At 37.2% G+C, this 287,515-nt stretch overlaps 24 protein-coding genes and 1 long non-coding RNA gene across 44 annotated transcripts; 14 read left to right on the forward strand and 11 right to left on the reverse strand.

Moving 5' to 3' along the window:
* Positions 1-5,957: 5,957 nt before the first annotated feature.
* LOC114355548 (RAS oncogene family member Rab18) lies at positions 5,958-9,807 on the reverse strand. Of its 2 annotated transcripts, none has more exons than XM_028308459.1 (5): positions 9,513-9,807; positions 8,861-9,028; positions 8,387-8,528; positions 7,534-7,656; positions 5,958-6,972 (listed from the first exon to the last, which is right to left on the reverse strand). In XM_028308459.1, exons 1-5 carry the CDS (start codon positions 9,572-9,574, stop codon positions 6,853-6,855), a joined length of 615 nt encoding a protein of 204 aa, XP_028164260.1. In that variant the 5' UTR covers positions 9,575-9,807; the 3' UTR covers positions 5,958-6,852. The 2 variants fall into 2 exon arrangements, with proteins under 2 accessions (XP_028164260.1, XP_028164266.1); XM_028308465.1 differs by lacking the exon at positions 9,513-9,807 and adding an exon at positions 9,344-9,437.
* A 15,910-nt stretch (positions 9,808-25,717) lies between these two features.
* On the reverse strand, positions 25,718-28,042 carry LOC114355648 (uncharacterized). Its single transcript, XR_003656126.1, has 2 exons — positions 27,955-28,042; positions 25,718-26,848 (listed from the first exon to the last, which is right to left on the reverse strand). It is a non-coding gene; the product is annotated as an uncharacterized LOC114355648 (long non-coding RNA).
* A 329-nt stretch (positions 28,043-28,371) lies between these two features.
* Positions 28,372-44,814, reverse strand: LOC114355644 (major facilitator superfamily domain-containing protein 6). The gene is made up of 8 exons (XM_028308594.1): positions 44,494-44,814; positions 36,347-36,492; positions 35,329-35,974; positions 34,377-34,564; positions 31,974-32,110; positions 30,950-31,065; positions 30,049-30,167; positions 28,372-28,601 (listed from the first exon to the last, which is right to left on the reverse strand). The coding sequence occupies exons 1-8, from the start codon at positions 44,555-44,557 to the stop codon at positions 28,413-28,415; spliced, it is 1,605 nt and encodes a 534-aa protein (XP_028164395.1). The 5' UTR covers positions 44,558-44,814; the 3' UTR covers positions 28,372-28,412.
* Positions 44,815-45,142: 328 nt separating this feature from the next.
* Positions 45,143-63,144, forward strand: LOC114355624 (zinc finger protein 569-like). The gene is made up of 11 exons (XM_028308570.1): positions 45,143-45,330; positions 45,506-45,617; positions 46,031-46,141; positions 46,473-46,671; positions 49,522-49,634; positions 50,327-50,454; positions 51,033-51,168; positions 51,680-51,813; positions 53,863-53,995; positions 62,123-62,301; positions 63,061-63,144. The coding sequence occupies exons 1-11, from the start codon at positions 45,202-45,204 to the stop codon at positions 63,127-63,129; spliced, it is 1,443 nt and encodes a 480-aa protein (XP_028164371.1). The 5' UTR covers positions 45,143-45,201; the 3' UTR covers positions 63,130-63,144.
* Positions 63,145-67,504: 4,360 nt separating this feature from the next.
* Positions 67,505-78,107, reverse strand: LOC114355852 (E3 ubiquitin-protein ligase Praja-2). 3 transcript variants are annotated; one of them, XM_028308895.1, is made up of 7 exons: positions 77,798-78,107; positions 76,949-77,389; positions 76,777-76,812; positions 74,131-74,172; positions 73,676-73,742; positions 69,826-69,932; positions 67,505-67,648 (listed from the first exon to the last, which is right to left on the reverse strand). In XM_028308895.1, the coding sequence occupies exons 1-6, from the start codon at positions 77,980-77,982 to the stop codon at positions 69,831-69,833; spliced, it is 873 nt and encodes a 290-aa protein (XP_028164696.1). In that variant the 5' UTR covers positions 77,983-78,107; the 3' UTR covers positions 67,505-67,648; positions 69,826-69,830. The 3 variants fall into 3 exon arrangements, with proteins under 3 accessions (XP_028164696.1, XP_028164687.1, XP_028164704.1); XM_028308886.1 differs by having other exon boundaries at positions 76,949-77,392; positions 77,798-78,102; XM_028308903.1 differs by lacking the exon at positions 74,131-74,172 and having other exon boundaries at positions 76,949-77,392; positions 77,798-78,100.
* On the forward strand, positions 74,732-83,685 carry Sirt2 (NAD-dependent protein deacylase sirtuin-2). The gene is made up of 7 exons (XM_028308865.1): positions 74,732-74,902; positions 74,981-75,238; positions 78,710-78,916; positions 79,367-79,516; positions 79,652-79,844; positions 80,522-80,705; positions 81,213-83,685. The coding sequence occupies exons 1-7, from the start codon at positions 74,779-74,781 to the stop codon at positions 81,336-81,338; spliced, it is 1,242 nt and encodes a 413-aa protein (XP_028164666.1). The 5' UTR covers positions 74,732-74,778; the 3' UTR covers positions 81,339-83,685.
* A 474-nt stretch (positions 83,686-84,159) lies between these two features.
* Positions 84,160-87,501, reverse strand: spn-A (RAD51 recombinase homolog spn-A). The gene is made up of 6 exons (XM_028308876.1): positions 87,307-87,501; positions 86,965-87,164; positions 86,611-86,758; positions 86,054-86,262; positions 85,637-85,766; positions 84,160-85,362 (listed from the first exon to the last, which is right to left on the reverse strand). The coding sequence occupies exons 1-6, from the start codon at positions 87,388-87,390 to the stop codon at positions 85,117-85,119; spliced, it is 1,017 nt and encodes a 338-aa protein (XP_028164677.1). The 5' UTR covers positions 87,391-87,501; the 3' UTR covers positions 84,160-85,116.
* A 2,003-nt stretch (positions 87,502-89,504) lies between these two features.
* LOC114355807 (uncharacterized) lies at positions 89,505-92,968 on the reverse strand. Its single transcript, XM_028308831.1, has 3 exons — positions 92,446-92,968; positions 90,640-90,697; positions 89,505-90,562 (listed from the first exon to the last, which is right to left on the reverse strand). The coding sequence occupies exons 1-3, from the start codon at positions 92,626-92,628 to the stop codon at positions 89,976-89,978; spliced, it is 828 nt and encodes a 275-aa protein (XP_028164632.1). The 5' UTR covers positions 92,629-92,968; the 3' UTR covers positions 89,505-89,975.
* Positions 92,969-96,671: 3,703 nt separating this feature from the next.
* Positions 96,672-100,956, forward strand: LOC114355792 (odorant receptor 4). 2 transcript variants are annotated; one of them, XM_028308821.1, is made up of 9 exons: positions 96,766-97,036; positions 97,171-97,323; positions 97,503-97,685; positions 98,292-98,475; positions 98,645-98,741; positions 98,956-99,057; positions 99,865-99,953; positions 100,379-100,445; positions 100,523-100,735. In XM_028308821.1, exons 1-9 carry the CDS (start codon positions 96,766-96,768, stop codon positions 100,580-100,582), a joined length of 1,206 nt encoding a protein of 401 aa, XP_028164622.1. In that variant the 3' UTR covers positions 100,583-100,735. The 2 variants fall into 2 exon arrangements, with proteins under 2 accessions (XP_028164614.1, XP_028164622.1); XM_028308813.1 differs by lacking the exon at positions 99,865-99,953 and having other exon boundaries at positions 96,672-97,036; positions 100,523-100,956.
* Positions 100,957-101,241: 285 nt separating this feature from the next.
* Positions 101,242-109,631, forward strand: LOC114355581 (short transient receptor potential channel 4-like). The gene is made up of 17 exons (XM_028308524.1): positions 101,242-101,454; positions 101,625-101,748; positions 102,177-102,305; positions 102,395-102,553; positions 102,639-102,771; positions 102,842-103,043; positions 103,118-103,344; positions 103,516-103,661; positions 103,888-104,007; positions 104,098-104,248; positions 104,929-105,126; positions 105,519-105,646; positions 106,328-106,477; positions 106,563-106,743; positions 106,830-106,945; positions 108,747-108,905; positions 109,408-109,631. Exons 2-17 carry the CDS (start codon positions 101,626-101,628, stop codon positions 109,603-109,605), a joined length of 2,520 nt encoding a protein of 839 aa, XP_028164325.1. The 5' UTR covers positions 101,242-101,454; position 101,625; the 3' UTR covers positions 109,606-109,631.
* A 202-nt stretch (positions 109,632-109,833) lies between these two features.
* carmine (AP-3 complex subunit carmine) lies at positions 109,834-114,549 on the reverse strand. The gene is made up of 11 exons (XM_028308536.1): positions 114,411-114,549; positions 113,980-114,067; positions 113,674-113,817; positions 113,535-113,594; positions 113,326-113,447; positions 113,080-113,239; positions 112,850-112,963; positions 112,365-112,554; positions 111,969-112,120; positions 110,984-111,271; positions 109,834-110,780 (listed from the first exon to the last, which is right to left on the reverse strand). Exons 1-10 carry the CDS (start codon positions 114,443-114,445, stop codon positions 111,086-111,088), a joined length of 1,251 nt encoding a protein of 416 aa, XP_028164337.1. The 5' UTR covers positions 114,446-114,549; the 3' UTR covers positions 109,834-110,780; positions 110,984-111,085.
* A 1,113-nt stretch (positions 114,550-115,662) lies between these two features.
* RpS5 (ribosomal protein S5) lies at positions 115,663-116,546 on the reverse strand. 2 transcript variants are annotated; one of them, XM_028308492.1, is made up of 2 exons: positions 116,481-116,546; positions 115,663-116,363 (listed from the first exon to the last, which is right to left on the reverse strand). In XM_028308492.1, exon 2 carries the CDS (start codon positions 116,356-116,358, stop codon positions 115,702-115,704), a length of 657 nt encoding a protein of 218 aa, XP_028164293.1. In that variant the 5' UTR covers positions 116,359-116,363; positions 116,481-116,546; the 3' UTR covers positions 115,663-115,701. The 2 variants fall into 2 exon arrangements, with proteins under 2 accessions (XP_028164293.1, XP_028164302.1); XM_028308501.1 differs by lacking the exon at positions 116,481-116,546 and adding an exon at positions 116,444-116,467.
* A 149-nt stretch (positions 116,547-116,695) lies between these two features.
* On the forward strand, positions 116,696-119,046 carry ScsbetaG (Succinyl-coenzyme A synthetase beta subunit, GDP-forming). The gene is made up of 5 exons (XM_028308670.1): positions 116,696-116,798; positions 116,893-117,585; positions 117,685-117,840; positions 118,190-118,424; positions 118,516-119,046. The coding sequence occupies exons 2-5, from the start codon at positions 116,923-116,925 to the stop codon at positions 118,719-118,721; spliced, it is 1,260 nt and encodes a 419-aa protein (XP_028164471.1). The 5' UTR covers positions 116,696-116,798; positions 116,893-116,922; the 3' UTR covers positions 118,722-119,046.
* A 247-nt stretch (positions 119,047-119,293) lies between these two features.
* On the reverse strand, positions 119,294-122,974 carry LOC114355672 (mitochondrial-processing peptidase subunit alpha). Its single transcript, XM_028308637.1, has 12 exons — positions 122,764-122,974; positions 122,427-122,665; positions 122,200-122,279; positions 121,836-121,976; positions 121,618-121,755; positions 121,272-121,409; positions 121,048-121,185; positions 120,892-120,964; positions 120,662-120,794; positions 120,384-120,549; positions 120,176-120,308; positions 119,294-119,563 (listed from the first exon to the last, which is right to left on the reverse strand). Exons 1-12 carry the CDS (start codon positions 122,820-122,822, stop codon positions 119,385-119,387), a joined length of 1,617 nt encoding a protein of 538 aa, XP_028164438.1. The 5' UTR covers positions 122,823-122,974; the 3' UTR covers positions 119,294-119,384.
* A 362-nt stretch (positions 122,975-123,336) lies between these two features.
* Positions 123,337-125,351, forward strand: dare (NADPH:adrenodoxin oxidoreductase, mitochondrial). Its single transcript, XM_028308647.1, has 4 exons — positions 123,337-123,701; positions 123,784-123,940; positions 124,040-124,159; positions 124,240-125,351. The coding sequence occupies exons 1-4, from the start codon at positions 123,520-123,522 to the stop codon at positions 125,194-125,196; spliced, it is 1,416 nt and encodes a 471-aa protein (XP_028164448.1). The 5' UTR covers positions 123,337-123,519; the 3' UTR covers positions 125,197-125,351.
* Positions 125,352-125,507: 156 nt separating this feature from the next.
* Positions 125,508-129,199, forward strand: Trmt6 (tRNA methyltransferase 6 non-catalytic subunit). The gene is made up of 2 exons (XM_028308659.1): positions 125,508-127,731; positions 127,967-129,199. The coding sequence occupies exons 1-2, from the start codon at positions 126,508-126,510 to the stop codon at positions 128,045-128,047; spliced, it is 1,305 nt and encodes a 434-aa protein (XP_028164460.1). The 5' UTR covers positions 125,508-126,507; the 3' UTR covers positions 128,048-129,199.
* Positions 128,402-138,045, reverse strand: LOC114355666 (serine/threonine-protein kinase GA29083). The gene is made up of 14 exons (XM_028308622.1): positions 137,844-138,045; positions 137,547-137,765; positions 136,795-136,894; positions 136,246-136,440; positions 135,324-135,440; positions 134,721-134,908; positions 134,560-134,646; positions 133,964-134,118; positions 132,739-132,857; positions 132,476-132,575; positions 131,957-132,102; positions 131,296-131,445; positions 130,390-130,632; positions 128,402-129,984 (listed from the first exon to the last, which is right to left on the reverse strand). Exons 2-14 carry the CDS (start codon positions 137,762-137,764, stop codon positions 129,925-129,927), a joined length of 1,878 nt encoding a protein of 625 aa, XP_028164423.1. The 5' UTR covers position 137,765; positions 137,844-138,045; the 3' UTR covers positions 128,402-129,924.
* An 886-nt stretch (positions 138,046-138,931) lies between these two features.
* LOC114355526 (uncharacterized) lies at positions 138,932-140,337 on the forward strand. The gene is made up of 2 exons (XM_028308417.1): positions 138,932-139,088; positions 139,222-140,337. The coding sequence occupies exon 2, from the start codon at positions 139,249-139,251 to the stop codon at positions 140,335-140,337; it is 1,089 nt and encodes a 362-aa protein (XP_028164218.1). The 5' UTR covers positions 138,932-139,088; positions 139,222-139,248.
* A 245-nt stretch (positions 140,338-140,582) lies between these two features.
* Positions 140,583-142,946, forward strand: Rab7 (RAS oncogene family member Rab7). Its single transcript, XM_028308379.1, has one exon. The coding sequence runs from the start codon at positions 140,680-140,682 to the stop codon at positions 141,304-141,306; it is 627 nt and encodes a 208-aa protein (XP_028164180.1). The 5' UTR covers positions 140,583-140,679; the 3' UTR covers positions 141,307-142,946.
* A 2,294-nt stretch (positions 142,947-145,240) lies between these two features.
* LOC114355533 (b(0,+)-type amino acid transporter 1) lies at positions 145,241-171,798 on the forward strand. 3 transcript variants are annotated; one of them, XM_028308445.1, is made up of 13 exons: positions 145,241-145,469; positions 161,756-161,865; positions 163,296-163,392; positions 165,724-165,825; positions 165,955-166,061; positions 166,373-166,508; positions 166,598-166,723; positions 166,984-167,131; positions 167,652-167,879; positions 168,251-168,347; positions 168,677-168,826; positions 169,217-169,385; positions 169,934-171,798. In XM_028308445.1, exons 1-13 carry the CDS (start codon positions 145,430-145,432, stop codon positions 169,999-170,001), a joined length of 1,578 nt encoding a protein of 525 aa, XP_028164246.1. In that variant the 5' UTR covers positions 145,241-145,429; the 3' UTR covers positions 170,002-171,798. The 3 variants fall into 3 exon arrangements, with proteins under 3 accessions (XP_028164246.1, XP_028164229.1, XP_028164237.1); XM_028308428.1 differs by lacking the exon at positions 145,241-145,469 and adding an exon at positions 154,991-155,593; XM_028308436.1 differs by lacking the exon at positions 145,241-145,469 and adding an exon at positions 154,991-155,557.
* Positions 171,799-172,078: 280 nt separating this feature from the next.
* On the reverse strand, positions 172,079-178,937 carry hyx (cell division cycle 73 hyrax). Its single transcript, XM_028308561.1, has 12 exons — positions 178,609-178,937; positions 178,398-178,503; positions 178,198-178,317; positions 177,709-177,854; positions 177,397-177,622; positions 176,896-177,067; positions 176,680-176,811; positions 176,153-176,327; positions 175,729-175,846; positions 175,243-175,384; positions 173,205-173,346; positions 172,079-172,610 (listed from the first exon to the last, which is right to left on the reverse strand). The coding sequence occupies exons 1-12, from the start codon at positions 178,737-178,739 to the stop codon at positions 172,574-172,576; spliced, it is 1,647 nt and encodes a 548-aa protein (XP_028164362.1). The 5' UTR covers positions 178,740-178,937; the 3' UTR covers positions 172,079-172,573.
* A 253-nt stretch (positions 178,938-179,190) lies between these two features.
* Positions 179,191-216,741, forward strand: C3G (C3G guanyl-nucleotide exchange factor). Of its 13 annotated transcripts, none has more exons than XM_028308776.1 (28): positions 179,191-179,368; positions 194,099-194,267; positions 197,699-197,807; positions 197,916-198,024; positions 198,323-198,637; positions 200,040-200,181; positions 201,234-201,314; positions 201,730-201,860; positions 202,416-202,509; positions 203,665-203,772; positions 204,039-204,149; positions 204,636-204,746; positions 205,041-205,141; positions 205,837-205,860; positions 206,583-206,688; positions 206,771-206,881; positions 206,983-207,076; positions 207,190-207,285; positions 207,374-207,481; positions 207,564-207,765; positions 208,133-208,144; positions 209,634-209,793; positions 210,047-210,185; positions 210,269-210,526; positions 211,185-211,438; positions 211,947-212,078; positions 212,442-212,642; positions 213,696-216,741. In XM_028308776.1, exons 1-27 carry the CDS (start codon positions 179,332-179,334, stop codon positions 212,611-212,613), a joined length of 3,486 nt encoding a protein of 1,161 aa, XP_028164577.1. In that variant the 5' UTR covers positions 179,191-179,331; the 3' UTR covers positions 212,614-212,642; positions 213,696-216,741. The 13 variants fall into 13 exon arrangements, with proteins under 13 accessions (XP_028164577.1, XP_028164509.1, XP_028164544.1 ...); XM_028308708.1 differs by lacking the exon at positions 179,191-179,368 and adding an exon at positions 185,967-187,535 and having other exon boundaries at positions 212,445-212,642; XM_028308699.1 differs by lacking the exon at positions 179,191-179,368 and adding an exon at positions 185,969-187,535.
* Positions 216,742-217,694: 953 nt separating this feature from the next.
* On the forward strand, positions 217,695-220,166 carry LOC114355573 (zinc metalloproteinase nas-13). The gene is made up of 6 exons (XM_028308512.1): positions 217,695-218,137; positions 218,212-218,370; positions 218,903-219,012; positions 219,326-219,539; positions 219,635-219,771; positions 219,952-220,166. Exons 1-6 carry the CDS (start codon positions 218,029-218,031, stop codon positions 220,027-220,029), a joined length of 807 nt encoding a protein of 268 aa, XP_028164313.1. The 5' UTR covers positions 217,695-218,028; the 3' UTR covers positions 220,030-220,166.
* A 2,358-nt stretch (positions 220,167-222,524) lies between these two features.
* On the forward strand, positions 222,525-229,492 carry LOC114355874 (uncharacterized). The gene is made up of 6 exons (XM_028308913.1): positions 222,525-223,604; positions 223,852-224,070; positions 224,157-224,266; positions 224,458-224,665; positions 227,251-227,387; positions 227,477-229,492. Exons 1-6 carry the CDS (start codon positions 223,469-223,471, stop codon positions 228,902-228,904), a joined length of 2,238 nt encoding a protein of 745 aa, XP_028164714.1. The 5' UTR covers positions 222,525-223,468; the 3' UTR covers positions 228,905-229,492.
* A 2,011-nt stretch (positions 229,493-231,503) lies between these two features.
* LOC114355558 (E3 ubiquitin-protein ligase LRSAM1) lies at positions 231,504-234,758 on the forward strand. Its single transcript, XM_028308477.1, has 2 exons — positions 231,504-233,823; positions 234,036-234,758. The coding sequence occupies exon 1, from the start codon at positions 231,668-231,670 to the stop codon at positions 233,804-233,806; it is 2,139 nt and encodes a 712-aa protein (XP_028164278.1). The 5' UTR covers positions 231,504-231,667; the 3' UTR covers positions 233,807-233,823; positions 234,036-234,758.
* The last annotated feature ends 52,757 nt before the right edge of the window (positions 234,759-287,515 follow it).

Raw genomic sequence — 287,515 nt, forward strand, 5'->3', positions numbered from 1 at the left:
AAGACATTGGAACTTTTCAGACAGCAAACTTGTCCTAATAAGTAGTTCGTTCGTGTGCTGGATTACAACGCCAGCTGCGGTTACTGTATACGAGCCTTGCTAGAATAAAGTGTAACGAGACCTAGAATTTATACCCAGACAGATACAGTACTGTTCTATTATAATGTCCATAGTAAATAAGGACCATAAAGAGGCCCAAGTCAACTGTGAGACGATCCAGAACCGAGCTGCCTGGAGACGCATGATACGTAGGGTCGACCCCAAATAAAATGGGAATGAGTCAGGCAACGAAGAAGGTACAGTACCTACTGTTCCATTTTCTAGTACAACCTGCCTGTATTTTTCTTAGCTGCCCAAATCTCTTCCTTGACAAATGCTCACCTCATTTATACACACTCGTCTTTTGAGTGAGTGATATTTCAGGACATTATGCTTGCATGTAAAACATCGTTTGAAAAAACCGTAATAGGCACCCAAGTGGCTATTAGGGCTCATTTGACATCTTAGCGCATATCGCCTCCGATAAATCATTTATGAGTGCTTCCTTTATATTTGTCAACATTTATCCGGTGAGTGACGGGCATTCATTAAGAGGAGACTCCATCTTGAGGCCATTGAGGGCAGCCCTCCTTGAGGCCTATTTGTCCTCGAGGCTGGTGATAAATGGGAGTGTCCCAGCCAGTGGAATTAACCGACTACATCGAAAAGAGACGGTTATGGATCTGCGAGATGTATACGGGAGGATATTAAGAGCGGTAGAGTTGATTTTTGGGCGATTTCCTTGTTTTGATTAAAATCATTTCTTGGTTGAGGTACAGTTCGATTTTCTGTGATAAACTCGTGAACTCCTCAACTTTAGGTGGGCCCCTATTTTTTAATTTTTTTTTTCTTCGGCACTTTTTCGATTTTGGTTAAAGTACCTAATAATGTGCTCACAGTTTTATTGAACTTCGAAAGTTCTGAGCTCCAAGGGCGTTTAGTTGCAGTCTGCTAATGGATACAGTCTGCTACCAAACGTGAAAAGAGAGAGAGAGATCCAACACTACGTAGCTTACAAGCTATGTTTTGTTGATCCCCTTGAGTTGATGGACTATTGAGTTAATGAGGGCTATGAACGTGGTGGGCCCCTATTTAAAAATTGTATGCCCATTATGCAGTTGCCAATTTGCCATCAGGTGAGATACAGGCCAAGAGCTTCCTCGTTGTGGATAAAAAAGCAGTTAGCAAAAAAATGCAAAATTAACTGAATAACCGAGATAAAATTAATTGTTTTGTCACTCTGCATGCGGTCTGCGGTCAAAGTGAATGCATCCAAGAAAAAATCGCCAGTGTGGCAAATCTTTGTCTTTTTGACAGTAAAGTATGCAAGAAAACTGGTAAGGAAAACGCAGAAATCCGTACACCGCAATCATTTGTATTTTCAAGCAAGTGCGATCAAAATCAATGGTTCATTCCGCCGACATTGTTGATGGAAAATAACAATTTTCCATTTGCGTGAGGCGTCAGGAAATCCTCGCGTATATTTCACTCATTGAGAATTACTTTTGCGATCCAACGTTCCGTCGACATAGCATTTTGTGCCTTATCTCTATCACACAGATACGACATTACCGTGCTTTTACGACCACAACTAGTGGATATGAATGGTTATTGATGCGTTTTTTACCGATATTATATAGATGGGTACATAATTTATCTATTAGTTGAATGCGTATCTTTTGAAAGGCTTTTACCATTGATTTGAGCTGGAAATGTTGGTAAATTGGGATCTCCAGGCCCTGAATAGTGGTCCTTTTGGCTTGAAGGTAGGTTACACTTTTGCGATTTACTTGGCTAAATTTAGATTTATTTAGGAAGGTCCTATCTCAGGACGTAGGATTTACATTATTTTCCAGCCATACTAGACCTATCATTTACATGTGACAGTATTCAGTAGAGGTCAACAGATAAGTATAGTATACTCATATACATTAACGTGTTACCAATTCATTTTAATGTCATATAAAACTGGCAACCAAAACGAAAAATATACAGACAAAAAATAAAAAAGACCTATTTTATTATATCTATACCCTACCTGCCAGTATCATGAAACTTATGTTAGTGTAGTGAGCGTAGGATTAGATTAAACAATCAAATATGAGAAATAATAACGATTAATAATGCGACCAACTGAACAGACACAGTTTTTAATGGGAAGTTAGAAGCCTGATTTAAAAAAAAAAGTAAGTTATAAATTTTTTAAGATCAAAATGTTCCAACGCGAGCCGAATTAGCAAGTTTGTTTACTCGTCTCGAAGAAAAATTTAGAAAACAGAGGGAAAAAGACAATTAATTAAAAACTATATAAAATCAGCACTTTATTTGGTCCGGTCTACATTTATCTAGCATTCAATAGTAACTATAAACATTGATCATAAATAAAAATCGGTTATTGAACAACACAATAAACTGTTAAATATATTTTGTAAATTAACGAGTACCTTACTATAAATAAACGTACAATTTATTTAAAATCGAACACTCAACTTACCAAAACTCATTTTAAAACAATTCATAAATGAATTGGGGAAACTGATAACAAACTTTCAGTTTAATATCACAGGGTAAAATTGATACACCAAAATAGAATCTCGAAAACAAGTACCAGGAACTGTGCCTTTTTTATTAAATCACTCGTTATTTTACAATTACACAAAATATAATTACGCTATGATATAAAACTGTATATTTACACAAGCAAACCACGTTATATCACAAGAGCTATACATAAAGGTTGGCTTGGAGCTGAGAATTGTGATGACACTTACGGCCCGGTCACCGATAAAGTCTCTGATAGCCAATTTATCTGACAGATAAACTACAGCCTTAGGTTTTACAGGTCCAGGTTAGAAACATTTGATCAGAAAAATTTAGGTACCTATTTGTTAGATAACGTTATAGCTACCTGAAATTTTATCGAGAACCGGTAAACTGGCCAATAACCTCATTATGAAACGACACTCATATACGAATGTAAACTCTAGATTTGGTGTAAACTCGTGAAGCCTTCAAACAACGAAATACAGACTACGGGGTTTTCAGCAAACGTAGTAAGTATATGACAGCCTAGGTCAAAGTATCGACGATTCCAAGAAGACTGGTTCTCTATCTTTTCTCTTTACGCTTCTGAATGATAATGGTGATGAAGCTTCTATTCATGAATGTAGATTCATAACTGAATGTCATTTCACAATACAGGCTTTAAAGATGTGCGTTCCCTTCGAGAGGCCACTGTGGAAAACGAAGGTTTCGTATACATAAAGATTTAGCAGGACCTCTAAAACAAATGTAGCCAGAATGACAAATTTGTAGGTGTTGTAAGTTGGACGCTACAACCCGCCGAATGTGGTCCCTCAGATGAACTATGTCAAATACCAAATTACTGAATCTGACCAAATAAGATGATTTTGATGAATGGTAATATTTAGGAGGTAAATCGTAGGGCTACATACGAAAATAAGAGCTCTGGATAGTTACTGCAAATAAAGAAAATCCAATCAGACGATGGGCCCTCAGTTCTCCAGTGCACAAATTTTACTTTAATGCTACAAATTGGAACTTGAGACTAAGTTTCTTTAGTAAGGTTTTAATTTCAGCAGAAGTAGCCACAATGCTACCCTGAGAGTACAGGGTTTATATATTCTACTAGTACAGAATAAAAGCTCTAGTAAAGTGAGCCCTCGGGCCACACGTTTTAGAAAAAAGTTATCATATTTAGAGACAAGGTGGAAGGTGTAATAATATAAAATAATAACATAAAAAACGTAGTCATTTCGTAGTACAAACTTAAGTATCTGTATGGTGTGTAAATATTTCCTTTCTTGAAATAAAACTGACTCATTTATGTGTGAACAAAATATTCGTATTAGGGTAACCACACATCAGAAAATTAATGGATAACTAGAAAAAGTGTCCCTACACAACCTATACCACGATTAAAAAAAATCAAGATAAAGTTGTACTGTTAAATACACTTGACATCAAATAAATCGCACCTCCCGCGACAAGCACTTTCAAATGTATGCATCCCCACTTCCCACCAATATTTGCACCATTTAAAAGCCTAGTTCTAAACTTCATTTCATTATAGGAAAGGTTTTTACCCCAAAAATGTGTCTTTAGAAGGATCCAGAGTCACTTCTTCAAAAAATAGGTAGTTACGCTTGAGCCAAGTTTTATGGCTATAAAACTGTTAAGTTGGGATTAATCGCTATCGATCTGTTTTAAAGAGGACACGTGAGATCATTATTTGGTTTTATAATCATAAAAAATGATCTAAATGATCCCAGAGGTGAGCCCAAAGTGAGGTCTTTTTTCAAGTCACATTTATGGTAGGTATATGTTAATCGTTTATTTAATTAGTTTTTCTTTAAGGATATTTATTGGGCTTTCAAATAACACCAACATTGTTGGGGCACCATGATTGTGTCAGAAGAAACATTTTAAAGTTGGAGTCGCCGAAGTTGCGGTTTATTTGATGTTGAGTGTATTTCTATAGATAGAGCATAATAAAAAAAAGTATACTGATAACAAAATCACCATGTATACAGGGTGATTTTCACTCAATCGTTGAATTCAACTCGGCTGGGCAGCGTCCGCCGGGAAGCTTCGCGATATTCTCACGTCCGAAATACCGCAGTGTCTTAAGACTGACCAGTGTGTGTTGCCAGTGATGGTATACGGATCTGAGACGTGGTCGTTTACTATGGGCCTCATGAAGGCTCAAGGTCACCCAAAGGGCGATGGAGCGAGCTATGCTCGGAGTTTCTCTACGTGATCGAATCAGAAATGAGGAGATTCGTAGGAGAACCAAAGTGACTGACATAGCCTGGAGGTCGTAGCGTGGCCAGGCCTCCCACTGGACCGAAGATTTGGTGAAGGTCGCGGGAGGTACCTGGATGCGAGCGGCACAGGACCGGCCATTGTGGAAATCCTTGGGGGAGACCTTTGACCAGCAGTGGACGTCTTTTGGCTGAAACGAACGAACGATTCACTGCTATTGATTAATGAACCGCGGCAATAATCGATTTTGTTGTATCACAGCTCTAAATCTCTTCCGTATCACACAATGCGTAGGAACTTTAAATAAAATTATTTTTACGTCGTATTTAATTAAAATAAAAATAAATCAATAGACTCGGATTTATCTCAAAATACCTCTTAGGCAATCGTACAGAATACCTAGGTACTTAAACTTTTGTTTTGAGTTTCCTAAAAAAATCGACAATGTGGTTAACATACACAAAATCATTACGGAGAATTTAAGAAGCAAGATATTTCTTTAAATACTTTATATAGCAATAATATTTGAACACAATTTTAAACTGCAAATTTTGTACATAAAATGCTGTAAACTATTTTTATCAAACAATGTGTTGGGCGAGATATTTCTCATGGAATTGGTTTTTAGCGTGTGTTCTGAGGGCTCACTTTACTAGAGCTTTTATTCTGTACTAGTAGAATATATAAACCCTGTACTCTCAGGGTAGCATTGTGGCTACTTCTGCTGAAATTAAAACCTTACTAAAGAAACTTAGTCTCAAGTTCCAATTTGTAGCATTAAAGTAAATTTTGTGCACTGGAGAACTGAGGGCCCATCGTTTGATTGGATTTTCTTTATTTGCAGTAACTATGCAGAGCTCTTATTTTCGTATGTAGCCCTACGATTTACCTCCTAAATATTACCATTCATCAAAATCATCTTATTTGGTCAGATTCAGTAATTTAGTATTTGACATAGTTCATCTGAGGGACCACATTCGGCGAGTTGTAGCGTCCAACTTACAACACCTACAAATTTATCATTCTGGCTACATTTGTTTTAGAGGTTCTGCTAAATCTTTATGTATACGAAACCTTCGTTTTCCACAGTGGCCTCTCGAAGGGAACGCACATGCTTTAAAGTTATAATAACATGTGCGTTAATTAATTAAAGAGATGATAGTTTTATTTACGAAAATTGGCCACAAATTGTTCATGCAAAAATTTATATCTACTGCGAATGCATTAAAAACACATTACAGTGAACTCAATTGTCCTAATTTTTTGTCACACAAAAAATCTAAGTTAATATTGCTTGTGATAATGCACTACTACGTTAGTTATGATGAAGAAAATGCTCCCCAGGGAATGCTAAATATTGCTATACTTTATCTAAATTGAGAAGAAATGTATACCCAAAGATAAAAACATGAATGAAAAAAATGACACGTGAATCACGATATGGTAATATAAAAATATCTAACACCATTGTACTCCGTTGCAAAGGGTAACTTGCCTCCACTTCGATTCTTCCGTCGACTGACCCCGCTTTTAACTGGACCCGCGGATCCAGTCACTAGATTGGTATTTAAAATACTCTCTCTTCCAACAAATGGGCCCACCATCAATGTGTACAGTTCGCGAGGCGTAAGCTTTTTTTTGTTTTGCGCAAAAATGTTTGTAAAAAAAATTAACACAAAACCAAAATACTAGGAATTAAACACGTCACGCTACTACAAGTACACGCGGCCACAGTGTTAACTATTCATTTCCGTGTTTGCTCTCGCTCTCATCAAATGGTGATTCTTTGCGATAGAACGAGACGACATGACCGGCAATGGTCAGTTAACACTGTTGCCGATAGTACAAGAGGTGAAGTGTGACAGATCCGTCTGGTCGTTGCCCTCCTGTCCCATAAAAAAAGAGCAAAAAATGTCACCCGGCGACTGGAACCGCGGGTCCAGTTAATAGCAGGGTCAATCATCAGAAAACTCCTTCATCTGTACTTCACAAATCAGTTCAGTGTAAAGCCAACCAACTCCACCAGCATTATATGGAACAGGTGTAGTCGTAACAGGAGGAGGCCTCTTGCTGCCTTCTCTCCTCGTTGGTTATCCGGATGTTTGAAGAGGGCCCGGAGGTCTCCCAGAGCCCAGGGGTTTCGATGATCTAGGGGGAATACATTTGTTTGAAACTGAACCATCAATAAGAGCCAAGCACACGATGCGTTGCGGCGCCGCACCGCAAAGATCTCTCCGGGGTCACAACGCCGCGCTGCAACGCATCGTATACTTTGGCTTTAAACGCTGCATCACATTGGTTTGTGAGCTAGTTGAAAATAAATTGAAATAGCAACGAAAACACACGAAATAATAAAGTAAATAACAGTCTGTCTGTGTCTAAAGAAATGCTGAAACTGACCGCTCAAACGAACGCACGCGTATTCGTGGCAGTCTCTACTTTGATTTCAGTTTTCACCGTCAAACGAAATAGGAGATATTTTGAAATATTATGGCATGACATATGAGTTTATTTAAAAAAATGTGTAACGGGTCGTAAAACATGTTTGTAAATTAACGTTAAAATAATCCATCCAATTCATTATTAAAAGATGTAAGTAATTAATTAATAGATACAGGCCAAGAGCTTCCTCGTTGTGGATAAAAAAAAATAAAAATAAAAAATTACTTTTAGCGAAATTAATGATTCTAGTAATAACTAAAAACATACCTTCTGCACCAGTTCCTCAAAAGCCAAGCTGATCCCCTCCTGGGTCTTGGCGCTGCTTTCTATGAACAGCATCCTGTGCTTCTGAGCGAACGCCTGGCCTTTTTCACGAGGCACCGCCCTAGGCTATGATAAGGAACAGACCATTTTATACTCTAATAGCAAAAACTTACAAATTATTTTGAAACAGAAATGCATTGTTATGGTCACTTATCGCTTAAACACCCAGATATCTGAATCTCATCTAAAAAATGTCAAAGGTAGAAAAAAAATTACAGTGTTTGTTGGTCGTCAAGCTGAGTTGCACCACCTAACATAACTATAACGATAACCAGTGTTTTTTGTATGGAATTTAACGGCTTTTAAACCATTGTTAAAGTAAGATGGTGCAACCCAGCCTTAGAATAGTGAAGCTACAGTGGGAAAGAGACCTTCATTGGTTGGATTTCTTTGGAGACCAAACCATACATTTTGGCTATACAGGTGTTACGAAGGTGGAAAAGCACCAAAGTGGGATCATTAGACCCTATAGACACGGACTGGGCATGGTTATTAATTCATTAAAAACTAGCTTTCGCCCGCGGCTTCACCCGCGTGAAATTTGGTTTGTCACAGATCGTCATAAATTACAGCCTATATTTTATTCTGGGTTAGAAACAATAATACTGTAAAGTTTCATCAAAATCCGTTCAGTAGCTTTTGCGTGAAAGAGTAACAAACATACAGACCTCCAAACTAGGAAAATCATCAAAAAACTAAAAGGGAAAGTTTTGTACGGCGTATGGTCATTGTAATAGAATTTCTAGAGTTAAGGGATCTCAAAAGTTAGTTAATAACATAATAATTATGTACTTACCTTATCAATTTTGTTTCCGACAACTAAACAGACAATATTTTTCTTTGTTGAATAAACTTGCAATTCCTCTACCCATTCCTTTAGTTTGTCCAGAGATTTTGGTTCTGATATATCATACACTAATATTGCACCATGGGCATCTCTAAAATATTAAAATAACTTTTAAATAATTAACTCACATAATACTTGTTTGTATTTAGTATTGACAATTTATTCAAAACACTGTTAGAACTTGTATTAATAATTTATATTTTAAACTGCAATAAAAACTAGCTATTTGAAATGACAACAAATAAATAATTGATATTTTTAGTAACTTTTAACTAATAATAATTTATTTTGAGTAACGACTCTTTAGCATTAAAAATAGAATTTTAAAAATTGATTTGCCAATAAAACATCATCAATAATAATGATAAAAATAATGATTTTATGTAACAAAAATAAGATTGAATTTCTTAAAATATAAAATACCTGTAAAAACTTGATGTTAGCGTTCTATATCGTTCCTGTCCCGCTGTATCCCAAATGCCGAGCTTAACTTTGACTCCGTTCACGTCCATCACCTTACATTTGTAGTCAACTCCGATAGTGGCCGGGAACGATGCATTATAGTCGCCAGTTGTGAACGCTAGGATAATGCTAAAATACAACTTTGGTATAAAAAAACAAATTAAATAATTTATTAATTTTGTTCTGTGTGTATTTTACAAACTTCACATGGATGAAGTAAGATGAAGATTCTGTTGATAATTTGTGTCAATTTTATAGTCGGCTAGGACAAAATTTAGTATGAAAGAAAAAGTAAATCAACCAGTTTAGTAATATTTTGAGCATAAAATTACGCACTGGTCAACATGGCAATAAATAAAACGCAATAGATTTTACTTTGTTCTAGTTAGCCTTGGGGTAATAAAATCAAGGGCATACAAACAAATGATTATCAACAAAAATTACTTTTGCAATCTGTGAGGTAAACCAATCAATTCAAATCTGTATCTCACGTAATAATGAGGAAAATATTGCCACAGAACTAGTATGAAAGCTACTTATCAAGAAAATAATGACTCACGTTATACGTAATCCTTTACTATCTTGTTATTGTAAAAAATGCATAAATACACACCTAGACTTTCCAACACCACTCTCGCCGATCACCAGGATCTTCAGATTGGTAACATAATCCATTTTTAGACAAAGGAACAGATGATATCCCAGTCAAATTGGAACAAAAAGAGAGCACTTGGTTTTTCGCTCACAACACAAAGATATCACTTAATTTGGTAGGATTATGGTTACTGGGACACTCAAAAAGGGTCATGCAATTAACAACACACTTTAATATGACGAAATATATAAAGAATTCTAAAAAATAATGCAACTTCCGGATTTTCCAAAACAATTATTTGGATGACATACGCCTGGTTGGAATTTTTGACGTTGACAGTGACAGCCGCGTTTCGTTTCACGTTTGCAAACAAACAATTATTAATTTGTAAAAATAATAAAATAGTAAAACTTGATGATTTACTTGATGAATATTAATTTTAATATTTTATGAAAAGTTTTTAAAATGATTTTTTTATGTATTTATTTTTATCTGACTAAAATTTTCAAAAAATTAAAATAAAAGTAATTTTCTTGGAAAGGCTTTATTTAATTAATGGCTATATACATTCAAAATACATCCTTGCATCATGCTGCATTATTCTAAAGCAGGTAAACTCTATGATAAGAAAATTTATTAAAATCTCCCACATTCCTAAGCAAAGTTACAGAAGAAGGACACTTTTTACCAAAACTATTTATTTAGTAAATTCACCTTGCAATAAAAAGCTCAATTGTTTAGAAAGAAGGCAGAACGCTTTCACCTGCATTTTCACACACAATGCGCCGCGCTGAATGCATTCTAATGAAATAAAGAAACGTTTTGTCCTCGGCTACCTCACTGCATTTGCCCTACTCGGCTGGTGACTCCAACTCTTGATGCAAGACATCAGAATAATTACAGAGAAATGACACCTTTTTGTTCGGATTCTTTAATTCGAAAAAAATTATAACGCGTTTTTATGAGTAACTAGCTGACCCGGCGAACTTTGTTCCGCCTTAATGGCAATAAATAAGCAGACTTTTTTTTTAATTTCGAACGGGATAAAAAGTATCCTATGTCCTTCTCCTGGCTCTAAACTACCTCCCTGCTTAGATTAATAAAACCTAGATGGATAGTCTTCATACAAACGCTTCGTCAAGAGTGAGGCAAAAATCTTATGTCATTAGTGTCAATTTTGTTGGGGAGTGTAGACAGTTAAGGCGATTTTCCCGAAAGTAGGGAAATTTTTAATACGTTTTTAATTATTTTATAATTAACAAAAACAAAACGCATCATGTACTTACTTATTTATTGAATTCAAAGTACCTACCTAATAACAATAAGATAAATCGACTTAAAAGTCTCGATTTCATAAAAAAGGAAGTGTATTTGTACGGCTAACAATTGGGAAATAAATTTTCTTGTTACTGGTGTCATTCCCGTATTTAATTTTTGAAAGCCAAATCCAAGCAAAATACGCGTCGAATTGTAGTACTTACTTATGAAATGTAACACTGGTCACTTTCTTTCGTTTTTCTGATGTATTTTAGACACCCTTTCACAGCACAAACCGTTATAATTAATTAAAATTCGTCGGACGTGTTTACCAATTTTTCACTTTGACAGTTCATGTGACGTTTACGGGTNCAAAAACAATACTTGTCAAAAAAACCAAGTCTCGCAACTCAGTTGTTCTACGGTAAAAAGTTGTGAGATCCATGTAATACCAATTCCAGGCCAGGAAATCTTTAACGTTTTACATAAACTTGGCCATCGCATGAAAACACGTGTAAATTAAATTATTTAGTGCGATGGCCAAGTCAATAATTTATGTAAAACGTTAAAGATTTCCTGGCCTGGACTTGGTATTACATGGATCTCACAACTTTTTACCGTAGAACAACTGAGTTGCGAGACTTGGTTTTTTTGACAAGTATTGTTTTTGATGGGATATTTATAGATAGGTACCTACCTATCGTTTTTTTCGCTAGCAAAATGTTAAACTGTTTTTTTCATTAATGATTTTGAGTAGTTACTAATATCCTAAACAATGCAGCGATTATTGTCTAAGGACAAAGCAGTCTCACCTAACTTTTATGACGCGGAACCGGAAATTATTGTGATTCGGTTTCCGGATTAAAGCTAGTGCAAGTAATGAAAAACACTGCGTATTTTGGAGATGTTAAAGAAGACACATTTATCTAATCAGCATCTAAAGAAAACACTTGAAACTGCTTGGAGTTTGTCATCGTCACAAAGAAGATTTCAAGTCTCTGTAGATCCTATATAATAGAGTTCAAAACTTACATCGGCACCAAATTCCGGAGAAAATCGCAACATTTGCGTTCCCTACGAGACCTAAATACGTTCTCTTGAATAGACGCCCCTCTATTGATACAGCGATTCATATCGCTGCCTCACGCTTTTCTATCAGCGACATTATACTTCGCTAGACTATGAAATCACTGTTATTCTACATTTTGACCCACAACGCAAGTGGGTGAAGGATAGGAACTTATTAATTGTAGCAGAACTGACGAGTGGCAGTTGTAGACGGCCAAGTTTCGAGATTGTTCGTAAAGTACAATTAACTAGGAATTCCTTTAAAACCGATGCACGACGCCACCAATTCTGATACTTAGCTACTGAGTCCTATTTTCTAGCCCTGACTTGTCTATTAACTGCTTCACCTCTCACAAAGGTTCCGTCAATTTTTTCAAAAAGGTTCCGTCAAAATTGGAGCTACGAGATATGAGGGGGATGATGTTAGAACCTTGCTACATGTGACATGTAGCTTCAGCCATCGGGTAATTTCAGGTTTCGGTACCTTAATCATCATTGACGTCCACTATTAAACATAAGCCTTACTCAATTATTTTCACATTGGCCGGTATCCAGTGTACTTACCTTTATGAGGTCGAAGCAACAAGGTCCTGGAGTGGAGGCAAAAGACGGCAAGCGCAGCGTAGGACATTCACCTACAAGATGACTTACTTACCTAGTTCTCCTTAGGTACGTAAGCCATTAGAAAACAAGGCGTCGATTACCATCATCCACCATACTTAATGGTGCAATCATCTTTAACTTGGTTGAAAGCACCCCCTGGCCATTACAATGACAGACCCTAATACAGCCGAAACGATTTCACGAATCTGTTTCAAATTAATATAAGTCAGCCACAATTAACTAACTTTTGGTATTAAATTGTCATCGCCGGATTAATTGTCCGGCGAGATTGGTGTAATTTATCATTAAATAACGAACTGTTTTATTTCGAGATGAGCTTAATGATTTCGAATACGGCTTGGTAATGCGATTGCGTAATTTAGGGTTGTCACTTCAGACTATTGTTTGTATTTAGCGTAACCTAAGTTAGGTTGCGTCTATCATTCATTAATTAGTCATTAATTATTCTAAATGTTCTCATGTTAGCCTAATATTAAGGTTACTTGCACTTTGAACAACCCAATTGTTTCGTTTTAAATCAGATTCAGAGAAGTTGTGTAGGTAATTCGATTCTAAACAATGAATACCTAAAAAATTTTATGAATTAGAATCTAATTACAAAACTAGACCACTTGTTATAAACTTTTTCCCGTTATGTACAGTAGCTGCTAGTTAAAAGTTTCAAATTATATTACCTGAGTATCTACATTCAACACTCAAATTCAAATTGTTCTTCAAATGTTTTATAGTTATTCCCAAAAGGTCCACGACTCTGTTTTTCCCATCAGGTAAATAAAATTTTAAAATGAACCAAAAATGTTTTTTTTTTATTTTTTTTTATTTATAATGTCGTCGAAATGGTCGACCTGTTGGGGGTCAAAGTATGATTTTTTGAACAATAGAGCTGTGGACCTTTAGGAATAAGTTTTTTTTTTGTTATTTAATTCATTTGAAATTTTAATCAGGTAAGAAATAAAAACTTGTCGCACCCCCCCTGGAAGAANGTTGTGTTCATTGAAGTTCGTTGTCAACGTTCTGCTATACTCTTCCATATGACTTATATATTTTAGACTTTTTGATGACGTAATCATAGCTTAAAGACCCATGTTCAACCCTATGGGGACAACAATGACCCTTTCCCGTTACACTGTTGTTTTAGTGAAAATCATTATTCCTTGTGATCGTCGAGAGTCGTTAAAATTTCAATTCAGTTTTACGATATCATGTTTAATGTTCTTTATATTTTAAAGTAAAGCGCGAACACACATTTTATGTGATAGGTTTCAGCTAGTTTAGTGAAACAAATCGATATTTAATTTTGCCATGCCTTTTAGTGCTGTAATTTTGTAATCCGAGCCTCTATAGACAGGCACATTAAACTAACAATTTTTGTTTTAAAATAGATCTTATCACCATTATTAATACGATGCTACAGTGCCAAACTTGATTATTATATTCTATGTGAATATCTGTATCTATCGCAATCACAACTAGTTTGTATGTAGAAATTACAACAATAAGCCATATTTTCAATGATGACATTTCGGACAAGCAGCATCAGCTGGTTTTAAAATAACAATTTGTTAAAAGGTAATTTATTACAAAATTTTGTCAATTTATTATCCATTCAATGGAATCGTATTATCTCTTCAAATATTGTCACTAAAACCAGTAATAATCACAATGTTAAAGCATCATACGAATCAACCCTCTGGAGTATCAACACCGCCTATCCGAAGGTACCCAGTCGGAAAATCGCGTTCAAGCAACAATCGATGGGAAAGTTAAATTGTGCGCCTCGATACGCAATAAAGAACTTTCAGTTCTTAAAATTACATAAAAATTGTCTTTTACGACGCCAATGCAATAACTCCCGCCGATACTCCAAACGTTTATTGCCTAAGTTACGGTAGTTATAAACGTAAATACGAGATGTATGGGATTTAGTAGTGATTCAGGTTTCTATTGACGTATAAATGTCTCAATGGTTATGGAGAAGGAGACGGCGATGGTTGTTTTGTTTACTCCTCTAAATAAGCATGGCGGCCATGACCATGACCTCATGAAAGCTTTAATATAAAAATAGTGCAGGTACATATTTTGTAAGCACTGCTGCACTGTGACAAATACACTAAGCGCTATTCNTATTCCGCGTAGTAACGCCTGATACTATTAAATATAAATACAGTTTTTTTGAATATTAATTAAGTAACATTTAAGTTCACTTAATAATGTGTGGCACACTGGTGTCTTTGTTAAAACTGTATTTGCCATACTTTTCCCTGTTTATGATAGTGAAATCACGAAATTGACCTTGAAACATTAATCAAAAGACACACAAAAGTGTAGGATAACCAAATGCTCATACTCACTGATTTTTAAGGACAATAATTATTATACTCAGGTAAGTATATCGACGGTTAAGAATCAATACCATCTATCTCAAGTTTTGGCGGTTTTCACTTTTTAATGCCAATAGATTTAAAGTCCAATTTGGCACAGGTTGTTCACACTCCTATCTCAATATTCACAGTATTTACAAAATTATTTGCTATAGAAATACCACCTATGTTAAGAGCACGAAAAATTTTCTGCCAATATTGTCTATCTCTCCTCAAAGAATTATAGAAAGGTGTTAAAAAGTTATTTTAATCAGTATTTTTTACTTTCATTGTGCAGTAGACGTGTTTCATTATATTTTTAGCGTATGAGAACTTGATAATGGTCAGTTGAAAATCAGAAGTACATGAGTTAAAGTTGACAAAATGTTCACAACTTTAACTAATAGTACTCTTATTCAAAAGGCGATAGAGCGGAACCAAGGATCCAAAGTGTTCACAAAAGACAACTCTATTAAGCCAAGCCTGCTCACTAAGTTAAAGACGGTGTACGGTAGTGTGATCGAGGTTCTGGGTGTGACTGAGAGGTTTTACAGGCATACCTTGGTCACCAAACCTGTTAATATGTAAGCCACAGATCCAAGAGCTGAGCTAACTCGACACTATACCGAAGATAGCCTATACGAGATTAGAATGACTCTCAAACAGCTTAAGAACAACAAGGCACTAGGTGATGACGGAATAACCTCGGAAAATCTGAACGCGATTGGAACACCGATACTGATGATCCTTCAGAGGCTTATAATTTCGTCTTACCCGAGGGAATAGCGCCAGAGGCACAGAAATCATGGTGGTGCTTTTCTTCAAGAAGGGAGATAACACCTTACTGAAGAATTACAGACCCATCTCCCTACTGCGCCATGTCTACAAGCTGTTTTCAAGAGTCATCACGAATCGTCTCACGCGTAGGTTTGATGACTTTAAGCCTCCCAAGCACAAGCCAATTTTCGCAAAGACCACATCCATACGCTGTGGCAGGTTTTACAGAAGACCGAGGAGTATAAGTTGCCCTTTGCTTGGCGTTCGTGGACTTCGATTCGATCGAGACTTGGGCATTGCTGTAGTCTCTCCAGTGGTGCCGTATCGACTATCGGTACATCGAGGTGCTTGTACAAAATGCTTCCAAACTCCAGAATTGGAAAGGATTCTGCATAAATAAAAATTAATGGCGAGTAGGTACATCACTCACCTTCGGTTTGCCGAAAATATTATGGTCATTCGCTGGAAGACCTCTACACAATGTTTAAAGACCTTAATCGAGTTTCCCAACAAGTAGGTCTTCGGATGAAAATTTTATTAACGTAAAACACAATTTTGACTCAGATTTTGATATGCCTTATGCCACAGCCATAACTGCGTCAAAAAACCAACATCTGCAAGAACTCAAACTAGTTCTACCAGCAGAATGTCATGACTTTTATGATTCTTTGCCTCATTTGTAAAATACAAATTAATGTAAGGTATAAAACAACCTCATTTCATGTTATTGATTAATAAGCTACTTGATTTTTTACTAGTTATTTTTGTCCAATAGCACCTATCTCGTAGATAAATATTTTTTTTTAACTCTTTTGAACCAATACCATCTAACTCAGGTTATCTTGGTATGTGGCAATATTACGACAATCTAAGTTAACATAACATTTTTCAGTATTTATTTACCTTTTTTAGCGATTTTAACATTTCTAGTAACTTATAAGCTGAAGCGAGGAAACGTTTTTTTTATCTCCTGTAAAGTTGACTTTTTTGAGATAGATGGTATTGATTCTTAAACGTCGATATGACATCTCCATTTTAACATACTCGAAGGTAGTAAGGTCAATTGGTTCCGACTGTTCGATTTCAGAAGCAGTTCCGATTTGACGATCATCATAACCGTTAAAGGAACAGTTAGTCGATATAAAGATACGTAAAAGGTCAATTTCCGTTCTGACTTTATGGCAAAAGACGTTAAAAGGTAAACAAACAAATCACATTCTATCGTAGAGTAATATCATGTTAGAAGGAAGAATTTGTATTAATTTATTGAACTTTGAACTTGACACAAAGAACCAAAGATACAAAGGGCCGGAAGACGTAGTGTGGACAGGCCACCACCAGGTGGACCGACGATCTGGTAAAGGTTGCGGGAAGTGCCTGGATGAGGGCAGCAAGGAAAGGTTGTAGTGGAAATCTTTGGGGGAGGCCTTTTGCCCAGCAGTGGATGTCATTTAACTGAAACGATATCTTCATCGTTTTGATTATCTTTCACAAAGAATTAATTTATTAAATTTTTTTGGCGTTAAGAGTCACATCTTGAACTAAATTAATTAACGAATCAATGTCTAAGGCTGGGTGGCACCATCTTACTTTGACTTTAACAAACGTCAAAAATCTGTCAAAATCCATACTCACATGTTAAGGTTAAAACCAGGTGGTGCAACTCAACATAAGTAGCTCAGATGGTGAGCCTGACAAGCGGACGGTCGTGAATTTTTTCAAGTATTTTAAAAAGAAATAATAATTAAAATATTAATTAATTCATTCATTAGACCCTTCCAACAAAATATCAACGTTACAAGTTCAGTACTCAACATGAATAGACACAATCAATTGCCTTATTTATAAAGGTAAAACAATCCTTAACTAAGAGCTATCTAATAAATGGGCTCTCTGAACTCGTATTACCTGTGCTATAATCCATACAGATTGCCTGTTTCCGCTAACGACGAGAACAAATCCCAATACACTCGTTGTAGTGTCTGAGGCACCTCTATCAATTCGACAACATGTGATGGTGACCATGAGAAGTGGACGAGAGGGAAATCTCACGTGGCATTGGCAGAATATGAAAATGTCTTTGCTTTAACTTATAAAACTTTTGGCGGCAAAAAGCAGTTAAATCACGCCCGTATCAAACATTACTATGATATGACACACAGGGTCACACATAAACCAATCACAGAGCTCTATTCAACGCTGTGCATTCATTTGCTGCTTCACATGCGAGCATCGTTTGTGAATACGAGTGTCACTTGTCAGTCAATGTCGTTGCGCTATGAAAAAATATGTTATACGGTGCAACATTGGAGCACCTACGTAATTTAAGTTAAAAAAATAATTGCTCTGATGAATAATTTTATAATTTTGATACTGTCAGACATAATAACCATATTCAACGGATCATTCGGATTCAACTTGGGACTCGAATCCTCACTCTTACCTTCCACTGGACCACGGAGGAAAACAAAACTTAAAACACAATCACGGCGAGTTCCTGCACAGTCCAAGAAATATTATTCATGAGATTCCAAAAAGACATTTATTTTATTTATTCATCAGAATCGCAAATGTAAACAAACACCAAATGTTTTTCAATTTAAATTCAAAAGACGGCATGAGAAAATGAAATAACTGGGAATGGAGTCCTCTCAGTGCCTCGGGGAAAATTCGCATAAAAACCCGAGGAGGATGGAGGTTCATAAGTTTTGAAGCATACCTTGTACTTCCCAATATATGAGATGGGGTCGTTCGTAGGCTTTGTATGATATATCGCACATCGAGATGTGAAATCAGACAAGTCGAAAAGTTTATTTTTCAGTATCCAAAATAAAAATTTATTGTTAGGTAGGTAGGTACTTCCACGATTTATACGTGATATTAGATATAAGATCTTGAACTGAGACCTGAAATTAAAATAGTCAAAGTGTTGTTAAAAGAAACAAATGGCTCGAGGTTTGCTAACCGAGTTGTAACCGAGATGGCGCTACTTTTGTACTGTATCTTTGTCTGCTGGTAGAGAGAGAATATTCATAATTAAAAATTCACGTTTTTGGAGTTGTCTCAGTTCCAAACGAGGCGTGCAAGATGTAGGCGCACCTAATGCATTGCTTTGCTTCGAGCCTCCTAAATAATGACGTATGAAGTAGGCTTTGATGATGTAATATTTGAGTAGGTAAGGTTTACGACCACCTCTTTTGCATCATTGCATTAAGGCATTAGGTGAGATGGTGAGAATTATAACAATGTTAATGTTTTTTAAAGGAAAATGTCACTTAACCTTAACCACAAAACAATGGATTTTCTTTTTGGTTTTCGCTAACTTTTGACCAAATATTATACTCGTAAGTAAGGTATATCTAATAAAATAAGAACCCCTCAAAACTTGGATTACTTATGGCTACCCTAACACCACCATTGGACCCTTAGGGCCGTCTCAGTCTATATAACTTAGTCTCATCCCTCACGCATTTATTATGCTCGACGCTCGTATCTCAAACGGTTAAGGTCGAATTCCGCATGCAAGTATTCCCTCTAAGAATCCTCTCAACCTAGATTTCTTTGGACTTTTTCTTAAAATTAGCTAAAGAGACTAACCGTTTATAGCGCTTTTGTGAATATTTAAAATTGCCCCGCTGTTTCTTTACGGAGTTTTCGTAATTTTTTAAACTCTTTTCGTCGGTGCAGTTCCTATCGTCCCGTCTTTTAGGGAAATTGTAAGGTTTTGTGGGACAGGGCGGCAAACTTGGGCGGCGAGAGGAAACTTCAGTTTCATAAAAGTTTACTGAACGGAAAATAAGCTTAAACTAGCTATCTTATTTTAATGTTATTACAATATTTTTGTAACGAGATATCTCTGGGAGTAAGAGATCAGTTTTTTCAAATTCTTTCACCATTAACTGATACATGTAATGTAACACAATAATTATAGTGCTCTGAGTCGTAAATGTGTGCATCATAATTTATATTCCTGCTACACTAATTGACCCTAATAGACTTAAGTAGGTATACTGCACAGTGCACATCAATTGTTACAATACAAAATATTACCATGACAGTTTATTGTCTTTATGGAAGTACACATTATTGTCATATAGTAATTAATGTTCTAAAAATAGGAACTTTGTTATATGCTATGGAGGAGCTATGTAGTATTTTCCCATCAAATACGTCTAAAAAGCTCTGATCTAAAAGCTAGGCCGACGTAACAGGAAAACCAACTGCTGAATTGGAAAAAAGGTATTCAATAAATTTGGCAACGGTATCACTTTTTACAGTCGAAAGATTGCATTAAAATATACGTAGGTCTTGATACCTACATGAATTCTGTTCAAAGAAATGCTGAAAGTTTTTATAGTATTCGAAAACTTTCACATGCATATTTTATTCATATGGTTAAGCATAATAAATTTCCTGTAAAAAAAAGCCCGATAGTCGATTGAAAACGTCGATAAAGTAAAACTTTGCAGCCTATTTATTTGTTTACGCAAAGATGGCGGTGTAATCTACAAAAGTCATAAATAACGATATAAAACGAACATAATCCGAACAATTCCATAGACAAAAGAGTTATGGCCCATGCAAGTTTGTCGCTCCATTCCACAACTTTGTGTCGTACACGTCCAATGCATTCTACAAAATTAAGTCCACACGAAATCATCAAAACTCAACCATATTACAACGCTCTGACATATCATCAGGACTGAAGAGTTAAAATTGTGAATTTCAGACTACAATGTTTCAGTTATCGCTCGAGTAAGCGATTTTGATCTCTACGTGGTCACAATATGGTAATGCAGGTTGTATTTACATTGTTGCGTTTGTTCGCACAGTTTAAATGGTACAAATTGCCATTCAAACTATCGTCACATTTTGTGGCGCAAAAGTAATTCGACCATCTCGAGTGCTGAGTTCCTGGTACCGATGATGATGATGTTTACAATTTTATCTCTTTGATTCTCATACAATGAACGTTATCTTGTTATGGTGGATTTATATTTGTACTAGCTTTCCGCCCGCGGCTTCGCCCGCGTGGAATTGTGTCTGTCACAGAAAAACTTTATCACGCGTGTCCCTGTTTTAAATACCGGGATAAAAACTATCATATTACGTCCTTTCCCGGGACTCAAACTATCTCTATGCTAAATTTCATCAAAATCGGTTCAGTGGTTTAGGCGTGAAAGAGAGACAGACAGACAGACATACAGACAGAGTTACTTTCGCATTTATAATATTAGTATAGATTTATTTTGTATGACGTGATGTATCATGACGTTTCAGAACCGAATCGGTTTCACATAGGTATTTAGGCTGAGTTGCACCACACAATTTTAACCGTGTATTTTGTATGGAGTTTGACAGATTTTTCAAAGTTAAAGTAAAATGGTGCAACCCAGCCTTAGTAAGCTAATGTCAGAAGTACGTTTGAACACTCTAGTCTATACGTTACGTTAAATGTATGAAACCAATCTGATACATTACGAGACAGCACGACAAACAAATAAAATTAATCAAATAATCAGATTTTATCATTGGGACCAAAATATAAACAACTGTAACAATGTCAATAAATTGCGGTCGTAGTGTCGGTAATTAACTACATATTATACTATTACTAAATTGCTGAATATCCATTAATTGTACCATTTTATTTAATTATCTCTCTCGATTTACAGCCAGAAAAATGTGGTCAAATTCAGTTTACATTTGTATAACAGTTGTGGTCATCAGTTAGAGAACATATATTCTGTCAAGTGCTGGTAAAACTAGACACAATAGATATGACTTTTTACGCACTATCAACTCTTAAGATTCCAGTCTTTACGAAATAATTTTAAATGGCATATAATTTTACTATAATAAACAAAATAATAAACGAAGAAAACAATTTAATGTCTCAGAGGCAATAATTAGCATAACAGTGCTACGAAAACATGTAGATAGATAGATAGATATTTATTTGNTATGTATTTTTTTAGTATCGCCTGTTATTTAGCATTATTACTGTTTTTATTTTATCAGGATATACTGCTTAGTTTAAAAGTTATTACGTTTTCTTTACAATAAGTAATTGGAAGAAAAAAAATTCTATAAAAAATTTAAAAAAAATCTAAAAAAATGTTTTACCTCTTTTTTGTCGATAAAAATAGGTCTAGTTTCATCTATTTTCATATGTACACTTTAACGTGACTCACACTGTATAGATAGTATCACCATGGCGTAATAATTACTACTAAATGGCAATGCCAGATTTTGTATGGAAGGTGGCGTCTTTTTTTTTCGCGCGGCCATCGACCACACCTTATTTTTTGATTACAAAATAGTGTAATAAACCAAACTTACTATAACATGTATACCTCTAAACTCAGTCTGAACTGAGTTACGAGCATTAGAAGTTTGATGATTTTACATATTGGATTTGCTTTCTGCGCGCAAGTTTTGTAAGAAATTGCAACAATTGGTTTGGTCAATGGCCGCGCGAAAAAAAAAGACGTCAATTTCCGGCATTGTCTTTTTGAGCACTACTATTAATAATGACAATAATATCGTTTTTATTTTGTTGAGGGGCTATTTTAATGTTAGTTCAATGAAGTCCTAATATCACTGCGAGGTATCCCGCAAAAAACCCGTTCGTTTGAATTTCAAACACACACATTAGTGGGCTGAGTGTAGGGAATGCAAAACCGGTTAATCGGAAACCGAAAAATCGGAAAAACCGCTCTTTTTCGACGAATTCTAAAACCGGTTTTAAAAATCGAAACCCGGATTTAAATCGGTTTTTCTATCTGTATACACGTAACAAATTCCATAAATAAGCAATATCATTTTATTATAATATAACCTGAGTATTTTGATATTTGACGAATATTTGGTTATTTTACAATTTATAACTTGGCAACATTGTCACTTGGTTACTCCGTCGTTTACCTTTGAACAGGGAATCCCCGATAATAAGACTCTTACCGCCCGCGCCCACCACCTGACATGATCCACCCCGCGATTCAGATAGTTGGTGATTATTGCAGTGAATAATTAACCTAATGTGTGAGTGAATTGAACAGTTTTTATTTCTGAATTGTTTTGAACATTGAATCTCATTTATTTGCGATATCTGCAGAAGCTTATTACTGTAAAACTTTGTGTATTGAAATTTGACAGAAATACCACCTAACGTTCACAAATAAAGCTTTTTACATTTTATTCTACTTTTTAATTTAAGATATTGCTTATATCAATCGTAATTGTAAACAAATACGTTTTTGATGTACATTACGTACATGGTGGTAATTAACAAAATACTAAACCGACAGAGTAATGAATTTTAAAAACGTATTCGTTGACAATTATTACGTACAGTGGAGATAAACTACCATCCCTTGAGTTAAATTTAGCTTATTCATTATTCAGACGACTGGAATAAGGGGCTTTTAATTACTGTGCCAAAGAAAGGGGACCTAAGCCAGTGTAGCAATTGGAGAGGTATCACTTTGCTCTCGATATCGTCAAAGGTTTTCTGCAAGATTATCTTGGATAGGTTATCGGGGGCCGTTGAACCTCTTTTGCGTAGGGAACAGGCTGGCTTCCGCCCGAACCGCTCGTGCACCGACCAGATCAATACTTTGCGTATCATCTTGGAGCAGGCATCAGAATGGCAAAGGGAAGTCTATCTTACCTTTGTAGACTTCGAAAAAGCCTTTGATACGCTAAAGTGGGCAAGCATATGGTCGCGACTCGCTGACATTGGTGTCCCGCCGAAAATTATCGATCTACTGAAGGCCATCTACAAGAAATATTCTTGTAAAGTCACTCACGACGGCCTCATCTCCGAAGACATTGAGGAGCATGCGGGCGTCCGGCAAGGCTGCCTGCTTTTGCCGCTTCTCTTTTTGGTAGTCTTGGATGGAGTCATGTGTCGTGCATATCAAAACCAACGGCGTGGAATAGAGTGGGGTATAATCGGAGTCTTAGAAGACTTAGATTATGCCGATGACCTCTGTTTGCTGAGCCACACGCATCACGATATGCAATCCAAAATTGATGACCTACATCGAGAGGCGGGCATCACGGGGCTCAAAATTAACTGCCGGAAGACCCAAGAGATGCGATCTGGAGTGAGGAATTGCACACCATTACGGATTGGTGCAGAGGATGTGGAACGTGTCCACAATTTTACCTACCTCGGGAGCGTCGTGTCAGAGACTGGAGGTACCGAAGAGGACATCACTTCGCGCATTGCCAAGGCTAGAGCCACCTTCGCACAACTTCGCCCCGTATGGCAGTCACGGAAACTGACCCGAAGGGTCAAGATCAAAATTTTCGGGTCCAACGTTAAATCCGTGCTGCTCTATGGGTGTGAAACGTGGAAGGTCACCAAGGTCATCTCGCACCAGCTGCAGGTCTTCGTCAACCGCTGCCTTCGCCGAATTCTCGGCATATACTGGCCTGAGAAAATCTCCAACGTCGAGCTATTGGAACGCTGCCACGAAATTCCGATCGACCAGCAGATCAAGCGCCGCAAGTGGAACTGGATTGGCCACACTCTCCGAAGGGATCCCGATCACATCCCCAAGCAGGCTCTGGATTGGAACCCCCAAGGAAAACGCAAACGTGGTCGCCCCAAGCAAACTTGGCGGCGCACTGTGGCAGACGAGGCGAAGAAGATCGGCAAGACTTGGAGCGAGATCAAACACATAGCTCAAGACCGAACGCGATGGAGGACTGTTGTGGACGCCCTCTGCCTCTGCCTCTGGACGATCTAGGGGACATAGGACCATAAATAAGTCAAGTCATTATTCATTATGTGCCTATAATGCCTAATGAATAAGCTAAATTTATCAAAACTGTTGTGTAGGTGCAAATTGTAAACTAACATGCATGTATTTATTAGAATTATTACTGTATCACTTAAATCAAAGCTAGACTAAAACGAATGTTGTGTTCAGCTACAATCGGAGTGCAAATTAATTGTTAATTTTTGTTCAATGTACTTTATTTTTAAGCCATGATTTGCAATCTGTTGCTGTACCTTAATAAATAAATAAATAAATAAATAACCCTCTCTTAAATAATGTAATCTAACACAAAACGGACAGGACGTAACAAATCGCTGCATGTAACTACTAGTTGATTGAAAAAAAAAATAGAACGATAATAACCGATTAAAAACCGAAAACCGGTTTTTTTTCTTGGAAACCGAAAAAAAAATCGGTTTTTGATAAACTTTCGGTTTTGCATACCCTAGCTGAGTGTGAGTTTACATTTAATATACAAAAAATGTATGAAAATTTTAGTTTCTGAACGTTTCCGCTAGGGGCGCTGTACAATCCGTCATACATTTAATGTCATTTTTTACGCGCTCACTAGTGAGGACACTAGGCCAGTTTTGTGGGATACTGCATTACTGGATCCCTGCAGGATGTACTGGATTGCTGCCGCTGTATACGATTGCAGTGATAAAAGGCCCTAGCGCATAACTGACGGCCGATGGGGCAGCAAGGTTCTGGAATGGACGCCGCGTACCGGAAAACGCAGCGTGGGACGTCCACCCACAAGGTGGACCGACGACCTGATAAAGGTAGCGGGAAGGCGCTGGATGCAGGCCGCTGCCAACCGTGCGATGTGGAAGTCATTGGGGGAGGCCTATGTTCAGCAGTGGACGTCCTGTGGCTGAAATGATGATGATGATGATAAAAGGCCTATAACTTACCGACGCCGTCGTCCATGCCGGCCAAGCCGCCTTGTACAGTGGCGGAGTAGCCTTCAGGCGCGACGTCCATGTACTCATAAAGGAAAATAAGAAGATGGATAGACTACCAAAGAAGAAAAAGACACTCCAAAAGACCAAGAAGAAAAAGACCATTTAGAAGAAGAAGACACTTTAGAAAAAGAAGAAGATACTCGGAAGAAGAAGGCACACAGAAACTGTTGCTTTTTCTCCGTCTTCTTTCAGTGTCTTCTTCTTCTTCCGGAGTGTCTTTTCTTTTTATAAAGTGTCTTTTTCTTCTTCGTCTTTTGGAGTGTCTTTTTCTTCTTTGGTAGTGTCTTCATCTTCTTATTCTTCTGACTGAGTAAGACACTCAGAAGACGACACATAGACACTTTTTCTTCTTCGAGAGTGTCTTCTTCTGAATGTTTTCCTTTGAGTGTCTTCTTTCGAGTGCCTTATTCCGAGCATCTTCTTCTGACTGTCTTTTTCTTCTTCTGAGTGTCTTCGTCTTCTGAGTGTCTTCTTCTTCTGTCTTCTTCTTATTATTTTGGGTGATTTCTTCTTCTAATTATCTTTTTCTTATTTTTGAGTGTCTCCTTCCTCCTTTAGTGAGTGCCTTCTTCTGAGTGTCTTCTTGTATTGTAAGTATCTTCTTCTTCTGAGTGTCTTCTTATTAGTTCCCGCGTCAGCTAGACACATGACCTGATGATGATGATGATAAAAGACCTATAACTTACCGACGCCGTCGTCCATGCCGGCCACGATCCCTTGTACAGTGGCGGAGTATCCTTCAGGCGCGACGTGCGCCGCGTACCCCACTATACACGAGTAGCATAATGCGTAGGTCGGTCCTTGCATTGTGGACTGGCTGGCCTGGTGATGATGGCTTACCTACTCCATCGTCCATGAAGAAGACACTTCGAAAGAAGACTCCAAAAGAAGAAAAATAACCTCCAAAAGACGAAGAAGAAAAAGACACTTTAGAAGAAGAAAAGACACTCGAGAAGTAGAAGACACTCAGAAGACGACACATAGACACTTTTTCTTCTTCGAGAGTGTCTTCTTCTGAATGTTTTCCTTTGAGTCTTTTTTTGAGTGTCTTCTTTCGAGTGCCTTATTCCGAGCATCTCCTTCTGACTGTCTTTTTCTTCTTCTGAGTGTCTTCGTCTTCTGAGTGTCTTCTTCTTCTGTCTTCTTCTTATTATTTTGGGTGATTTCTTCTTCTAATTATCTTTTTCTTATTTTTGAGTGTCTCCTTCCTCCTTTAGTGAGTGCCTTCTTCTGAGTGTCTTCTTGTATTGTAAGTATCTTCTTCTTCTGAGTGTCTTCTTATTAGTTCCCGCGTCAGCTAGACACATGACCTGATGATGATGATGATGATGATGATGATAAAAGGCCTAAAACTTACCGACGCCGTCGTCCATGCCGGCCACGATCCCTTGTACAGTGGCGGAGTATCCTTCAGGCGCGACGTGCGCCGCGTACCCCACTATACACGAGTAGCATAATGCGTAGGTGGGTCCTTGCATTGTGGACTGGCTGGCCTGGTGATGATGGCTTACCTACTCCATCGTGGCGAACTCAGACAGAAGAATAAGATGATGAAGACACTACCAAAGACGAAGAAGAAAATGATACTTTATAAAAAGAAGAAAGAAAAAGACACTTAAGACGAAGATGACACATGAAGCAGAAGACACTGAGAAGAAAGCAAGAGAAGATACTTATAGGTATCTTGTTCTGAGTGTCTTCTTTCGAGTGTCTTCTTCTGTCTTCTTTTAGGTATCTTCTTCTGAGTGCCTTCTTCCGAGTATCTTCTTCTGACAATTTTTTTCTTCTTCTTCTGAGTGTCATCTACTTCTTCTGAGTGTCTTCTTCTTCTTCTAAGTATCTTCTTCTTCTTCTTTCTGAGTTTTCTACTTCTTGAGTGTCTTCATTTAGAGGTGTTTTCTTCTTCTTCCGGAGTATCTTCTTCTTCTTCTGAGTGTCTTCGTGTCAGTTAGAAGACACTGAGAAGAAAGCAAGAGAAGAAGATACTTAAAAACGTTTTCTTCTCCTTTTTAGAGATAAGTGTCTTCTTCTTTTTTCGGAGTGTCTTCTTCTTAGTGACTTTTTCTTCTGAGTGTCTTCTTCTTCCTCCAAAATTCTTCTGTTTCTTCTGAGTGTTTTTTTCTTCTGAGTATTTTTTTCTTCTGAGTGTCTTCTCTTCTTCTTCTTCCTCCAAATTTCTTCTTTTTCTTCTGAGTGTTTTTTTCTTCTATCTTAGTGACTTTTTATTCTTCTGAGTCTTCTATTTCTTCTAAGTGTCTTTTTCTTCTGAGTATCTTCTTCTTCTTCTGAGTGTCTTTTTTTTCTTTCTGAGTGTTTTTTTCTTCTGAGTATATTCTTCTTCTTCTGAGTGTCTTCTTGTAAGTATCTTCTTCTTCTCAGAGTCGTCTTTCGAGTTCCCGCGTCAGCTAGTCACATGACCTGATGATGATGATGATAAAAGACCTATAACTTACCGACGCCGTCGTCCATGCCGGCCACGATCCCTTGTACAGTGGCGGAGTATCCTTCCGGCGCGACGTGCGCCGCGTACCCCACTATACACGAGTAGCATAATGCGTAGGTCGGTCCTTGCATTGTGGACTGGCTGGCCTGATGATGATGGCTTACCTACTAATACCTACTCCATCGTCCATGAAGAAGACACTTCGAAAGAAGACTCCAAAAGAAGAAAAAGAACCTCCAAAAGACCAAGAAGAAAAAGACACTCTTTAGAAGAAGAAAAGACACTTTAGAAGAAGAAAAGACATCCAATAAGAAGATAACACATGAAGAAGAAAGCAAGAGAAGAAGATACTAAAAACGTTTTCTTCTTCTTCTTCTCTTTAGAGAGAGGTGTCATTCGTCTTCTGAGTAGCTTCTTCTTTAGAGTCTTCTTCCGAATGTCTTTTTCTGAGTGTCTTCTTCCATGTGTCTTCTTTCGAGTGCTTTATTCTTCTGAGTGTCTTTTTCTTCTGAGTATCTTCTTCTTCTTCTGAGTGTATTTTTTTTCTTTCTGAGTGTTCTTCTTTTTCTTCTTCTGAGTGTATTCTCCGTCTTCTTTCAGTGAGTGCTTTCTTCTGAGTGTTCCTGCGTCAGCTAGACACATGACCTGATGATGATGTGTAATGATGATGATGATGATGATGACAATGACTTACCGACGCCATCGTCCATGCCGGCCACGATCCCTTGTACAGTGGCGGAGTATCCTTCAGGCGCGACGTGCGCCGCGTACCCCACTATACAGGAATAGCATAATGCGTAAGTGGGTCCTTGCATTATAGACTGGAAGAAACACAAAAAAAGGTTTCATTTTAGCGATGTACCTGATATCCGATGGTATTTTTTGGCTCTGGTACACTTGAAATATCTTTTCGCGAAAGTGACCCTGCGCGCAAATGCTTTTAACACTTGTGGATTCGCTCAAGTGTCTTTCGCGCAGGTGTCCTAATACGTACTGTTGCTGCATAATTGATAGTAGGTAGGTACACATTAAAAAAATAAAGACCACTTTTGAGTGACTTTTGGGGTTAAAAGTGGTTTTTGACCAAGAGCGTTGAAAAGTCAGTCAAAAATTATTTCGTCTGATTTAAAATTTACCAATCAGTCAAAATTCATATAGATGACCCACGCTGAACTGTCCCACCAAACTTAATGACAGGGGGGCGCTACCATCGTTCAACTATATGGTTTCCGACATGGCAAAAATCGAAACCAGCGATCCGGTATTGACGGTGGCGCCCCACTGTCAATGTCAGGGGTAGGACAGTTCAGTATTTTGGAACTATACAAAGTTTTGATTAATAACTTCTACAATCAGTGCTGTAGACAATAATGAAAACATAAAAATATCGGTATTCCGTTACGTTACTGATCGTAACGGAATACCGATATTTTTATGTTACCGTCGAAACGATATACCGGTAAAAGTATTTATGTTTTAAACTTACAGGGTGTTAGGTAAATGGGTATATGAGCCGACACTAGCCCATGTTAACATGGTCATATAAATGGTATGGTGAAGTCAGAAAATTGATATCTTCATTTTAATTATTTTATTTTTCATACAAATCGGATTTTATAAAATTAATTTTGTATGAAAAAAAATAAAATAAAATGATGATATCAAATTTCTGACTTCACCATACCATTTATATGCCCATGTTAACATGGGCTAGTGTCCGCTCATATACCCATTTACCTAACACCCTGTATATTTTTTTAGAAAGTTGAAAAAATCGATTGCCTCATCCACCAAACCAAAGGTAGTGGGTTCGAATTCCACCGAAAGCAATACAATGTGCTCCTTTTGTTTTCCGGAAATTTTAGGGGTATGTTCTATAAATAAAAACTAGTTAAAGTCTTAGGAATATGTGTTTCTAAAAGCATATTTTTGAAGATAATGTGGATTCTAGATTTAGAAGATACCTAGTTGATTTATAGTATTATCAATCTAGTTTTTTTTTTCGAAATTGTCACCTAGTCCTTTTGTATTATGAATTATTTCAGTGAAAAATAGTACAGTTAAGTTTTTACATGGTTATTGAACTATGACGGATAATTTCGAATGAAAAAATAAGTCGAAAAAAATTAATGAATTTTACAATAAATGTAATGCCATTCCATTTTTTGAAGTGGTCTTATTAATACCCTAAAGTTCCAGGTAATCAAAAAGAGCACGTTGTATATTTTTTCGAGTTATTTTTTTTAATTTCTAAGATCATATACGTACCTCGATGAAGACCAAATGCCACGGGTGCTGTATGAGCGATATAAACACCATTCTCAGCCCATAGCACAGTAGCGAGAACGACATGGTCGGCCCGTAGCCCCAACGCTTTATTATTTTACCTGAAACGACGAAAAAAGCTGATAGATTACTTTATTATATGAATAAACTAGCTTTCCGCCAACGGCTTCGCCCGCGTGGACTCCGAAAACCCCAAATATTTTAGGGAACCCTATTTTTTCCAAAATAAAATATAGCCTATGTTACTCGTGGATAATTTAGCTTTCGAATGGTGAAAGAATTTTTAAAAACGGTCCAGTAGTTTTTGAGCCTATTCATTACAACCAAACAAACAAAGTTTTCCTCTTTATAAATTAGTGTAGATAAGGACTATTCCCACCTCTCGTTCCTGCATTTTCATTCTCCATTTGCTTGCAAATAGAGAGGGTTGTCTTTCTGCAGTGGAAAATAACGTCCGTATTCATAAACACGACTACGAGTTCTCACAGTGCGCGTGGGCGAACCGGGTGACACAGAGCTCTATTCAACGCAGTGCGTTCGATTTGCTACTTTCACTTAAGCAAGCATCATTTGTGAATACGGGTCATCCAAAAATGTTTCATCTAAAAAAAGGTCATTGCAAAGTTTTTTTTTAGCAGACTTGACCCCGTCTATTCCGGAGCCCTGGTAATCTTCTTAAAGTCTACAGTCTAATGGTTCATCTAGACTCGGGAGCTCTTTAGACCGGGGGCCCTAAATGAAAAAAAATGTAAATGAAAAAATATTTATTCAGTATCTTTAAAGTTTACATATTATTGCAAATGGCTGGGGTCTCGTTTTAATTATAATACCTGAGTTAGGAGGCCCCGCTCTTTCTTAAAATACAATAATACAAATAACTTACCCGAGAAGTAGAAAAACAGCAGTTCCCCAATGAAACTTTGCCCGGCGACCACCACGCCCTCTATGAGCTTGATCTGCGCCATGTGACCCGTCTTCTCTGCTAGCTCTTCCAAAAACCTGCGCGCGCGCACAAAATCAAAAGTGTCTGTATTTCTCTGAACTAATTAAATCTATACTTCTATACTAATATTACAAATGCGAAAGTAACTCTGTCTGTCTCTCTTTCACGCCTAAACCACTGAACCTATTTTGATGAAATTTGGCATAGATATATTTTGAGCCGGGAAACACCATAGGATAGTTTTTATCCCGGTTTTTGAAACAGGGACGCTCGCGATAAATTTTTTCTGTGACAGACAAAATTCCACGCAGGCGAAGCCGCGGGCGGAAAGCTAGTATTATTATATTATACAGGGTGGAATTTTGTAATGCCACCTGAAGGGAAAGTACTCTTAATACTGTAGATAGAAAATGTTACTCAAAGAAAACATTTCTTTATTTTTGAAAAGAAATAGAACTGCATTTAATGATTTCCAAAAATTTGCTTGCTACACTCGGGAATCGAACCAACTAAAATCTGTTAAAAATTACACTCTGTATTTTTATTGCATCGATCGTTAGGGTTAAGTATAAGGATGAAATCTCTCTAACAAACTTGATAAATGAAAGGAAAAGCATGAAATCTTAAATTATTGTAATTATTTACATAAAATTGTATGGTATGGTGGTAATTTTTTGAAAAAATTTCGAAAATCTTTGAATGCAGTTGTCTTTCTTTTCAAAAATAAAGGAATGTTTTCTTTGAGTAAAATTTTCTATCTACAGTATAAAGGGTACGTTCCCTCCAGGTGGCATTACAAAATTCCACCCAGTATAGTAGGATTGTTAAATGGTCCATTTAAATAAGGCTGCGGACCCCCATACATAATTATGCTCGCGGACCACAGGTTAAGAAACACTGCTCTGAGTATAGAGTACTATACTCACTTTAAGACTACAGACTACAGAGGCTGTTAAGAACTCACCAGAACATATAGTAAATGATGAAAGAGTCGAAGGTGCCGGCCACCACGGCGAAGACAATGAAGACCAGCACTCGTGGCATCTTCAGCACTTGGCGCAATGCCGCGCCCGAGTCTTCGGGACTGCTGAGAGCTGGCAGCTGGAATTTAAGTCATAAATATTTAACCCTTTATACAACACGGCAAGCCACTTTCTAAAGCTACGGGACTATTCCCACCTCTCGTTCCCGCCGCTGCAACTCCTGTGTGGCCAGGATCTACAGCTTGACCGCCAATAACCCAACCAGTGAAGGTCAAGTTTGTCCCGGGGGAAAGTTAATACGGCATACCCTTTATACGGCAGTGGGAATATGGTTACCACCATATTTTGAACTTCAGTTTATTTCCTTGTATATCCAAATATTATGAAAAGTTTGAACTTGTTATGGTCGTTAAAGGCTTAAAAATATGTAGTATCCAGTTTAATTTATAAAATTATATTTTTTTTAACTATACCTACTTACCCACTGTTGTTTAGGCCCAAGGGGGTATGCATGAAAATAATAATTTCAGTTAACATTAGCATTAACAGTTGGGATAATCAATAAATAAATTAGTAACAAAACGGCAAATTACTATAAAGATAAATGATCTATGTAATTGTACTGGGACACAGCAACAATCAGTTTGCAGGTTTGATGGACAATACACCTTATATCCACAGCTGTAGGGACTGTTTTAGCGTTACCTAGATACATGCAGTCAATCTGAATCTCTTAGAATGTCCAGCTGTAAATTTTACGGCATTAGAGTAATTCGCGGAACAATATTATACCCTATATTCACAGCTGTAGGATCTATTTTAGACGAGCAACTTCCCTGACCTTTTGACCTGAGTTGATGCACCTTTGTCCCCATCTAGAGGAATATACACCTTATGTCTGTAGCTAAAGGGTTCATTTTGGCATGTACTCACAGTAAGAGCCCTACAGCTGTACAGGTCCACGGCTGTAGCAGCTATGGCGACCACGAACGCCGGAGTGAAGTCCTTATACTCCCCGGCAGACACCGAGTCCACCAGCCATCCAAGTTAAAGAACAATGCACCTTATGTCCATGGCATTAAGACCTTATTAGCTTGGAGCAACTTGACTTTATGCCTTGCGATGCGCTGGAGTCCACCAACCAGCCCCCTAGTAACGCTGTGATCCCGTACCCTGCTGAATTGCACCTTATGGCCAGAGCATTAGAGTAGTTTTAAGCTTGGAGCTACAAGACTGTACCATGAGTGGACCTAGCGCTGGTTTATAGAACTCTTGGAAGAATGTGCCTTATATCCACAGCTGGAGGGCTTGTTTTAGCATTTCCTAGATACATGCAGTCAAACTGAGCCTCTTAGAGAGTCTAGCTGTAGATTTGATGGAATATACACCTTATGTCTACATCTCAAGGGTCTTTTTTATCTACAATGAGGAAGCTCTTGGCCTGCATCTCCTCACCTGATAGAAAGTGAAGGTCAAGCCGAAGGTGGAAGCGAATTTTAAGTGTACTCACAGTGAGAGCTCTATCCACAGCTGTAGAGCCTGTTTTAGCATTTCCTGGATACGTGCAGTCAATCTGGGCCTCTTAAGAGCGTCTAGTTACCAGCGCCCTAGGGTTCATAAGGATTATGCACCTTATGTCCACCGCTAAAGGGTTTTTTAAGAGTGTACTCACAGTAAGAGCCCTACAGCTGTAAAGGTCCACCGCTATAGCAGCTATGGCGACCACGAACGCCGGAGTGAAGTCCTTGTACTCCCCGGCAGACACCTAGTCTACCATCCATCCAAGTTAAAGAACAATGCACCTAATGTCCATGGCATTAGAACCTTATTAGCTTGGAGCTACTTGACTGTATGATTTGATGCGCTGGAGTCCACCAACCAGCCCCCTAGTAACGCTGTGAGCCCGTACCCAGCTGAATTGCACCTTATGGCCAGGGCATTAGAGTCGTATATGCTTGGAGCTACTAGACTATACCATGAGTAGACCTAGCGCTGGTTTCTAGAACTCGTGGAAGAATGTGCCTTATATCCACAGCTGAAGGGCCTGTTTTAGCATTTCTTGGATACGTGCAGTCAATTTGGGCCTCTTAAGAGTGTCTAGATCCCAGCGCCCTAGGGTTTATGATGGATTATGCACCTTATGTCCACCGCTAAAGGGTTTTTAAGAGTGTACTCACAGTGAGAGCCCTACAGCTGTACAGGTCCACCACTGTAGCCGCCATCTGAGTTGTTGAAAGATGCACCTTATGCATGATACCTTATATATGATGCATTTGAGTCTATAGTACCTACTCATATTTGCTTGGTGCTGCTTGACTGACTAGCTCCAAACCTCATAGAGTTGAAGGAATATACGCCTTATGTCCACAGCACAAGGTACTCACAGTGAGAGCCCTACAGCTGTAAAGGTCCACGGCTGTAGCAGCTATGGCGACCACGAACGCCGGAGTGAAGTCCTTATACTCCCCAGAAGATACTGAGTCCACCAGCCATCCACCTAGTAACGCTGTGATTCCATACCCTGCGGTACCCCATGCCCTTTGCGCCCCGTATTTTGAGCTGCGTTCGGGTCCTGAAGAAGAATATTTAAGTAGGTATCAAAATGTGATCTAAGATATCTAAATAGTAGATATTATTACTATAGTCTGGTCTGTGAGCACGTAGAATTTTGTCCAATGACCCCAAGTTACCCATCCTTATCGCTCGCGCATAATTATATTGCTATCGCGCTCGCACACTCACTGCGGGCGCCCGTCGCACAGTCGCGACAGCAATATAATTACGCGCGAGCGATAAGGATGGGTAGCTAGGGGTCATTGGACAAAATTCTACGTGCTCACAGACCGGGCTTTAGCTGTGCCCGCTTATGATTCTCAAAGCTCAAATTTGAACAGCGTGCTATGGAGAGGGCTATGCTTGGTGTTTCTTTACGAGAATAAAGGAATTTGAATTTAAGATCAAATCAGAAATGAGGAGATCCGTTAACGAAGTAAAGTCGCTGACATAACCCGACGGATTAGCAAGCTGAAGTGGCAATGGGCAGGGCACATAGTACGCAGAACTGACTGCCGATGAGGCAGCAAGGTTCTGGAGTGGAGGCCACGTACCGGAAAACGCAGCGTGAGACGTCCACCAAAAAGGTGGACCGACGACCTCATAAAGGTAGGAAGTCGTTGGATGCCGGCTGCTACCAATCGTTCATTATGGAAAACATTGGTGGTGGCCTATGTTCAGCAGAAGACGTCTTATGGCTGAAATGATGATGAATGCTCCTGCAGTGGAGACTAAATGATCCGATGATGACCCCTAAATATTTAAAAACAAAATACAACTCACCCAAAACGTCAAAGCACACAGCATCTCCAATACAATTCGCAACATTGAACGCGACTGTGCCCAAGCACATTAACACTACAAACGCCCAAAAGGACGCTGTCATGTAAAAACTCCCATCGTCACTCTTCTCCTCAACTGTCCTATGAGCCACCTTGGTTTTAGCGTATATATCCTTCGCCCCCAAACCGTCTTTGGTGTAATCCACCACTAGATGTTCATCTGAAAAATTCGACACATCCCTTCGACTCCGATTCACGGTCATATCCTCTTCAAAGCATAGAAGATTGCAGTCGATTTTCGGCACGCATGTCACCTCTCCCTGTCTCACATCGTCAAACTCCATATGGAAGAGCGAGCACGAATCATTTCTCACTGTATCGTCGACGTATAAAGTGTTTATATACGTCGAATTCGACAGGTACGCAGCAAAGTTGCTCGACGTAGAACAGTTCCAGTGACAGCTATACTTGTCTAAATAAGTGTCGTGTGTATATTTCTTGAGGTAAATAGTGTCGTTTAGGGTATATACGTATTCTAAGATGGGCGGTTCGGCGTCAGGAGGCTCTGGCATGGGTAGAAACCATAGACAACAGTACGAGCCCGTCATGATTGTTATTAGAAGCATGAAGACTAGTTTTCTGTGGGCCTGGAAAAAAAGAAAATTTAATTTTGTTAGCTAACCCTTTATGCTGTAGGTAATATAGCTAGTTCTCATCATATTTTGAACTTTATTTCCTTGTTAAGACAAAAACAATGAATTTGGACTTGTCATGCCCGTTAATAAAAAACTTTCTAGCAGAATAGAATAAAACTATCCCCACTCTTCCTGTGGATTTCGTAAAAGGCGACTGTCAGGGACAAATAATTATGCGCGTGGGTTCACCAAAACAGCATCGGCGGGGTTCGAATCCACGTTCTTCTATTAGTCTTAATCCGGCACTGACTTTAAGACCAACCCCTCTTCAGTTATTGATGTGTGACCTAGGGGTATGTGTGCAAACAAATATGATATCCTTACCGGCCAGTAATCGACCACGTATCCAAACAGCGGCTTGGCCGCTGCCCATAGCAGCGGCAGAACAGCGGTGATCAGCCCCATGACCCCTGGAGACACGCCCAGCTGGCGACCGAAGACATTCATCTGGGGCAGGAGCGGGCCCAGTGCTGGGGAGAAGATAACAAACACTCAACAAGGTTTATTACTTCTTTAACAAAGTATTAACCCAGTAATAAATAACTACAATAGCTACGTGGTCCCTTACTTTGGGCCTCATAAGAAGGCTCACCCAAAAGGCGACGCGGCGACGGTGCGAGCCGTGCTCGGAATTTCCTACAAAGAGCCTAATAATTTAATATTTATTTTGGTCCTTCGAGCCCGATAATTACATAGTACATCCCTATCTCCAACATCCAAAGAAAGAGTAGAATGAATATTCCTTAATTCCTTTCTACCTACGATATAAGAACCTACGATATAAGAAAAAAAAAAAAAGAACACCTTTTTTTATAGATATAAAGGCTTTCTGACACATTGCATAGGCGAAGTTGCAAGCTTAAGCTAGTAAACCTATAAATAATGTAATGTAATTCCACATACAAGAGACGTGGAAAATCAATTGCCCGTGAGTTAAAATAACAATTGATTTTGTACAGTTGTTAACACATACACACACATTGATGGTGCATAAGATGCAGTTTTTTTGTCCGTAACCGCAAAAGTCGCGTCAAGGTTGTAAGACGATGGAAATCTTATTTTCCTTAATGTTAAAATGGTACAGAATTATTTTTATGTTTGAGGAAAAATGTTAAGAACGTACATAAACATAATATTCTGTTCTGACTCCAATGTCGACTGCGTTATCCTAAGCAACTTTAAGTAAAAACTGAAAGAAAAAACCTAGCACAGTAATCTAGCTAGTGAACAACTTTAGTACCTAGTCGGGCTCGAGTGCCACTCCTCCCGTGGATGTCGTTAGAAAGAATAAAGCAAAAATGTTTTTGGCACCGAATTAGCATGTAATTTCCCGACATAAAAAACAGAAGGTGCCAACTCGCACCTTTAGAGGTGCGAGTTGACGAACAACCCAACCTACTTAAGACAAAATAAGGGTAATTTAGCAAATCTTCCGTTTAAATAATATAAAGTCGAATTTCTGCAGTGGAGACTAAATGACCTGATGCTGATGCATTGGAATTTATTGGTTAATGGTATCGGTCGACTCTACCCAATTTAGATGCCAACAACAGTATTTTTCTAAGCAGTTTGTCTATTATATCACTTTTGTATCTTGCGGCCATCATTTACGTTGTTAGTGCCATTTGATGATTTCTTAATTTGGACAGTAAAATTATTGGTCAAAAAAGAGTCCAGGGTAATCAAGTAGGTACGGACGGCTTGATATTCGCATTGCTGTCCCTTAGTTGCATTTTACGACATCTTTGGGAAGAGTGGAGCTGGTCATATTCTAGACGGTTAGATAAAAATAGGTATGTACAGTCGCGGAATGAAAAGGTTCGTCACCTTAGTGTCGGTTTTCGCTTGCACTAGGTACTGTAAGAGTCAAACCTGCCAACATAACAGTGCAAGAAACAGTGCTGCTAACATTTAAATAAATATGACGTTTGCTAACGAATAAGGTTTTGCTTGTTTATTTTTCTATCCCATCAGTGCAATGCAATGATGACATTGACCAATTGACAATATTTTTTTTTTATTTAAAAGAAATAATAATGGCAGGTTGAACCAAAAAGAAGGTTTTTTAGTTTATCAATCATAATCTTCTTGACAAGATAAATCGTCAAACAACTTTGATCTGAATAATTTTGAACTTTACTGACGAACAGTTAAAGATTATTTTCTCAAACTCGAGATTATTCTGTAACATAGTTTCAAAAGGTAATATGTGCTCGCGATTCGTTGAAGGAATCAATTTGAAAACTGACGAACCTTTTCATTCCGTGACTGTACCTATATTCCTGGCTTGCTAAAAATGAACAAAGTGCCTTTTTCCTGTGATGCTGATTTCGGCACGCGTTCGTGACTTCTTGTAGCCCGCGTAATAGGAAAAACATGTAATTGTATGAAATAACTAGCGGCCGCCCGCGACTTCGTACGCGTGGATCCCGCTTTACCCCCCTTCATCTATCTTACGCGGTTTAGATTTTTTCATACAAATGCTTTTTTCCCGCTAACTCCCGTTCCCGTGGGAATTTTGCATTATCCTGTTGTAACTAAGCTTTAGGTTTACTAAGGTACCTGCAATCTGCATGCCAAATTTCAAGCGTCTAACTTAAGCGGTTTAGATTTTTCATACAATAGGATTTTCCCACTATTTCCCGTTCCCGTGGGAATTTCGGGAATTCCTTTCTTAGTGCACCTCTACGGTACCTAAGCTACGTCCCTTCCAAATTTCAAGTGCCTACGTTTAGCCGTTTAGGCTGTGCGTTGGTCTGTCAGTCAGTCAGTTTCTCCTTATATGTGCCGGACGNTTATTAATCAATATTCGTCGTTTTTTTTAGTCGATCGTTTTATAATTCCCCATTAAGAATTACTCACTCAATGTTTTATTCCTAAAACCAACATCTACCAGCTGACAGAGGTAAAACCTAGCATATACTGAATTCGAATGGTAAAAGCTCGAAAAAATCGTCGTATTTTCAGAAATACTTACATTTACCAACTCATGTCGGTAAATCCTAAGACTTACACTTAAATCTTAAGATTAACCGTAGTTCGAGCTTTTACAGTAACATATATATTTAGAAGATGAAATGCGGGCAACCCGCTGCGGACCAGATCCGCACGCGTGCTGAAATCACAGGAAAAGGGCACTAACTGCTAGGAAAAATACCTTGCTGTCTATAATCTGGGTTTTAGCCATCAGTATAATATTGGCTCAAAATATAATTGCGAATTTAGTACTTTTTCGCTTGTTTGCTTTTGAGCTGTCTGTGTATGAAGACAATAAATTAATACAACGCCAAGTCATTAAGATTGTAAGCATTTATCTTTATTACCAGTTTACCACAAGCCTTGGTGATAATTTTCCTTGAGCACATGACTGTATACTTTCAGAAACATCCTTATAAACTTGCAAATTTTTATTACAGAACGAAGCTAAGATAATAGAATTGATGCCCGTTTTCACCATCAATTCCTAATTTTAAGTGACCCCTATGGGAACACATAACAGGAATTTTGTTTTCATACGGGTCACTTAAAAATTAGGGATCGAAAACGGGCACGAATCTATTATTTTAGACCAATCAAAAGATTCATAGGACAATAATTAATCTATGATGAGATTAACCTAGTTTTGAGAGATGTTTTAACAGGACTAGCGCTTGTATTTACAAACGATGCTTGCTTAAGTAACACAGCAAATCGAACGAACAGCCTTGAATAGAGCTCTGTGATTGGTTCATGTGTCACCCTGTGCGTCCACGCGCACTGTGAGACCGATTGTGATGGGGCAATTTCAGCAATTTGCAAAAATTGATAAGTAAGAAAATTAGATGACAAAAGTTCCCACATTCACCCGCCAGGGCGGCGCTGCCGTTTCTCGGTCGCAAGAATCGACCTTGACCATTGTTCGCACATGCATGTGAGTGATAACCGGTGCGTTGACCCTAGCTGTGGGAATATAAATAAATGTTTATTTACCATTGTGTTTATGTGTTTTCTTAGATCCCGGCACGCCATGTTAGAAATTAAAAAAAATTAATGATTGGGTTAAATTAATTAGTTAATTAATTAATGGGCAATAATTTGAAAGAGAGTTAAAACATGTAAACGAAAATGCAAATTCATGCCTTAAGTTGGTAAGAAATAAAGAAGGTTTAACTATACTTTTGTGCTGTTTGTTTAACAAAAGATAATAATTATAGCTAAAACAAAGCTAAAATTACTGCTATAAACTCGGTCAGATGACGTTTGTTAAACTGACATGACAATTAACAAAGTATTATCCGTGGGTACACAACAATTAAAGTACTATTGTATTAATCATTTTGTAGCATTATATTGTACAATGTTGCCGTTTTGTAATAGATTTTACAGAGCACGTTTTACGTAATAATAGATTTTATTTACATTGTGAAATTAATGAAAATCGTTCGTACTAGTATACTGTACGGAAGACAGCACATCCAGACTAAATTTATCATTGCAAAGTCGTACTAATTACAACTCTGTTAAGTTTAGCTTGTTGTGACGTCGTCTATGTATAAAACCCTACCATACAAGGATATAAGAAATACTAGGTGGTAGTAGGTACAAATTCTAAGGTATTTCCATTTATTTTCCTATTTTATTCTCCTACATCTATACTAATCTATAGTAATATTATAAATGCGAAAGTAACTCTGTCTGTCTCGCTTTCACGCCTAAACCACTGAACCGATTTTGATGAAATTTGGCAGGGAGATAGTTTAAGTCCCGAGAAAGGACAGGATAGTTTTTATCCCGGTTTTTGAAACGGACGCGCGCGATAAAGTTTTTCTGTGAGATACAAAATTCCACGCGGGCGAAGCCGCGGGCGGTAAGCTAGTTTTGTTATAAGTAAAAGTTCTTAAACCTGCCAATAGATGGCACTGTGCGGAATTAGCTCGCGCAAGGGAAATATTCCTAGTGCCCTTTATTAAAGCAATCGTGTTGTATGAGGAAGTTAATCTGTGGAACAATATACCGTTGTTTGCGTTGATGGATTATTTACGTGTACACATTGTAATTAATTATAACTCGTAATAACACCATACAGATACAGGTCTTAGCCTCAGCTGTTATCACCTTCATTTAGTGATAAGAAACATAATCATCTGTATTTACACTAATTAACAGTTTATTATGACATAATAAAGTTTTGTTTTGTCTTAATTGTGTACAATGCTGTTGAAGATAAAAAAAACTATGTTTTTGGGAGATGTACCTAACGACTATTTTTGTACCTATTTAAGAAAATATACAGCGATAACCAATGATTATAATATCATTGGCGATAACTCTGTTAACTGAGATGCTGTCTAAGATGGTACACATCTGTCCTGGAATTGCAATTCACGATCGCCTTGAAAAGGTCCGGATTAATAGTTGGGGAGTGAAGACAACAGGACTATTCCCACCTCTCGTTCCCACCGCTGCAACTCCTGTATAGCCAGGATCTACAGCTTGAACCCCAATAAAAACCAACCAAATCCCAACTAATATTATAAATGCGAAAGTAACTCTGTCTGTCTGTCTGTCTGTCTGTCTGTCTGTCTGTCTGTCTGTTACGCTTTCCCGCTTAAACCTCGCAACCGATTTTGATGAAATTTGGCATAGAGATAGTTTGAGTCCCGGGAAAGAACATAGGATAGTTTTTATCCCGGTTTTTGAAACAGGGACGCGCGCGATAAAGTTTTTCTGTGACAGACAAAATTCCACGCGGGCGAAGCCGCGGGCGGAAAGCTAGTTATTAAAATATCTTAGCGTTTAGAGTCGCTTCTCAAACTGAACGCGGCCATAACACTTGAAACTTTTGACGGGTTCATCCAGTGTCTAAGTAGCTCTGTTGGAAAAGCAGTCGCCCGGCAAGCGAAAGGTCGTAAAGGTTCGGCCAAACGACCGACCAGACTTAAATGCATTGATCGCCATCGCTGCACGCCGGCTGATCGCGTGTGATCGCGTTGGTTTGGCCGAACCTTGAGTTCGATTCCCGCCTTAGGCAGCTCGATTGTTTCAAGTTGTATATTTAAAAAAATATACCATTTATAGATGCCCTGCCCCCTGCTACCTAAATTCAATTTTCAGAGATTGAAAGTGGGCTAGATTGAAGTGTGTTTTCAAAAAAACTGTGACTTGCTTGGTATTGGTGGCAAGTACCCAATTGTAATACGGTGAGGCAGGTCCAAATGAGCCTGACCTTGAACTCGTGCCTCGATCGATCAACGAGACGTCCCCACGGGAAGCCACCGGGGATCCATCATAGCGAATAATAGCAATGTCACGCCGGTCGCACGCTCGCGCGGTAATTTATGCGATTTGGTTGGTAGTTTTTGCAAAGATGGCGCACAACGCTGCCTACTTACGTCACGTAAGTACTTTGAAGGAGGCGAAGGAACTAAACGATTTGACCTAAAACAATCTGACTTAAGTCACTTGCGCATATGTATAGCGGTAACACGGCCGCCAAGGATGTTAGGCTACCGATAGTTAGTTAGTTTTGCAGGGCAATCGAATACCGCACTTAGCCTCATGATTGGGCCATTGTGCGCGATTTGTGGTTTATCTTCCTACTCCAACCACCCCAGATCCCCCCAGAAGGCGAGCAGCCCGTCTAGGCTGCTGCAGGCCTCCTGTAGCGACGATGGTGATCGAAGAAATTGAGCCCGTTGTTCTTCCACGCTACTGCACTCCATGAGCACATGCTGCGGTGTTTCCTCTGCCTCCATGCACCCCCTGCACAGTGGGCTGTCTGTAACACCTATGTTGTGTAGGTGTAGGCTACCGATTTGAAGATGATAATTGATGGTACTAACTCATGACTTCATGAGCTATGATACTAATTGCAACCACACCCCGTGACTTGGCCCCTCCCTCAAAAATAACCCTAGATACGCCAATGCATGGCCAGTAGCCTGATACGCCCATGCTGGAGTTTGGAGAATCTTTGGCGCGCGCCCGTCTAGTAATCCCTAATACCTACCTACTTAAAAGTCTGGTTATTTAGATGCTCTGCTAAGTGAAGAACCTAAGGTTCATTGCGATTAAAAAAAGAAGAAGTAAATAGCCTGTAACCCATCAAACCTTTTAAAATCTTATGGTGTAAGTAGGCCTCAGAAGCGACGCGATATGCCGTAATGAAGTAGTCGTAGTAGTCCATAGTCCAACTTAGCTGGACTATGAACGTAAGCATCGTCACTTACGCCCGTATTCATATTACTATGAGGTCTCACAGTGCGCGTGGACGCACCGGGTGACACAAACCAATCACAGAGTTCTATTCAACGCTGTGCGTTTGATTTGCTACTTCACTTTAGCAAGCAACGTTTGTGAATACGGGCGTTAGATGCTTTGCTAAGTGAAGAACCAATAGGTTCAGTGCCATTAAAAATAGAAGAAGTAATAGCCTATTAACCTATTATCCATCAAACCTTCTAAAAACTTATGGTGTAGGTATCCTCAGAAACGGCGCGATATGCCGTCCATTCTAAAATATACGCTATTTTAATACAAATGTATTAAAATGTATTCCTGATGATGGTCGGGCTTGTTCCAAGTCTGCCTGGCAAAATCTAATTTTAATTTAAAATGTAAAGACAAACAAAGAGATCTGGAGAAACTAATAAAAGTTACCATGTACCAACACATGATACAGTCTGAAGATAAAGAAAAGATTAAGTAGATATCACATTCATTGACTGATAACTGATAAATCAGTCTGTGTATAAAACACATTATTTAAATAATAATTAACTTGTCCACAGAGTAACTAAGTAAAGGCAGTATACAAACATGCTCCAAGCACCCAATCAAAGAACTGTCAAGTTGCATGTGCAATGCAATGCACACTATATGACAAAGTTAAACTCCTCAAAATTAATCAAAAACACATTGTTTGATTAATTTTGGAGCAGGTCCAATAACAGTTAAGTTTTCCCCCAGGACAAACCTGACCTTCACTGGTTGGGTTATTGGCAGTCAAGCTGTAGATCCTGGCTACACAGGAGTTGGAGTGGTGTGTAATAGTAGACTTATAGATAGCAATTGTCCCACACTCAACAAGGAATGTGGTTTTAATTATTCAGTATATATAGCAATTAATTGAATTCAAAGAGTTGCTCAATTAAATCATCAGTTTCTTTGAATTTAGAAACATTTTTTAATCATATTGGCGGATTAATTTATCGTCAAATGAGATTGTGTATAAATTATCTAATTGTTAAACTACTTATTAAATAAACAGTAAACTTTATTATGTAAAAGTTAGTCAATTAGTCTTAATTAAATAGTAGGTATTTTGTTCGATCAAATAAAACCGCACGAACGAGTTATTCGTTAATGAAATTAAATTAAATACCTAATATGAAACTAATTAAATATGTAGCTACTAAGATATTAAATTGATAATGATGATGAATTTTAAAGTTGTTAAAAATAGTGTATGGGTATTTAAATTAACATCTTACCTGCGAAAAAGAAGAAGAAGTGGGCCTTGATGGGCAGAAGCCCTCTGTCGATCTTGAATTTCATTGTTTTAGCACAAATTAATAAAGTTTTGCTACCAAGTTCTATACAATTTCAGGTCATCTAAAAATTAGAGTAAGCACTTTTGAACACGTATTATTTCGGGGTCACCGTCCGCTCACAAACATTACACACTCGTCTCGCCACTTTCCAATCGCGTTGTGTATAAAATTAAAACGCCCAAGGCAAGGCAAGTTTATCGCTTGCGAACTATTTATTTAATTACATTGTTTCAAACGAGAACGACATGACAGAAAAGCAGCGTCAAGCTGTCAAAACAAAGTTTTTTTTTTAATTGTAGTGTTGTATCCGTGTTTGTAGTCTATAATCGAATAATAAGCGTATTGTAGATGGCGCTCGCATAGTTGGTTCCCGTTCCTCCTTCTAATCGTTATCTTTAATTATTTTTTAAAAGTTTTTATTTAATCACGAAGATAATTTTATCCAACGTCTTTTAAGAATTTTGGTACTGGTACTCAAATTCTATAGTTTTTCGTTAGCGTTAAATAAAAAATATTATAGAATATACTCGATTATAACAGCACTATCGCCGTGGTAGATCGATCTTCATTTGTCAATGGCGGGAGAAAAAATTCAAAATTTTCGGAAAATGTCCTCTTTTCTTTGAAAAGAATAAATAAAAATAAAAAATGGACGAGGAGGACTTTGTAGGTTGCATCAGTTGCATGAGCACCAACGATTTATGCGACCTGTTTGCTGCGTACGCGGAGAACGAGGAAACTTACGCGAAAATGTTTGAAACCTGCTTTGATATCAAGGTTCTTGTCATCAGATTTTATCAAAAAGAAAATAATAAACGCAAAGTAGTTAGCGTCAATTTAACTTCGAAACTATTTACTAATTTAGCGAAGTTAGCAATTCATTATTTCCTAAACTCAAACCAACATCAATCAAGTTTTGGCATAATAGGTATTACTGAAGCATTTATTTCAGGTTACCAACGATATAAAATACATTTGCGCCGTATGCGTCGAGAATTTGGAGAAAGCAGCCGCATTCAAGGAACAAACTACCAAAAATATGGCAGTTTTCCAAAGTATCAAAGGTATTGTTCAAATAAAATATGTTTTTTTAAGTATGATCACAGCTTTCTGCCGTGATTCTTTTTACTTTTTATTAAAAATTTAAAGAGAAAAACATTAACTTAAAAGTATACTCAGATGTCTTTATAATAATACCTGGATGCGCACAAAATAAAAATGCTAAAGCCTGGTCCGTGAGCACGTAGAATTTTGTCCAATGACCCCAAGCTACCCATCCTTATCGCTCGCGCGTAATCATGTTGCTGTCACCCTCGCACACTCACTGCAGGCGCCCGTCGCATAGTCGCGACAGCAATATAATTACGCACGAGCGATAAGGATGGGTAGCTTGGGGTCATTGGACAAAATTCTACGTGCTCACGGACCAGGCTTTACACGAAACTGCAATTTTTAAACCTAAATTGTTTTACATTAGACGAGGAATACTTGGATGAGACGATACTCGAAGAAGCAGACGGCTCCAATCCTGACGATAAAGGTGCGGGCAAGTCTAAAACGGATAATGACGATGATGATGACATGTATGGTAAGTTTGAATGCAAACAAAATAAATTACACCATATTGTTGACGATATTGATTAAAGTCCGGTCGCCGAGCAGATAGAATTTCGTCCAATGACCCCAAGCACTCTCTCGCACACTCACTGCGGCCGCTCGTCGCACAGTCGCGACAGCAATTTAATTACGCGCGAGCGATAAGGATGGGTACTGGGTAGCTTGGGGTCAATGTACGAAGTTCTATCTGCTCGGCGACCGAACTTTAGACATAAAATACGTGTGATCTTGAAGAATCTTGAAGAAGAAACGAATCTTGTGTACGAAGTAATTTATTATTCTGTGATACTACCCATTCACAGATGACATAGACGATGAGCATGCGATCCAATCGCTAGACGATACAATCTGCATATACTGCGAGCTGCAACTACCCACAGCAGAAATGGTGGGGGAACACATAAGAAGCGTGCACGAAATCGAACCCAGGACTGGCATGAAGCTAAGGGAGTGTACGCTGTGCGGTGTACTGATGACGCGTCCGGCTGACCACGCTGACAGGTGAGCTCTCTCTCTCTTAAATCTCTCTTCGCTTTTTTCGACTATGCACTCATTGCTCTATTCTCTCCTGGCTCTCTCTTTTCGTTCTCTCTTCTCTCCTCGCTCTCTCTTCTATCCTCATCATCTCCTCTCATTTTTGTTCTCTCCTCGCGCCCTCTCAATTCTCTCCTGGCGCTCTCTTCGCTCGCTCTTTCCTCTCTCCTATCTGCATATACTGCGAGCTGCAACTACCCACAGCGGAAATGGTGGGACAACTCATAAGAAGCTTGCACGAAAGAACCGGTATGAAGCTGAGAGAGTGTACTCTGTGCGGTGTGCTGATGACGCGCCCAGCTGACGACGCCGACAGGTGAGCTCTCTCTCTCTCTTAAATCTCTCTTCGCTCTATTTTCGACAACGCACTCCTCGCTCTATTCTCTCCTGACCCTCTCTTTTCGTTCTCTCTTCTCTCCTCGCTTTTTCTTTTACCCTCGCCCTTTCTCCTCTCATTTTTGTTCTCTCCTCGCGCCCTCTCAATTCTCTCCTGGCTCTCTCTCCTCGCTTTCTCCTTCCTCCAATCTGCATATTCTGCGAACTGCAAGTACACACGAAATCGAACCCAGGACCGGTATGAAGCTAAGGGAGTGTACGCTGTGCGGTGTACTGATGACGCGTCCTGCTGACCACGCTAACAGGTGAGAAACTCTCTCTCCTCGCGCTCACTCTCATCTCTCTTAGCTCTCTCGCTTTTCTCTCTCCGCTCTCTCTATTCTCCTCACTTCTCTTCTAGATCTCTTCTCTCCTATCCTCTCTCTCTCTCTTTATTTGATTCTCGCTCTTTATTCTCTTCTATCCTCGATCGCTCGTTCGCTATTTTTCGACAAGGCAGTCCTCGCTCTATTCTCACCTGGCTCTCTCTTTTCGTTCTCTTCTCTCTTCACTCTCTCTTTTATCCTCAACCTCTCGTCTCATTTTTGCTCGTGTTCTCTCTCAATTCTCTCCTGGCTCTCTCTCCTCGCTTTCTCCTTCCTCCAATCTGCATATATTGCGAGCTGCAACTACCCACAGCAGAAATGGTGGGAGAGAACATAAGAAGCGTGCATGAAATCGAACCCAGGACCGGCATGAAGCTAAAAGAATGTACGCTGTGCGGTGTACTGATGACGCGTCCGACTGACCACGCTGACAGGTGAGAAACTCTCTCTTCTCGCTTTCTATGTTCTCTATTCACTTCTCTCTTCTCTCCTAGATCTTTTCTCTCCTATATCCTCTCTCTCTCTCTTTATTTGATTCTCGCTATTTATTCTCTTCTATCCTCGATCGCTCGTTCGCTATTTTTCGACAACGCACTCCTCGCTCCATTCTCTCCTGGCCCTCTCTTTTCGTTCTCTTCTCTATTCACTTTCTCTTCTATCCTCACCATCTCCTCTCATTTTTTGTTGAGCCTCGCACCCTTTGTTCTCTCTTCGTGCTCTCCCTCAATTCTCTCCTGGCTCTCTCTCCTCTCTCCTATCTGCATATACTGCATACACGCTGACAGGTAAGACTCTCTCTTCTTTCTACTCCCTCTCAAATCTCTCTTTGCTCTCTCTTGAACAATGCTGACAGGTAAGTAAGAGACTTGATCTTATTCTCATTCTTGTTTCTTTCTTTTCCCCTCTTTTGTGTCTCTCTTAGCTAGCTCTACCACAGAATAATAATAAGTACTACGTACAGAAGTTTCACTTCGCGAAGGTATTTAAAAAAATGTATGCTCAATGTCATTAACAATATGGTGTAGTTTAGCCTGTCTCAAGAGTCAAGCACCATTTTGTTGACAAACGTTATAGTCTAAGATCCCGCTATACAAGGACCTTCACCGAGATGCTTATTTGATGAAACATATTTTATATTCAATTTAACATGTCAATAATGATATTGCTTAAGGGTTGCCTAATAAATTTCAGTCCAGGATATGATTAATTAATCATTAAAAAAAGTTTTATTTTTAAATATTTCATCGGTTTGATTATTAAACAAACTCCATACCAATCGAAAGTATGAAGCCCATAGAATATGCAAACGTTAGGTTGCCTATTCTTTTCCAGTCATAACTCTCGGGTTGCCAGGTATAAACAGGTAAATTGATANAGCTATAGGGCTGACTTCGGTAAAATGATGTGACGTGAGGTGCCAAACTGCGGAAAATGGCGGAGGAAATACATGATTTAGCATGAATTATCATGAATAATATTAACTACTTATTTACCTCTCAGTGTCTTGAGGCAACTTAAAAAGTACATTCTGTGTTTTTATTATTATTAAGGCAGTTAAATAGTGCACAGTATTTAGTACACCATTTTCTTTATTTTCTTCCATCATACACAAGAATACGCGTGCGTGAGTCAATGTTCGCTCGTATGTGAGGCCTTGTCGAACAGTATCCTGTAGGTGGGCCATCGTGCGTGTTTTGTTTTCGATGTAAACTCGCGGAGATGAACAGGCCTGGCTCTACCTACTCTATTTTCACCTCGCTCGCTTTATTGTGTCCTCGATCTCTCTCCCTTTCTCTCTCTATACACTCTCTTCTCTCCTCGTTCTCTCAATATTCTCTCTCTCTCTCTCTTCTGTCCTCCATTTACCTCTGGTAAATTAAAGGGATCGTGCTCCAGCAATGAAGACTAAAATTAAATGACCTGATGATGATATAGTTCCAAAATACTGAACTGTCCTATGCATGACATTGACAGTGGGGCGCCACCGTCAATACCGGATCGCTTGTTCAGATTTTTGCCATGTTGGAAACCATATAGTTGAACGATGGTAGCGCCCCCCTGTCATTGAGTTTGATGGGACAGTTCAGCGTGGGTCATCTATACCTCATGCTTGCAGGTGTCACGGAATCAAGTCTGAAATCGAGGGTAGGAAGTACCCGTGCCACTTTTGCGATAACATCTATAATAGCAAGAAGGCTTGCTTCACGCATCTACGGATGAAGCATGGACGTAAGTACCGATTTAAACGTAACGTTATGGTGCGTCCACACTGGGCGAACGGGCTCGCGCGGCACGCTAGTCATCCTGCTCACCCTGCTCTTGAGTGAGCAGGATGTCGAGTTTGCCGCGCGAGCCCATTCGCCCAGTGTGGACGCACCATTATGTAAAGGACGAAGCACACTTACTAACCCGGAAACGGATCGTAACCGTTGAAGCGGTCTGCAGTATTCTTCCTTCGTATGAAACTCCGTACTTACTGCAACGCACACTTATCCGCACCGTAACGGCGACCCCGCTGCGAAAGGCGATACGGTGTGTATCTCTTTCCAGGTTGATAAGTATGCTATGTCCTTTAAGCGTAACGTGATTCAAATCAAATTCCAGAACAACCTTAGCTTAACGGTACCGTTCCCACTTCCCACCTCGTCGCTGCAACTCCTGTGTAACCTTTAAAGCCTGTGGCACACAATCGACGTGAACGCGACGCGATATAAGCACGACGCGACATTTCCTGGCACATACAACCCGGTCGAGTTAACTGCTCTAACCCTCGAAAAATCGAGATGATTTCAATTTGCTACAAGAACGCTGACTCGCTGCACTAAAGTCGCGTTACAGTCTCGTCGCAATCGCGTTACAGTCGCGTCACAATCACGTCACAGTCGCGTCACTTGTGTGTCACTATCCCATCCAATCCCCAGTGAAACTGTGCAACGACCAAACCCCCAAGCTGACGACGCGCGAACGCAAGAAGTGCCACCTCTGCAACCGAGACTTCAGCCAGAAGCAGATACTGAACAAGCATTTGTGGAAGGCACATGGATTTGAGGTTTGTGTCGTTTATCTTGTCAGAAGCTGGGCATGACTTGTTCCCTCCTAGGCCAGAAACTGGGTATGACTTGTTCCCTCCTAGGCCAGAAACTGGGTATGTCTCGTCCCCTCCTAGGCCAGAAGCTGGGTATGTCTAGTCCCCTCCTAGGCCAGAAGCTGGGTATGTCTAGTCCCCTCCTAGGCCAGAAGCTGGGCATGGCTAGTCCCCTCCTAGGCCAGAAGCTGGGTATGGCTAGTCCCCTTTAGGCCAGAAGCTGGGTATGGCTAGTCCCCTCCTAGGCCAGAAGCTGGGTTTGACTTGTTCCCCTCCTAGGCCAGAAGCTGGGTATGTCTAGTCCCCTCCTAGGCCAGAAGCTGGGTATTACTTGTTCCCCTCTAGGCCAGAAGCTGGGTATGTCTAGTCCCGTCCTAGGCCAGAAGCTGGGTATTACTTGTTCCCCTCTAGGCCAGAAGCTGGGTACGCCCATGCATTCACTGGTCTGATCTTCGTCGGTTCGGTCCATCAAATAGAAAACCGTTAGGTACTTTCTTCATGTAGAAAAGCGGTACTTCACTTTCATGTCGTCTGTCCATCAGGTAGAGAAGCGCAAAGCGTTCATTTGTCCACTATGCGACGAGCGGGTGAGCTACGGTTCGCACTTCAGCGCGCATTTATTACACGCGCATAGAGTGTTCGAACAAGTAGAAGAGTTGGAGTTCTACTCTATGGATGGTGAGTTTTGGACATATTTTTAAGGTTCCGAGGCATAAAGTGTAAAAACTTACTAAGACTCCAACCTTCTGCCTGTCACCAGGCTGTATCTCATGAACCGTGAATTATTATTTATTTAGTTTATTATTATTATTTATTTAGTTTTCAAAGATACTTAATGGTCTGATGCCCGTTTTTTTCATCATCAATCCCTAAATTTTAAATGATCCCTCTGAAAACAAAATACCTGTTATGTGTTACCATAGGGGTCACTTAAGAATTAGGGATTGATGGTGGAAACGGGCATTAATGGACTAAGATTCCATCGATCAGAACAAGGTATCGGAACAGAACGCTTAGAGAACTTTTCAAACAGTTATTATACCAAGATATAAATAAAAAAATAAAGATATTATAAATAACGTCGTACATTAGTCGTAAGTAGTGCATCTTCAAAAACTTTGTTCTAAAGCTACATGTTAAGTTAGGTCATCATCACTCCCCCAACCAGCTAATTCTATTTCTTTTTCAGATTTCATGCTATTCAAGAGCGCTATTCAAGAAGAGACCAAGTACCGCTTCAGAAAGACAACAGCCAGCAAGCAAACTATAGAAGGAGTCCGCTCCCATTACATGTGCAGCCAGTCCGGCGTCTATGTGTACCAGGTGATCATCATCATCATCATCATCATCATCATCATCATACCTACAGCTTCAGAAAGACAACGGCCAGCAAGCAAACTATAGAGGGAGTCCGTTCCCATTACATGTGCAGCCAGTCCGGCGTCTATGTATACCAGGTGATCATCATCATCATCATCATTTCAGCCATAGGACGCCCACTGCCGAAAATAACTAGGTCTCCCCTAACGATTTCCACATCGCCCGGTTGGTAACGGCCTGCATCCAGCGCCTTCCTGCAATATTTATGAAGTCTTCTGTCCTCATCATCATCATCATCATCATCACACCAGACGTACAGTTTCAGAAAGACAACGGCCAACAAGCAGGCTAGAGGACGTCTGAAGTCCTTATTATGAGTGAAATGATCATCATCATTCATCATCATCCTCAGACCACGGCAGCAAAGAGACCGTATAAGGCATCCGCTCGCATTATAATATTAAATATGCCGCCAATCCGGAGTTTATGTGTACCAGGTGATCATCATCATCATTCATCATCACCGTAGTAGAAGTACCGCTTCAGAAAGACACCGGCCAGCAAGCAAACTATAGAGGGAGTCCGTTCCCATTACATGTGCAGCCAGTCCGGCGTCTATGTGTACCAGGTGATCATCATCATCATTATCATCAGACTAAAACGAGTATTTAGGTGCACTAAAGTCCAGTCACCGAGCACGTTGAATTTCGTCCAATGACCCCAAGCTACCCATCCTTATCGCTCGCTCGTAATATAGGTATTGCTGTCGCGCACACTCACTGCGGCCGCCCATCGCAAAGTCGTCGCGACTTTACTTACAGAAAGATTGAAGGCGCACGCTCCCATGTTTTTCTCTCTTAAAATCTCTCTCTATCTCTCTCTGCCTCTCTTTTTTCTCTCTTAAATATATTTTTCTATATCTTGCTTTATCCTTTCTCTCTCTTCTTTATTCTCTCACTCTCTCCTCTTTTGTGTATTTCGTATTAATTTAAAAAATAGCAGAGCAGGCAGAGCATTAAAGTCTATGTACTCTTCTTCTTCTTTTTTGATGATGTTGGCAATACACGTCTATGTCGACTTGATTTGTGCCATTTTCAAGTATATAAGTGATTCGAGTTAGAAAATGAGATCAAGTTTAGTAATGATATAATGAAGGATGATAGATGATACCCCTTCCCACCCTTTGAGTCTCAGTAAAGTTGTGGTGCTTTACTGAGACCTCCTATGGACAACTTGAGAGAACCAGAAGAATCACGATGCACTGTTTTGCTTCACTTGCCCACACTCATGCACGTTCACGAACACTCAATGGTTAATAATCCACCATTATCACACATTAATAGTCGCCCACACACGAATTTGAGGAAATAAAACAAAACCGCTAACATGACGCTTCAGATTCCCGCCAAGAAGTCCATCTATGTACTACTCATTAAATAATAAATAGTGCTTTAAACAGGATGGAATTTTGTAATGCCACCTGAAAGGAAAGTACTCTTAATATTCTAGATAGAAAATTTTACTCAAAGAAAACATTCCTTTGTTTTTGAACAGAAATAGAACTGCATTCTAAGATTGCCAAAAATTTGCTTGCCACACCCAGAAATCGAATCAGCTAAAATCTATTAAAAATTACATCCTGTATTTTTATTGCAGCGATCGTTATGCTTAAATGAAGGATGCTCTAACACAAACTTCATAAATCAAGTCTTGTGAAAGGAAAACCATGAAATCCTAAAGTATTTTAATTATTTGCAGAAAATTGTATGGTAGGTATGGTGGTGAATTTTCGAAAAAAAATCGGATACCTCAAATCAAATTAAGAGTAGGCGCACACCGTTGTCTAGTTTACTCGGGCAGTTGATCAGTATGGGCATGTATGGGAGTGGGCACACTACGCCGATTCGATTTGGCCGATTCTTCATACAATTTAAAATCGGGCCAACTAGAAATCAACGGTGTGCACCTACTCTAAATTAAATTCCCTCCAGGTGGCATTACAAAATTCCACCCTATATGTATAAAATAACACTTCGCCCCATCTCTCCATAGGGTAAAGGCAAGCGTCCGGCGCCCGAGCGGCAGATCTACAAGACGGGCAAGGCGTGTCCCGCGCACATGATCGTCACCGAGACCATGGACCGCGTGCTGGTCACCTTCTACAAGACGCACGTGGGCCACGGACGTGAGTATACTGCGTTTAGAAAGCCCGGTCGCCGAGCAGATAGAATTTCGTCCAATGACCCCAAGCTACCCATCCTTATCGCTCGCGCGTATATTGCTGTCGCGCTCGCTCACTCACTGCGGCCGCCCGTCGCGACAGTAAATAATACGCGCGAGCGATAAGAATGGGTAGCTTGGGGTCATTGGACGAAATTAAAAAAAAAATCAAAATCATATTCAGTTTAGACCACAAGTGGCACTTATGAACGTCAAAATATAGTAAATAAAAAAAAAAGAAAAGGTAGCCGTAGGGCGTGATTAGCAGGCTTCAAGATAGGCACTCAGTGGCGTGCATAAGTATATTTTCCAAGATAGGCAATGACCCTAAGCTACCCATCCTTATCGCTCGCGTGTAATTATATTTCTGTCGTGCTCGCACACTCACTGCGGCCGACGGTCGCACAGTCGTGACAGTAATATAACACGCGAGCGATAAGAATGGGTAGCTTGGGGTCATTGGACTAAATTCTATGTGCTCGGCGACCGGAATTTAGTCTCATTACAGTGGCGTACGTAGTATATTTTAAGGTAGGCAGTCTAGGGCGTGATTAGCAGGCTTCAAGATCTATAGACACTACACTGGTATGCATAAGTATATTTGCAAGGTAAGCAATAATATCACATGGAGATCAAAATGGAGATAGAAACTGTATTTAGCACAGAATAAGTAATAGTACCAAGATATTAGCAACAGTAGTAAAGGCAAGCGTCCGGCGCCCGAGCGTCAGATCTACAAGACGGGCAAGGCGTGTCCCGCGCACATGATCGTCACCGAGACCATGGACCGCGTGCTGGTCACCTTCTACAAGACGCACGTGGGCCACGGACGTGAGTATACTGCGTTAGGACACGTACTTAGTCCGGTCGCCGAGCAGATAGAATTTCGTCCAAATGACCCCAAGCTACCCATCCTTATCGCTCGCGCGTATATTGCTGTCGCGCTCGCTCACTCACTGCGGCCGCCCGTCGCGACAGTAAATAATACGCGCGAGCGATAAGAATGGGTAGCTTGGGGTCATTGGACGAAATTATATTACTGTCGCGCTCGCACACTCACTGCGACCGCCCGTCGCGACAGTAAATAATAACACGCGAGCGATAAGGATGGATAGCTTGGGGTCATTAGACGAAATTCTATCTGCTCGGCGACGGGACTTTAGTCTCATTACAGTGGCATGCGTAAGTATATTAATTAAGGTAGACAGTAGGGCGTGATTCTAGCTTCAGGACAGGCACTCAAGTATATTTACAAGGTAAGCAATAATGTCACATGGAAATGGCTGTGTCAGTAACAATAGTAAAGGCAAGCGTCCGGCGCCCGAGCGTCAGATCTACAAGACGGGCAAGGCGTGTCCCGCGCACATGATCGTCACCGAGACCATGGACCGCGTGCTGGTCACCTTCTACAAGACGCACGTGGGCCACGGGCGTGAGTATAGTTCGTTAGAAAGTCCGGTCGCCGAACAGATAGAATTTCGTCCAATGACCCCAAGCTACCCATCCTTATCGCTCGCGCGTATATTGCTGTCGCGCTCGCTCACTCACTGCGGCCGCCCGTCGCGACAGTAAATAATACGCGCGAGCGATAAGAATGGGTAGCTTGGGGTCATTGGACGAAATTATATTACTGTCGCGCTCGCACACTCACTGCGGCCGCCCGTCGCACAGTCGCGACAGCAATATAATTACGCGTGAGCGATAAGGATGGGTAGCTTGGGGTCATTGGACGAAATTCTATCTGCTCGGCGACCGGAATTTAGTCTCATTGCAGTGGCGTGCGTAAGTATATTTTAAGGTAGGCAATAGGGCGTGATTAGCAGGCTTCAACCAAGATAGGCACTCAGTGGCGTGCTTAAGTATATTTTCCAAGGTAAGTAATAATGTCACATGGAGATGGCTGTGCATCAGTAATGGTGCGTCCAAACTGGGCGAACGGGCTCGCGCGGCAAACTCGGCATCCTGCTCACTCAAGAGCAGAGTGAGCAGGATGACCAGCGTGTCGCGCGAGCCCGTTTGCCCAGTCTGGACGCACCATATAACATTAGTAAAGGCAAGCGTCCGGCGCCCGAGCGTCAGATCTACAAGACGGGCAAGGCGTGTCCCGCGCACATGATCGTCACCGAGACCATGGACCGCGTGCTGGTCACCTTCTACAAGACGCACGTGGGCCACGGACGTGAGTATACTGCGTTAGGACACGTACTTAGTCCGGTCGCCGAGCAGATAGAATTTCGTCCAATGATCCCAAGCTACCCGTCCTTATCGCTCGCGCGTATATTGCTGTCGCGCTCGCTCACTCACTGCGGCCGCCCGTCGCGACAGTAAATAATACGCGCGAGCGATAAGAATGGGTAGCTTGGGGTCATTGGACGAAATTATATTACTGTCGCGCTCGCACACTCACTGCGACCGCCCGTCGCGACAGTAAATAATTACGCGCGAGCGATAAGGATGTGTAGCTTGGGGTCATTGGACGAAATTCTATGTGCTCGGCGACCGGACTTTTTCTTTAGTCTCATTACAGTAGCGTGCGTAAATATAATATTTTAAGGTAGGCAATTGGGCTTGATTAGCAGGCTTCAAGATCTAAAGACACTACACTGGCATGCATATAAGTATATTTACAAGGTAAGCAATAATGTCACATGGAGATCAAAATGGAGATAGAAACTGTATTTTAGCACAGAATAAGTAATAGTACCAAGATATTAGCAACAGTAGTAAAGGCAAGCGTCCGGCGCCCGAGCGTCAGATCTACAAGACGGGCAAGGCGTGTCCCGCGCACATGATCGTCACCGAGACCATGGACCGCGTGCTGGTCACCTTCTACAAGACGCACGTGGGCCACGGACGTGAGTATACTGCTTTAGGATACTTACTTAGTCCGGTCGCCGAGCAGATAGAATTTCGTCCAATGACTCCAAGCTACCCATCCTTAACGCTCGCGCGTAATTTCGTCCAATGACCCCAAGCTACCCATCCTTATCGCTCGCGCGTAATTTCGTCCAATGACCCCAAGCTACCCATCCTTATCGCTCGCGCGTATATTGCTGTCGCGCTCGCTCACTCACTGCGGCCGCCCGTCGCGACAGTAAATAATACGCGCGAGCGATAAGAATGGGTAGCTTGGGGTCATTGGACGAAATTAAAAAAAAAATCAAAATCATATTCAGTTTAGACCACAAGTGGCACTTATGAACGTCAAAATATAGTAAATAAAAAAAAAGAAAAGGTAGCCGTAGGGCGTGATTAGCAGGCTTCAAGATAGGCACTCAGTGGCGTGCATAAGTATATTTTCCAAGATAGGCAATGACCCTAAGCTACCCATCCTTATCGCTCGCGTGTAATTATATTTCTGTCGTGCTCGCACACTCACTGCGGCCGACGGTCGCACAGTCGTGACAGTAATATAACACGCGAGCGATAAGAATGGGTAGCTTGGGGTCATTGGACTAAATTCTATGTGCTCGGCGACCGGAATTTAGTCTCATTACAGTGGCGTACGTAGTATATTTTAAGGTAGGCAGTCTAGGGCGTGATTAGCAGGCTTCAAGATCTATAGACACTACACTGGTATGCATAAGTATATTTGCAAGGTAAGCAATAATATCACATGGAGATCAAAATGGAGATAGAAACTGTATTTAGCACAGAATAAGTAATAGTACCAAGATATTAGCAACAGTAGTAAAGGCAAGCGTCCGGCGCCCAAGCGTCAGATCTACAAGACGGGCAAGGCGTGTCCCGCGCACATGATCGTCACCGAGACCATGGACCGCGTGCTGGTCACCTTCTACAAGACGCACGTGGGCCACGGACGTGAGTATACATCATCATCATCTTCATCATTTCAGCCACAGGACGTCCACTGCTGAACATAGGCCTCCCCCAATGACTTCCACATCGCACGGTTGGTAGCGGCTGCATCCAGCGCCTTCCTGCTACCTTTATCAGGTCGTCGGTCCACCTTGTGTGTGGACTACCCACGCTGCGTTTACATACACTGAGTATACATAGAAGGCATTAAAATGTGGCTGGCGTACAAGTATGTTTTCTAGGTAGGCACTACAGTGGCGTGCATAAGGATATTTTCTAGATAAAGTCCGGTCGCCGAGCAGATAGAATTTCGTCCAATGACCCCAAGCTACCCATCCTTATCGCTAGCCTTCTACAAGACGCACGTGGGCCACGGGCGTGAGTATACATAGAAGGCATACATTGGTTCCCAAACTTATTTGAGACGCGCCCCCTTTCGACCATACAAAAAATTCCGCGCTCCCCCTCCTCCAGTCAAGATTATTTTATAGTTAGGTACTCTCAGCGGTCGCAGGTTTTTTATACTTAAGTAGGTAGGTACACAGATGGACCGATGGGATCTCATTTCTTTTTGTATTTTGTAGACAGCAGTTATGTATCTAGAAAACTGGACCGAAATTGAAAAATTTTACTCGACTTGGCAGTTGCACTACCGTGCCCCCAAATATTTTAGTTTTTCCTTGATTCATACACCAAACACTACTTATATTCCAAATTTGAAGCTTCTAGGTCTGCTAGAAGTGCCTTAGAGTTTTGATGATCGGTGAGTCAGTGAGTCAGAATAACTTTGACCCGTTATAATTCTTAAACTACTGATTCAAATTGAATGAAATTTTAAATATACCGTGTCTTTACAATGCCTGCATAGCTAATGAAAATTCAGCCTTCTAGTTTTATCCACAACGAAGTTACAGGCGGTCGAAAATGGCCTGAATTGCTTCGAGAAAAGGATGGTACGGCCGTGCCGCTTTTTTGCTCGACTGCCGTGCCCCCAGATTCCTAACGCTCGATTTATTGTGAGCAAAAGAAGCCACGCCGCTAGTTTGGAGTGCACCGCCCGCTCTTTGCTCGCTCCCGCGCCCCTGCCTGCTAAATTCGAGGCTGAGGCCTAAGTAAAAGGCATGCAATGCAGTATTGCAGTGTATTATTATACCTACTGGGAGGTAGGCAATTTGCATACATCTTTGCAAAGTTTGCATGTTACCACCCAATACCAACACTCGTGCGTGCAATGGCATGGTTTGTTTTGTTATTGATAGTTCTATAGGCGTTAACCAATTTTATGGATAACACCCTTTCAAGATAAATCTTGTTTCAATTCGATAGACGAATACGTGCCTTTACAAAGCGTCTGTAGCTATAAGAAGTTTCGGAAAAAATCAAATGAAACCGCGAGCTAGGAGACATACAACGCCATCTGTTGTTAAAACAATAAATTAAAACTCATCGGTTTACAAGTTCAATATTGATCGATAGGATCAGTGCTGCCATCTGCATTTGGATCGAGGAGTTTCTTACTTGTAATCAATTACAAAGTAGATAGAAAATTTTTCAAAGGAAATATTCCTTTATTTTTGAAAAGAATTGCATTCAAAGTTTTCCGAATTTTTAGAAAAATTCACCACCATACGTGGCATAGGTACAATTTTCTGTAAATGATTAAAATAATTGATATTATTACGGTTTTCCTTTCATTTGATTTATCAAGTTTCTTAGAGATTTCATCTTTATACTTAACCCTAACTATGCCTTAACGATCGATGCAATAAAAATACAGGGTGTCATTTTGGAAATGTTTGAACACAGTTCTTTCTTTTAAAAAATAAAGGAATGTTTTCTTTGAGTATTTCTCTATCTGAAGTATTAAGAGAGTTATGCTACTAAACGCTGTTGATAAGGCACACAGTGCATATTCAGGTAGGCATGTCTGCATCTTTGCATGATGCAAATACCTAACCAACCTACATGCAAGCATTGTCGATTTGTCATTGTTAGTTTAGTAGGCGTTATTCAATATAGGCGTCCAGGCACTGGCTTAGTTTACAGTTTTTTTTTTTTTTTTTTTTTTTTTTTTNGCTTTATCAAAGTAGCGGCGAGAGGCTTCTTTCATAAAGTGATCAATCGATGGGATCTCGAAATCTCTATGGAGATTCGTATTACGCACGAACCACGGGGCGTCCGCGGCTCGGCGTAAGAATTTATTTTGGAGGGTCTGGAATTTCTTAAGGTCTGTGCAGGAAGTGTGAGCAAACACCGGACTGGCGTAAGTCAACACTGGACGGATGCAGGTTTTGTAAATTGTCAACTTATTTCTAAGTGACAATTTACTTTTCCTTCCAACTAGGTGGTAGAGTCGGCGGATGTAGTGGTTTGCACGGCTCAAGACGCGTCTGAGGTGCGGAGCGAACGTTAATCTCTGGTCGAGGGTGACACCTAAGTATTTGGCCTCACTTTTCCAAGGAATAGTTTGGTCAAATAAGGTGAGATGGGTGGGGGCTTAGTTTACAGCTAAGCGTCTGTAGCTATATGAAGGCGCGGAAAAAATCAAATGAAATCGAAAGCTAGGAGACATATAACGCCATCTGTTGTCAAAACAATAAATTAAAACCCACGCCACGATAGCCCAACCAACGCGCAACGGTGATGACGGTGAAGTGGTCGGACTGGCCGACTCGGCCGACGAGATCCGAGGAACGCGGGTTCGAATCCCACCGCTTGCTTGACTATTGATTGTGGTGAGTCCACTCGTAACATAAGCTTATTTCGCTTAACACGAGGGGCTAACGGGATTATTAGTAACTAGCTTTCCGCCCGCGGCTTCGCCCGCGTGGAATTTTGTCTGTCACAGAAAAACTTTATCGCGCGCGTCCCTGTTTCAAAAACCGGGATAAAAACTATCCTATGTTCTTTCCCGGGACTCAAACTATCTCTATGCCAAATTTCATCAAAATCGGTTGCGAGGTTTAAGCGGGAAAGCGTAACAGACAGACAGACAGACAGAGTTACTTTCGCATTTATAATATTAGTTGGGATTTGTGCAATACAAATTGCTATTTTTTTTTAAACTCATCTTTGTTCTTTTTTTATCTGTTCAAACAAGTTCATTATTGCTCGATAGGATCAGTGCTGACATCTGCATTTGGATCTAAAAAGTTTCTTACTCGTTATCAATACAAAATAATAAATTATTTTTCTGTTTCCAATAGCAAAAAAATATGATGTTTTTATTTATTACATACATTTTGTACTAAAAATGATAAAATTTACTTCAGCGTCCTGCGTTTATCTATTATACCAACAGATGGCGTTGGATATCCACTGACTCGCGGTTCTATTTGAATTTTTCCGTTTCTTTTAACTTCCGTCCGTTTCGTTTACTAGTCCATGCAACTAGCTTAGCATTGTTTGTGACTTTCATCACAGAAACAAGATTTCTCTTGAAAGGGCGTAGGTCAGACCTGCTGATCTATGCCTATAGAATCCATACTTGCACAATATGTATTAAAAATTTAAAACCTAGGTCCTGACCCTTGGTACTATTACTTATTCCTGACCCTCAGAGGCTCAGACCTAGTTTTCATATCTGAGAAGACAAGTTCTAAAGCCCGGTCTGTGTTGCTGTCGCGCGCGCACACTCACTGCGGGCGCCGATCGCACAGTCGCGACAGCAATATAATTACGCGCGAGCGATAAGGATGGGCAGCTTAGGGTCATTGGACAAAATTCTACGTGCTCACAGACCAGACTATAGCAGACTTACCAACTCGGAAAGGGATCAACATAGTATCGCCTTTCGTTACGGTGCGCACACTTATCCGTGCGTTGCTTGGAGTTTCATACAAAGAATACTGACCGCCTAGAGTTGATACGGTTACGATCCCTTTCCGAGTTGAACAACGCCCGTATTCACAAACGATAGATGCTTAAGTGAAGCAGCAAATCGAACGCACGGCGTTGAAAAGAGCTCTGTGATTTGTTCGTGTGTCATCCTGTGCGCTAGGGAGACCTCATAGTAATGTTTGTGTATACGGGCGTTAAGGTTCGTTCGTTTCAGCCAAATGACGTCCACTGCTGGACAAAGGCCTCCCCCAAGGTTTTCCACAATGAATGATGTGGGCAGCGCACCGCATCCAGGCTCCTCCCGCGACCTTTACCAGATCGTCGGTCCACCTAGCCACGCTACGTCTTCCAGCCCGTGGTCGCCACTCGAGAACTTTTCTGCCCCGTCTGGGCGTTAATGTGCAACGTCCTTAAATAACTGATGATATTCCAGCGTGTCCATACTTCGAGCCCCGCGAACCGAAGAAACTCAAACAGGAGCCGACTGGCGAAGATTCTCCAGAGGCTTGGATATGCGACAGCTGCGGCATGGGGTTCCTTAACGAAGACAAGTTCAGGGAACACGTGGAAGGACACCAGCACCATAACTTGCCGTGCCATTATTGTCCTCAGGTGAGTTATAGCAAATACAAATGAGTAGGTCATCTTCATAGAAACGCACCGAGCGCGGTTTGTATGTGAGCGCGCCAATACGTATGCGGCGCAACACCCCGCTAAATTTTGTCAGTGTGTGCGTGCGCGCCGCATACGTATTGGCGCGCTCACATACAAACCGCGTTCGGTGCGTTTCTATGAAGATGACCTACTCATTTGTACTCTGGTTATAGCACCGACAGATAAGCAGTGTGGTGACGGCAGAGTAGAATACATTTGTCACCAACCCATACTCTTCCCGCGGGTGTCGTAAGAGGCGACTTAGGGACTACACATCAAACAGAGAACGGGCAGCAGCGCTCTCTGAAAAACATCAATCTTTTAAACTGCGATCTCCAACCCGCCTGCCAAGCGTGGGGATTATGGCAAAACCCTCCACTATAGTGGAGGAGGCTCATAGTCATGAGTTATAGGACTATTCCCACCTCTCGTTCCCACTGCAACTCTTGTGTAGCCAGGATCTACAGCTTGACCGCCAACCCAACCAGTGAAGGTCAAGTTTGTCCCTAGGGAAAGTTGAACTGTCCTTGGACCCGCAACGAAATTAATCAGAATAACATGGTAGGAGAAAAATCTTAAGTACCTATGGACCTCGCTTTTTTCATTCAGCCACTAACTTTTTGATGTCGTCGGTCCATCGAGCAGTCTTACGTTTGCCTCCACGCGACCAGAGACTAAAATATTAGAAATTAATCATAATTATTTTTTATTTTCCAGGATTTTCAAGATATCGAAGCGTGGACCCACCATATCCGAGTAGAACACAACATGGCTAGTCTATTTTAGTAAAATATACATTCTGTTAAATTAGTAAAATATACCTAGGATAAATTTAAATTTTCTGTCTGAAGAAGTCATATTATTTTTTTACAAATAAGTGAATTTGTTTTTAGTTAAATGAAATGTTACTTATAGTTGTTGGAATATAGTTTTGTTATAAAAATCGTGTTTTATTTAAAATTAAACCTTTACATGTTGGTAGGTAGGGAATGCAGTTAGGCATTAAGCCTGCCAATGCAGTAGTTTATCATCCATACAACAATATTCGATTCTGTTTTTCTGTACAATAGCTTGTTTTCTAAAGTTTTGTGTAAAAGAGTGTTTTTACATAAAATAAAAGAAATAATTTTAATCATTAATTTATTAAAAACGCTACAACTAACAATATCAATATGCTGAAGAATAACCTACATTAAAATATATCACATTTCCGACTTCATAATAATAAATAATATAACAATTTCTATGAAAAATTAAACATATTTTTTATTTTTTAATACACATTTTTAACAATTCATTTGAATAATGTTGCCAAACCAGTTTAGTGTGTCATTTACAGTTCTAAAAAAATAAGTGCTCTATTTTTTCTATTTTATTTTTTCATATTTTTTTTGTCAGTTACATATTTTCTCGCCGTGGCTTGTCAAGAAATAACAATAATATTTTAGTCATTATTTCTACTACAAAATCATTATGAGACTAAAAAGCATGTTTTTTTTTACATTTTGCAGTCAAACTGCTTCTTCATAGATTCAATTTATAGGTCAAAACAACACAAGAATGAAAGAATAATTTTATTCATATTTTCATACTTCATATTTTACACTAGGTCTAGATTTCACCTACTTTGTATAAAGAAAACGCAAAAATCACGATAGTAATTGGTTCGCTGCTCTTTTAAACTACATAATTTATTGACCAATATTGCTAGAGGCAACTCCAGGAATTATCTAGTGCTATTGTCATAATAACCAACTAATTGACTAGTTATATTAAAGTCGTATTATTAAGTGTTTTAAAAACATGAGTATTTTAGTCATTAGTGCCAAAACTTTAACAAGTTTTTGAAATCTACACTCGACAGCAAATAAATCGCACCACCCGCAACGCGAACTTTAAAGATTTTCTTTTGACACAATAATGGTGCCCCAACAATATTGGTGTTATTTGAAAGCCCAATAAATATCCTTAAAGAAAAACACATTTAATTTCTTAATAAATGATTAACATATACCATAAATGTGACTTGAAAAAAGACCTCACTTTGGGCTCACCTCTGGGATCAATTAGACCAAATTTTATGGTTATAAAACCAAATAATGATCACACGTGTCCTCTTTAACAGATGGATAGCGATTAATCCCAACTTAACAGTTTTATAGTCATAAAAAATGGCTATAGCGTAACTACCTATTTTTTGAAGAAGTGACTCTGGATCCTTGTCAAGACACATTTTTGGGGTAAAAACCTTTCCTTTAATAAAATGAAGTTTAGAACTAGGCTTTTAAATGGTGCCAATATTGGTGGGAAGTAGGGATGCATACGTTTGAAAATGCTTGTCGCGGGTGGTGCGATTTATTTGCTGTCGAGTGTATTATGATTTTTATTTGAAAATTCAACAAACAAATGAAAGTTTTTAAAAAATATGAATAACATTTTTTACATGTATTTCTCTGAAACTATATATTTTATTGAAATTCCATGAGATCTAATATCAGAATTAACGTTTTATGAATTATTTTTTAACTACTTCGAAGTTCCATGGAAGCCATTTTGTGCAATAACTTATTTCACTATTTTATGTCAAACCACGTGTCACAATTTATTTAGAAGTACCTTTAACATTGATATGACTAAGTAAGACCCATCGCAAACTGCAGACCTTGACGGCCGTTAGTTTGGTCAGGCTCATAAATTTAATATACCTAGCGGAATAGAGCAACAAAGAACTGAGCGAGCGCGATGTCACTAGCAGCAACAGTGTGATAAAAAGAGATGCACGATGCCGTCGCCGTCACGTCAAACAGAACCGTTTTTGCAACTATTTGACAGTTCCGAGGCACTTATTGGCACGCTGAAAATTTGAACTCTTCCAGATATTTTCAGATTGAGTGTTTATTAGAAATAGTGCTCCAGAAACGTGCTTTAGGATTTATTGTACAAAACAGTGAAATCATCCTAACACTGACACACAAATGATATCCAGTGTCATCCAAAATGTGTTTCGTTTGACAGCACGTGGTTGTTGCTCTAATCCGAAGAAATATTAAATTTATGAACATGTATTGAAGACCGCACATTACACAGATTTGGTATCGGCTGATTCATCATACAAATAATTTGAAAGCAAACCAAACTATAGGCCGACTAAAAGTCTGCAGTCTTATGCCCGTTTTCACCATCAATCCCTAAGTTTCAAGTGACCCCTATGAAAACAAAATTCCTGTTATGTGTTAGGTACCATAGGGGTCACTTAAAATTAGGATTGGTGGTGAAATCGGGCATTAGAAGTACGTATGTATTACAAAACAACGCTCAAAACTAGATTATATTTTAGTCAGATTCTGATCTGTGATTGGTCTATATAATTTTACCTTTTTATTTTAAAGTAGTGACAATGTTACAGTCAAAACTCATAATCGGTCAAAACCACTTTTGACTGCAAAAATCAGTCAAAAGTGGTTTTAATTGATGCTGTTGGTCAAAATCACTTTTGACTGATTATTCCAGTCAAAAGTGGTTTTGACTAAAAAATATGAGTTATAAGTGACTGCAACAACAATAAGACCAGCTTACATATCTATCACTAAACTTTATCATAAAACGCATTTTTTAAATTAGTACAAACATTTTAAAGGGTGAATTACGATAAATCACAGATCTGAATTTATTTTTAGGCGTTGTGTCTAAATAAGACACTAACTAATTTGAGTCTCGAGGGAAGACCGCTACAATAGGTTCACTGAGAGAGTGCCTGAGGAGGGGTGACACTGATATGTGACATGACGTCAGAAGACTCGCTGACGTTTGACTAGAGATGTAAATTGACCGAATCTGACAGGTCACTATGGTCAAATACTGGTCAAAAACGGTCAAATTCAGTCAATTTGACTCAATATTACTGTACTACCACCGATTAATTTATTTATTTAGGTAACCAATTTATATGCAAATTTTAAATGAAGGAACGTTAATTTGTAATAAATTGCGTAGGGAAAGAAAGAGAGCACAATAAATCATTACAAAACACTTATAGCTTCAATTTAGAAGTTGTAACTGTAAAATGTTTTTCTATATTAATAAATAATTACAAATCACTTTTTTATTTCAATTAAGATGTTGTAGACTTTTATCAATCACAAAATCTAAGAAAATACTATAAAACTTCTAAACTATTTCTGAAATCAAATTGACCGAAACTGACCGTTTATGACTTGTTTTTGACCAATTTGACCGTAAATGACGGTCAGTCAAATTCAACACTACGTTTGACGTCCCAAAAACACCTTCCCTAAGCGTTAAATTAATACCTATTAACAAGTTTAGAGAAAATATTGCTTTGCTTTAAAAATATCGAACGTTAAAAACAATGGACATGCAAAACGTTAAGTACTAAAGCAAAACATCAAAACGACAAAAAAATCTTACCTTTTAAATATCAGTGATAGTTTAAAATATTTACAATCACATTAGAGGCTAAGGTTGTCTTAAAGAACATCTAAAATAATTTAATAGACGCCATTTTGGCAAGTGTCGACACAGATTTTTGTAAATTCGTCACACACTCGTCACACTTTGGTTAGAGTTATTTTCATTGGTAGAATATTTGCCACAAGTAGTGTTTTGGCACTTTTGGCAAGTAGAAATGTTAAACTGTCGACACAAATTACTGTACATTTGTCACAAACTCGTCACACTTTTGTGAAATTCACATTTTTAGAAAATTCGTGAAAAGTAGTAAAAATATAACATAAATGACGTGTGACGAATTTACAATATTTTTCTATGACGAATCGACTGCAAATCGACATAACCAGTTGACACGTATAACGTCCTACTAAAACGGGCGTAGTATAAAATAATATACTTTGCGACGTTATTCCTATCTTATTGCCTTGCCTTAAGATCCAAAATGGTGGAAAATTTCAACTTGCTGACGCTTAACCCTTTAACCAGTACCTCTAGTAGGAAAAACTTTCGAGTTCGTTTCGTTGCGTATTCAAAGTGTCATCGAAAAATTTTGTATGAAAAATTAAACAGCGCCCCCTAGGGCGGCTATAATATAGGGGGCGCTGTTTAATTTTTCATACAAAATTTTTCGATGACACTTTGAATACGCAACGAAACGAACTCGAAAGTTTTTCCTACTAGAGGTACTGGTTTAGGAAAATATATTTTCGTTGGTTTCAACCGTATCTTCACAGCATAAAGTTCAAATTGATCTGATCTTGTTGGTTCTTCTAGATGTCCTCTAAGACTGCTTCCTCCAGGGTAGGCTAGCCTCCACCTGTTGATGTCTTTGGTTCTGGAAACAACGAAATATTAAATTAATAAATCATTCAGTCATCAAAATAGTTTGGTCGCTTGCTTAATTCGCAAAAAGGCAGCCGAGTCTCGAAAGAAATAATTCAAATTCATATCATTTATTCAGTACATAGGCCCTTTCCAAGTCACTTGTACAAGTCCCGAATATAGCTAGCCCTACCACCACTTCGGGACAACATTGGGCTGGCGCTGAGAAGAAGTGGCGGAAGAAACTCAGTCACCTTTGCTAGCAATTCAGCGAATGCACCAGCTCACAGAAGGAATTATTCACGAACTAGTTAATTCTCAAAACTACTATACAGGGTGGAAACGATAAGTGATCTCGATTATTTCTAAACTATACAAGAGATCCAAAAACTGACTACTGATCCTAAAAGTGCTTCACGAGCTCTATCCAACGGGTACCATTAATAAGTTATAAAATAACCTGGATCTATCCGAAAATTCAATGTATCCAGCTTTCATACATTTAGTACTGCCACAGTCATGGCATTCATGTTTTGATAATATTATAGCAAGTAAAGCCTAAAACCAATGTTTTCCATGAATAAGCTTATTGACGTTCATAAGTGCCACTTGTGGTCTAAACTGAATAAATATTTTTGATTTTGATTTTGATTTTTTTGATTAGAATGCAATTTACGAGTTAATTTTAAGTGTTTATTATTTAAAATAAAAATAAAAAACACTTCTAATATTGTGTGGCTGGCATAGTGGCATACATTTAGTATGGAGGCTGAAAACATTGAATTTTCAGATAGATCCAGTTAATTCTGTAACCTATTACTGATATCGTTTGAAAGAGCTCGTGAAGCACTTTCAGGATCGGTAATCAGTTTTTCGATATCTTGTATAGTTTAGAAATAATCGAGTAAGATCACTTATCGTTTCCACCCTGTATAGTTCGTTTCATCCACTCGGACGCGTCCCAGCAATGTTTGGTCTCGGTCGCGCGGGGTGCGAGTTTGATCCGAGCAATCCGTAAGGCATTATTGTAGAGTGCGTGTGCACTCATGGATCATTTAGCGTGTACCGATAACACTCTTGAAACATCCGCGGAAGAATGGTGGGGCGTGTCTGAGTGGATGACACGATCTATAAATAGTAAAATGGGTAATTTCCAAAGGGGCTTATTTGCGAAATGGCCAACCTATGCTTACGCGACACCGAGTTAATTACTAAACTAATTTCGCAAAAAATCCTACAAAAATCCCTCCTCAAACGTAATTTCAGCCAGCACATGACGGCTATAGGGTGAAATAATGATGGATGATTACGGCTAACAGCTGAAATGAAGTATTATGATGACGATGAGTGCCTCACCCTTATCATTCGGCCGCCTTCCGGCAGTTGGGGCACAGTTGCTATAGGCTGTCGTTTTTAAGGTGCTCCCCCCTAGACCAGATGCTGGGTATAAATTCCCCCCCTAAGCCAGAAGCTTGGTACGCCCATGCCATGTTGACTGCTAAGACTAAGGGCTATATTTCACCGGGACACCATGGCGGCGCAACCAGTCGCCGCTACCAACAAAATGTATGCAGCTCTATAGAGAGTTACTCACCTGTATGCCTAAGATGCGCGCCGTGATAACTTTTATCGACGTCAAAATGTATAAGAAAAATCGATAAAATGGCGTGATGACCGCTTATCGCAGCGCGCATCTTAGGCCTACTGGTGTCCGTTTGGTTGCGCAAAGCTGTATACATTTTGTTGGTAGCGGCGACTGGTTGCGNCTCTATAGAGAGTTACTCACCTGTATGCCTAAGATGCGCGCCGTGATAACTTTTATCGACGTCAAAATGTATAAGAAAAATCGATAAAATGGCGTGATGACCGCTTATCGCAGCGCGCATCTTAGGCCTACTGGTGTCCGTTTGGTTGCGCAAAGCTGTATACATTTTGTTGGTAGCGGCGACTGGTTGCGCCGCCATGGTGTCCCGGTGAAATATAGCCCTAAGAGAAATGAAGGATGATGATGATGATGATGATGATGATGAGTGCCTCACCCTTATCATTCGGCCGCCTTCCGGCAGTTGGGGCACGGTTGCTATAGGCTGTCAGTTTGAAGGTGCTCCCTCCTAGACCAGACGCTGGGTATGACTTGACTGACTGGGCTGAAATGAATACTGATGATGATGATGATGATGAGTGCCTCACCCTTATCATTCGGCAGCCTTCCGGCAGTTGGGGCACGTCTGCTGCTCCTGCAGCCAGGGCGCGATGCACGCCGCGTGGAAGTGGTGCGTGCACGGCAGGGTCGTCACCTGGAAATGATACAATACCACATTGATGCAATACCACATTGATGCAATACCACATTGATGCAATACCATCATAAGCCGGGCTAGGATGCGCTGTCGCGGAAGTCTAGGTTATGGTTCAAATTCAAATTCAAATTCAAATTCTTTATTGCTCCAATGTTGGTATATAAAAGTTCTTACATATAGACATAGACCCAAAACATGGACCCTGCTAGGGTATTGCAACATGAGATTAAATCTAATAAGTATTATAATTTAAATAATAATATTAGAGATCTGTATAATTACAACTTATTTCAATTACAACATTACAATTTTATAACAACATTATTAAATATAAAATAATATATCGAATTACCCATCACTATCATTGAATTTATCACTTAGAAATTCTTGCAAATTATAATAACATTTATTAATTAGGAAGATTTTTAGATTTTTATTAAAAAGCGTGAAGGATTCTAAATTTTTCAATTTATTAGGTAGGTGGTTGTATATTTTTATAAGCATGCTATGGGGACCAGAAGAAAACAATTTTAACTTTGAGAAGGGTACTTTAAGCTTGTTCAAATTTCTATTGTTTCTTTTAGTTCCTTTTTCCGGTGAATACAAGTTAGCATGCTTTTTGACAAATTTACAGGACTCGAGGATATAAATAGACGTAAGGGTTAGTATTTGAAGCCTGACAAAATGTGGTCTACAGGATTCCATCTGATCTATATTGGTTAAAATTCTAATGCATTTCTTTTGCAGTATAAAAACTCTTTCTACTTCGCAGGAATTTCCCCATATAATTACACCGTACGACAGTCTCGAGTGCGCGTATGCGTAGTATGCTGTCAATGCAGTCTTAAGGTCGGTGACTCTCTTTAGGTGTTGGAGTGCATATACAAAAGAGGACATTTTGTTCGACAGCCTTTGGATATGCTGCTTCCAATTCAAATGGGTATCCAAGTCTATTCCTAACAGGGTGGCAGAGTTCACGGTTTCCAATTTTGTGTTTTTGTACTGATATGATATTTGTAATGCAGTTTTTTGGTAGGGTTTAAATTGAATAATTTTAGTTTTATTTAAGTTAAGTTGCAAATTATGCACTTCAAGCCAGTTTACAATTTTGTCCAATGTCGAGTTTAGTTTAACTTCCAACTCGGTTGGACGATTTAGAAACGTCAAATGGCAAAGATCGGAACTAAAGCCTGGTCCGTGAGCACGTAGAATCCCGTCCAATGACCCCAAGCTGCCCGTCGCGTCGCACAGTCGCGACAGCAATATAATTACGCCCGAGCGATAAGGATGTGTAGCTTGGGGTCATTGGACGGGATTGTACGTGCTCACGGACTAGGCTTTAGTAAACGGGCATTGATGGCAGCGCTCACCTGCAAATGACATTTAACGTGTTTTTGGTTTTCCAACGTGGCAAAAATCGGAACCAGCGATCCAGTATTGACAGTGGCGCCCACCAGTCAATGTCATTATTATTCATTTATGATATTAATATGTTACAGTCAAGACTCATAAAGATCCAAAATACTGAACTGTCCTATCTGTGACATTGACAGCGGGGCGCCACCGTCAATACCGAATCACTGGTTCCGTTTTATGTTATGTTGAAAACTATATAGTTGAACGATAGTGGCGCCCCTCTGTCAATGAGTTTGGTGGGACAGTTCAGCGTGGGTCATCTATAACAGATACATAGATAAACGATGCGCGATGAGGAGAATCTATCTGAAAGATGAAGCGATGATAACCGAACGGTCAAGATGTCGGGCTGGCAGACTCATGATCCGAGGAACGCGGGTTCGATCCCCGGCACCACTCAACTATTGTGGTGAACTCACGAGGCGTTAACGGGACTATCGTTTTAAATAATTTAAGTAATTTTGGCCCTAAAATATGTATGTCCAAGGATTATTATTATCATTATAATCGGGTCGTTTAGTCTTCACTGTAGATCAGTGGTTCTTATCCGGTGGTCCGCGGACCACTGGTGGTCCCTGGCGGCATTCCAAGTGGTCCATGAAGTGCACTTGCACGCCTTAGTCAAAACCACTTTTAACTGATTTTTGCAGTCAAACTGGTTTACATTTGACCGATTATGATTATGAGATGGCCCCTAACAAGACAGCAATTTGGTAAAATGGTCCATCACGACTTAAAGGTTAAGAACCACTGCTGTTGATGCTTCTAATTTAATCGATCCTCTCTAATTTACCAGAGGCAAATGGAGGATTTGGTCTACACTCCCCACGCTGGCCATACGAGTTGGGGAGGATTGTGTATTCTAATTCGCGTATTTTGACAGTCAAGATTAGAGATGAAACGGATATCCGGTAACTATCCGGTAGGCCGGATATCCGGCCTAAATTTACTATCCGGCCGGATACCGGATAGTAACTCACTATCCGGCCGGATACCGGATATTAAAAAACTACGACAATATCCTATTAATAAAATGAAATACATTAATCTTTGAGGTAAACATCAATAAAATGGCATATAATAATGACGTCTTTTATTTAAAGTCCAATAAGTTACAAAAAGCCATATTAAGGCCTTTAAAAAAGGAATTTTTTTTTCTGGACTATTCACTCTAATGACGAATACATAAACAGTAAATACTGTTAAATCGAAATAAAATAGGCGATCTTTTTTTCACTGATGGTCTGATGCAATTCAGTCAGATTATGCAGCAAGTAAACAATTTAATTTTCGCTATTCAATCACACACTCACGATGGCAACCGAAATCGTCCGAATTGATCTGCCCCCTAAACAAGTGGCAAAATCTGACATTCTATTCGGACTGATTCGATTTTCGAAAAGTGAGACTAGTCTAGTCTACTAATAGACCCACTGATCGCGTTCGAAGCACCTGTGCGGCGCTAAACTCGTCACGACATGCAACGAGACAATGGACCAACTATCCGGCCGCCGGATATCCGGCTATCCGGCCTAGCAGCTGGCCGGATATCCGGTATCCGGTATCCGGCCAAACAACTATCCGTTTCATCTCTAGTCAAGATCTCGCTGACGTTCAGAAGTCGTCCCATTGAAAAACAGTTCTAAATCCGTATTCACAAGGGTCATTTCGATAGAACGATTACTCGATAGGATCGCCACTCAGTGTTTTGTTGTCGTTGAAGTTTTGTTACGTGAATAAGGCTACTGATGTTCGCATATTTCTCCCTTAGTTGCCTTTTATATGACGTTCACGGGAAGAGGGGGATTTCGCTTGTACCTTAGGCCCAGTTTTTTGATTCATAGTTAAATTAACTAATTGTTAAATTTTGCTACTAATGGTTAAATATTAACAAAATGTAAACTAATAGTTAAAAAATGTACTAAAAGTCAAGCTAACCATTGTTCTAAAAACGTTTTTTTCTGATATTTAACCACTTGTCATTTGACATCTGTCAAATTTGACCATTGGTTATTTTAACTAAGGCCCAGTTTTTTGATTCATAGTTAAATTAACTAATTGTTAAATTTTGCTACTAATGGTTAAATATTAACAAAATGTAAACTAGTAGTTAAAAAATGTACTAAAATTCAAGCTAACCATTCTAAAAACGTTTTTTTCTGATATTTAACCACTTGTCATTTGACATCTGTCAAATTTGACCATTGGTTAATTTAACTACGAATCAAAAAACCGGGCCTTAGAATCAAAAAACCGGGCCTAGTCGCGTTGGCTCGCGTACGTTCACAGGTTGGTTCTATTCTATCGTAAAAATGTATGAATACCTGCTGATCCTTCAGTATTATGTCGAAACAGATGGAACACTCTTCGAGGGACCACGAGCGCTCGCGGCTGGAACGAGAAAATATACAAATTAGACAGGGACAAAAACGTTACTGATTAAAATATAAACAAATGTGCAGTTTCTGCAAAACATAAAATAAAATCAAGTAATATTCTTTATTTATAAGTTTATACAAATAAGGTATATAATGATTATGAGTTAGTTAAACCAAAAAATAGTTAATAAATTCAACTTAAGCGCATATACATTATAAAAAACAAACAATTTCTTACATAAACATAATTAATAAACAACTCTGCACATATTCCATTAGTTAATATTCTAATTAGTTATATTAACAAATATACTAATTACTTAATAACTAAAGTAATAAAAAATATCCAACAAATCTCATGCATTTTTTGAACAAACAACACAAAAACCAATCTCCCTTACTATGCCTCTTCCCTTAGCATTCTAATTTGTGCCTCCTCATACCTGAAAACATTTAAAAAGTGTAATGCCCGTTTTAACCATCAATCCTTAAGGCGATTAGAGTCCTCAATGACCTTGAGCGTTTGACCTTCACGCTTCGCACAACACCCGCGCACCCCGCACGAAAACTCCGATTTGACACCGATCAAAATTACACGAGCATAGGCAGGTACAGAATAGAAGCTCTTTCTTCATACATTACTGCCTATTATTTTAAACTTGAATTGATGAACCTTGATGTCGATGTCATTCAACACAGGCGCAAGTGATGGCCCGAAATGTACTAAACTANCAGGACTCGAGGATATAAATAGACGTAAGGGTTAGTATTTGAAGCCTGACAAAATGTGGTCTACAGGATTCCATCTGATCTATATTGGTTAAAATTCTAATGCATTTCTTTTGCAGTATAAAAACTCNTCCGGCTCCGACATAATCGTAATGAACCGTTTTATCAAATAATAAAAATAGTGGCAACTAGCCTATTGCATTTGAAGTTTGGCAGATATTTCTACTGAAATAGTGCTAAGTAACGCGAGTGTTTTTGCTATAAACATTTCATAATATTATCGTGTTATACATAGCAACAAAACGCAACGAATTCCAAGAATGCGCATGGTTTTGATGTTTTATCTGTCAAAAGATCCGTGGCAAAATTGGACAAAGGTTTGGAATCGCAATTCGCTTTGTTTACGTAAAATGTCCGCTAATTCACCGCCAGGAAAGAGCGATGGTATGTTATAAAAAGTGTGAAAATCAATTTAAGTGTCAAATGGTTCTCGTGATGGTTTGATATTGGTGAATTTTCCAGGGGAAGAACCAGTCGATAGTGTCGGGCCGACTGTCCCGCCAAATCCTATCGATAGTCTAGGGTCGAGAATTAGAGACCTGGACGTGGACTCCATAAGGCGTTACTTGGCCCAAAAACTTGGACTATACGAGGTTGCTGAACCAACTTCTCAGTTGGAAAAAGTCCTAGACGAGGTTAACTTGGACGGCATAGTAAATTGGATAAAAAGTGATAAATGCAAGAATGTTATTACTTTGTCTGGAGCAGGTATATCAACAGGTGAGCAACAGGATGTGATTAGAAAAATGTCTAATTATTGTTTTTGCACTGATTTGTTATCAACTGCTGTGGTGCTAATAAGTGACAGCTGTAAACAAGTTGTTTGATTACCTACTTCAAGGTCAGTTGAGTATCATGTTTGTTTGTGGAAAAGTAGACATAAGCTCATTCTAATATTTTTCCATTAAAAAAAATAAGGATCATTCCACATAAATATGTCAACTCTTAGTCCGCGCCACATTTCACATGAAATATTTGTTAATATTTTATTCCAAAATTGTTAAATAACAGCTCGCAATGTGCTTTATTCATCACCCATTTATATTTTATGAAACTATTTTTAAAACATCTTAAATTCCTTTTGAATGACCCAAAACGTCATTCCCTAGGCATGTCCGTACTCCANACAAAATGACCATTTCACGCGGATTGAGGACACTAATCGCCTTAATTTTTAAGTGACCCCATCAAAACAAAATTCCTGTTGTGTTACCATAGGGGTCACTTAAAAAATTAGAATAGGTATAGTCTGGTCCGTGAGCACGTAAAATTTTGTCCAGTGACCCCTAGCTACCCATCCTTATCGCTCGCACGTAATTATGTTGCTATCACACTCGCACACTCACTGCGGTTGCCAGTCGCACAGTCGCGACAGCAATATAATTACGCGCGAGCAATAAGGAAGGGTAGCTTGGGGTCATTGGACAAAATTCTACGTGCTCACGGACCGGGCTTTACTTGTTTTAAGATTGGATAGGATAATAAGTAATGAACAATGCATAAAATATACTGGGTTAGTGACCATTTCTGTATGTATTAATTTCGATACAGAGTGTCGCTTTAAGTATGGATAACCTGTGGGTGTAGCGCTTAACTCAGTGCCTGCGGCACGGGAGGGGTGACATTGACATATAAATCATACTAATATTATAAATGCGAAAGTAACTCTGTCCGTCTTGCTTTCACACCTAAACCACCGAACCGATTTTGATTAAATTTGGCATAGAGATAGTTTGAGTCCCGGGAAAGAACATAGGATAGTTTTTATCCCGGTTTTTGAAACAGGAACGCGCGTGATAAAGTTTTTCTGTGACAGACAAAATTCCACGCGGGCGAAGCCGCGGGCAGAATGCTAGTAATTAAATAATGACGGGACAGAGCATGTAAATCTGAAGGAGATTTGAAGTCACAAAAGCATCCTCCCATATCTTGATACCTCAGGCGCTGAGTTAAACGCTAGATCCAAAACTATTGTCCAACTACAATGAACTGTCCCATCAGTGACATTGGGGGCGCCACCATCAATACCGGATCGCTGGTTCTGACTTTTGTCATGTTGGATACTATATTGTTGAACGATGGTGGCGCCTCCCTGTCAATGAGTTTGGTGGGACAGTTCAGTGTAGTTCATCTATACCAATATGTTAGTGTTTTCACAAAAGATCACTAAAACGAGCACTTTTTAGTATGGGATGTTTTGGGACGGACACAGTGTTAGTACACAAAACAAAAAGCAGGCCAAATATTGCATCGCTTACAAAGCTTGCTGCCTAAGGGATTCCTCCTCTTTGCTCCTGAAAACGTTGAACAGACAAATGGAATAATTGTGTCGTAAAAAAACATCTTTAACGGTGTAAGTTAATAAAGTATTATTAAGTTCTTTGTAATAAATAATTAACATTGATAATGATGGAAATGAAGGTTACTCACATCAAATTTCTAGCAGCCTGTATTATATTAAATCCAGACACAGGACTCCGTGGAAATTCAAACACAGGCACATCAATGGACGAAGTGGTAACGTCCCAGTCCATAGTATCAGAATCTGAGAATAACTGCGGCATTCTCAAATAATCTGTTGTATCATAGATATCGCTGTTTTGACTGCTTTCAAAATTTCCCACAGATTCTTGAGAAGTATATGCATCAAATTCTGTGACGGAATCGTCAATAGAATACTCTGACGATGCAGCACTGGAACCAAATGTGCTGGCCTCGCTTGATTCTTCATTTGAACTGTCAGGTACCCATTCTTCCTCTGAATCTTCGGAGTCTGTGTTTGAATCGTGGACGCTTGTATCGCTAGTGCTGTTCTCGGATATGGTGATGTATGAGTCATCGTGTTCGGTGAGTTCGGACATTTGTTCGCTACTGCTGATGGAATGTATGAACGTACATGATTATTTACAAGTGATTTCTTGAAAGTTGGCATGGAAAATATAAACCTACCTACGTACTAACAAACTACGTTTCAGACCAACTTTAAAGGATCAACTGGTTCTCAACTCATGCATGAATGATTGTAATATGAAAACTGAATGATGTAATATTAGCTACACTACATTTTAAAATAATGAATACGTCATATCTAATAACTGATTAAAATGCAAATTAAGGTTTGAAAGTCAATGACTACATATTTTGCGGGAAGGAAGAAGAATGCAATTGATGCATTGATAAAAAAAAAAACAATATTTTCGTTTGTGGGTACTTGAAATAATTAGCAAAAGCGAAAGCGAAGCGTTGCTACAACAAAATGTACTTTATATCCATACTTACAAGGCGTGAGGTTGCTCGCACGTCCATCCGCTGGTGGTGGAACCTTCACCATCAGGGTTCTCTGGCCGCTTGCTGAAGAAGTAGTACAAAGCGGCCCCAACACCGACGCCTATCGCCGCGGCCGCCAGTCCGAGACCGCGGCTTGGGCAGCTGTTCTTTTGACGGTCTTCTTCGCGCACGTTCATGATTGCAAATAAATATTTTTCTTCCTTTTTGCGACACACAGCAACGACAAAAATATTTTCGCAGGTGTTTTGTACCACAGACAAAGTAACGATTGTTTTTTTTTGACGTTTGTTAGTGATGTACCGTTTCATCGTAAAATTGGGATATTCGATTATCGATTGTGACTTAAATTTCACATTAAATTGTTTTTTTCATTAATCCATGAACATTCTATCGAATGTTGCAAATGCTCTTTCATTTCCCGCCTGCCTTTTTCTTTTTGTTCACCCACAAGTGCATGAGTCGAGAAACTTGCTTCATTGTTCAAACCTACATTACTTTGATTAAGCACTTAAAGAACACAATTATAAAGGAAAGCGCGGGAAACGTGAGCGTGACGGGCGCGTTTTTTATTGCTAATTTTAAAAACTTTTTATTTACTGATATTACGTGATCAGAAGGGTTTATTTATTTAAATANTTTTAGACATGACATAATTAATTAATAAACAATAATTTACACTAATAAAGTATTCAAAAGCATCTTAAAAAAGTTACGGACAAAATGACGTCGAAAATATACAGATTTTTATGGAATGACCCATAAATTAATTACCTAATGCAATATTTCATCATATTGAACTTTCCATACATTGATTGAAATCTGTTGTATTAACAGCGTTTACAATAAGACTAAAGAAAATTAATCACAATATGAAATTAAGTTTTTATTTGTTTTCTATTACAGCGGCTGGTATCCCAGATTTCCGCAGCCCCGAAACAGGCCTATATCACAATCTCCAGAAGTACAACCTACCAGAGCCACAGGCCATTTTTGAAATAAACTTTTTCAGGCAAAATCCAAAACCTTTCTTTGCTCTGGCAAAAGAGATGTATCCAGGAAACTTTAAACCCACAAAATCACATTATTTCATAAGACTTCTGCATGAAAAAGGTATGTAAAACTCATGAATTCACTAGAATAAATTATACAAGAATTTTTATTTGTTGTTTGGTTACAATGAAAGATCATTTTTGTTATAGGTCAAAACTACTGAACTAAGTTTATTACTTACTAGCTTTTGCTCGCGGCTTCACCCGCGTATGAAATTTCTTTGTCACATATTGTCATAAATTATAGCTTATATGTTTTTTTGTTCATTTATTTACCAAATAAAATTATAGATAATTATTTGTTTAGACAGCATTCAGGAAACCACTAAGGTTTGTGTTGATGCTGATGCTGTTGCTGATGTTGTTGATGTTATTCTGAGTTATAAACAATAATACTGTAAAGTTTCATCAAAATCTGTTCAGTAGTTTTTGCGTGAAAGAGTAACAAACATCCAGACATCCAAACTTTCGCATTTATAATATTAGTAGGATTAATTTTTTTTTTACCCAGGATTATTGCTCCGTCACTACACCCAAAATATCGATACACTGGAGCGAAGAGCAGATATTCCTGATGACAAGTTAGTTGAAGCTCATGGCACATTCTACACATCACATTGCCTGGATTGTCGCAAAGAATATACCTTAGATTACGTAAAAGGTAATTTGTGTATATCAAGAAGGTTTTTAAATTTTTTTTCTTGTAAAACACTATTCTACAAACAACTTAGTACGTTTCAGAGCATTTTTTTCTAGATATAAATTTTATAAATAAGAATTTTTTTGCCAATTTCAGATCGAATTTTTGCGGATGAGATCCCAATATGCACAGAATGCCCAGGAGTTGTAAAACCAGACATAGTTTTCTTCGGTGAGAGTCTGCCGGAGAGGTTCCAAAGGTGCCTTCATGAAGACTTCGGTCAGTGTGATATGCTCATTATCATGGGCTCGTCTCTCGAAGTCCAGCCATTTGCATCGCTTATTGATATGTGAGTAAATAATACTAAGGCTGAGTTGCACCATCTACTTTAACTTTGACAAACGTCAAAAATCGCTCAAACTCCATACAAAAAGCACCAATCATTGTTACAGTTAAAGTGGTGCAACTCAGCCTAAGTAAAATAGTTTAAGTAACTTCCACCCCCATCACTAAGATGGTTGGCAGTCCACAACAGTACGTTTCTCTAGAAACTTCCTGCCCTGTACAACCAAACTGTGGAATAGACTGTCGTTTGCGGTGTTTCCGGACGGATACGACCTGCAAGCTTTCAAGAGGAGAGCGTATCTTCACCTTAAAGGCCGGCAACGCACCTGTAACGCCCCTGGGTCTGCTGGTGTCTATGGCCGACGGTAATCACTTACCATCAGGTGATCCGTCTGCTCGTTTGCCTCCTGTCACATAAAAAAAAAAGTAAAAATATTGTTGTAAAATTTAGAGCCTTTTCTCAGCACAATACATGTCAGGTTTATTTCTAAGCACTAGTGCAACTCAAATGATAAGCCACTCAGTAAAGTTTTTGTAAATTTTGCCTTATTGAATTTATTTATCATTTTGCATCGTCATTCTATCACAGAGGGTTTATTATTTCAGTCAAAAGTAACAGATCTCAAAGCAATCAACTTACTCATAGCTTAAAACTACTAATGGAGACCTATGTTTATTCAGGGTGCCCGAGTGGTGTCCCCGCCTGTTGATCAACCGTGAGAAAGCAGGGGTCCGTTCTCCGATCCTACGGCTGTGGGGCATGAGTGGGGGCTTACAGTTTGACGAGGACGCTACGAGGGATGTGGCGCTGCTCGGCGACTGCGATGATGGATGCCAGGACCTTGCTGACAGACTGGGATGGGGGGTGAGTCATATTGCTGTCTATTTATTATTATCAATACATTTTATTCGTTAATGGCATACACTTTTTTGGAAATCCTTGGGGGAAGCCTTTGTCCAGCAGTGGACGTCTTTCGGCTGAAACGAACGAACGAACGAATACGCTTTTATGCGTTTTTTTCACACTAAACAATTTGATTACTAACAATGTCCTGTACTGGTCAACATTCTTCTATTTTACAATTTGTATTTACATTTTTGTGTGCTTCACTTAGTATTTGCTGTGGAAAGTTAAACACTTTCCACAGTGAAGTGAAGAAGAATGAATAGCATACCTTACTTGGCTTTTTATTTCAGTCTGTATAACATTTTTCTTGGCAGATCTCGATTCAATTTGTTTTTTTGGTTTCAAAAATAGCATATTAATACAGTTTTATATTATCCTGTATCATAAAGGACCTTCTGTAAAAATACACAACATCTTTCTAGCAATCGATTTTGTTTAAAATCCTCATTCTAAAAATTTTTACAGGACGAACTGCGCGCGTTGGTAGCTCGTGAACACGAACGCTTGGACTTAGAGGCAGCGGCCAACCCGATAGCGCCATCCCTCGTGCCCGGAATTAGCAGTGTGTTGCCAGCAGAACCCAAGCTTTAATACCGGCGCCGAGAGCTCACTTTACTTTGCACAGGTTCCTGACACTGTGAGGCAATGAGTGCCTCGTCTCGGTTTAAGGCGCAGTGTGCCTCGTTGCCTTAATGAGCCATTTTTTGCCTTTAATGAGATATTTTTGGACTCATTGCCTCAAAGCACTCATTAAAGCATTGTGCCCCATAGTCTCAAAATGATATTGTGCAGTTGATTATTGTCAAGGTTTAAACACCCCGCAGACTGCAGACTAAGTCGGCCGATAGTTGGGAAGGCTTCTAATTTGTATGAGGTATCGGCCGATATCAAATCGGTGGTGTGTGCACTTCCATACATGTTCATAAAAAATATTTTCAGTCTGCGGGCTGTCTTACCTCATCAAACCGAGAAAAGTTGTGAAAGAGTAAAATCCTTAAACCTTTTCCATGTTAAAATACATAGTGATTATTTTTGCTATACATCTAAATCGTAACGGGTCTAAATGGCTTCCAAAATATAATAATATTCTATACTCAGTAGGTTTAAACAATATGAAAAATTTTAATATCCGAAATCTTTGATCATTGAGGCTTTTTGTGCCTCAGCCATTTGTGGCCTCATTTAATTGTTTGGTTTATTTCGAGGTTGGGAACCTGCTCCAATATCAGTTCACGGTTCTATGCGATTTACAGTAATATCGTGTCTACGTATGTGTTTTCGTATACGATGATTCCACAAAAGAATCAATTTTTTACTGTTGTTTAGAGTTGTCACGCAGAATAGACTTGATTATAAGAAGCTTGCCTTGTAAAAAAGTGATTTCTTTGTCTGTATTGGTTGGAGTTATAGATTTTACACATGACCTAAAGACAGATCTGTCGCATTACAAAATGATTATAATTTCATCATGTAATATCAAAATAATTACGAATTCTAATAATAATTTATACAACTAATTTGATTGAAATACTGTTATTTTTTTACAAGAACGATTATACAATATTTGACAGCAATATAATGGATTGATTAACGTAATGAATTTCTGCAGTTTAAGGCCTTAATATACTATAGTTTGTTTACAAATTTAATGGGTGCTTCTTTTTCAATTTGATGCTCTATGTAAAAAAATTAAGCATCCATTGACATTGATTTGTAATGTGCTTGTGTGGACTATTTGTTATTATGTACCTTAATAATCGTGCTTTGTTGCTGGCATGCTAAATAATATCGTTAATACGGCCTGGAAACAAATAATAAAGATTATTGATGAAATCCACTAGCGCCGTCGTATTTGCGCTCAACTTTTGTGGTCACTCGATAGCGCCACTGGTGAGTGACAGGACCTTGCTCGGCAGTAGCGCCACCTACTGATCGCAGAAACGCTAGCCCTTATTTAAGAAAATTAATGTAAAAAAGGAGCCTTGAACATTTATTTCTATTGAAACTTTTGGTCATTACTTTTTTTTATAATATTCCACAATACATGGTTGTTACCTTATCATACAATACATACATATTGATAGAAAGATCTATGATGAAGTAAGTTTTACAACCTGTACGAGCTAAATGCGCACCTCGCTGAATGCGATGCTGTGCGTTGATGTGACGTCACGGCGTCAGGTGCGCAGTTAACTCGACTGCGTGGTATACTAATTTCATAAACAAAAGCCTTACGTGCGTAACCACAAAATCGTACTGCAATGATATGGTCATTATTAAGCTTTATTAGATACTTTGTATGGGCTATGGGAAATCATCCTTTTTGGTCCCGTTGTAAAAAAATTGTTCATTTATAAGCAATATAGGTAAAAAAATCGTTAGGAACTGTATTATGAATGTATTCCCCAAAATGTTTTGATATAATAATAAAATATAGCAATAATACAGTAGGAAATATTTATTTATTTATTATGTACTTTACTTGGGAATGTGATTTTATTTGGTTTAGAATTGAAAACTACTTAAAATATATGTAGTGAATAGTGATAAATTTAGAATTATTATATTCGCTGTAAAGATATAATTTAAAGGTTCTAGACGCAATGTTACATGAATGATGAGAGTCGATTTCGCGATCGCTTCACTGAGTACAAACACCAACAATATGGTCTTAATTCTGAAGCGTAATAAGGTCCAAATTAGATTGACTCTTACCAACGGGGCTCTTTAAAAAATGACCCTTAATAACCCTTGTTTACATTATGTCTACGGATGGGGAAGTAGTATCTTTACAATGGATTAAATGTTTCGTTATTAATAAGTTGTTTAGATTACATTAGAACTGAAATAATTTGCTTCGTCGGACAAATTTATAGACAGCTAAGATATTATAAACTTCTGCTTCTTAACCACCCGTCTGCTTGCAAGCATTTTGATATGAAAACAGTAACACGCAAAAAACACTGACGATGTAAATTATTTGTTTTATTTAATTAATCGTGATTTGATTTATTTATTGTATAACACTGCTAGTCACAACTGCATTATAAAGATGGCAAGTTTCATCACTTGCTGATAAAGTAATAGCCTATCAGGACCATGCAGTCTTCGGATTTAGCAGTACATGTAATTTTTTATTCTGTTAATTTATAATTACGTTATTTTTTTTACTTATTCAATAGTTAATTTGATATAAATACATAAAATAACGCGTCTTATGATACAGATTTGTGCGTATACTTAATAATAAAAGCATATATTTACTATCAAATCAATGTGTAATGTCTCGTAATAATTATTTATTTTTATAAAGGGTTTAGAATAGATATAGTAATTCAATGGTCTCGTAGAACTGGCAAGAATTGTTATCCTCGTTATCAAATACAGTTGATTCTATAAAGTATGCCTTACATTCCAAAACTAAGTAGACTAAAATAGATTCCTAACTAAAATTACGACGAAACAATATAAATAACTGAAGCTTGTTCTGCGAGAATCATAGCTAAAATAAGTTTAATTTATTTTTGCCATCTAAAGTTGGTCCCTAGAAAATGTACTGATAGAAATGGTAGAATTTGTGATAATTACCGACTACTCTCTATTATTTTATTGCCTTTATCAGAAAAATATAACACTCAATTGTAGAAGCGTGCTTTCCATTTAATCAAATGTTTTAGTGTAGAAATAAAAAGAAATTACACTGTACTTATCATTGTTAGGGCTATTAATTTTATTTATTCTGGTTTGATTGTTTTGAAGCACATTTATGTAATTTTTTCAGAAATAAATTGACCTTTAACAAAGCAAGTAGTTTTATTTTATTCTATTACATAGTTTGAAAAATAATGTCCCACGAAATAAAACTCATTTCATCATTAAATACATTGCTTTTATTTTTGAATTTTTATAAATGCTTGATCAACATTTATTATTTACAACCATAGCATTAATATGGCCCGCACCTTGGAGACCTTGGAGTTGGATTATTCAGACAGGATAAAACTATAAGTTAAGAAATTCAGCTACATTAAGATCAAAGTATCAGCTACATAAAGGTAACTTAGGCAGCAGTTCTATGGTATTATTTTTCTTTAGTCCTCCCTGCCAATAATTGTAAAATCCAAAACAAAAATCTGTGGAACCATTTTCAATTTAATAATATTTACAAATCAAGCATTAGCTACATAAAAAATTAAGCGAAAAATTCATTAAGTCATTTATGATATTAGATTGAGGGTTCATATGTTAATCCTGTTGTTACTCTTTTCCTGAATGAGTTCAGTAATAAAATAAAGTTCTTATTAATAGATTACAGTCACCAACCCTTACGTTAATTAAAGGCACTTTTCATAAAAATGTAATACACATCTCATTCCTTAGCATCAGTGATCCCTTCTGTGCTGATTGCAAACATTGCCTCAGTCTCAGGTAAACAAGGGCTGTCATATATCTTGCAGACCCTGTTGTCACCGCGTCCCTTCCTAAGGTACAGTCGTGTGGTCGACGCGTGGGCTATGATATGCCCACCGATGGGCTTCTTCGTGTCCGCATTGAACACACCCACGGAATCCACATTGGCCACCACCTGGTTTGTTATTATTACTGCTACACCAAACTGGAAAGATAAACATTTAAAAGTTTGAAAAGAAGAAAATGCATGGAAAACTTTTTATCATGATAAAGGTTTTTTAATACTAATGGGGCGCAGCCGCGTAATAAGTGTTTAGTAAAGTTTATGTAACAATATTGATAAAGAAAAAAATTTGGAATAAATGTTTTTACATGTTATGCTACGTCTTGTGAATGAGTCAGCATAGATTTTTGTTATGATTTCTAATAATGTATTTTCTTTGTAATAATTATCCTTCCTATCACTTTATAGTACTAACCTCATCAGCTAATCTCAGAAGCATCCTCATGAACCTGCCAAGGTGCTGCTGTCTTGGATTTAACTCTCCCCTCCCTGAATAATCTGTCCGATACAGTGCTGTAGCACTGTCTACTATTATTAGGGAATATCTGAAAAATACAGATCAATTTAGATAATATACATGCCATACTGTAAAACAAAACTGCATTTAAAATGTAAAGGTTTCGCCAAATAGAACGTGTACCTAGTGCGCGTTAAAGATTAGCCTGATGTTGCGCTAAAACGCTAATTTGGTAGAACGTGGATAGTTCCATTATCAAACAGCATCAGTGCCTAGCAGTATGAAACGCTCTGCAACTCTATTAACGCAATAACGAGGCGTTTAGGTACCTACGCGTACTATTTGGAGAAGCCATATCTAAAAAAAATCATTTACCTAGATTCTGCCATCATAGCACAAGCTTGCACCAGCAGTTGCGTCTGATGGTCCGTGTTATAAGCACGGGCATACGCCACATTGTCCAACACCGCTGCCCCCTCCATGCCATATCGTTGAGCTACTGCTAGCAATCGCTCTGGCCGGAATGTTCCTTCTGTATCTATGTACATGCACTTGCCTTCTCCTCCTGACTGCTCTATTGGTAACTGGAAATTTAATTTGCTCATATAACCTACTTGTGTTATACAGTAATTTACTTTGTTGTGCTGGTATAATAAATTACTTTGAACTTATATTTTTGAAGAGTTATACAAATACAAATTTATTTATTCAGAGTTAATACAACACTGAAAGTTGAACAGCTAAAACTGGAGTTTTTCAAAATTAATATTTATGAGCACAAAGCACATACTTAATTGAGTCTTTTTGTTGAGAATGATATTATCATATCAGCCATAGGATGTCCACTGGTAAACATAAATCTACCCCAATGATTTATACTTTTTGTTATCAAGTGATGATAATAGAAAAAAAGTCAAAAATTTAATCATAACCTGACATGTAACAGCTAAAGTGTGACATAGTTGAGTTTTTCCAGTTCTGAATTCACCAAAAATCTCAGTAATAGATCCAGTTTCAATACCACCTCCCAGTAATCTATCAAGCTCTTTCGATCCTGTTGCGAGTTGTATGATTTCGGCTCTGAAATAGTGAAAATTGAAAATTACATAAAAGAATAAATTTATTGCTACACAGGGTGGAAGAAAAGGGTTCTATTTAGGTCCATTAGGAATAGAATAGAATAATTGTTTATTTGCATAAAACATGGTGTACAGTTGTTACAGGCACATATTACACTTGATTATTTGAAGGATTTTACTTCGTATTTGACTTCATTAATTTTTTACCTTTTTTGATGAAATTCTGTAGCTGTGGTAAAGCCCATGGGGACTAATTTTGAGGCTTCTGCTAATATTTTATCAGCTTTAGCTTCAGATATGCCTTTTATAGTGATTAGCCATTTCTTCGGCGCGTATGCTACAGACTCCACAGTGTGGTATCCAGCTTCTTCCAATTTCTTGATGTCACCAGATGTGATGCCATTCCCCTGAAAACGGACAAAACATTGAAATTTATGGATAGAAATGATCTTACATACACCTATTTAAATAAGGCAATCTCTAGTTATTTTTTATTTATTTCTACATAGTTTAACTTCCTGGTTACATGTCGTCTCATGTTTTGTTTACCTCTAGCTTGTTGATCAACTGTGGCCCACACTCATCCAGGTCCTCATCGACAGAAACAGTTGTTGCTGTAGCTGTTGCAGCCATTGTATTATTATTGTCACCGATACATGCAAAAATTAATTAAAAACTATTGTTAAAAATATTTTGAACAAAAACAACAGCACACACTTCGATTTTATTTCAAATCATCAAATGTCAATGTCAAAATTTGATAATTTCCCTCCAAATTAACCCTCCAATCATTCATTTGAACTTGTTTTTAGCTCATGAATTTAGAAATAATGCAACGCCTATGTTGTCGACTTCACAATTTTTTACTTTTTTTTATCGATAACGATTGAACTTCAATGGAACACGCCCACCCACGCCCAACAGGTTTTCCAACTTTTTTGTTGAAAAAGCGCGGGAAACGTGAGCGTGACGGGCGCGTTTTTTATTGCTAATTTTAAAAACTTTTTATTTACTGATATTACGTGATCAGAAGGGTTTATTTATTTAAATANAACTTTTGGAGTACGGACATGCCTAGGGAATGACGTTTTGGGTCATTCAAAAGGAATTTAAGATGTTTTAAAAATAGTTTCAAAAAATATAAATGGGTGATGAATAAAGCACATTGCGAGCTGTTATTTAACAATTTTGGAATAAAATATTAACAAATATTTCATGTGAAATGTGGCGCGGACTAAGAGTTGACATATTTTTGTGGAATGACCCATATACTTTAATGTATGTTTACAACCAACTTATAAGATGTACCTACTTACGCTTGTATTCACAAACGATACTTGCTTAAGTGAAGCAGCAAATCGAACGCACAGCGTTGAATAGAGCTCTGTGATTAGTATCGTGCATCCACGTGCACTGTGAGACCTCATAGTAATGTTTGTGAATACGGGCGTTAGTTTACTTCCTGCTGCTGTATTTATTTAGGTACTTAATACGATAGTAATAGAAAGTTTTAAGAACTATTAAACCGTTAATATTAAACAGTTCGTTAAAGCTCACAGTGAATAAAAAGTATCAACTAATTATTGTTTCAAGTCTTTTTAATCTAATTCTAAGGGAAAAATAAAGAATACACAATGTAACAACAAGAGTCTTATTTGCAACACTTATAATGTGGGACATATAATATGTAGTAATAATAGAGTGTCAATGTAAAACATGTGAATTGTCCAAAATATTCGAAAATCACATCAAATGTTTATGTCGTATTTTTTTACTTACCGCAAACTTTTTTTGTTAAACGATTTCATTTCACATAATCACAAACTTTTGTTTTATACTTAAAATTAATACTTTATTTAATTTTACAACACGTGTCCTGAATTAATATTTAGGGGTAATGCATATAACTGGTCTACCTCTAGACACAGTTATATGGTAGAGATTTCAGTAATATGGGGATCGAAGTACTTAACTCTAAGATAATAATTCAGTTGCTAAGGACCAGAATAATTCTCATATTTTCAGACAAATATGCTGCTCTACCTTTTTCAAGACTCAATAGATTAAGCTTAATAATTAAGACTACAGTCACACCTAACTAGGGGAAAAAATAGTAATTTTAGTTACGTATCTTATATTATGGACATTTCAAGTTTTTGTATATTTTGAAAATAATAAAATGTACGTAGTCGACAATACAGTGTGAGTCACGTTAAAGTGTACATATGAAAAAAGATGAAACTAGACCTATTATTATCGACAAAAAAGAGGTAAAAAAATTTTTGAGATTTTTTATAGATTTTTTTTTCTTCCACTTATTGTAAAGAAAACGTAATAACTTTTAAACTAAGCGGTATATCCTGATAAAATAATGCTAAATAACAGGCGATACTAAAAAAATACATAAAATACACAAAAAATAATAAAATATTATACTTTTTGAAAAAATTGCTATTTTGATTTTGATTGAATTGAAAAATTAAGAGGGCAATAAGTAAGTAGACCATTATGGGAATAGTGAGCTATAAACGTATTTCAAATTATTGCATCATCCCAACTAATATTATAAATGCGAAAGTAACTCTGTCTGTCTGTCTGTCTGTCTGTCTGTCTGTCTGTCTGTCTGTCTGTCTGTTACGCTTTCCCGCTTAAACCTCGCAACCGATTTTGATGAAATTTGGCATAGAGATAGTTTGAGTCCCGGGAAAGAACATAGGATAGTTTTTATCCCGGTTTTTGAAACAGGGACGCGCGCGATAAAGTTTTTCTGTGACAGACAAAATTCCACGCGGGCGAAGCCGCGGGCGGAAAGCTAGTTACACATAAGGCGTTCAACTTTTCCATTTCGATGAGCATAAAGTGTAAAAACAAAGACAATACATAATCGGCGCCGGTAATTAGATAGAAGTATGACACGCGAGCGACATCGCGCGTGCGTCTCTGCGCCCGCGGCATATCGCCGCATCACTACGCGCGGGTAATAGGCGCGCGAAACAACTGCGGGAAACCACCGCCTTCCGCGTCGCGTATTACCATCTACAAGTCTACAAAAACTATGAGAAACGTATAATATAAACGCAACATTGCGAAACAGTTACGCATTATTACATGCCAGCATATTAATGCGCCTGTGTCTCCATAACGCCAAATAACTTAACAATTTGTAAATACCAATCACAAAACAATGATTGATTAAAATTTCGGACTCTACTAATGTACTATCTACCTCGGGGTAATATTGAGTTCAGTAGTCGCTGTAACAAACTTGGCTTCTGGGTTGTTGTGAACATCATGTGCATTGGATTCATGCAGTACTTATACGGTCTACTTGATGACCCGTGCATAACAAACGGATACGGATGCTTCATCAGAGGTGAAATCGAGCTCCCGACTAAACTGATGGGTTTAGTGAATCGAATGGGCTGCGTTTTTACCACATCTGGCTGGCTCGCACCTCCTAGCAAAATTATCGGAATCGAACTCGTCTTGGTAGGCTTCGGTGGCGCCCTTGAACTCGTCAGTTTTGGTAAAGGTCTTGGAGTAGTAGATATTTCGATAATTTCCTGCAGTATAGACTCATCATAATCCCTGTTTTCTTCTACTAAAGGCGATACGAATACCACCTGTCGCAGACTGTTGATATCTTGTACCAGTTTGGCGTGCTCTTTGACAATATCTTCAGCGTTCGGCAACAAACGGTCGATTCTACGAGCCATAATTTCGTTGGTGTTCAATAAAGGAAAAGTGGGATACGTCGCTGAAGTTGGTTGGAGAGTCTGTATCTTGCTTGGCTTAGGACGCCACCCTGTGAAGTGCCATGGTTACGGTTATTGCCAATAAAGCATTAAAAGTATATAATCTATAATGTTATTTTGTATTTACCTTCACGAACTGCTCTGCCATGTCGGTCAACCAGTATAGAGGAGTCGAAACAGTTTGCCTGAAACAAAAAGTGAGGGCTGGCAGGAAAAAGATATAATCACTATCAGATTAAGATATTATCGCATCAGTCGGTTTTAAACTAGCAATAATACAATGCAGTTAAGTTCATTAACTCGCTTGAGGCGTGCAAACAATGCATTTTCGCTGCACATGAAGTTCGCTTCGATGCGCCGTGACTACACAAAACGATCATTTTAATTAAAACAATGAAAGCGTTTGACGATTAGGAACTAAATAAAACAAGTATAAAATAGGTACCAATGCCGCTACAGGCAGGCCGCTACCAATCGATCAACATGGAAAACATTGTGGGAGGCCTATGTTCAGCAGTGGACGTCTTAGGGCTGAAATGATGATGATGAAAATAGGTACTACCTTTTGATCTATGTGATAAATCAGTTTACAAAAATGGCCTACTGGAAAATTAAGTTAACATCACTTTAGTACAATTAGTTTTTGAGTGTATGTCATAAAATATGTACCTACTTTGGGTATCATGTTTAAAAATTACAAAAAACAATTTTTACAACGTAAATACAGTAGCATCTACTTCTTTTTGTGTAATTGTGATAACGCACTTAAAAAACATGGTTTCGTGACCCAAACATAGTTAGCTCTAATTGGATTTAATTTCGGTTTCCTTACAATTACCTGTCATTAATCATCCATCATACCTTGCATTTGTATCGCGATATACACAGCGATTTCTTTCACTTGTCACTAGTAATTAAGCATCCATAAATAAATTAACACTACCACTTACTTTGCAAGTAGGTGTACATACACGCATATTTTTTTGGGAGGACTACACGTATCTGGCTAGCTGCCGATATTGCATGTTTTTAAATCACTTTAATGATATCTTGTAAATACTAAACTGTTTACAACACATTTCATTTTGTTTCCGAATCGAGATGGTAATCGCTGTGATACATCCCCCAATCACATAAAAGAATGAGTTATGCGACTTTATTGAATCGAATTGAAATGTGTAACAATAACATTATACAAAATAAGGTATGTACCTATGTTTTCCCTTTGGTTTTCCTATGTAACTTTTTGTGGCCCTAACTCATTTTATGGCAATGAAGTGCATATAATAACATGACATTCGGCGTTTTCTCTACTTACTTAAACAGAGTAACTTTAAGCGTCTATTTACCATCCGCTAATTCCTAAACTAGGCTCTGTTTTTGATGAGATTTTCTTAATCTTGTAGATACTTTTTCTCTTTTCTAAACCCTTTTCTCAAAATGAAACTTGTACGAAGACCGGGCACGACGCTCTATTAAAAAAAGCTAAATGCTTTTTTAAGTTATGAAGATTATAAAAAACATACAATACAACAGGGAATTTCCAGTTTCTATGTTTTTCGATAACACAATGTAATGCCTAATTCGTTTTATATTCTAAAATTGTATAAAACTATCACACGGAAGTGTTCGGTTGTGTGTTTGTTATAACGCGCCTCTTTATGTAAGTATATCGTTAAAGCCACGCTAAAAAGCTAAATCAATAAAAAAATTAAACTAACTTTAATGAGGAGAAAGCATCTGATAAGCAATAAGTTATTTTATTTTATGACAATAATATTTATAGTTGTTTTAATCCAACCCTGGTATCTAATATTATAACCCCAATATTTAAACACACATAAAAATAAAACTTTTATTTTTTCACTGACACTCCGAAGTCCATTTGTCACAGTGTAAAGGAATTCGCTGTTTTGAACTTGCACATCCTTACCTGAGTTGAGGGCAAATGCTGTTTACTGGTAAAATATCGGAAGTCCAGGGTTCCTCCGACCAACAGCAACGAGGTGGTCTGCCACAGTACCGCCCACCGCCACATCTTCGCACGACTGACTGGTCGCTCCACCACGCTGCCACCACCACGCCTTGCCACCACTTCGTCAAATATTACCAACATTATCTAACCATTTTTTCGCCAAACTTCGAGTTCCTTCCTCCCTCTTAGGCAGTGCGTGCTCGTGTACCTACCTACATAAAAAGTCGATAGGAAACAATTATACACGAAGTCACTTAAATGGCTAAGATTGATGAACCTAAATCAATCAATATACACATCAAAGAACACAGTTTACTATGGTCGCTAACAAACTATATTAGAACTGAAGGTACATTATAACCGCCACTTTTACAATATCGTTCATTTGATATGTTCCTGAAAAACTTTTACAAGCTTAGGCTGAGTTGCACGGGTTGTACCACTTTATTTTAACCGTGACTATAACCATAGAGGTTACTTACATTACTTTAACACTAACAAACGTCAAAGATCTGTCAAACTCAATACAAAAAACATGATATCGTTTTGAAAAAAGCGCGGGAAACGTGAGCGTGACGGGCGCGTTTTTTATTGCTAATTTTAAAAACTTTTTATTTACTGATATTACGTGATCAGAAGGGTTTATTTATTTAAATANTACGGAACCCTTTGTGCGCGAGCCCGACTCGCACTTGGCCGGTTTTTTTTTATGTGACAGGAGGTAAACGAGCAGACGGATCACCTGATGGTAAGTGAATCACTTCAATCATCAATCATCGTAGCTACAGCCATGGTAGAGGAATTCAAAATAAATAAATATAATTTAAATCGCAAATCCCAATTTGGAATAGTAATATAGACACGGTGCTGGTTTCACTTCGTTTTCACACCTTTTATTTGAAGTCACTCGGAGATGTTTTTGCTCGGGCGCCGGCGATCCACTCGTCAATAGAACTGGGTCGGTCGTCCAAACATTGATAGGTAGGTAATACGTAGCACTTTTACTTCGGAGAGATCGACCATTATTAATTCTACATTAGTACCGCACAGATGATGCGTCAGCACATTGTAACTGCCAGCGCTGCTCTCAGACAATTAAACACACAGAACCAAAACAACGGCACACATGAGTATGTTAATTGATATTGATTGTTTGACCGACTGAGCTTTAAGAGAGATTTGGCTTTTAATAATTAATAAATTAATTTCTGTTTTTACTATGATGATGCCTATGTATCAATTTATTTGATGATGGAGATGGCAATGTTTTATTATAAACTAGCTTTCCGCCCGCGGCTTCGCCCGCGTGGAATTTTGTCTGTCACAGAAAAACTTTATCGCGCGCGTCCCTGTTTCAAAAACCGGGATAAAAACTATCCTATGTTCTTTCCCGGGACTCAAACTATCTCTATGCCAAATTTCATCAAAATCGGTTGCGAGGTTTAAGCGGGAAAGCGTAACAGACAGACAGACAGACAGACAGACAGAGTTACTTTCGCATTTATAATATTAGTTGGGATTAATGAAAGGAAGCATACATATTCGAAATGAGTTATAGTATAGAAAATCGTGTGTAATAATTCTGATGAAGCATATTTTAGTAGCTGTATGATAAATTGGGTGTATCGTAACTTTTGAAGTGCTTGCGTGTCGTGATTGCGGTGCAGTCGCATCGGAGGCGGGCTGGGCGCAGGGAGCGCGCGACGCGCGTGCGCCGCCTAATCGCTGCGTAACGGTGGCGAACTGTAAAGCGCGCCACGGACCGCGGGCCGCGTGCTAAATTTGCCGAAACACCGCGATCTCTAGCGGGAAAATCTTAAATCACTCTAATTCGTGTCGATGCCCGCCCATAACTGAAAAAAGTCAATTATACAAAAAAGCATGATCGCCGCAAGAAGTTTCATCTTCGCTTTTTATAGAAAAATGACAACGATACCGCGGCTGCAACTAGCATCAAATAAAAAAGAAAAGTAGTGGCTCCAATACATATAATTTGCATATTACTAATGACAGTCTGGTACCCGAACGCAGTAAGTACAACCCAAATACAACAAAACAATTGTACCTTCGATGCCAAAGGTTAACTATTTAGCCAGCATTTACATCGGGACTCGTGTTGCTTACTTAAGTGGCTTTCTTAGAAGCGTGTTGTTTAAATAGTAATTTTATAGCACTCCAGCACAATCAAAATTTAATGAAATGAAATTGCATGTTCATTGTTTTTGTTTAACACTTACTTGAGCAGTAAAATGCATTATTAGCTATTACAAGTTTTGAAAAATAAAGTTAAAATAAATGCTATTACTATACTTCTGTTAATAATATGGAGTTTTTATTTTCTTTCTACTTCTTTTTACCATACCTTGTATCATTATCTCCTCATAGGTACAGGTATACTGGTAGGGTAAAAAGAGATTATGAGTTTATTTAAGAGCAAAATATTTGAAGATTTGTAAGTTCTATTTAATAGTCTATCTATACATACAAATAAAGACATTTTGACTTTGAACAATAAACAAAACGTGGTAAAATCATGGGAGTCCAAAGTGAATAAAGAACTTAGCAAACTTTATTATACCAAAAAGGAGACCAACGATCTTAACAATCGCAAATATGACACAAAATATGAACTTATGCAGTAAGTAAGGGTTATGTAAACAAGGTCAAGGAAAGCTGTCTTATGAGTCAACATAGACAAGGCACGGTAATTTTAAAACTGTTATGAGTAGCAATAAATGTATTTGATACTCGTAATATAGGTATGATAAGAGCTCGTCTCGCACGACAATCGTAAAAGTAATTATCGTGTGCGTCTCACCAGCAAAGCCTTGAACGGAATCCGGATGGATTACCGCTAGCAATCTTCGATCGAGATGTGCCTCGAGGAGCCCATTAAACAATTTTGCCATGGTTCGTTTGCCGCAATGCAATCGTTGTCGTTAGGCTGACAACACGACAGTGCAGCTGATGGAACATACTTATTGACAATCGCATTTAATCATTGAATGCAAATGTTGAACATATCAAACATAAATCATCCAGAAGCCATTAACAGCTAATGAATAAAATTGATTTATCCATATGTTTACTGTAGTACTCGTATAACGTAAAATAATATTGATTATAGCATTGGCTATCGACATGAAACATTAATAAAAATAAGTCCTTTGAGTATCGGATTGAATGTGACTTGAATAGTATTAGCGGTATCAGCGATTATGCATCTTAGATAACGAATAAAATATGCGTCCATTATCCTACCCTACCGCTAGGTTCTCGCGGTCTTATGTACATATTGTGTATGTGCATAGTGTTATAGTTCCTTGGCGTATAAACTCGCTGCTGCGCTTTGTTTCTGATCCCAGTGTTCCCGCGCTGCTATAATTACTAAATAATCTATTGCACTATACTAATGAAATCCCAGCTCATCAGATTCTAATTAAATGCTTTGCGTGTTAGACGCATCGGAGTACCGCAACATTGCAAGTACACATGTAACTACTCAATTATATCACGACACTATGGAAACTAATTCTTATCTCATTACGGTACCTCGTAATGATTGTCATTTTCAGTTTAATTAACTTATTTAACTTGTACTTACTTACTTTTGTATTTGATCTAAAGACTATAGATATTAATTTAATTACCCATGTAAATATTATTCTGTATTAGATTCAATTGGCAAGAGTATAGCTGTAAAACTTAATGAAATTTTAAATCTAAACCGTTTTTATTTCCCAGAATAATAACACGCTACACCTTGAAAGCTAATCTACATTAGATTAGAGCTGAGAGCATTTCCATAGCAGGCAATATCAAAGGCAGTTTTCGTTTTAATTGTTGATAGAATAATATGCATTTAAATTACTTTCAAAATCAAGTTACTTCAACCACATTCCTTTTAAATGTATAAGTTTGATTTAAATCAATGGATACAATTATTAAATATATTAAAAATTTACTAATTTTTCAAACTCTTCATTTGATAATAATAGGAAAGAAGCTCCGTCCATCAGACTTGTCTATCATACAAGTTTTGAACTGTAAGTTTCAAAGTTTTCCGATAGGTACGCCCATTTCAGACGCTTGAAACCAATTAAATATTTATTTGTACTAACAATCCACTATTAACTGATTTTATATTTATGACTGTAGCAAACACCACTTTCATTTACTGCATTTTAAAAGCACCGTTCAGAACGTCAGGATCATTGTCAAACACAGACATCACATAGTCCATCCCACTTGAGTGACCAAAGGAAATCCAGGTCAAAAATGTCCGACATAACGCTTTCCGAGGCCAAACGGGAAATAGCAGAATCATTGACATTAAATACCTTTTGTATGAGGCGCATTGGTCTGTCTTTTGAGGAGCCAAAGAATGCGTCGTCATATTTCGCGCAGAAGTTTATGTTGGTATTGTCAGTGATGAGCATTTGCTATCACGTTTTCAGCGAGATTGTGTACATCGGTCTAACGTTATCCAACTCGCCCAACGTAGAAGATGTTGTGCCGTTATTTCATACTTTTGGTTATGGTGCTCTTAGTGAGTAGAAAGTGATTTTTTGTAAATAAAGTAAAACAATATTAATAATAATATTATCCCCCAAATGCTAGTATTAAAAAGACAAAAGTCAAACATAATGTTCCCAACCTTAACCTTGAATTTAAAATTAACAGGCATCGCAAAAGTATTCGCGCTATGGTACAAAAAGGACGTGTTCAAGCAACTGATAAGTGAACTAGCAGGAATCTGGCCTATGTCTCCCCTCGATGACGATGCTACGGTCATTAAAGCAAAAAGTCTCACTGCGCTACGTATTGCACATCAATGTGAGTGTTTGCTACACGAATTCTTGGATAAAAAAACGGAAACAATTACAAGTCTACACAGCTGAACAAAGAAAATAACACAGAGATAAAATTAAAGTTATTGTCCAAATCTAAATTAATTACACGTGACTCTACCAGATAAAATGGTACTATTGATTAAAATTTAGTGTTTTTCGCAGGGTACTTTGTAATAAACGTGTTAGGAGTCTGGTTCTACAATCTGACTCCAATCATCGTGTACGCATACCGCGTTTGGCAAGGACAAGACGTGGAAATGGGCTACGTTTGGGTCTCATGGTACCCTTTCGATAAACATCAGCCGGTTGCGCATGTCGCCGTTTACATCTTCGAAATATTTGCCGGTAATTTATACTCCAAGCAATTCACAAACAAATAGGTATGTCTAACAAGACGTGTCGCTTATAATTTTACGGTGACTACAGCTATTTAAACGCCCATCCATAAAATTACAAATTGCAACAAAAACTGAACATCAATTTGAGATCCAAATATTTGTTTTATTGGCACAGAAAAAGTGAAAGTAAATTATATACAATTATCTAAAAACAACTATCATCATCATCAAAGTGAACAGGAGTAGTGTTGATTTGTGAGATCGTGATATGTTGCAATTAGTCCACTTTAAGCATTTGATTATAATGCCAACGACTTTACAACAAAAACGTGATAAGATTATTAGATGCACGATATCACAGTCGGACATTGTTTTTGCACTACTTTCGCGGAGGTAGGCATATAATTAATGGGCCATAATGATCCCATCGCGTCTTGTATTTGTTTTACAACCTAGTTGTGCTTTTATTACACTGTAAAATGAAGCTAAGATTTATACTCACGTGGCTGGGGTACCGAACAGAAAGACTCTACCTTATGCGCCTGCACCAAAATTTTATCATACAATTATTGTCATATTTTATTTAAATTAATTTATTAATGTGTTTTATCAGGACAAACCTGCGTCTGGATCATGGTAGGCACTGACCTGCTGTTCTCTGGCATGGCGAGCCACATAGGCCTCCTTCTGCGGCTGCTACAGCGCCGCTTGGAAACGCTAGCAACTATGGAACAGACTGAAGAAGATAACTATAGAGACATTTTAGCGAGTATTAAGCTCCATCAACGACTCATCAGGCAAGTAAATTAAAAACAATTTGGTCAAACCTCGTAGTAAAGCTCTTTAGTTTTCATATAATTTTTTCATAATATTAAGTAGGTAAGTAAGTAATTTTCTGCAAAATTGCAATATGATAATATTTCTCTATACTTAACTGAATGAATTAAAATTACACATTGTTTGCAGATACTGCAACGATTTGGAAGTTGCATTCTCTTTCTCGAATCTGGTCAACATTATTCTTAGCTCCGTCAACATTTGCTGCGTCGTATTCACCATTGTCGTACGTAATCTCTACGTTTTCAGTTATAATATTGTACTCTAGTGTACGTTCTAAACGCACCAGTAACTTAGCTGCGTAGCGCTTTGCAGATCGTGAAGTAGAACTTTTCTTGCTTCGTCACCGACGAAAATGAGTTCGTATTTAGGTATATAAACCGTTCCTTTTAGCATTGTATCTTAGAGCTGAACAATAGACAGTGATTTACCTTTTTCAGTTGCTGGAACCGTTTTTAGACATCAGCAACAAGCTTTTTTTAGGGTCAGCGTTGATTCAAATTGGAATGTTGTGTTGGTACGCGGACGACATCCTGCACGCGGTGAGTGTATCCGACTTACAATGACAGCTATTTACATTGATGCTACATTTAACTCGGCATTCAGTCAGGGAAAGTACCCAGATAAGGAAAGGAGATAGAGCGATAACTGATGTGACCAGAATGAGAAATTCTTGGATCTATACTAAATTATAAAAAGAAAAAATATTTTTAACCAAAAGGTGCACCAAACGACAAAATTACATCGAATGCTAAAGCACCTACGTTCATGCACATACGGAGCTTTAATCATGTGCCGTAAAGCAGGCAAGCTCTGCGTGTGCAGTATTATACGGGCAACTATACTTTATATCACGAACTAACTGTTAGAACTGTTTAACAAGTTACATCTACTGCAGCATATTTTAAATGCCAATTTCTTATTTATTAGAAGAATAATTTTTATTAATTTCCGTTCAGTTGCTATGCGAACATGGTATTTTTTTATAGTTTACATGTGAATAAGTAGTATTGCAAATTCAAACTTCGTTTGAACGGTAAAGACTCTTCAGCTCTCTAGGCACTCTTGCTCATTTGGCCACTAACTGCCTCCACATGTTTAGTGTAAATTAGTCTTATTGCATTTATAATGTGTCGGTGGCTGAGTGCATCCGAGCCACAAGCATGAATAAAAAAAAGTACTTATTATGTGACCAGCAGTGGACAAGTGAACGGGCGGCGCTTATAGTTGCACATGTTACAAGCACGCCCACGAACAAGAGTGCGGCCGATAGTCGATAGGATAGCGAACAAGTGTGCGCCGGCGCTTATATCGAGCATGTTCCGAGAGTGACATAAACGCTTGTTTAGAACGCGGACGTGGCGGCCGCCGCGTACACCAGCGGCTGGTACAGGACCAGCGCCCGCTGCCGCCGCGCCCTGCTTTTCCTTATCCAGAGGTCAGTCAACAACCGCTGCCCTCTCTCGATATAGACAACGTATTTGCAAAGCACTCCACTACCGCAACTCTGGCCAATTACAAACATTTTCCCGCGGCTTCGTTCGCATACTGATGTCGGGAACAATTAGCGTCCAATTAGATACCACAACATGAATGATGCGATTAAAAATAATTAACAGGCAAATCAATAGTAGCAGCACGTAGCAAAAACTTATGTAGGCACATAAGAAATAAGCTGTATAAAATTAAATCGTATCACTTTTGCACTTAAAATCAATTTCCAATTCACGTAATCCGCTTTTTGTAGCAGTACCGTAGTGTTTGATCTAAATTAAAGTTAATAACTGTAGTTAATTGATGATTCTTTAATATTGACATCTAGATCATCAGACACTGATATTGATCAATCAAACTATTTTTCAGAGCACAAAAACCAATCGCATTTACAGCGATGGGTTTCACGGATATATCTTTAGTGACCTATTCATCGGTAAATATAATTTAAAACAACAATAGTTACATATTGTTAACGAAACATAACATTACCGTGAACTTTCTTCTTTACAGATCCTGACGAGATCTTATTCCTACTTTGCACTTCTTTACACTATGTACAACGACAAATAAAAATACACATAGCGTACAACGATGAAATATACTTTCATCATTTTAGCTTTGAAATAATATTAAGTAGGTATTATTGGTATCATTCATATACCTACCTTAAGCTTAGCTCGTAGAAGACATAGGTTATAGGTACTCTAGTTATTGTATTGGTCGACTACTTGTTGTGATTTACTCGTATAGTTATTTTAGAAATGTATTTTTAAAAAATATTTATGAATAAAAACTAATTTTAGATTATACTAGTTGTTACTCATTAAAGAAACCTTACACCTGAAATCGTCTGAAATCTAAAGGATAGGTCATGCTAGGAAATGGCTGAAACTATGGTTTTTATAAACAACGAATAATTAGGTTATAGGTACTCTTAGTTATTGTATTGGTCGACTACTTGTTGTGATTTACTCGTATAGTTATTTTAGAAATGTATTTTTAAAAATATTTATGAATAAAAACTAATTTTAGATTATACTAGTTGTTACCATGGTTGTTACTCATTAAAGAAACCTTACACCTGAGAGTTTAGACAAAACGCACTTTTTGATCGAATCGAAAATCGAATCCGTCAAAACTCCATACAAAGAAGGGACTTTTCGACCACTTTTCGACTGGTTTGCGATTATAATTTGCACTATGTCTAGACTATCTGAAATCGTCTGAAATCTAAAGGATAGGTCATGCTAGGAAATGGCTGAAACTATGGTTTTTATAAACAACGAATATAGGTATACTCTCTGTTTCTGTCAAACCAAATGATTGATAGATGGAAATATCACAACAACAACAACCAATAAATATTAAATCCACGTAAAATAATTTATCATTAAAACGAGATCATTAATATTAAGTACACGAGACTTAGATGTGCAAAAGAGGTAAGCAGCTTAGTTTAATTATTCTAAAGAATATATTAGAATAAAACTCGTAGCGCTTAGCGCTGTTCAAATCTCCAGGCATAGAGTATCAGTACTTGCGATGAACCTGTATTATAAATACAGCCTATTATTATTCCGCCTGTTCTACTAATAGCCTAAATTTTCCACAGAATGTTCTCTCGTGACAGAGACGTGAGATCATCAAAGTCGAATCAAACGGATTCCATCCAAAACATAAGTTTGCCGAGTATTCCAAAAGAAAGAGGTAATCGCTTCCAAAACGAGAAACAAACGGTAAGCAACGTTGGAAACACTCGCCCACCGAATTTTAACCTCATTCTTTCTTAAATGTATTTTTTATAGTTCAAATAAAACATTCCTTTTACAATATTATTTAATGCAAATTACATTTGGAAAATGCACCAAGTCTATAAATGGGACATAAAACAACAATCTGATGTTTTTCTATTACAAAACTTGTACAAAACTATTTCATGGGTATCTTCTAGCGCACTCTATTTCCGTAACCTCATTTCCATCGTTTTGACTGCTGAGCAACATTTGATTCTTTGTCTGAAATTGCATGAAATACTGTAACTTTGTCAACCCAAAGCTGTATGAGATTTATAAACTTACTCTTCTATTATGAAGCATAATTCTTTATTTTTTTATATCATCACGATCTACTTAACTTGAAGCATATCTGAAGATTATTTTTTCAGATTCAAACTTACTACCAAAGCGTAGCTGAAGAAAATTCATTCCCTACTAGAGTACCTAAACGGAATGTTGATATAAAATGTAGAAGCAATAAATATAAATCGAAGACTCGTCCAACAGAGTCGATAAATGTAAGCTGTTTTTAAATAAGTACCAGTATAATCTTGTCAATTATTGTTGTAAAATAAGTGTGTTAAAAGTACTGAAATAATAATTCCAGTTAAATGAAGAATTCGACGAAAAACATAAAATACATCTGCCAAAGTTGCAGTCAAGTGAAATCCAATTATTCCAATTAGTTGCTGATAATGATATAGACCGCGTACAAAATTTTCTCCAGGAGCACACTAAATTAAATATTAATTGCATTAACTTTCAGGTTAGTCATATTTGTTTTGATTTTGAGAACAGTACCTTTAAAATTGTCTTTGTTTGGTTACATTTTATTTTAATTATGTATGCAGGGCATTTCGGCGCTTCACATAGCAGTACGAAATCGGTCAGATTCAATGGTCTCATTCTTGCTAAAGCAACCTCATATTGAAATTGGTGATACTGTATTGCATGCCATAAGAGATAACAATATTGGCATTTTGGGTAATTAGCCTTTTGATCTCGATTTCACTTCGCGTGTTTGCATAAAATAATTATTTTAATTCCCGTGCAGTGATGTTGTTGGATGCTCAGAAGAAGATATCGCCTGGTTTGGAGTTTGCTGGAGCTACCCACTCCACGGAGTTTCCCGAACACGTGACGCCACTATTGTTAGCGGCTCAACTGGGTCACTACGAAATTATTGAATTGCTTGTCTCTCGTGGTCACTCAATCGCCCGACCACATCCTCCTAGCTGTTTTTGTGCAAGCTGCAAGTAGGTTGATAATAAAGGTATACATAATGACACGATGTAATCTTATTTCTACTATGGTTCTATTTTATTTTTAGGAACTCTCTAATCAACGAAGATCCCCTTTTCGCAAGCATGACTCGCCTGTCCGTGTACCGGGCCATCTCTTCCCCCGCGTATATCGTGCAAATGTCTCCCGATCCCATCCTGACCGCACTACGGATGGCGGCTGAGCTGACAGAAAACGCAGCAGCGCACAGGCAGTTAGCTGCAGCCTACTTACAACTCAGAAGTGACGTCAGCGCTTTCGCTGTTGACCTTATAGGTGACACTACCATCACAGCTTTGCACTTTTTTGTAGATCACACTCCACTGTCATTGAGTTGGACTCCGTTACCGTTTCATTGTGAAACTTTATCAGAAATTATTCTCAATTATTATTATAAGGAAAATTTCATTTGATTAACTGAATGTTGAATGATGTACACGTTTTCAGGCTGTTGTCGCACTTCTGAAGAAGTCGAGCTGATTTTAAAGCAAACGGCAGGTTGTCGCGGGCAGCGGCACTTCGTGCTGCCGCGCTTATTGATGGCTGTTAATTACAAACAGAAGGAATTCGTCGCACACCCAAATACGCAGCAGGTTAATTTATATTTTTCGATACTTTCTAATTTAAGAAAATAATTTTACACATAAAATTTCTTACAACCAACTCTACCCGAAATTCTTTATAATGGTAGTATTTATTAGTTACAGCACATTTAAAAAAAATACTATTATTATATTACTGTTACTAATAGAGAAGCTAATATTATCCAAGCACACAGTGAATGAAGTTCTCATGTCAATGCCGGGTTAAATTTTTCAGGTCCTAGAGTCCTACTGGATTGGCGATTGGTATAGTTGGCCGACAAAATCAATTTTAGCAAAGGGTTTGATCGTTTTCAGCCGTATATTCATGACCCCCATCATTGTTTTTATGTCAATGGTATGTAAACAAACCCTAAGTTGCCATTTAGTACCAGTATTTACAGCTATTGATGTTTAGTGTTCGTCTAATCAGAGTGTTTACCTACAGGTACTCCCGCGGCATTGGCTCGTTAGGCACTGGCAGATCCCGTTGAACAAACTTATTACTCATGCGTCAGCGTATATCGTTTTCCTAGCTCTGGTCTTCCACATCTCCAATCAAGATAAAACCGAACAGAAACGAGGGCCGCCGGATACAGGTTCGCGCTTTATTATTTAAGTATCCGATGGTGGTTCTGATGAGATTCGTTGACGTGATTGCATCAATTAATCTTGATGATCCAGTAGCGAAAACATCATTTTAGCACGTGTTATTTTCACCAAATTAAAAGAATCGCTTATCTCGTAAGATCTTGGAATTTTTACCCAAATTTTCAAAGATTAAGAAACTTCATTTGCGTTTCAATTAGCAATAATAAAGCTCAAAAATGCTTGTCTAAGAATGTATTAATGTATTTCTAGAAAGGAGGAAGGATGTGACCCCACTGGTCAATACTAACTGGTATCATTAGGGGAAAGCGCTAAAGCTCGTATATTTGGACGGTTATGTCTTTCTTAGTGGCGTAGATTTCGTCTGCTACTTTAGCAGTCGGTCTCGATTCCTGTCGGGTTAACATACATAGGACTAATAAATACGACTATTGTAAAAAATACATCTGTTTTTCAACTGTAGTACACACCTAATCAAATAAATTTTCAGACGATGCCAGTAGTATGCCAGTAGGACAGGTAATAGGTAGAGTTTTAGTTTTCCTAAACATAATCAAAGTCTAGGATATTGTCTCTACTAGGCGTTATTTTCTTAATATCAGCTTGTCACTTCATCGATGACCTAGCTCTACACCTTTATAGGACTGCGTCTCTGAAACCCCGTTCACAGGTGCAGAAGCGCCCCTAATCTTGTACGTGTGTGGCTACACTTGGTCGGCGGTTCGCATGTGCCTAATGCAAGGTCCCCAGAGGTATTTTACGGAGCTGTGGAACTGGGCAGAAATCATCATGCTCTTGCTATTTGGCCTGACCTTTGCATTGTGGGTTGCCGCTGCCATCGATGTCGCAAATTCTACGAATGATTTAGGTGGGTACTTTTCTTCCATAATTACTTAAGTAAGTACAGCATTACTTTAATGCTGGGCTAGTTTATACTATGAAATACCTATAATACGAGTATGACTAGACACCTCCTCCTACTTCAGACAGGTGATAGGTATCTTAAAACCTGTCAGTTTCCTATTAGTAAGTTTCTAAGAACTTTAAACGGTTAAGGTGCTTATGTTTTATGTTGAGAATTTCCTATGGCATTAAGTTCGCCATAATTACGATTTTATTCCTGTGCAATAAGTGTGAAATAAATATCCGAATTGTGACAAGCAGAAACACGATTAAGCCTACCAAAGGCAGTAAAATGCAGGTTCATATTATTTGTGAAATATCTTAACGGATATTAATAGCGTTCGCGCGTTTTCACAGAGCGCAAGTATTGGGAACAACACGAACCGACGCTGCTCGCGGAGGGCACGTTCTGCCTGGCAACAATATTCGCTTATTTCCGACTCTTGTTTTTGTGCCAACTGAACTACCATCTAGGGCCGCTCCAGGTATGCACATTAGCATTTCAATGCCGCATCGGCTGCTTGTAAGAACGCTCTCGTTAGAGAATATGGTAGGCGGCTCTGCTGCGTTACTTAGCATTGTACTAGCTCCGGAGTATTCGACGCGTTTACTACGTAGTTACTTTAATATGCACACGCGTGGGCTTCCTAAAATGGGCCAGAGTTACTAATAATGTAAATAAATACAAATTACACATACGAGTAAATCTTCAACTTTAACTTTCTACTTAATAGAAACATTAAAACACGCATTACATCTCAGAAGCAACTTAGAACAGAATAACATTTATTTTTATTAAGAGAAAATGATAATGGACGTGTTGAAACTACATGGAATGGAATTTAAGTTACGATAAAGTTCTCGGAAAACATCCTACACTGATTTTATAATTCATTCGACACGCCGTTAAAACGGTCCATTAAGATTGTGCTAATTAGCACACTCACTGCCCTTAACTAAACGTGATGCATTTTCCAGAGAAACTAAAATCGTGGTTATGAAAAAATATACTTACTCTAACTTTGAACATAACTGTAAAAAAGTATTTTTGACAATTACCTATTTGTAATTGGCGAAATGAACCTTTTTTAAAGGTCTTCTCGCTAATACGAGAAAATAGTTAATGCGAAGTGGGTCTCTATCTTATTAGGTATTTTCCATTACAGGTATCTTTAGGGAAGATGACCATTGACATTTACAAATATGCGATAGTGTTCACAATTATCATAAGTGCATTTGCTGCTGGACTCGCTCGATTTTATCAATATTACGATGGGATGGTTTATGAGGACGAGTTCGGTGTGAAAACTGTGCAGGTAACAAAATTGAGGTATCAATGTATAAAATGAATAATGGTGCGGAAAGGTTACTGCTAAAAGGTTATGGTTTTTGTCTCTACAGGTATCTTCGTTCACGAGTTTGTCCGACACTTTAAAGACTTTATTCTGGGGTCTATTTTGTATGGCTCCCCTGGAGAGTGCAGATGTTGTGTTGACGAACACGAAAAACTCGAAAACATTCGACAAGTTTCAGGAAAATCGGCACGGATATACGGAACTCATAGGATACTTCTGTTTTGGATGTGTGTAGCAACATTTAATTTTTATTTTAATGAATTGCCATATTATTTAATTCAAACCTATAATTTATGAATTATACATATTGCAGGTTTTGAAGTAATATCCGTAATAATCGTGCTAAATATGCTCATTGCCACCATGTCGAATACATTCCAAAGAATCAACGACAACGTCGCTATCGAGTGGACATTTGGGAGAACTGAAGTGAGTAAAAGTTTTTTGTTTTCTTTTATGAAATAATTTTCTTGTATTTAGGTAACTTTAGGACACCGTATAAAGTATATATTTAACATTCTTTCATTCACTATCTATGATAATCTATTGTGGGTCAGTTGACATCTCTCGAAGACCACCATACAAGATAATCGGCACATGTGCAAACGACCATCGCAGGTTTATTGCAGGAGGTGGGTTCGGCCTTAAGGCCGGCCCGTGAGAGCACGGTATTGCGGACACAAAATGATTTGTGCCTCTCCATACACGGCAAATACGAACACTTCCACTCGCCTCGCCCGACTAAAATCGTGCTTGTCTTGTGCTGTTATAATTTATATCGCAATTATTTATACGAGATTCCAATGCTGCCTTCTTCCTGCATCAGGCTTCAGATATAAGTGCTGTAGACAGGTTTAAGCACTATGGTGCTTATTTTATGAACTTTCGAAGATCCTTACGCTATAAATCTGGAAAGGAACACAGTTAAGTACTAGTAAAGTGCCCGTCGAGTAGCTAGTTACACGGAACCACTAACCTTTTAAGTATTAATCAGTGGCTCGAGTCTTCAGGTCTACAGGTCTTTCTAATATCTATACCAGGAAAATAAATCCAAACAAAATAGAGAACCAACTTGCTCGTCTCATTTATTTACCTACTATTAAATAGATCTAGATCTAATAATCTAATAATTGCTTCAGATCAGAAGAGGTTGCTTTCCGTGACGTTAGTTATAAGATATCTAGTTTGCAAACTCTACATTTTTCATCTTTCAATTCTACAGAAAATGTAATTAGGTACACAAAACTGATAAAGATTGTAGCGGAATAATGTAACTGGTCCTATCGCAGAGAGCGATCTTTTTCAGAGGATATTTCCAGTTTTTCATCATTTAAGTACTTCTCAGATACGACGCTATCCCCCTAAAGTTTTAAAACTTTTTTAATGAATTAAATTCTAAATCGCATGTTCTATTGCTCTCTTATTGTAGGTACCGTACCTACCCGTCTTGTGAGTCTAGCAGATTAAATTATGTACCTACCATAACAGTAAATGTGGCTTGTAGTCATTTTGGTCCGATTAAGATTAGGTGCCGGAACTTGTTAATTAAGGTAGCATATGAAATTGTGTTTCCTAATTAGTTTAACATATTGCAATCCCCGACTAAAGGCACGTGTTAACATATCGATGGCGGCTGGAATCTATTTACATTCCGACGTCCGCCATTAAGCAATAGTGAATTTGCATCCTGAATCCTGATTGACCTGCGCGTTCCGTTACTTTGTATTCCCACCATCCCACGTTTAACGCCTACATTTAATTGCAACTTTAACGGAATCGTGGAACTTTAATTGCTTAATCAATGTTTATGATACATTCCCAATAATATTGTCTGGTATACTCTGGTCACGTCAGTCGTAAACGTAAATCGTTAGACAAATTCTGGAATAGCTAGACTAAGCCCAGACCTGGTCGCACTGTCGTTATTCAAATCAATATAGGCAGACCACCCTGTGTGATTGCATTTGCGTAAAATACTAAGAAATGTATATTCATGAAGCTCAGAACTGTAAAGTAATAGTTCTTGGTATTAAGGAAACAACCTCCATGATTGTTCAAGATATAAGGGATTAACCGGCCTGATAATGATTATGTAAGTTGTTATGCAAGTTGAGGGCATTTACACCTCTATGCGCAATACGAAATGGATACCTAAAATACTAAAGAACACTCCGTGTCTTCGTAGCTGTGATAGGGCAAAGTGTTACCCTTACTTCGCCAATTTTCCCAGGTGTACATCGACTACATGCTGCAGACCACGCTCCCGTCCCCATTCAACATGATCCCAACCGCATCGGGCATGGGCAACGTGGTGGAGTGGATCCGAGCCAAGATGGGCAAGCCGCAAGGACTTGCTGCGCGCTGGTCGCTCTCGTACTGCTGTTATACGGTTCATATTTTATTTACTACCTTCGTACTACTACATCCTCAAGTTTATAGTTTTCTCTGGTTACTCTTATAAAATATAATTGTGATAAGATTTACCCGTATTTACAAACGATGCTTGCCTAAGTGAAACAGCAAATCGAACGCACAGCGTTGAATCTATTCAAGTCAGAGCTCTAGCTCTGCGATTGGTTCGTGTGTCACCCTATGCGTCCACGCGCACTGTAAGACCTCATAGTAGTGTTTGTGAATAAGGGCGTTAATTTCATAAATTAATGAAACCTACACGAGACAGTTTCGAACCTATTGGCTAATTACTCGTAGAAGATTTAGAAGTAAACAGTCAGTTCCTATGATAATTCAGTCTGTGAATTATATGCATTTTTATAAAGCATAGGAGGCAAATATTCTGCCGCAAATTATTTGCCTAGCAAATGGACCCGCATGTCCAACTACACAGTTGACATCAGAGTTATTTAGGCTATATCAATATTTTTATAATTCAGGAACGTGATCTCGAGGCAAGTTTGCAAAAGGAGTACCCAGCTTTAATGTCGGTGCTAGTGCAGCGCTACTTCCGCGACAAACACTCGACCACCGTCGCCTGCAGCGGCATAGAGGCCGAGTTGGACGCTTTGCGACGCGAGCTCGCTTCGTACAAGGCACACAACGAAAAATTATTTAAACAAACTAAACAAGTGTAATGCAGCTAATTATGTTTTATGTAAATAAAAAGACCATATGATACAATAAGAAATATGTTTATTTTTATAACAATATAAACAAATTGAATAGTGCATTGAGCATATTTACATTTCAAACTGCGAGTAACAAGACAAATTACTGGCTAGTTAACACACAAAAACGAGTAACTTTCTTTTGACATCCATGTTAATATTTTTATATTTTATCTATAACACAAGTCTGATTAAACTTCCTAGCCAGAAAACTTGTGTGCAATTACAGGCTTAATTAAACTTTTATGCACGAGTAAATTATTCGTCATTATGGTTTTCCTCATAACTACGCTTAATAATTACCTACCTAAGTATATTATAATTTTTATATCCTACACTCGTCATAAGTTATCATGTGACATTAATAATGTATTAAAGCGAAACAGCTAACAATTATATTATGGAATTGACATATTAACAAACTTAACATACAGGAAAATAGATTACGTTTGCTAAAAATATAGGGTCCGAGATCACGGAGAGATTTATTATTTAATAAATTATACGAGAAAATTTATGTAATTGATTCTATAAAATACATTTTTCCGATTGCAGTCGCCATCCAGGACTTTGAATTTTCATTATTCGCCTTGTACGGTGCTTGACACCATACAAAAACTATGGATTAACAGCATTATGAACTGTCTCTTCATTAGTGATTTAAAATACCACAGACTGTATGAATACAGTCCTATACCGGAATTGGTTACAAGTGTTTTTTTTCAGACAGCTAGAAGATTCATCATCTTATGAGATAAAACTTCAAAGATCTTAAGAAATATCATAATCGCAATTCGCAAACGATACTTAGACATCCAAACAACATCAAAATATTCCATCACGACACGAATTTGCGACATCAGTAAACACATATCATATTCACTACCTCAATATTAAAATCAAAGTCTTTGCTGCACCCAAAAACTTCTAGCTTTAAGCTTACTACTAGACAAGCAGTTCATAATAAAATAAGTATCACCAGTATGCGCTGGTTACGTTTTTTATCGATCTCGTTAAACGATATGAGTGTTAGTTTATCAACCACCACTTTTGCAAGTCTCGCAGCATCCGATTCTCTCGCTCGCAATCGACTAAATTAGTTGTTGATAAGTGTCACAAAGTGAGATATTTCAGTTCAGTACCTCTAGTAGGAAAAACTTTCGAGTTCGTTTCGTTGCGTATTCAAAGTGCCATCGAAAAATTTTGTATGAAAAATTAAACAGCGCCCCCTAGGGCGGCTATAATATAGGGGGCGCTGTTTAATTTTTCATACAAAATTTTTCGATGACACTTTGAATACGCAACGAAACGAACTCGAAAGTTTTTCCTACTAGAGGTACTGGACGTCCTATCTAGTAGAACATAGAAGTCTTTGGCCGTATCACGCTTTGTTCTGATTTCATCGTTATAGATCAGGACAGTCCCATATAGGGTGGCGCGCCTCCCATCACATCCTCACATGGAACTTGCCCGCTTTAGTGATGTATTTCACCCCCTTGAAGGGCTTGTACTTGGCTCCGTACATGTCCAGGCGACTCACGCGCAGCCCGCTGACAGCCAGTTGCGGAATCGTGAAGTGGACATTGATACTCGGGTTCGCGCCACTCGTGTCAGCGCCGGACGCTACGGAAACCTATAAACATAAAACAAGTTGGGCCCTTGTACCACCTTGGAGACACATATCTAGCGATATGTCGCCGGACATGTCACCCGACACTACATGGAATATCCGAGGCAATATCGCACTATGTCATTGATGCGGAAGCTAGCGTTTTCCGCGTCAGATAAATGCATCGCAAAATGCGCAGTAATCGTACGGGACGTAGGGTATTTTGACCCTTCCTATCAGATATATTCAGTGAGTAACATGATCGACAATATTTATAGTGGAACTAGAGGAAAATATTTAAATATTGCCATTTATATTGACACTAGTATAATATGCGTATTATAGCTAAGATAAGTGTTTCGTTTAATGTCATTGAATATGCTTAACACCAACTTAGGTCATAATGAAAGGCTATGGCCCAGAACAGACGGTGTGGTGAACGCAACTGCAACGAAACTGGAACTTTGTGATGATTCTGATGAATAAAACTGAAACTGAAAGTTTCAAACTGGTCGCGTCATGTGTGGTCTCTCAACGGACGCTATGGCAGAAACTTAGATGCAACTCAAAAGTAACTAGCAGTTGCAGTTTCGTTGCAGTTGCGTTTCACCGTCTGTTCTGGGCCTATCGCATCGCACTAAAATGCTTTCCAGAAAATATAATGCTAAATCAAAGTAAAAAAATGTCTCCTTAATAATATGAATATAAACAATTAACTTACGTTTCCTCTAATGTTTGGCAGCTTTGGCAATTCGATTCGCCCGATATCCCAGAGCAGAACCTTGCTCACGGGGTCATACGAATATTTGCCTTGATTTGCAGTCAGAGAGCAGTTTAGAACACATTTTGGCATACATATTTCTAACGCTACATCTGCAAGGAGAAATAAAAAACACATTTAAAACACAATATCCAAGTACAAAAAATTATAGCATGACAGAAAATTCATTATTGAATGATATAAGGCTTAACAGCGATCATAATTAAACTGAACAGGATTTTCAAATTATGTAAATGTGGTATACTTTTCATTCAATACTATTCTACTCATGTGAGGCTAAAACAGTATTAGACTGCTGCTGGTTAAAATAATGCTGAAAACTAAATTGTAACTTACTTTCTAATGTCCGGCCCATAGTCTGTTTAGGTCCCACGGTCAAGTCTAGCCGGCCCTGGTCGCCGTTCGACCTGAGCGAGAGGTTGTGCCGGACGTAGATGGGGATCGCTACCACGCTCTGGGAGCCGATGTGGTACGACATTAGTCGGAAGTTACCGTCGGGCGGTATGAACGACAATATCCTCTCAGACTGCAAATAGATAAAAATACAGTTTTAACATATACAATTATAAAAATATATTTTATTCATCTTTGTTTTTCATTGTCTGCGTTAATTCTTTACAACAATAAAAAGTTTACAATGTTTCTATATGATTACACTGACTGTGTGAGTTGCACCACCTTATTTTAACTGTGACTATAACCAGTGTTTTTGTGTATAGTTGTTGTTAAAATTAAAGTAAGATGGTGCAACCCAACCTAAGTGTATTTTTTTATTATATTAATATAAAATTTCATTAATTTCATAAATTATATTAGCTTACCTCCCAGCGTTTGAATCTTACACATGGATGGAATGAAACATCATCAAATAATCGTGGATTTACGAAAGTTAGAGTCAGATCAGGCATTCCACTCAATTTAATGCAGCAGTCAATCTGAAAGCATTGGTAAAGAAATATTATATGACAAAAGATCCAAAAGAAGTTACAAATAACCCAAATAAATTATGAATTTCATGCTTTTGTCAAAATTTTGAAAATTATTATCTTACATATCCCTGTATCTCAGCAGAAACAGTTGCGCCACTTTTGTCTATGATCGCATCTACCTCCTCTACTACATCAAAGTATGCTTCGTTGTTAGCATACTTCACACCGGATCTCCTCCAAGGCACATTGGACAGCTGGCCAATTGGTAATATTGAAGACACACTAGGAAAAAAGAAATTGAATTAGTTAATTTTATATAAAATTTTGTAGTTAGTAAAAAAAGCTTTGTAGAATTAAGTAATACTTACTTGGATTTGCCAGTAACTGTGTTTGCAATGGTCCTCAAAATATTAGGTGGTTTTATCAACTCTTTCAGAATATTACTCTCTGTTGCCAGTGGAAAACCATTATCTAACATTTCATCTAGCAACTGAAACAAATGCACACAATAGTAAAAAGAAATGGTGAATTATTTCCCACTGGATATTACCTTAACTTTAAAAATATATTTACTTACCTCATATACTACAACATAGTTTTCTTTTATAATGGTTTCTGTACAATCTGAGAAATAGTCCTGAAAACAAAAAAAAATTGTAAAAACATAATGATTTTGGTAAATAACAAGCCAACAACCCAATAAATGTATAACTTACCTTGAATGTATCAACAACCCTATGCAAAAATTCAATAACAAATAGAGGTGCCACCTCTTGCTTGCATACGGCCACGAGGGCCACACCTCCCCTCTGGATGGATATCAAGTAATGATGTGGCGCAGCCAGCACAGGAGGCACATCCTGGAATAATAAAACAAGAGCATTTAATCAAAATAATCCATATTTATTATTGTTTCATTTGTTTTACAGTAATCTAATAGCATTAGGTACTACTATGCACTATGGAAAACAAATTATTTAATTATTATGAGTCTGCATTAACAACAAATTATTACTACTCACATTAGGAGATGCCCGTTGTGCTTCCAAGTAATAATCACAGACAGATCTTGGAATTACACTACGCCAGTGCTTCTCCAAAAACACATCACTGAAACCAAAATGATGTATTACTAATATAATTACCTACTTAAAACACTTATTCAATAATAATAATATAAAGTTGTTTCCTATATTTGTAAGAGAGTAATCTCTACATATTATTATAAGCCTTCTCACAGATATCTGTGAAAAGTTTAACTAAATTAGTGTTCACCAACATACTTACGTGCACACTGATGAGACTTTAGGCTACGTTTATTTCTAGGACGAATGTAATTAATAGTATCAGATAGTATCCTTCTTAATCTTAAGACAAACTAATTTCAATTTGTGGATGTTTTATGGTTGCAGGGCCGCGGGAAAAGAAAAATTGATTAACAAGGTTTACTCACCCAGCAGGATTTATTATAAATAAGCTGTGGATCATTTCTTCAAGGTACCTGTCCGAGGTTATAAAATATAATGATATTTTAAGTTATTTCAAGTTAACACCAATTTACAGCTGATCCAGATTTGATACACAATTTTGACGTTAATGACAACTATCAACATTGAGTGACATTCCACGTCATAAACAACCATAGAGTTCTATCTTCTTTTTCTATCTGAATTGTAGCTATTTAGCCGCTACCGCTGACCAGCATTTTTTCAGGAACCAGGATTACAGTTCCTACCATGTAATGTCTCCAGAATCCATTCTTCCTCAGCATTGTTCAGTTAACTGAAATTAAGCCTGGTGCTTTAGAACCAGGTCTACCTCCCGTTTTCATGACCTCAGAGAAACAGACTCTTGACCACTTTCGACAGTCTTGACTCGAAGTTCTGGGTTCGATTCCTAGAATATCAAGTAGTGTAAAATCTTTTTGTGCATATCATATGCAGTTGAATAAGGATAAAATAAATAAAATTCCGTGCTTCGGTAGCACTTATGACTGAATGATACGGACCGTACGGACGGGTTCCCTTCAGGCAGGGTACCTAGGGCCCTATCACCTATGAACACTGTTCATTGAACGGATTCTTAGATGCTCTTCTTGTTTGCGATGACCTTTTTCTAGATGAAAAGCGCCCAATCAGATGAAAAGTACAGGGCACGCTACGCCAATACGCCATTTTGTGCATAATGATAATAAATTCAACCCGTCTGGCCAACATGGCCATTGTACTTTCTCAGTGGAGATTATAATATTATATTATTTATGATGGTGTAAATCAAATCAAATGTATGCACAAGTATAAATAGAATACCTACTTACTACCTTTTGTGTTTTTTTAACTCATCAATGACCATATCTTTCAATCTGAGTTTCAAAAGCTTGGGTGTTAAAAATACCATGCAGGACTCGAACCCACAACTAAATCCTTGAATATTATGTTACATTATGTATTGTGTGCACTAGCAAATTAAGAAATTGTATGACTTATTTTAATAAATAAGTCTTTGAAACTAAAATGAATGTGAGAAGTAAAACAGAAAAGAATGCTTGTTTCTAGGCTCTTTCAAAAACTCAAGTTAAAAATTAAATAGTAGTTAGCTAGTCAAGTTATATTCAATATGTAATTTATTAACTTGTGTACCTACTTTATGAAATCAAGAATTACAAAACAATGGAAAGGTATTAGATATAAAATAAAACACATAAATTTGGATATTTTTTTATTGAGACCAGCTCTACATAGATATTAACGGTTGGATTTAGCGACACGCTCCAACTCATCCTTCTTCTTGATGGCATAAGAGTTAGATGAACCCTTAGCAGCGTTGATGAGCTCATCAGCCACACACTCGGCGATTGTCTTAATGTTTCTGAATGCGGCTTCCCGGGCACCTGTGCACAACAGCCAGATGGCCTGGTTCACACGACGGAGTGGAGACACATCCACAGCTTGACGACGAACTGTACCGGCACGACCAATCCTGGTGGAGTCTTCACGGGGTCCGGAGTTGATTATGGCAGTAACAAGGACTTGAAGAGGGTTCTCACCAGTCAACAAGTGAATGATTTCAAAGGCGTGCTTAACAATACGCACAGCCATAAGTTTCTTGCCATTGTTGCGTCCGTGCATCATCAAAGAGTTGGTCAGACGCTCGACGATGGGGCATTGAGCCTTGCGGAATCTTTTGTGGGCATACCTTCCAGCAGAGTGTGGCAAATATTTAGCATATTTCTCTTTTACTGAAATGTAATCCTGGAGGGACATGTCCGAAACTTGCACGTCGTAGCAGCTCCATCTCCCGAAGAGTTTAATTTCGGGAATGTCGGCCGGTTGGGGAAGTGGCATGCTCTCGACAGCCACGCTGCCCGCTTCCATTTCATCATTCCAGTTTTCTTCAGCCATGGCGCCTACAATTAAACGAAAATATTACTAAAGATTATCACTTAAAACTTAAAATTTAAGTAAACACCACGAGATTATTACGTACTCTTCAATTACAAAATTTACAAAATAGAAATTCTAACCTCGTTCTGTCAAAAGAGCACGAGAAAAAGGAAGTTGATCGGACGCAGTCGCAAGTGGCAGGGTGGTACACAATGTTGCCATATACAAAAAATAAAAATTGAATGCCGTAGAATAATGTAATGGTTATTGACCCGACAGAAAGTTGAGCTCTTTTATTTAAGTTACTTATGTTATGGCTAAATTGTTGTTTTTCCAAACTAAAAAAAAAATATTCCGTTGATTGTCGGATTAAAAAAAAATAGACGTCATCACTCTTATCAAAACGCGATAACGTAAATAAAAATCTTTTTGATTCAGAACATTACGAATTAACTATTGTAAGTAACTCTAGTTATTTTCAATTATTTTATTTTAACTAGATTTGAATTTAACTTTATTGTGAAAGTAATTACCATAATTTATTTTTTTAAGGTTAGTTTCTCCGAGTGAACAAAGTTCGCTATGTCTGCGTTTAAGAATTTTAAATTATTTAAAGTGCTCAATGTGAAACATCCACAAGTTAATATCAAGAGAAACTTAAATCTACAGGAGTATCATAGTAAAGATCTTCTAAGAAAGCATCAGGTTACTGTTCAAGATTTCCGCATACTGGATACTAAATTAGATACGACACCTCTTTCTGATTTCAAGGCCAATGAATACGTAGTGAAGGCTCAAATTCTTGCCGGTGGCAGAGGCAAAGGCCACTTTGATAACGGGTTCAAAGGTGGTGTTCATCTGACTAAGAAACAAGATGAAATTGTACCTCTAGCAAAGAATATGCTTGGGCATAAGCTCATTACTAAGCAGACACCAAAAGATGGTATAAAGGTAGATAAAGTCATGGTGGCCGAGAGTGTAAACATAAAACGGGAAACATACCTAAGTATAATAATGGAGAGGAGCTACAATGGTGCTGCTATAGTAGCTTCACCAGCTGGTGGCATGGATATAGAAACTGTTGCAGAGGAAACACCTCATCTGTTGAAAACAGTTCCAATTGATATTTATGAAGGTGTTACTGATAAGGTTGCTAATCAAATAGCAGAATTCTTAGAATTTAAGGGTCCCCTGAGGAGCAAATGTGCACAAGAAATAAAAAATCTATGGCAACTATTTATGAAGGTACTGTCCAGAATGTAAATATTTAATTTTTATTAAATGAACCCTAAAGCATTGGGCAAAAATCCTGTTACTAATGATAGGTATTTCATTTGGATTCAGGTAGATGCAACACAGCTGGAAATCAATCCTCTGGTTGAAACTGATGATGGCAGAGTGGTAGCAGTTGATGCAAAAATCAATTTCGATGACAATGCAAAGTTTAGGCAAGCTGATATATTTGCCCTTGATGATGTTTCAGAAACTGATCCTAGAGAGGTTTGTCTGAATTCTTTGCTTTTATCTGTTATCAAAACTTTTAACAAACTTAAAAAAGTTTAAAATCATCATGTTTACTAATCTTGTAAAGACAAGAGAATCTCTTATCATTTATCAAGTCCCATATTTTTGTGTTATCAAATAACCTTGTTATCATAGCTTATTCTTTCTTAAACTTTAATGATAGTGTATTGTATCACTAACCCGATATCATGTTATGTAGTTGTATGTCATAAACAAGCCCTCCTCAAACTAGCTAGAGTATTTACAGAGATAATGATATCAATCAATGCCATTTTAGGTATTTTTGAGTTCAAGAAATTGCTTATGATAAAATTATAATTTTCAGAGGGATGCAGCAGCTCAAAACCTTGTCTATATTGACATGGATGGCAGCATAGGGTGCATGGTCAATGGTGCTGGCCTAGCCATGGCCACCATGGACCTGATTAATTTGAATGGTGGCAGACCAGCCAATTTCTTGGATTTGGGTGGTGGTGTTGGGCAGGCCCAAGTTGCTGTTGCCCTGAAAATCCTGGAGTCAGACCCTAAAGTTAAAACCATTTTTGTGAATGTCTTTGCTGGTGAGTTAAAATACACAAGGATATTAAGATAGCTGTTGCTATATATTTTTTTATTTATATTACTAAACTGTTAAAATTATTATCATTTCAGGTATTGTCAACTGTGCTACAATTGCTAATGGGATTGTAGCAGCTTGCAAAGAAAATCCACCAAAGCATGCTATGGTCATAAGGCTGGAGGGCACCAACTCTGCAGCTGCCAGGAAAATTTTAGAGGAATCTGGATTCCCTGTTACTATCTTAAATGATGCAGATGAGGCAGCTAAGATGGCTGTTAAATTAGCTCAACAGAAATAATCAAATATAATTTAATAATGTAGAAAAAGAAAACGGCTCTGGTGTTGAATCCCTTACTTAATATGAATTTATTCATTAGTATAATGTAAGCTATGTGCATTTCATTCCCATGGCAAACTAATCCAGTGGATTGTATCTTTAAAATTCTTGCATTTTAGAAAATAACACTTCATTTGCTGTGACTAACACTTTTTTGTATAGGTGCTATCCCTAGTGTAAAGACTGATAAACAATATTTTCACCTAACCAACCATGGTTAGTTAATTTTTAATATTCGACATGGCATTCGGCCGCAGTCCACGCGATCATAAATGCACAAAAAATGTGAATCGTTTTTATTTTCCCTGTTATGATTTTTAATGGACTTTGTACATAGTGTTTATAGATGTTGAATAGAATAAAATTGTAATATAAAATAAATACTTTCATTTTAGCCTACTACGCAATATTATAAACGTGAAAGTTTGTAAGGATATTAATAGGTACTGTTTCATGCAGAATAATGAAAGGATGTTGATGAAAATTCACGCGGTCGAAGCCGCGGGCAAAGATGGTTCAAAATAAAACAGTAGTTGGAAGAAATACTATTTTTATTAACAATTTATGGCTATTACCGAAGTGTAAATAGAAATTAATTTATGCTACCCAAGGGTATTATTATAATTAGGCGCGGAATAGATTGATCCGCCGTCCCTGCGGGGCGTCGCTGTTGGAGAGCGATATGTTGGCCTGGATCTCCTCGAAGCTGGGCAGGTGCGCGAGCTTGCCGCGGGCGGCGACGGCCGGCTGCTTGCTGAGCATGCGCCGCGCTACTCGGACGATGTCGTCGGCGGTGATTTTTTCTGAAACAACGAGAATTTTTGATAATTTTTATCCATAAAATACGCGCGCTCCAGACGTATGGAACTACGCGGACGAGGCATACTTACAAAGTGTGCGCGCGTCATTGGCACTATCAAAAAGATCCAATTTAATGCTTTCAGGGTCGCTACATACAAGCAAGCCCGCATTATCGGTTCTTGTTCGTATTTGGATGTTATATGCTGTAAAGCTGAGCGGCATTTTCCGAACAGTTATCTGAATATAATGGACGCTTAGCTATGCCAGCCCGCTGATGTTTAGCAACCCTCACAGACCAACTAATTTTATTATTTAAGCCGCGTTTTCACTAGGAGACATTTTTCCCGCGACTCTTGTCGCCCGACACGAAATTCATGTCCCGCGCGATGTCGCCCGACGTCGCTTGCGACATCTACGGGTCGCGAGATTTGTCGCTTGTCGATGCTCTATCACTACTGGCTAGTGTGAACAAGTCATATGTCGAGGGACAAAGTTGCAAAGACAAACTACGTGAATATCGGACGACTTATCTCTGCGACATGTCCCCTAGTGAAAATGTGGCTTGAATTGACGATTATTATGTCCCGCCTAATGAATTAAACATGGTCACCTACCTATTTCGTTGATGAAGAAAGATGGTGGCTTTCTCTTGCCCGTCGCGAGGACTTGACGGCCGACATCTTCGAATACCACAGGCCTCGCTTCTAAGTTCATCAATAACATGGACTGTAGTTGGGTCTTGGCTCTCTGTAAACATTAAAAATATTTTAAGAAAAATGCACTTCTATGGTAAGTTAAGTTTTTAAAGTTCAATAAAATTACCTTCAATTCGGTTTCTCCGACCTTTCCTGCCATATTGGCGAGTTCTCTAGCAATCACAATCGTGGTGTCATAAATGCGATTTGGTGGCGACGCCGAATGCACGCAGAACAGGCCAGTATCACCATAAGCGTGATTGTAAGCCGTCGCGTTAAACATCCAGTGATATCTGGAAAAATAAGGTGATGCTAATGTCAAAAGACTGTCATCAAGAGTAATTTTTGTTGTGTATTGAGTGGTATTTCTATGAGGAAACAGTCTTTACAGTTCTTTTTACATACCTGTTGAGCACATTTGTGTACAGACGGGTGTACATGCCTTTACCGGGCCCACCGGCAGAAAAGGAGCCACCGCCTCCCATCATCATGTTTAGCACACAAGTTGCCACGAAGTCGGGGTCGCCGTGGGAGCAACCTGAAAATATAGGTAAATATGCATTACATCATGTAAATAAGTGTACTTAAATTATCTGAATATTATATGTTATGATGAAATTAATTAAATTACTCACTTTCTAGGCCAATAACAACGTGAGATAACTCAGGCAGATCAGAACCTGGGTATAGAGGAATTTCGCATTCTTCCTAAAAGCAGAAATTAATACAAATTAAATAAAATAGACCTCGTTAGAATTGCGTGAAGTGCAACAAAATTTATAAAACATTACCTGCTGAATGCCACCGGTATATTGTGCAATAGAATTGTCAACTTCAATAGCAGAATTTTCTGTCTCTTCTGTGTGCCATGTGGGTTTCATATCAACAAAATATTTTTGGACAAACTCCACAAATGGCCCATGTTCTACCTAAAAAATAATCATAATTGTTAAAGTTTCTATTCTTCTTCAGATTAGCTTTAGTCAATAATTGAAAAAAAAATCAACAAACTTACTCCAACAGCAGCAACAACCATTCTACTGGGAGAGTAATGGTTTTTCAAATATTTGAGTATAATATTGCGGTCAATTTTGTACACATTTTCTGTCGGGCATATTTTTGGCAATCCAAGTGTATTTCCTTTGTATGCAGCCTGAAATCACAAAAAGAAATATTAACAATTTTTTTAACAGGAACAAATCATTGGGGACAGATAGTGATTGACAGTTGTCCTGCTGGGGAGTACTTTGGACAAAATAACAAAACAACAAGGAATACATCTGCTTAGCGTTAGGGACTGATTCCAGATAAATGCAAAAAAATCAGGGATAATATTGATGAGTAATATCAAAAATACTTACAGCATGTATCATGTCCATCAAAATAGTCTCTTGTTCTGGTCTCATGGCGAGAGTTTCCAACTCGAAAGCTACAGCTTGCCTTGCTGCTTCTATTTCTTCATTTGATAGCTGAGGCCTTAATGTTACTTCTGCTAAAACCTAATGATAAATTGATTAATATTTGCAGGTAAGGACATTTTGAACTTGTAGCTTTTTGAAATTCCTGGACTTCTTGTTACCTGTGTAACAGCCTCAAGACCTCTGGAGTCGGCACTTGTGGCATAGACAGTTGTATCTCTAGACCCTTGACAGTCACAGATCCCACCATGTCGTTCTAGCTCACGGAGCATCACATCACGTGTTGCATATTTGTGTGTTGCCTGAAAATGTAAATAATAGTTTTTTTAGCATAGTAAAACAACATGCTGTTTTCATACAATGTAAATTTCAATAAAATAATGCAATACTGTAAATAGTTATTCCAAGTAAGTCATAAGCTTAAAAACTATTCATTTATTTTTATGCAGATTTAGTTAAAAAGTTGGGATAGCAATTTTGTATTTTTATAAGAATCCTCTTTAATTAAAAATGATTTATACTTACACCAAAACTCAATTTCTCAAGGAAGTGACAAATGCCATTTGGATAAGATACTTCATATCTTGGACCAGAATCAATAACAACTAAAATAAAAAATAATACATACAACATTGAGATAAAAAATCTTAAGTTATGAATAATATGAAGCTATTGCAACACAGTCAAATTCCTTATTATTAAAAATTAATGTGCTTTGAGGTGTAAATTAACTATTGTAAATTATTAATTACCTCCTGCAGTACAGAACTGCCCAAATTTCTTTTCAGAAGCCACTCTTAAACCATTACTAAGCACAGTTACTTCTGTGTGTGCATCTTCAGATTTAGCTGTAGAATATGATACTGGAGGAAGGTGTGGCATGGGCTCTGACAGTGGAGGTAAAGGAGTCACACTGCCCTTTTGTAAGCCTGCAACTGACTTGTCCACATCCTGAGAAAAATTTCTCAGACCCCATCTTGATGGATTCAGTCTGTTGACATGAATAAGTTATCATACAATTTACTGAGTTATAAAATAAAATTCAACACTTTATTTTTAGCACTTAACAAATAAATGTAAATTACGTACCCATTTTTTAATGAAAATAACCTACTAAAAAGAAATTTCACATCTGTTACATGTGACATTTTTAGAATGTCTTATAATACGGTAGTAAAGGTTTCTCTCTATCCAGAAAAATATAAAATACAGTTTCTACACGAATATAATAATTACGATCTTACGAAAGAATTTGTAAAATTATTTCATTTCACAAAAAAAGATTGACAAATTGTTGACAGCTCCTGACATCTGTGCTCCTGAAAACAGATAATTAAAAAATAAATTATTGACAGATGTAGTCAGTCATCTTCGAGTGGGAAATTATGGAGACGGCATTTTCGACTTATCTTTAAGTAAACAAACTGTACACTACAAAATTAAAATTGCACTGTAAATAGAGCATCCAAAATGCAGTTCCGGTACAGGAACGCGCGCCTCGGGTAACAAGTCCCCATAACTTAACTAGTCTTTTACATAAATTATTCATTTTGCTATTGCACCACGGATATCACAAAGCCACGACACTACACAAAGTACTATTTTAGCTTGCTAGCTGTCACTGCTATCTGACAGCCGTTAAAATAACAAACAAGTTTTAAAGCGGTGAAGATGAAATACAAATAATTTACATTTTATTAATATTTATTATTTTGTTCAACACTAATAAAATATATCTTCATTTTAAGTAGTACAACCGTGAAATAGTGATATTGGCAAAATTTTATGTATAACAATTCATAACATTGTTGATCTATTGTAAATAAGATTGTTACATTGTTAGAGATGAGTTTGAAACATTTAAAAGTAGTCAAAAGAATGTTTTCAACTGGCGAGAACACTCCTCGTGTTTGTATAGTTGGTGCAGGGACAGCTGGATTTTACGCAGCTATGCATTTGACCAAAAATTTGGCTAATGTTAATGTTGACTTACTTGAAAAACTACCTGTGCCTTTTGGCCTTGTAAGGTGTGTGTGATGTGGGCTATTGAAAAGTATTCATGTAATGTTGATAGAAAACATGATGAAATCAAGTTGTGTTTTTTTACAGGTATGGTGTAGCTCCGGATCACCCAGAAGTTAAGAATGTAATCAATCAATTTACCAAAGTAGCTCAGCATCCCAATGTTAAATACTATGGAAATGTGACATTAGGGAAAGATGTATCTTTGACCCAGTTGAGGCAACATTATCATGCTGTTTTATTGGTATTAATATTAACTTCAGTATCCAATTTTCTTAATTTTTCTTTATTAATACATCAATCTCATATTGTGGTGATACTTTAATATTAATTGATTTTGTAGGCATATGGGGCTGATGAAGATAGAACACTTGGCATTGAGAATGAAGATGCCAAAAATGTAATTGCTGCTAGAAATTTTGTTGGTTGGTATAATGGACTCCCCAGTGATAAAGATTTAAAGGTGACAAACATTTTATTTATTTTGCATAGCAAATAAATATACATATTTTTTTATTAATTGTGTTCTTAATTTTCTTTCAGGTTGATTTATCCCACTCAACTGCTGCTATTCTAGGACAAGGAAATGTAGCGTTAGATGTTGCTAGAATACTTCTAAGTCCAATAGATGAATTAAGAAAAACTGATATAACTGAGTATGCTCTCCAAACATTAGCAGAATCTAAATTGAAGGAACTTTATCTTATAGGCAGGAGAGGACCTTTACAGGTGGCATTTACTATCAAGGAGCTCCGAGAACAACTAAAACTAAAGAACTGCCTGACAATATGGAGAGAAAAAGATTTTAAAGGAGTTGAGGAAATCATCCCCAATTTAGGTCGACCTAGGAAAAGACTGACAGAACTTATGATAAAGTCATTAAAAGAAAATCACAAGATAAATGAAGGTGACCTCAGCCAAAAGTATTTCATGCCCATATTTTTCAGAAGCCCAAATAGGTTTCTTATTGATGAACAAAAACAATTGACTGGAGTACAACTGAACTGTAATAAATTGATGGGAGATAAACCAGAAAATCAAACTTGTGTGCCCACTGAGGAAGTTGAAGTTATTAACTGTGGTTTAGCTTTTAGAAGTATAGGATATAAGAGTATACAAGTAGATAACGATTTAATATTTACACCACATGGCACAGTTGCAAATGACAAAGGTTGTGTTTCTGTGGACAATTCTACAGATTTAGCCAATCTATATGTGGCAGGTTGGCTTGGAACTGGTCCAGTTGGTGTTATTTTGCACACCATGGGGAATGCTTTCCATGTAGCAAAACTTATATGTGAAGATTTAAAAAGTTCTAATGGCTTAGTCAATAAAGGTGGATTTGAAGAAATAAAGAAGGCTTTACCAAGCAATAATGAAATTGTGAATTGGAATGGTTGGGAGAAAATCAATAAACATGAAGTTCAGCAGGGTGAACTTAAAGGAAAACCCAGAGAGAAACTTTGTTCAGTTAAAGAAATGTTAGAAATAGCTCTATAACATACGGTCTACATCCTTGTACTGATATATTTTAGAGCTGAACTTCCTACACAACCAATGAACAAAGGCAATAGAAGATGAAATCCATAATTATTATTGATTTGCTTAGTTTTGTAAATATTTTTCTTTTACTTATTATCTGAAAATTAAGTATATTTTTAATAGACTATTTTAAAAATGATTCAAGACATTTAATTATATTTTATTATTAGTTATTATAAAGTTATTATTATTTTTGGCATTATAGTAATTTCTTCATTAACTGAGAATATTTTTTTAGTTTATTTATGAAAATATCTCAAGTCTTCATCATCACTTTACTTTAGAAAATTCTTCTAAGTGCCAAGGAATAAGCAATAATAATAATTTCGTATCAATTGACTCCTTCTACCTTCTACCTAAATGTGCGCGCCATCAATCTGTGCATCAATCCATAGCTACTCAATAAAGTAGCTATTGTGTATGTGTTGTAAGTAAGATTATATTTCTTATCACTTAGATAAATTTAATATCAAAGGATTATCTTAGTGTCGACAGCACAGATTTTTGTAAAATCTTATTTTCAGAGATACGCTTGTAGCGTGGCTTGACTTATTTTATTCAATTTTATTACTAGTTTTTTTTACCTACAGCGCTACAGCTTCGCCCGCCTGAAATTTAGCTTGTCACAGCACAGATCGTCCTAACTTATATTAAACAGCCAATATTGTAAAGTTTCATCAAAATTCATTCATCGTACTTTTTGTATGAAAGAGTAACATCTGTGAGTAACATCCACAAAGTAAAGTAGGAAATGTATGAAAATAATGTAGGAAATATAGTAGGATACTACAGTCTACAACTGATTTTCAACCGACTTCAAAAAAGGAGGAGGTTCTCAATTCGACCCGTATGTTTTTTTTTTACTATTTTATTATGAGAAGAATGTAGAAAGATCGTTTTCGTTTGCTAAATTGATGCAAATTGCAAGTTAGCAAGTGGAAATCGAACCCGGGACCGGGACCGGGGTTCCGTGGAGATCGAACCCGGGTATTAATTGTCGTTGTATTCAATTGAAATTTAAACGATTATCGATTTCATATCGTTAATGTTTTTGACCGCACTGCTGACAGCCCGACTGAAAAAGTAAAAAGTCAAACTAGTAAACATAACCTAAAAATTTATCCTAGCCTAACCTAAAACAAGGCACTTTTAACCTCGCTCAATCAAAAATAAATGATAAAAGCGTTTATCTGTTAATCGTCTATATTTTAAAAGCTGGAGTGGAGCATTCACTGTGCATGGAGTTGACACAATAAGAAAGATTTCCAAATGGCTAACGAAGTTATTAGTATTGGGGACTTTATTGTCTTACAAAAACAAAACTACAAAAAGTTGTTCAAGTTTAATAAACCAAGTTTAAGTATTACAGTAGGTCGTGATACCATAAACTTGAAAGGGATAGAAGGATGCCCGTATTTTTCAACATTCAAAATGATATTTTCTGGAGGCAAGAAAAGTAAAGAATATGTATTGGAATTAACTAATGAAGTTGTGAATTTAAAAGATGAAATAGATATTAAAACGTCAGGAAATGATAATCGCAACATTATTGATGATGGACAATCTCAAAAATTGACTGCTGCAGAGATAGAAGATTTGAAAGTGGATTCAAACAAAGCATCAGATATTGTTGAAACATTGATTACAAACTCAAATACTTTTCACAGGAAAACTGAATTTTCTCAGGAGAAATACCTTAGGAAAAAGGAAAAAAAATATTTTGAGTTCATTAGAATTCTGAAACCAAATATGAGATTAATCGCAGAGGTGATGTATAAGTTAGAACCAGCCAAAATCCAGGGCATTCGTATTGATACATTATCACAAATAAATACTTTAGCTAACATTTACTCAGAAGGTAATTATCTTCTGTATGATTCAGGATCAAATGGTTTACTAGCTGCATCCTTGATGAGTGCCATCGGTCCCCAAACTAATGGGAAACTCATTCATATGCACCCTGGTAATATGTCACAGAAACAAGCATTGCTGGCAATGAATTTTAAAGAAGAACAACTTAATAGATGCATTTCTGTCAATGTGTATTCGGCTTTGAGACAATTTTACCAAGGCTGTGATACTAATGATAACTCAAATGTTGAATCAAATGTTTTAAAAAGAAAAGCTGATGAAGAACCAGATCATAAGAATAAGATTCCCCGACTGGAAAACACAGACCAGGATGCAGATACTATATCAGAAGCTGTAGCCAATAATTCAGATAATAAGCCAGAACCTAAAAAGCCTAAATGGCACTTTGACAATATAGCTGCTGCTTCACTACTTCATCAAAAGGTGGATGCTTTAGTCATCGCCTGTAAAGAAGATCCGAAAAATATTTTCACTGAATTAGTGGAATTTGTAAAACCAGGACGACCATTTGCTATCTATTATGCTGTTGCTGAGCCATTGCAACAACTATATTTATTGTTGAAATCACAAAGTAATGTAGCTGCATTAAAGTTAACATGCAACTGGATGAGGAATTATCAGGTTTGTTTTTAATGTATGCAAATATTATTATATCACAAAATACATGTGTGTTATGTATTTATTTTTTATGTAGATTAGTGTGTTGTTGGTTAAAAATCAATTTTTCATTCATTCTCCAAAACCATTTCTATAGTTTCCAAAATCATATTAGGTAGATGGAAAAATAGTTAATGACCTAACATATTATATTACTCATTATTTTAGCAAAAGAAATTAATTATAAAATCATTTGCAGGTACTACCAGACAGAACACATCCAGAAGTAATGATGAATTCAGCCAGTGGATTTCTTCTAACAGGATATGTTTTAAAATAATTTGGTATTGATCAATTATTATTTTATAAGATAAAAACAAAAATATAGTTTTAAAAAATTTATTTAATGCTTTCATTTATTGAAATGCACATACCATATCTAAATGCATTAAAAATGATCATGTGTGTATGATGTGCTATAATCTTGCATTTTTTAAACAATAGTAATAATAACCAATTTGACATTACACATGTATGAAAATATTTTAATAATTCACACAATTTTATAAAATTTTCTTACACAAGCTATTTAGTAAATTATTGGTTTCAATGTACATCACTCTCATAAAGAATTTGATATCAAATTGTTTCTTGTAAATATTTATTCTTGGTAAATTTTGAATTTTAAAAACTTTATTCTTACAAAACATCCAAACACATGGATATACAAATTCTCTGAAGTCTAATGATGGCATATAGCTGCTACAAAAGCAAATTGACTGTTTATTAAAACATTGTTACTTATGCAAAAATATTAGTGCATTATAAAGTTCAGTAGTACAGATTCTAAGGAATGTATGTCAGTCTAAATACAGGTATCAGGGATGAGACAATGCACTCGACTCAACCATAAATTAATAAGCTTTTCAAATTCTTTTACCATACAATTTTTCATCTAATTTATAAATTTTGACACAAGGTTTGTTCATAGGAAAACATAATGACTGATAAAACGACAATTTAGGCTTGTTCAGATCCACTCGTACCATGTTTGCAGAACAGCCATGATACAAAAATACTAACATAATTTTTAAACTAATCAGCTGTAAATACGTTATTCGAGAGGAACATCAGTTTTCGTCGCATCAACCTACTTTTAAACCTAATTACCAAATTTGATGATGTAATTTTGGCACTTAACGACGTCTCATAGTGCATGGTCTTATTTTATTGCGTTTTAATAACATTGCACCATATTAAGTGACAATTAGATGAAATGATTTGCATTGATTAAACAATCTAACCTTACTAGCCAACTTTAACTAGTCATCACTTACATTAATTTACCAATGATCATAAAGCAATGTTTCTGCAAATTTATACTTAAGCACCATTCATGTATTAAAATCAAATATTTATCAAACCAATTTTTGGTCATTAATGGATGTGATACTACTAAGAAAATTACTGATATGGTTACATACAAGCAATAGCAATGAATATACGCCTATAAGCATTTCATTTGATACAAAAACTAACAAGCTTCCGCTTTGCACTTGTAAATACAAATTCATTCAAATAATTAAATAAGATATATTACTCATATATTACAGAATGTTATAATAAAATAAAAACTTTGTTTATAAATATTACAATTTGTTTAAACCTAAGATTTAAATTTAAAACTGAATAGGTAGACATGAAAACTTCTAGAGATCTTTTGAAATTATTAAGAACGATTTTACTTTTATTGTACTTATTGGCTGACAACTGATTCTGATACTATAAAAAGCAGGAATAATAATACTAAAACAGATGTGCAGCCGTATAAACTATTAGGTATTTTAGTGCTCTTTTAACCTAATGGAGCATGGGACAAGCTACTTTTAAAGTATACAATCTGTTATCCTACATCGGAACCTTTGTTTCGTGAACAGAAGAGACGTTAATTTATAGGTGTCGAAAATACACAAATAACTATAATATTGCATTTGTGGTCACGCTGAACAAAACCAAAGATATACAATTTACGAATTACAAATGCAGTAGTATCGTTTTGGGGTAAATACGTTGTAATGTTAAATAAACTTTGGTATTGGTGTTATGTTGAAAGGCATACGCTGCGGTGAGAACACCGGCGGCTAAGGCTGCTCGCGGTAGGCGCGCGTCACGGGCTCGTCACGTGGGCGCCGACACCGTCTCGCGCCCGGCGCCCCGCTATGACGAGTCCTCGTCGTACCATGTGCGGAAGTCGTAGCAGTCGTCGCAACAGTCGTCCTGAAGCACAAATAGTAACTAGTCAGCACGCATTGCACGGCACAGAGCTGTTTTTGAAATTGAAACAAGAAGAGTTTTTTGACCTTGTAGCAGTCATTCGAAATCAAAATTCAGACATTCTTCTGACTTAATAGAAAAAAAATAAAACAGGGTATCTTAGGAAAAATACCTTGTATTTATCACCAAGCCAGACAATGTGAAGTATATTACAGATAACATTTTATTAGTTTTCATTTTATAATTATGTATATTATACATAGCATATACGCAGTTTCGTTCGAATTCCGTTCTATAACAATTTAGTTCAGTAACATCGATATCGGACGACTTCATTACATTCAGACTGGCTGAAAATTCTCTGGCAACCGGTATCTTCAACGGCTATAATAAAAAAAAAAAACTCACCGCCATCCAGGCGTGATCGAGCACGTCCTCAGCAGCGAAGCGAAGCTCGGGCTGGGGCCGCAGCATGTTGGCCACGAGATCGATGGCGCCCGCCGACACACGCTCCCAGTGCGGCGCGGGGAACTCCAGCCGCGCCGACAGGATCGCGTCGAACAACTTCTCCTGATCGCCGTCCGGCGACGAGAACGGCGGGAAACCGCACAGCAGTATGTAGAGGATCACGCCCGCCGCCCACACGTCGATCTGGATGACAATTATTATACAACTAAAATAATTTGTGTCTCATAAAGTTACGTGTGCCGGCCTCATACTTTCTGGGAAGTTCAAGTTCAGTAGTTATTGAAACAATGGGCAGTTCTCAGATGCTCAGAAATGTGAGATTTCAAAGTCACAACTATGTGGAATATAATGTGAGTGATGTAATAAGATAGATAAAATACTTTGTGTGTAAAACTCATTCAGAGTGATGGGAAATAGGCTACTTTTGTAAATATGTTGTGCTAAAATATTATAAACTAGCTGACCCGGCGAACTTCGTACCGCCTTAGCGTAGAGATTTTCTTAATATTTTTTTCCGTAAGAACCATCCTTGGACTTCCACAAACATTTAAAAAAAAGAATTATCGAAATCGGTTCAGCCGTTCACACGTGATGCCGTGACAACGCGAAACGGGTTTCATTTTTATATAGGTATATAGATAGATTATTATAAATAATAATGTGACTATTTTACTACAGGCTGTTGTCGTTGTAGATAAGATTGGTTTTGGTTTATAACATTTCGAGCAATCGTTACGACTGAATCGACCAAATTTGGTTGCCATCGGGATTCATGCTAGAAGGCAACACGGGAGTTGCAGCAGTGGGAATGTGTCATCGGGATATTATTAAGTATACTACACCAACCTTCAGTCCATATCCAGTCTCGAGGAGAATCTCTGGGGCCACGTAGGTGGGAGTGCCGCAGACGGCATGCAGAGGCCGGCACACCTCGACGGCCAGGCCGAAGTCAGCCAGCTTCAGCCCGCGTATGCTGCCGTCTGGACCCACTTCCACCTGGGGAAAACATTATTATAACATTTATTATCATTATCAATTATACAATGTCAAGAAATGCCACTATCAGAGAAATTGGTCACATTTTAATTACATAAATGTCGTGATAACATACTTATACAATAACAACTCCAAAACTTGTTTAAAAAGACGATTGTCTTGTTTATGAAGACGATTAATGAGAATCGCTGTTACAAACATTCAACAGTTTATTTAATAAAGACCAAGTAAACAAATATATACAAGACATCATCCCACTCAATACTTTTAAATAAGTGTTTCTTTCACTAGTGATAAGAATTAGTGTAAATATACGTAACATGAACCGATACTTTTGCTTTACATAATGTGAACATATTAAAAGTAAATGAAAAATAAATAAATTATTCGTTAACATTTTTGGCTATTCGTAAATGGATTGACAGTAGAAAGTTAACAATGCATTTCCAAATTGTTACGATGGCCAAAATGAGGGCAGGTTTTACTTTATTTTTGTTAGTCTTTCGCTTACCAATAGGTTTTCAGGTTTGATGTCGCGATGCACTATAGAAAGCGAGTGTAGGTATGCAATAGCTGATGTTAGGTGGCCAATTAGCAAACGCGCTTGTGGCTCTGAGAATTTGGAAGCAGCTGCGATACTATCAAACAAGTCGCCACCTAAAAATAAACGATTTTAGTAGAATGTGAATAGCATTAGGTACTGATATAATGAAATGGTAAAATGGAAGATCAATATTAAAGTAAAGGTGGGCGATTTTAAAAATGTACAAAATAATATTAGTAATGATTGATTTCAGTTAATATTGATGATCCCGTCAATACAAATCCAAACATTAGAAGTTTTAATTGGCATTATGTATTGTTAACACTCGCCCACCGCTGCAAAAGTATTACGATGATAGTTTACGATCGCTTCATAACGGTATTGCACTAATGAATAGTGATACAAAACACGACAAAAGTATCTATGATTTTTATAATTCTAGATAATATTCACACTCATTGTAAAAAATAAATGTAACATACATACCACTAACTAGTTCCATGACAAGGAACAACCATTCGGGACTATCTTGTTCCTCAATTAGTGATACGATACGAGGGTGACATAGCTTTCGCATTACTCTGACCTGAGGGCAAAATGAATCATGCATTATCTTTCATTATCACATTTGATTACGTTCAATTGTGATAAGACAGAACTCGCTCTATGTGAACAATATTCTATTAGGATATGACCTAATTGTGGTGACCACAATTTTGTAAAAACAAGGAAAATTTATTGATACATACCTCAGCCTCCACGTAATATTCTTTTCCTTTGCACTTGGCTTTGTCTATAACTTTGAGAGCGTATTCCTTCCCAGAAGTCTTGTCTCTACATATCCTTACAACAGCGAAATTGCCGTCACCTGTTGAAAAATAACAAATAATATTCTATATTGGGGTCAGTTCATTGAATCCGATCGAGTCGCTTCCGCACCGGTCGAGTTATTAAGGCCACTAACTACTAATGATGTATCATAAATAGAGCCAAAAACGTTGCTCGAAAGTTTAAACTACAAAATATTTACACTAGTTTTTGACGTGATAAGGATTGAAAGATATTTTATAGTTATAATTTAGTACAGGTACAACTGTAACATAATGAGCCATTAAGGATTAGACAACTTCCGCTGTTTTACGGCGACACGAACTTACATCGTTTACTATTTTAACATCATTAAATAACTACCAATTATTTTATTTGATGTAGTAAAGTATCTGCACGATACTTTCGATATTATTTTATTTATCGTATAAAATTGTAACCATCACCGAAAGAACGGATTGAAAATTGTACACTTGTTTTCTATTAAAGAGTTCAATAATTGCAATGTAATCATTAGGCATTATTGGATTATATTTTTAGAGCAACGAGTTTTGTTTATAAATCTCCAGTTTGAAATGAGTCTGAAATTTTTGCTACTTTGAATCAATAAAAGTCAATGGAGTAGGAAAAAACGTGAGATATTCCTATTGCAAAATTAGAAATTTAATTTTGATATAAAAAGCAGCTCATAAAAATACATAAGATTGATTGATGGTGTCGACAACCTAACTCATGCTTTCATGACTAACTAATAAAAGATTATTACGCGTGATAAAATATTAACCCATTCACTGTCTACAAACATGACAATGGGGCGTTTACTATACTATAATATGATGTAGTACACCCGACGCTGCTGTGGTTACTTGTGTACGGGCTCCTAATTGAATAGATTGCTGCAGTGGTGGAGTAGTGTGGGATGGATTACATGTGACGTAATATACTTGGTTTTAGGAACCACAACTCCGTCAACGTCACTTATGTAAAAGAAATTTACATGATGCGGTATTCATATCTGAACAACATTTGAAGTCGCGGTGACGTACATAAGATGCCACAGCGTTTACCTTTTCGAGATAGTGAATGGTTTAATGCCCGTACATGTCTGCCGTAATATCTACACGGACTATGAAGCAATTAACTTACCGATGATCTTTCCAACGCTGTATTTGAGTCTTAGCGGCTGCGGTAACAGCGGCGCGTCGGCGTCGGCGGAGTCACCCGCGGCGCCCGAGCCCGCCTCGCTGCCCGCGCGCGCTGCGCCGCCCGCCTTCACAGGCATACGCGGCTTGGGCCCGGCCCTAAGATGACACACACATTCATCATCAGGCATTGTTCTCCTCCTACGTTCTTCTGATTAAATTCGTTGCGGGTCAAAAGACAGTTTAACTTTCCCCCGGGACAGACTTGACCTTTACTGGTTGGGTTTTTATTGGCGGTTAAGCTGTAGAGCCCGGCTACAAATGAGTTGCAGTGGTGCTGGGAATAGTCCCGTATCATCAGGCATTGACATACCCAGCTTTTCTAGCCAAATAGCAATGGGCAAATGGGGGATCCAGGCAAGGAGGAGACCTTTTTTTTATTCTGCAATGCCACACATTGTCATGTGGAATGTAACGTGTTAATTAGTGACGTCATCGCGAAATTGCTAAACCAATATTGATTTTGATAATTAAAATTGTATCTAGAACCTTGAAGCTGGTCAGGTCTCAGACACTAACCCTTAGTTTACTTGAACTTACCTAGAATTTCTTGAAATAGGCGTTTTTCTACATTGTAACACAGCTTTGCTTTCTTCGAACTCCAATTCGAAGTCTTCTTGGTTTACCCTAAACAAAAAAAAAAAACAAAATTAAAACTTGATTACCAACATCTCTCACTACAAAGTTTGATAAACTATCACCTTTCGTTTCCATATGCAAAGAACACGTCTTCGTTATCGAAGAACTGGTGCAGCGCCGAGACTGGCGACCCGGTCTGCGTGAAGACCTTGCGAACGCAGCCCGTGTCCAGCTTGATGCAGTCCGTGATGGCGGCGAGCGCGTGCTCCAAGGTAGGGCTGTTGCGTTTGTTTAGTAACAGCCGGCATACCTGGAAACGTCGCTCAGGTGAGGCGGTAAAACGAAACTGTTGTACGCTACTGAAAATTTATTGTAAGAACGTTTTAGACTGTTTTAGAGTTGGAAAAGTATTGTTATTAAAGATTTTTCGCAATTACTTCTCATATTAGACGATTATTCCTAATTGTTTTTGATATCATTGTCGTGTCCGTTCAAAATAGCAAAATTCACGTAGCAAATATAATTACACCGTTTTCGTGGAAAAAGGTACATCAACATGTTATCCAAATATTATTCCGAATATGTATGCATTATTTAATGAAATTATGATAATGATAAATTATTGTAGACTGCAGTAAGTTGTTATTACATCAACCGCAATGAGTCATTAACCACAGCGCTGTTGCGTTGTGTAAGCAGCACGATCGTGGTACATATTGGTTTACCTTGCGAGGTTTAACACCGTTCCTAATAATAGTAACTATACGTGGCCGCACCACGTTGTCGCCAGCGGGGGGGCTAACGCGCGCTGTCCCGTTGCCAGTAGTACTACTACCATTTGCCTGAAAAATTAGTCTAATAAAGTACAAGAACTTTAGAAACTTAAGCACTAAATATATTATTATCTGATTTTGTATTGTCTGGATAAAGTTTAGGCTAAAAAGCCTCATGTATCGTAGCGTAGATTTAAACGCGTAAGTATCACCACGAAGTACGAAATTAGGAATCCTAAACAATAATTTTCTTCAAGACGTGGCAAGTTTGTATGCCACCAGAGTAGGTTTTATCAAGAGAAAATCGATGTCAACAAACGCTCTGGAGATCTCCTTTGGTTTTGCGGATGCTGAACGAATTTTACGCAACAGCCTCCAAAAATAGATTTATACAACCAGGGAATGTAAGGTGTAATAGAACATCATATATCGGCTGGTGATGAGTATTAAAGAACCTCATAATTTACAACAAATCTAAGGTCAAGTGAAACCATGTAACATATTAGGTAGGTAAACAATATCAGGAAGGTGTGTTATTGAATTTCTAATATGGTTGAAAGGAAATGATAGATTTGCTATTTGGTTTTTAAACCTCTTTACCAACTAGCATATGTACTAAAGTTATGATTGAAAAAGTTATCAATACAAAAAACACTTTCAAGTTTGCACACTGCTGCAGATTATTTTATTTAAGTTGTAACAGTGTGATGTGGGTTATTCTCTATTGGAAATGATAAAATTCAGCACTATTCTGAAATATAATCATCTGCTTCCCTCCAGAAACAAGTTCACAACAATTTCTAGCTAGTGATAACAGTGTTACAAAATGGATACAAAAATAATAAAAGATTACAAAAGTGAACTTTGTACGTACCTGCAAATAGCGGGACAGCCTGTTGTTAGCTCTAGCCGGGGACGGACTTGCACTATCACTCAATGATTCAGGCCCACTAAGTCTGAAAGACTGTGGTGTCACTGCACTTGCTTCATAGTCTAACCGTTTGAATGGCTCCCCAAAACCACTACAAACATATGACTGTCCATCTTCCAAATCATCGAGTTTTCCTATCTGGAAGCAGATTTTATGAGTTAATCAAGGGTTTAGTTTACAATAGATTTACCTGGTTGACACAAAAAATATTATATTTAGTAGAAATTTTTCCATGTAAAATTTTTCTGTAATCAATGAACTTAATTTTAATTAAGAAAAGGTTATCATTGACTTGTCATCATCAATTTTGTTATGACCTGTACTTTTTCACAGTACATCAACGTTAAACACTGTGGTATCTTACACAGTTGCGATAGGGGCGACTTTGCAACGAAAATGTATAGTCAGATGTGCTGTCGACTCTACATAATGTCAACTGCACAGGCACAGCCTCAAGCCATTTATAAATTGTGTATAACAGCAATTACTTACTTTTCTACCCTCAAGAGAGTATATTGTCCTCACGCCACTAGGCAAAGTAACATTGTCCACTAATACCCTTGTCAAATCTGCCGTTAAGCTATCAAAAGACCTAAAAATTTATTTAAATTCATTATCTGTTTTAAAAACATTCCAATAAGAAAATATATTTGCATTCATAATGACAATTCAAACAGTAAGATGAGACTGAGAATCAAGTATTAGAGGGACATAGTTTATAAGGAGTAGGTATTGATTAGATTAATTATTAATCTTTAAGTGCATATTAGAAAGTAGTCTCAATTGATGCTTCACGTGCAATAACTCATTCTGCTAGTCACAGACACAGCTTTTTTTAATGAGAATTTATTTCAATGGCAGCCAGTTCCAATTAATTTTATTGATATGTATCGCCAATCGTAAAACTTGTTTTATCTGTTAATATTATGTTTGTGTGTGATCTTAGTAGATTTCTGAGATCACGGTGGAAGTCCAATCAGTAGGATCTTAGTGACGAATATAAGAGCATAACAGAAGAACAGTCATGGATTATTCGCTAGTAAAAGATGCAATAAAAAAATGGGAGATAAAATCTGGTTATTGTCACTGTCATTTGACACATTATAAATAAATATACTGTGTTGTGATAGATCACAGCTGTGTAGGTAGCTGCATAAATAAGTGAAAGTGTAATCTCATTCACACTAATTCACCTCAAATGGTACAATTATTGTCAATGAGAAGATTAGAAGAATACTACTCACCTGTATCGTTCTGGCAAGACCGGAATTATGACTCCAGAGTAAAATTTATCACCATTTCGAAAAAACCTGACTCGTTTCGCTTTCCGCGCTGGCTGTGTTCGAAGCAATACGTTACGTCTGTTTGTCCTACTTTTCATAATTTCCATGTCACTAAAATCTTTTTCGAGCTCGCATACAGAGCTCGATCGGCTTCCACTTCGACTCAAATTGTTCTCCATTCTAGAAAATAAAGAAAGTTACAAAGTTACCATGTCATATCGAACGAGGTACCTTCTGTAAGCTAGATTCATGCCTCACCTCAATGATTTCTTGCCTCCAACGAGCAAAATGACAATCGTTATATTTTACGTAGTCATCACTTCTATTCGCTTCTCATGTTAAACGTCCATTTTACGTATCAATATTGAAAACAAACTCAATTATTCTGAAAAAATCATGAATCACACAAAATTACAGAAGAAATCAGTCAGCAGCAAAGACCGATGAAATAAAAATGAATGAATGATTATCCAAGAATGTTACTGACAGTGTTGCCAACTCGGATTTTGAAAAAGTCGTAGGACAGATTAGAAAATTACGTAGAAATGGTACAATTTCCATATAGAAAATACGTAGATCTACGTACTTTTTTTTCTGAGTGAAATGAAGAGAGTAGGGGTAGGTAAAAGTAATAAAACGACAATTAATATTACCCTAAAAGTAGTAAAGTACACTTTTATGTGTATCATTTTCAGACAAATTAAATTTATACATAATTATATTTGTTGGAAAGAAGGAAGGAAGTTGAAAAATATCGAAATACAACAACACCTTCGAAGTCTCAGCACAATTTTAGTTCGAAATATTTTTATAGTGAAGATTCACTTTGACCGTTTGACGGTTTACACACACTGTCACGTCTCGTCACATTTCAAATTTCATATCAGTGGGTCTAGACAAAGTGCACATTTTAATCGCAAACCAGTCGAAAAGTGGTCGAAAAGCCTTTTTTTTGTATGGAGTTTTGACGGATTCGATCAAAAAGTGCACTTATCTGTGACCGTCTAGACCCACAGATCAAGGCTTTTCAGTGACATTTACAGGGGGGCGCTGTACAGCATTTTTTCTATGGGGAAATGTCCAAATAACACTAGTTCCAACTTTTGCCATTGCTACATGCCAAATAACCGTGATCGGAACCATGATCGAACTTTTTCGCGAAAGTAAAGGAAACGATGCCCATTCAGCCTATTTTGCAAATTTGATAGAAAATACGTAGATTCTGGGACTAAAGTTCGTAGGTTTGCAAGGAAGGCTTAAAATACGTAGATCTACGTAAAAATACGTAGAGTTGGCAACCCTGGTTACTGAATGTCCGAATGAATGAATGGAAGAAAACATGGAAAAAGCGCGGGAAACGTGAGCGTGACGGGCGCGTTTTTTATTGCTAATTTTAAAAACTTTTTATTTACTGATATTACGTGATCAGAAGGGTTTATTTATTTAAATATTACTTATTTCTAGTGTGTGTATATATAGTTTGTGTAGTTTGCTGATATTTAGGTAAGTTTTTTGATATTTTTTTTTCAACATGAACGAGCCCCCCGATCCTTCGGGGGGTTTCGTCCCTCCGCCAGCCAGTTTTGTTACTGTATCGTCTGAAAAGGAAAATGAATCGGCTAATANTGATATTTAGGTAAGTTTTTTTGATATTTCTTTCAACATGAACGAGCCCCCCGATCCTTCGGGGGGTTTCGTCCCTCCGCCAGCCAGTTTTGTCACTGTATTGTCAGAAAAGGAGAATGAATCTGGTAATATGGACACTGATAGTTCTATTAGTTCTTTACAAGCGGCTGTTTCTGAGCATTCCCCTAAAATTTCTGCAAAAAGGCGCCGAAAGCATTCCCGCCATCTTAAAACTTCAGTTGTTGATTTTACTAAAAAAGACCTTACGAATACCTCGGCTGTATCATCCCCCGCTCAAACTCCAATTAGTGATTCCACTAAAGATAATGTGACAAACCCCGTGATTGCTTCTGCTGTACCGACCTCATCTCACACTCCTATTGGCCGCCAAATGTACAAAAATTCTGATTCTGCACCTTATGTAGTCCATGTACAAAAGATAGTTAATTCACCAGACTCTGGAACCACACTGCACCCTGTCATTTTTGGAAAACTCCTGCAAAGATATTCATTCCATAACATTATTAAAGGCAGTTTAAAAAAAATTGGTCGAAATAAAATGTCCATAGCCTTCTCGAAAAGTGAGGATGCCAACTTGTTCCTCATACACGACAGCTTAGTGATAAACAACTTAAAAGCATTTATTCCTACTTTCAATGTGACCAGAATGGGCCTCATAAGAGGTGTTCCTGAAGAGTGGTCTGATGAGGAAATAATTGGCAACATCACTGTCCCTGAAGGTTGTGGCAATATTATCAAAGTTAGACGCCTAAACTTTAAATCGTTTACTGATGGCTCTCCTGTCTGGAAACCCTCACAGTCTGTAGTGGTGACTTTTGATGGTCAAATACTGCCAAAGCGAATTTACATGTGTTATAACACTTTGCCAGTTGATTTGTATGTATATCCTACCATACAGTGCTACAATTGTTGTAGGTTCGGTCACACTAAGCTTCAATGTAGGTCAAAGCCTCGGTGTTACAAATGTGGTCAATCACACACCGGTGAATCTTGCCAGNTAAATTACTGTATATTAATATGGTCATTTTATCCTACCTCAATCCGCTCTCCTGATCACTTTCTTCTCTCCGTCCGATCCTTCCGTTCCGTATTTTTCTTTCCTTAACCGTTTCCCCGTTTTTACTCGACGAATGGCAACACACAAGCCGTGTAAAGCCAAAAAAGAAAAAAAAAAAAAAAAAAAAAAAAAAAAAAAAAAAAAAAAAAAAAAAAAAAAAAAAAGAAAACATAGATTATATTAAGCATAGAGCTATGAGCTACCTTTTTATGTAGCTCAAACATAGAGCTCAAAATATTTTATTTGAGCTCATCGTAGTGATGTTTATTTTTTTTAATTGGCAACACTTCAAACAGGTGACGCATTTATCAATTTCGTTTTATGTCAAGAGTACAGACAAAGAGTGTGATTATTTTGTATTTTTACCACATTTATAAATTTTAGTCGAAAATGTCGTCACGAAAAAAGGTTCTTTTGAAGGTAATCATCCTTGGAGATAGTGGCGTGGGTAAAACTTCGCTGATGAATCAGTTTGTCAACAAGAAATTTTCCAACCAGTACAAGGCAACAATAGGCGCAGATTTTCTCACGAAAGAGGTAATCGTCGATGATAGGATCGTCACCATGCAAATATGGGATACTGCAGGTCAGGAACGTTTTCAATCCTTGGGAGTCGCTTTCTACCGTGGGGCGGATTGTTGCGTCTTAGTGTTTGACGTAACTGCCCCCAACACGTTCAAGTCCTTGGAGAGTTGGAGAGACGAGTTCCTGATCCAGGCTTCGCCTCGTGACCCTGAGAACTTCCCTTTCGTGATATTAGGCAATAAGGTAGATCTGGAAAACCGTGCTGTTTCTGCCAAACGTGCACAACAATGGTGTCAAAGCAAAAATGATATTCCGTACTATGAAACGAGTGCCAAAGAAGCTGTGAATGTGGAGCTAGCATTCCAGACTATAGCTCGCAATGCTCTCGCCCAGGAGACAGAAGCAGAGTTGTACAACGACTTCCCAGACCACATCAAGCTTAATGCCAATGACAATGGTCGCAATAAGGATGGAGACAACTGTGCCTGCTAGGCCTAGGTACACCCTCTAGTGCTGGCATCATACTAGTTTCTCATTTTTTATAAAGTTAATACAATGAAGTATAATGTTATTCTGTAAGTAAATTTCTTTGATATCCTTATCATGTAAAAATGTATAGAGAAAATAAATACTATAAAGATTGGACAAGTTTCTTGTAGCACATGTGAGATGTTTGAAATTTAATTGCACGTCTATATTAAAGACTAAAAAATGTAATCAAAATTATCATGCCATAGGAAGTTACGTCATCCAGCAATGACTTCTTTTAAGTACAATGTGGAAGAGTAGTGTTTTGTAATACACTAAGATACATAAGTTTGGCTATTGCTTGTTATAATGTCCATTATTGTGTTGTTTTTAATTCTGGTAAAATTCATGTGATGTCTAGTTAAATTTTGGTATAATGGGTATCTAGGTATCTATTGTTTGTTACAGCTACATGAAACCGATATAGCTAATTAGAGATTAGAATAATTATTTTATTATAATACTGAAATTTTGGAGATTTCAGCATCTGATTAAGTCTTGTTCATTGTTTCACTAATAGGTGGCAGCACAATAGTCAAGGCCTTGAATGTTGTTTTGTGCAGTATCAGCAGGCCTCTTGCCCTACATAATTTAGGTTACTAATCTCTGTTTATTTTAGATTGAAAATAAAACTTGATTGATTCTATTTTAAAATAAACTTGCTATATCACACTACACACTATTATCACTGTTTGCCAGCTATTGTGTTGTTACCTTTTCCTTGCATTGAGTTAAACACAGCAGTTAATTAACAGTATAATATTCCATTTTAATAGATTGTTATTTTATTACTTAAAAGATATGAGTTTTTATAATTTTAAACCAAAAATATTCTAGATTAGTCTATAAAATTTTGTGTTAAAGGCTTTAATGCAATTAATTATCTGACAATGTTATTAAGAAAAGCAAAGTGCAAGCTTAAGCAACAAAAGGATATAATATAAAGATTCTGTTTATTATATTGATTTACATATAGTCTTAAAAATTATGTATTACTAAATTTTGACTGCTGTGTATATGTTATTATTCTGGAACCTCCTTAAACATAACTTGTGATAAGTTTATGGAGTGGATTATGTATTTGCCCAAAAATTATATTTACCATAAATGTTTCTGTATATATTTGGATTTTAAAGCATTAGATATAAGTAGTTAATGATAAAAATTACCAATAACATCATAATTACTCAGCATGTCACAATATTAATGAGTGTTATTGAACAAACTTATGACACATAACTCTGATTACAAATTGTTCATTTGTTTTTTTGTTATGAATAAGTCATGACACTTAAATCAGGCAGCTTTTAGATGCCATAATAACAGCTTTATAGGTGCAAAGCTGTTTGGAGAGTTTGATACAGATTCCACATACTAGTATACTATGTATCTTGTATCACATTTTGCTTTTCTTCATTAAATTAAAATGTAATAATAAAAAAGTATTGGCCCCTGCAAAAAGCATGGCCATACTATTTATTGTTAGTTCTATTTCACCAGAGTGTATTTTGATTGAATCCTCATATTTTAAAAAGCATTGCATGCCTTTATATATTGGTATAACTATTATCTATAAATTATAAGTAATAAGAGCTAGATGTAATGAAGGTAACAAAATATGACCTATGCTGTAATAATGGTTGCTTTTAATTTTATATCAATAAAATATAAACCATATTAATGTTTATGTTTATTTATGTATGTAGTACCTCATATTTATTTAAAATTTTGTAATTTTATAGTAATTTAGAGATTAGAAATGGATGAGGACTTAAAATGTCGCAGAGGGATTGTATAATCCGCCGTTTTACATTACAGCCAGCCATTTTTAAAAACAGCGCTGTTTTGTAATACGGCGGTTCTTTTGTTGAACCGCAACATAAATTCGAATCTGAAACAACACTTTTTTGTTTGCGAGATATTTTTTTTTATAAGTACACCAATGTTATACCATCCGTTAGTGCCTTTCCTGTCATGCGGGTTTCGGCACGCGTGCGGATTTAGTCCGCATACAGGTTGCCTGAATTTTTGTAATTATTTCATGTTTTCCCTTTACGCGGGCTAACACGCACGCGGTAATCCGCACGCGTATCGTAATCCGCATGACAGAAAAAATGCATTTATCGGTAAAATGCACTCGATCGTGTAGGAACTAGATAAAACGCGATAAATTATCCTTTTAAATATCTTGGCCGTCATACTCTAAATTAAATTACACATAATTATTTGTGACTAAAACAAAATGTCGCTGTAACAATACTAACGTCCCCACTTACATTCATTCTATGAATGATAGTCAAATGCGACGCGGACTCTACGTAAGTAATATGATATCTAAACGCGTAAAACAAAGACTACGTAGGTAATGTGTATCTAGGTCCTAGGGCATTAATGCACGCAAATTACGTATATTATGATATACGTATATGCTAATAAATAATTTAATCGCACTGACGTTAATTAAAGGACTTAAAGATTTACAGGGCGTTTGATGTAACGCCTGATAATTTTTCGTAGTCACAAGTGGAGTTTGCGTGAAGTATGGATAATACGAAAACGAAACAGTTCACAAGTACGAGCGGGCTCAGTGGAAGTACTCAGAAAGGCGTCACTTAAATTTAATAAAATTTCGTCGTAATATTAATTCTCGTATAGGTATTTGTTAGCCCGGGTTTGTAAGGTTTCGATTTCACGGGACAGAGAGGAAAAGTCGCATTAGAATAGTGTTTAGTAGGTACCTAAGTAGGTACCTAGTTTTAGAAATGATGTCAGCATTTCTGCTCTTACTTTTTTTACTGGAACTAGCTAAGTAATAGTATTTTTCGTGGATCCCGTTTTACCCCCTTCATCTTATCTTACGCGGTTTAGATTTTTTCATACAAATGTTTTTCCCGCTAACTCCCGTTCCCGTGGGAATTTTGCAATATCCTGTTGTAACTAAGCTTTAAGTTTAATACTAAGGTATTTCAAGCGTCTAACTTAAGCGGTTTAGATTTTTCATACAAAAGGATTTTCCCGCTAATTCCCGTTCCCGTGGGAATTTCGGGAATTCCTTGTTGTAACTAAGCTTTAAGTTTACTAAGGTACCTACATGCCAAATTTCAAGCGTCTAACTTAAGCGGTTTAGATTTTTCATACAAAAGGATTTTCCCGCTAATTCCTGTTCCCGTGGGAATTCCTTAGTATACTATAACCTGCCCAGGAGTATGAAGAATAATTGTACCAAGTTTCGTTAAAATCCGTCGAGTAGTTTTTGTTTCTATAAGGAACATACAGACGGACAGACAGACAAAAATTTTACTGATTGCATTTTTGGCATCAGTATCGATCAGTAATCACCCCCTGATAGTTATTTTGAAAATATATTTCATGTACAGAATTGACCTCTCTACAGATTTATTATAAGTATAGATTAGATAGATCCAAGTCATGAATCCCCTTTTAGACGCGAAAGTTTATGAAACTTGATTAAAAAAACGTTATTTTTTACAAATAAGCTTTTACAGCGCCTTTTTACGATATTTGTAACTCCTTTAAGTAACCACAACTGGACGGATTTTGATTAAACTTTACAAAGAGGTTTACTTATCAGATTAGCTAATATTGAACTAAGTAACTCGTGGGACCAAATTAAGTAGAACTCGGTAGAAGTCAAATAAACTTGTGAATATTGGTTTGAACAATGTTAATAAAATATTTACTTAATATAAATGAAACTTTTGGACTAATTTGTAAATGCATACAGGAGACAAGTGTTATTTCAACTTCAACTCTAAAGTATGGGTAGTCTAGGTAGAGATTATGTCCAAACTTGAAATGCTTCGGTTAATTTAATTAGAGTGTTGAGTTACGCGGACTTTTGTGCGTCACAAGTGTATCATTGGACTCATTCATTAGTAGAGTGGTGGATGGTGGTGTTGAGTGTTCAGCAGGAGCGAGGCATCTCGTGGTGTGTCCTGCGCATGCGGGGCGCGCGGGGTGGAGGGTGGCGGTCAGTGCTTCAGCCGGTGACGCTCACTCGCACATTCAGTCTCGCTTGTGACATGAAAGGGCGCGATCCTCGACACGCATCACGGTGCTCCGAGCAATGCATCACAATGAACAGCCGCCAGGGAATGCATGTAATGGTGAGTTAGAACCAATCATTTATATTTTAATGAACCCTCAATCTCGTATCATTGGCGAGATATTCACAATTCACTTGTAAGCGTTACAGTTTTGAGTTAGTACATCTAGTGCATTTGAAACTCGACCTGTCCTTTCATGATTTATACCTAGATACCACCTATGTATTTTTTTGTAGCTTATTCGGTTCTTAATATTTATGAAAATTCAAAAACAATCAATTCAAATTTTCGTTTTTTTAAATAGTTAATAAGGAAAAGGGAAAATCACCATCAATACAAGAGCTTTTCAGCAATCGTCAAGTTATAATCTTCAGCAATGTCACAACAAACATAATTTTTACATGATACTTCAATAAAATGATTTTAAATGTTTCCCATAACTAAATTTAATCTAAAACAATTCGCAATTAAGATTCAGGAAATTACACAGCAACTTAACTTGTCGTTTGTAATAGATCGCGCACCGCGTATCAGGTACAAATAATTCAACATAATTTTGCTTGATTGATGCCGTATGTCGGCGAGTCTACCTCGTGTCATGGTAAAGTTCACGAGAAACGGCGTCACTCTTTTCAAGGTCATATTCGGGTCGTCTCGCTACCCGTTAGGGGCGGGCGGAGGGCGGGCGGAGGGCGGTCACGCTGAAATCCGCCCGCCCTGGCATCCCTGGATGCAGTTTGCAGTTTTTCGGAAGCTTTTGTTTTGAATGTGACGAGATTTTGATGTTTGTCCTAGTTGAAAACTTAAATTGAAACAAAACCATTATTAAGAACAAAACATTTAGTTCAATCATCAATTTTATTCTTCAATTTATGTTTCAGTTAAAACAGTTGTGTTTTTCACTATTGTATTTTCAATTTTGTAATGAAAAATTTTATCTAAGTAAACGTTTTAAGTGATTGATCATTTAATTCTACATAATATACCTATCTAGGTGTTCTACCGTGATAACAGAAACTACGAGTAAACCAGATTTATCGATTAATATCATGACGACATATTTCAGTTTATGACGTGATTCAAACGAATTTTATCTATTGCATTGCGAAATCTTTCCATATTACCTACAGCTTTTACTTTTTCGTCAAAAAGAATCTTGTCTGAAATAAAAATATGAAGTACTTCGCGTTATTATTTCTTTTGGGAATAGTAGGTATGAGTTTTAAAAGGTGTTTTAGTAGTAGGTACTTTAAAAGCACAGTTCTAATCTTTGGTTATTTTCTATTAATCAAGGAACAATTAGCCCAGTTTTGCATTAACAACACATTTTTTTCAACAGCAGTGTGTTAAGGATTAACATTGACTTGTCTATTAAAATTAAATTGAACCAGATGTAATCTGCATCAGAATATTTTATTTAAAGTCAAGAAGTTCGTTCTTAGGAAAATCTGACCACATGCATCTACAATACCTTATCTAAGCGTACAAATTCACAAAATATCGTATCTTATCTTTCACATATCGAAATTCTCATAATACCTATTTGCAAGTTCCTGAAAGCCATGGAACAATATATTTTTTTATAGATTTTAAGCACTGTTCAAACAACAAATTTTAATACATATTTGTGTGGTTCATCCTCTTCATTTGATTGTCAATTACGTTAGGAACTGAATTGAGGTCCAACGTTGATATGTCAAATCAATGTTATTTAATGGTCATTGTCCCAATTAGGAGTGGTGTACCTACTGTTGGTGTGCCCATGATATATTTATAGAATCTGTTACCATAGCCATCGTAAGCTCTATTTTCATCGCGTTTGTGTAAAGGCATTGTAGTTATTCCCTAAAAGAACTTTATTTTGAAAGGAAATAGATTTAAGTAATAATATTTTTACTGTCGTTTAGTTTAGCCTTTCACGTAAGAAGTCTGATGAAAAACTTTTAATGCGGAATAATAATCTCAATAAAGTCTAAATCGATTTGTCATCAAAATACTAAACAGCTACGATACAAAGTAAAACAAATGGCAATAAAACGTGAGCACATGGTCATTTAAAAACGGGCAACAATAAAGAATACTTTAATGTTCAGCACATCATCGTCACGTGCAGTGTAACAAGTAGTTCGCCCCATCACTTCCATTCCACTATATTAATTTGCCCAACTGTCCATTTATATCGCGGTTGATTCAATGCTAAACGGCTACGAAACACGTAGAGCAGCGAAACTAACATACCATAGTTAGTCCATTCTGAGTTTTCAGTTTCGTTGATATCCTATAATATGCCGATCATGGCCTGGCGTGTCCCCCATAGATAGGGTAGAGCGTCCAGGACCTGTATTTTTATATTCAGGCATTAGATTGTATGGATTTCATTGTATGGATCACAGCAAAAGAGAATGTCCTTTCAAAACTGTTGATACAGTAAATCATCATCATTCATGCACCATATCATTAGCCATTTAAGTGGATTCAGATAATCTCATTTCATCTTCATCATCTTAATATCTGGCTCGAGTGACTGACTGTGCTGATTGATGTGTATCATTGCCAAACTATTACTTTTGATGCATTCATCGGTCATATACATTCATATATGGCTAATAGCATGTGCGCAGATAAGATAAATAAAGGTTGAAACAATTTCCGACGATTTGTCGTGCGCATACCATGCAGTGCGGCATTCTTTGAAAAAAGATATCGAAGATTCGTATAGTTTACAACTTATTTTAGTACATAATCATTAAATCGACTGTAAAGATTGTAAAGCTTAGTGAGTCAGAGAATAGTGATTAGGTTTTTTACTTGATTACAAGATCACTTTTTGTACATTGGAAAAAAATAGGTCACTTTTGAGTACCTACCTAAAACTAAAGAAAATGGGACAGTAAATATTGTATTTTGTGGCTTTACTCTTAAGATTAGCTGGAACACGTAAACAAACAAGTTTACGAGCTCCATAGTTTATTGGCCAAAGGCAAAAGATGTGACATTATTCACCTAACAATCAACTATTTGAAGCCTCAAGTAGAAAAGAAAATAATGAACCTTTGATGTGCAATAGATCGTAAGAAAACAGCAACAGTTTTTCTCAGGACTAATGTGTATAATGTAATATGTCACGTCTAGTCCACTTACCTACATATCAATATTTAAACATGTAAGCAGTCCAGACATTTTTTTGATTTGTGTAAAATATGCGAATGAAATCATACTGACATGAAAACACTACGCAAGGTTTGTGGTTGGAATAGCCTCGATTTTATGATAGCTCAAACAGCCAATATCCATATTTTTTTATCGGAATCACGTTCAAGTTTATCTTATATCATAAAGAAGTAAAATTATTGTGGATAACTAGGTAGGTATTATTTGTCGAGGTAATCTCTAGAACTATCCTTCCAATTTCAGAATTATTTTATTAACTCATAGTTCGGCTTGAAACCCATATTATAAACTTTTTATGCTGAAAATGATAGAACCATTTCACCTTACACAGCACATTTCAGTAGCTATATTTATCCTGTTATGCTACAATACATTTCAGCTCCCACTTAAGCATGAGAGAGTTTTTATTACAAGTTACTTACTTTAGTTACTTAATCGGAATAGTAATTTACATTTGAAGAAACTCGGATCCATTTACTCTTACAATAAACATATCTTACTCGAATATGTAAACAAATTAATTACAGTCAATAACACCGTATAAAAATACGCAGCATAACAAATATTGGGGCAGGTTAAGTAATATAGTCTTACAGAGGCGGTGCATGTTGAATGTTCATTAACTAGCAGATAATTTAAAACAAACGCTCTTGCGTTTCGGAGTTATTTAAAGTCATCCCGACGCATGCGTGGAATTTATTGATTGGTCCAACGTTGATTTCAGTCTCCTGACATTCAGTGAGATGCACAGATCACTACTACGTCTATGAAGCGTGTCTGTTAGTTTTTTTCATGTTAGTTTTGCTATCTCGCGATCTCGTGTCCCGGAGGCCATGACCCGACTAATGAAGTTCCACGTCATTACAGAGTTACAGGGCTACACCAGACACTGATCTACTTGTTCCATAGCTACTTATACGTATCTCGCTAATAGACATTCCACTTCGTTAACATTTTGGCGTTAATTGGCAAAGTACATGTATAACGAGCTTCGCAATTTGTATCTATGAGAAGTCGTCTTAATTACGCGAAAAACCACTGAATAACAAGAGGCGTAACAAATGTCTTTGTATATTTTCTTAGGCCCGGTGCACGGTGTTACACAGTGTAACGTTGGATCACATGACAACGTTGAAATCTCAGAATAACTGACCGTCCGGTCTAATTATAAAACGAATCTTCTCTATTGCCTTGCAAAAAATATTATTTCGTTTAAAGTGCAACTTATGCAAACCAATTCAATGCCCACATATTATTTTGACAGCATCTTGATATTCCAATACAGTTGATTCATTAATAAAGTTTGATATTTTTTTTATCAATACGGAGAACAGATTTTTAAAATTACTTTATTTAACGATGTTTCATGCTCGTATAATATGTAATTACTAAGATAAGTAAAGTAATTGATTCACGTACATGAATGAATGTACTATAGTACCAGACCTTAAAATATATTCATGCAGATATTATTCTGAAGATTCAGTTATGACCTGAGGTTATGACAATACTCTCTCCTGATATATTATCCGTATTAAAACATCTTACTCATAATATTAAAAATAATATCTACTTTAAAAATACCTTACATAACATTTTCCAATGCCATATTTGACGCCTTTGCCCTTCGTAAATTAGTAAAGTGCTACATTATTGCCGTAGTAATAATGCTACGACGGCGCTTCGTAGACTCGACTTGTGGAAGGTCGCTCGAAGGGCGAAGAGCCCAGAAGGCGTCGCAAAGTCTCATTCCCATTTCACTGAGTGTGTGTGTGGGGTTGTTCACCTTGCCTATTTTCGTGTCAGTTTACAACCGTAATAAGAAGGCATTGTCCACCTGTCCCAATTGATTGAAAAGCATTATTTATTTATCGCATTGTTCCAAACTTCTGTCGTTTCTTTACGAAAGTAAACATCTGAGTTGAGGTTAAAATGAAAAAGTAGTAAGTAGGTACTAAGTTTAATTGAGTTGACGGGAAATGCTAATTGGTTTAACATAACCTGGGAATTAAAATGAAATACAGCAGAAACATAAGGATCATAATCCGCTCTAAATTAAAAATATATCTGGGGTGATATAATGGAGGAATCTGCAAATGTTTCTGTGTGTGTATGTCTTTTTGACCACCACTTGAAAGAATACTTTAGAGACCAACAATATTATAGCTGCTGTTTTCTATTCAAAAGTTTGTTATGTTCCATAGGCTTGAAATTGTTGATAGGTAATAAAATGTTAGTTCACGATTGACGAGATAAAATAGTAAAATATTTTAGGCAACCCATTCATATCGCAAAGAAACTTCTAATTCGGGTTCTCTACTATTACTTACGTATTGTTTCGCATCATCGCGCGTTAGTCACGTAGCATATGCACCTACTACCTACTACGTGATTTTTACGTAGCGATTCAAACTTCAACTTTAATATAACCTACATTTTATCTGTGATGATATTACACTTCCTATTTTGCTTTAATAGAATCAACATTTATCAGACGATATAACAAGTTAACTATGAAATATACCTATGGCTTCATTCACAGTTGCGTGTTGTTCAATCCTATATTACATTTGCCTATAATTTCTCTATTTACGTATCTGGAGTGGTATTTCACTACTCAATTAATAATACAACAGTGCTTATTAGTATTCTGTGGTATAACGTAAAACATTAAATGTATCCACTATAAATATGTATACGTAGAAGTAATATTTTTATGGGGTCGTAAAATAACGTACAAAATTAAATACATACATTTCAATTGAAATCGGCCTAATACACATTTTTCAGTGGTCAATTTCTAAAATTTACTTAGTTTGCAAGTAAATTCTTACCTACTTGTAATTTAGCCTTGTTGCTAACCACTATTCACCTACATTATTAGTGAAGAAATCAATTGACGATAATATTATGAAACGTTTAATTTTCGTGCACTTTAGTATGCCGCAATTATCTATGTATGAATGCAATTGCAATAATTGTTTTATTTAATTCTTAGATTTTTGTCCACACAATTATATCCTTGAGCAACTCATTGAGCAAGGGAGTCGATTAACGTATTATGGATCGAATACAGTTTATAAATAGCGTATCAAATATCAAAAAGCACATTGGTAAACAGAAAAAGAAAGAATTTTACACATACTTATTTAAGTAAAACAGTGGTAATTACTTCTTGTTGTAGAGTTACACTTGTTGAGTGCACTAGTTCACTCTACAACTACCTACATATGAGTATAAGTGACGTAGCTCGTTAAAATTACGTTTTTACGGTTTAAGGTTTTAAACGAGTCGTATAAACGCACTTATCGTAACCTTTTTTCAGCATTTTAATGCACTTCAGCACATTCATAAAAGTAACAACTAGCACTGTCTTCTGATTGAGGGCTAGAGGTCATTTGAGTCATCATTATTTTGACTCAATTACCTACATTTTAGAAAAACATAGATTACCTACCTATAATATAGGTATATTCCTTTCCTTCCTTAATAATATACCGGTCCTTTATTATACCTATTGTATCTATAATTTAAGGTATATTATATATTTATAATAATATATCCTTCCTTTCCTTCCTTAATATACCGGTCCTTTATTATACCTATTGTATCTATAATTTTAATGTATCTGTCTGGCGGCAAATAAAGAATTTGGCATCAAAGACTGCCACTGACTATTATACACTCGCGAGCAAAAGTATGGAATCACTTACATGAAGTTGTTTCCACGCGATCTTGTATACTAACGAATTTGTTAGGAACAAAAAAAGTGGCACCATTTTAAAGATTAAACTTTTATCTTTAAATTGATACCAAATTCATTTAAATCACACCGGTATTTAAAAAGATATCCCGGCTGATGTGGAGAAGTAACGAAAAAGACATGTATGAACTGTTTGATATGTCGTGAGTTGCGGCCTATTTACCCCTTATAAAAGCACGCGTTTTCGGATTTTTGCTTTCCCACGTTGATTCATACACATCTCCGCTTCTTTTGACACTTTACCTGGGATTCTACACCTTCAGAAGCAGCACAAATCGTTGCACTATTGCAAGAAGGGCTCAGCCAGCGGGCTGTCGCACGTCAGCGCCACATAAGCCAGTCCTGGGTTTCGAAAGTTTTAAGACGCTTTCGGGAGACTGGTGGCTTTATCCCGAGACNAGTTCATACATGTCTTTTTCGTTACTTCTTCACATCAGCCGGGATATCTTTTTAAATACTGGTGTGATTTAAATGAATTTGGTGTCAAATTAAAGATAAAAGTTTAATCTTTAAAATGGTGCCACTTTTTTAGTTAATAACATATTCGTTAGAACACAAGTTCGCGTGGAAACAACTTCATGTAAGTGATTCCATAGTTTTGCTCGCGAGTGTAGTATAGTCACGAGACATATTTACTTATTACGTTTCAACAAAAGGTAATGGTGATGAGTACTCCTTCTTGAGAGGGAGAGTAAATAAATAATCGATAGGGATGAAAATATACTTACATTATTCAAGCGACCATTTTGCAAAGTTTGCTTTTTGTTTGAGTGTAACGAAGGCACGTGAGAACATTCTACATGATATAATTCAGCTATCGTCGGCATGGACATTGTATCTCTATTTGTAAACCAAATGCTACGTTCGTTTTTATGTTACCAATAACAAACGCCGGAGCTAGGTATTGCTCTACATTAATCAATATACTTATCTAAGCAAAAAATTTAGAATAGTACTCCTTCTTATAGTGTGTCTTCCAATTCCAAAGTTTGCGTCGCTACAACAAGCATGTCTGGATCGATATTTATAAAAATAGTGATCGTGATTATCAAGAGACAGATCCTACAAGGTCACCTATCTAGTGCACTTTCAAAGACATTCTCAATGCTATGGATGCTCACTATTTTGACGTTTCACATTAATAAACCAGCGACGGGTTCCAATGAGTTCGTCCTCCTGAAGTGCATATTACAAGGGGATAAGAGTCAAAATGTAACTAGAGGGCAGATTTGTGTCAGCACAGACAAGTTTGTAGCTTGTAATAGGACTCGGGTGGTATGTGTGATTACTGTAGCAAGGTGCCAAAGTACTGTACGTGAAACAACAGCTGAAATTGTTCCTCTTTTACGGATTGATTTCTTGATTGCTATAACTTGAACATCTTACACATCTGTGTGAACATCAATAATCTCTATATTTCTTCGACTAAACGATGTTCTAGCTTCTAAGGCTAGGCAGGCACCTATGCAAACGTGCAGTAGTCATGATGAATCATGATAATTTTGGTATGAGTTTACATCTCCGGTATTTCGGGTGCAAGTCATAAATCTGCTTACGTATTCATGTTCGTTCACTAGTATTTTTTATTAATGAAATACCTAACCAATTTTCAGGACTTACATCCTAATTACAATACTCGGCACATTAAGATTAATATTATTCAATTGCAAATTTAGAAAAGCTATCCTGAAAAATTAAAAAAAGGAAGAATTTGAAGAAATGAATTATGATAAATTATGATAATTCATTTTACACATATTTAGTAAATTATTGTAGCCCGGTAAAATTTGCACCAAAAATAGGAGTAGGTACAATTACTGATTCGCATACAGTTGAAAATTGGTACGAATGTTCGGAGCACCGCGCTAATTACTAGTTAAATGTAGATATTAAATTAATAAAGCACTTATTTTCTAAAATACGTTCAAGAAAATGTAAAATAATTGTTTTGTGGACCTAAATTCATAATAATTTTCGTAAGCAATGGTGGTCCCATATTGCGTCATCACCCGCTAGCGCTACGTTAGTGGAAAGTTAGGGTGTGTGCGTGCTACTTCTTTTGTTTTTGTCTCTTTCCCGGCTTCTCAGCGACCTGTTGTTCATAACGTATAATATAACGCTTATTTGGGAATATAGGATTGAAACTGTATTACCTACTTTTTATTAAGGTAGATTAGATTTCACGGTCGTTGTGAGTTGCGATTTTATCATGTCTTGATGATAAAGTCACAATAAATATTTGACGTAAGCCAGTGACCCGCATTCTTCATTATTTGTGCTACATTTGGTAATTATCGCTATGGTTGGTGTATCTGTAGTCATATCGCAAAATGTATGTATCTCTACAAAAAGTTACATCAGTGTGAACTGTAGTGGAGCCTTAATATTACATTTTTATATTGAAACGTCATCGGATGTGTGACGTATTCGGTTCGTCACACTATTAGTTTCCCACGCGAATGTTAACTTGACTAAAATGTAAACTTGTTCATCGCAGTTTATACTTGTCAAAGTGTCGAAAACTCGAGGAACGTTTGTTTATGCGAAGTTTGATAAGGACGTAGCCGGGGTAGGTTAGGTGTCAAATCTCGTGGCCATTGATCGGTGGGCGGGCGGCAGGGCGGGCGGCGCCCACGTGCTCGCTCGCGCCCGGAATAGACAGTCTGCTCCACGCCACCGATCACGTCGTTTCGTTCTGTTCGCTTTCCAAATATTACGTGCAAAATTCGGACACAGTCCAGACCGGTCATTCTTTAAATATTGTGTACGTCCTAATTCTCTCTCGCGTCGCCTTTTGTCGCTAGTTTTAATTTCAGTGGCTTGGGACAGTTTAGGTTATTTCCGCGTGACTGTGATTGTGATGTACTGAAAGGTTGTGAAACGTAAGCAATATCGTAATCAGTAGTTTCGTTGCCGCGTTTTTGTGTGTAGTTGATAAGGTGCTACAGGGTATTGGTGCGATTGGGTTGAAGATAGTAACAGGTTCGGCGTCGGGTGCGCGAATCGCGTGATTCGGGATTCGCGTATTTTATCTGCGGTGTAGTGTGTTCGCGCTGTAGAGCGCGGACGGCGGAGGTCGGGCGAGCGCCGGCGCCGCGGCTGTCAAGGTGCGTGGCGCGCATGTGCGATGCGATGCGTGACAAACTCGCCGCGCTGCTGCGAGGCTCAGTGCGCGCGGGCGCGCTTGCACACAACACGGACAAGTTGCAGAACGGTTCGATCACACCCGTACTCGTGTTTCCGGATGAAGGTTTATACTTACTCAGTACTAATTACTACAATTCTCAATAAGACCTCATTGTAAGAATTGGTTTGCAAACACTTTCTTAACTAAATCATTCTAAGTACCTACTATACATGAATGATAAATAACACCGCAGCAAAAAAATGTGGCTTGAAGTAATGAGGCCACTTGACTCGATAGAAGTTTTGTTCTCATTAATAAAAATTCTGCTTTTAATACTTACTTACTTCTACAGCTATTAATATTTTTTTCTTATGTTGTGTAGTAAAAAATAAGATGATAATTCCAACAACAAATTGGATTTCTGAGATACGTTGATATGCTACGACGCGACGTAGCAAACTGACCCGCGTGCTACGACGTAGCAAACTGACCCGCTTGCTACGTCATAGCAGACAGACCCGCCGGCTACGACTCGACGCGACGTAGCAAACTGATCCACTTGCTACGAATTTCGTAGCATATTTAAAATAAATTATAATTTCAAAATATTCAAACTTTAATACCCGCTTACATGAGCTATGTTTTAGTTAAAGTTTTTAATGTTGTGTTTGCCCTTGCTACTGTTTGTATGGAGACTCGCGGCATACATGCATCATATGCCAACAATAATAAATTACAGCTCTGCATCTGCATGAAACTATGTTTATTAAGGAACTATTGGTGCATGATGATTTCATTGAGTTTATGTTACGAGTATGTTAGGTAGGTAGCTAAGGTATCTAATTCGATGTAGAACTGCAACAGCATCAATAAAAACCTTAGTGGTTTCCTGAATGCTGTCAAAACAAATTTTGTCTGTAATTCTTTTTAATTGGTAAATAAATGAAAAAAATAATAATTACGATTCGGTTACCTCATTTATTCTTGGTAATTGTCTCTAGTGTTGTAAAATAAACTCTTAAGTAGCGACTGATAACTTTTTCTATGTGTATGTCCTGGTATTATTATACGAGTATATGATGTGACTACTAGATGTTAATCGGTGTATTTTGTATTACTTTCATCTGAGATTTTTTAACTTTACAGCATTTATTCTCGTGACTAATTTATTGATAATCAGAAATTAGTGAAATGCAGTGCAGCACCGCGCTTTACTGATATTATTGTAGCATTTAAATAAATATTCATCACATTATTTAAATTAAATAATCTAGGCTAAATTCATATGAAAATTAACTAACAAGACCTACTTCAATATGTATGATGAGGTTAGTAGGTAGGCTCGAGGATGTAGAACATAATGGGAAAGGATACGAGTGAAATGGAGCACGTAAATCAAGAAAATGGAGGGAAAAGCGACTCGTTATGCCAAAATGAAACAGCTGAGCTCCTTGTAATAAACTTTCACAGAAAGGACGATATTAGGTGTGTTAGGGTGGTTAGGGCGGGATAAAACTAAAGTAGAGTGTGATATTAAAGATTTCCTTTTACCGCAGAGGGCGAAAAGTGCTTTAAATCTGTGAATTTCTGTCAAATTCTTCACATTGTAAGAATACCTACCTAAATGTTGTGTAGTTTGTGAAGCATATCCGAAATTTTAGGTACTAGACATAGTTTGTTGGATATTTTGGTTGTAATCGCAAACTGGCTTCGGATAGCGTCATTGCGTTTGTGTGACAATAATACACCAATTAGTATAAAAGTAAAAAGCTCGGGATGTTTACGAATTTAGACATACATAGCAAAAAAAAAATAGAACTAAACTACAAAAAAGTTTCAAATTCTTAAAATCTAATTAGCTAGGACTTTTTAATGTTTCTTTAATCTGTGTATGTTTTTTGAATAAATGCAATAACCAAATAACTTTGTTCGGTCAGTTTGTATAACTTCCTCTGCTTCTATTGCGTAAGTAGGTACGAAAACGTGATTTTACGTACGTGCGTCATACAGAATATTTTAAAATAAATCATTCCCACATTTTTGTTTGCAACGAAGTAACATAGATATGTTTTAGGCAATAAATCATGAAATGTAGAGTCAGAAATGTGGGATTGTTTTTATATATGTAATACCTATCTATTTACTTGCGTATAAATATTGTTTCTAAATATTTCTTCCTTAAGTGCTTCTCGGTAATCATCGTCAAGTTACAAACTTTTATGGTTTTTAGGTATGAGTTAAGTCACGTAGACCGCTTAAGTTTGTTTTCCTTAGGTAACTTCAAACATAAAATCATCATAAATTGGACACACAATTCTCAAGAATACATACCTACTTCTTTAAATTTAATGGAATTCCCGTCAGTAAGCTAACCGCAGCCGCATAACTTCATCCTGCCTACATTGTTTAAGTAAATACACTCTTACTAATAGAGGTATTGTGCTGACCGGTGTACGTGACACTGATCAGACACTGTTTTGACTTGTAACATACCTAGTCGGATGTCTCATAATACTAAATTTGTACCTATAGAAATGCTATGTTTATTATAATTTAGCTGAACAATTTATTAAACACACTCGCGACCTGAACTGTTGAGTACTAAATCTATCTCTTACAAGTGTACAATAGTTTAATATACCTACATAGCTATGTTTACATATAATTATAGAGATGGATTAGTTATAATCTTAAACGTACCTAAGTACTTAGTGATTCTTTAAATGAGTAGGTAATTGGAAAACGTAATTTCAAGAAATTGTACAATAGAGCAGCTCGTTGATTTTTTTTTTTTTTTTTTTTAAAGATTATTAGTACTTTGTTATTACACAAATTACTAATACTCCCGTTAGCCCCTCGTACTAAGCTAAATATGCTTGTGTCACGAGTGAGCTCACCACAATAGTCGAGCGGCGGCGGGGACCGAACCCGCGTTCCCCGGATCACGAGTCGGCCAGTCCGACCCCTTCACCGTTCGGCTATCGTGGCTTCAAACGTTTGGTGTTTGGATATGAAGTGCATGTTCAGTTATGACTTATTCAGAAAATTTAAGTTCCTTGCCAAATTACTTTAAAGAATACTGATTTGCGATTGTGGTACAATACAAGTGAGGAACTAAAGTCAATTTCAAGCAAATCATTTTTAAGAAAAACAATAATATACATACACACAATAACATAAATGTAGGTGGTGATCACTATTAATGTTTAGTCAACACACTTATTATTGACGAAGTTGGCTATAAACTTTGTCTGGGAAGGTATTGTTTTTAATTACGAAACGATTTACGATTGCACCTAGTTTTAAATAAATTTTTGTTGGTTTTCGTCTTCCAATAAAGTGAAGTGTTTATAGAAACGAAAAGTAGAGTTGTAGGACTTATCGTAAAGTAGATACATGCTAGGGATTTATGCTTAGGTGTTAGTAGGAGTGACGTTTTTTCAGCGGCGCCGCAATTATTATCTATTCTCGTCAATGAGAGGACATTAATTTTAACTGACTATTGTCACGATTTCATTAAAACTTCATTTAAAAACTGCACGAAAGCCAGAAACAAGATGCATTATGTAAAAATACCGTTGTAAAAATATTTGTCTTTCAGCATTTTGACATGGAGCGCTTTCATCACTTGTGAGTTAATTGCAAATGTAAGTTGTTGCTAATAAATAAAGCATGGCACGTGCATTGTGCCAGCGACAGCAACACCTACTCGTAAAATAAGCGCATAGGTGCCTGTGACTCATCTAATATTTATTCTAAGTCAACATTACTAAAGATTATGATATATTTTTTAATTTACTCGTAATATCAATTGTATCTCCCAACATTCACATTTACAATACAAAATTATGTATGCCAATGCATTACATACATTATTTTAAAGCCGCTATTCAAACAAATCGATTTTACATGTAACTACAAGGTAAAAATAATCTTATTTGGACATTGATTGACGTTGAACATTTCTACCTGTTCAATTTCTTGAATAACTACATAACAGAGACTGTGCATAAGAATAATAATGTCAACCTGATGACAATAAAATTCATCGTATGTTTTTCATAAAGCTCGGCTGAAAAACGTTTTCTAAACGAAAACAAAGTACGGCGACGTAAGGATAAAGATAAAGGTAAAGATAGAGCAGCATAATTTCGATTTACAGACATTGAAAGATTGCGTATGCGATAGCGAAGCATGAAAATTCTATCATATCTCTACGTATTGTCCCCATTCAGTGCCATCTTATCTATACCTAACCGTACGTACATGCTGAATCATATTGAAGTACTATAGCTTTAAAATGATTAAGTGTTTAGGTAATTCAAAAGGCATGAGATAAGATAATGCATTAAGGCGCACTAACTCGATATTATGACTGCATTGGCTATCAATGTTTGAGCTGAGGAAGTTTTTGAAAATTACAACTACAATGTTCATCCAGAAAATAACGAGTTAATATGAAGTCATGATAAGTTTATCAGTTGAATTAAGTCTGAACTTCTGAAGCATTTCTGTAGGTATAAAGTATCCCCATGAAATAATTTCAAGACTCCCAGTTACGTAGATCGTGAGTGTGACTTTTAACCATTTAATTGTTTTCGTAGGCAGGAATTCATTATTGTACCGGTAGAACCCTGAACGACAGCGGCCTAGCCGCGGCTTGGGCCACCGCGACAATCATCTTCTTACAATTTGGCACTACAAATTAGACAAGTGCTATATGAAACGCATAATTACAATTGGCATGACTCTCTGTCCTATTACTACGTTTTTTACATCGATGTAGCAACAAAATATCACAGTGGACATTTTATTGTTTGGCCCTTTTATCAACGAGGGCTTTTCCAACATCAGGCCAAGGTCATCAGATATTTGCTTTTTTAAATATATTAAAATGTATGAGACCCACTGATATTGTCCTACTCCATATAAAACAATATCGCAACAAAATATATTAATAAATTTTACATGACATGTAAATTTATTTCAACATTGAACAATATAGACGGACAGAATTGGAAGTTTGTTAATGTTATGTGTGTTGTTTTGTTTGAGTTTTTCACGTAGGAGCTCTTTGCAGGATTAAAATTTCCATTGGCAGATTTGTAGCTGTAAACTGAAAACTAATCAATATGGTAGTACAGCTTTTCATAAAAGTAGGTACTGACAATTAATCAATATCAGAGCTTGGACACGTGGTTAGCCTTGAATCGATTTTCCGCAATTTCACCGCTAATTTTAGCTACCAACTCAATTCCTGGCCTAGACAGCTGAAGTGTGCGTAATTATGTTAAAAATCATTGTTTACCTTGAAACGTTAATTTAATCGTGGAAATAACTTAAATTAGCATCAACTGTCTGATTAGATATTTCTAGTATCAGTGCTTTAGTGAACTCTATGATTTGATTTTTCTGCTTACAATGCTATGGTAGAGTCATAAGCAAGTCTTGTATTCTTACTAAGCTAAACGTGAACGGGTCAAATCTCAGAATGCTGTTTGTTTTCTAGTAGAGCTTCTATTTTAAATGTTACATGTCAGCAGTCACGTATCCTACGCGTTGTGAATTTCTGTTATTCCGGTAGTTTGAACTAACTATAAAGATGGTTTCCGGTTCAATCAAAGCTCATTACACGAATCTCGATATGTTTTGGCAGACTTTCAGTGTGAGCTTGGTATTTTTCGTTGTCGGTATTATCGCAAAATTTATATCGGCGGTGACGTCATTTAATGTTTGAGTTTTTCAGAAAAATTTAAAGGAGCACACCCATTCTTGCTATTTATAAGTAAAGTATACTAAATAAGTACGCGTTGATAGGCGGTGGGATGTCAGCGGTTACAGGAGCTAGCCGACGACGCAGTTGTTTCACTGCCCACTCACGACAAAAGACTATAAAGATTCCAATAAATCTTTGCAACATTATGTTCTTTTCCACTGCAATGTTTTCGGCGCCAATGTGCTTACCTTCGTGGAAACTGCGATAAAACTGTATTATTAGCTTAAAAACCGGTTTAAATGATATCGTTATTATCGATGATTAAAAAACCATATGAAATCACATAAACTACTCGTAAGCTAACGCAACGTGCTTGTTTTGATGCCAAAATGATAATGGAAAATAAAGGTTAATAAAAAGGATAGTTTAGTGGTTGGCAGATGGACGCACTTTTGAATTGTTTGTTTGTTTATCTATTAAAGAAAATGTTTTGAAAAGGGTTAGATTTTCCTATTACCCTAAAAATAAGGCTGTTATTTGTATGTATTTAAACTTGTTTCAATTATCAGGGGGCACACGCGAAGGCGGACTGGTGTGGCGCGGGTGCTCCGCCGGCTTCGGCGCCGAGGATGGCGCGGCGGGAGCGCTCGCCGACGGCAACGTCAACCCAGGAGACAAGGTTAGTTTCTTTTCTTATTCCCCCTTATTAATAAAAGTTACACCCTAGTTGAACTCTGGCTAAAATTGACATTTAGTATGGAAACGTAATTTTAATCCAGAGTTCATCCTAGGTGTATCTTTTTAGGGGGATAGAATAGCAATTTATTTATATTATACCCAAAAATGTAAGCCTGATCATGGACAGATTGGAATACGTCAGAACTGCGCATCAAGCTTACCATCGGTAGACATCTATCATTATCACAAAATATAAGATACTAGCTGACCCGGCGAACTTTGTTCCGCCTTAATGGCAATCAATAAGCAGACTTTTTTTTTAATTTCGAACGGGATAAAAAGTATCCTATGTCCTTCTCCTGGCTCTAAACTACCTCCCTGACAATTTTCAGCTAAATTGGTTCAGCCGTTCTTGAGTTATAAGTGGAGTAACTAACACGACTTTCTTTTATATATATAGATAAGTTGCAGATAATATGTTTCTAGACGTCATAAGTGTATGCTATCTACACTTGAGCTATCTATCTATCTATACTAATATATTTTACGTGTTATAAATGCTTTTCAAATATTCCTATCAATATCTAAATTAATTTATGATATAAATTACCTATCAGATATTCTTGAATTCCTAAAACAAGGAAACAGAGGAGGTACATACTTTGAAAGTAAATAAGCTGCTACATGTGTATACTATCATCATCATCATTTCAGCCACAGGACGTCCACTGCTGAACATAGGCCTCCCCCAATGACTTCCACATCGCACGGTTTGTAGCGGCCTGCATCCAGCGCCTTCCAGCTACCTTTATCAGGTCGTCGGTCCACCTTGTGTGTACATGTGTATGCCTAAGTGTTAAATTAAAAGCAAATACATATAATGGAACCTTCGAACCGCTTTTATGCTTACGGAGAAGATTTAGATTGAATCTTGAGGTTTTCAAAGAGCCTAGTTCACTCTGAGAGCACCACTTTAACCGCGGAGGCTCGCAGGAACGATTTTATTTGCCGTCGCGATCCGAGATGAGTGCTTGTTCAGCGTCTTAACATTTTAATAAGGGTAGAGATGCTGTGGGTACATGTATAGAATTTTCTGAGGTTAGTGCGTTAATTTGCGTGGGAATGTAATAATGTTAGATGGTTGCTATAGGTTTATTATTACGTATTCAAATTACGTGGGATTTCGAAAGAATCAGGTCAAATCATTTGTTGACGATTATTTCACAAATATTGAAGGAACACTACATATTATTTTGACACCACCTTATTTAGTTAGTCGTTGTAAAAGTAGAGCAACAGGGTCAAATATAGGACTTAGGTACCTACTTTCTTATTTGACATTGTGCCTCTACCTTTTTGATACGAGTATGCTAGACCACGAGTATTTCATCTGAATGTTACAGGGTATTGATTTTTGATTTGTTTTTGCAGTTGGAGGGGTCGGACGCAGCTGCGGACGACCCTGTTCACCTCAAGAGACGGGTGGGACTCTTCAGTGGGGTGGCTTTAATTGTTGGTACCATGATAGGTAAGTTGTTTCCACCTTTTCAACTTTCCATGAATGCTAAAAAGTATTAGAAGTTAATGAGTGGGAGTAGGTCAGTCTCTTCTCTTCTATGGAGTTTAAGAGATGGAACGAGCTTTATGTATAGAGAGTACCTATAGTGACAGTTTCTACAAAATCTGTTCAATATCAGAAGGTATAAAATGTTTATATCAGAGTATTCCTTAAATTAAATTATTTTTAGAGTGAACATTAAGAATGTAAGAGCAAAACATGTTATTTTTCTTCCTGAGTCACATAGCTACTTTACAATTCAAGAATTAAATCGAAGTAGGTATTTTTGCACTGACTCAGATAATCTCGCTTACGAAATAATGCGTAAAAGTGCAAACTCGATGTGCCACTTATTTTACACAGTCATGAAATGTACGACTGTATTGCCTACCCATGTAAACAGAAGCACGTACGAGTATATCCGGTTTTATTAAGAACTAGCTGACCCGGCGAACTTTGTTCCTCCTTAATGGCAATAAATAAGCAGACTTTTTTTTTAATTTCGAACGGGATAAAAAGTTTCCTATGTCCTTCTCCTGGCTCTAAACTACTCCCTGACAATTTTCAGCTAAATCGGTTCAGCCGTTCTTGAGTTATAAGTGGAGTAACTAACACGACTTTCTTTTATATATATAGATACATCTCATTATTTATTATTAGAATACAAAAAGTTTTTAAGATTACTGTAAAAAATATTTATAATATTTTTAAGATCTTGTAACTGTAGGTGTATTGTTGAAAATAAAATCACAAGAAGCAACTTTTTAGTTAAATAATCTTAAAGTGTAACGAATGTTCAAATTAAATATAATTCTTAGGTAATGTTATTTTAAAGTGTGTAAATAACTTGGTTAATATAAATAGTTACACGAAATACCTGCTTGTTAATGAATATTGACCATTGGATCTAACATTATTTGCACACTGTCCGCGTGAGAAAAACTAACAGAGTTAAGAATGTAACGCAATCCAGACTCTTTTACATAGCTCATTCAGCTGATTTTTATTTAAGCACCTCCCGTCACATGACTCTATGAGCTTTAAGGTACTTACATTTAAACCTTGCTTGCCTTGCATGCGTCCAACTACAAATCAAAACGGACTAACAAAAATATACGAGACTAACGTCAAAGCATACAAACCAGCTCCACTAAAATACTTGCAACACATGTTGCAGTATCACAGAATAATATTAATTACTTACATTAGTTCTTACCAGTTTAACATAAGCTGCCTTTTTTCAACATAAACTATTTGTCTAGACTACAAATCATGCTACGAGTAAATCTAAATTAGTTATACCTGCACATAGAACAATAGTAACATGGCGTTAAAGAGGATGTTTTAGTCAATCTTTAAGCATGTCTAACTTTTTGTTATTCAACGCTGTCTATTGTTTAAATTTAAATTCAAATACTTATTTGTACAATTTTGGGATGTTTAATCAGTATTGAATTGTATTAACAGAAATCTAAATTTATCGGTTGGAAAACGCATTGATTGCACAAACGGTTCTATGAAGGAAGTGCGCTTTACGATGATTCTAAATTAAGACCATGTTCTTGCAACCATGATATTAAAGCACACTTGGTCTAACTTTAATTCGTAGAATTTATGGGACAATCAATTTTCAAATTGACTCTACATTCAACTTATCAATTAGGCCAAATAAACAATAAACATAAGTGCCTTTGTATTTTGTTCTGTTGCATTTTAAATGCAGTATCTACTTGACCTAGTGGTAAAGTAATTTCAATTAAGTTTTTTAGCTACGTACGTACCTAGTTGACGTTGACTCTACGAAGAGGAATTTGTAGAATTTTCATGGATTAGGTAACCCGTATTCAGTATCTATAATTTGTTTCAAATTAAAGATTGAGATTAACCTAATTAAGGTCGTCATTAATCCATTTTGTCAATTAATCCTTGTCAATTTAGTACATAATTATTGCGCACAATCTGAAGAAAATAACACTTTGTACGATATTTATTACATTTCTTTAAGTTTATTTTTATACACACCACAAACATGTTTTTTAGTTTTGGAGGATACTCTTCAACAAAAAATACAATAAATTGTGTGTCGTATTTACTCAAATGAGCTTATTGCTTACTTTTAATGACTTAATTATTTTAAGTCCTTACTTATTTTCAGGCCTTCATTATGTAAGATTTTTTAACACAATATTAGCTCTTCTAAATTATGTAGAGCTTTTGGTATTAAACGATTATATTATGATTAGAATTGCGTAGTGATCTGCCTAGTGATCTTTTTAAAACTTGAAATTTCCTTTTTTTCAGGTTCAGGAATATTCGTCTCGCCCTCTGGGCTGTTGGAGCGCACCGGCTCAGTGGGCATAAGTTTCATCATCTGGATGGCTTGCGGCCTGCTCTCGCTACTTGGTCAGTAGTCACGTGTATCAAAACGTGTAATTACAATGCCTTTTGAAAAGACAGTATTGCTATGTTAACATTATTTACTAGAACCGCGGACGTCAACAACATTAACGGTGTCAAATTGATGTGAAACAGGAGCGCTCGCGTATGCGGAGCTGGGTACAATGAATACGTCGTCGGGTGCTGAGTACGCCTATTTCATGGACGCATTCGGCGCGCCACCCGCATTTTTGTTTTCATGGGTAATGTTTCAGATTTCGTCTTTTATTTATGTTATTAGACATTCTTAGAATATTAATACCACGTGTGTAATGTCGACAAAACTCACACCTTGAGGGTCCTAGGTTCGATTTACTTGTTGGATATACACAATAAAAACACTTGGTGTGGTGTTTTCCTGTTTGATTTGACTAACACCTTAACTGAAGGTCCGATAGAGCCTTATGTAGCGTCTGTGGTTTATAGTCCTACACCAAAGTTGTTTCAGACCACGCAAAACGTATGTCAATAATAATGCGCAAAATGAATTAATTGGTAAACACGTTTATTTCAGGTGTCGACATTGGTGCTGAAGCCGTCTCAAATGGCTATAATTTGTCTGAGTTTCGCTAAATACGCGGTTGAACCGTTTGTATCGGAGTGCGAGCCACCCAGCAGCCTCGTCAAGCTCGTCGCGGTCATTTCCATTGGTAAGACGCTCAAACGTACTTGAATCACCTTGGATCAATTGATAGTGTCAGTGTCGATAAGAATCAATAACCTATTGCCTCTATTCCAGTGATGATCTTGGCAGTGAACTGCTACAGCGTGAACCTAGCCACGAACGTGCAAAACATCTTCACGGCTGCCAAACTTGTGGCGATAGCGATTATCGTCTGCGGCGGAGCTTACAAATTAATATTAGGTAATAAATCTAAGTAACCAGGATGTAAGGATATTTTGTATTTTATGTTAAAACGATATAATTGTTAAAATATTCTAATTCACCATTTCCTCTTAATGAATGATCATTCTATCATCACGCTTTTGAATCCCGAGCCATCTTGTCCACTCGAAATTCGATATTTTCCGATTTGAATCATCACCAATACTTACCTATATTGTAATGCTAATGGGATGTAAATATTCTGTAAGACTGACGGGTGGTGTGTCCGTATGGTGCAGGTAATACGCGACATTTACAGGAGCCCAACTTCGCCAGTAGTACGGCGACTCTGGGCAACATTGCCACCGCATTCTACACCGGCCTCTGGGCCTACGACGGTTGGAATAACCTCAACTATGTGACTGAGGAAATTAAGAATCCATCCAGGTAAGACCAGCATGTTACAACTCAGAAGTCAAGCAGGTAGTTAGATTCTACTACAACATACCTAATTATTCTTGTTAGAATGTAAATATTGCATAAAATAGTTGTTATTAGATAGTAGAAATGTAGTATTCGTATTTTCAGAACTAAATGAAATCACTAACCATTAACTTATTATAAGTTTTGATCTTACATTCTCGTTGTTTTACTTCAAGTAATTAAATTTTAGCAATTATTAATTAGGTTCTACCTATTCGATTTCGTGTACCTACACGAATATCTACATACATAGGTATTATGAAAAGACGCTCACAACTCAATGCTGCAGAAACAGAGAATTTTCGTAAAAATCTTCTATCTGCTATAGCTCTTCTACTATGTGTAGTATCAGCTAAGTGCGGAAAAAGCCCAGCTAAACCAACTAATGATTTCATGGGCCTCTACTGAATAGCTGAAACATGTGCGCTGAACTAAGCTCGTAGCGCGGCCCTCGTTTGAACTTCCCACAATCATATGACCACAGGAATCTCCCACTGAGCATAATAATCGGCATCCCGCTGGTGACGCTGTGCTACGCGCTGGTGAACGTGTCTTACTTGGCCGTCATGTCGGTGAGCGAGATGGCCGACAGCGAGGCGGTGGCGGTGACGTTCGGCAACCGGCTCCTGGGGCCAATGGCGTGGCTCATGCCGCTGGCGGTCACTATATCCACGTTCGGGTCGGCTAATGGAACGCTGTTTGTTGCGGGAAGGTATGTTGATTCCACTTTTTACACGATTTTGTTCCGTAGTTCATAGCTAGAGAACTGTTTGCATGGAACCCTTAAACATAACGATAGGTTTAGGTTCACAATTGCATAAGAATTAAGAATTTCCTCAAAGCTATATGTAATGTAGAGCTTGACTGAAAATCCTTGTTGATGTGATGTCAAAGACTCTACAAGGTTTAACATCGACATTGTGGATGAAATGACTCAACTTACTCAATTCACATTACGTTAAAACGCTGACTACCTACGTTACGAGCTAAATCGAAAGACATGTAATAGGTACTTACCTACCCACACTTTTTAGTTTAATTGAATTCGGAATCGGTTGGATATTAACTTCAAACACCCCGCAGGTTGTGCTTTGCAGCATCGCGAGAAGGGCACCTGCTTGACATCCTATCATACGTCCACGTGAGACGATTCACTCCGGCTCCCGGCCTCATTTTTCATGTAAGTACTGATACTTCAGAGCACTCTGTAGTTAATTTGTCAATTTTAAAGATCTTTAGTAGCTAGTTAGCTATTATCATCTCCAAACACACCCAGACACGATTTTGACACAATAGAGAATCCATATAAGCAGGCCGGTTTTTTATATTTCGTCCAGTAGGTTCGGCTGCGTCAGCGTTTCGCGTATAATAGAGTCGCTTCATTTGCCTTGCCTCAGTAAATGAAGCGAGAAACACATCCCTCGCTACGCAACCTTGCACATCTCTGGTGGAAACGCAGCCTAAATGCCGTAAGATGTATTTCAATATTTTCTTTGAAATGTTTTTCAGTCGCTGATAGCGGTGGCCATGGTCCTGTACGGCACGATAGACTCGCTGATCGACTTCTTCTCGTTCACGGCGTGGATCTTCTACGGCGGCGCCATGCTGGCTCTGATTGTGATGAGACACACGAAGCCCCATGCACCTAGACCTTATAAGGTAATACCTCTGGTTTACTATCTCAGTATTATTTTTTGTATCCGGTAAATAAGTAAAAGTTAACTCTATAAAAATAGCATTTATGTGGACTTACTTAGTTAATTACAAAATGGCGGGTTTAACACAACGGTTTCTATCAGATGACTGTGTATCACCGTGAGTCCATGTGTTATCATGATCGTTGATCCGTCATAACTGGTCAAATGTTGTGGTATTAAGTAATTCTATGAAATGTGTTTTACTTACTGACTGCATCGACGAGTACCATGCACTGTAACGGGCTAATCTTGAACAGCAAGAAACTATAATTAAAAAAAACACTATCCTTGGAGTTAGCTAGCGGCAAAAATTTATTTGAAAATATTTTTCATGTATAACAATGTGTTGCAGGTGCCAATAATAATCCCGTATGTGGTGCTGCTCGTATCAGCATACCTGGTGGTGGCGCCCATCGTGGACAAGCCGCAGTGGGAGTACCTGTACGCCACCGCCTTCATCTTCGGCGGGCTGCTCGTCTACCTACCCTTCGTCAAGTGGGGCTACTCGCTGCCGTTCATGGGTGAGGATACTTTTTGACATGACTACGGTGTAGCTAACACTTTATTAATTAAACTCTCCTAACCCTCTCTTTTTGCGTCGGGGGTTAAAAATATTAATTAACTAATAGTCCAGTTAGTTAACCCCTCGTAATTAGCTAATGTACGGATAATATTCTGCGTTACATAAGTACTTAAAATTACTATATTTTTTAATTTATATATAAATATTAAGTTGTTTTAGGTCATTGGTCCCATGTGTAAATGACCCATTGATAAAGGTGGACAACCTCACGGTTTCAATAGTTTACGTAATATTACGTACCTTTATTTATCTAGGAACTCTTGCTCTTACACACGCGACGAGTAACTCAAGTTAATATCACCACGTTTATTTTCCGAATAAAGCTTCCGGAAGCTTATTTAGTCGCCCTAGTCAGCAAGATAATATGTATTATACTTGGTACTACTCTACATTATTTAGAGTAAATGTTAATATCGAAAGTTGTATACCTATTTTGATTATAATAATGTGATAGCACTTTTCTTATAATGAAATTACTTGTTTCAGATAAAATTACAGTTTTTCTGCAAATGGTACTGGAGGTGGTACCGACGTCGACAACCTTTGAATATTAAGTCTCTGCTAGACTTTAAAAAGCATTTGTGACAAAGATAGACATTATCATAATATTACAATACATTACTACTACCTACTTGAATATTTTGTTAGTAAGATCATTTTCAATGTTGGTGTTGCATCTTAGAGCCAATTTCAAGAGATGAATATTCGTAGATATAAAATTAAAAATTGGAGAGAACTATGCCAAAAAATAAATTGGTTGTTGTATTTTTTGACTGAAACATGTTCCTTGGCCATATTTTCATTAGGAAACGAGACCCATTTCGTATTTTAAAATAAATTTGTTATGTATTCCGAATTACTTACTTATTGTTATGTCTCAATTAATTAAATTGTGAAAATTTGATAGAAACTTTACATAAAATTTAATAACAGTTTCCAACAGGGTGAAGGAGGCAGTTTAATTTTGATAAAATACGATGTACTTTTATGTTTTTAAATTGTTAATAAAATTTACACGAAACATAGCGCTACGAATTTAAATTAAATAGCTAGAAGGAAAGAATTTATTGTAAAGCGTAAAATTTTTAATTGATTCTTTACAAATTGGTTCACGATAACCGCATGAGGTTTAATACTCAACTTTCATTCATTATGCACAAGTTTCTCTGCATTGCATTTTTTAAGTTGCCTCCTTCTTCCGATACGTCAAAAAATAGAGACGATATTGCTTACAAACTTTGAAGGTCGTTATAATTTTATAATATTATTTTTTATCTTCGTTACTCTTTTATTTTTAAGCCGACTAGCGGCATTTGTGAATCTTTAGATTAGTATTTTCATTGTTCATTTCGTTAGTTTGCACGAATCATTCCCGTGAGGGTCAGGCGAAGCGAGGTACGCAAGACTAAGTGGTTGTCTAGACGGCTCCCCATGGATTACATACTTTGGAATTGCGTCTCTTTACGAATCTCGTTAGCCTTGGAGCCCTATTCGTGTAACTATGAGTGATTGTGCTAAACTCATAGTCAGTAGTTCATCTCATCATAGTCGACCTTAGAATTGAAAAATACAGTAAAATTATAGTAATGTGTTAATTAATTTATTCTTTATTTTGCGGTTGTTTACTCACATTACATGGGATAGCAAATGTAACGCGTTGTTATGCTTTAACTCCAGTTTACTTTTGCTAAGTACTCTACCTAAGATATTTAGCATGCTTCTAAAGACAATTGCATGCGTTTTGGAAGCAATGTGCTTGTTCGCATTGGAATAAACGAAAGTTATATGAATCTGATATAGAACAGATCTTATGAAACTGGAGTAATTATTATTATTGTTAGGCTATCCCATTTTAAAGACTTAAGTGTGTTTTTTCTAACGATTTTAAGCATGTCTGACAGTTGAGCTTTGCGACCGGTAAAATTTGGTCCTATCATTCCTTGCCGGGGCAAAATGACCTGTCGACATCTCGTTCTTATAAAGTTATTTTTATATTTTATTAATGTAATTATAATTTTGTCAGAGATTATTTTGAAAACTCAATTAATATATGGGTTAGTGAAGTTACGTATAGTAACATTGTGCTTAGTTGATGCGTTGCCTGTAGAGTTAACTATTCGCGTAAACAGCGATGAATATAAAAATATATGTATTGTTTTACGAAAAAAACGGGCACATAATAAGTACACACCTCTAACGATGTGATATTGTTATGGGTAAAACTAATGGTTTTATTTTGTGTACAGAAATATCAATGAATGAATATGTACTACATAAATGTAACCTACTTTATCTATGTACTTATCTCTGAAAGAGAACAGAAATTAAATATTTATTGTTATACACTACCATTGAATGAAATGAAATTTTAAATAAAGACGACTTAAAATAAATGATAGCGTTCTTATTTGATAAAAACCCATGAAAAGTAGTTCCTTTTAAACCTTACTTAGAATAAGAGTTCGGTGTAAGTTTAAATTAAAAGTCAGTTGTATGTTCAACAATCAATATTTATTGTTGTGAAATTACACAAAGATCACAGATCTTTGACCATGTCAATACCATTAATTAAGTATTTTGGTAAAAGTGTTAACTGTCTGTATGCAGATACATTCAACTGAGTGTTTTAACTAATTAACATGTAGGACGTAGGTACAATGTTAAAGTTATCTGTAGATATACATTTAACAATCTATTGTCTCTAAGTTTTCTAAGTCGATGTATGCATAGCTATCACACTGGACGTTTTCTAAATGCGACTAAATAATAACATTAAAGTCATGCTAATAAGACTACAGTTCATTTACAAATCAAAGTAAAATTAGTCATAGTTTAAACAGATCTAAGTCGGTCAAGGCTTGATAGGTGGGATTGAAGAGCCAAAATAGTCACTAAATGGTACCATCTGACTTAGATTCGCTTTGCTTTTAAAAAGCTTTTTACTGGATATTCACACGGTAAAATATAATAAAACTTTAGGATATATTTTATACACTACTAAGGGCCGATTTTTCAATAACTAGGCATTTTTTATCTGATGAATAAGTGATGTTTTTGGCAAAACTTTCAACTTTTTTCTTCAGACAAAAATTAACTGGCAATTGAAAAATCGGCCCTTATTCAGACTTAGAATCTAAGATGCGGCTTATTCTTCATCATGTGCCTGAAACAATAGAGATAACATGTAAGTTGAGGGTGACTAAGTGAGAATTAGATTTTGAAGACGAATGCGCAATAAACGGCCGAATACTGAAACGCCATTTAAATATTTGACGGCTTCTCAAATAGTTAAGCAGCTCCTAAACTTACATTTCGCATACTCAAAACAATATCTGAGCAGTTCTCAATTTTTAAGCACCTCTCAAATTAAGTTGCACTCAAACGCCACTTAAATGAATTTTCGCATACTGAAACGCCATTCAACGCTAAGCACTACTCAAACAACTGTCAAATCGTCTTAAGCAGCTGTTAAATTTGAGAGTGCTTGCGCGGTATCTTAAATCCTATTCGCGCCACGTTCGCGTCCAGTTGCATCTCGTATATGACGCGGTGTTAGGGATAGTGACAAGCGACAGGTGAGCACACTTACTTGTCGAGCGTCTCCCAGAAGCCGAGCAGCACGGCGCGGTCGAGATGGCGCTTGGTGCGGCTGAGGTTGAGCACGGACACGGCCCAGCGCGCCACGTTCGCGTCCAGTTGCATCTCGTATATGACGCGGTGTTAGGGATAGTGACAAGCGACAGGTGAGCACACTTACTTGTCGAGCGTCTCCCAGAAGCCGAGCAGCACGGCGCGGTCGAGATGGCGCTTGGTGCGGCTGAGGTTGAGCACGGACACGGCCCAGCGCGCCACGTTCGCGTCCAGTTTCATCTCGTCGTACTTCAGATGGAAGGCACAGACTGGAACAATGATTAAAATTGTAGCATGCCACCAATGCATTTGTTTGGTCCTTTAATTATACTTAATTGAAAGATTACACGTGTCTTATATTAGATAAAGCATATTGGCTACAGTAGCGACTATAATAGAATTTATGAGTGCAAAAATAAAGTACAGAAAACAATTTTGCATTTTGGTTTGGTTTTTATATTTGTCTGAGCCCATACTAAGCAGATAATCGAACGCACAGCGTTGAACAGAGCTCTGTGATTGGTTCGTGTCACCCTGTGCGTCCACGCGCACTGTGAGACCTCAAAGTAATGTTTTTGAATACGGGCGTTAGAGTCATAAATCAAACAATGAGTACTCACTGTTAGCAAATATTTGAACTGGATTTCCGTCCCATGGCCAGCCCTTGAACTGCCAAGCTGGACCTTGCACGAACACAGCGACAACCCGATCCCATTCTGCGGCTGACAATCTTCCTGGGTTGTCCACAACACGATAAGGTACCTGTGAATAGAAATAAAAATGTTAAGACATGAAATATATTTGACGATGGCCGTTGCGGCAGGAAAGTTCTCGAGTGGCGACCACGGGCTGGAAGACGTAGCGTGGTAAGGATCGCGGGAAGACCCTGGATGCGGGCAGCGCAGGACCGTTCATTGTGGCAAACCTTGGGGGAGAGCTTTGTCCAGCAGTGGACGTCATTTGGCTGAGACGAACGAACGATGAAATATATTTGACATCCAGAACCCAATTTAATTGTTGCGGAAATGTATTAGGTATACCTAAAGCTGACGGTTTATTTAAGAGTTAAATAATAGTCAAGAAGGAAGGTATATAAAAATTCTTACCGTGGTTGTATTTGCTGCAGTCGGTGGGTGATCACCAGAGGCACCTTTCCTCCTTTGCAGCAATATTTCATTTTCACGGGCCGAACCTTCCGCTTTCTTCTGTTCCACTGGCACGAATCTGTAAATAATAAAAAACTTAAGTTTTGGGTAAAAGTTAAATTGGCAAAAAAAGTCTATTGGTATGAACACATGACAGAAATTATCTCCTAAAATAAGATGGGTATGTTTTAGTCCACACTGCACACTCTATAATTTATCAGAGACAAATGGAGGATTGTACCTACACTCCCCACACTTGCCCAGATGGGTTGTGGAGGTCAGATTTTAGCATAATTTGTACCTTAGTATTTTTTTTACATCCACAGGTACTATTTATATTATGTGGTATTATTTATTAATAACATGGTAACAGTATATTACTCACTTGAGTTCCTGCAGCATGTCTTTGACGTTGTACATGGATATGAGCGAGGTGGCCGCAGCCGGTATGATGATGATGGGTGTGCGCGAGGGCCGCTTGCCGCCCGGAGGAGGCCGCGCCGCCGTCACCGGCAGTAACTCTCGCCTTCCCGGCGTACCGTTCGGTAAAGAATTGTTTTCTGCAAACAAAAACACATGACATTCAAATTAATTCATAGCTAAATTAATAAACTCACGAATCGCTTTCANCCAGTTTCATCTCGTCGTACTTCAGATGGAAGGCACAGACTGGAACAATGATTAAAATTGTAGCATGCCACCAATGCATTTGTTTGGTCCTTTAATTATACTTAATTGAAAGATTACACGTGTCTTATATTAGATAAAGCATATTGGCTACAGTAGCGACTATAATAGAATTTATGAGTGCAAAAATAAAGTACAGAAAACAATTTTGCATTTTGGTTTGGTTTTTATATTTGTCTGAGCCCATACTAAGCAGATAATCGAACGCACAGCGTTGAACAGAGCTCTGTGATTGGTTCGTGTCACCCTGTGCGTCCACGCGCACTGTGAGACCTCAAAGTAATGTTTTTGAATACGGGCGTTAGAGTCATAAATCAAACAATGAGTACTCACTGTTAGCAAATATTTGAACTGGATTTCCGTCCCATGGCCAGCCCTTGAACTGCCAAGCTGGACCTTGCACGAACACAGCGACAACCCGATCCCATTCTGCGGCTGACAATCTTCCTGGGTTGTCCACAACACGATAAGGTACCTGTGAATAGAAATAAAAATGTTAAGACATGAAATATATTTGACGATGGCCGTTGCGGCAGGAAAGTTCTCGAGTGGCGACCACGGGCTGGAAGACGTAGCGTGGTAAGGATCGCGGGAAGACCCTGGATGCGGGCAGCGCAGGACCGTTCATTGTGGCAAACCTTGGGGGAGAGCTTTGTCCAGCAGTGGACGTCATTTGGCTGAGACGAACGAACGATGAAATATATTTGACATCCAGAACCCAATTTAATTGTTGCGGAAATGTATTAGGTATACCTAAAGCTGACGGTTTATTTAAGAGTTAAATAATAGTCAAGAAGGAAGGTATATAAAAATTCTTACCGTGGTTGTATTTGCTGCAGTCGGTGGGTGATCACCAGAGGCACCTTTCCTCCTTTGCAGCAATATTTCATTTTCACGGGCCGAACCTTCCGCTTTCTTCTGTTCCACTGGCACGAATCTGTAAATAATAAAAAACTTAAGTTTTGGGTAAAAGTTAAATTGGCAAAAAAAGTCTATTGGTATGAACACATGACAGAAATTATCTCCTAAAATAAGATGGGTATGTTTTAGTCCACACTGCACACTCTATAATTTATCAGAGACAAATGGAGGATTGTACCTACACTCCCCACACTTGCCCAGATGGGTTGTGGAGGTCAGATTTTAGCATAATTTGTACCTTAGTATTTTTTTTACATCCACAGGTACTATTTATATTATGTGGTATTATTTATTAATAACATGGTAACAGTATATTACTCACTTGAGTTCCTGCAGCATGTCTTTGACGTTGTACATGGATATGAGCGAGGTGGCCGCAGCCGGTATGATGATGATGGGTGTGCGCGAGGGCCGCTTGCCGCCCGGAGGAGGCCGCGCCGCCGTCACCGGCAGTAACTCTCGCCTTCCCGGCGTACCGTTCGGTAAAGAATTGTTTTCTGCAAACAAAAACACATGACATTCAAATTAATTCATAGCTAAATTAATAAACTCACGAATCGCTTTCATGCATGGTTCATTACTGTGTAAGTAATGAATAAACATGATGAAGCATGTTAAGCTATCGTCACATTGGACTGGTTGATCGATTCGAAAATTTCGAGCGGAATTTGTTCTCTATTGGAGTCCCCTACTGGAGTATTGTGGTTTAATTTATTACACAATCAACACAATCTATTCTATTATCTAATATTTATAGGAATATGAAATGCATGAAGGAAAAAAGGAGGAAGGAAAGGAAGGAAGGAAAAATTTATTTTTGTATTATAAAGAAAAAAACAGAATACTTACGCGACATCTGGCGAGGGTGTGTAGGCGTTTGCGGAGCTCGCGCTGCGACGGGCACACTGGGACCTTCCGTCACTGATTTCAGGGTCATACCGTGATATGTACCCATAGTATCGATTTTGAACCCTTCCGTCTCTGCAATAAGAAACATTAAATAGTACAACATATTCTATAAAATCTAAAGAACACCTTAATGTTACATATAAAATGATTACACACCTTCTTTTTGTCTAATAAATCTTTCCTGATCGTATCTGTTATACTGAGCTTGCTGAGCTGGTAAAGCAGTGGGAGGTGGCATGACAACCGGCTGTGGTCTTGGAGCCCCTGGCCTGCCCTCTTCACGGGCTTTTATACTGCTTAGCAGTGCATGAATACTTTTGGCAAACATCTAAACAAGAAAAGCTTTATGTTAAATAGATACACAATTACAGATATTATCATTTTTTGGTGGTGTACAAAATATTGCACACAAGCATGCAATGCTTCTTCGTAAATCGTAAAGGTAGCAGGGAAGCGCTGGATGCAGGCCGCTCGATCAACGTGGAAAGCATTAGGGGAGGCCTATGTTCAGCAGTGGACGTCCTATGGCTGAAATGATGATGATGATGCAATGCTTCTTAGACAATGTAATATTTACCCATTTTTTTTAAGTGACTGATAATAATGTTTTATCTCTCACCTTAATATTTAAATATTAAACAACATTATTAAACATACCTTTCCATTACTTTGTAAAACTGTGGTCCTAGTTCTCCACTGCCTTTCACGACTGATAATGTCTTTAGTGAGGTCAACATCATAGTCTAGGATTGCACGCAAGTCTGAACCAACCACTCCCAATGTGTCTGAATAGTCATTGCTCTTGATAGTTGTCCTTTTTTTAGCTAAACGTTTTGCTTTGATAGCTGCAATTTTTTCCACTGACATAGCTTCAGATAAAGACCTAGTAAAGTAAAAAATATATATAATTAGAATAGATCATTACCAACACTTTTGTTCAATGTTTAAAAATATTTATATCTCACTTACTTAATATTGTCAACGGTGACTGATGCTTCCTTTGGTGCATCAAGACGTGCAGCAAGTTGCTCTCGAACTTTTTGCACATGTGTCTCCTCAATACGAGGTTTTTTAGCCGCTGATTCTCCCCCATCATTGTCATGTGTGCGCTTTACCTATTGGACCATTGTGATTAATAAAGATGTTTCAGGAAGGTTCAAAAGTTGATTAATTTTGCCAAACTCGAAAAAGGTAACTGCTTTATATGGTTGTAAATTTATCATTACATTCACTGGAATCAACTTGAAACTTATTTCAAATGTAAAGGATTCATATCCAATAAGAATTAAACAGAACTTTGTAAAGTAAGATTCTCATAGCCTTCATAAACAAAATAATTAATATTTAATCACTTTGTGCAAAAAATTCAATGATAACTATTTGGGACAATTATTAATGATGGACAGCGAAAAGTCTGAACATTATGAAAGAGAAAGGCAAAATTAAATGTATGCTTACCTGAGTTGGAATTTCTAGTGGCGCACTTTTGTCTATAGAGGCACAAGTAGCAGTTTCTCCATTCAAATAAGCCAACAGCTCTTTACGATCTGGGCGACGCACTGCAGGAATGTTTGCCGCCTACAAAAAAATACCACGATTTGTTGATTTGTTCTTTCATGAGTAAAGTTTCAGTTGAGCTGTGGTGAGAGTTTACTTACAGCTGCTTGTCTGACGTAAACTGGATGGGTAAGTTGTGTGTTTTTGAGAAAGAAAAGCAGACATTCCAATGTATAATATTCTTTAACACTTCCTTCTTTCCCCGATCTAAAACATAGTAAGGTAATAAAAATTAACAAATTATCTACCAAATGAACTAACACGGACGTGGTAAGCACATATCAATAATACCAATTCTTCTTGATTACTTACCCATACATAAGATAGTTTGTTTTAACATTTTTCGGCCACGAAAATTCACCAAATATAATTTGATTATCGCGCTCTATTATTTCTTTTTTATTTACATTATACTGGCGAAGTAAGCTGAGAGGATCCGCCATGATTACGTTTTTGATTTATTATTCACACTATAGTCACTAACAATCAAAATTAATAACCGCACTAAAGTCTAACATTCACCAGCTTGGATAAACAAGTAATTCATTATTTACCACACGACACGTTATCAGTAAAAACTATTGAACTCGCTCGCTTGCGCCTGCGAAACACCACGACAAATAAATAATCTCCATTTTGAATCAATTTTGCCAACATAGAGAAGAAAAAATAGTGTTCAGCAAAGTTGCAGCCAAAAATTCTACTATTTATTTGACATCGGTACACAAAAAAGTCGTCACTATAACCATTGCATTATCCACAACATGGATAAAATCTGTCGCATTAACTTTCTGTAACGCCATCTAGTATTACATAGAATAACTACATTGTCTTAAAGATTAGCTTTATTTCGTATAGATGGCGCTGGTATACTAGATATTTTCTAAAATTGCAAATTGTTTCTAAACATGGCTGCCGGTCAGATCTTCATTTATTGATATTTTTGTGAATAGTATATTATTTTTTAATATTTTATTCTTATGAACCGTGTCAGAAGTGATAATATGCCATAGTGGATCTAAAATTACTTACACAATGACTTCTACTCCCAAGACTGAGAAATGCGGACAAGGTAAGCTATGCGTAACATTCTGCATTTTCATCTTTCAATTGTACCTAATTTCGCTGTTTCAAACTGACTTTCTAACATAAATGATTATAAGTTTTTTATTAGAAATGATTGTCGTGCTAAAAATCTTAAATAATTTGTGTGTAAACTAATTGAAACATTATTGACAAAATTAAAAAATTGAGACAAGCTCAGAAAAGAAAAACTAAAACAAAAAAACATCATTGATTAACTCACGTACCTACTTCTGTAATTTATTGCTCGATTTTTAAAGCTGTTTATTATGCTCCTGACATTAGCTTAGTCTTAGTGTTAAGAATTTGCTTACTTGTCCAAAGTTCCAAAATGAGTCATTATTTCTAATTTATTGAAAGCTTGAGAGTAAGTATACCTATGTACTTAATTAATATTTTTAATACAAGTAGCATCTGGTTAAAAACAAGTCAAACAGATTAGCAAAGATTAATACACAATATTTTGTTTTGATAGTAGGTATGCTATGGTAATTTTATATGTATAAATATGTAGGTATAAATTATTCTTATTTTCTCTTTCCTTCTCCATTCCCTACATGGATCTATACAACCTAATGCCAATAATTTTGTCTTGAACAACTTGTGCTTAGTTACTTATTTTCTTAAAGACATAAAATTAATAGTAAACTGATTGGAGCGTTGTGTTGTGATATTTTTCTTAACCCTCCTTTTCGGTTAAAAGACCCTCAAAGCTGGACAAAGGCCTCTCTCAACTTCTCTACAAAGAATTTTTAATATATTATTTTAAATTACGGAAATATTTTTCTGAATTCGTTATTCAATAGACAATTTATAATATAAATGTAATATTATGTATTTTCCAGAATAAAAAAATGAAAAATATTGTAGTTTTATGTCAGTCATTCTTCTTGACCCTTAGTTAAAATAAATAGTTTCTGTGTTAAATCACATATTCATATTGTAATTATTATAGGAAATAACAAATTTTCCTTATGTAGATTCCTACACTATCTGTTGAAATTATTTCCCATGAACAGTAACATTATTGTGTAAATTGAATGTTAAACTTTAATTTAATTTTAATTCAATATTTAATATTAAGAAGTCTAACTTGTAGATTTTCATCATAATTTGTAAACAAAATCCAAGCAGTTTCCACGAGCCCCCATGTAAAAATTGATGTCAATTATGTTATGTTATGCAAGACCATGTAAAAATTGATGTCTATTATGTTATGTGTGATATTAAATAACATAGTTGTCGCTGTGCTCTTTGTCTGATGATAATTCAAGAATGTGCAAGATGTAGGTACCTACCTACCTAATTGCTAGTATGATTTTGTGTTTTTTCTAGGTCAAATTGTTTTTAAGGTCATCATCCTAGGCCCGAAAAGTGAACCACTGATTGAATACAAAATAATAATGTAGTTACAAAATCAAAATCAAAATCAAAAATATTTATTCAGTTTAGACCACAAGTGGCACTTATGACATACATATTGCAAACATTATATTTTGTGCCTATATTATACCATTCGTAATAGTGATCAGAATAGTTCTGCTAGTCCACGTTTGAATACGTTTATGGGAAGAGTGACCGAGCGCAGCATCCGGCGCGCGCGCAAGCCCGCTATTTGTTCTGTCCCACTTGAGCGAAACGCTTATCCATGATGTTAAATATTTGTGTGGGTACCTACTCACTTCAATGGACGACTTGAACGCTTGTAGAAGGATTCAAATCTAGAGTTAATTTAATTAATCTATTCATTACAGAATTTACAAGTGCAATAACAAAATACTACCTACCTAGTTCGTTCGTTTCAGCCGAATGACGTCCATTGCTGGACAAAGGCCTCCCCCAACCTACCTAGGTACATTTGATAATATAGTTCCTATAAATGTCATGAAATAAAACCGCGTACCTATTAATTTTAATATTTACGAGGAAGTAATGTTACAATTTGTGAAAATTGACACATACGAATAAGGAAACAGGCTTTCCTGAATGATATTTACACTATCGCACACAAATATTAGGTAGGTAATATGATATTTCATATTAGTATCATACGATGATAACCTGGAGGATGATAAATAATGAATCGCCTCACCAAACTTCGTGGTTGATTACGTTTGATTCAGTCAGTAACTTCTTAGTTCGCCAAGGTACGACGACTAGGGGACGTACCTACCTACCTACGTAGCTATTATGTTGTTTGAGTTTCTTTTCAATTGAGAAAGTTCTCTTCATCGTGTTTCCCCAGGCATTTAATTGTCCGTGAAGTGTGAAGTCCTACAAGACAACAGCAATGCAAGTCAATGTGTGAAAATAATAAATGTTTTTCGATAAGATTTACAAGCCTCTCCATAAAAATATAATTTTCGTTGATCGGTAGCAACACATCGAATGCTGCAACTTTGCTTTATCTTTAACATACCTTAACTCTACATACCTTACTTGTAATAAGTTGACATCTAAATGCAGCGCTTCGCGAAAATCCCAGATCGTAACGGGGCAGAACTCTATAGAATTAGACATTCCTTTCGCGGTGCAGGGCCAGCTGGCTGCGAAGTACCTATGCCGGTCATTGCCTCAATTCATTTCCATCAATAGATCTTATTTCTTTCCATAGGAATTTTGTTATTTCTTATGTTATTTTAAACTAGAATGCTCTTGAGACTTTAATTTCTTCGACGGCTAATTGCTGACGAAATCATAGTGTTCAATGGCATACCATAGGAAAGGGATCTTTGCCATCGCGATTTAGGTTACAGAACATTACAGAGTCTTCTGTAACTGCATTCTGTTCCTTGTATTTTTATACGCTGGCATTTTTTTCGGACTATTTTTGAGCTACGACAAGGAAATTTAGTGAATATACTCAATCTTAAATTATGTAGAGTCATAATATTATGTTGAGTCATCATGTCATTTCAACGATGTTTACTGAGAGCTCTTGCCCGACATAGGATTATCGTCTCTGCATGCCTGAAAATGCAATGTAATAATACCAGCAAAACGCTTCCTAGTTTCTTGTGCCCTGGCACATCTACAGAGGCGATCTGTGGCACTGTAACGGGACTTAGCCCGAGTCGCGGTTTCGCGACGTGCCGAACAATCTATTTCCCTCATAATGATTACATAGTACCTCTATACTTGAAGCGTGTATTTACTGTCAAAGATATTAATTACTACAATTAAATAAGATTTTCACCAATAGCTTTTATGAAATAAACGCTCTAGCTTTTTTGTTGTGTGCTGCTGCATAAAGGCACAGTTACTTATAGCAAATACTAACATTACGAGATTCTCTCGTATGTCGTAAGTTTGTAAATGATATTGAAACCAATTTTAAACTTTGTAGTCGTTAGAAACCATTTATTTTAAAGACCTCTATCTTGCCCGTCAAATCATCTATGATTGCGTATCCGTTCATGTTCAAATAAGTATGGACGCAGCTTATGCAATTGTTTTGAGATTAACCTTTGAGCAATAAATAAATTGCAGCATTCGCTGCGCTGTAATAAATGAAATGTGATATGATGTCCATAGAATGTGGTCGACAAACATTTTCTGTAAGTTATTCTGGACCTGTTGGTGCTGTGACACATTTCTACGCCGTAATGCTCATCTGAACACAGAAACCCGTTATGAGGAACCCATTTGCGCTTACCACATGTTGCCTCGATTACCTCAAGCTATTTACATAACGTCTTCTATGCAAATGTTCATTTGAATGCGCCAATTCAATTCTCCTCTGTGTATCTAGTTCAATCTAGTCATTACAGTTTTGATTTGAAGTGCATATGCATATCGTATGTATAAGGTCACCTCGGGAAGATTGGTGATTACCTAATAGCTTTTGTCCGCGTCTTTGCGTTAATATTAATGTCACAGAGAGTTTTTATAGCGCACGTCCTTCCAAGTGTTTCTTGTCACGAATCTCTCTATCTATTGGTAAAAACCGCATGAAAATCCGAAAATGGAAATAAACTGGCTACATTATTTGCGATAGCTGATCATTATAGAGCAGCTATTAACGGTCACATTATAAATGAATCTAAATCTCAGTCTGATAATTAAAAAAAGCGTAATTGAAATGTAATCGTGAGAACTTATGGATAACTTTAATACACACCAATTATGTTCAGTTAAAAGAATTGACAAATTACTGTTGAAAGGATTTTGACCTTCGGCGCATAAGATGTGTTTAATAGGTTCTCGAGGGAGCCTTCAATAAAACTTCACACGAGTGTGGCCTTCCTGTTATTGATATGATTGACTGTTACCATTGTTATGGTCGCGAACACGAGATGAACTCGTGAATTAACAAAAAAATTACTTCACTACTGAATTGCTAACACCAATTCTGGCTGGTCAGATAAATTATTTGCGTTACATTTTGTCTCTGCTAGTTGTACGGGACTTGAAACGTGATGTTCTTTTTTCATGTCCTCGTTCGCTCACGACGTTGCTCCAAAGTGCAACGTAATTCGTTTTATCATTAGGTACTGTTTTCTTGTTGCATAGAGTCGTGACGAGTTCTTCAGACACTGTACTATTGAGCAAACTTAGTAACAATATGGTATGTTTTCGTAATTCTTTCAACTTGAAATAAATATTCAAGCTGGTTTTGTTAGCGATTTCACTTAAGACATTGACTAAGGTTGGTCAACATGGTCGTGAAAACAATTTTCGTTGATGATCTGCAATATATCTAAGAAAAGAAGGCAATAATACTTTGTGTTGATGTAATAATCGGGCAAGCAACTCGAAGTGTATGATCCCGTTAGGTTAGGTAGCTAGACTAGCTAGCTATCTAAAGCCGGGCTAGTTTATTGGAAAGTGAGTTGCACGGACCGTGGCTGGGTAGCGTGAAACTCTATGCTCTCTGTAGATTGATAAAAAAAAACATCATTATAGGTACCTACTCATTATTACATCCATCAAAGTAACAGATAAATGGCTAAATTATCACAATTAAAGATGTATAGCATTTAAAGCATAATACACGTTAATAGATATGTATGATGAATATCAGTTTGTTTCATTCTTACTAGGTAGTAATCTTCCGTTATTTCGGACTAACCGTTCTGTGTTGCTAGGCCTCCTCGCGTTGATTGTCCTGAGAATAATTATCATGGTCTATAAAAGTTTGGCAGTTCCATGAGTAGTCCCAGAAAGATAGGCAGCGCTACTTTTGTTATAAAAGCACCGTCAAACATAGACTATCATGACTTGCGGTTATTTTATTGCTTTGTTTTGTCAACGATTACCACAGCTTTCTCAAGAATTTCTGATCTTTAGGCGTCTTATGTTAATTGGCCACGCTGAACAGGGTTCAGTGTTCACACGAACTGAACATTTAGATATTGCTGTCAATAAACCGTGACAAGTGCATGTCGGTTGCGTGCTCTATACCCGTTACTAGGCAGTTCACAGATGGCATTGCATGTAGCCCTGGCGCAAACTGCTAATGGTCAAGTGACACAGATCTCTAACACACTTCTTACTGTGCTATTGCCTACTTACACTTGTATGTAAATGCACACTAGATTTACCAATCATGGTCTTTGGCTTAGGTGTAACTAAATCCTACGTAGATGTGTAGGTTGTGATTAATATTCCGTTTTTTTATTAGGTTCATTCAGAAAAAATAAATGGAAAGTTGCTCTGAATTAAAAATGAAGAGGCTAATTCTAGACTCCTTCGGCATTTTGGTAAAATATGTATTTGAAGTTTTTCTGTTCAGATAGGTAGAGAAAATGTCCAACCGCTGCAACTCCTGTGTAGCCAGGATCTACAGCACGACTTCCAATAAAACTGCAAGTAATGTATCTAGATTCGATCTGCTCACTTTGTGGAAATATGTATAGATGGTATTGGTAGGCCATACTATACTCACATAAAGATTTGTTTATTAATCTACAACATTGTTTACAAGGTTAGGTAATTATTAAAATAATTTATTGAGATACATTGTTAACATATTTATAATTAGTTACACAGCCAGCATACCTTATTGAGAACAGCAAGGTCGGTTTCTTCTTGCAATGTAATTTCGATTTAATTTAAAGCGGTTCTGAACTACTTTCGGAATTTCAGGAACGTAATTTCGAATTTTTTATACCGTACCCCTTAACCGCACATTCAGGTTTTATCCTATTTTTTTCGAAATGTAGAGTCGAATGCATTTCTTTTGTAAATAATTATCTACCTGTTATTTTGTTATATTCCAATACAAAAAAGGATAAACATTAAACACAAATAGAGTGCATTACTCACGTACATCCTTTTTTCGAACTAATTAGTGGAATTAACTATTAGGTTACCTACCTAATCTAGGGCAAGGTGATAACGGAGTTTAGTAGGTTTTGTTTTGAATTAAATATTTTAAAAGTCACGTATTGTTGCAGACTTGTTGTAAAGCGGCGTATTTCGTCAATATCATTGCAAATGTCCTCCGGTGCTTCGAAACAGTTACTTACATTAGTTACATTACCGTGTAGGAAGAGATTACGGTTGTTAGGTAACGATCACAAATTAGCGGAGAATCGGTCAATTGTAGGGACAGGTGTGCGCGGGCGCAGTCGGCGGAGATGCCTGGTGGAGCCAACACTTTCACTCTCGGCGACAGCAGCCCAGCCTGCCAGTGCTGCCGCGCCGCCGCCCTCGGCCGACCGCTTGCTTGCTCGGGCGCACGGGCCACTGCGATCGATCGGCACCCCGTGTCAATCTTATGCTTCGTTGCGCATGGGCTCGCCAACTCGTTGCTCTGCTGAATATCGAGATCGTGTTGTGAAAAACTCATGGTTATTTTTAGTTCTGCCGTGTCGTCCGTTCGATGTGGTTATCCATGGCATTTCGGAGCGAAAACCTTCAGTTTTCTAAATTTTCATTACTTTTAAGCGATAGTAAAAAATAACAATATTGTGTTTTATAGAAATTGTGTTGTGTCATAGCGTGTAATAATTGTGCTGACAGGTGAAAACACAGGTGTCCAAAATCAAGTGACGGAAACCCAGAGAAAGTCGTTAATTCCGCTATTCAATTTCTAAGTTTGTTTAGCTAGTGTAAACATCAACTATTGAGGTTTCGTAACCCAAGTCGCCATTGTAAGAAATCTTGAGTAATGATGTACATATTTGTTAATTTAAATACGTCCAACTAGAACACGGAATACCAATTGGGCAGATACAGATTCATGTGACGTTTGGAGTGGTGTCCAATTTTGTAGTGTCAAGGTTGTCGGGTCAGACAGACGGACTGAACAGCAGCAATCTGTAGCGAGCTGCGGCGCGTGATGCGCATATGACGAGCGTCACGACGCTCACTGTAAATAAATAATGACCTAATTGTACATACGAAACTCGCTATTTCTGAGGCTGACTTACATCGTAACAAGGTAAAGTCTTGTTTTATCAGTGTCTCGCTTGTGATCCTGATATTTTATTTTCGACAAAGCTCTAAGCTATTATGTCGCTGACAGGTGCCGACAAATAATGCGGCACCGTATTTAAACTCGGACAAAATGCCACATTACGACGAAAGTTTTATATACGATGACAATCAAAACCAACGAAGAAATAAAAGAAGTTATCGGGTGTATAAAAATGGTCTAAGCCCGATAAACTTTTTAGAATCGAACGATGTATTTCATAATCTCGAAGAGAGAGGAACGTCAGTTCTGAAAAATAACATAAAAAACATTAAACATCGAAATAACCGTAAGGTAGAGTCTTTAGTACAAAATAGAAATACACAGTACAAGACACCAGACATAATAGTAGACCACTGTCCACGGATTAGTGTGTTTGATCCAAGTAAATTAATTATTGATATAAGGAATAATAATAAATCACTAACACCTTGTAAAAGTTTTGATAATCTGACGATCAAACCTGTGAAGAAGAATGATGTGAGAAGAGAGAAGATTCGAAATGGATTCAGCCTGCAAAATTTATTGGATGACGGGAAATTGAAACATTACGTCTCCCCTTCAGAAGATATTTCAGTGGCAACGCGGAGTGATGATGTTAAAAATTCATACTCCGTCGTGGATGCGCGTCGTCGCCCCTTGCAGCGACGCATACTGAGGAGCGCGCCCGCGCCCGGAGTCGGCGTGTACCGCCAGATCAGCGGGGAAAGACACGCGGCAGTCAATAATGTCCACGGTAACTAATTAATACATAATATAAAGACATAAATCCAGTATTCTTGACATCCATGATCCATATGGATTTCTGTCACTCACTCATTTAACATGTTTACACTGACTGTTGCACATTGTAAGAAAGTAAAAAATAATATACCTACGTATCTTTTCACAACTAAAATACAAAAAGAAAAACAATTAATTAACAATTGCTTCGATTAAATCTACGATTACTCTAGTAATGTGATATTAATTTTGTTTATTAGCAGTGCCAATCACGATAATATCGTAGTTTTATTTACAGGCGTTATGTCTCAGTTCAACTCTATCCCTTCACTAAATTCAAAAATGGTAGGTAAATTACATTAATTTATAATTTAAGGTTTTCTACAAATTTTCCCGTCTTCATTCGTTTTAAATGTCGATTAAGTATAAGGTTATGTATGTCAAGGTTTATATTTTTATATTGTCAACCTGATTCAGCGTTCTCATGACGGCATAATGGTTCATATTAATTTTGATTGCTTTCGTTCGGCCTTTAGCAGGTTCTCATCTCATGAATCAAATACAAATACTTAACGATGTTTAAGTTTTTCTCGTGTAGTTGAAACAGGGAAAAGGTTAAATTAGCAGCCGGAGTTTACTAAACCGTAAACGATTTATCGTAATAAGTATGACTGACAATCTACATGCGTAACGTGATGGGCGGACTCATTGCCGTATTGCAAAATTGAAAGTCGGACGTAACTAGATAACTATGCTCTATTTCCACACAGCGAAACGGAAGAGAATGCAGCCTGGAGAGCTTTCGGTTTTTCTTCCTTGTTCGTGTAGCTGCGCTTTGTAAAGAGCTAAGCTAGTGCATCTAATGAAATGCTTGATCTTGTATAACAAGGCGTAAGAGACGCGGGAAACCACACCATTGTGTCCATATTCCATTGTTGCGATAATGTTAAGGCCGTACACAAAAACTGTGTTGAATAATACCCCCTGAATACTATTACTTCTTCTCAAGTAGTATCGATTGCCGCAATAAACATTGTAGGTTGTATGTATACATCTACGCATGCCTTTCCACCACTTTGCCTGCTTTTTAAAAAAATAATTTTCATTTCATCTTTGAATGCGATTAATCCTGTTAAACGGTATCAACTCTCAGAAAAATGCACATCTAAAATCTAATTAGCAATATTACATAAACATTTATTCGAGTTTCTAATATAAAACTTTCTTAGAGGTAAAATTTTTGATTCGTTAGTATTTTCACTGACTGGTGTTTATCTACACATTGATCACAATTTACTTTCTTTTTTTCGATATGCAACAAAGACTTCGTCATCATCATAACACACAGATTATTATCTGCTGCAAATTGTAACAATTTAAATTATCTACTAACAATGTTTTCATCCATTATAGAAATCTTAGTGGCATGTAAGAAAGATTTTTCAGATTTTTCTGAGCATGTTTAAAAGCTTGTTGAAAGATTTGTCCGCGTCTCTGGAAAATGTGTATTGTCTTTGACTTTGCTTTATATTTCATGGAAGCTATCGGAAAAGTCCCACATTAACACATTGTAAACCATTAGGATAAAAATGGCGTGAAAAAGTGTATATTTTTCTAATTAGCAAAATCTTTACACGTTTTATGTTAACTAACTTTGTTTTAGAAGTAGGTACGTATTCATTCGTATAGGTAGGTACTTAATATCCATAATAATATTGAAAGATAAGCAATTATTCTCAGAAATTTTTTGAGCATCTCTATGTATTAACGTTAGTACATTGTATTTTGTAAGAGTTTTCGGCCGGAAATGGTTAACGATTTGTTTATTGTGTAGAGATAGGAAATGTAACATTGGAGCTTTCGATACGAAATGGTTACATTCATCTACTGTTTTTTACGTAAATTCGGTCCCCACTGTCCTCAGTCTTAAGCGAAGCTAAATACAGAACTGAATGTTGGAACTTGTAACATAAAAATCAAACACTTGTTGTTGATTGGCCTGACGGTTCTCCATCTCCTATACTCTAATAATTTCTGAGAAACCCTGAACTAAATGGAAAATTCAAAGATATCCTTGCTGTTACTGCTGCAACTGCAGTGGAAAATCAGTCTCTACATCTATATATATAAAAGAAAGTCGTGTTAGTTACTTCGCTTATAACTCAAGAACGGCTGAACCGATTTAGCTGAAAATTGTCAGGGAGGTAGTTTAGAGCCAGGAGAAGGACATAGGATACTTTTTATCCCGTTCGAAATTAAAAAAAAGTCTGCTTATTTATTGCCATTAAGGCGGAACAAAGTTCGCCGGGTCAGCTAGTTTTAATATAAAATATAACAATGGTGCAAGATCCGTTATGAAGCTTTACGTCTTATCATAAAATTACAATTATTAGCTAATAATACAGCTCATACCTATTTTATATTTCATACTAGCTACTACTATTTTGTAGACTAATTCCTGTAGTTCTTCATAATGTTTTAGTGGTTTTTGTTATCTTTATCCTTCCTGGTAGTTCGACTTCGTAATATTTGAGTAGTTTTTAACTTACATGTTTCCTTTGTCAATTACTTATCGCCTGGAGTGTCTTGGTATGAAGGGTCGTGTAGAGACGATGGGACAGGGCCGTCCTACCGAAGCTGCATGCTAAGTAGGTTTTTAATATCGGGCGTGTTTATGATGTGTATGGCATGACGCACTCGGACTTGGAGCGAGGACCGGCGTCCGTCCGTCGCAGTCAGTCGGCGCAAACCGCGGCTTTGGGCGCGTCCTGCTGTCGCCTCGATATTTATTTATAAACGCACATCCAGTGATAAACTTGTGTTTACCCTTGTAATTGCTCCCTTATGGCTCAAACTAGTCGAAGTACATTTGAGCGCCAGTGTTAACTCTTGAAAGACAAAGTAATTTGTTATTTATTTGTGTGACGAGAATCTGGCTTACGTCATTGTCCTCAGGTAGGTCCAAATCACTTAAATCCAATCCAATTAGGTCGATGCTTCGCAGTAGTATAATAATGTATTCTTTGTTCTAGAATATTTTATCCAGTCAGTAGGCCTAATTATAAATTGAAACTTTATGTTAAGGAAGTAACAAAGCTTTGAGCATTGGAGTACTTTATTATGATTATATTATAAAGGATGGCATAAATTGACTGATTTTATAGTTTAGATATTGTATGTTATAGCATGTGTAATATTTGATTAAATCATTTTTATTATCTTAAATTTAAGCAGAAATTTTCCCTTTTAAAGTAGCGACCAATTAGGTACTCGTACATACAAAAACAACTTTGATCAAGCAGTCGGTTGGTTCGATTGAATACTTTCCTTATACGGTCGCTTGCTATATACAGCATTCGCAGTTATGATCAGGTAAGCTGGCTCAATGTATGTTGTAGATAGGTACTACAAGTACTTACCTACCATATAACATTGGACAGCTATACCTACGTCATACCTACCTGCACAATGTTATTATCCTTTCTTGCAGAGGCTTTGATTTTTAAAAAGAGTTTTGAATACTGCTTCTAGTTTTGTCTTCTCCAATACAGGAATCAATAAATAAGCCGCAGAATTAAAATTTAAATATCTTGTTTCAGTTCCAATATGTTTTGAACCACCCAAAAATCTTTTCTCAACCTTCAAACCCAAACAAAGTAGTAGACTTTAAGGAAATGACCTTGGAAGACACTAAATCATTGACGCAGCTGACCTTTACAATGTGTTTACATCTTAAATTCCAAACTAAATTGCTTACGAACATAATAATTTAAGCAATATTTCAAAACAATTAGGTACCTATAGTCAATCCGGATTAACCATCTCGGGGCCCCTAGGCACAGCTCGTTTCGGGCCCCCCTTTTTTTGTCGCGGAGGAAATGCTTTGCAGCACTCCCGGTGGACAGGGTGGTGTGTTGGATCCAGGCACCCTAAAAGGGCGCTGCTCCGTCCTAAAAAGGACGGGGTATACCCACTAAAACCTCCGCGGCGTTCCGTCATCGCCCAAATGGGGGTGTCGCGAGTATCCGGCCGTAGCCTTAGACTTCCGCGACACCTCCGGGCTGTCACTGCCACCACCTGTCGAGCTCACCTACACGGCGGACCCTACAGGCCCCCCTTGTGGGAGTCCGACGGGAATGGCCCGAAACGCCAAGTCGTTCCCGTCAGACGGAGGTGACAAGGGTGCCCTCGCACCCCCGGCCTACTGGCCGCCACCTGGGGGGAGAGTAGAACGGTCGTACAACCGCCTTCTCCACCCCCTTTTCCGCCTGCGGAGCGATGACGCGAGAGGATCGTTCTCCCGCTCGCGCTCCGCTGCTTCCTTCTGAAGGAAGACCACTTCGCAAAAGGAGGCGACCGCCTTCCAGCATCCTTCAATTCCCAGCATGGCGTTGACCAGGCTCGAAAGTGAAAGATCCCGGCCCACGACCGCAGTGAGGACACGGCGCTGCTCCTCCCAGCCTGTGCAGACCGCGAGCGAGGGTGTGCTGCACCGTATCATCCGCTGCGCGCCGCATTTGTGGCACAGCGGAGATTCCTCTCGCTCGATCCTATGCAGGTACGAACCGAAGCAGCCATGCCCGGTCATCACCTGCGCCAGACGTGAGGAACCCGTGCGGTCGTTCCAACCATTGGTTCATAACAGGACCAAAGTCATGTCTTCCTTCCTCCTTCCCGCTTTCCACGCGCCTTCTGGTCTGCCATCCAGTGATAGATGACAGACATGACCCCAGCTTCTAGCTCCCAAGGAGGAGTACCAGCGAGGACGCACGCCGCAGCGTGTTCTACCGTGCGCTAGGTCCTTGCGACTTTCTGGGCTATGACCCGCCCGCTGGGACCTGCGCAGAAGGGCATCATTCTCCCTCTTGTTGAGTGCGTCCGCCCAGATTGGGGCGCCATACAGCGCCATGCTCCTCAGAACGCCGGCATAAAGTCGACGACACCTCGTTTGTGGCACTCCCAAATTCGGGAAGAGCCATCTCAGTGCGCGGGCTGCCTTGAGGAGGCGTGGCGCTAGCCCGTTGAAGTGCGGGCTAAAATGCCACCTCCCGTTAAGCGTGAGGCCCAGATATATTTCATCTGGCCTTTGACGTCAATCCTAACGTCCTCAACCACAATGTGGGCGTCGGGAGGGGCGCGCTGGTGAGGCCCCGGAAAGAAGAGGGCCTCAGTCTTCTCCAGCGCGACTTTCAGGCCGTGGCGTTGTATTCTGCGAGCGACTACTTAATGTGCCGCCCGCCGACGCCAGCCGTGCCGCGGCCCCAAACGTCTTCCCCGGGCAGTGACCAGAGAGTGTCATCCGCATATGACACTCATGCCCGCGAGAAGGACACCCCGGAGGAGCCAGTTGAAGCCTAGGGTCCACAAGAGTGGACCGAGCACCGAACCCTGCGGAACCCCGCAGGCTACACCGCGCCGTTTGAGCTGGCCGTCTCTGTTAACATACAGGACTTCGCGGTCCCGTAAGTAATCGGCCAGCAGCGCTCGAAGGTACTGAGGCACTCTGTGATGTTGAAGTGCCTCGAGTATGGTGGAATGAAGGATGGTATTGAAAGCGTTGGCTATATCGAATGATACAGCCAACACACCCTCACCTTACCTCTCTCCCTAGCCTCCGCAGTGAGACTTTTTAGCCTATCATGTAAACTAAAGCAGTAATGCCAACGTTACGAAAATGAATTAGGTTCCACAATATCGAAATATGACGATTGAATGTGTAAACCAAAATAAGGCGAAGTTATGAGGTGGTTTGAGTTTTGTTGCATGAAAATAATCTTTAATTTTTTTTTTTTTTTCATTTTTTAATCGGGAGTGCTGGGCCCCTGGTCATAGTGGGACCCTAGGCACTGGCCTAAAGTGCCTTATGGATAATACGGCACTGCCTATAGTATACTATACGGTATAATTAGGTGTGTAATAAGTTAAAAAACGAAAACATAAGATGACGCATCAGCGTACATAAATACGCATTTATTTTTAGTTATTTCTACAATATTGACATTTAGAGCAAATCCAATTAAAGCCAATGTAATTTAATAATAAACTAACATAAGTTCATCCACGCTTTGCATTTGTTTAATTAAAAGAAAGTTTAGGAATGTAACTTGGCGAGTTTTGCATAATAATTTAGATGTATGGTCGAACGCATGATGTAACCATTGAAACTTGAAATTGGGTTGGTGTGAGGTGTGAAGTTCATCCTCTCGCTTATGTTTGAAAAGCTTGTTTTATTTACTTTTGACGACTGGCGCTGATGTGACAACCACATAGTGCCAAAATGTTTTAAATTAAATTCTAACTCTTATCTTTATTTAATTGGTAGAGTTCTTGTGGAATCTTTGCGCTAGATACTGCAACACTGCACTGTGACGATCCTGTGTCAATTTTGTATATTTATCTATCATACTTATTAATCACCACTTTAACCAATCGTTAGACTTATGGCCCAATTAGGTCAGCTAATTCCCCTCTATCTCTTTGTATACCAACATTCAGTTTATGCGCCATGTAATTTATGCATGATGCATCGTCAGATAGGTATTTTGAGGATGCGTACTTATGGTAATTTGATTGCAGAGACCGAGGCTTGCGGAGAAGCGGGCTCGGGGCACCGCGGCTCGCTGCGCGGCGCCAACAAGCTGGCGCGGCGCGCGCGCTCCTTCAAGGACGACCTACTGGAGCGCATCTCCAACATGCGCTCGCCGGCGCAGCAGCATCACCCGCCGCACCTCTCCTCGGCTATCAGGTCAGCCTTATCGCACTTATCAAGAACACCGCCTGGGTCAGTGACGCGCCGGAACGCGTGCGTGCGTAGGCATCGTACCGAGCGCACGCATGCATTTCCGATGAGTGTGCCGTTCCCCGTTCCAGTGCATTGTCTTTTCAAATTTTATTTATGATACACTATTTATGTAGAGTTTTACAGTTAGATATTCTAATTATGACGAAGTTACCCATATAATCCAGATGTGCAATGAAAATCTTCATCATGTTAAAATTTTGTTAGGAGCAGAGATTTATTTCATCACGATCTCTATTAAGGTTGTTTTTCAATCTCGACATCCTATCCTCAACCAACAACAATCTATCCACTATCTACTTTGTTTGCACTGCGATCAAATATTCATACTGTATTGTTTCTTATCTAAATTGATAATAATTTTAGATACATAACTCCGTTATCTTAACTGACAACGGTGTAAGAAAGTGTCGCTTTAACAGTTTTATCTCAACCGCTAACGAAAGAACAATGCTTTTGTTATTTCGTGTTAGATTTGCTTTAAAATATTCAAGCGTATTGACAGCAGACCCGCGTAGTTAGTGCTAACCTTTGTTACTGGGCTGCGAGCGTTGTTGTGAGCGCGCAGTGCTTTACCGTTTGCGGGGCGTTAATGTAGACATTGCACTAAATGTGGATGTTATTATGAGTCACGACCGCGACCCGCCACTGTCGTACTCATTAGTGACTGTCCGCTGAAATCTCATTAGTTAGTGCGTGCTATGTTAAGTGATTACATTTTAATGTCCGCGCCCGGGCTGTCGGCGTGACTGAATCGCTTTTTATTTATTGTGCGGCTAGTGGACGCGCGTTTTTACCGCGTTGAGGTTGTTCGAAAGTAGTTCTGTGTGCGGAACGTCCGAGCGACTAGTGTGGTCAAGTGTTCTTTACGGCTCGGGCGGAGTGGCTCAGGTGTGCATAAATGTCGAACGCGGTGCGATCGCCCGTCGGCGACTGGTTCAACAGACGCACGAATCAACTTCACCGGAGATTTGCCAACAATGGAAGACGGTACGATCGTTAGATAAGTTACACGTTCTTCATGTTAAGGCGTAACGTCCTTTGTTTTTGGTTACGGCCGGAATAAATTCAAATATCGTTAGGTATGTAGGTAATTGTTTTTGCAATCGATTTACGTCACATAGATACGCAGGTCCAACCAGTACATAAATCATTAAGCAATGCTCAGATTACCAATATAGTATCAGAATTTCATACAATTTGTGAAGAAATTGCCCTTGGCTCTGACAGTGAACTTAGAAGTCCAAGGACGAGTGATCTATTAAATTTTATTTGTAAGTAGGCTTTACTGCAGGCAGACTTGCTATCATTGCTAACCATAGCGGTATTTGTTCCTTTCTATGTAATGTTTATTTATTTTTGTTCGATCATTCATGAAGTCAGTCGAACCGGGACCTCCTACTTGAATATCAAATATAACTCGTTGTTGTTATTCACGGTGCGGTGTGGGCTTTGCATGCAAAACAGCTTCTTTCGCAACACATTCCGAGCAATGACATTTTTAAGTGATCCTTTATGTAACACACTTATGAATCTAGTAAGGTTTATTGAAGGTTGTTATCGAGGTTAATTAAGGCGCACACACAAACTGTCATTAAAAGTTTTGGTATGCACTAGTGAAAACCCAGCACAGGTCTGCGACGAAAAAGTTAATTTTTCATACTTTTCTTCAATAAAACTTAGTAGGTATTATGATCTTGATAACCTGATAACTGATAAGATATACTTTTTCTGAGAATATTATCGATATCCGAGTTATTATACTTGCATGCGGAAGGATCAGTTTCCGTACCATTTTATTATATTACAAAGTTTCCAATGACATGAATTAAGAGCTAAAAATCAAGTTGATACATAGTGTATGTAACCCATTTCAACATGGCTAATAGTTAGTAAAAATTGAAGGATTCAAGTCCGTTGGAATGTCAATTCAATATGATGGGGAAATATTGTTGATTTGATAACTCATATAAATTTGGGTATTCGCCCATTAGTATGCTAACATCGCCCGTCTCATCTGTATTCAATTATTATGTGACGTGATGTGGATTATATAAATATACATGATACACGTCTAGCCTATTGTGAATGTCGTCGTTAATTTGTTCTGGAATTAGTTGTTTAGTAATTCAATTATATTTCTTTTCAATTTAAAATAATTTAAGTATAGAAATAAAATTTGATACTTTTTTTTCCTTGAGTAATTAAATTACTTACCTACATTTAACACATACAATCATTTTCGCTACTTCGTTATAAATGCTCATCATCACCATCTTACATAGCGCACGAGTTGGATAAGTTATTAAAGCCACCGTTATGCACTATAGTTAAAAAGTATAGGTGCAAAAAAGCAAATAAATTTTAAAACAAATTATCGCGACTTTATTGTTGTAGGTAATATTTTTTTTATCGAACTGTGTCATGCGTATTACGTATTTTTACCATTTTTGTAGGTTCTGTTGTAACGTCTTTCAATAATGATGACAAAATTGGTAATGTGATTTTTATAATTTTGTATGTCAATAGATTAAAGTCCAATAATTTGCGAAACCACAATTATTAAGTCATTACTTTTCTAATAGTAGTATTTAGTTCGTTATGGCTCTAGAAATGTAAACTAAACTAATTGAAACATCAATTATAATTGGACTTCTACGTCTGTGTACACAAATGTTGCATGTTGAATGTTTATTCCGTCATAATGTTTTCTTAGAACCTATTAACACTAGAGTACACGCGCGGACTACTATAGTAGACCAGGGAAACATTTTACGCTATAACTTTTTGAAAACTTGCGCCAGAGAGCTGGCATTCCAGGTAAGCCTCGTTTACTAAATTTGTCAGTAAGCCAGTAAAGCTTGGGTCGCTAGAGTCTGCGCACTTTTCTAAAATTGACCGTCAAAACTGCGGGTCTACTCAAAAGCCTGAAATCACTCGACAAAAAAATTATGAAAGACTTGCAACAAATGGATTTACACCGTGTACCAGGCAGTAGAAAGTCATGAATACTATGACAGATAAAAAACTTATCATATTTTTTCAGTCAATTTTTTTTTTGTTAACATTGGTCTCAGAGTGCAATTTTGGTCCAAAAAATTTACAACTTTTAAATCTGTTTATAATGTTCGATCCCAAATAGTTATATAAAGAAACTTTGTTTATAAAATAACTATAATAAATACTTTTATCATTTACATAATAATTCTATTCATAAATAGCTTACAAACTGATTTACAGTGATTTTAAATTGGCTTACCAGAGTAGGCCGCGCGTGTATTCGTGTAAAAAAAGGGGCGCGTGTACTGCAGTGTTAATGACAAAATAATCACACATTTTTATATTTAATGATATTTTAAATGATGTATTGTTTGCAGATCACATTCCCCGCTTAGTCCGAAACTTCGGAACATGGGGGCGAAGTCTGCTGCGGCCGAGGAAGGGGAAGTCACGCCTGCCAAAGAACTGGAACGGCTAGTCAAAGAGGTTCATTTCATGCCTACAATACCATTTGCTGTGTTTATATTTTGCTCGTTCATCCGATAAATTGCATTGACTATCGCTATAAAATCACCTTTTTATCTCTAATTGCAGGTTACGTTCGGGTTGAAACACTTCTCTGACGTTATAACAAAAAGGAAGCTAGAAATGCTGCCTGACAACGGCACGATAGTCTTCGAATCTATTGCTAATATACACAAAGGTATTTTTTTTATTACAGCTTTCGTGCAGTATGTTTGCGTGATATTACGGAAAATTTATTTGATTGAAATTACTGTTTGATTGCGCTTCCAATGCCCAATTAATCTAAAAGACCATTGAAACCTGAATCCCGTTTTCGAATATAATCGACGAGTCTATACTCTATAGTGTAATTATGTTAAATTTTACTGCCTAGTTTTCGATTTATTAACCTCCTATCCTAACTGATCCAAATACAAATGTTGTTCATCTGTGTTAAAACTGAAGTTTGCAAATACAGCATCACGTTCGTGTTACAGAAATAAAACCGTACTGCGCTCGCTCGCCGCAGTTGATGAGCGCCGTTAAGCGTCTGTGCACGGCGCTGGCGATGCTGATCCGTTTGTGCGACGAGATCACGGCCGTGAGCTTGCGAGCCGACGCGGGGAATGAGGAGCTGGATACATCTGCGGCGGCGCTGTCGCCGGAGCACGTCAGTGCGGTCGTTAAGGGCGTGACGGCGGCGGTGACGGACGTAGCGGCGTTAGCTCAACAGCACATGACACGGCCCGCGTTGTCCCCGCGACCTGCGCTCGTCTCGCCGCGAGCTAATACGCAGAGGAACTCCTTGCCGGGTAACTATCTTATTTCTATAGACTTGCTCTTGATAACAATCTTATCCAAGAGGTGCAGATGCGATCTATGAGCGAGACTACCCCGAAGATGTCTATTCACCCCTGACTTGAAGGCTTTAGGGTTGTATAACTTTAGGAACTCAAGAGGGTGATAGGGAATTCCACCTATTGGCAGAGCACATAAAAGATGTAGCCTGCGCTTAGTGCGAGTAAGAGGTATGATATGATTGTGGGTTTACCCTATCAGAAACATCCTCATGAAATAACTTGGGCCAATGGGCAATTCTAAGCTCGATTCCCAGACGGGTCACATATACCTAAACTAGTGTAGTCATCAAACAAATATTTAGTACCTTTTACATAAAATGCCACAGTGTTTACCTTGATGTGCTGTCGTACATTAGTCACTGTGTTTACCTGCTTGTTTCGTGTAAACTGCGGATATCTTAAAATCACTCGGTTAGGACTTGTTTTATTTAACGTTATTTTTTTGGAAAAGGAATATGATCAGTAGAGCTCGCAAAACTATGTACCGTGTTGACGGGAGGAGGTGTACCTACCTCGCCTGCCCTCTCGTGCCCTCGCGCAACCGAGTTAATTTACTTTATAAAATAACGAGGCACTCATTGCTCCAGGTAGGGGGTCTAAACGAATGTCCATTGGTAGCGTGGAACTCATTTCTACTCTATCTAAAATAAAATAATATACTAACTCATATTAAGTCACCCAGAAAGCTGCGTGCATACTTTTATAGATTATCATATCATCATCTATCAAATTGTATGATTGAATGCTTGTAGCAGTATTTATGTATGCTCTAATGATTTTGCATAAAAGCATGCGATTTGTTTGACCAATAAATCAACATAGGAATGATTTATACAGTTGTATTCGATTACTCGTACATAATACACGAGTCATTAAAACGTTGCTACGTGCACAATAGATTGAATCCCCTTTTTCTGATATTGTTGCCGTGAATCATGATCGTAACAACTGACCTAACGGGAAACCCTCGTTAATTTATACATACGATTAGAGCTAAACGTAACTGTAGTATTTGCGTAATATGCCTAATCAGTCCTTAGTCATGACGATCGTAATTCGTAAGCCTTTTAAATGGTTAATTTCAATTTGTACATCTCATTACGTAATTAGAATAATGATAACCGTGAAAATACAAGTAACTGATTAGGCTCAAATATTAGATGTTTTCTGACAAAGCTAAAACTACTACGAGTATTATCTGAGTGTCCTATTAATTTTTAATTAAATATTGTCACTTTGTAACTATGACGAATATACGAGTAAATTTCATTTTTAATTCTGTTGATAAAACACAAGTAACAAGCTATTAATTCTGCATACCGTCGTAATGCTCAATCACGATGTCCTCTTTCAGATATCCCTCTGACTCCCAAAGAGTTATCGTTGCTGACGGGAGAGGGCGGCAGCGAGTCGGCCGGCGTGAGAGCCTCGCACTCCTCTGAATCGGTGCTGGATGCGCCCGATTCGCCCCCGCCGAAGCCAGCGAGGCCCAATAGGTAACTTGTTAGAATTATTGCAACTCCTCTGAAAATCCCAATGCCCAATGACAATGTGAGAATGCACAATGGCATTAAGCAACTATATGACATGAAAGAATATAATAATAAATAATAATAAAATCGTTTATTGCAAGAAAAACAATTACATTTTTCATATTAATCTTGGACTCCACACTAGGCAAGCCTGTCTCGTGGAGGCCAGGAGATAACTTTACAATATTTTAGGTACTTAAAACTATTATTAACATAAAAACAATAAAAAATCAATTATTGTGCTGTATGTTTTATAAGTATGGGTTAAGTATGTGTTGTGTATTAAGTAATTAGTGGTTGGTGATAAAATATTATGAAGTGTAGGTACGCCGTAGGTTTCACATTTTATTTATTGTACTATTCGTATGAAATGCTCTGTGTAAAATCTATTTGACTATGCAAATCAAGAGACATGCTATGGCAATAAAATTTAAATGATACAGTACCTAAGTCATTGTTGTTGTAATAAAGTAGCACGGCGTTAGTTAAGTAAATAGGCGTTTTAATAACATTGGCTTACTTACTGAAACTACTAATAGAACTGAAATAATATTAATAAAATTATTTTTTTATTATATCGTTGATTGGTTAATGCGTTACTGAATTGTTTTATAACTGTAAAATAAGCTATTTATAATTAACAATTGCAGTAAAAAGCGCTTGATTGTTATGTCTACATCTGAGCAATAAAATTGTTGAGATTTAGATAAGAAATGACATTTGGTGAAATTATGATTGGTGTGTGCGCATGTTTATCTCACGCAACAAAATAAACAAGAACAATTGGCTAAATAAAAAATAATTTAATGCGATATGACAGTATTTATGTACATATTAGAGTGATATTAATCTTAGTTAATAACTTTCGATGTAATCTATTGCAATATAATGGAGAGACGTGTTACTAAGGTATTCTACAGATCTCTAATAGGTAAATAGCAGACGATTTCGCGCAGGTGCAAGTTTTCTAATGTCAACAAGTTTATGCGATAGTGAGAGTGAAATTGTGTTTGCAGGAAAATCGAGTTAGCCCCACCTTTGCCGCCCAAGCGCAAGTCTGCCAACGACAACTCCCTTCTCGCGCTGTCCATCGACAGGTTAGTAAAAGGGCCTTGTAATAAATACTTGTTACATACACAACCTACAGCAAAAGTTCGTTGCTCCTGCTTTCACTTTGAGATGAAGTCCGCTTAATATTTCCTCGCTAATTGATTATTCTTATCATTGGTTATGTAAGTTCTACATAATGTGTATTCATTTCGGAATATATACTTAAAGGATATATTATATCATATGACTTGCATATTAAGTAACTGTGAAATTTATTAGTAACACTTTTAATTAATTAAGGTCATGTAGCTTGCTTATTATATTGTAAAGTGAATATGTAGTTCATTCAGTCAATTACTTAGCGGAGCCTTATTTAATTGTTGTTCGGATGTTATATAAAAAAAACTAAGTATTCGACTAGGGAAGAACGTCACGATTTATCAATGTTTTTGTTTTGTTTAGGCTTTCGCTACAATCGCACAGCAGTGGTTCATTGGACTCCATGTTGAACGTGTCAAACGACGAGGAGCGCAACTCCCATGAGGCCAACAACCACGACCATGTTTTCATCACACAGCCTAATGATATGCTAGGTAAGATATTATTTTGATACTTAGTACTCTTCTTCTTCTTGTATCTTGTGGGTTTGAGCAACTCAGATCAAAAACCCAGTGTCAGACTAAAACAGCTGCCATTGGCTTCTGAAATGGTTTAATCCTATTAGATTAGATTGATGATTGAAGTGTCTTCAGATCGTACTTCTGAAGACATGTCAAATCGTCAGGTTGATTCAAATCTCACTTACCAAAAACGTGATTACTAAGAACTAATAGAAGACCGTGAACATATTCAATTTATTTATCCCTTCTGTCCAGTCAGTTTTCTCAGGTAACTGGCGCAAAACAGTCCAGAGTGGACAATATTATTGTGGGAGAATGCCCGTTGTCACCATCAATCCCTAATTTCTAAGTGACCCCTATGTAAACAAAATTCCTGTTATTTGTTACCATAGGGGTCACTTAAAAATTAGGGATTGATGGTGAAAACGGGCATAAGACTCGCTGTTCTCACTTGTGACTGAGTTACAAGTCCAAAGACTATTAATTTTTGTTAAGTGAATAAATAAAAACGAATGTTTATTTCCCCAGGCGTGTGCAGCTGCAACGCGGCGGGCGAGCTGCGCGCGTCGCTGGAGGCGCACGAGGCGCACGCGCACGCGAACGCGCACTCCAACCACAACCGGTACGTGCCACATACATAACATGATACCAGAGTAAATACAAATGAGTAGGTCATCTTCATAGAAACGCATCAACTTCATAGTATGTGAGCGCACCAATATACGTATGCGGCGCGCACGCACACACTGACAAAATTCGGCGCAACCACCGCTAATCCCCGCTAAATTTTGTCAGTGTGTGCGTGCGAGCCGCATGCGCGCTCACATACAAACCGCGCCCGTGCGTTTCTATGAAAATGACCTACTCATTTGTATTTACTGTGATAATACGCACCGCACTAGGGTTAGTAAAGATGCGATATTGTCGGTTCGCGTTCGATTCCAATGCAGACTGCGGGAAAAATGATTCTGGCGATTAGCTTTCAAATCGAGAGGCTTTAAATACTAAAATATCCGACATTAGATACATTTCTAAATTCCGTTACAAATCCGCGGAGAAGTCATTCTTTAAGAACTCAAAATTGATAAATATAAACTGGTTATTTGATATTTATTTTATCTTAAACAAAGTAATACAAAAATCCCAAACATAATTAACTCTTAGAAAAATAAATACTTTGCTAGTTTATTAAAATCGGTAAATATTTATACAGTATAATATCAAATTGATAGCTACCTAAGAAGTCCGTACAAATATCAAATAATAAATGTATACTATCCGCTTGATATACATCGGCGAACCCTAAACTCGCACGCACCGCGCTAACCGCACGCTGCGGTCACGAGATCACTGTATTACGATATGTGTGCACTAATGTATTGCGAAACTACACAAATCGAGCGAACTACGCCAAAAACGTGATTCCGTTGATGAGGTTCAACATTATTTATTGCCTTTTTGGTCATTTGCAATATCATTAGTTCCTAACTAATGATTGTGAAATAAAGGGAATTAGTGTAATACCACAGAATAATAATAAGTACTAGTAATACTCTGAATCTGAGAAAAATACATATCTACAAATTCAACTGCAATTGACTGCGCGAAATCCAGCGCTGTTTCCAAATTCTATTTCGCTTTATGCTACACACACTCTGGAGAATTTCTTCGTGATGTTTGACTCTGTTTGCTTTTTTAGCTTTTCCTCTTATTATTTAGATAGTGATGAGTTTTCTTCTAAAGTTTCCACTTCATAGCGTTTTGTTTCTCTTCAAAGCTTCTCCAATGAGTCCGGGTTTGTTTCTGTGGGCCACACGGAGATCTCTACAGAACACAGTTTCACATCTTCGTTCTCCTCGCATCATTACTCCAGCCACTCAGATAGGTATACACACATGTTTGTTTCTTAGTTTTGTATGTTTATTTTTGTTGATTAATGTGTTTGTGAATTCACTGTTTTGTCATCTTTTCCTTCTCATCGTTGTGACCATTGATTATTTTCTTTTCTATATTCCTATAAGCAAAAGTGTTGAATGATGTATAATTTTATGACCATACCGCATTGACTATCGAGTCACAAGTAAATCTCAGTACATATTTTATACTATTTAACACTTTTGGTTTCAATGCTTCCTGTTATTGTTTTTGCAGTCATTTTGACAGTACAGACTGTGTGAGCGAATTGAGATGCACTCGACAAAGCTTTGAGAGCCGCATGAATATAATGAATATGAACAGTGTAGCCACGCACCATTCTTCAAAGTGAGTGTTCTTCTTTGTTCTATCATTAACACACGAACAAGAACACATCATGTCCGCACCGTCCTATTACATCACACGTTACGCTACTTACACAATAACAACCTTGTTACTGGTGAAATAATGTTTTAATCCAAGCAAAATGATAAACACACTCAAAGCCATAGTTGTGGAAAAAATATACAGCCTTACGCAACATTATTTTTTAGCTTAATTGCATAAGCCACACCACATTCAAATTAATTGTAACCAGGTTACGAGTCTCACGAATTTATTAATTTGCAGAACAGGTTTTGATTCCATCTAGACACGTTCACTATCACATCTAAAGTTATGGGTTTTGAGTTTGACTGATAAGTTTGTTTTGGTTTTATTATCTATTGTGTACTTGTGTGAAATCCCACCCGAGCGCTGGCCGCCGCGCCGTGCACGGTCAAGGGCGCGGCGGCTGCAAGAGGCTCGGAACCACTAACAGTATCGTGCGCGCAGGCTGGCCAGCATCACGTCGGACGACAGCGAGACGCCGCCCGAGCTGCCGGCCAAGACGCGCCGCAACATTCGCGCCGACGTGCAGCAACACTTCCCCACTGTCGAAATCAGGTAATTACCTAATGCGACCTCGAGCCGACCTGTCTCGGTTACGGCTCGCCTGCCGAATTGAAAACGCTGTTAACGACAGTATTGCACGGAACGGCAATAAATGTTAGCGACTTACGAACGCGAGTAAACATTGTTTGTCAATAATAATTACTTTTTATTTGAGGTGATCATTCGTTTGTTGTTTTTTTATTAATTTTATTACTCAATTAATTTGTTACTTTATGTTCTCTTTGTGTTGGTTATTATTAAGTTACATTTATAAATATGTACATGTAATGTGCCGTGTTACTCCAGACAAACTCCAGTGTGTTCCCTTCATGGCGAGGCGCGGCCGCACACGCTGGCCGACCACCACCCGCCGCGCCCCCCGCCGCTGCCTTTGAAGAAAAAACACAGTCAGTATCACTCAATTTTACCTTGCTTTAATCTGGGGAAAGGATCAGTCATTGCCGTATTTCATGTTGCAAAATGATATTTATCAATATCGATTTTTATGGCAATATAAAAATATGAGACTATGAAAGTGTCTTGGAATGCGATCAAGCTTATATTTTGAAATAAAAAAGTTTATCACTCGTTTTTCATGATCATTTTGACTTGTAAATTGATGAAAAAAATCAAGAGTCCTACTCTCTCTTCTTACATAATATTATTGGAATTATTAACATAATCATACTATAACAATATCGCATGGGAGCTATGTTGTAACAAATTGGGAATGTACTAAATGGATATGATTTTTTTATATGATCGGGTGCACTTGTAAATCTTTACATCTAAGGAAACTGCATATTGTGGGCAAAAGCACAAACTTAAATCTTTCAATTCTTATTTGTATCTTAGCACACTATCAATATCATTGGTTGCACCTTTATGTATGTAAAGTATGTTCTTTCTGTCATTGTTTATCATCTCATTTGTAGCATTTGATGTGGATGGCAAACAATGCATCGATGTTACTCTGTGTTATGTACTCGACATGTGGTTATATCTATATTATTGGGATGTGGGTGTATGAATTAGGTTTGAATGGCATTTGATGTGGGGTTATAACGGCATGTTTATCTGTTGTGCCGGTGCGGCGCGGCAGTGTTCCAAAGCGTCGCGTACAGTGGTGAGTGGATATGCATGCGAAGCGCTACGTAGCTCTAGTAAACCTAGACTCATGGGGGACACCCTAGTCACAGTTTTGAGTTGACACATTTCAGGCCCACTCCAAATACAGACCGTTTGGAGGTCATCAACGCTTTTAGCGGTCTCCGACACAGCTTCTGTCACTGACCTTTTCGAAACTCATTGTTTTCTAGTTGGTACTGCATGAAGCAAATTTTACGGTGTACTCGCGACAATGATACATTATGTTCTCTGTGTTCATCGACCTTTAACATTTAGTAGTCCATAAAAAATGTGCCTCAATCAGTACCAGTAAAAGCTTGCTTGTCACTCTGTCACTCAATCACGCAATGTTTTGCAAACAGTTCTACTTTCTGTTGTAAATGGTCTTACCGCTTAGATCTATGTCAGTGAATAACAGCGGAATATTATTCGCGCGTAGTTAATTATCACTCGAAATGATTACGTGCTTAGCGCTTCATTACAGAAACATGCCCTTGCTCAGTTTCATTGTATTTCGGCAGTCAGTTTGGAAGTTACTAGATTTCACGTTTGCCTCCGTTATTTTTAATTTGACTAATGATCCAAACGTATATGCCCTACGCACAGTTTCATATCGTTTCTGGAATTTATTAGAATCCCTGTAAATATTTTGAATTCCTCTGTGGGGTATACGTATTTCGTAGACGGAATTTATAAATTATTCTGTTCGAATTTGCGCAGTAATGGCGTACATGGAGATGTTTGGGAACTGCAGTCACCCGCCAAACAGCGCGGCCGCTCCGTCGGATATGTTCCGGCACTCCATACACACGTATAACTTGGCCAGGTAAATAAATACTTTTGCTATAGTAATTCTATTGTTTGCCTTATTTAGATGCATGCTTTTGATGTATTATTCGATGTTACAGTGGACAACATGCAACAGCAGCAGGAGTGATAAATGTCCAAAGACACCAACACGTACAGCGCACTATAGCGCAGTCCTTCACGGTCCAGCATTTTGGTACGCCACCGCTAAGGTCAGTAAACATAACATTCCACTCATATTGTTTGGTTGGTTAACAGCTAAGTTAATTTAATCAGCATTTTTTATTAAAATTAACATTTTTTTTTGTTACAGTGGTTCCGATGAAAGTATGGTCGGATGGAGTGGAACTAGTCCGTTACCAATAGAACCTCCAGCGTTACCGCCCAAAACAAACAAAAATAAACAGGTATGCTTTTGAAGATACGATAGATAATATATCACTAATTGTATTTTCATATCACAAGTATTTCAATCGCAACATAGATAACTATGATAACAATACACGTTTTCCATTTACAGATCCAAATGAATTCGAGCAACGAACTATTGCCTCCGCCGTCACCACGGCCCTCGTCTCACAACAGCTCTGCTGATGAATCTATTATAAATAATGTGGTGAGTAAAAATCATCCTTATTGTGTCTATGCATATGGTCATGAATACTGTTTGTCTGTTACCGTAACAATTTTGTTGTTTGTTTCAGAATTCTGACGATTCTTACGTGAGTTCGACCACGCCTGGTAAATTCCCAGTGGAAGATGAGTTGGAGACGCTCGCTCCGCCGCCTGCGCCTTCGCCGGTGCCGTCAACGGTAAAAAACGACCTTAAATAAATTACACATAAGTTTATTTTTGCTTAAAATTTAAATTTTAATGTTGGATGTTTGTTTACAGAGAAGTGAAGGCAGCACTGAGCCGGCAGTACCTGCTACTGAAACTAACAATACTCCAGCAGCGTCCACTGATGCCGAAGACATAATCATTCAGACGGACATCAGCTCGTGGCTACTCCTCAAGGCTCCCAGCAAGGACGGGCCTGAGGTGCGGGGAGGGAACCCCGACGCACTTATTGTCCTTGCTACCAAAGCTACCAAAGGTATATTGGAATTAATTTCTTTATCATTATTAACTAAAGGGGAACTACTATTTAAAATCTATTAATCAAATTCTCGCATGAATATAATTCTCTTAAATAAACCATTAAACCATCGCAAGGCATGTATGAGGGCAGGGGTAAGATAAAATAATATTATGATTAAACATTTGAGAGCGAACCCCGTCTGTTCCATGGAACGCTATGATAATACTCATAATCACTATCTTTCATTTACTAACAGTAATAATAAATTTCAAATTCAACAAGAAGGAAAGGTCCATAATTTCATATAGTGCAATAATTTCCTGTTGACAGTACTCTGAGGCATCGCATCTAACCTCTAAACTTTCATGCTTTCACTTTACAGAAACGGACGAGTGTAAGTCAATCATTGTTTGTATTGGGGCTGAAACAGATTTGCTGGTTTTGTTTTACTAATATTATTATTAAAAGCTTTGCCAACATAGCTCGTGTTGGTTGTCACTGATTGTAAAGGCGCACATTACTGATTGAAATGTAATAATAACTGCTTGAATGTTGAATATACGAAATACACTGCGCTTCTGATGTATAAAACACTAGAAATATATTTAGCAACTGTAAAAAGTAGTTTCTAGAAAAATGGAATGCCAATCCCAGCTAAACCGCACCAATGCAAATGTAAGCTTTCAGCTTTCTAAACCGTAACACAATTGTTTTGAAGCAAAAAAGAGGATATTTTATCGAGATTTAGTGTGATCTAATTTGTGCCTTGTGTGCCTTCAAAATGTGTTACAGCTTAGCATGCTAAACAACTATACTTTGAGCAATACAGCGAAAAAGACATTACGTTCCTTGACTTTTGATTGTTAGGGTTGCGTTAGGCACAGCCAGTAAAATAAGTCGAATATACATTATGTAGATGAATGTTAGGGAAGAAAGCTAAACTCCATAAGGCCGGGCAATAACAACTGTCTACAGCATTTTTGCGCACGGGCTATGCATAACTAATTTTTTTGCTTTATAGCCTAGAAATAAGAATAACATCAAAAAATTGTTCTGAATTTGCTTTTATGTGTAAAAAATAGAAAAATTCATATCAATGAATGTATGAAACATCAACATAGAGATAATTTAATTTGTTGCCAAATATTTTTTTTTTCTTTCTTTCTTTCATTCTTTCTAATTATTAAAACATACCAAACATCCATTTAAGATTCATTCTCACAAGAGAAAATTTAAAATAGAGTCCAAATATTTATTACAAATGAAAAGTTCTAATTGCCTGTCATGTTCCATAGAAGATTTTTCTTATAAAAATCTAACTCTATCATGCTTTCAGTATACTGGCCTTGGTAACGTCGTCTCTTAAATCCCACTATATTTTGATGAAAGCGTGTCCCTTGTTCTTGCGAATAAGCCCCCATAATTATCTATAAATATATCCCAATGAGAATGTGACGTGCATCTTTAGGGATATTCTACTATGAAGATGGAAAATTCAAATCGCTATAACTTCTTAAAAAGCAAATATTTTCGATTTGTAATCGCACTTTTTTATATAAATTTGCTTATATAATCAGAATATAATAAGTAAAATCCATGCGCAAAAAAAAAAATTTTTTTTGTTGACCAGTGTAATAGAACGACATGAATCGGCACAGTCTTGAGTGATGTGTTATCCCGATTGAACTACTATCGGCACTATTTAAATAAGATGTTGTAATTTCTTTGGACCGGCTTTGGTTCAACAATTACCGGTGCTACTACAATGGCCCGTGTATGCAGCAAAGCAACCCTTATAACAATGTAGACTGCTACTTTTGCTCAAAATATAGTTGTTTGGTGTTATTAAAAAACGTGTCTTAACACAAGCGTCGTGTGCGCAGATTTCGCTTACCAGGAGGCGTTCCTGGCCACGTACCGCACGTGGGTGTCGCCGAGCGGGCTGGTGGCGCGGCTGGTGCGGCGCGCCAAGCACTTCAGGCCGCGCCCGCACGAGTTGCGGTCTACGCTCAGCCTGCTTACTCGAGTCGTGGCGGACCTCACGTGAGTACATTTATTTAAAAACTATAATATATTGTACAAAATGGTGTACAGAGCTTGAATTCTAGAATGATTTTGGCGGTAACTTTACTCTTGGTAAGTCAGGAGGCCTATGTTCAACAGTGAAGTCTAGGTAAAACAAAACTAGCCGTGGTGCGTAACTGAGTAGGTTACTGCATGAAGGGGTGTGGGGGTGGGGTAAGTATTCAGAATTAATGATATGAATATGATTAATTCATTCTATTTTGTTACACAGGATGTCAGATCTGGATCGCCCGTTGATGCAAGAGATAATGGAATTCATCTATTGGCTAGTCGAGGTTGAGGAGCTGCCAATAGCAAAAGCACTGAGGCAAATACTAGTCGACAAACAAAAACAGTTGCACTTCCAACAGGTATGACTTTGTTATCATGATAAATAAAAGTTCAGTACAATATTGTCAGCATTAAATGTTAATATCATTATTACTTTTTCCAGACGAACAACAGATATGAGTACGACACACCGTGCTACGGTTCTGTGTCGCTACGTCGCGATACATTGCTCGACTTCAAGGCGACGGAGTTAGCAGAGCAGATGACGTTGTTGGATGCAGCACTGTTTGTGCGGATCACGACCGCGGAGGTGCTGTCATGGCCGCGAGACCAGTCTGAAGAGAGCTCGCCGAACCTGACCAGGTTCACGGAACACTTCAATAAGATGAGCTACTGGGCGAGATCGAGGATATTGGAACAGGTGCGTTGAGTTGTATTAGGTATTTTGAGGTATTAACTCGAAAAGAAATTGAATGAAATCTTATCGCTTATACGTCTTGCCTGAGAAGCTAAAGTCATGCCTCATTGAGAACCTCATTGCAATACATTTTGAACATTGGTCATTTTTGTAATGTTGTTCGTCGATGACTTCGAATAATACGAATAGACTAATTTTTCCTTGATAATCAGATGTTTCGGAAACATGAACTGGGCCACTACCGTTAACGCTGAACATAATACAGTTGCGGTAGACGCACACAGCGTTTTAGGAGCCTTAACACGTTCGACCTCCACAAGTGAAGTTCATTTCCTGTAAAACGTATGTACAGTGAGAATGTATCATTTGGAAAATAGTGTTTTGTTTATACAGGATGGAAACGATAAGTGATCTCACTCGATTATTTCTTAACTATGTAAGATATCAAAAAGCTGGAAACATTGAATTATTGGATTGATCCAGTTTATTCTGTAACCTATTATTACCGTTTGAAAGAGCTCGTGAAGCACTTTCAGGATCAGTGACCAGTTTTTCGATATCTTATATAGTTTAGAAATAATCGAGTGAAATCACTTATCGTGTCCACCCTTTATACTTGCGTCGTCGAAAGATTGGTGTTGAGAATGATCATTTTATGCAGGACGAAGCGCGTGAACGCGAGAAGTACGCCAGCAAATTCCTGAAGGTGATGAAGGCGCTGCGCAAGATGAACAACTTCAACTCGTACCTGGCGCTGGTGTCGGCGCTGGACTCGCCGCCGGTGCGGCGCCTGGGCTGGCCGCGCGCGCTCATCGAGGCGCTGCAGGACCACTGCGCCATCATCGACTCGTCCTCCTCCTTCCGCGCCTACCGCATGGCGCTCGCCGAGACGCAGCCGCCCTGCATACCCTACATGTGAGTACAGACTGCTGCTAGATCTACATTAGTAATGGGACTATAACTTTGGCGTTTTTAATAGTTTGAAGTATCTTTGGATAATCAGGCTCACGGAGTAAGAACCCCTTTTAACTAGCGTTTGTCCAGCGTAGGCGTTCGATAAATGTATTCGCAGCGCAGACAGTGTCTCTTCTGGCACACATGATATTGCGATGTCATGTACCTGCATTCAAGGAATTTATTTTGTGACTCACCTAAGGTTGAATATCGTACAACAATCTGGATAAATTATGTGACGTCTGCGATGCGCTAGCGCAGCGATCAATTAATTAACTGTAGCGCATACGTTAATCGGACGCCTACGCAAACGCTTCGTATGAAGTCTTAGATAAAGTTTCATCAAAAACCATTACAATAATTCCATAATAGTAATGTCTACTGTCTACGCCTTTCATTATCATGACTTTAAACAATATTGCCTGCAATAAATATATTTTGCACTTTAATATTTGAATTAATTTTACAGTGGCTTAGTCCTGCAAGATCTGACGTTTGTCCACATCGGGAACCCGGACCTGCTGCCCGACGGCAGCATCAACTTCACCAAGCGGTGGCAGCAGTACCACATCATGGAGAACATGAAGAGGTTCCACAAAGAGTGCGTATCTTTATGTTTCTTAAGTTTTTTTTTAAAAGAGGCTGACATGTTTGTGTTTCTTGTGCTGCTGCTTCTAAGCACTGTTCCGATTTATTTTTCCGGTAGGGTTAAAGTAATACTAAGATGTGTTAAAGCGCTTTTTAAAAGCCTTTTTGCAGATAAAGAATGGCTTTATTACTTTGCCAAATCTATACGCAGATTGACGTTGCTCCGCGCATATTTTTTTAAAACTATTTTTAACCCACTTCAAAAAAAAGGAGGAGGTCCTCAATTTGAGTGTATGTTTTGTAATATTTAAATAACTCTATAAGTTATTTGTATTGTTTTGAACCACGAATGATATAATTCGTCGTCACCCTCCAGCAGACAGTACAAGTTCAAGAAGAACGAGCGCATCCAAGCCATGTTCAACGAGTTCGACGACGTGCTGAGCGAGGAGGCCATGTGGCAAGTCTCCGAGACCATCAAGCCGCGCGGGGGCCGAGCGCGCGCGCCGCCCGCCGCGCCGCCCGCCACGCAGCAGGCCGCAGCCTAACTAGACTGGCGCCCGACTGCCGCTGAATAGTAAGTATAGCGTTGACATTGATCTCTGGACATAAATATATTTATCTCTTATTCTTATTAGTAGTCTTAGGTATGACATTCTATTTTGGACTTAATTATTTTATGTATATTTTAATGTTATTTGACTATTATTTAATTTATCGTTTTAATTATTTGACAATTTTACATATTGAAATTGATATTATAAATTATCTGTATTGTATAACTTGAAGGCGCGTTGGACTTTCTGTAAGCCTTCAAGCAGATTATAAATAAATAAATAAATAAATAAAAAAGTATAGCGTAAGGCCCTTTTCACACGTCCCGGTTGCCGGCTAACCGGCGCCGGGTACCCGGTCGTGAAGTGTATGGGCATGCCGGATTAATTACGCCGGAACATGTAAAAGATACGTACCATGCCCATACACTTNCGGGTACCCGGTCGTGAAGTGTATGGGCATGCCGGATTAATTACGCCGGAACATGTAAAAGATACGTACCATGCCCATACACTTCACCACCGGATACCCGGCGCCGGTTAGCCGGCAACCGGGACGTGTGAAAAGGGCCTAAGAGTAGGCGCACACCGTTGATTTTTCGTCGGCCGATGTTCAGTATGGGCATGTATGGGAGTGCGCACACTACGCCGATTCGATTTGGCCGATTCTTCATACAAATTAAAATCGGGCACAACTATCGGCCAACTAAAAATCAACGGTGTGCGCCTACTCTAAGGTTCTACACATAAACAGCGTTGTATCGTAGAAAGTGCTCTCTTTCGTCGTTATAGATGACCTACACTGAACTGTCCCACCGAACTCGATATTCAACTGTGACCTTTGTGTGGGAAGCCAAAAATTGCCGCTGTTTGTCTTTTATTTTTGGTGAATGTTTGCTAAGAGTAGTCATCCATTAGTCAGCTAATTAAAAATAGTGCTCCAAAATGATCAAAGCCAATTAATTTAATGTGTGTAAAATATCCTGTGTAGCTGTCTAAAGATCGAACTGTGTTTATTATAACACCGCTATGTTTCACTATGAATGTTATATTAATTAATGTGTTTTTCCTTACAGATATGAATCCCAAAGATAGAACAAAATAATGGACGGAAGAAACAATCCGCTCAAGAAAATGACTAGGAGGAATTGTGTAAGTTAGAAGAATTGTGATTATCTGTCCTAAAAAGGCCTAATTAATATTAGTGTATTTATTCGTAATCGTGCGATTTCATCTGTGATCGGTATTCGGTCTGAGAGCGAATGAGTCGTGGGCGGTCCGACGACGCCACGCGTGGTGCATTTTATTCGCTTGCAGTTTCCACGCTTTTCATGTGAAACAAATATAACGAAATACGAAAGCCAAATATATCTATCAGTATTTGAATCGAGTTACTGTCGTCTTTTACATATCAGCATGTGACTTGAATAGTTTACTAAAAAATCGAGCAACGCCTTCGTGTTTAGCTAATGTCATTGATAAAAAAACTTGTTGTACTCGCCATTGGTGTCAATATGTATGTATACACATGTAACAGCTTCGAAAGTTAACACTTTTCAATACATCGAATTAGAGGAACTTTGAGATCGTGTAGTTATGGTAGTCATACTACTGTTTGATTATAGTAACTTAGTCCGTCGTTCGTTAGGCATTTCTAATGTTCTCGTTTTAATGTCGGTTACATAATATTACTCTATGGCGAAAGTTTCGAAATTGGCTTATGCGTAAGTTCGTATAAGAAATGGGACAGCTTCTTGGGTTTTCAGCTAAATCGAAATAAATTTCGTTCTTTATGCGGGGCTTCCATAGAATAAATGAAATAAAACTTTAACCCCGATGATTTGATGATACACACCTCTAGACAAGTAATACAGACTATATGCATACATATTTTTATACCATTGCACAACGTGCAACAGCCTACATACAACTGATACATATCATTATCGTGTGTGCCAAATAACTAAGTGAGAGAAATGTCCCATTTCTGTATAAATAAATCGGTTCATCGATATATAATTACGATTAATAATGATAGTGCTTTATGCGATATAGTACAATTATTATTATTATTATTAATATAGGGGCATCCTTTCGAATTTGTGGTATAGCTCTCAGGTACAAAGTTGCACGCAAGTGAGATTTTGCATTTAATGAAGCACGTTATTAAACGAGTTGTAGGATACCCCTTCAAATTGCAGTCGACGTAAACGTAATAAAACACATTTCAATGAATGTGTATTATCGATGCCCGTCTCTTCTATTTTTGTGATGTTTTAAAGTAATTGTAACGCGAGGTCTTTGTTGGCGTTAGCGTTTCGCGTTGATGCATTTTAATCGTATCATTACGGTCATTGCGATATTTTTTGTATTCTCTTGAAATTAGTAAGAAATTCAATGCATACTATTATTTTTGATATTCAGGAGTTATATTTTTCCTATAGTTTGCTACCTACAAGGAAGCAAAAGATTTATGAGTAACATACTTTTGAGATCTATACTTATTTATACTAAACGTCACGGTTTGTGTCATTTTACTGTGTAAGCTTTAGAAACAGTATAGGCTATGAAGCCGTAGATAGAATGTAACTTTGGAACATGTTGAAGTTCACTCGGTTTGATATAGAAACAATAATCACATTTTTTAATATATTGATAGGAAAATAAACAAATAGTGTAATCAGCATTTAATTTGCCTTAAGACCAAGAGTCTTCAATGAAATAGCAATAAATTTTACTTGTTGGTAGAATCGCTGCACAAATTGTGATATTCATGTAGCGTGCCGCTTAAGTCCAGGGCACTCGAAAGTTGTCCAAAATGTGCATTGTAATGGTATTGAAACATAACACGTATAAGAAATTACGTGATTTATCTGAATATCTGTACCTGAAAACTATTGTTGTGATGTTTTAGTGCACATTTTAAACAACTTCCGCGAGTCCAGGATTGTTCAGTCTTTTGACGTCCTCTATGCGTACGCGTAGGCAATTATATTAGGCAAATATTAGCAGTAAGCGTAATTAAACCCCAAATATTGATAATATTAAGATCGTCGAGGCCGGTAATGCACATAGGCAAAATGTGTATTTAGTGTAAAAACCAGTCAGTTCATACAAGCCTTATTGTTGTACGATTATATAGCAAAAATAATAAATATATACAGTTGCGATATTTATTTTAATTAATACACCAACGAGGGATATAACGTGGGCACATTTTGAATTGAACCATTTATTTTCTGAATCAAGGTGTGATTGTGACTTATGAAATATGATGTTTTAATGATTTTGTTCGTAACCATCTAATATTCAGATGGTTATAAATACAAGTTGGTTATGCCATATGAAGGAATCAACCATTTTGCCTTAATGGTTTCCAATTTGTACTTTTTCTCTTTAGAGATATTAATTACACCATCTTACCAAGAAAACGTCAGAATCACGTATAACATAGTTTGTTATATTAGGTTTTATTTGATTAAAATCTCTGAATTAAAATCTGTGAAATGGTGGGGCAAATTAAAAACGAAGTAAAGTTAAGTAATTGTTCATTTTAAGTGACATATTTGATTATTTAGTGGGTGTAAGAAGTAAGTCAGGTCAGGAACAGGCATGAGACGAGTAGTGTGATACTGGTCTATGAATATTAATGTAATTCGCAACGATCTGGTAGTTTGTGTGTCGTTCAAAGGGACACGAGTCCCATGCAATAAATAAACTAGACCAATATTTAGAATGTTTTACAGTGCTTTACTGAAATTATGTGCTGATATTGTATTTGTATTGTAAAATATTTTGATTGCTAGCTAAGTTGGTAGGGTATGTTACCATTTTGTTGTCTGCTATTAATATTTATTTAGTGTACCTATAAAGTTATGTAACGGTTTGATATAATTATTAATTGAAACATAATTAAAGACTGCCTAAATTAATTATTCAATATAATTGACGTGTAAATTTAAAGAATTGTTTAAATTTTCCATTATGTCACACGATAGATTGTACTCCCGTGAATATAGTGGCGCGCGACCGCGTCCGTCTTCTAATAGCACTAAACATGGCCGTTTAGTAAATCGTACATATTTTTTTGTTGTATTAGCAAGCTCAGTATTATGTTAAAAACATGAAATGCCATAATGTATGAAATGAAATTATTATTGTTTGGGAACTATTTTATGTTTTATATTGTAATGTTGAATATTACTTCTAAGTAAAGTTTTTTTTTATTATATAAATTACATATTATTGTAAATTACTTTTATTTGAGTTAGTCGTAATGTTCACCGTATAATCTGAATTGCATGCATGTACAGTCTACATTATGTGTGTCAAGTTTTTTTGTAATTATTTTGTAAAATAAATATAGCACGTTATTTACAACATAAAATGTGTTTTATATTTTCCTATTAATCATTCTTATCGTTGTTTGTTTGTGGTAACTAAAATAGAATTGTATATTTGCAATTTTATGTACAAATAATTCTTTCTTTCTTTTCAATTTATCAGTGTAATTTTTGTGTCTAGCATTATTGTCTTGCTATTATTATGCAAGCTAGAACCCATTTTTAAATGTTAATGACCTACTAAAATACTAAATATTCGTTTAAACAGGTGTTTCTTACTCAACATTCAAATGTCCATTTATACGCCCACTTTAAATCAACGAATAATCCTTTATTTACCAAGTAGATAGAGAAAGATGATGATGATGCATGTTCTTTGTTCAATAGATAACTTTCAAGAGAGTGAATTATGTCTTTTGAATACGATTAGGTACTTATGTATTTAAGATGATGATAACATCAAATACTAGGTGTTTGCCGCAGAATTCCTCGTAGGAATTTTGATCTGATCAAAAACATTAGCTCGCTTCCCGAGGGAAGCTTAAAAGACGTGGTCATCCACAAAACCTCACTTGCGGAAAAAGTATTTTAAAATCATCTGACTATTTAATAAATTTGATCTTAGACAAACTGACATACTCACATTTCTCTATTGTTGTATTATTAGACATCGAAGTCCTTATTGTTGTTATTATCACATGCACTCAAACACTACAAATTCGTAAATATTTGAGTCAAGGCAAGTACGAGTTTGAGTGTGACACTAAGCAGAAGTCATTAACATTCGGTTTGCGAAATAAGTGATTATCGTGCGGCTAAAAGGTGTCCCATTGGGAGCTCAGCGGGGTCCTTCATAGATAAAGCTAAGTGGCGAAATAAAATCCACTTAATGTCGAAATGCAGGTGTTAGATATTGCTTATCTATCTAATTAGGTGATCGATTGTCTATCCCATTGTTATACACACTAGGACCTCCTCTTTAAATATAAGTGCTGGAAACATGGAATTTACAGTGGAGTGTTGTCACCTGTCACAGTATTAAGGTGGTAAATTAAATTTTGTAAAAATGCAGGCTTTTGTTTTATTCAATTTCTGCCTGATATTTGTTATTTCATCGAGCGCGCCAGTTAAAGAGGAGAACAATCTCAATGAAGCCAAAGATTTTAGTGGAGATGGTAAGTAAGTCTAATACAATTTATTTTGGTTAACACATATTCCTTCTTGTTAAATGTTGTTTTTTTGCATTCAGTTGGGGAAGAAGGCAAATTATTTGAGGGCGACATGTTATTGTCGTCGCAGCAACATCGTGCGATACACACTGCGACACAACAGCGCAACGGACTGTTGGGTGGTTCCAAACGCTGGCCGGAGCGCACTGTTGCCTATCACATCGAAGAAGATGACTTCGGTTAGTCCAGTTTATTTTAAAAACGTTGCATTTCAATAATATTCATGTAACTTGACATCACTTTAATTATTGCGTGCCTAGGTAGTTCTTTGCCATGTAAACGATATCTGATCAATAATATCAATTTTCGCAGAATAAATCCAAAATAGTATAACGTGTGTTGTAGTTTGAGAATATCGGAAAACACGACAGTTCATGACTGATAACAAAATGAACAATGAATGTTTATTGACGCTTTCATATTGTTTCTCAGGTACTTAAAACTGTTTTTAGTTGATCAACTTTTTCTTAACAAAATTACTTTAGCGATACGATCTTCTAATATCCGTGAAAACATAATAAACATCGATCTTTATAGCTTTGACACTACATCGTGAAACTTGGCATCTTTAGAAAGAACAGGTTTTATTTAATTTCTAAGAGCTTTAATTGTTAATTAGCAAGCTCAATTTGTGTTAGAGCCTTTATTTTACCAGAATGTTTCGAGGTTGATTTAAATTTTTAAGATTTTATTGCTGTCTCGTATCTGCAGATGAGGATCAAATCAAAATGATTGAAGAAGGGATGGCGGATATCGCTAATAAGTCTTGTATAAAATTCGTGCCCAGAGCTTCTGATGGTGACCATGCTGTAATAATACAGGTAATTATTATTTGAATCATGTATATTTTATTCGAATAGATTTTCATGCAAGATCTTAAACAAACCCTGCATACTTTCAAAGATTATGGGGGTATAGGAAATACTTGCTTACTGCAGTAATGCTCCTATTACTGTAGTTGTTTTTGCACTTTAAATAATAATAATATTATATATATTTAACCCCCCTAGAATTAATAGATATATTTTTAGTCTTTCTCGTTATCTTGCACTCTTCGGGCATAGTATAATAAAGATTGCTTTAGGCAAACCTTACCTGAAGAACTTCTGGTATTCCTAGTAACGTTATTTACAGGGTTCTGCGAACGGGTGCTTCTCTAGCGTAGGGTTTAATACTCCAGGCGACGACGATGACGAAGAGGTCAGTCAGGTGCTGAACCTATCCAAGGGCTGCTTCAGACATGGCACAGTAGTCCATGAGATGCTGCACACCCTGGGTTTCTATCACATGCAGAGCACATACGATAGAGATGACTACGTCAAAATTGTATGGGAAAATATAAAAGCTGGTAGGTAGCGAAAATATTTGGGTTAAGTGGTCATGAGGAAATGTGATAAAATTTAATCGAATTATACAACTTGTTAAACATCTTTTTTATTTTAGGCACAGAACACAATTTTGCCAAATACACGAATGACACGGTAACCGATTTCGGAGTGCCGTACGATTATGGCAGTGTAATGCATTATCCTGAAACTGCTTTCTCTAAAAATGGGAATAAAACTATAATTGTATTGAAGGTAATTACAATTACTTACAATGTAAAGTTGAATATACGAGTAAAGCTTTATTCTAATACTACTTAATTCAGTTTTTCGTCTTAGCTTAAATACTCGTAACATTGTTACTTTTGTTCCTATGATTGAGTAGGTAAATATTTTTTTCCGAGCAATTTTTTATTCATAATTTCATTTTTTCAGGATGATGCAGTGATAGGCCAAAGAAATGGCATGTCTGAAAGTGATATTCTGAAGCTGAACAGAATGTATTGCGAATAGTCTCAAAATGTCATTGAAGAATGCTGAACTATGAAATGCTATGTAACGTCTCAATAACGGCTGCTTGACCCTGAAGTGTTTTTATTGATAGAGTCGAATTGGCAATAATCTGTGAATAAAAGTTTTCAAAACTGAAAGCATTGTAGTTTCTTCGCTTAGTTAACGTTTAGCCTTCCATATTCAGAGTTTTGAAATGATTTCAAGAAATTTGTACGTGCCATAGGAAGCCGAAGCAATCTTCTGTTGTAAGAAGCTAGCGTTTGCAGCTATAAGACCGCCTAATTTTGTATTTGTTATGATTTTACTGTTTTCTGTTCAATACTATCTGTATTTAATTGTAGAGTTCATTATTCTATCTGCATTTCATACATATAAATATGATGGGTTGGCACCCGGGGCGATCACCCCCCCCCCGTCACAAGTCTTAAGGCACCCCCTAGTACCCCCCAGGATTTTGGGGTAACTTACCGATTCGAAGATTGAAAGACAATCGCACCCCCGTCCCTCCTCCCCGTATCATGACAGACCGCAGATTTGCCATGCAGAATGAGTACTAATCTGCGCGACTTGTGTCACCCCCTGATGCTTGGCACCCGGGGCGGACCGCCGCTACTGAACAAAAATGACCTTTTATGTAAATAAAGGTCGAAGGAAGGCGCTAAATGCAGACATTGCCAAACGGCCAACGAAAATGATTGGCAGGGTAAAAAATTATTACTGTGGGTGGATGCACGTATTTTTCTCTCATCTAAATATCTTACTTAAGTAGGTATTAATTTCTTTTTATTGCACGTAAAGTTGTGCTAATGGCGGTAAAGGCATTCTCTACCAGTCAATCATGAATGATTGTCGGACTAATTAGTCAGACCGATAAAGTGAAAACTATCGCAAATTTTTATTTAAAGCCGAAATACCTACCTACTATGTATTTAGTTATGCCATCTAGGTATCATTTGTAATGATTGTTATTTGGACAATTTAGATCGTTTGGTACCACAGATTTTATCAATCGGTTTACTCGCATAGATTAGTCAATGACCTGAATCATTTACCTAATAAAGTTGCGAATGAAATTATCTAAATGTCTATAATATTACATTGGTCGGAATTTGCCTGATTTATTGTTTTATTTCGTGATCACCAGCTTGGATGGTTTTCTTGCGTTTGTTGCGTCAAAATTAAGAACCGCGACGTGAAGCCAACAAAATGTCGTATCTCTGACGTGACGATTACGTAGATAGAAGCAGCAAACATTTAACATTATAAATATTTGAAATACCTACCCAGTTAATACCTTATTATTTTGTATTAGGTAGGTACTTAGGTTAACTAGGGAGAGACCTGGCAATAGGTTTATTCTTCCCTGGAAGCGCTGTTAGTAATACGTAATACCATCTACATGCTTTATCTCTCTATACAAACAATTACCCATATCTTTCAAAGAAAATGACATTGGGAACTTTTTGCCCCACTCTTCGAAAAGTAGCGGACACAAACGAAACCTATATCAAATGATACATACTAATATCCAATGAATTTCCGTGCATTTTTTTTCTCTCTTATATCGGAATATTGAGAAAATGAAGTTTTAATATTTTATTTTATTTTACATTTAGGTAACATTTTTGACGACCTCCGTGGCGGAGAGGCGCACACACCGGTTTTCAAGGTGTGCCGGGCCAATCCTGAGGTCCCGGGTTCGATTCCCGGCCGGGACAATATAGAAAACAATCTTTTCACATTGTCTCTGGTTTGGGTGTGTTGTGGTGCGTCGTTCCCGATTTCCATAACACAAATGCCTTAGCTACTTATTTTGGGTTGGAGTAATATATGAGATGTTGTCTAATATTAATTTAAGTATTTATAATATTTTATTTATTTATATTATTTTATTTATATTTTTTATTTATTTATATTTTTTTATTTACTTTTATTGGTTACTCTGCAATGCCAAACAACATAACATGTAAAAATATCAAATCATTTTAGACAAATATATTTTCAACTTAGACTCGTCATATCTCAGAATATTCCCATTTCTCACAACATAGCGCTTTAAAAGTGAATATACCTACAAGTATAAAGCTTTGAAATAAAATACGTTTCATCTTTGTCCGCCGTGGGGCATTTTCTCATATTAAAGTTCCCAATGTCCTTTTGCTGAAATTATCGCAATATCTCCTTTAAAATAAATAAATAAATAATCTTTGGACAATTTCACACAGCTCTATCTAACCCTGCTTGTTTATGGGTGCTAGCTTAACGGATATAGGTAGGTACTACATATAGATGTTGTAGTTACCTAACTAGAATTTGAATAAGTAAGTATGTATGTAATATACCTACTATTATACGGGGTAAAAGAAGTAAAAACTACCTTATAGTCCAATTTGATACGAGTAGCTAGCTACGAGTATTATTATATTTCAATGGGTTTCCCTGTTGAAATCTCTTATTCAATGTCTACTAATTCGTGAAATCGGAACAACCTGTTTTTCACGCGTTTTAATGCTTATGATATAGATCTGTATTTCGTCACATGATAATGGCATTGAATAGGATTGCAGAACATAGAAAACTGAAAGTTGAGAATTTGTAAAGAGCAAAGGCTTAAATACCTAATTGTTTTATTAAATCCATTGAAGACGATATTTTGAGATACTTAAATCTTGAAACGTATTCCACTAGTGAAACAACACACACATAGGGAAAAATTAGTACGACTTCAGATATTCCTGAAGGCTTATCTTTCCTTCCATTTTCTGGACGACTTCACATACCTACGATATTTTTTCTAAGCTGGGTATACCTACTAACTAAAGTAAATAAAAAAAAGGTAAAAAACGTAACAATTGAAAAGAGTATCACGGCAGCAGAAATACTTATTAATTTGTAATATAAATATTAATAATATTATGATATTTATTTAATTGTGACAAGATTGGCTTGCGAACATTCAGTAAAGTTACAAAGTTCCAAACCACTTGACGGACGACGCCCATGCTTATTTCGACTTCCATTTAGATTTCTCTATTTCACTAATCCAATTATCAAATAATGAGTATCGAAGTTATTGTCGTACCGAAATAAAATTGTATGAAATGCGAAAATAAGTCGGGCGGTGAATTTAGCAATTGCTCTTGCAAGTAGTGGTGGCTGCTGTCACCGGAGGCGCGGCTGTCGCAAGCGGCGCCCGCGCAGTTGCGGCCCAACACCTTGTGAAATGGTTGTATCTGAACCTATATTAAATCCTACACCTTTCCGATGGGTTTTGTTCCTTAGAAAAAATCGCGCGCAACAGGAGCAAACGTTTATTCGCAAAGCAAAATGTTACCTATACCGTTAATATGACACACTTTGAACGCGTGTGACTTGTTTACTTATTTCGCGGACCTGTTTTGATGAATATTAAGTTGTAAGGATATTCAATGTAACGAAAATGAAGAGGTGCAAGCAATTATTTGTGATTGTTATGACTTGTTTGGTGGTGCAGTGTGCAGGGATGTCAATAAGTGAACTGGAAGATTTCGCGAACTTCCTCCAAAAGACGTCAAAGTTGGACGAAACTTTGAAAAGTAAGTAAAAGTTATTGAAAGTTGATTCTATTACTAGTGATGTTTCAAGCGACTTGTGTACTGCCCTTTTTAAGACAGAGAATGCGTTTTGTCATGGCAAAAAATATTTAATAGAATTTATTTATCATAAAATAAAATATTTATGGCACATTATCATACGAACTGGCTTGGTTCAGTTCTATTATGCTACTGAATTAATAATTGATCCTTAAACTTAACTATAAATTGTATTACTATAAATATTCAGAGGGCACGGATCCAAACGACTTCGACGAAGATGAAGTGGTATCGGACCACGCGTGGGAAGAAAGCGGCAAGTTTGAAGGCGACTTGATCCTGAACGAGCGGCAAAGAAGGATGATAGTGGAGGACATTGCCGAGGGTCTCTCCAGGAACGGTCTCCGAGACAGCACCAAGAGATGGCCTGATAACGAAGTCATCTACTTCATACAGAAGGAACATTTTTGTATGTCTTTTTCATAATTAATACAACAGACGCAAGTTAATTAATTTTTGAGACGACAGCCCAAGTAAGTATGATTATTTTTTCAGCTGGTGACCAAGTAGACGCTATCAGAAATGGTATCGAAGATATAGCGCGTGCATCCTGTATTAAATTTAGACCGTACAGAAAAGGAGATAGAGATGCAGTAGTAATTCAGGTATTTAACTATTGAAATCTTAAGAAAAAGCTATCATATTTTTTAGAGCATCAACGTAGAAAGATGCATGATGCAACCTATTATTCTTGTGAAGCTAGCATGCAAAACGCGCTCCAATGATTGGCTTACGAAACAATATTTTATCAGCTACTTTTTTGAGTGATTCCTTTATCTTTGTCTTCAATTTCCAGGGTAGTCGACGGGGCTGTTTCTCGCAAGTGGGTTATCAAGGAGGCTATCAGGTGCTGAACTTATCAGGCCGGCACCCAGTCGGACGCGGGTGTTTCCGCCATGGCACCGTAGTCCATGAGTTGCTCCACACCCTGGGTTTCTACCACATGCAGAGCAGTCCTGACAGGGACGACTACGTCGACATCGTTTGGGAGAACATCGTGCAACGTAAGTTATTTATCATCAGTTTCTAGCTACATTCTTCTCAGTGTGCTTTTTCTCTTCATGCCGCTTAAAATGACAGTTGAGAATGGTACTATTTCCACATCTCGTTCCCATCGCTGCAACTTCTGTGTTATCCATGATCTACAGCTTGATGGCCAATAAAAAAACCCAACCAGTGAAGGTCAAGTTTGTCCCGGGGGAAAGAAACCGTCATTGGACAATTGAGAAGTTAAACATTAGAACCTAGTTATGACAGTTTGATTTGATTCTGAATGTGAAACGTTCACATTAAGTAATAGAAAGCCTTTCTGTTCGGACCCGGGTCAGGTGTAGTGCAGGTAATTTTTATTCTAAGTAAGTATTATTCACGGTTCAAATCCCACGCGACCGGATTCGTGGGTGAAGGCTAGTTTATGATAAAACATTTGAAAGTTTTCGTTAGTTATGTCACAGGCATATAACTCAGCACTGCAATATGCACGGTGTATGTACAGTTGCCACTGCATGTAGGTAGAGTATTGGAACAATTGAATGTTCATATTGATGAGCTCAGCAGCTGCAAGGCGCACTATGTACATTACACTACCTACATAAAGTTAGGAGACTGGTTTTATAATCGTAACTTATTAAAAATAGTTCACATACCTAATATTTCATTTCTTATCACAAAATTGACAGGTCTACAAATAAGTAACTTAAAGTAACAGAAGAAAGTAAGTTTATAGTAAGTAAATAAAAATATTAAGTAAAAAAAAGACACCAAAGAAGTTACAAATGCCACCCATAGCATAGAATATAATACAGGCCCATAGTAGTGTCTTGAGCAGAGGTCAAACAACGACACCAGTGAAACTTGTGACGTCATACAGTAACATTGGTAATATTAAATAACAATGAGGCTGCACAGAAAAGTCAATTACTTATTCCATATCGTGGGAATGTCGCCACTAACTTTTGCTTGAGTCTAGTTTACTTTGTCGTAAGATTTTCAAAGCTAAAACGATACTACCATCTGAATTCTGTGCCGAGTGAGGCCACTAGACCACCGTGGTAATTTGCGGTTACTTAATAATTTTATTCAAAAACTTAATTGGTATGAAAATCAATCCCACCTGTATTGGTAAAAATCTGCATGCCAAATCGGAATGATGAAATTCGAAACTTAATACCTACTTCGCTACTAATTTATTTCTAAATCGATTTATATGATAAAAACGCGTGGCCGGTAACTAATTCTGAAAAACAAAATTACCTTACTTATTTAAGTTAATTTTTGTTCGAAACTTTTGCAATTCTTGTCCACACAATAAAAAAATGATGATAAATAAAACACGCTTACCTACCTACACTATGCAATCTGAACTGAATACGTAATGCCAAATCCTAGTTTAACAAATGCCATAACGTATGTAGGCAGGCAGGTGTTAGCTAGCCATTGAACAGGATGCAAACATGTCGGCTATACTAAACATGTGCATGGATGACGAAAAATTGCGATGATTAGTTAGCCCAACCACAGGCCCAACGGTGTGATAGAGTGTCGAATTGCCGATTAATTCGAGGGTCAGTTGTTCGAACCCCATCGTCCGCTGGACTCACAGAACATACTTATAACTACCACAAGCTTATTTAGCTTAGCTGGAAAGGCAGAACATAAAAAATGTTTAACCCTTAAGTAACACCGTGTGGGGTAATAAAGGCGCATAAAAATTTACATATCTTTTTTTCTAGCGAAGCTAGTGTAATGTTGTTTTGTGTATTCTCAATGTAGAGCGTGCGCTTTAAGCTCGTAGACGCGGAATGTGATAAAAATAATCCGTTTGGCTTTTACAAGTAGATGGGGTAGAAATTTACCCCAGGGTGTTAGTTACGCATGCCTTAATTTATCATCACCTAACATGTTATTAATAGGTTTTTATAATATTTAAACAAAATGAGTAAATATTTAATAAATATCAAGTAGACAGTTGTCTCGAGAATGGAGAGAGATAAATAAAGCCTGATTTACATGATACTTTTCGAACTTTGAAGACATCCCCTCAGACAGAACAGAGCGTTCATAAATTCGACACAGAAATAGAGCTCGAAATTGATAATTACGTAATAATTCAGGGTGTTTGATGTGTTTTGAAAATAATAATTAGGAATAAAATGAAATGAAAAATATTTCTCATAATTTTATAAAAAAACAAGTTTTTTATTTTGCTTTGTTATAAGTCCAGTAATTTTCATTTTATTTAACTTTGAGTTTAAAATGTGTATAGAGCATCTATTCAATGTCCGATTTGTGTAAGTTTTTGGTTCCCATAATAACTTTCCAAGATTTTTCTAGAAGACCATTGTGGAGCCTATTAGTTGCAAATGAAAAATTCTTTGTTTTTTGTTATCATTGATTTTTTAAAGCAATCGTATAATTTAGTGAGCCCGCTAATACATATAAATCACAAATTGAATTGATTTTAAATATTTACTTAATTTTTTTCAATTTCCGCTTGGGATTATTTTTTTACCCCAGGGTGTTCAATGTGTAACCAAAAATAAGGATGTTACTTAAGGGTTAATTTAACAGAATTATTATTGGTTTTCAGCGGCGCGGCACAATTTCCGCAAATATAATGCGTTCTCCGTGTCTGACTTTGGCGTGGGATATGATTACGATAGTGTCCTGCACTACAGCAAACGTGCTTTCTCCTCCAACGGGCAAGACACCATCGTGCCCAAACAGGTATTTTTTGCGGATCCATTGTGATAATAATGTATCTCTAAGTTGAATAACTGGTCTACTACTACGCTATTATTTGTTTATAATTTCAGGGTGGCGCTCAAATCGGACAAAGAGTAGGACTCTCTGACAAAGACACTCAGAAGCTGAATAAAATGTACTGCGATGCTGACTCTGGCAACAATGACGAAGAAGAGAGCACAACGCACAGGGCAACGATCAAAAAGAAGAGGCCAAAGAATAAGCCCTTCGATGGTCACGGTATCGGATACCATCAAGGTAAAACAGTCGTTATAAAGTTGCTTCCTGCTCCAGAGACCTATAATATTAATAAGCCAGCATTTCCTATGTTTGATTATTTTAGTAAAACGCAGCAAGTCTTGTCGCCGAAGGAAATCCCAGGCTACGGATCGGGAAAACGAATAGCCGACTTGTATACACCATACAAAGAAGATTACGCAAGTCAAGGGTTTAAGGAAGTACAAGATCTAAATAGTTTCCATACACCAGATGGCACGAATGATAATAGTCCCAAGAATATAGCCAATGATATGAAACCAACAACTGATATAAGCGACGAAAATAAAAATCCAGCACCGTCACAAAATGAAAAAGAGGCAACATCGTCAGAAACTGATGATAAAGACTTAAATGATGCTTTTAAGCGTTTAGAAAAGATATTAAAGACACACGTCTATCATACACACGTACCGGACCTGACTGCCTATAAAGTAAATACTGACTACAGTGAATTTGCAGACCCTACATCACTACCAAAAATAGCAGAAGATTTCATTGATCATACGCATTCAAAAGAAGATGTAAAGGACAAAGAAACATCAGAATACATAAAAAGCCTTTATATTAATGGTCCCGCATCATTGTATTCAGAAGAACCGCAAAAGAAATTCGAAAGGTTACAAAATCCGAAGGAAATGTATGAATTTATACCAAATAATGAACATAATAATGATCCCACTGTTAAAGAAGCGTTATACCGCACGGCATATCCATTTAAAGTCCACCAGCATTTCTCAAACGGATCACTTGAAATTAAAACACCTGAATATGCACGTTACGAAAATTTAAAAGATAAACATAATTATAGCAGACTTTACGATCCCTCCGTGCATGAAAACGACAATGAATTGAAAAGAAAATATGCCTTGTTTGGCGTACCAGTACCAACATACGAAAATTGGTATCAAAAGGATTATTTGAAGCGTAACCCTGTTGATTATGACAGAGAGTCATATAATTACGGTACGCCTCCTGTAGGTTCTCATCAAAATATCGTAATAGAAGAAGAACAATCAGGGAGCACGGAACAAGAAGCCGATAACACATCCAAATATAGTGGTTCCTTTTCTCCACAGCTGAAGCAGCCATATTCCCTGTTTGGTGCGCGTGTGCCTCTTACTAACAATTGGTATAAAGTTGACAGTGAAAAATTAATTGAATATTACCCACACAAACATTACCAATCAAAAGACAGTGAATCAAATGAAGATAATAGATAAGTAGTAGTCCCACAATGTACAAACAAGTCCACCTTCTCAGAGATAAATTAGGTAAACTAGGTACCTACCTGTTTTTAAAGGTACTTAAGTCTAGCGCTAAAATAACGTAATTTAATCATAAGTAAGCAACCACTCAATGAATTTATAATAATTAATTATTATTAATATATAAATTAAATAATTAAATTTAATTATAAATGTAAGGTGCTCTGTCAAAAATATTGATTATTTGTAACTTTAGCAATTTTTTTTTGCATTAGATTTAAGTAGTTACTTGTTTTATGGCCATGAGCTCTACACGGAACGCTGCCCGAAGTGCCGAAGGGTAGAGTTTTGGTCTTGTAAAACTTTATTAATCTAAGTTGTAAAAATAATTCGTTCTCCATCAGTACGATAAGAAGAAGCTGTACCTACTTACCTACCACAGATGAGACGGTACCTACTGCTGACGGTCCAATTTAATTAGATAATCTATCTCCAAAATTAATGATTCACCATCAATAATTTGGAAAAGGCAAGTTACCTAAAAGTAAAGACTGTTAGTTGTATTTAAGTAGATACTTTTATAATAAATTTGTTTTATCCATAAAGACTGCATTTTATTTCAACAATTTTACACGCTTAATATTTTCTCCAGTGCTGAAGTAAATTAGCTTATAAAATATAAGCATAGGTATCCGTACAAACCTGGATGGAATGAGTAAGGCAAGGCAACCCTAATCTACTTACGGTTAATACTTGTACTGTATTAAAATTTATTAAAAATACATTAAAATGATGGCATGAATCAAACTAAAATCACTACTCTTACAAATGGTTCCTTCAATCTTACTAAGTACTGCTGCTGCTCGTGCCGTTTCAAAAGCTCGATCTACATTACATTACAACCATAGATTACAACTTACAACTTTTAAGGATGGATTTTTTGGCGGGAAAGCAAAGCGTCCAGGTCAACATTAGTTAACTATTTATTTGAATTATGGTTTTTAGTGGCAAACATTTCATCAGCTGTTTTAATTGCTTTTTAATTGTTTAGATTGCTTCCGCGCACTCTGAATGATTACTACTAAAGACATTAGGTACTTAACGAGGGGATCTGGCGTTGAACTTCCTGTTGGAATGCATACCAATTTGCATCAGCTAACCTATACTTCATACGAGGTGGGCGCCTTTCTGATGTTTTACCTACTTCATTAGGAAATGTAATTACAACAGGAAAGTGATCACTTCCGAATGACGAGCTTAATGTTGTCCAGGTTAAAGAAGAAGATAAATTGGGTGTGCAAATAGATAAATCTGGTATACTAATACCTTCGTTAGGTAATGTCCGTCGCGTCGGCTCACCGGTATTTAATAAACATAAATTTAAATGATCCAATATATCTAACTAGAGTCATTTTAAGATTATTATAAGTATAACTGAAAATATTAAATAAAACCTGAAGAGTTCGCTGTATGGTATAATGCCTTTGTATTTTCCGTAAAAAAAATCAGTTTGACACTGACAACTGACAGCCAAAACCTCAAATTGTCATTATTTTGACAACACAACAACAGTGACGATTGTGACCACAGATTAGAGAGTATGTCTAAAGACAGATAGGAAACGGCCCTAGTATTTGTTGAACGATAAACAAACTGGTACCGAGCTAGATTGTCCAGCAGGTGGCGCTGTAAACAATATGGCGTCTGCCGCCCACAGATTAAATATATACCTCTCATACTTTTTTTATGATCCGTTCCGTTTCATGTAATGTGTTTAAAAATAAAACTGTTGAAGTATAAAATAAAACTTTATTGATGAAATATAACATGAAATATTTTGTTTACGAAAATCAATAAGCAATAAAACTACTGGATTTTAAAAGATTACAGTTACTGTTGTGATAACAGTACATTGTTTTAGTTATTACATTATGTACTCACGGATTGACATTTGTATGTAACTCATATAAAATATGTTGCGTTAAGACTTATAGTAAATCTAGCTTTCCGCCCGCGGCTTCGCCCGCGTGGAATTTTGTCTGTCACAGAAAAACTTTATCGCGCGCGTCTCTGTTTCAAAAACCGGGATAAAAACTATCCTATGTTCTTTCCCGGGACTCAAACTATCTCTATGCCAAATTTCATCAAAATCGGTTGCGAGGTTTAAGCGGGAAAGCGTAACAGACAGACAGACAGACAGACAGACAGACAGACAGACAGAGTTACTTTCGCATTTATAATATTATAGTTGGGATAGTTTAANTGAAAAACACGTTTTTTCGATGAAAAATTTTTGACGTTATTTTTTTTTTTAATAATGTCACAGTTGTAGACTTGAGACGGAACTAAAGTGATTAAAGTGAAAATTACGACTTTGAATTATTATACTTTTAAATAACCATTTAATTTATAGAAATCACATAGATTCAATAAAATAATTTATGAATAAAAGCTGAAGTTGTAATTCGAAAAGGTTTCTAAGGTTTCTAACATGCAAAAGACCACTGTCGCATACAGAAGACAACTATAAAAAAAGTCACTTCCTCTCGGAACTGTCAAAAAAATTCACTCTCTATGGAGCTGTCAAACTCTATGGCGTTTCCACCCCGTGATTGTGACGAATTGAAAATGAATTGAATCAGCTTATCGAAATGATTGTGATAATCAAGACCCTAGCATTTAATTAAGTGCATAAACCTTAGCTAGGTTTACAGCAATGTTATTTTTGAATCGGTGACAGAGAGGTTATTCTGTGCGGATTATTGTTTTGATAATTTAATGGGTTGTGCTGTATCGTGCGTAAATCAAACGACTATGTTGTTGTTTGGTAAGAATTCTAATACTAGTGACTCACGAGGTAAGCTGGAGAGGAAACTTTACATAGCTAAAGAGTCTCCAGAACCGCACTTCGATTTGACAGATTGCGAACTACGACAAGTCCCTTCTGGAATTTTTTCAATCTGCAAAGTGTACAGAAAAGAATATTTATATTTACAAGGGAACCGCCTGCATTCGTTGGATGAAGGCGGCTTGTTATCAGACTTGTATCTTATCAAAGTCCTCAATTTAAGTTGCAATAAATTCTCAAAGTTGCCTAATGATATTAAATTTTTAGTAAATTTGACTGAATTACATGTCCATAATAACTATTTGGAGTTCATACCAGATAACATAGAATACTTGCAAAATTTGAAAATAATAGATATTTCAAAAAATAGACTAAAAAAGTTGACTCCTGCACTTGGCAAGTTAAAGAGACTGAGAAAGTTAAATATCAATAAAAATGAAGAATTGAACGAACTTTGTCCAGAATTATGTCTAGCATCAAATATTGTAACTATCGAGTTGGATTCAGACTATTTTATTTTCCCTCCACCACATGTTATTTGCCTTGGTACTCCAGAAATTATGAAATTTCTTTGCAAAAAATTAGAGGTAGAATATACTCCTCCTTTACCAATGGAGTCGGACCTAACTACTATACAGGTTCCAAGCGTGACCATAGATCCATTTGTAAAGTATAGCACTGCTACATGGGAAGAGCAAGAAGCTGCTATTATTGAGCAAGAAAACAAATTTCATGAAGCTGCTAAACAGCAGAGGGAAAGATTCCTTTCAAAAGTTTTGCAAGAACAGCAAGAATTAGACAGTGAAATAGCAAAAGTTCATGAATCTAAAGAAATAGAAAGGCAAAGATTATTAAAAGCAATTCAAAAAGATGAGGAAGAAATTGAATGTTTAGTTAAAAACTTTATACAGTCTGAGTTTTTGAAGCCAGAAATATTACAACAACAGCTTGCATATGAACAGTCTGAACATGAAAGATTACTTGAAATAGCTAGACAAAATTATGATAATATTAAAAAATCTGATGTTTTAAAAGCAATGGAAATGCTAATAGAGGAAGATTACACAATTCAAAACTCTAAAAAACACTATGAAGACAGTCAAAGTAATGTAAAAGAAAGTTTGCTACTGCAAGATATGGAGGGTACAGAAAAATTGCAGGATTTATTAAAAGCAAAAGATCAGTCCCGTACTGCCTTGGTTGAACAACTACTGGAAGATCAGGATGTCCAAAAGGCAGCTGTTGCTTCATTAATTGAGAGAGTTGATGCAAAAAGTTGGAGTTTAAATGAAGAAATAGCATTGATTTCATCACATTTAGCCAGACTGAGTACAATAGAACAAGAGAAGAAAAAATTGCAGATAAATTACAATTACAATGAACTGATGCAGCAAAGAGTTCAAATGGTAACTCTGTTAGATGATCTCTTGGATCAGCAGACACAAAGAAGAAAACAACTTATTGTCACAGTAAGAGAAATGGAAAACGAAACTGATGCAAAATCAACAGATTTTTGGTTGAAGAATTACCAAAAGTTGATGGATTCTGCCCCAAGAACTTTACTGGATGTGGGCAAACACTTGGATCCGGTTTTAGCCAACTATTTGTTGCAAGAAGGAGTTATACACTGTTTGCCATTTTTGGTGAAATTTTTGTTTTCAGAGGGATCTTTGTTGGACATTGACGATGAGAAATTGAAAGAGACTGGGATTTCTTTACTTGTTGATAGAGAAGGTATTTTGAGGGCAATCAATGAGTATGTTCAAGCAAAGAATCAGAATACAAACAAATATGAGAAGATGAATGATGTACCAGATGCACCTACCCCTAGTGCACCTCTTGAACCGAGCGTTACTGAACAGAATTGTAGTGGAGTTGTCACTGCTGGTGACAGTGATGACACCACATATGAGTCGGAGTGTGTCGTTTGTATGGATGCAAAATGCGAGGTAGTATTTGTTCCATGTGGACACATGTGTTGCTGCCTACTTTGTTCACAAAAGGAAATTGAAAACTGTCCATTGTGTAGAGGTGACGTCGAAAGAGTTATAAGGGTTCGACTGGCATGACCTGGAAGACTGATCTTGTAAGTTTGTATTCTTCATAATCATTAATGTTTACAAATAGGTACAAATTTATAAATGAACACTATGAACAGCCATAACTAGCTTCTGCATTAGTCACTTTTACTATCTTATCAGTATTTGGAGATATGCAGTTTTCAGATAAACTCAATTTGTATATTAATGTGTTCTGCTGTGCAGCATATATTGTAATCGATGTTATTGTAATTTTCAGGTGTCCAGCAATTGACAATGTTGAAGTCTACAGAAAGCACAAGGTATTAGACTCAAACTTTATTTTTGCTCCAAAGGGATAAAGCACTAAAGGAATATACAATGTCATAATCATTTGATCAGTTAAAGGCTGTTTAGGTACCTCAGCCTGAGAACACACAAAGTGGTTACACAATAAAAACAAGAGCAATAAATTTAATATGTGTATAATGATTGTAATATGTATAATCATGGCGCAATATTTGCTCACGTTTTTTTACCGCACTGCGCAAGTGACAACCACGAAATGGGCGGTCTTATGCCACGCGTGTGTTCTGTATGTGCTCTTACTAAGGGACCTTTTTTGATTAATTTTATTGTATTTAAATGCCTGTATTTGGAATATAAAGAAAATTAAGTATAAATTATGCCCCAACTGACTAATGATTTATATTTATCTCTTGTGTATAGGTAACTGATAGTTACTAACTGTATAAAAATAATATTATGCATTATTATTATATCTTGATATTATCTGATTCGAAAACGAAGGCAAAGGTTGAACCTTCTAAAATTGCCATAAGGTCTGCATTGCAATAACGACATTCGTTAAGCTAAATGGTATGTGACATCTGATACGACAAATTATTACAACTACGCAGTAACTGCGTAGTAACCTATTGATACAAAGACTCGGTAAATTAGCGATTGCATTGGACAAACTAATGAATCAGAAGCAGAACTAACATATGGGGCATTCCACGCGAAGCGGGCAGGTAAAAAATGTCGATGTTTGCGATTTCAGTAATATTTGAGTATGTTCTACCTATACTTACTATTGATACGTGTACCAAATATTTTTGTAATATAATGACTAGTTTAAGAGTTATGGGTCTTCGAAGTTTTCGACAACAGGTTGGCATGCAGTACTTCAAAGCCGATTATGGAGTCATAAAATTATATATTAAAATAATTAAACCACGGGATTTATTACTTCATTTACGGTGCTTTTTAACGGTATTTTTGGAAACGAAAAAAAAATTATTTTTTCTTATAAAAAATGCAAATTATTTTTTTTTCCTTAATTTTCACAAAGTTCGACCCTTTCGATTTTTTTAATTTTTTTTATTTAAATAGCTAATATTGTGTAGAACATTCATGCCAACTTTCAAAGTGGGCGTGGAAGTGGATTCGGAGCTAGACTGAAAATACTACCGAAGGGTGGCGTCCAGCGCCGCGCCGTCGCGCTGCCGCGCCTGAAGCCCGCCGCCTGTGCGCGTTTAGTGAAACTGACAAGCAAATAAAATCACTTTTGACGGAATGTTTTGTAGATTTTTAATAACACCAACCAATACATTTTTAGTACCTATTAAATACTAAAAAATACGTTATGGCCAGGCTTGTTCTTACTCGGACACTGAAAGGATCGCTCCGAACTCAGAAAATCGGTCAAATGAACTTGTTCGGTCTTCTAGTACTATTAACTAGCACATTTTAGTACACTGATTCTATTAGGTAGATCGAAGGAAAAAAGTCTTTACTCATATGCTTTTATGGTCCAATATCGAAAAATACTCGCTACACACTCACAGAGCCGAATCCATCTCGCTCACGCGCGGTTGTCACCAATTTCACGTCTCGTTCACACCTATTCATTAGTGATCGGCTGTACTAAAGTGAACTAAAAGACCGATTTGAACGACCAAGACGGAATAGTTCGTTCTCGTTCACTTAATTAAAGGAATTGCTTCCTATTAGTACATAGTACATGTACTACAGAAGCTTAGTTATGGCGTATACGCACATGCCGGGCGGCACGGCCGGTTCGGTTCGGTTCTGGGTATTAGTCCGGACCTAAATTAACTGGTGGATCTATTAATCCGGTCCACAATATCTTCTAATTACCAATAATTTACGACCTTTCAAAAGACTAGATAGAATGAAAGGTCTAGTATTCATTATATCTAAAAATTATTATGAGCCACTTAATTTCATAGGAATAGGATGAAAGCACTGACGACCGTCTGCCTCCCACATAATCGCCTTTTGTAACTCGAAAGGTATAAAAATAACAGCTCATTCTATTTTTGTTAGGAAATATTCACAGTTACGAGTAATGTAATTTATTTTTCACGATACGGAAAAACGCAACTTTATTTACTACTACTACTTTATTTTATAACGTATTTTAGTATTTAATAGGTATTAAAAATGTCTTGGTGTTATTAAAAATCTACAAAACATTCCGTCAAAAGTGATTTTATTTGCTTGTCAGTTTCACTAAACGCGCACAGGCGGCGGGCTTCAGGCGCGGCAGCGCGACGGCGCGGCGCTGGACGCCACCCTTCGGCAGTATTTTCAGTCTAGCTCCGAATCCACTTCCACGCCCACTTTGAAAGTTGGCATGAATGTTCTACACAATATTAGCTATTTAAATAAAAAAAATTAAAAAAATCGAAAGGGTCGAACTTTGTGAAAATCAAGGAAAAAAAATTAATTTGCATTTTTTTTAGGAAAAAATAATTTTTTTTTCGTTTCCAAAAATACAGTTAAAAAGCACGGTAAATGAAGTAATAAATCCCGTGGTTTAATTATTTTAATAAATAATTTTATGACTCCATAATCGGCTTTGAAGTACTGCATGCCAACCGGTTGTCGAAAACTTCGAAGACCCATAACTCTTAAACTAGTCATTATATAACAAAAATATTTGGTACACGTATCAATAATATGTATAGGTAGAACATACTCAAATATTACTGAAATCGGAAACATCGACTTTTTTTACCTGTCCGCTTCGCGTGGAATGCTCCATATTACTTGTTTTTATGGATTATTCATTTATTTTGGGTATTGAAGCGAGTGTATGTTTATTTTCCTGTTTTTATCCTTCCTTCCTGTTTCCAACCGTTACTGGTTGGGTTTAGTTGAAGGCCACGCTGGCTATACAGGAGTTGCAGTGGTAGAAAAGTGTCGTAGGACAAGTCCCATTTCCTGTTTTTACCAACATTATTAATTTTGGAGTTGTTTATAGTATTCGCATATTTCGTTTTGCCGATAAGCGCACTTAATACTATGTAATATCCGCTTCCACTCTCGTCAAAGTTATGTTTACGTTTTTTCTTTTTGTTTAATCAATCAAGAATTAATTTTACTGTAACTACTTGTTAACACCGCTACTATAAAATATTTTCCTGCAAAACGAATTACTCAGAAGTACTAACTTTCTTATTGTCCCCACCATATTGAGTGAAATCAATTGCTTTTTCCACGTTTTTTCTTTGTATGTGACATGTATTCTAAGGTTATAGAAAATCAAGTCTTTAGAGTTAGGGATCTCTTGAAGTCATAAATAAATTAAAAGATTGTGCCTTTAAAATATTTGATGACTGTTATAACTTATAATCATTAAAATTTATTGATTTACTTTTCCAGGCTGTGCATTTGTTTGTTAGGTTTGAAATATTTGAAATCTCTTAAACTGTTTTCTTAATTATTATCATCTTTATATTATATTATATGATAACCACATTCGAAAGGCTTTGGTACACTTCTGGCATGCCTAGTGCGGGTTAAAACTCGCTGAAACAAGCGGTCTGCCTATTACATTATTGAAAATTTAAACTATTCTCGATCTGTAATTAAGGGCCCGCGAATACCCGACCTGCCCGCTGTCTGCCGAAGCCTTTACAAGTATGTATATGTTACGGTTAATGTGATAAATTGAAAATTATTAATAATAACCGGTTATTATGAATAATTCCCGACAGTCGCGGTGAAAGTGATAAATTAATCACATTTAACAGTGATTATTTAATAATTCAACCTTAGTACTAACAAATTTCATAAAAGAGAACAACATCTTGTGTACGTGCTCGTGTACAGCCAAACTTTTGAACGTTTTGATATCATATATTAGTATAATTTGGCATAATGAGTTTGGAATGTTTTTTGCATAATATTACTTTTCCATGATGCCTATAACATAATGTTTTGATTTAAAGTGAAAAATAGGTTAAGGTGCGGCGGGGGTGGCCCTTGGGCCACCCCTAAGCCGCCTATTTAGTTTTATACACACATAAATGACCTCATATTAATCACATTTACCAAATCATGCGGTAATTATTCATAATAACCGGCGATTATTCATAATTTTCACATTTATCACTTTGACCGTAACATATATTTATTTTAAAATCCCTATATGCTTTAATGTCTACCTACCTATTTAAATGTCATATTTGTAATTAGTCTTAAAATGGCCATTTAGTCATTGTTTATAAATTTTGTGTATTCGGTTTGCCACAACATAAAAATCGAGCAATATTTTTTTCATTTAAAAAGCGATGTAAATATTTAACTTATTATTTGGTAAAATCTTCTAGTGAAGGTTTGAAATTGTGATATGAATGTAGTATTACGAATAAGATCAGTTTCACGCTGAATAATATGATCTTAGTGTAGGTGATCAGCTCTTAAGGTTCGGCCAAATCAACGCTTGCACGATGGCGATCAGGCCGAACCGATAGTTCAGAGACGATGTCTGGCAAAGCAAACGATGAGACTCGTAATTTTAAAATAACGTCTAAAATACAATTCAAAGTCAAGCTCAGATTCAAGCCTTTATTGGCTCAGTTGAATCATAAAATCTGATCATCGTCCATACTTGAGAGGGGTCACAATGTTGAGGGTCTACATATGTAAGACCCGCGAGTTTCCTTGTAAACTAAACTCATACTTTCCACTACTAAGATATTTCGACAAGCTATGTCAGACATTGGAGATTAGAGAGACGACTCACATGCATTCATTTTTGATTTGTATAAAATTTTATCTTGAAGGCGTGTGAAGTCTATATCCATTCTAATGACAGGATGCGTTCTGTTACCGTCTCAAATGATACATCCTGCCCTGCTCGGGGGCAACGCTTTGTTGTTACTTGGCTACAAGTACGTGTAAGTATTGTATTGAAATTTATTGTACTCTAAAGTCATTTAAAACATGCATTTATTGTTATAGTTACTTTTGTGTGATTTGCAGTTGTTGATTTCTTCGTGTACCAATTCAACTGTTTGTATATTTAAAAAGTGATACCTACACCGAGATTGTAAGTGCAATTTGTATGCCATATTATATTATAACCCAAAGTTTTTTTATTCACTAAGTTTGTAATACACGATTTAAGCACACTATGAAGTTTAATTTAATCCCGTAATTTGTTCCTAATATCGAGCAGTCAATAGATATCCTGACTTTCACAAAATTATTAGCCTAATATAAATTAGATAGTACTTAAACACACAACAACAGTTATTATAATTATTGTTCTATGCCTTGAGCATGAATGACTCCTGAGCAGATTGTAAAGTTTCGATACCATACCATATCGTGAACGATATTTTTCGTGTTTAGGGCACTGGTGTTGTATAATTATTACTATTTATAAACACTCATGTACCTATATCTTTCTTATTATAAGCATAACTAAATCAAACTCCATCTTGTTGATCGTGTCCGAATCATCTAAAATAGCATCTTGCACATAGCAGTGGTTCTGACATTTTCAGCGCTGAAACGTTTGGCACTTGTTTCCGTTTGAGTCCACCAGATGGCTATTACCTGAATTTTTGGAGAAGATGGTTATAATACTAATTTAGAGGGTAGAATGAAATCCTTTACCTAAATGAGAATTTATTATAAGAAATAAAATATTTTATTGCTTTAGGTAGGGAAAATTTCGTAAGATACCTAGGTAAAACTGTGCTAGCTTCTTGTGCATATAATTTGTGAGTAAACAACAAGGTAGGTAAGAAGGTAGATAAATCAATTTTCACGACAGTATCGAGCTGATAGAGTCCCTATTAGATTTACGTTATCTGCGCTGAGTGCTCTACCATAATAGGCTTTTGTAACATGCGACGTGAGCCATAATATTGGACTTTATACACAAATAGCAATTACTGCCAAGCCTTTCATGTCAACCTCCATTCAGTCTGTTCAAACATAAAGGCAATTTTCTAATAACGTAAAGAGATGTGGCGGAATGTTTCGAAGAAATGTTTATTACGTACGATGTTAGGTACTGTATATTCAAAATAAAAATATTATGACGTAAAAGTAGGAAAAAGGTAATAAAATCTACAAAGAAATGCGGACTAATGCCCGCTAATCCGCATCTAAAGTTTGTTCAGCCCGCGCACATTCGCAGAATTTTTTTGCTGATACTTTTGTAACCATGAGGCTCAGATTTATTTTCTTTTACTTCTTTATTACATAGTTAAATCAAGCGGATGTAACATCTTCAACTTTTAGTCCAGTTTTAAATTCCGTCCGATCTAGGTAAATATTTAGAAGCCAAGACAGCAAATAAGTTGCCGCCGTACAAGGTCAATCCGCAAAACCTGTCAGAGTGGATTACAAATGCAAAGAGGTGACGGAAAACTTTCTCTTGCGTCAATATTTCCTATTTGCTAAGACTACGGTCTCGAACAGCTAAAGGCATTTCTCTTAGGGTAACTGCCAAGTCAACAGAGGTAGAATAAATAATGGTAACATTTTTATTCAGATCATGTTCTGCGGAGGAGGGCGTCAACAAACGCTTTGACCTCGAAGCCTATTTGACGAAATTTATCCTGCTTTCGCCTCCGAGATTTATTTTACCATGTAGTACCCCTGTACGACAACCCAATCCGCACACAATATTCAGCGTAGTAGTATTAAAAAACAAAAGAGCGGGCAACCCCACCCCTACCACGCTGTGGGCTCGGTGTCCGAGCGGTCTCATTCCTTTGTGCGCACGCGCAACGACCGCACGCAGTATAAGAAAAATGCTTAAGTGACGTCACCAGGACGTTTTTACCGACAAAAAACGTAATTATTTTAAGTTGTGCAGTGTAGTGACGAGAATTAGACCCAACAAAAGGTTGGTTGTAACAACTATTTTGTGCAAGTGCTCGTACATTTTTATTATAAGCGTTGTGACACGACGCGTAACTTTGACCCATTTTTAGCTCCAAGTTAACGCGCGATGTTAACCAGTAGCCATTTTTTTGCTCCGAGGTAATGCGAGATGTTACCCAGTAGCCATTCTTTTNGTTGGGAGGGACCTTAAATCTCTTCGGCGAAAACAGGATAATTTAGATCGAACTTCACTTGGTAAGTTCGTTTGATCATTCAAGTGTTTCAGGTACCTTGAAAACACTGATTCATCAGGTTTTTATAGCTGTTTTAGTTTTTGATAAGACAATTGTTTGTAGATAATAATAGACCACAATTGATAGTAGACGCCTTTAAAATTGCTGACGTTGCGAGTGTAAGCACCGCGTGATTTAGCGCGAAATGTGGGTAGGTATTAGAAGTTTTAAAAAATTATATTACTGTGCATGACCGACATTATTTATTATTACAAAAGACTTTCAAACAAATACCTAATCTACCTGAGTGCCTGGCGAAGTTGTAGTACCCTCGATTACGGGCAGGAGTAAGCCGTAGCTGGAGGTTTATGACGTTGTGGTGTATCGCATGAGGTCGTTATATAAACGTCAATCACTCGCCTTCGGATGTGTAAGCAACCAAATTTCTGCCAAGGAAATTGAATCGAAGGAGCTTACGTATCAATATTGGTAATGAAACTGGAACAGGAAACGATGCTCGCTCGGCTCGGCTCCGCTCAATGTTTGTGATTTTGGTAAAACTCCGAATACCAAAATCACAAACATTGAGCGAATCACGAATAACGATAACGATATACTTAGGCCGTGAACCGACGTGGTTGAGTCATTTGCAATAAATTGAATGGGTTGGTAACAGATCCTGAGGTCCTCGGCTGATAAAGAACTGCTCAAGTCCGTATACACCGCCCTATGCCAATCGCTTATTACGTACTGCATCACAGCTTGGGGTGGTACAGCAACTTCTACACTACTACAACTAGAAAGATCTCAGCGCTCAGTTCTAAAGGTGATGCTATTTAAAAACCGCCTATTTCCAACAGATCTTCTTTACCGAGAATGTAACCTGCTTAGCGTCAGACAACTCTTTATACAACTAACCTCTACCTCAGTCCACAAATCTGTATTAAACTCCGATTTAAACAACTCCTGTCAAAAAAGATTTTTTACAATCCCAGTCCCATTAACTAAAACTTCATTTGCCCATCGATTCAACACGTTTCTCAGCCCATTTATTTATAATAAAATAGTAAAATTCTGCAACATAAAAGACAAACCTACTAGAGAGGCTAAACACAAAATAGGAACATGGCTTACCTCACTAAATTACGAAAACACAGAGCATTTCATAAGAATAGTACAATAAACAAAATGTGAAACCTACGACATACCTACACTTCATAATATTTTATCATCAGTCACTAATTACTTAATACACGACACATACATAACCCATACTTATAAAACATACAGCACAATTATTGATTTTTTTTATTGTTTTTATGTTCTAATAATAGTTTTAATAGTTTTAAGTACCCAAAATATTGCAAAGTTATCTCCTGGCCTCCACGAGACAGGCTTGCCTAGTGTGGAGTCCAAGATTAATATGAAAAATGTAATTGTTTTTCTTGCAATAAACGATTTTATTATTATTTATTATTATTATTATTACCTATACTATAGGTACCTACTTATCTACTCAATACAAAATTTTACCGAACTGAAACTGGATCCGACACGCACCTTCTTCATTAATAAGCCAAGAGAGCTCGTAGGTTCAGTGTTTGATTCCCAGTTAAAAAAAACATACTAGGCCGACCTGTAGGTATTGTAAGGGTTACACGAGCAACCCTAAAACATAAGCCAATAAGTCCTTTTTTTATTTACATCCCAACTAATATTATAAATGCGAAAGTAACTCTGTCTGTCTGTCTGTCTGTCTGTCTGTCTGTCTGTCTGTCTGTTACGCTTTCCCGCTTAAACCTCGCAACCGATTTTGATGAAATTTGGCATAGAGATAGTTTGAGTCCCGGGAAAGAACATAGGATAGTTTTTATCCCGGTTTTTGAAACAGGGACGCGCGCAATAAGGTTTTTCTGTGACAGACAAAATTCCACGCGGGCGAAGCCGCGGGCGGAAAGCTAGTTACATAATAAATATAAGTACGGGTCGGAATTTTAATTTTTCGTTCTGTTTTTCATCTTTGCAGGCAATTAAGTTTGGAGCTTAGCGTCATGAATATGAAAGAGGCTCGGACCGTGTCCCATACCTTTCACGGGGCATTTCGATAGCAGTGCCTCCTATGTAAGTACCCTTGGATATAATAATATATATTGTTTCCCTATAAGCCGGGCTTTGCGAAAATGTAGATGAACATAATCTTTGTAGTAAGTAATTTAATACTAAGTAAGGACTCTTGAATTGACTTTGAGAGTAAGCAGAGCTTAACTAGATGAAATATGCATAAGAGCGTTACTTATTTGAAAACAAGTCCTGGTACCCAATAATTCGAGTTAGATTGTTGTAGCTTTAAATTAAGTACTTACATAAAGGTAGAGTCATTTCAGTTTGCGTTCTATAAAAGGTACGAGAGGTACGTTTTTTTATTAGTGCTGTTAGCTACCCTATTGTTTCATAAACTAATATGTAGGTAAGTAGGAGGCTGTGATTGGGATAGAAATATTTTATGTAGATAGCTCTCCCTATAGGAGTAACTTATTAGTAAGCTGTATTTCTACATCGAGTTCGTGTTCGTAGTAAATCTGATGTGACTTTCTGATCTTTCGTTGACCTGATTTTTTAATGGACCTATACACTGTCGGGCCATTTTCTCGGGACTGATAGTGGTGAGCGTAGAAGGCACTCTGCGTTCAGCGTCCAATGGATGTCGTCTGCATACAAACGAAGCTTGTTGCCAAAGCCATAGAGCCCTAATAGAAAATTTCTCCCCGTTTTGTTTCACTTAGCAAAAATAGGTCAGCTCCTCAGGAAATCTAGTTTGCTCGGGCGCACAGATTCTATCTACTCGGTTTTAATCGAAAGCGGTGCAACTAAAGTGCCTAATTAAGGCAGCCATTAAATTATATGCGGAACTATCTCATATACTTAGGCTGAGTTGCATCACCTTATTTTAACCGTAACAATAACGATTACCGGTGCTTTTTGTACGGAGTTTGACAGATTTTTGACGCTTGTCGAAGTTAAAGTAAGATGGTGAAACTCAACCTTAGAAGGAAAAGCTTTTCGAAAATGATAGAGAAATATTCAGTTCAAAACAAAATAATTATGACATGTGAGCGGAACGTCATCAATATATATGTACTTAATATAGGTACGTAGATTTTATTTTATAAGATACATTTTTGGCCTTTACACTGTAATTAAGTATTCTGGCTAAGTGATTATTTAGATAACAAGAAAGAAAGCTTTTGCATAGGGCTCATTTTTAGCATGTCTATCATAGATTTATTTTGGATTTATTATCTAAAAACGATTTTTCCGATTTCGTTTCCCGTGTACGAATGCTTTTCAATCGATTCTACAATAGTGGTAGTCTATAGATCTTTTGTTTCATAGGTAAAATGAGGAATCTACCACAGTGCTGTGTATTTTACACGTATCGTTTTTTTACGTGCAGCTAGCATGAGCCAGTTTTCATTGCGCCATCCCGTTCGACCGTGGCTATCGGAAAATTGCTTCTCTTTGATGTTGCCTTCAATTACGAACGAATATGAATCAGTTTTTTTACTTTTCAGACTCTGATTCGTTATTCGTTTGAGCCTTATCGGAAGAGTGTTCGTACTTCGCCTGTGTTTGTATTTACCGGCTTAACTGAAAAAGCTGAGTAAAGCTTGTTAGTTGTTTTTCGATTGGTGTTTTAAATCAAATATTGGGATTAAATGAAAAAAGTGGCCACAAACCAATTATGTGGCCTTAATTTTGAAAGTGATTCCTCTTCAAGGTTCTATTTCTTGGATGGATGCTGTCTATTTTAGGGTTCGCGCCTTCAAAGAAAAGGAAAACTTCATGAACCTATCTTCTGTTCCATGGAAGGTACCTAACTACAATCATAAACTTCCAGATGTAAACTTAAGGGAAAACATTATCTTTCAACGCTTTCAACTGCAAATGTATTTTATCTCGATAAGTTTGTTTTGGAACCATTCAGTGTTCTCAGAAGAAAAGTCCGACGATACCGAACCTTCAGTGTGTTGTGGCCGAGGTGTAGTTACCTAATGTTTATTTTCCGATTTATTACATTGCCTATACATATAACGGCAATTAATTAGCCCGGAAGCGTTTAGGGTGACTCATTAAGTTTATCGGCAGATGTTTACTAGGGCTGCGATGGCGATATATTAGCTGTAGGGCGCCCACCGCCGCCGCATAATTACCTAGCAGCACGGGCTTTATAGTTGGCGCCTATTTAAACTGACAATTTCGTAAGCGCGAGAAACATAACCCTCCTTCTCCTTCTGGCGCAGTCGGGTAAAAATTGACTCAATCCGAGATGTAACCGCCCTTAAATCCTGAACATTACGTACCTATCTCTGAAACTTGAGATAAGTTTCTTCAAATAGACGACTCATTGTTAGGTAGGTTAGGTTTACTGTGTTAGAAAAATTTACATTTTCTATTGGCGCATACTAGAGCCGTTTAGTTGCCACCCGTTGAGCGTGTTAGAATATATATATCTACATACCTGATTTATATTAATATTCCATGGTAAATATGTATAATTGGTACACTTTTTAACTTGTTAAACACTACACACACAAAACATTGCACAGCCGCCATATTAACTGACAGATTGAAATTCAGATTTATATAATTCGTAAATTAGAATTTATTGTAAGGTTTTTGGATTCTTAATAATTCAGAATTTAATTAAGATCTCCGATTCTAAATATGAATGATAATATTACCCTATTTTTAATATATTGTAAAATGAGAAACTCCAACTTCCGCTTCCGAATAAAAATAGTTTTAAGATCCTGTGCCGTGATTGGTCGACTGTTCTGATTGGTCGTTTTAAGCCGACCAATCGGAGTTGAGTAAAAAGAGGGAGAATTTGTGTATAAATGGATGGAATTTCTCATGGAGAAGTAGTCTCGACGGATCTTTGAGGTGATGCTGACCAAAGTTAAGTATACATTGTTTATTGGTACTATTATTATGCTTGTTGTGTAATTGTATTGTATTATTGTGATATTGTATTAATACGTGGCTATGTGGCTGCGCCAGGCCTATTATATTGACACCTGGCCAATTGATGGTGACATGCCACGGGGTCGGGTCGGTAGTTTGATGACCAGTATAAAGAAGGACAATGCTTATAGTTGCCGGTTATGATAAGGTACAAAACCTAAGTCTAAACCTAACCTTACCTAAACCTAAGTCTTAACGTAACTTAACTTAGAACTTGTGTTCTGTGTGTTTGATTATAAATACTGGTTATACAAAATACCGTCAAAATGTTAATAATAAATAAGACTTAATTACTGCTAGAGTACTCATTTTTATATAAGTTATAAATATAAATTGTAACTGGTTGAAAAAGAGGCTGACAAAGGTGACTGAGTTTCTTCCGCCACTTCTTCTCAGCACCAGCCCATTTTGTCCCGAAGTGGTGGTAGGGCAAGCTATATTTGGGACGTGTATAAGTGCCCTGGAAAAGGGCTTTATACTGAATAAACCATTTGAATTTATAATTGGATTTTTAATTTGGAACTTGCTTATTTATTAAACTACAGTATTATAGTCCTATATATTTCCACGATATAATACGATATGATAGGAATATAACGTAAAGTATTTTATGCTAGATTTTGCTTAATTTTATTCTTCTTTTTGTGGTAACTTTATTAATTAAAGAATTTGCTTTAATACATTAATATTTACTAATTTACAAATGATTAATGCCTAAAATTCTAACAAGCGCGTTAATGTTGCCCAAAATATCGCCGGCCGTTTTGGTATCCAAAGCTAGGTACTTGTATTTATATCGACTTATTTATAGCTTTCTTTGATTATAGTCGCCCTTCTTTTATTGCGTGGGCGTAAACCCGATTAAGTCAACCCGTTTTACATAGTTCGCGATTGGATAAAAAACGTATCCTGTTTTTTCTTAAGTGAAAATTTTTAAGATAGCGAGTAGCTTGCGTGTTTCAAACACTAAGAACCTCTCTCTGAAAGGGAGGTAAAATTTCCCTCTCTCTCTAGGTAAATTTTCCCTATATTAACTTTAACCTACTTTGAACTTTTAATCGCTAAGAAAAAGTCCACATTGACTCAAGTAGCACAAGTAGGTACTCGTATTCTTATTGTAAACTTGACTCGAAGTATGGGGTTGATCTTTCATTATTCGTGAGTCAAAATTTGTAATAAACCTTCTTGGAAATTTGGTGCTACCGTTGTTCTGTAAGCCACTGAAAGTTTATTCGAGTATTGTCTAACTAAGTAATGGCCACTTTGCCTAGCATTACACAATAAAGTTTTGGGTCCGTACCTTTTTGAAAACTGTTTAGTCCCCTCCACGCAATGTGACACATTAGTTTAGTCGTTTTCGAACTGTTGATGGTAGTGTGGCTATCCTAATTTTGTACAGTCGGCTGCATGTCAGTTGTCTATTTTTGGTGTAAAACAGCACGTATTTCAAATCCAGAAAAACCAGTGTTTTGCTTCATGTGTCGTTGTCTGTGTTTTCCACATTTACCTACTAGTGGAAAATGTCAGTCATTCGATTTGTCCGAAACACACATGAATATTTGTCTCTCTCAAGCTGTCACCTACGTGGGTAGGTAATTAAATACGAGACATTAAGTGGGAGTGAGTAAAATGCAAAATTATCCCTAAAACGTGTTTCAGGGCATTAATAAAGTCATTCTCATTATTTTCATACTAAGCGGAAAAAATAAGGTTTTTAAAGAAAGTCGCGAGTCTGCTAATAAGTAAATAAGCTTTTGTAGTTGTAAAGTTGTTGTAAAGTTTGCTACTTAGGAAGAGCATTTAACATTTTTCTTAAATTATTGGTTTTACCAAAATTATGATAGTAGAGAGCTCAAGTATGAATTTTAGTCATAGGTAACTTTGATAGACTGTGAATTATGTCTTAAAATAATTTGATTTAAAACTGAGCAAGTTCAAATTTGTTACGATAGATTAGGTTTCAACCAATGTTGTTGAAACAGTTTCCCACAATTTGAACACTTCCCTGTGATTATTCAAGTGAATAAATTTACCCTTGTTGGGATTTCAAAAACGAATTCACCCCTAGTTTCTAATTTAGAGTAGGTATTTCTGTTCGGAAACGGTTAAATCTTAACTTGCGTTTCAGTTGAGGAAGCTGTCTGGAACCAAACTACTGAGGTTGTTCGAAAAGTCTGACTTTAACAATAAAAGTGTCACGCCACCTTTCGGCCGCCCCGGGAAACATTTGCGCCCTGAAGGGTTGACAAATGCCCGGGGTAGTTCCAAGCCCCGGACAGGGCTTCACCTTTCTTTGGAAGTCGAGGTCGAACGTAGTTAATGCCTACCTGCAATACCTGGAACGTAGAAAATCAATGTAGCAAGCAATTCAGCATTTTTTGTAAGTCTATTATGTATTATTTACAAAGCTCTTTGTTATGTAGACAAAATTTCTATAATCCACAAATTAAAAAATAATGCAAAAAACGAATGAATATAATTTTATGAACTTGATTTTTTAGTTTAAGAGCTACTAAGATTCTATAATATTTTACTATAGGCTGATTTACACGTGTTAAGTAGATAAATAGGTAACTTTTTAACTTAAAAGTCTACGTCAAAACGTATGTAGTCAAGCTATAGATGACCCACGCTGAACTGTCCCGCCAAACTCAATGACAGGGGGGCGCTACCATCGTTCAACTATATGGTTTCCAACATGGCAAAAATCTGAACCAGCGATCCGGTATTGACGGTGGCGCCCCACTGTCAATGTCATTGACAGGACAGTCCAGTATTTTGGAACTATAACTGTTTGTCAAAGCAGGCCTGTTCATCTCCGCGAGTTTACATCGAAAACAAAACACGCACGATTGCCCCCTACAAGAGTACTATTCGACAAGGCCTCATATACGAGCGAACATTGACTCACGCACGCGTATTCTTGTGTATGATGGAAAAAAATAAAGAAAATGGTGTACTAAATACTGTGCAGTATTTAACTGCCTAAATAATAATAAAAACACAGAATGTACTTTTTTAAGTTGCCTGAAGACACTGAGAGGTAAATAAGTAGTTAATATTATTCATGATAATTCATGCTAAATCATGTATTTCCTCCGCCATTTTCTGCAGATTGGCACCTCACGTCACATCATTTTACCGAAGTCAGCCCTATAGCTTCGGCGCAGTACCGATCACTGACGTTTGTCAACAAAACTTCTGACAAACTTGCTTGACTCTTGAGACAAGCTAAATTACACCATATTGTTAATGACATTGAGCATACATTTTTTTAAATACCTTCGCGAAGTAAAACTTCTGTACCTAGTACTTATTATTATTCTGTGGTCAAAGTGTTAAGGGACAAGCCCCGCCTACCAACTTACCTGAAAAATCAAGTTAAAATGTAGTTAAATACTACTTAATACGTGAAAATCAGCCTTAAGATCCTACTGCTTTGGTAGGGAGGTGTGGAGAGTTAGGAAGTTACTGTAGCCACAAGAGCCAAAGTATTCCAACTTGGTGGATAGGCATTAGTACAAATACCATCGAACCGAAATAATTGAGGATTAATTGGTGTGGCACAGTAATGTGTACATAGCAAATTAATAATAATATGCATGAGTATATACTCGTACATGGGTTCGAGTGCTCTCGGAGTGAGCTCAGCAACAATACCCATTAGAAGTGCCTAATCCATTCAATTAGTTGGAGATTAATCGAATAACTGGGTTGTGCCACAGTAAAATGTAATAGTAAAATGGAATCATACTGGCACTTCAACTTCGTACTTCCCTAAGCTCGCATGTCCGAGTTTAAGCATAATGTGGCATAACTTGATAATACAGCGTGATTCTGAGATTCCGGCTAAAGTTCGAGGCGTGGTCATCTTTATCATTAAACCTTTCCCGCTAAGGCAAAAAATGCTGTTTTAGGTTTCCGATGTTGCTTGTTGATTTGAGTTCCAGAATAGGCCCATATCAGTTTTTAAAACCTTGCTTGCACTTTTATCAAGTAGTTTTACTGTGGTGGAACTAGCTCTAACGATGGTTTAACTTTGCTTTGATACAAAGACGAGATCAGCAATGTGCCTAATGCCTATATCTACTTATCTAATGTTTTCTTTAATCAAACACGTAATTGAACGAGTACTTAACCTATTGGTAGGTGTACTATAAGACACTGTAATATATCAACTTGTTTCTGTCAATGGGGCGAGGCACTAACTTTGATGTACCTAGAACATTATAAGCATGAAATATTCTAAGCCTCCATGCCTTGGAGGGCAGTAAGTACTTACATCATAGATTAACAGTACTTATGCATGAACCCAGCCAAACGGGAAAGGCTTAATATATTCAAAACTCCATAAACAAAATTTTGGTCTACCAGCAAAGGAAATACCTCAAAAATGTTCTTACGGTCCTTTCAGAGGTAGACACAGTAAAAGCCTTTGCGCATTCTTCCGTCGCACGAATTGAGATAAATTGTTAATGGTGGCAAACAATACGGAGTAACAAAGATTGGTATACCTACCAAGCATTTTATTATTATTTATGCACATTTGGGTAACATTCTACGATTCGTAGGTGAATAAATGTCTCTACCGCCGCATCTGCGGGTCCCAATGGATACGACATTTTCAGGTAAAGCAGCTAAGGTTATGCTTCTTCAAGGTTGACTTGTAGAGAATACAGTAAGGCGTTAAGTCTTTAAATCGTTCAATTCTTTGTGCAATAAAATTTCAAGTTTGGATTACATTATTGACTCTCTCGAGCAGAAGTAACGACACTTCAACAAAGTCTCCTGAATGATTCCTTTCATTTTACTTACTTGGAAAGTTGTATTTTATTAAGAAAATATGCTTTGAGCTTTCTTATCTAAACATGTTTTAACATTGGCTCATAAAAATATTTCTCTTCAAAGTTCACAAAAAATTTCGATCTTTTTTCATACCGATCGTACATTGAATTACAGTAAATCCGATACACCACGGCTCACTTGGCGCACACCTGTTTACCCGCGCAAGAAACCGTCCGTACGCGTCTAGCCAACTGTTAACGATTTCATTGTTCCCAAAGTAAGGTGCGAAATATTATTTTTTTCACGTTAGACCCAGTCAGACCCGCATAATCCTGTCATTTCTATCACAGTAGCAACAAAATCTTCGTTTGATTTTGGTTTTCATGTTTCTTTATTGCTTCTCACTGAACCGAGATTGTGACCTAAATTAGGTTTTCTATTTCAATGTAACTTTTAGACTCTACCATGTTTTTTTGTAGTGTCATCGTATTTAAGTGTCCAGATAAAATAGCCTCCTTTGCTTTTGATTCCAATCTAACCTAAAACCTTGAAAAAGTAAGTTACGAACAAACTTTTATCTCATGTTTAATATTTCGTCTTTACAATAATTTTAAAGTACTCGTACCTACCTACATAACCATTCTTTGCCTATTCTCACAACGGGTTTAATTGCCTAACTTCTTATAGCAAATTGCTAATTTGGATTAACGCGAACAGTTTTACGCGCTTTCAAAAGACGATAACTCATTTAACTTTCATAATATCGGGCGCCAAAGAGCAAAAACGTTTAGATCTAAGATGGGCTCAAAGAGATTCACGTGATGGCGGGTAATTGATAACAATTAGTGCGCGGCCGCAGGCGCGTCACAATAGCCTATCTGGTCGAAGGATACCCCCAAAACTCGTCTCTTTCACTCTAGAGATCGTTCCCCTGATAAATTGTTTTTGGAGAACTTCATTAATTCTAAGCGAAGCCCACGATGCTGAGGTAGGTAATAAGGATTTTAGCAAGACAAACTCTTTGGCGTTTCATTTGACGTTTTCATCTATCTAAAACTGAACCACATTTGTCTGCTTAAAAATAAAAACAAACTTCTTCCATCCAACCCCTGATTACACAGAGAAGCAAGATATTAGAGGTTTTCCTTAACACGGAGCTTTATAATGATCGTTAGTGTATCTTAGACAAAGCAAGATCTTGCTACAATCTTTTCACAAATTCTTAGAATTTTCAGCGCAACTTTTTGAACATTTTGATCTAAGCTGGCAAACTGTCTTTATTTGTTTTCTTATACAGTCTATATGTACCTAAGTGAATCTGCGTCTCATTGTAAATGAGATAGTGGTACAGAGTTGCGAACGTAATTAAAACGTTCTTGACATCTTTGTACATAACTTCGTGCAGCGTTTGCGGTTTTTGCACCACATCAAACGGTACGTGACTTCATAAAGGTACGGGACATGGGCGCAGCGAGCATTTTATTTTACTACCTACTTGAAATTCTCCTTTGAGGTTTGGGAAAGGAAACTTTGCGGTCACTATAAGACCGATAAAGCGACGAAAAGCGCTTAGTCGACTTAGTACCAGGTGTATGAAAAATATAATTTTATATAGCTTTTCTATGGCGCCCTTCCAGTTCCATCACAAGATCAGATTTATATCACTTTAATATTTGATTTTCAAGTAAGTATTCAAGATTTCAGCTGAACTTCGGGAGTGAATCCAAATTCTAGAAACAGTAGATCGATACCGGGATGAAGCTAAATAAAATATTGAGAAAAGTAATAATTAATTATGTTAAAAAGTCGGCGATGAAATCTCGATGAGCTCTAGGTTTTTACAAACTTATGTAAGGTATACATACTATACTCTTTATATTCTGCTTGAAGCCCTAAGTAAGTAAAACAAACAAAGTTCTGCTTATAAACACCTTGCTCCTTAAAATATGCACAAAGTGAAGTGCCGATCATATTTCGTTGATGGAGATTTAAGCGGCGGAGGGCAGCCGGTCTCTTGAATATGGAGAGGTAGTTAAGGAGTTTTAACGACTGAGGACTTAGCGAGTCCAGAGAGCACGCCTCACGTAATCTAGGAGGAAGTTTGCAAATGTTCCTTTAAAATTTTATCACCTACATTTTGGTGTTACGCTCGGAATAACAATGCACGTAATAAGCGTCTTTACAGTATTAAAAGGATATTTTGTAGATCGGAAAAGTGCTGCAAATGTGTTTAGATTTCATCACATTTAGGTAATAGCAAAAAGACGTTGTTTTGCGAAAATGTCAGCCTTTTCATTGCTAAAATGTTATGCTCCAGTAACTCAGTGGAGTGTATTTCTTGGTAGAGTCGATGGAGTGCGATCAAATGCGGGTCTGCGGCGGCGCGCTCGGTTATTGCGCTTTCATTCAATCAACTAATTTACGAGCACTATAGTGCTGCGGCGAGACGATTCGTTCCGGCGTTTTACTCAACGTCGGTATGTGAATACCGCGCTTTTATATGAGTAGGCTATATTATGAAAATTGGTACGGAAAATCTATCGTGTGTTACGTAGTACCTTTCTAAGACATAAAATAACTTGAGATCTTTTGGAAAAATCTTCTTGCCATGCAAGTAGGTACCTAGGTAAACAACGACTATTAACCATAGTGTCTTTAATTGCTATTTGGTTGATACAAAATGGTACGGAGTTTAATCCAAACAAATGTAGAATGAAATCATAGTAATTATAGTTACTTTGAAATTAATAGCAGTAATTACAAGAGGCAATCAATTTCGGAAAGAGAGTAGAATCGGATTGTTTGCATGTCGAAGGGCTCAACTGACCTCGTTTTCAAGTTGGTAACCTCTAAGAATTCAATTACGCAAACCTATTTCACGCCAATTGGAAACCAGTTGGATACTATTGACCCCACCCCCCTTATTAGGGATAGCAATTACGAAGATCAGTATTGTCTACAGCGAATTCATTTGTTCTTTAATTACACCGGGGTGACCCTGTCTAATTGAAGCTAGTGAAGTTACGAGCCATCGGAAAGCTCTGTTTTGGTACGGAAGGGAGTGGGTGCTTGTGCTAACTAATCGCTTCTCATTAGCTAACAAGTGGGACTTGGATTAGGGATTAGGCGCCGCAGCACATTTGAATGTCTGATGACGCCTTGTGAAACTGACGCTTAGGGAGATTGCCTGGTATGTACGTACGGTGGTTAAATTAGCCTCATTACGTAGATATGATACGTATCAGACGTTGTAAGCATCAAAGTTGACACGTGCTCGTATAACTTGAATTCAATTGAATGGATATGGGAATAGGAGAAAGACCGGATAAACACTTTGATCATCGTGACTTTTTGCATTTTTATAGGAATCAATCTAATAGGGACATGCTATGTATAAATTAGACAATTTGTAAGAACTAGGTAAGTTAATTTTATTAGAACCTAAGGATCACACAAATAAATTATTGTTTATTTTTAATGTAAGACAAGGCAGATATTTGACCGCAATCGCACCTGGTGTTAAGTGAGTTGCAGTCTAGGATTTGATTTATAAAGAGAATAATTTAATAGAATTTTGATATAATATGGTTATTATTCATTTATCACAATTTTAATAACAAATGTATTAATGAGGATTCATTCAAACCCTAGTGATCCCATGGAATTTTATTAAGATTTTTTGTTACAATGTTTAGCACGATGTGCTATATTGTTGCAGCCTTTATGAAATTTTGTAGGAAGTTCGTTGGAAGTTCTCGCGGAGGTATTGTCGGTGAGTTTCTTTTGACAGGTTCCCCGATACGCGCCCGGGGCGGCGTTCAATCGAAACTTCTCGCTCGTAGGACAGTCAGAAGAGCATATTTATTTACAAATATCTTTGTACAATTCACATACATACTACACTGATTTATTTCATATTCAGTTATAGATAGGTGCTTTATTATAAAGTCAGTTATAAGTGCTTATCATAAATACGTTAAAGAACAATGTAGGGCCAGTCTCAATGTGGTACTTGCTTACTTAATTGCTCTACTTTCGGAGGGCCATTGGAAAACTATTGGTTGATAAATCATTCTATAAACAACATCAAGCTGAAAACAAGTCTATTTATGAAAATGATTCCAGTAGCTCTAGTGATGCTTCGGCTTCGGCTTGACTCTACTTTTTGGGACACCCTGTATACCTCTACACTTGCAGTCTACAGTAAAAAACAAGTATTTTTACAAACTATTTGAACAAACTATGTTACCTACATTAGAAAAACTTATTAAATGGGTTATGATAATTTAAAAAAATCTATTTATACTCGTACCTCTATTATACTCTGTCGACTGTATAGAAAGTATACTCGCAATCATTTTCAGCGCCGGCGTCTGTAGCTACCTCTTCGAGTTGTGACACTTTTGTTGTTGAACTCTGAACAACTCTCGCTTAGCGTAGGTACTACTTCGAGTTTCGGGACGGAGTTTCTTCATTTGTCATGTTGTCGATACTTATTGCTCAAAAGCGAACAATACGTGTAGATAGGTTTGGTTGTATACATATTATATATTTTATTTAAAATCTTTATTGTACACACGTAATAAATATCGGTACAACAGGCGAGCTTAATGCCTTGTCGCATTCTCTTACAGCTATGGATTTAAATGGTATCTCTGATGATTTAAATAAAAAAAATACGATCTAAATGAGCACGAGCCTCCAATCCAATGGACCTCCTGGAAATTCTTATGTTAGCAGGATTATGATAGCTTACAATTTTACTGCGATCCTAAGATATTAAAAAATCCATTGTTACATGCTGTATAAAAGATTATTAGCGGCCATTTTTATGCCTTCAGTATTTATGGAGGTCGCAGCGAAGTGAAATTAATAGCGGAGCGTCGAGCCCCGGTCTCCCCGTTAGATTGGCGCGGCGAGCTTGACACTGGGAAATGGACTCGATTACAGTGTTTTATTACGTTGCACTCGTACTTAATCTGGGCCTCGATAAAACCTTCAGCTGAAAAGGCGGTCGATTGTAGATAAAATACTCTTTTCAGGCCGCAAATCAAAATGTGATGCAAAAGCAATAATACAAGTTAGGTATAGCCCGACCAGGAACATAAAAACCCTCGCCATGTTGCGGAAAACTAATGGTACTAATTTCTTTTAATGGCAACAGTAACTGAAAACTTCATTGGCATGTCACCTTGCATGTCAGTCTATTGCTGTCAAAGTGTAATCAAACTTTATTTGAAATGTGCGCAATTGATTTTGTGAATTAAATTGCTAAAATCTTTTTATAGTCGTGAAAGAAAAGTGGTTCACAATGTGTTAAAGTATTTGTCGAAGAGAAATACTAAGGGTTCGGACAATATTTTCATTGAATAATGTTTCCGACAAAGGTTGTCAAATTGACTGACATGTTTATCGCATAGTACAGTCCACTAGGAAAATGATCTGTGGTTAGTTTCAACCATTTCAACTACCTATTTTAAAATTTTTTGTCACTTTCTAAGTTTTGAATTTTATGGAATTGGGAAAGAAGTACCGAGTTTAAAGCGTTCATGAGCAAACATTGCAGTTGAATATTCAATTTCTGAATTTGATTATTGATGAATAATAAAATAAATCCTACTAGCTCGATTGATGGTTTCATTTAATTTATTTAAACCAGGTTACCTATAATAATATTTTTTCGTTAATTTATGAAAATATCAAATTAGCCCGTAATCCTGAATCCTGATACATAAAGTTAGCCTATTAATTTAACACAGGTACTCAGTGTTGCACTATCAAATGCAATTGACGCGCCTCTATGCCAGGGTTTTTATGTTCCTGGTCAGGCTATAAAGTTCTTGTAACTCAAACGAACAGTAACGAGCCACCATACATGTAAAACTCACTCGCCTTCGTGAGTTGCAACAACTATAAATAATTTGCGACACCTTTATAATGTCTAAATAATGTGTCGTTAATGTTTTGTAAATCATGCATTCATTTTACACAGTGCGTTGTGTAGTGTAAAAAACTGATAACCCAAAAACTGACGCTTTCCACGTTTCCCTCCGTTGAAAACTGTGTGATTTTAATAAACATAGTTTGGTTTTTCCCCCATTATCTTTCGCCCTAGTATCTATTCAATACCCCATAGGTACATGCTTTCTATAAAATATGTAAGTAGCTTCTGAAGAAACTTTACGGAAGTGGCTTACTTTTTAAACATAAGCAAAGCACAAGCGTGTGAAGTTAACCATTCTGTGTGTAATTTTAAATGTTAATGTCACGGAGACGTGTTTGCTATCTTTTCACTTGTGAAAGTTAAACACAGGAGTGTGTTCGATAAAATAATAAAAAAATATTAACGTCATGATTTGGCTGGAATTTAAATTATGAACGAACACAATCGCTCCAGAATGCGTAGAATTAAATAATCAGAGGCGTAAAATACCTACATTTCTTTAAACTGTTTTCAGTAATTTGTACGCATTGTTCAATTTTCGAATTTTACTTATTTTTGGAATTCGAGCGCTTTAAAAATACGTCCCCTGTAGACAAGGTTTGAAATCTCTAGTTTAGCTCTCTTTTGTAGCGAACTTACTCGAGCAATTACATTAGGATTATTCCGACTAATCTGTACTCTGTGTATCTGCTTTAATTTACGTGAGTAGTCGGATAAAACGGTCTGAAATACCTATTTCAGTTGTAAGACATAACGAGCTAATTTCAACTAGACTTATTAATAAAGCTGCGACTGTGATATCTGCCATGCAGCGTTACGCTGGTTTGGTTTCCACGGATAAGCGCTGTTATAGTTGAAAGAGAACATCATCATTTAAGACTAGGAGAAATAAGAATCATAGTAGGTTAATGTGTAGGCGACCACAATGACGGTATTTAGGTAGGCAACTGATATAATAATTTAAAGCAATAAATATACTAAATATAAACAAAATTAGGGATTAACGTCAAAAGTCCAGTGTAGGTATATTTTTTTCGCGAAATGATAGCTCAGTTTGACAAATAATATTTTCTTCCTTTACTTCTCCTCTTCCATTAATGATGGTAGCTCATAAGAAATAAATGGCACGGTACATCATAAAAATACTCTCCATTTACTGTCTGATCTTGTTGTACCACAGCAGATACTAGCTTGTCTCCTGCGAAGTGACAGGCGCGATGCTCCCTGCTGCGGCGTTGCGAATGCATGAGCCGCTCTGATTGTACCACTCGTGGGACATGAGATACCTAATTACGTAATTAGATATTCTAGCCTGCTGATTGATTAATTATGTAGTAGGATTATGCAGAATGACGGTAATGAATGTAAGATATACTCATCAATATTGTGTAGTTTTATTTTTAATATCATTTGTATTATGATGTGTATATTTATGTTGTGTCTCTGTTTAACAGGTAAGTTTGGCAGTATGTAAGTATATTATGAAGTTTTGTAGAAGCCACCGAGTGCTTTTGGTTAGTGTGGGAGAAACCCATATTATTACGTAAAATAACAAGAAATAACAACATGGCTGTAATGATACAAAATATTACTTAACTTATTGTACCGTTCAACTTGATTGCACCTTGAAAATTTCTTCGAAACTTCTGAATTGTTTTTCAATATGACAAACTTAAAACTGCTGCGAAGTGTTATTACTTTGCAAAACAATAACAGCAAAGGGCACCTCGAAAGTTTTTTAATATCGAAGTTAGTTGAATGCTCGGTCTGAAAAGTCCGAGCTGCCAAATTGGTGTCATAAATCATTCGCAGCGATTTAGATCATTGAAGGTTCTGGAGTTTAATTGATAGGCATAAAGTTGACGCTATGGAACTTTGAAGCTACTAAATAACATTAATGTAACCTACTTGTTACTGAAACCCAATCCGACAGTCGAAACGGAGGCTGGTTTTTGTTTTGTCAACATTTCTATTGGGACGGACGGGACTCTCACAAACTGTGTCTACTGATTAGTGGCTCTGGTTTTTTTAATCAAAACATGTTAGGAAAGACTAGTACGTATTACTTTCGACTCTTCTTGTTGTTAGGGTATTGTGTGTACCTACCTATGTGGAAAAAGTATGGTAGAAAAATCTATCAATGACGCTATCGAAAACGCTCCCAAAGGCTAGTGCCAATTCTATTGCCCATACAGCGGTAAATCGCTCGACACACAATGTAATTTTTTATCACCGCTGAGCAAGCGGCCACACTTAAGTTAAGTGCTACTAAACTGACGTGGTACCTCATAAGGGCGCGAAAATCGTCTGCGATCAACAAAATGTTTCCTGTACCTCTAGTACGAAAAACTTTCGAGTTCGTCGACTCAACAACGTTGCAATTTAAACGTGCAGTACCTCTAGTACGAAAAACTTTCGAGTTCGTTTCGTTGCGTATTCAAAGTGTCATCGAAAAATTTTGTATGAAAAATTAAACAGCGCCCCCTAGGGCGGCTATAATATAGGGGGCGCTGTTTAATTTTTCATACAAAATTTTTCGATGACACTTTGAATACGCAACGAAACGAACTCGAAAGTTTTTCGTACTAGAGGTACTGCACGTTTAAATTGCAACGTTGTTGAGTTTGTTCCTACGTGGTGGAAAATTACGCGATGACGACAATCTGCGCTCGTCTTTTATTTCAGTGCAGCTGTATTATAGGAGCTTAGGGGTGAAACAAATGAAAACGACGTATTGCTTTTGGCACTGGACGGACATTTTCGAGATCCTCATCTTTACGGTTATCGTCTTTCAAGATTGAAAGCTACATAACGTTTTTCTCATATTAACGTTTTATTTTATCAATCTACAAAGAAGATGTCATAGAATAGAAGGTATCTTCTATAAGGTGTTATTTTTATTACAGAGTTCGAAATTACATAATTCTCTTAGTTTTTTGGAAAATAAAGCGTAGTAATCATTGCAAATATTAATTTAATTTCACGTGACCTGATTGCGTAGTCACTTCTTTAAACGACTTAAAACAATTTGAGTCAAAAAAGTCATTTTTAATCCCTGCTCTGTGAGTGGCTTGGTAATTAAGTGTTAGAAGAGAGACACTGAAAGCCAACTAGTCACGATTTCAGCAAAAAGGATGCTTGGAAAATTTGCGTAGGAAAACTTCTCTACTGCAGTGATTTAATTTCGGTGACGTTGGAAAACCGGTCATTCATAGTACGCATTCAGTCGCGCGGAAGTGTGATAGCAACTGAATACACGTCATGTACATAATAAAATGAAACACTGTCTCAAAATGCATTTTGTCAGGAATACATATAAAAGAAGCAAAAATTTGGTGTAAACCAGTTTTTTTAGTCATGCATAAAACAAGAGTTTTGTTACGAGTTTACGACCCAAAAATATAAACACTCAATGAGGGTTTTCGCGATTGAAAAATCCGCCAGATGGCAATACGTAGACGGGAGGTCCAAATGCTGCATGATTGGTTATTATTGACATGACATTGACAGATATGTCAAATTCACTAATCACGCAGCATTTGGAGCGTCTACGTATTGCCATCTGGCGGATTTTTCAATCGCGAAAACCCTCATTGGGCTTACCCCAAACATTTAATTTAATATTGCCCTCATCATAATTTGATATAACACAAAGCGATATGTAAAGAACATTTTTGTAAGATTTCAAAGAAAAACATTATGAAAATATGCGGAGGATGTGGAAATCAGACATCTGAAACTCTCACCGGAGTTTCCACTACTGAAAAGTCACATTTTCCGAATAGTTCTTCTACTTACATATTTCAAAATGTGTTTTTCTCGTTTGTTCTCGTCACTTGCAGTAAAAACCATGTTAAAAATATTTTCCTTGTTTTTTTGCTTATGTGACTAGTGTATTAAGGTCTGTAATTCAATATTGTGAGAACAAAATTTACGAGTAAAAATAAAACAAAAGAACATCGGCCATTCGTTTACCACAATGAAACTTCCCGAAATTAAATCCTTTGTTATTTATGGAACACTACGAGTCTTTTAAAATTTAAAAATGGAAGCCCGTTACACGAACCTAGGATGCGGAAATCTGTGTCGGACGCTAAGTGCTGGTGTAATCCGGTAACGTCTGGCGCGGGCGGTCATTCGATTAGTTTAGTCTCGTATGAGCTCGCGGCGACGGCCGGGCTGTGATAACTCCCCGGGCGTTTCCTTTTGCTCGATAAAAGCCATTTTCTGAATCACTCTTTTAATAAGTAATACATTCAAATGTTTATGAGCTCAATGTTACGTTACGAAAAATATGCTTGTAGCTCGGATTGTTTCTAAACTTACCAAGCATTCTTAGCACGATAGCCGCAATGGCTTCTCTTTTCCAATTAAGTTCCGGGAAATCAGCTACTGTAGCATTTATTTCATCGTAGTTTTGTGTGAGAAAATCATGAAAAGTTTCTCTTAATCGCTTTGATTACCTAGTAGGTACGTTTTCGAATGTGAAAATGAATAAGAATTACATAAAAATCTCTAGATTTGCTTCTAAGCTATGGGCAATATTATGCAGCTTAATTTTCTTTGTTTTGGGTAATTTTCTGTCTACTAATCTCACAAGCTTAGGTAACTCCATTTTCATGGTGCTTCATAAACCCAAACTCAAATAATGTTGTGATGTAACGCCGATAGTTTAAAGTTTTGGCTACCCACTTATGCGATGAAATCTTACCACAGCCCGTTTCCCGCCTAGTGTAGGGCTACCCAAAAGCACAGTGAAAAGAAATAGTAATTAATATTACTTAGGTATTTATTTAATTTGGTGCATGAGCGAAATGTGAACATAACACTTCTTTGTTGAATAAACTGAAGTGAAGTTTTGGGCTCTATTTATGTAGTGTTATGGTTGCTTTTATTGCTGGAATTTGTACTAGAAGAGATGTATTACTGTTCTATTGCACTATGTCTGAAGCCTTTGCTTCGCCGCCTAAATTATAATATCTCTAAAACTTGGAACTTCCAACTTGGCCCATTTTGTAAATATGAACTAAAACCGTTACTGCAGCAATTTTGTGATTGAGTAGGCTGGGAATTGAATGGATGATAAAGTTTGTGCAAATACGTTACTATTTCAATAAGGCTTATTGGTATAAATCCATGCAAACATAAGTAATATTAATATAGAGTTTCAAATTGAAATTCAGTAGATACGAGTATCCTTTGAAGAGATTTTAGATGGAAATAAAGACTTTTAAAAATCTTCGCGGGCAACGCCGTAGTCAGAAGCTAGAATTTTATCCTATTATATGTATGTAATTTACGTAATCTTAGGTATTCCTGTTTAAAAGCACGAAAATAAATCACAGTAACAACCAGTGTCTAAATTTTTAAAGGTTACCTATTTAATTTACCTACATAACCCGTTACAACTTGAGTCACCAATAGCAAATATACCTACGAAGGTGAGCGCAAACATTGGCGAGTAGGACAACCGAAACTAGCTTTAAATTTGTTTAACTAGCTCCACAAAGGACAAAGGGCTGCTAACAATAGCCAGCCTTGATTAGACCCGCCTACGTTTGTAATCGCATAATGGATAACCCAATTTGTAGCATCCTCCTTTCACATTGACTAAGGAACTAATTGACTAGATATCGGCAAGTCGGAATGCCCATAAAGACATTTTCGCGCCTCAACGGACACGTAACTTATATGATCGAGTGTGCTCAAATGTATTTCCAATGCTTGGGTTGGGAATCTTAATAAAAGACGTCCCTCGGAAAGCTTTTGTTGATAGATTTCAAATTGTCGAACGGGAAGGGTTCAACAATTCGAAATTAATCTTACGTGTGATTTATATGTCGAGGGTCACAGATAAAACACTGGGTTGTTGATGTTGATTACAAATAATGAACTGAAATCAAAATCTGTTTATTATTCGTAAGAAAATTAGAAAAGAAAGAAAATAATGATTGTATTTGAACAGTAGGAAACAAAATGTCAGGATCTTTATCGAGAAAATCCTGTCGTAAAATATCGGAATGGTGTCCACAATAGAGCATTGCAGAGTAAAAAGTTGTTATTTATTTTTACGGAACCTTTGTCAAACAATGTTACAGGTTCTTTGAAAGGGTAAATAATATTTTTAGTGCTCCCTTGTTCAAATTGTATCAAACCAAACTTGAGTCAATACAGAATCGAATATGCTGCTTGATCAATTATTCTTAAAAAAATTCTGACATTTTTAGAACTGATTTTTAAGAAGTGTGGTAAATACAAAATCTAAATACTATGAAAGCAGTAATTTGCCTACAAAATAAGGTAATTTAACCTGCATTTTTACCGAGCTGGTTTTAAGTAAAGTCTTTTGATTTAAAAACGAAAATGTTGCACTATGATAATAAAGTTAATGGTAGGTATCGCTATTTTTGCGTTGGAAATATTTCTCAAATCACGTAATTGGTTTTCATATGCGACGGGAGGCAATATCGACACGCACGCTCATGGAGAGCATTCGGCGCTGCACTTCAGCTCGGTTCGTCAATTATTTCGTCATTCTCGCGTATTCGTCGCTCGTCGCTCGCTACAAAGCAACGGTTTTCGCCTCTTGATGTAATTGGGGCGTAACATCAATATTCGTTAGTCGGTCGTTTTGCATATTTCATAGCCCGAATGTCGGACTGCAGTCGTATGAATTCAAAAACAGCTGTTGCCCATTCGTGTCTTGCTAATTGTGATACTGCCGCTCTACGGAGTATATTTTTTGAGAGCTTTGTAAAAGTGGATTCCACACTAACAATACTCAATTTTTGTTAGCTACTAAAAACTACTTTTAACATAGTGTAATCATTTACTTAGCACATCAAAAAGAGAATCATAAGAATATCACTGATAAGGGCTAGATATTAATCATAAGATAACGAACGATAACGAAGTATTTGAAAGTTAAATCATCCTCACAGCTCCACAGGTATGGTGAATTTTCCATTCCATATTTTTTATCTACATTTTCTCGAGAGAATCGCATAGCACCACAATGCTCGCTCAAAAATTTCCACTTACAAAATCGTGCAGTGCCATCTCAGCAGTCAGAAAAGGCATGAAATACTGTCACCGCGGTTTACGCCGTGTCACTAGCAGCGTGTGAAATCCTAACGCCTAGCCCGCGGGCTGGGCCTAGAAATCTAGCGAAAAGGAGTATTCTCAAAATTTGCTATGAAGTTTTGCTTTGATATTACGGGACTGAATCTGTCACTGCATCATGGCAAGAGGCAATTCAGTAATGTATAATGGTTTTCTAAGTGAATAAGTTTATGTATGAGTAGAGGCATTTCATAGAGCACGCGTGTATAAGTATTTTAAGACATTTGATTGAATAAAACTTTAATTGCTTTGACTCTAATTAAACTGTCCCGTGTCCTCAATAGACCATAACAGGGTTTGATCATAAAATTTAAGTAATGGATTTCAATCCTTCTGCTTTATGTTTAATAATTAAATCAATTGTTTCCTCGGGTTAAAAACCGTTAAAGCCCGCGGATTTCTCCCGCTGTCCCCGGTTTTAATGATTCTATTAGGGGTAAGAATTCGATTTAGTTGGGAACGTTCATCGGGCGAGTCAATATTGCCTGAAAATTGTTTTGCGATCGGCGTCCGATAATTTAATTATATCGGGATTGGATTTGAGCCGGCCTCGTTGGCTCGCACTGGACGCACAACAGCCCCGATTACTCACTGGACGTATTGTGGAATTGTTCATGGTCGATCATGGCAAACGACAGCGTGAAATTTAGTTCGCTTTTAATTGTACAGTCACTCTATAACGTTGATTTGAATGTTGATACTTTACTTCTTTCCATGAGTATAACTTTTTTTACCTAGATACTGCAGGCCTTTAAAGTTATCTTTCTGACTTATGCTTTAAAATAGCTTATGTTTGTGCTAATTCTGTAAGCTAGCTAAAGTTTCATCAAAATCCGTTTCAGAAGTTTTCGCCTGAACGTACATCCTCTCAAATGTTCACGACTACATATTTACTACGAGTATAGACCATAGACATTGTATCCTTTATCGTTTACCGCTGCTAGGCAATCAAAACAACTGCCTATCACAAACGTTGTCCGCTCACGTTCTGCGAGTGCCGAAGTAATGAATATCGGTACTGACTACAAAGGCCACTCGAAAACTGTTTCGTGCAGGGCTTCAAAGTCGAAAATGTCAAAAACAGCTAACAGGTACGAGTGAGCCAGTTAGGACGGCGAGCCTGTATTTTGGCAGTATTTGGCCATTATGTTTCAGACAGAGTTCACACAATAACCAGCTGTGTTCAAAACTAATTAGTAAGTAAAGTATTATTTTATTTTCCTTTATGGAGACAAAAGTTGTAAGTAATTAAATTTACATGAAGTTATATGATAGCTGATGATACATATTTTTGTGTAATACCAATTATTTTTCCTTTTTTGCTTCAAGGAACCAATGAGATAATCGTATAGAAAAAACTGATTAATATTCCTGGATATTCTTTAGCGTCTAAATTTGTCGAGAGAGCCTTTTTGCAGAGCGGCAGGCGTGAGAAAGATTACCTATTTATTTAAAAATAATTCATTTTGCGTCGTTCAAAGTGACGGCGCTAGCTTAGAGACCACTCCAAGCTTAGAGAAAAAAGCTGAAACTAGATGAAAAATAATAGAGAGCCTGAGGCGAGCTTGAAGAGGCCTCGTTAGGTGCACTAGCTATCATTCTGTGGACTGTTTAATTTTGTTTACCACTGGAGTTCCGCATCTTCATTGCCTATTCTTGCGACTCGCTCGGAGCTGCACAAATTTCGGAAGTAACTTTTTAATTAACTTCGATTTACGCAGAAAGTTCTGGAATATCTCAAGTGTAGCTGAAATTGCGTGGCGGTTAAGCATTTCGGTGATTGATTTCGCTTTGAAGTTCTACTGTACCACGCGTTTTAAAAGAACAACTTGTTAATTTATTGTCTGTTCTGCAACTTTGTGAATTTTGGTTTTTACCCCTGACGGAAAAACGACGGGGTGTTATTTCGTCAAACCCTCCATACCCCAAGTTTCGAGTTTTGACTTATTAGAAACGTATAAGGCTTCGCTTATTTAATGGATGGAAAATTAAATGGGTCTACCCACTGATTAATTATTATTATTGCGGAAATATTAAATGCATGCTAGGTACTAGAATTTTTCATTATTACGTTGGTAAAATACTTATAGTAAATTTTAGCCCAAAAAGAAAAGAAGTCTAAACTCTTTTACATTTCTCTCTAGTTATAAGTTATACAAAATAATAAAGTGAATTCGTACTTATTTAAATATTGCCCTCGATTTTTCTACAGTCATATTTTATTATGTTCTCAATTCTACCAAATAATTTACTTTGCCGTTTCATAGAGAAGAGAGGCATTACATTTTTACAATTGCCTCAAAGGGACTCGTTTAGAAAATATGCCTATGTCTTGAGAATATTTTTCCCACGTTCATATAGCTACTCATATAGATATGTGAGAAACATACGAATTTGAAGAAGGTCGGACAGGGGATCCTTCAGGAATATAATTCCGCTTGTACGACTCGTATCAGAGAACCAAATAGTTTTGACACGTTGTATAATAAACACATTAGGCGCGTGCGGTTGGCGATAACTTTCACTCCTAACTAAATATTATGCGCTATTATAGCGAGTCATTAGGGACCGTATTACAGCAGTTTACAGGCAATGCGTAGAGTCGATGCGAACAAGTTAAGTCATAGTTAAGTCAACTTTTGACCCGAATAATTAATTTGATAAAGAAACTCACAAGGATTCATTAAAGGCCATTGAGCAACTTTCTATAGTGGTGTTATACTTAGGTACCTACAGAAATTTTACAGTGCTACACAGCACGCCCTATGGCTGAGATCAACTGAGATGATGATGATGATGATAATGACACAGCACATAAGTATACCCAAAGAAAGGTCTACAGACGTTTGGTAAGTAAGTTTTCAGAGTTTAAGTAATTACGTATTGTTCAACAATATGTCTTACTTAAATTTTGGTCCAGTTACCAATCTTCATTACTATAATAATTAATTTACAGTAAATGTATCCGCGATCACAATTAGAATGTATTATGAACACGCTTGTCTCTTACAAAATTGCGCTTTGTTACAACGGATCACGGTTGAGGTTGAGGTTTAGGCTGCTTTAATAACTTCTCAAACCAACCACTTCAATCTGCGTAATATGTGCGAATATTTGTATACCATTACACCATGATGTGGCCTATAACAGGGGTGCCCAATATTTTTTATCCTGCGGCGCACTTGCTATTATTTTGTCACGGCGCCCTACCTACCCTATGCAGTCGAAAGACGGGCGGGTAAAGATGTGGGAGAGGTAGAGTAGCTACGGTTTTCAAGCGCCATCGCGATGTATACGATTGACTCACTGGGCCCCTCTTTACTTTCTACGGCGCATCAGGGCGTCGCGGCGCACACTTTGGGAACCCCTGGCCTATGCAAAGCTTTGGCAGGCGCACTCGCCAAGTTCGAACGCAGTAATCTCCTGCGACAATATTATCTATCCTTCCCGCTCGCCTACACGTTCCCAATTACGCAGATATACTGCATGGGTGAATGTTGCGGACTGTTAAAGCGTTTAACAAAGCTTTATATGCTAGCATTAGCTTTACTTAGTTACCTATACCATATTATGATTAATAATAGTAATTACTTGATGTAACGAATTTAAATGAATGTTTTTTAATCTTTATTTATTTGGACGCATATTATATTATGTATTATTATCATCCAACCTTAAACTTAATGTAGAATACTTTTAATGGATGTCACGCCAGGTGGGACCTAGAGTCAAAGTCAAAGTCAAAGTCAAAAGTTCTTTATTTGTATAGACTATTAAATAGTTCTTACAAATCGTCAAATATTTTGCTCTTAAGGAGCCTCTACATGTCTCATAATCTTTTTACCCTACCAGCGCTTCGAGACCAACATTTGGCAAGTGCTGAGAAGAAGCGCCGCAACAAACTCAGTCACCACTGTCTGCCGGTTGCCAGACAAATATATCTGCTAAATCTATGGAGTAATTTAGACCCATACCATACCATAGCATTAACGCTATTATCTAATTCACTGTTGAAAACCATTTTAATAGAATAATTGGAATACGAGTAAGAAATTACAATGATCGTATGTAACGGGCACATACCTTATACACAGATAACCTTCTATAGCCGTTATGTTTCAATAACTAACTTTATACCTAAAGTAGGCTCGTGTGTGTAATTAAACTGGCCCTGCATAAATAAGAAGTGCGCCAAGGGACATCGGCCACACTTTGATTACCTTTGACCCTTGCAAATATTGGTTCGCCCTTTGGCCACCGAGCATGACCAACTGAAAGGAACTCTAATGTTGCCTGATTGAATTTTGAACGAAATATCCCTTTATGATATAATTGGCGCTAGTGACTCGCGACCATCCCAATGATTATAGTCAATATAGCTTTTAGTAAACAACGGCCCGATTATTTAATTAATTTGGGTTTCCAATCTGGCTTTAACAGCCTTTTAATACTATAATTAATATTTAAACAGTAATTATAACACGCTTACATAAATTAGCCAGACGATTAATGTTGGCAATTTACAAAACAGCATTTTCCATACATACTTATCTGTTCGCCATTGCAACTCTGGAGGCAAAAGTTTTTAACTACATAGTTATTATAGTATATTAACATCATTTCAGTAGTAGGTATGATCTCAATCTAAGTAAATCCCTTTGTTTTAATAAATCGCTAGTAAAATTTATAACAACTAGCTTACCCCGCGATCTTCGTATCGTCTATCTTAATAATTTGAAATAATGAAGAATTTTAACTGTGAAATAATTTTTAAATTCGGTCCTGTAGTTTTGGAGCATAATTATTCTATACAAACAATCAAATAATAAATTTTTTCCTCTTTATAAATTAGCGTAGACTACACGTAGGTTATAGGTATTTTCGAATTAGACACCATTTTTACCGATGATGGTTAAAGGTGCTTGTTTATGTCATGATCATTTACTTACTCTTCAAATATAAGTAAGAGTAATAAACATTATTTGCTTCTCCAGATGTTTTTCTGCCATTTCATTTTCCCACTACGTACGATCGAAATTCTACGGCATTGAATGAGATTTAATTTGGTAAGTAAAGCGCCTACACGCTGAATAACATCCTCCCACGTTAATAAGAACGTATTATTGATACGCCCACGTATTTTCTAAATGTCGCTCATGGGAAATAATGTTATACCTTAATAATGATTCTTAATATTTAACACTGTTTTGAAAATTACTTAATTTAAACCTATTGTTTTATTTGGGAAAGGGCAGAAGGAAGCAACCGGAAGGTCGTAGGTTAAAATCACAATTGAGGCAGTCGATTTGTTTTAGTGAAAAATCATGTTCGAAATTCTATATTTCTGTACTTTATTTAGACAGACATACAGGAATAGTATTTGTATTCATAGTCAGTACAACGATAGTCATACCCATACTATGTATTATTTTTAACTTTACTAAAGAAACATTTTTCTTGAACGAAACAAAAGTGAGTGGGTGCAAAAAATTACCAAGTAAAAAGATATGTTTTTTAAATGGCGTTAATTGCTTTAACGTTCAGGATCGTAATTTGCATAATAAATAAATAAACAGGGAACATAACACGAAAATAGCGTTAAATATGGCGCTATAAACGGTACATTTGGGACGACCGCGTCTTGCGCTCCGAACAATCCAAGTTTCATTTTGGTAGATGTTCGCACATTAGGGGCCTGCGTTTATTTTATTGCGGTGACCGCGGTCCCCTGTCCTGTACAAAGTACAAAATAATGTCGCGCAGAAAACTGCGCGCATACAAATGGCAGGATAGATAATATAAGTAATGGGCTATTCCCAGTACCTACTGCACCATGTACTAGTAAAGATCTATAGCTTGGCCGCCAATGAAACCAAAACAGTCTAACGTATTTTTTCTTCTTCTTGTGTCCATCACTTATTAATGCAGTCCAACGTCCTATGCGGTGTACTATTGTACAAGAGACGTGTATGTTCTTACAGTAACAGTACAATTTCACTAAAGTGTGAACCTACCTACTACTGTTTTCTTTATGCTTTTTCAAGTACCTCCTTCAAATCAGATTCCTAGCTCCGTTAAAACTGTTTCTGGTGCTAACTAGGACATTCTTCCGATTTTGGCTCTTTAGTACTACTAGGCGTCTAAAATTGAAAATATTTTTGTTCTAATTTAACTTACCGTGCTTACTCGTGAACTGTGGCAGATGCCCGCCAACCCTCACTGGACAGGACACCCGACTCCACACATTATAGTTGTAATAGAATTTACCCGCAGCAATTTGTCTCCGGGACTGCGCAGTACAGTAAACAGGAGTAAATTTTAGGAAGCGGACGTTATGCTGAAAATATTACCTGTCCTGTCCCACGCGATAGCGGCAGTATTATATTGACCAATTCTACAGAACATGGGTCTACTAGTATGAGATTTTAGTTCTAAGAGTTTTAACGGTTTTTTTGAGACCAGTGAAAGTAATGTACTTATATTAGAGCAATGTATTCTGTTTAAATTTTGTAATGATAATTTCTGTCAATTTAAAATGTTTGTTTTTAATTAAAAGTCTAATGACTAACATTTTAATTTGGTGAGCTCTACACATAATTTGCTTATTTGAATAAAAGCCACCATATTTCCTTATTTGACGTCCCAGATTAGTGCTTATTTAAATATTGAAAGACAAAAAATATTTCTAAAGCTACTCCACCCACCGCCCTACGTCATTACAAGGTTAACATAACTGGCGCCCAACGTGGTGTTTTCCTTATTTGATAAAGAAGCATCGGAAACAATAAGGAAATCCAGATTTATTAATATCTCACACATCGGTCTTATCGTTGTTATCTTCGCCCTTTTTCTGGAGGCAATAATCGAGTAACCGTTCATAGAAAGGCCGCAGAGTTTCGCGCATGAATAAATAACAAACCAATCATTTTATACAAAAGTAAGGATAATAGGGCTTTTCATATTTCCGTTTATATCTTAAGGGATTATCCTGCCGAATAAAGGTAGACGAAATTGAATCTGACCCATAATTGGTTCCCGACAAATAGGTCAGGCTCGGTCTTAAAAGCCAAAAGAAATTATTCAGTTTACATCGCCCCTAAAAAGCTATTCATTTTTGTATCGCATAATGAGGAGATATTCAGCAGTTTTTTTGCTAAGTAACAATATCCAAAATTACCATTTTTTTTTCTTGTTGATAAACCAGTCTGACTTGAATAACAATATTCATCAACAATATTTGCACCAAATTTTTACTTTAGCTACTGGTTATAGAACTATTTACATACTATTATGTTGACACAATGTGGCTAAGTCAAACTCTCATCTTTTAAGATCGTTAACGATATTCAACACCAAAACTTGCATGCAGTGTAAGTATGTGATTTAGAAATTCCTTTACCACTAAATTTTAAAGGGTCAATTGGCCAGGCACTAAATTAAACCACACAGATGCCATAGTTATTAGTTTGATGTGCCGTTCGGAAACAGTACTTAGTAATCAAGTTTCAACTGAAATAGTTGGACAAAATTGTTTGTTACCACTAAATTGAATTACGCCATGGGAAACATGTTAAACTAACCGACGATATTCGTGAAATTTGAGACTAAGAGTTTAAAATATCTACATATTTAAACGTCATTCATGCAAACACTACGTCAATTTTACTGTGCCTAACATCAGTTTACATCACATCACATAGTCACTACTAAGTATATTGTATGTTGTAAGTAGAAAATTTATTTTAGTCGTGTAATAATTTACTTTGAGTAAAAATATATGACTAATGGGCAACTAACTTTATCTAAAGTCCTAATGATTTTTCTCCATTTGTTCTGTAAGCTCGAGAAAATAGTCATTGTGAAAGCAAAATGAGTCGAATTGTAACATTCATTTTAGATATCGAGCCGAATATTACGAGGAAATACGAAGCAAGCACTGATTTTAACTTAATAATATCTTTTCATATTACTTTGCAACGGGGCGTCTTAGCTAGCTCAGTCTGACACCCCGCTGTTTAGTACTAAGTCCCAGTTCGCCTTCTGCGATGAGGGATGTGTACCTATCCAGGATGCCTACAGGGATATTCGACCAAGGAAACGCACAATCAATAACACAATGGCACTTATAATTCAGGTTCCACAATAGTTTTACTTATTCTAGTTTCACTGACTCTAAGTTTATTATTATTACGAGCAATTACTTTACAGGTTATATCACAATTACTAATTAATGGCAATGAAAAGAATAGCGACGCGCCCGATCCGCGTCCCGAGACTAGTTTACGTATCCGCGAGAGGGGCGGCGCCCTGTGCGAGGTTTAGCGAGTGTTAGTCTGGATACTTATAACTAGGGGGGTAGGATGTGGCCCAATTAGCTCGAGCCAGAGGCCGAAGCCCTCAGGTGAGCGCGACCACAAAGGAAAGGCGTTGGACCTACGTGGCGAGGGGGTGTGAAGTTCAGGAAGGGTGGCAGCAGGATTGCTACCGCAGGTCGGGGATGAGTATCTCATGCACTACTCGGTAGGGATTAGAACCGGTAGGCTATCAGCGATAGAACGTCTCGAATCGACAATTAGATCACCGACCGAGTTATCGAGGTATCGAATCAAGCCAGAGTCGAACAGTTAGGGTTAGTGGGAACAATGAGGATAGCTATTCGCTAGGGACTCTGTACAATGCAGCCGAGGGAACGATAGACGCGCGCGCGAACGTCTGGCTGTTGCAATGGCTCCCGAGCGAATGCTAGGCGCCCGCGGTCGCCGCCGTCTCTTATATTAACTCGGTCCGTGCGGCGTGCGGCCGCGCAGCCGTAGGGTTGTCAAAATCTCCGCGCTCAGTGCCAGGGCCGTCGATGCGTCGCGGGGCGCGTCACAACTTTAAAGTTTGCAATTTCGATTGCTAGGGGCTAACTTATTGAATGGCCCGTTTTTAATTTTACGCAAAGTTGCCATTCTGATTTTCTCAGAAGTGCCTACTCATTAAAGGGAGCGTTCGCCCGGGGCGTTTGCCCTTTCATGTCAGGCGGCCGCCTCACGTGACTCGCCCCCGTGGCCCCCGGGGCCCCCAGGGCGCCTGGGGCGCTGGCTTGTTTGACTATTATAAGAGGTCCATATACGCTGAACCTATCAAGGTGTTTACTATCACAAATAGGGATAGTAGATGTTGGATCTATCGTTTGCAGTAGCGAATATTAGTTTTGTTTGTGTCTAGGTTCGTAACTAACTGTAGACGTTCGCCTACAGCTCCAATCTCGAAGCGTCAGTTCAGTTTGCCTCAGCAAAGGTATTTGAGCTTCCCTCTGTGGGGTTCGACTTCGAATATCTTACCCGGTATAAACGACATTCAAATAGTGCAGCTTTTAGCAGCAACAGCTTGAAATATTATTAACCCTTATTCATTAATTAGAAACTCTTGAAACATGCTACGAGACAAAATATGAACATAAAGTTATATGTAATTGAACCGGACTTCAATCTCATAAAGAGGTGTAAGCAACTGTAATATCGTGGCTTAACGACGGCCAACGAAGCACTTTGTACTTTGGATGTATTCCAACAAAATCCCATCCATGGATTCCAGCTTTTCAGTTGTTTGTAATTACAAACTTTGTTCTAAGCAACACGTTTGGGAAAAGAAAATGTTTTCAAAGCATTTCCTTGAATAAAAGGAACAAAAACTTTGCGGAACGTCTAAGGCGGGGTTTAAAGTTTTGACAGTCGAATTTCGGATGTTTCAATGAATAATGGGTAGAGATACATCGCTCTAATTAAAGTTTCACATTGTTGTATTTCTTTCTATAACTTCATCTGTTTAGGCAAAAAAGCTAAATTCAGTTACCAAAAACAATTGGGCCAAACACTGAAGAATGAAGTGAGGCTGGTCATTTTCTACATTCAAAAAAGTTTAGTTATTTTTCTCGTAGTCGTTGTAGTATTTCTCAAGCTAACTTTTGTCTTTCTCAAAGATCAGTTTATCAAAATTAAATAAATAATAAGCATACAACCGACGGTACATGAGTATACTCGTGTGCCGACAGATTTTTAGATCATAATATTCAAAATACATTTCAGAAAACAATACCGAACATATGAAATCTTATAAGTGTACCTATAGCCATAGATGTGTGTCCTACAAAATAAGTTGATATAGGTCAGCTTTTATGAGAGAGGTCAAACACTCCATGACTCTTTAGGAGGAAAGTTACATGAAAGGACTTGCCAGGTATTGTGAGAATGAACCAGCGAACGGTCACTATAGTCTTTTTCACGTAAGATGATCCGTATGACACTTCAAGGTTATCCATATTACGCATACTACATATGCAGAATATTTATGAAAAAATATTTGTATTTTATTAGCAATATAATAAAAATAAATTAACTACTTGTCTTGAAATATATAGTAAAATCTGAGTCTATTGATTATATTTTAATTAAATGCGATGTAAAAATATGTTTTATTTAATGTACGCAATGTGTGAAACGGAATAGATTTAGTGCTGGGGTATTTCTTGTATGATAAAATCGATTATTGTCGCGGTTCATTAATCGATTGCAGTGAATACTTAGTTATTAAAAACATCACAAAAATCAACTATATTTTTCGATTATTGACTTTAATAAACGCATTGAAAATAAATTAATAGTTTTTAATTTAAAGAAACAGAACCAGTACTTTTTAGGAATCGTTTTTTTGAACACGAACCATGAAATTTGATATTATCAATAAAAAATTGTTACAATAATATTTGTAATTAAAAAAAACATGTTTTTTGTTAAATAACACCTATACAAAATATTTCTCTAAAAGTAGGTTTTACTAACTCTTCGAAAAAAATCGATAGATAAATCGCTATGGTTTAGTTATGTCACATCTCTAAATCTTTCATACTCGAAACGTCATACGGATCATCTTAGGTGAAAAAGACTATAAACCTGCGTAAAACAATGAGGCTACTTTGACGTCATTGTCATCTATTTACACACAGTTCATACGCAGTTCCCTGTCAAAGTAGGTCAGTCTAGAAAGTCAAAGTAGGTTAGTTGGAAAAATAGAACTTCGGCCTGAAAATATCTACTAAGAGGTATGAACCTCAATTTTATCAATTAAACTTAATTTTCCCGTTTTCATTTTTGCTCTAAAAATGAAAACAAAGCACCCGATAAGCAGAATATCGGTTCATGGAAATTTTAATCGCTTGTCGTTAGGATCACATTAAATATTGCAGAATAGCGACTTTCTTTCAATATTCTCATTCCTAAAACATAGATACGCAATTTTACGTCGGACGTAACAGCATTAGCAGATACTAAACCGCACCTGTACCGATCATAATCCGTAAACAGGTCTCTCGATCGGGAAATAAAATGTAGTACACAAGGAGCGGGAAAATAAAAAGCAGCTTTCGTCATCTGAAAATGGCAAATGGAACTATTTGTCACGCGACGGGTAAGTAATCGAGGTTAGCCCCGCGCCCGTATCTTTTCTCGATAAATTGTCTTTCATTTTGTATTGGCTTGACCTGGAAGGGCCGTTCATCAGAGCTGTTTGCGTAGGATAAGTAGGTGCCGTTGACGGATCGGAGACCTTTTAAAATTCGAGCGCATGTCAAATAGCGCGCGTGAACATGGTGTGGTAAGAGAAGAGGTTGATTTTTCAGCTTCGCTCCCCGCTGCGCTAAAGTCAAGCTGTTGATAGGAGCTTTATTTATAAAGCAGCCTTCTACGGGTTTACTTTTATTTGTTGCTTATAAATACACCTATACCTACTTACTGTAAGACAATAAGATACATAAAAAAACACTGGACCGCAAAGAAAAAGGATAGGTTAGAAAATCTTCTATCTTACATAGCTTTAGTTTTAAAATTAGGCTGATTAGGCAATTAAATTTCCAAAGCAAGTAATTTAAGACAGAATTATTTAATGAGCAAAAAAAAAGATTAAAAAAAAAACAATACTAATATTACGTAACTCGGTTGTTTACAACCAAAGGCTGTATGTAAATGAAGAATCATTGAATTTATCTTTACTTCTCAAACTCCCCGGTTTCGTAGTGACAAATGTCTCGTGTTTCGAGTACAAATAGGAACAACGACATAACAAATCACAGTTTATTTTGGGGGCAATTGTTTACTTGTTTGTCAGATGGAATTTCCCAAAGAATTTACAACAAATTAGTAAAGATAAAACATGTCCTCTGGACCAAATTGAGCCGACATGTTTTTCGTACCGCAGTGTTTTCATGCGTATGAATTGAAGAGAAAACAATAAATTAGTAGCAGATACTTTGGAGGCAAATAAAGTTTATAATTGGGAAGAAAATGAAAATGTATTTTCTGTATTGAAGCCAAAAGAAATAAATAACTAAAGTTTGATGTTGCACATGTACAAATGTAACATAAAAAATTACAAAACGGCAATCTTATTTTTAAGATAAATGGCGATTAAAATGGTAGCTTTTAGGTCGTCATATTTATAAACTTTTCATCTATTAGACCACCACTAGGAAGAAAAACAAATCAGTATTTTTCAATCATGGCCGCATGGAGACACATAGCCGGTGCTAAACCGATACAAATGGATCATAAATGGGCCTGCGCCGTATCAGAGGGGATACTCCGTAATCTAACGTCTATAATTTCATTTTATCCCTCTTTTTTCCTCATTCGGAAAAGCAGGGATGTGCAAGAGCGACAGATAGATCTGAAAAAAGGGATAACGTATCTGTAGTAGCCCCACAGGCTGCGAGGAAAGCTGGCCTGCCCTTGGGGACCACACAGGCTCGTTTTTCATTTACAGGCCATTAAATCCACAGTTCCCGAGGCTTACGCGATGGCTATTACCCCGGTCATAAACATATACGGAGTCCATAAAAAACGCAGGCTTACTACTATGATGCTCCCGATATTACAGTTTGGATTAATTATGCAATACGAGGCTGCGAAACATTTCCTTGTGTTCTGACTGAGAGTGACGATGCGAGTGTGCAACGCAAAGATTGTGGTAAAGTAGTTCATAAAGATAGAAATAGTTTGTTCCGTGCGGACCGGAGATGCCTTTTATGTTTAGGGGTAATAGTTGCTCTTTATGATTGAGGTGGTTGTTTTCAAGCTTATTGAACTTAAATTAAGTGAATGTTACTCTATAGTTACGCGTGAATTTCTGTAAATTTTGAAATAAATGTCAATTATGTATTAAATAGTTTTTTGTCTAAAATCACAGCATTACTCCGAGCCGAATCGTACGCTATCAACTAGAAACTTATTATTATAGTTACCTACTTAGTTTAGTAATTCTTTTTTCTCGTATGCCAATTATTTCACTACCGTCCTTGGTAATTAGGAGGATTCGGGTAGCTCTCATATCACTATAATTTGTCCCGGGCTCCTTGCCCTGGGCGATTTATCAGAATGCTCCAGATTTATTCACTTTTCCTGTTACTTGCTGTACAAAAAGAGGAACTCGGCATTTTTTCATGTGTCCTTCGTTGTCATCACATATTGTTTACATTTGTTATGATTCTTTCTTCCCTTTGTTAAGCTTAAAAAATAAGTCATCTGTAACTACAGGGTTTTAGGTAAATGGGTACCTATATGAGCCGACACTAGCCCATGTTAACATATGCATATAAATGGTATGGTGAAGTCAGAAATTTGATATCATCATTTAATTTTTTTTAATTTTCATATAAAATAAATTTTATAAAATCCGATTTGTATGGAAATTAAAATAATTAAAATGAAGATATCAATTTTCTGACTTCATCATATCATTTATATGCATATGTTAACATGGGCTAGTGTCGGCTCATATAGGTACCCATTTACCTAAAACCCTGTAGTTACAGATGACTTATTTTTTAAGCTTAAACATGGGCTAGTGTCGGCTCATATACCCATTTACCTAACACCCTGTATATTATAGTCTGCTTGCATTTATTTCATGTTCTTTACTTAAAACATGTTATTTCTTATTCAAATTAATTTGAATAATCAGGTTCATTCAAACGATAAGTAAACAAATATTCTTCTTATCCCAAAAACACACTTTTTTGTGTGTGTTAAATACATATTCGTGTCATTTGGTCCTTTGGTTATCAAATCAAAAACAAATCCACCCAGCTAGCAAGTTAAATGAACATCACAAACAATGTGTGGTGTAAACTATAGTACAGGTAATAAAGCAATCTAACATCTAGTAATGTAATACAAACGAGAAAGCACAGCAATAAATATGATCGGGATACGTCATGCATTTTTATTCCACAGTCTAGTCGTTCGGATACGTAACATAACGTACAAAATTTATGTGGATCGAACAAGAGCAATTTAAACTTTATCGCATCGCTCATAGGTTCTGCGGCTTCTATCGCACTACAACAGTTGTTTGTTGTTGAGATAGTTACTTTTCTATTTTATGGTTAAGACGACAAATCGGAAATTTTGGCGTAAAATTCGTTCCTAAAAAAACATGTCAAATGATTTTTGAAGGAGACATTTGATAAACTGTTTTCACTTCACTGACTTTATTTTGTCAGTAGCAGAAACACGATTTGTTAACTTTTAGCCTAGCAACAGACTGCAGATTTTGTCGGCCGATAGTTGAGTCGGGCTGTTAATTAGGTATGGACATGTATGAAAGTGCACAAATTACACCGATTTGGTATCGGCCGATTCTTCATAGAAATTACTCGTAAAATCGATCTCAACTATCGGCCAACTTTCTAAAAGTCGGTGGTCTGCGCCCTAGTTTATAACAGAGAAAAATATCACAGAAACCTTTAAAAACAAAACAGTGAAAAAGGAATGGCAATTTAAAAAATCTATTTCTCCAAAAAAATCCTTATGTCAACTTTTTTGCCGTTTCGATCCACTGTGAGCCCATGTATATTTGTATGCAATCAAACGGTCCGTTTTGGATTTTATTGTTTAGCAATGCGTCACCTTAACACGGAGGGCACGTATAGAAGTAAGTTCCCGTAAAAAGAACGCAACTCTTCCCGAGCTGGCATTCTCGGAAAATTCTCCTTTGTCTAAACAACTTAACTTTTTTTGGCGCCGTAAAAGTTGCCGCGAAGAAGTATTATCTTTGTTTTTATTAAAAGAAGTTTTATAGTCTAGGTGAGTGTAAACAGTGTGTATGTTTTCTTTTTTGTAGAAGATCAAATATAAAAACACCAATAAGTGTCGAAATAACTTGTATTGTACGTCTTAAAAATACCTCTAAGGTAAAATGATATTTGAAAATGTTGCGTTAGTATTTAAATGTATGATAAGTACATACTTAGATATTTGAAGTTTTGGGGAATTTATCAAATATTCATAAAAACAGCAATTATTCGTCGGGAAAACCTAAGGAAAGCCATAGCTTATGTCTGAGGCTAGCACCTATTCATTTCGAATGAAATATATTAAACCCGACCAGAAATTTATGATAGCTGTCATGGCGGAGCCTGTTTTATGGTCACCCTTGAGGTTGTAGATTATTTAGAATTGTGTAATCCCTTATTTATCGTTTACAATATTTTCGCACTTGGCGGTAACTTAGGCTGAGTTGCATCAACTTACTTTGACCGTAATTTTAATACCAATAACCGGTGCTTTTGTGTGGAGTTTGTCAGATTTTTGACGTTTGTCAAAGTTAAAGTAAGATGGTGCAACTCAGCCTTATTTGATTGATATGATTTAATGTAGTATGGATGTTGGTTTAACGTCACAGTATCGTTATTCTGATTTGAATAATCTGTTTTCATATCCTGCATCAATACTAGCTAGGATTTGGGCTTCAATATTCAGAGGCAATTTCCTAGCGGCAATAAACTGGCATTCTTAAATCATTTGTGTCATTGGTCATGATGAATGGTCGGTGTTTTCGGGTGACCCACTTTTTGATCATGTTATTTTCATGGGATGTATCAATATTTCAATGTTGAAGTTTAAATGGACAATAGTACAAGGGATTGAGATCTAAAATCGGTTTAACATCATTTATTATTCTAATAGATATGTAACTTCTGGGACTTAGGTACTCTACAAATATGAATTAGAAAACAAGTTTTTGAATTTCAGTTAAGATTTTTAAATGTCGAGTTTTTTTTAATTACAAATAAATGTAATCATGAATCAATTTATGTTACCTACAAAGAAGTTAACTCCCATTTAGTCTTATGATCATCCATTCAACAGCCTGTTTATTCTAAAATTGTTTATTCATAAAGCTGCTAAGAAAGAAAATAAGGTTCCTAAGTACTTCCTAATTCAGTCTCTTGACGTGACGCCGCGCTCTAGCAAAATTGCATCACGTCAGAGTATTTTCTAAAGATAGGTTATTCACACTAAAATCTCTATTTATACGCGAGAATTCTTAGAATATCTTGCATATCACAATTTTGTCTCACCCATGTCCGTGTCGGGTACACCGCCTCAATTATGCGGCCATCCTATTTATAACCTGCAAAGAGCCTTTGACAACACGACTAAGTAATTCACCCTTGCAAATTGTATATAGAGCGCCTCTACCCAAGTACCTACGTGAATGAATGCGCCGTTCAATTGCTTACTACATTATACATTACCCCAGGAGTTGCCAACCTGCGGTCAGCAAATTATTTTAGTTTGCTAATTGAAAAAGTTGTGCCACTGTTCGAATATGCGCGAACAAAATGCAACGTTGGGTTTGTTATGTTTAGTAAAATAGTTTGGGGACTGGGTTTGCTAAAGTTTGATTATTTGCTGGTGAAATTTTGTACTAACCCCTATAAAATTGCTTGTTGTTTCCCAGTAAAATAAGAATTCATAAATTAACTAAAGGACCAATAATTTGCTTTTGAATTAGACCAGTATTAGTTTTAACTGAAATGTTGGCGAGCCCTGCTCATACAATGTAGCCTTTGAGGCAGTCTGTTGCGGTTGAATACATCATCAGTTCAAGTTGTACCCGATCATGTTTCCATTTCCCTATTTCGAACAATTGAAGCAATGTTCCGATGTATTGTAAATTCAAGAGAACACCTATTTCGTATTGAAATTGAAAAACAATAGTTACTTTACTTGGTACTGTTAGTAGGTAACCTAAGGGAGGGAGATATACTGGGAAAATTTTATTATGTTCGAATAAGTATCACGAAAGGCGTATTCAATCGTTGGAACAGTGCAAAGAAAAAATATTTATGATATGGTTTTACTTTTTATTAAGAGTAGATACGATAGATCAGGTGCTATTATTAGTTTACTATGTTTTATACAGATGTTACTTTATGTTTTGAAAAAAAAAACTGATGAGACTACTTTTTTAGGCTTAAGACTAGACAATCACCTCACTCAACAAACCACATATTAACTACGTATGTCAAAAAATTAATCGCTTTAGATATGCACTCTGGAGACTAACGAAGCTAACCAACTTACAAACGGCTTTAAAAGCATATCACGGCTATGTAGCTTCCAATCTTAGATACGGAATTTTGTTGTGGGGTAACTCTATATCGATACAAAAAGCATTTATTGCTCAAAAGCAGTGTATTCGAGCAATCACAAATGTACCTCCCCTAACAACATGCAAGCCTTTATTTAAGGAACTAAATTTACTATCCCTTCCCTCTATGTACATTTTCGAAGCATGCATTTTTGTTAAAAAAAATCAGGATTTATTTATAAAAAAGAGAGATGTATGTAATTTTAGAACAAGATACCCTAATAAGTTAATTCTGCCACATATTAAAACAGATATTTGTAAGAGAAACAGTCATTCAATGGTAGCTAGAATATATAACAAACTACCATCCAATATTGTTGCATTACCTACAAATAAATTTAAAGGTCAATTGTTTAAATGGCTAGTTGATAAATGTTATTATTCAGTGTCTGAGTACTTGGAAGACAAAAACTAATATTATAATGAGTTGGAATGTGAATTCTTATGTATTTTATTGTATTTAATTTGAATTGTATTGTATTGACTTATATTATAATTTGACATTTTAATATTAATTCGATACCATAAAATATTTGTATGCCAGTAATGGTAAATGTGTTTGTACTTTTTTCCATATTAATTGTCATCATTTTTACCCACATTTTTACAAATAAAGTGATTTGATTTGATTTGAAAATTTATTATCGAGCGGAAAATTTAAGAAAATTTTCCGTTGCGGTCCAATCCTCCAGTAAAACGGGTGTAGGTGTAAAAATAGGACATTCCAGAAACAATTTCACCGCCAACTGACCAGGCAAGAATACAAAGGATTCAATTTACCTCGCTCACGTAGGTACACGTAGATGTACTCGTATGTAAATTTTTATGTTTGCACAATAAAATGTAAATAAATCCAGTGACTTCCGAGAGCTCCCCTGAATATTACAGGACGTGTCAGGATAACGAATTTGGGGACTGAACGAATATTTTTATTTTCTTGGTCAAAAGACAATGCCGGAAATTGGCGTCTTTTTTTTTTTCGCGCGGCCATCGACTAAACCATGTTTTTTGGATACAAAATAGTGTAATAAACCAAACTTACTATGACATGTATACCTCTAAATTCAGTCTGAATTGAGTTACGTTTAGATGTTTGATGATTTACATACTAGATTTGCTTTTTGCGCGCAAGTTTTGTAAGAAATTGCAACAAAATAGTGACATTGTATGTGTAAACAAACAATACCATTCATTAAAGGCTCCAGACATCGGTGTGGAGTAGAATCAGCGCAATAAGAAAATATCGCAATATTTTGTTGCAATTTCTTACAAAACTTGCATGCAAAAAGCAAATCTAGTATGTAAATCATCAAACTTCTAATGCTCGTAACTCAGTTCAGACTGAGTTTAGAGGTATACATGTCGTAGTAAGTTTGGTTTATTACACTATTTTGTAATCAAAAAAACAAAGTTTGGTCGAAAGCCGCGCGAAAAAAAAAAAGACGCCACCTTCCATACAAAATCTGGCATTGCCATTTATAACACGTACAAAAGGACCCGGTTACCAATCTCGTGGGGGTTGGTGAAGCAAAATAATATTCGGTGTATGAATATGGGAATTTTGCACTTTACGGTCAGATCTGTCCGTCTTTATAGACTTGTAAACCTGTTTGCTGATGTAATCATCTTAGGAGATATGTCGGAATTCACTCTTAATGTTTCGTTTGCATCTTCTTCACGCTATAATAATTATTATCTAGTGAGTTAATATAGGCAAATAAGGCTGAGTTGCACCATCTTACTTTCACTTTAACGAACGTCAATAATCTGTCAAACTTCATACAAAAAGCACCGGTTATTGTTGTATTTTAAAGTTATGGTTAAAGTTAGATGGTGCAACTCAGCCTAAGTAAGTAGGGCATATCTGCTATATAAAAATAAGTCGGGTTTTCCTCCCTGACGCTATAACTCCAGAACGCACGAACCGATTTCCACGGTTTTGCATTCGTTGGAAAGGTCTCGGGCTCGTGAGGTTTATAGCAAAGAAAATTCAGGAAAATTTAACAAACGAAATTCCACGCGGGCGAAGCCGCGGGCGGAAAGCTAGTTTTATTATGGTATTTGTTTTGCGTAATAGATTTAGTAGGATCTATAGAGCCTCTAGTTCTATCGGCTACACATTTTTCTCTTCAAATACTTTTTTGAAATATATTTGACCGTGTTACAGGTTCCGTGCGCTCTTTGTTTAAAAAAAACCACATGTCAACATTCGCTTGAACAAGCCTTCTGAAAACATTCGGTACAACACGAACAGAGCACGAGCGAGGCTCACATGCATGAAACAACGAGCCGGCGACGCGGACTAAATTGAAAAATGTTTCAGTTTTTGCGAAAATTGAAAAATGTTCAACGACAATCCGCGTTACATGTCGTTTGACGGCACACGTGGAAGAGTGCCAGTATTTCTGGAATTACATCAGTATTGTTCCACTTTCAGTTTCCACTCGCGACAAGTGATACTTGAGAGACTTGAGACTATGTATTCCAATAATGTTCTTGGCAATTTGAATCGTATCTCTTGACAAAATATCAGTGTTTCTGAAAGATATCTTTTGACTATGTTAAAAGGTCAAATGTACGAATTTAGACTTACGGGGAATAATGATGATAATTATAATGATCATGGTGGTCAAAGCCACTGGCAATGGCTACTTACAGTACATATCAGTGTGGAACCTGCTATCAAACTACATTTTGTTTGTATTTTTATAGAGGCAATAATGTAATCGCATAAGCCAATACCTACGTCCACAGTGGTTTATTGTCAGTTTTTGTCCATGAATTGTCTGTTGTGTCTATGATATGTGACGGGGCGAGTTGAGCGGCGACGGTAGGTGACACGAGCCCGGATCAAAGAGTTTGATATTTCAGCCCTCTGAACAGCAGGCTTTATGCGAATGCGAGCAGTTTGAAATGCATACTGCGTTTGTTCGATCGATTTCCAGTTTACTAAAAGGTAGTTAAAATAAAATGATTGGTTTTTTTAAAATCTATTGAACAAAAGTAATGGGCAATACCGTGTTTAACGAAGCGAATGCAACTTGTCACTACATTTGTTCCTCTTTTGTATACCTATCACAGACTTTGAATACAAATTAAAGGAGTTTCTGTAATTTTAATGTATTATGAAAAATAACAATTTATTAGGTGCTCTTTACCTGCATTTACAAAATCATCTATATTCATTTGTTAATGCTGCATGAAACGAAAGGGCCTTAAAGGTTCACCATATGAAGGTAAATATCCCGTGTCCCGTAAAAGTGTGCTCGAAAAAGTAATTACCAACCGGCTAGTGGAAGGGAAAACCAACACCAATAATTACACATCTTGCCACTCGCTCTTTCGCCCTGTCCTTCGAGGTAACGCAAGGTGGGTGACTAGGGATGGGACCATGAGAATCGTTAGTTGGATTATAGGTAAAGTACATACATTAGTATATTTTGGTAATAAATGTTGGAATTGTGGCCTGAAACATATTTTTTTAAGATAGTATTTACTTACCTGCGGCCTTAGACACGGAGCGAAGTAACACCCACTTACAAAAAAGTCCTGAGAGAAGGCATTTCGAAATTGTAACTGCCACTTGTCTAGGGAGGTACTGGATGTTATGATCTAAGTTAAATCACAAAGGAAGGTATAAATGTAAAAGCCCGTATCATAAAACATCTACTTATCCACTACAATAATATGTTACTGTAACGGAATGCTACTTTTCCTGAAACCAATAAGCCCTTTTTCTTAGAAAAGGACCTGTTACCAATGGATGATATTGCTGAAATGTGCGTAGGCGGAGCTTAATAATTGTAAGTATATTTTCAAATCAATAGGTTTTCTTTCTTTGGAAAACTCGTAAATTATTCGATAGGCATTCGTTATACGAATACACAATTTTGCTGTAAGTTACACGTGCGATATTTTTCTTACGATTCTGTTATGTTATGTTAAAGCCCATCGCCCTTTTCCCATGCCTAGTCCCGAAGTAAAAGTCATGGTTTATTATTACACCGGCCAAATTAATTGTGTGTCGAGAGCTCATATCGGCCTTTTGTGATACTAAATGACAAAAAGATGATACGTTGCCCACGTCTCGGAGTATTGCCTACACACAGTATCATATTATTGGATACGGGAAAATGAGAGACTGAGAGAGAAAAAATATGTTAAGAAATGAAAACAACACATTTAGTTCTAATGTTTTATTAATGTATAAATTTGTTATGTGCGAAAACGAATTTTCTGTCTTTCATTATGTTTTTAATCTGTGTATCTTTGTTTCTCTCTGTGGTATCATAGCCTCCGAAACTTAGATCGGAAAGAAGAACGGATTTTGATTGTGTTTTATTGTTTGACAGATAGCTTGTTAATTGAGATAACCAGTAAATGATTTTTTTAATTAGCTCGTAATAAGTCATCAATAATGTCACATAACTATTAAAAGGACATTGTCAGAAACCGCCTCAGATTCCTGGGCACAGCAGTAAAGTATCAAAATTAATCTCTTACTTTTTGAATACTTAAATATTAATTAGATTGTAACGGACACTTGAGGATTAGAAAATGAAATAATAAAAGTCTTTTATATGTATTCCATAATACTATGACGACATCCGGACATTTTAGGGCGTGGCCTGCTCCATATCCTATGAAGTTCCATAATTTGTGTCGATAAAATCTATGTAAAATCGGCACAAGGCAATGCCGTACTTCATTGTTAGGAATCCATGTAATAGTGATGTTGACTGCGGTCATCATAGACAATAAGATACCGATCTTGTAAATAAAATTAATCGTCCAAATTGCTACAGTATGACTAGATTTTAATTAAAAGTTAAAAATATATTGCACGATACTACAAGAAGCTATCTAATGTGTCCAACTGGTCGAAGGTCATGAATAAAATAAAAAGAATTGTGATCATAACACTGATATAGACAATGACAACAATATGGGATCATCTTTAATATATCTGTTACAGTTTCAAAATTCGATGAAAAATCCAATGCCGCTTAAAGTGAGAGAAATGTCTAAAGTTCTAATAGAATTGAAAGTTTTATTCGCTCAAAATGCTTATAACAATAATTGGTAATACATTTCAAATATTAAGTACCTTTATAATGTATCGATAGAACCAAAATGATGTCCTCTCAGCTTGGAAAGGGAAAACCCAGGATTGGGGGAGCGCTCATACAGCGGAACATTTCATAGGTAAAATTGAATATTTTGATATTGATAAAACTGAATATATCTTTCGATTCAAATACCGAATATTTTTCAATCGATAATAATTATCGAGAATTGTTAATAATATTCAATTAAAAGTTGTTCAATCCCTAGTCATGCATAGACTAAGACGGTAACCATGGAGATAGTTAGTTTGGTAAGTCACGTGTTAAATGTCAAGAGTGGAAAGTAAACATAGGATTCATGTTATTTATTTACGTGCAAAATGTAAGTAAGTAAATCATAAAAGTGGAACGCCGAGCTGTTTCCAAAACCCGTCCAATATTTTAATACAATTTGGCTGCGACAACTACAATACAGAACATCTCCCAAATCGATGTGCATAAAATAATATAATACAATACTAGTAAGTAAGAGGTTATGATAACAATATTGCTATCAATAAGTTTATAGAATTGGTCCGCCAGGAATAATTGTTCTTACATAAAGATTTGTGTCATTTAGAACCTAGAAAGTATTTTTTCGGCACTGTTGATCTAACGGCGAACAATGTATGGAGAACGAACATTGTCCTTTTTGGTGTCGTTAATATCACATTACGGTAATTTTGAAGATTTCTTGTTGGGGTGGTGGTGACTAATCATGTCGCCATGGCAACGCTTCCTGAAGGAACGCTTCGTCCCCTACCGTACATAAATCAACCCCCAGGTAAAATTTAATATCTGTGCATGAGTGTCCTGTGCCAAAAATTGACGGTTTAAAAAAATACTCTTTGAATTTAATTTAATCTCAAGATACAGACCGTTAGGGATGATACTGAGTAGGGCGTCCTTTTTGGCG

This window comes from Ostrinia furnacalis, unplaced genomic scaffold (genome assembly GCF_004193835.3).
Source record: "Ostrinia furnacalis isolate ACB-3 unplaced genomic scaffold, ASM419383v2 OfSCF0207, whole genome shotgun sequence".
Lineage (NCBI taxonomy): Eukaryota > Metazoa > Arthropoda > Insecta > Lepidoptera > Crambidae > Ostrinia > Ostrinia furnacalis.

Excerpts from the sequence above, each read along its gene's own strand:
- LOC114355548 (XM_028308459.1), bottom strand. The coding sequence starts at position 9,574 with ATGGATTATGTTACCAATCTGAAGATCCTGGTGATCGGCGAGAGTGGT. Across the intron at positions 9,029-9,512 it reads AGTGGTGTTGGAAAGTCTAG|CATTATCCTAGCGTTCACAA; the intron begins GTGTGTATTTAT and ends GTTGTATTTTAG. Across the intron at positions 7,657-8,386 it reads TCGGAAACAAAATTGATAAG|CCTAGGGCGGTGCCTCGTGA; the intron begins GTAAGTACATAA and ends TCCTTATCATAG.
- LOC114355644 (XM_028308594.1), bottom strand. The coding sequence starts at position 44,557 with ATGAAATTCAAGATCGACAGAGGGCTTCTGCCCATCAAGGCCCACTTC. Across the intron at positions 36,493-44,493 it reads CTTCTTCTTCTTTTTCGCAG|CACTGGGCCCGCTCCTGCCC; the intron begins GTAAGATGTTAA and ends TCTTCTCCCCAG. Across the intron at positions 31,066-31,973 it reads ATCATTTACTATATGTTCTG|GTTTTTGGAAGAGCTAGCAG; the intron begins GTGAGTTCTTAA and ends GCGCGCGCGCAG.
- LOC114355624 (XM_028308570.1), top strand. The coding sequence starts at position 45,202 with ATGGACGAGGAGGACTTTGTAGGTTGCATCAGTTGCATGAGCACCAAC. Across the intron at positions 49,635-50,326 it reads TCTACGGATGAAGCATGGAC|TGAAACTGTGCAACGACCAA; the intron begins GTAAGTACCGAT and ends TCCAATCCCCAG. Across the intron at positions 53,996-62,122 it reads GACGCACGTGGGCCACGGAC|CGTGTCCATACTTCGAGCCC; the intron begins GTGAGTATACTG and ends ATGATATTCCAG.
- Sirt2 (XM_028308865.1), top strand. The coding sequence starts at position 74,779 with ATGCGCATGGTTTTGATGTTTTATCTGTCAAAAGATCCGTGGCAAAAT. Across the intron at positions 74,903-74,980 it reads ACCGCCAGGAAAGAGCGATG|GGGAAGAACCAGTCGATAGT; the intron begins GTATGTTATAAA and ends TGAATTTTCCAG. Across the intron at positions 80,706-81,212 it reads CTGACAGACTGGGATGGGGG|GACGAACTGCGCGCGTTGGT; the intron begins GTGAGTCATATT and ends AAATTTTTACAG.
- LOC114355852 (XM_028308886.1), bottom strand. The coding sequence starts at position 77,982 with ATGAACGTGCGCGAAGAAGACCGTCAAAAGAACAGCTGCCCAAGCCGC. Across the intron at positions 77,393-77,797 it reads TGCGAGCAACCTCACGCCTT|CAGTAGCGAACAAATGTCCG; the intron begins GTAAGTATGGAT and ends ACATTCCATCAG. Across the intron at positions 74,173-76,776 it reads TCCCTTAGGCAGCAAGCTTT|GTATGAGGAGGCACAAATTA; the intron begins GTAAGCGATGCA and ends AAATGTTTTCAG.
- spn-A (XM_028308876.1), bottom strand. The coding sequence starts at position 87,390 with ATGGCTGCAACAGCTACAGCAACAACTGTTTCTGTCGATGAGGACCTG. Across the intron at positions 86,759-86,964 it reads ACAGAATTTCATCAAAAAAG|AGCCGAAATCATACAACTCG; the intron begins GTAAAAAATTAA and ends TCACTATTTCAG. Across the intron at positions 85,767-86,053 it reads GCTATGATGGCAGAATCTAG|ATATTCCCTAATAATAGTAG; the intron begins GTAAATGATTTT and ends TGTATTTTTCAG.
- LOC114355807 (XM_028308831.1), bottom strand. The coding sequence starts at position 92,628 with ATGTTGGTAATATTTGACGAAGTGGTGGCAAGGCGTGGTGGTGGCAGC. Across the intron at positions 90,698-92,445 it reads AGCATTTGCCCTCAACTCAG|GCAAACTGTTTCGACTCCTC; the intron begins GTAAGGATGTGC and ends TTTTTGTTTCAG. Across the intron at positions 90,563-90,639 it reads TGGCAGAGCAGTTCGTGAAG|GGTGGCGTCCTAAGCCAAGC; the intron begins GTAAATACAAAA and ends GGCACTTCACAG.
- LOC114355792 (XM_028308813.1), top strand. The coding sequence starts at position 96,766 with ATGTCCGACATAACGCTTTCCGAGGCCAAACGGGAAATAGCAGAATCA. Across the intron at positions 98,476-98,644 it reads CTCCATCAACGACTCATCAG|ATACTGCAACGATTTGGAAG; the intron begins GCAAGTAAATTA and ends CATTGTTTGCAG. Across the intron at positions 98,742-98,955 it reads GCGTCGTATTCACCATTGTC|TTGCTGGAACCGTTTTTAGA; the intron begins GTACGTAATCTC and ends TACCTTTTTCAG.
- LOC114355581 (XM_028308524.1), top strand. The coding sequence starts at position 101,626 with ATGTTCTCTCGTGACAGAGACGTGAGATCATCAAAGTCGAATCAAACG. Across the intron at positions 105,127-105,518 it reads AAATTCTACGAATGATTTAG|AGCGCAAGTATTGGGAACAA; the intron begins GTGGGTACTTTT and ends GCGTTTTCACAG. Across the intron at positions 106,946-108,746 it reads GGACATTTGGGAGAACTGAA|GTGTACATCGACTACATGCT; the intron begins GTGAGTAAAAGT and ends CAATTTTCCCAG.
- carmine (XM_028308536.1), bottom strand. The coding sequence starts at position 114,445 with ATGATCCACAGCTTATTTATAATAAATCCTGCTGG. Across the intron at positions 113,818-113,979 it reads CACAACGGGCATCTCCTAAT|GATGTGCCTCCTGTGCTGGC; the intron begins GTGAGTAGTAAT and ends TTATTATTCCAG. Across the intron at positions 113,240-113,325 it reads ACAGTTACTGGCAAATCCAA|TGTGTCTTCAATATTACCAA; the intron begins GTAAGTATTACT and ends CTTTTTTCCTAG.
- RpS5 (XM_028308492.1), bottom strand. The coding sequence starts at position 116,358 with ATGGCTGAAGAAAACTGGAATGATGAAATGGAAGCGGGCAGCGTGGCT.
- ScsbetaG (XM_028308670.1), top strand. The coding sequence starts at position 116,923 with ATGTCTGCGTTTAAGAATTTTAAATTATTTAAAGTGCTCAATGTGAAA. Across the intron at positions 117,586-117,684 it reads TATGGCAACTATTTATGAAG|GTAGATGCAACACAGCTGGA; the intron begins GTACTGTCCAGA and ends ATTTGGATTCAG. Across the intron at positions 118,425-118,515 it reads TTTTGTGAATGTCTTTGCTG|GTATTGTCAACTGTGCTACA; the intron begins GTGAGTTAAAAT and ends TTATCATTTCAG.
- LOC114355672 (XM_028308637.1), bottom strand. The coding sequence starts at position 122,822 with ATGTCACATGTAACAGATGTGAAATTTCTTTTTAGTAGGTTATTTTCA. Across the intron at positions 121,410-121,617 it reads TGATGGACATGATACATGCT|GCTGCATACAAAGGAAATAC; the intron begins GTAAGTATTTTT and ends TTGTGATTTCAG. Across the intron at positions 120,550-120,661 it reads TACACAAATGTGCTCAACAG|ATATCACTGGATGTTTAACG; the intron begins GTATGTAAAAAG and ends TTATTTTTCCAG.
- dare (XM_028308647.1), top strand. The coding sequence starts at position 123,520 with ATGAGTTTGAAACATTTAAAAGTAGTCAAAAGAATGTTTTCAACTGGC. Across the intron at positions 123,702-123,783 it reads GTGCCTTTTGGCCTTGTAAG|GTATGGTGTAGCTCCGGATC; the intron begins GTGTGTGTGATG and ends GTTTTTTTACAG. Across the intron at positions 124,160-124,239 it reads CCAGTGATAAAGATTTAAAG|GTTGATTTATCCCACTCAAC; the intron begins GTGACAAACATT and ends ATTTTCTTTCAG.
- Trmt6 (XM_028308659.1), top strand. The coding sequence starts at position 126,508 with ATGGCTAACGAAGTTATTAGTATTGGGGACTTTATTGTCTTACAAAAA. Across the intron at positions 127,732-127,966 it reads ACTGGATGAGGAATTATCAG|GTACTACCAGACAGAACACA; the intron begins GTTTGTTTTTAA and ends AATCATTTGCAG.
- LOC114355666 (XM_028308622.1), bottom strand. The coding sequence starts at position 137,764 with ATGGAGAACAATTTGAGTCGAAGTGGAAGCCGATCGAGCTCTGTATGC. Across the intron at positions 136,895-137,546 it reads GTCTTGCCAGAACGATACAG|GTCTTTTGATAGCTTAACGG; the intron begins GTGAGTAGTATT and ends ATAAATTTTTAG. Across the intron at positions 132,858-133,963 it reads CAGCGTTGGAAAGATCATCG|GTGACGGCAATTTCGCTGTT; the intron begins GTAAGTTAATTG and ends ATTTTTCAACAG.
- Rab7 (XM_028308379.1), top strand. The coding sequence starts at position 140,680 with ATGTCGTCACGAAAAAAGGTTCTTTTGAAGGTAATCATCCTTGGAGAT.
- LOC114355533 (XM_028308428.1), top strand. The coding sequence starts at position 155,464 with ATGTGCGATGCGATGCGTGACAAACTCGCCGCGCTGCTGCGAGGCTCA. Across the intron at positions 163,393-165,723 it reads AATTGTTGGTACCATGATAG|GTTCAGGAATATTCGTCTCG; the intron begins GTAAGTTGTTTC and ends CCTTTTTTTCAG. Across the intron at positions 166,509-166,597 it reads CGTCGCGGTCATTTCCATTG|TGATGATCTTGGCAGTGAAC; the intron begins GTAAGACGCTCA and ends CCTCTATTCCAG.
- hyx (XM_028308561.1), bottom strand. The coding sequence starts at position 178,739 with ATGGCGGATCCTCTCAGCTTACTTCGCCAGTATAATGTAAATAAAAAA. Across the intron at positions 178,504-178,608 it reads ACAAACTATCTTATGTATGG|ATCGGGGAAAGAAGGAAGTG; the intron begins GTAAGTAATCAA and ends ACTATGTTTTAG. Across the intron at positions 177,623-177,708 it reads GTCACCGTTGACAATATTAA|GTCTTTATCTGAAGCTATGT; the intron begins GTAAGTGAGATA and ends TTACTTTACTAG.
- C3G (XM_028308699.1), top strand. The coding sequence starts at position 186,893 with ATGCCACATTACGACGAAAGTTTTATATACGATGACAATCAAAACCAA. Across the intron at positions 200,182-201,233 it reads AAGCCAGCGAGGCCCAATAG|GAAAATCGAGTTAGCCCCAC; the intron begins GTAACTTGTTAG and ends TTGTGTTTGCAG. Across the intron at positions 202,510-203,664 it reads GCGCACTCCAACCACAACCG|CTTCTCCAATGAGTCCGGGT; the intron begins GTACGTGCCACA and ends TTCTCTTCAAAG.
- LOC114355573 (XM_028308512.1), top strand. The coding sequence starts at position 218,029 with ATGCAGGCTTTTGTTTTATTCAATTTCTGCCTGATATTTGTTATTTCA. Across the intron at positions 219,013-219,325 it reads ACCATGCTGTAATAATACAG|GGTTCTGCGAACGGGTGCTT; the intron begins GTAATTATTATT and ends CGTTATTTACAG. Across the intron at positions 219,540-219,634 it reads ATGGGAAAATATAAAAGCTG|GCACAGAACACAATTTTGCC; the intron begins GTAGGTAGCGAA and ends TTTTTATTTTAG.
- LOC114355874 (XM_028308913.1), top strand. The coding sequence starts at position 223,469 with ATGAAGAGGTGCAAGCAATTATTTGTGATTGTTATGACTTGTTTGGTG. Across the intron at positions 223,605-223,851 it reads GTTGGACGAAACTTTGAAAA|AGGGCACGGATCCAAACGAC; the intron begins GTAAGTAAAAGT and ends ATAAATATTCAG. Across the intron at positions 224,666-227,250 it reads TTGGGAGAACATCGTGCAAC|CGGCGCGGCACAATTTCCGC; the intron begins GTAAGTTATTTA and ends ATTGGTTTTCAG.
- LOC114355558 (XM_028308477.1), top strand. The coding sequence starts at position 231,668 with ATGGGTTGTGCTGTATCGTGCGTAAATCAAACGACTATGTTGTTGTTT.